The sequence below is a fragment of the Hakea prostrata genome, chromosome 1 (genome assembly GCF_041222555.1).
Source record: "Hakea prostrata isolate BN-2017 chromosome 1, UWA_Hpros_2, whole genome shotgun sequence".
NCBI classification, from domain to species: Eukaryota; Viridiplantae; Streptophyta; class Magnoliopsida; order Proteales; family Proteaceae; genus Hakea; species Hakea prostrata.
In genome coordinates this window covers 79434143-79672491 of record NC_142600.1, presented here as the reverse complement: position 1 = coordinate 79672491, position 238349 = coordinate 79434143, and the positions used below count along the sequence as shown (strand labels likewise).

The 238349-nt window shown below is 38.1% G+C and overlaps 22 protein-coding genes and 3 pseudogenes across 39 annotated transcripts; 8 read left to right on the top strand and 17 right to left on the bottom strand.

Annotated features, from left to right (window-relative positions):
- Window positions 1-1429: 1429 nt before the first annotated feature.
- Window positions 1430-9334, bottom strand: LOC149030358 (uncharacterized). 2 transcript variants are annotated; one of them, XR_016171267.1, is made up of 9 exons: window positions 9232-9334; window positions 7612-8775; window positions 7416-7506; window positions 7025-7182; window positions 6878-6929; window positions 4503-4582; window positions 4296-4389; window positions 2151-4131; window positions 1433-1698 (listed from the first exon to the last, which is right to left on the bottom strand). XR_016171267.1 is itself a non-coding variant. In XM_089142652.1 (8 exons), exons 2-8 carry the CDS (start codon window positions 8746-8748, stop codon window positions 3524-3526), a joined length of 2220 nt encoding a protein of 739 aa, XP_088998778.1. In that variant the 5' UTR covers window positions 8749-8775; window positions 9232-9334; the 3' UTR covers window positions 1430-3523. The 2 variants fall into 2 exon arrangements, 1 of the variants encoding a protein (XP_088998778.1); XM_089142652.1 differs by having other exon boundaries at window positions 1430-4131.
- Window positions 9335-31816: 22482 nt separating this feature from the next.
- Window positions 31817-35902, top strand: LOC149030357 (dof zinc finger protein DOF3.7-like). The gene is made up of 2 exons (XM_089142651.1): window positions 31817-31976; window positions 32511-35902. The coding sequence occupies exons 1-2, from the start codon at window positions 31953-31955 to the stop codon at window positions 33276-33278; spliced, it is 792 nt and encodes a 263-aa protein (XP_088998777.1). The 5' UTR covers window positions 31817-31952; the 3' UTR covers window positions 33279-35902.
- A 7887-nt stretch (window positions 35903-43789) lies between these two features.
- LOC149030356 (uncharacterized) lies at window positions 43790-49121 on the bottom strand. 2 transcript variants are annotated; one of them, XM_089142649.1, is made up of 3 exons: window positions 48546-49117; window positions 46979-47127; window positions 43790-44660 (listed from the first exon to the last, which is right to left on the bottom strand). In XM_089142649.1, the coding sequence occupies exons 1-3, from the start codon at window positions 48762-48764 to the stop codon at window positions 44528-44530; spliced, it is 501 nt and encodes a 166-aa protein (XP_088998775.1). In that variant the 5' UTR covers window positions 48765-49117; the 3' UTR covers window positions 43790-44527. The 2 variants fall into 2 exon arrangements, with proteins under 2 accessions (XP_088998775.1, XP_088998776.1); XM_089142650.1 differs by lacking the exon at window positions 43790-44660 and having other exon boundaries at window positions 46975-47127; window positions 48546-49121.
- Window positions 49122-49981: 860 nt separating this feature from the next.
- LOC149030355 (BTB/POZ domain-containing protein At3g05675 pseudogene) lies at window positions 49982-55229 on the bottom strand (annotated as a pseudogene). 3 transcript variants are annotated; one of them, XR_016171264.1, is made up of 2 exons: window positions 54951-55229; window positions 49982-51742 (listed from the first exon to the last, which is right to left on the bottom strand). The product of XR_016171264.1 is annotated as a BTB/POZ domain-containing protein At3g05675 pseudogene, transcript variant X1 (transcript). The 3 variants fall into 3 exon arrangements; XR_016171265.1 differs by having other exon boundaries at window positions 49982-51663; XR_016171266.1 differs by lacking the exon at window positions 54951-55229 and adding an exon at window positions 51804-54938 and having other exon boundaries at window positions 49982-51663.
- A 295-nt stretch (window positions 55230-55524) lies between these two features.
- On the top strand, window positions 55525-60066 carry LOC149030354 (NC domain-containing protein-like protein). Of its 2 annotated transcripts, none has more exons than XM_089142647.1 (2): window positions 55525-55868; window positions 59006-60066. In XM_089142647.1, the coding sequence occupies exons 1-2, from the start codon at window positions 55811-55813 to the stop codon at window positions 59719-59721; spliced, it is 774 nt and encodes a 257-aa protein (XP_088998773.1). In that variant the 5' UTR covers window positions 55525-55810; the 3' UTR covers window positions 59722-60066. The 2 variants fall into 2 exon arrangements, with proteins under 2 accessions (XP_088998773.1, XP_088998772.1); XM_089142646.1 differs by having other exon boundaries at window positions 55533-56178; window positions 59006-59996.
- Window positions 60067-60277: 211 nt separating this feature from the next.
- Window positions 60278-66182, bottom strand: LOC149030353 (plant UBX domain-containing protein 10-like). The gene is made up of 4 exons (XM_089142645.1): window positions 65157-66182; window positions 63549-63719; window positions 63179-63382; window positions 60278-60719 (listed from the first exon to the last, which is right to left on the bottom strand). Exons 1-4 carry the CDS (start codon window positions 65988-65990, stop codon window positions 60489-60491), a joined length of 1440 nt encoding a protein of 479 aa, XP_088998771.1. The 5' UTR covers window positions 65991-66182; the 3' UTR covers window positions 60278-60488.
- A 1609-nt stretch (window positions 66183-67791) lies between these two features.
- On the bottom strand, window positions 67792-70358 carry LOC149030352 (aluminum activated malate transporter family protein). Its single transcript, XM_089152828.1, has 6 exons — window positions 69921-70358; window positions 69699-69839; window positions 69328-69600; window positions 69127-69251; window positions 68897-69040; window positions 67792-68787 (listed from the first exon to the last, which is right to left on the bottom strand). Exons 1-6 carry the CDS (start codon window positions 70258-70260, stop codon window positions 68323-68325), a joined length of 1488 nt encoding a protein of 495 aa, XP_089008954.1. The 5' UTR covers window positions 70261-70358; the 3' UTR covers window positions 67792-68322.
- Window positions 70359-79781: 9423 nt separating this feature from the next.
- On the bottom strand, window positions 79782-85741 carry LOC149030351 (transcription factor LHW-like). Its single transcript, XM_089142644.1, has 10 exons — window positions 84889-85741; window positions 84338-84427; window positions 84022-84130; window positions 83609-83650; window positions 83371-83430; window positions 81502-83163; window positions 81316-81414; window positions 81044-81193; window positions 80775-80900; window positions 79782-80669 (listed from the first exon to the last, which is right to left on the bottom strand). The coding sequence occupies exons 1-10, from the start codon at window positions 84981-84983 to the stop codon at window positions 80481-80483; spliced, it is 2622 nt and encodes an 873-aa protein (XP_088998770.1). The 5' UTR covers window positions 84984-85741; the 3' UTR covers window positions 79782-80480.
- Window positions 85742-92952: 7211 nt separating this feature from the next.
- FKGP (L-fucokinase/GDP-L-fucose pyrophosphorylase) lies at window positions 92953-109204 on the bottom strand. 3 transcript variants are annotated; one of them, XM_089142641.1, is made up of 7 exons: window positions 108631-109204; window positions 105775-106057; window positions 102676-103040; window positions 101617-101743; window positions 98482-99489; window positions 94113-94846; window positions 92954-93546 (listed from the first exon to the last, which is right to left on the bottom strand). In XM_089142641.1, the coding sequence occupies exons 1-7, from the start codon at window positions 108976-108978 to the stop codon at window positions 93151-93153; spliced, it is 3261 nt and encodes a 1086-aa protein (XP_088998767.1). In that variant the 5' UTR covers window positions 108979-109204; the 3' UTR covers window positions 92954-93150. The 3 variants fall into 3 exon arrangements, with proteins under 3 accessions (XP_088998768.1, XP_088998769.1, XP_088998767.1); XM_089142642.1 differs by lacking the exon at window positions 108631-109204 and having other exon boundaries at window positions 92953-93546; window positions 105767-105854; XM_089142643.1 differs by lacking the exons at window positions 105775-106057; window positions 108631-109204 and adding an exon at window positions 105619-105750 and having other exon boundaries at window positions 92953-93546.
- Window positions 109205-113906: 4702 nt separating this feature from the next.
- LOC149030349 (serine/threonine-protein kinase WNK8-like) lies at window positions 113907-118029 on the top strand. 2 transcript variants are annotated; one of them, XM_089142634.1, is made up of 7 exons: window positions 113907-114007; window positions 114383-114766; window positions 114911-115271; window positions 115379-115599; window positions 115673-115830; window positions 115930-116314; window positions 116391-118029. In XM_089142634.1, the coding sequence occupies exons 3-7, from the start codon at window positions 115108-115110 to the stop codon at window positions 117287-117289; spliced, it is 1827 nt and encodes a 608-aa protein (XP_088998760.1). In that variant the 5' UTR covers window positions 113907-114007; window positions 114383-114766; window positions 114911-115107; the 3' UTR covers window positions 117290-118029. The 2 variants fall into 2 exon arrangements, with proteins under 2 accessions (XP_088998760.1, XP_088998761.1); XM_089142635.1 differs by having other exon boundaries at window positions 113907-114766; window positions 114911-114948; window positions 115044-115271; window positions 116391-118028.
- A 46-nt stretch (window positions 118030-118075) lies between these two features.
- LOC149030348 (protein yippee-like At4g27745) lies at window positions 118076-124329 on the bottom strand. Of its 5 annotated transcripts, none has more exons than XM_089142639.1 (4): window positions 123849-124329; window positions 123133-123194; window positions 122864-122985; window positions 118076-122368 (listed from the first exon to the last, which is right to left on the bottom strand). In XM_089142639.1, the coding sequence occupies exons 3-4, from the start codon at window positions 122954-122956 to the stop codon at window positions 122141-122143; spliced, it is 321 nt and encodes a 106-aa protein (XP_088998765.1). In that variant the 5' UTR covers window positions 122957-122985; window positions 123133-123194; window positions 123849-124329; the 3' UTR covers window positions 118076-122140. The 5 variants fall into 5 exon arrangements, with proteins under 5 accessions (XP_088998765.1, XP_088998766.1, XP_088998762.1 ...); XM_089142640.1 differs by having other exon boundaries at window positions 123948-124329; XM_089142636.1 differs by having other exon boundaries at window positions 123133-124329.
- Window positions 124330-126022: 1693 nt separating this feature from the next.
- Window positions 126023-126400, top strand: LOC149030347 (calcium-binding protein KIC pseudogene; annotated as a pseudogene).
- Window positions 126401-127222: 822 nt separating this feature from the next.
- On the bottom strand, window positions 127223-130844 carry LOC149030346 (serine/arginine-rich splicing factor RS31-like). 2 transcript variants are annotated; one of them, XM_089142633.1, is made up of 6 exons: window positions 130770-130844; window positions 130468-130594; window positions 128388-128500; window positions 128010-128248; window positions 127662-127919; window positions 127223-127575 (listed from the first exon to the last, which is right to left on the bottom strand). In XM_089142633.1, the coding sequence occupies exons 2-6, from the start codon at window positions 130571-130573 to the stop codon at window positions 127545-127547; spliced, it is 747 nt and encodes a 248-aa protein (XP_088998759.1). In that variant the 5' UTR covers window positions 130574-130594; window positions 130770-130844; the 3' UTR covers window positions 127223-127544. The 2 variants fall into 2 exon arrangements, with proteins under 2 accessions (XP_088998759.1, XP_088998758.1); XM_089142632.1 differs by having other exon boundaries at window positions 130753-130835.
- A 1686-nt stretch (window positions 130845-132530) lies between these two features.
- On the bottom strand, window positions 132531-139578 carry LOC149030345 (U-box domain-containing protein 24-like). The gene is made up of 5 exons (XM_089142631.1): window positions 139267-139578; window positions 137611-138887; window positions 137006-137309; window positions 135001-135491; window positions 132531-134085 (listed from the first exon to the last, which is right to left on the bottom strand). The coding sequence occupies exons 2-5, from the start codon at window positions 138841-138843 to the stop codon at window positions 133087-133089; spliced, it is 3027 nt and encodes a 1008-aa protein (XP_088998757.1). The 5' UTR covers window positions 138844-138887; window positions 139267-139578; the 3' UTR covers window positions 132531-133086.
- Window positions 139579-142958: 3380 nt separating this feature from the next.
- LOC149030344 (early nodulin-like protein 8) lies at window positions 142959-144508 on the bottom strand. The gene is made up of 2 exons (XM_089152814.1): window positions 144006-144508; window positions 142959-143807 (listed from the first exon to the last, which is right to left on the bottom strand). Exons 1-2 carry the CDS (start codon window positions 144196-144198, stop codon window positions 143389-143391), a joined length of 612 nt encoding a protein of 203 aa, XP_089008940.1. The 5' UTR covers window positions 144199-144508; the 3' UTR covers window positions 142959-143388.
- Window positions 144509-145685: 1177 nt separating this feature from the next.
- On the top strand, window positions 145686-147314 carry LOC149030343 (mitochondrial import inner membrane translocase subunit TIM23-2-like). Its single transcript, XM_089142629.1, has one exon. It carries the CDS (start codon window positions 146087-146089, stop codon window positions 146639-146641), a length of 555 nt encoding a protein of 184 aa, XP_088998755.1. The 5' UTR covers window positions 145686-146086; the 3' UTR covers window positions 146642-147314.
- Window positions 147315-148226: 912 nt separating this feature from the next.
- On the bottom strand, window positions 148227-149901 carry LOC149030342 (uncharacterized). The gene is made up of 3 exons (XM_089142630.1): window positions 149576-149901; window positions 148944-149103; window positions 148227-148811 (listed from the first exon to the last, which is right to left on the bottom strand). Exons 1-3 carry the CDS (start codon window positions 149652-149654, stop codon window positions 148592-148594), a joined length of 459 nt encoding a protein of 152 aa, XP_088998756.1. The 5' UTR covers window positions 149655-149901; the 3' UTR covers window positions 148227-148591.
- A 1986-nt stretch (window positions 149902-151887) lies between these two features.
- LOC149030341 (uncharacterized) lies at window positions 151888-156019 on the bottom strand. The gene is made up of 8 exons (XM_089142628.1): window positions 155711-156019; window positions 154795-154939; window positions 154544-154712; window positions 153961-154231; window positions 153281-153546; window positions 152932-153147; window positions 152495-152603; window positions 151888-152167 (listed from the first exon to the last, which is right to left on the bottom strand). Exons 1-8 carry the CDS (start codon window positions 155859-155861, stop codon window positions 152106-152108), a joined length of 1389 nt encoding a protein of 462 aa, XP_088998754.1. The 5' UTR covers window positions 155862-156019; the 3' UTR covers window positions 151888-152105.
- A 2435-nt stretch (window positions 156020-158454) lies between these two features.
- LOC149030340 (Rhodanese/Cell cycle control phosphatase superfamily protein) lies at window positions 158455-160836 on the top strand. Its single transcript, XM_089142627.1, has 6 exons — window positions 158455-158806; window positions 158941-158987; window positions 159544-159636; window positions 159805-159943; window positions 160040-160142; window positions 160287-160836. The coding sequence occupies exons 1-6, from the start codon at window positions 158626-158628 to the stop codon at window positions 160399-160401; spliced, it is 678 nt and encodes a 225-aa protein (XP_088998753.1). The 5' UTR covers window positions 158455-158625; the 3' UTR covers window positions 160402-160836.
- On the bottom strand, window positions 160543-170611 carry LOC149030338 (uncharacterized). Of its 2 annotated transcripts, none has more exons than XM_089142624.1 (8): window positions 170381-170611; window positions 168985-169239; window positions 168764-168910; window positions 168490-168588; window positions 164692-164883; window positions 164366-164485; window positions 163111-163182; window positions 160543-161395 (listed from the first exon to the last, which is right to left on the bottom strand). In XM_089142624.1, the coding sequence occupies exons 2-8, from the start codon at window positions 169234-169236 to the stop codon at window positions 161171-161173; spliced, it is 1107 nt and encodes a 368-aa protein (XP_088998750.1). In that variant the 5' UTR covers window positions 169237-169239; window positions 170381-170611; the 3' UTR covers window positions 160543-161170. The 2 variants fall into 2 exon arrangements, with proteins under 2 accessions (XP_088998750.1, XP_088998751.1); XM_089142625.1 differs by having other exon boundaries at window positions 168985-169222.
- On the top strand, window positions 164967-166435 carry LOC149030339 (transcription repressor OFP4-like; annotated as a pseudogene).
- A 3903-nt stretch (window positions 170612-174514) lies between the features above and the next one.
- On the bottom strand, window positions 174515-176890 carry LOC149030337 (P-loop containing nucleoside triphosphate hydrolases superfamily protein). Its single transcript, XM_089142623.1, has one exon. It carries the CDS (start codon window positions 176406-176408, stop codon window positions 174897-174899), a length of 1512 nt encoding a protein of 503 aa, XP_088998749.1. The 5' UTR covers window positions 176409-176890; the 3' UTR covers window positions 174515-174896.
- An 8276-nt stretch (window positions 176891-185166) lies between these two features.
- On the top strand, window positions 185167-187305 carry LOC149030336 (homer protein). Its single transcript, XM_089142622.1, has 3 exons — window positions 185167-185789; window positions 186459-186813; window positions 186924-187305. Exons 1-3 carry the CDS (start codon window positions 185361-185363, stop codon window positions 187124-187126), a joined length of 987 nt encoding a protein of 328 aa, XP_088998748.1. The 5' UTR covers window positions 185167-185360; the 3' UTR covers window positions 187127-187305.
- A 128-nt stretch (window positions 187306-187433) lies between these two features.
- On the bottom strand, window positions 187434-201177 carry LOC149030335 (P-loop containing nucleoside triphosphate hydrolases superfamily protein). The gene is made up of 6 exons (XM_089142621.1): window positions 201018-201177; window positions 200619-200910; window positions 191693-191993; window positions 190318-190476; window positions 188667-188962; window positions 187434-188091 (listed from the first exon to the last, which is right to left on the bottom strand). Exons 2-6 carry the CDS (start codon window positions 200811-200813, stop codon window positions 187870-187872), a joined length of 1173 nt encoding a protein of 390 aa, XP_088998747.1. The 5' UTR covers window positions 200814-200910; window positions 201018-201177; the 3' UTR covers window positions 187434-187869.
- A 1547-nt stretch (window positions 201178-202724) lies between these two features.
- On the bottom strand, window positions 202725-237211 carry LOC149030334 (uncharacterized). Of its 3 annotated transcripts, none has more exons than XM_089142619.1 (23): window positions 236643-237211; window positions 233790-234044; window positions 233548-233672; window positions 233388-233432; window positions 220735-220816; window positions 220568-220636; window positions 220167-220337; window positions 220018-220083; window positions 216598-216666; window positions 216416-216484; window positions 216209-216270; window positions 212966-213238; window positions 209936-210087; window positions 209702-209796; window positions 209595-209633; window positions 209436-209495; window positions 208436-208552; window positions 208266-208317; window positions 208125-208174; window positions 205578-205642; window positions 205327-205378; window positions 204166-204282; window positions 202725-203737 (listed from the first exon to the last, which is right to left on the bottom strand). In XM_089142619.1, exons 1-22 carry the CDS (start codon window positions 236814-236816, stop codon window positions 204184-204186), a joined length of 2241 nt encoding a protein of 746 aa, XP_088998745.1. In that variant the 5' UTR covers window positions 236817-237211; the 3' UTR covers window positions 202725-203737; window positions 204166-204183. The 3 variants fall into 3 exon arrangements, with proteins under 3 accessions (XP_088998745.1, XP_088998744.1, XP_088998746.1); XM_089142618.1 differs by having other exon boundaries at window positions 202726-203734; XM_089142620.1 differs by having other exon boundaries at window positions 202727-203734; window positions 209954-210087.
- Between the last annotated feature and the right edge of the window lie 1138 nt (window positions 237212-238349).

Genomic DNA, 238349 nt, shown 5'->3' with positions numbered 1-238349 from the left:
CAAATGGTGACACTAAAAAAAAAAAAAAGACAAAAGAATAGAAGAACTATGAGAATTCTTTGTGGAAATTTTGGTGATTCCAACCCACTGCATGCAACCCCCATCTCCTTAAAGAGAATGCATATAGGGTATATTTCCCATTTTTTTGACATGAACTCCCAATTTTGTACTCTCTATTGGTGTGTGTTCTAGAGATGTAGATTCTTTTGTCAATGATCAAGGAAAGCATAGGGTTTGAGATTTTTGCACTTTTTGATAAATGGGGATGGAGAAACTGGACAAAATAAACTTCCATGTTTGGAAGTACAATGCATGAACACCTATTTGAATGAAATTTATCTTTGTGCTCAAAGAAGGAAGGGACCTTCAGTCCAGATCACGATAGAAGTCTACACTTTCCTCAAGAGTCTCCACTACAAATTAGGAATGACACCTATTTATGAGAGTAACAAAATGAACTTAGAGGTGAATCCCTAGTAGACCCCACATGAACTCCACCCCTAATTTGTGGTTTAAAATACCCTAACCAATGAAGGATCCAAACTCAACCCAAGTCAAATTAATTTATAAAACTGCTAGCATTTTATTTACAGTCGAAATGTATTTAACATAATATTGTTCACTTCTACGGTTCTACCTAAAGAACAAAAAGCACAAACACACAATATTGTTCACAAAGATCCTTAAGGTTGCGCTTGTTTGCAAAGGTTGGGTGGGAAAAAAAAAATGTGAGTCTCATGTGTATTGGAATGAGAGAGAAGGAAAGGAAGGGAAAAAATTTTGTAAAAAAATGATAGTGGTGGATCCCACTTTTTACTTTTTTTAATTTTCTCACAAAATCCCACCAAATATGTGAGGTTTTTAAAATGATTTGGATGGAAAAGTTGGGTTGCTACATCACCAGACAAGTTTCCTCTCTTACTTTCCCACCCCAAGCAACCAAACAATCTACCATTTTGGGATTTAGAAAAAAAAATAAAAAATCTACACTTTTTTCAAGAATTTTCCCACCCCACCTTTATTTCAGCAAACAAATGCAGCCTAAATAAATTAGGTGGTTCACGAGCAACCTACCTCCTGGGGAGAGTGACCAATGATTAATTGGCTCCACCATGCTTGGTTTTTGGTTTTTATTTTCGTCTCCATAGAGAATAATAGGAAAGATTTTGATGCTTTGGTCTTGTATTAAGGGAAAATTTTCTTTTTAATATTAAAAGGGTTCGATTCAATCTCATAACCTATGGTTATGAGGTCAAGTGTTCAAATTTCCTCAAGAGTCAGCAGGAAAATTTTGATCAGATATAAAATAAAACTACCTCTATGCAGTCCAAGCGTGTGTAAGTTACTCGGTCCATTCGATAATCGAATGTGCTTAGAGAAGAAACATAGTTTAGGGTTTATACCAAGTATGACCTCAATTAGAGTTAATTAGAAAGGTGAATATTCATGTAACCAACTCAATTTAATTTAATTGAGAAAGGCTTCTTGTTGATGGTAGTTGTTAGAGAAAGAAAGACAAAAGAATTGCAATACCATAATTTTTATAAGAGAGCAAAATTTACCCCTGGAGAGCTGGAGAATCCTTTTGCTATATTGAAGGTCCTGATAGATAGATGGTCGAAGAGTCTCTTTACTTAGCAACATAGGATATAGCATGATTGTATCCAGTATCCCACATTGGCCCAGTGTAGCGTTGCTCTGCAATTGCAAGCCCAAAAAAATTCAGAACTTAAAAGTTGCTGTAACCTGTAACAAAGTAAAGCAATGCAACCTCAAAGATTTCTCATTCTTGCTGTGTGGGGTAGGAATTTTGGGTAGCTTTCGGCAAAGGGGTAGGAAGATGTTTCAACAATTTAAGATAAGTTCAGGTCTGCTGAGAATAATATTCTATGACAAGCATGCGACTCATTCATTTCCCAACTTATGTAGCATTTCAATTCATATGATGCAAATGAGGGCTTTCTGACTAATCACTATGGCATATAAGTGAGGTGATTCACAAACACCCAGCCACCCAGGGCGAGTGTGGTTGAAGCTTGAGACCAAAAGTCCAAGCCCCAGGCAGAACGGTGATACCCAGATGCAAGACTTGGGGGGAACAAAAGAGTATCAGCATCTGACAAGAGTTATAATTCTTTCCAGAAACATACCTGCGCTGTCTTCTAATATGAGATGACGACCAAGCCCCTCACAAAGTTGCTTCATTGCCTTGCCAGTGACCACTTAAGAAGGCAAGAGATTCCAGGAGTGCACCAAATCCGCCAGAAGGATCTCCGTCTGCTTCCCCAACATCATCTCCCTGTAAACTGCAGGCCAAGGGGGCTGCAAAACTGGAACAAATCAAACCATCAGCATCTTCTTACAAACCATCCACACCCGAGAACAGAGAGGAAACTGGGTCGCAACCCTCTTCAATCAAGAACGCACACTAGATTCTTTCATGCGAAGCTACTGAACACAGATAATCAATGTGGCACCAAGCAAGTCTGACTAGTGATCAATGATTACAAAAAAGGAAAATACTCTGAAGTAAATAACATTTATATTGATACAATGCCTGCCTTTTGTGTACACTTTCTTTTCCAGAAGTAAATTTTAGTATAAATATATAATTAATGGCAAAAAAAAATTACATAACATCAACATAAGTAGTGACCCACAAGATGTGGGGACTACCAATTCATGAAAGCGCAGGCTTGCTGATAAGAGTGGTGGAGCCAATGGTAGGAGTGTTGCTTGACCTGCATGGTCAGTCAGAAGCCACCGGCAGCACATGATACAGGAAAGGGGAACCGAAATTGGTTTCTCAAGACTTCAATTTTCTGGCATCCCCAACACTGTTACCCACATTAGTCATCAGAAATCCAGAAGCCCGGTCACTCTCTAAAGAGACCCTGAACACCCAGATGCCCGCTATAGCCATGAACCCAATCTGAACTCCCAATTTTGCAAAAAGCTCAGATCAGCAAGAAGTGACACGAAAGGTGCATGTTATTAACTGCATCTCCCACTGGTATTCTACCACTGCACACTTCTTACTAGAAAATGCTCCAAAATCCCTGGCGTCAACATGCACGAAATCTTCACCAGCCTTAGCTTGCTTCAGGCAGCCCTCCACCCCAAAAAATAAAAGAATTGTATAATTAATCCGGATTTACAAATCCAGAAGAACAAAACCTGGCCTCTTCTTGTCACCAGGCCCATTTCTACAACACAAACACGCATGCCTCCCCACCTTTCCAGCTGTCAGGTTCTAGCTAGACTATACAAGGGCCCCAAAGAATCTCAATTTTGTCAAAACTTCTCTACATTTCACATGCCCGTGAAGTACCAAACCGGTATCTGCCAGTGGAAGCTGGTAAAATTTAAGATTGAGCCAACTCACTAACACCCCACCACCACTCACATATTCGGGCTGAGCCAATGAAAATCCGCAGCATCCAGTATCATTAAGGTAGCCGAACATATGTTGAAAGACCCAGAGTAAAACTCTTTCCATAAGCCATCCTGAGCTCGCACTGTTTTAGAGACAAACTGGCAATCCATAATTGAGGAACGATCGGATACGTCCATCCCAGCCTGCAGTTACGATCACCAGACCCCATGCATCAGAACTGAGTGTGTTCTGGCAAGAAGTCTTAAGAAACTTGTATTGGGATTTAAACATTGTAGACGAAGCACACAATGAGCCTGACACAGGAAGCTTCTCCTCCGGCCATGTAGCAGAGCCTTTTGCCAAACCCTCTGAAAAGAATCCATGGCTCAAAGAGAAACGATCAGGAGAGGGCATTGGGAGGACATTACGTGGATTCTTCTCCATCAGGTGCTGCAACCACCCATTTGCTGTCTTAATAGCTGCTGTATCCTCAAGTTTTCTCGGAGATAAGATAGTGTCAGAAACAGTTGACCTAACTGAATCCCCATTTCTCAAGCCACCCCAAGGTACAGCAACCGATGCACTGTCAGAAAAGAAGTGTTCACAAGATCTAGTGCTTTTTGAATGTGAGGGTGTGATTCCATCCTGCCTATCATAGTTCCAGACATAAACATTAGAATCCTCACCAGCTGAGACGATATGTTTCCCATCTGCAGTGAAAGATGCAGATATTTGGCTCCCTACATTGCGAAGACCTGCATGATGGAAATGTGAATTTTTTTATCAATATCCAAGTTACAAGCACTAAGTTTATGAGCAAGGGAAAACATTCAGTAGTTCAAAATTCACTTCACTACATGCTGCAACCTGGATACCAGCATTGCAATAAATATCACACAAAATAGGACTAAATGCTTACCCCTGAATTTGCAAACCACGTCAACCCCATGAAGAATCCGAACTTGTGAATCAGCTGAAGTGACTATCACTTTACTTGGATCACTCGGGGAGAACTAAAAGCCAAAAGTGAAGCACAAAAATAACATGCTTACTAAGATTTCCAGACAAACAAGACAATAGGCATAAAAACAGAAGGACAAAAATGGAATGAAGGAGGGATGGCTACCTGAAAGCCAATGATCCTTTTTGAAGGTGAATTCTTTTTACCCCCCAAACATATTTGATCATTCAGCTGCAGAAGGTTATCTGATCAATGCAAACCAGTAATCAGTGGGCGACGCAGAACTTCTCTTTATTAAAAAATGAATAGAGAAACCACTAGTTCTAAGCAAGAAGAACAACTAGATGTAAAAAACATGTAACAGTACCATCGAAGGGTTGCTCAGTTAGGAACGACTTGCACCTCTTAGTGAAGAGGTCACAGGTTTCAACGCTCTCTATGATATATGTAATAGTCCCCACCCCCAAAAAAAAAACTTTTGTAATCATGACTCTTAACTGGTTGTGAAACCCACATAAATTTCAACCATATTTAGAAATGATATATTTTACATGTAATCTCTGTCTAACGTCAAAATCAAAGGGAAATAGATCAAAGTAATGTATAATTTGATGAACAAATACGGAATGATTTGGAGTTAGTCATGTAATCACATAAACTAATAAACACAAATGATTATGGAAGTTTCTATTTTAAGTATAAAAACTTCCCCTTCCTTCCCTTAAATTCTCCCCAAACAGAAACCTTAAGGACTCTACAAAAGAATGTGATCATGCTGTTTTAACACCTGACTAGAAAGAATCAAAAGACACAAGGAAAAAAACTTCCAAGTGGCAACAGTGAAAATTGGTGTACATAGCAAAAATGCATAGAAAACAAAATATAATACTAGATACTTTTTGGGCGTCCATATTCCAGGAACTAAACAGTGGAGCAAACACATTTTAAAAATAGGCTTGAGTATTTGATGCAGATTAAAATGAGCCTGTACCATTAAGAATAAGCATAAGCTTGTTAGGACTCAAATGTGGTTATGTAGCCAAAAGCACTGCAAAACCAACTTGAGTTCAGGTTGAAAAAGTGTTGGAGAAAATATCATTCTCAAGATAAAGGGAGTTGTTCTGGAATCACTTCGGAAGTGGTTTGCAAAGAAAGCTTTACCCAAGAATTGGGGGATGTGTGCGGAGATGGATTAAGTCAATGATGTTCAAAATTTGAAATCAATTGGTCAGGTAAAAGTTGGTTTCTTGAAACTAATTAGGTTCTTAGGATTTTAGGGAATGACATAAAGAATGGTGCTGTAACTTGAATCTAGTCTAGTATTTGGTACAGGTCTAAATCCTGGAGGGGCTGAATTTAGGTTAGAAATGGGGTCTCTAGGATTATACAAAAATTCAAAATCTAGGTTGGATCTGGCATTTGAGGGACCTGACTTGGGAAAATATTAGATTGACCTCTAGGTTAATTGTGCTGGTGATGTACAAAAGATGGAGGTGATCGATGGTCAAATTCGGCTGCACAAAAAATTCAAAAGAAAAAGCACCTTGGTTGTCTTCTCGTAAGGTTCTACTGTGGAGGACCAAAACCTGCAGGGATGATTATAGAAGATGATTGATTCCACAGCCAGTACAGGGCTTGGATATTACTCACCAAACTCCAACCAGCAGCTTGGATACTACACACCAGGGAGCATGCAACCTGGATAGCAGTCACCAAACTTCAGCCTAGGTGCTACACACCAGACAAGTCTATTTTAAAGAGATTTGGTACCATTGAGCAGTATATATGAACCTCAAACCTGATTTCTTCTCTTTTTCCTTTCCAAAATATTGTTCTCATTCTCTTACCCCATCCCTAACAATGGGTTTTCAGGAGAGGCTAAAGATGTCGTTGTTCTCTTATAGTGCATTTTGTTACTTAATTTCACCAATGCTTGCATTAGTTCTGATTTCAAATCCATGAAATCATCATCCATAGGATCATACTCATAAAGTTAACTGTTTGGTTACCTAATTCATTTTGAAAAACTGCTTGATTAACACGATTACATGGGTGAAGGGTGTTTATTATCAGGGTTAATTTGGAGGAATTGACAGACTTAAAATCAGACCATTAAATCCAAATAATTCCAAATTTTATGCAAAATTTGCAACTCCATTTTATTCTTGGTTCTGATGCAAACCACTGAACAAAATAACCAAGCGGTTATTAAATATCTGACTCACGATTCCACGGATTTGCATAATGCTACTAAATGCAATCTTAGTTAAATCTTTTTTTGTTTTCTAGCTTTATACTGCCTGGGACTAGACCTACTGTGGTTCCAGTCCCACATCAATTGATCCTGCCACGAATGGTCTCCCATAAGTTTTTACTGGTTCAAGGTGGAGCTTGCATTAAATTTGAGGATAAATGTTACAGTCCGAGAAGCAGAAATACCCCGGTAACAGCCTAATAGATATTTGAAAAGAAAACCCCAGGACATGTTGGTAGAAATTTTGAGTAAAGAAAGATGCCTAAGTATAGGTAGCTACACATACCTGACACATCATAAATGCGACAGTTGCCAGTCAGAGATCCAACAACCCCTCCCTGCACAGTTAAACAAAAAATATTATTTACCCCAAACCCTGAGATACCCGAAGCAACATCTCATTCAGACTAGATAACATACAAAATCAACAAACCTGTCCATCTGGGCGATAGCAGACAGCGGTGACCATGTCTCTTATATCAGTCCAATCAAAAACTTGACCACTGGGAATTTCCCAGATTCGAACTTTTCCATCAATTGAGCCACTAATGAAGTAGTTATTGTCCACGGGGTTGAACTGAACACATGTCACTGTGAAACAACAGACAGATCAACTAGAGTTACTAATAAATCTAAAGAGAGATAACATTAAGCCCATAAATCAACTGACCCAAACAATTAACAAGAATGCACTGACTAGATGGACGTCAAATAGATTTAAGCACCACTCACTTAATTATTTTACAGATAAGATTTAAATCATCATCCTCTTAAATCCTATTACTATTATTATCATGAATCTTGTTTCCAAAATAAACGCGTACCATAATTATTATGAAAGAAGACCTTTTGGCATCCATTGAATCCCACTCGCCACAATCGAACAGTTTTATCCACAGAGGACGAAAGCAGATACTGCACAACGCAATAAAACCAAAAATAAATAAATAAATAAAACACCTGAATAGATCAAGAAAAATATAGGGGAAAAAAATTAGCTGCTACTCATCAAACAGTTACCTTTTCCTTTGACCATGATAAATCCAAGACTGCACCAACATGCCCGTGATACTCATGGAGTGGTTTTTCAGACAGCCGAAAGACCTTTGGTGGCAATATAACACAAGCAGTGTCTGACATTTTCCTTGGAGTCTTGAATTTACCCAGTTTCTCTTTATCCGCAAAAAGCGGAACCAGCTCCGAAGAGTGGTTGATGGTAAAGTATATAAACGATGGATCAATATCAGGAATGCCATCTTCATTTGATCTCTCAGTCTCAATTACCTGCCAAACACGGACAACACCATCTTCACCAGCACTTGCCAGACACTGTCCATCAAGACTGAACTTCATTGTCAATATTGAACCCTCATGAGCACATATTTCTTGTCCCATATAAAGAGCAGAGAGCTCCTTGGATCGTTTCTTATAAGGACGAACCCTGACCCTGTGAACACTAGTTGCCGAAGAAGAGTGAGAGTGGGAATCGCTACCATCCCTTTCCCCATTCACAATGCGGGACAATCTCCTTAACCACCCCTTTTTTATCCTCTTCGCTTTATCGACTAACTTGATTGTCTCTACAACTTCTCTCCTCATAAATTGCTGCACCAGAGGGGATAACCATAATGTTTTCTCAAACTCTTCCACGGTAACCAGTCGATTTGAACGAACTTCACGAAGTCTGGTTAGCATCCCATCCTGTCCTAGTTCATCCACGACAAACTCCGTTCCATCATCCAAGTTTTTAATCCTACAGGCACAATTCTCGGCCGACCGCCCCTCTTCAGAATAATCAGGAGCACCGTTGGACCAACAAGAGATGGAAGACCGACTTGACTGAAACCCGTCATCAAAATCAGAACTTCCCGGCACAGCACCACTCTTCTCTGTGATTCTGTCGATCAAAACTGCGTTGCCAAGGAAGATGCCATCGGAATCATCACCCATCCATTTCAGGAACTTCCTCCGGCGGTCAGGAACGCTTTCTGGGGTCTTAACCCAAACTTTGTATGGGGAACAACCAGAAACCTGATTTACTGACCCAAAACTGGAGTCAAAACTGTCGCGGCGATCTGATTCCGAATCGTACAAGGACGCGAGCTCCTCTCGGGATTCGAAGAATCTATCTTCTTCTTCTTCGCTGTAAGTCCCCATGATTCTTCAAGTTCAACCCATGAAAACCTACTCAAGAGAAATTCTTTTAAATCCTCACCCAATGTCAAAAATTGAGCAAAAAATGCAAAAGATAAACGAAAAAAATAGTGCCCAACATCAGTAAGTCATCATATCATAAACATAAGGTACAAAGAAGCCCGAAACTACTCCCAATCCAATCCCATTGTAGCTGCTCTCTAACATCATACGGAATTGCAATACGGGTGGGAGAGGGGGAAGCAAAAGATTTGAGAGGATCCAATAAACCCTAAGTTGTAACAAGTCACAGATCTCCAAAAAAAATCCATGTACCCACAGATGGAAAACACATAATAAGAACAAAAATACTATAAGGCGGTTCAACAATCAAGCATATCAGTAGAAGAAATGAAGGAGAACAGTGGAATTTGACAGCAGAACAGAATTTCAAAATCAAAATTTCGAGTAAAAGTAAACGATAGTCTCAAGATTCGCTTCTCTTACCTGGTTTCCATTAATTCTTCGTCAAATCTAGATATTCCATTCATCCATAGGCCTTCCAGCTCTCTCTGTCTCTAGCGCGCGCTCTCTCTTTCTACGAACCAAAGAAGAAGAGTAAACAAGAACTGATGAAATGTGACGTTTATTTATAACAGTCAGGTAATTTTTCTTTTTCTTTTTTAATATATAAAGAGAAAATGAAACCTCGACAATTCGTGAAAGGGAACGCTCGGGCAAATGAGATTTGAAGGAGGGTAAAAGAGTATTTGTGGTTGCGGGTCAATCTACATACTTGGATGTTTGGTACATGTAAATTCAAATAGTCAATGAATTTTTGTTTCTTGCACATCTTCAGAGGGAGTTTTAACGTCCACAAGAGTTGAACCCATGACCTCTCCACTGAAAAATATGGATCTTACTACTCTACCAACCCTGCATTGACGAGGATATAGACTTTTGTCGCACTACTCAAAATCAAGTTGTCAAGCAGGAATTGATGCTCTTAAATGGACAATTTCTTTGATATTTTACTATTTAAGGGAAATTTTACGAATACCCAAAAATAAAGATGTGAAAATCATAGACATTCTAAAAATATATCAAATTAGTAATGACACCTAAAAATGTCTCTTAAATTTGCTCAATGGTATTACTCGGCTAATAAATTCCGTTAGCGATATAAAAATGGTATGAATGTAGTACAACATTTAAATTGTACGAAAACTATACCAAAACAACATGGTTCAATATATTTCATCGGTATGGTAATAAAACCTAATATAGTATCATATTGAATTAGAAACCATCTTTTAAAACCATATCATGCTATCTATTGAAATAATTTGGTATTCTGTGGTTTTTTATAAGGTTGATTTTGATTTCAATATGTCATTTTAGCATCGGATTGACACCCTTAGTAGCACACTTCCATGTGTGGTTCAAGTTAGGGTCACATCCTTTATAATTATCACGTCCTCCAATTCCCTGTAACTCCTATATAGGATTGTGACACGTTAAAATTAATTATATAAGGGTAATAATTAGAATTTAATTAGGAACTGAATCTAATAAATTTTTAAAATTAAGCCTCAAGAAAATAGAAGAGATGAAATTGGGAGAAAATTTTGTAGTACAGTTTAAACATTGTATTAAATCGATGCTTGGTAGTACGGTTTCGGTATTAAATTGGCACGAAAAAACGATTTAAACACGTTATCTAGTATTGGTACGAACGAACCCATGCCACTTTTGTTATTAGTTCATTAAGATCCTAATGAATTTTTTTATCAAACAATTGATATAATATGATATTAACAGAGACATAACAAATAAATTTAATTAATTGAGACAAAATAAGAGTGAATGATAAAATGAAAAAATTGAAATGAGGAATTAGGGATAGGATAAAGGTAAAGTATTTTAATTGTAAAATTACATTTATATTATTTAATTTGGTACGATACTAATTCGGTACAGTTTTGGTACATATCGACGACAGAATGAGTACCTAAAATCTGGAAACGTACTGAGAAATTTTGGTTTCGATAAGTACTATACTGAATTTTGGACAGTGCATTTTATACTGAACGATTCCATACAATTAAACGATTTCGATACACAATTGACATCTTTATCATTTTCTAATGTGAGAAGACATGCAAAATGATTGACTTATACAAGACTTTCCACATGAGATGCACTAATAGTGGCAATCATTCTCTCGTACTATTATTGAGAAAAGACTAAGCTTTTCAATGAAAATCTTCCTCCTTTAACTAAAAATGAGGTACCAACTTTATTTGGTAGATAGCAATTTCGGGGTGTTATGGTGGAATCTGTGTCAGAAGCCCTACCTCATGTGGGGAATTGAGTAACTTTTAATGGATTGGATCCAAATCCATTATCTGCTATGAAAGAGAAAAAAGGAAATGAAACATAAGAGATTAATTCAATGGCAAAGACCATTATCTCATTGTAAGTAGACCTGTAAATGGATAGCCGAAATTTGCCTCCGAATTCGCATTTATATTCGTTTAAGGGTATCCGTATCCAAAAATTTTTCTTACCGAAAAATTCCGTATCCGTCCGTTAAGCAACCGGATTTGAATTCGGATAATTGTTTATCGGATCGAATAATATCCGGATAAATTTTTATCCGAATAGAGTAAAGTATTTAACATTTTTTCTTTAAAAGTAGATGATAATCGGATTCGGATAGTGGTATTTGGTAATCGAAAATTAGAAATTTATAATAAAAAAATGTAAAAAAGTGACAATTATCAATCAATAATCGGATATTTTATTGGATCGGATTATTATCAGATATCCGATAAAGTTTCGGATTCGGATTCGGATGAATTCTCTAAATTTTTGCCGGATTCGGATTCGGATAACGGATTTACTAATCGGATTCGGATACTGGTGTATTCGAGCCGAATCCGATCCGTTTCCGGGCCTAATTGTAAGAGATCAAGAGTTTGAATCTTCTTAAAATTAATGATGAAATTAATTAAAATAAATAAAATAAATTATATCGATATCTCAAAATGAAGGCTTTCAAGCATTGACGCCTCTCTTTATGTTTGAAAAACACAGAGACCAATATCTTTATAATAAACAGTGACTTAACAGTTTTCAGTGATCAATTTGACTAATGTATCAATGAAAATTTAATTTTGAGGTCTTTGTTTTTTCAAATGTTAAGTGAAGTATTAGTGCTTTAATGCCTCTATTTTAGGGTGCGAGTACAATTTGCTCAAAGAAATATATAACGTAATAATCTTTTACTCATCTTATAAAGTTACCAACCAAAAAAAAGGAAAAGGGAAGTAATAAAAATAATTAAAGGAACAAGAAAGGTTACGTGATATTATTAAAGTGAGATGAGAATTAGATGTTGAGATTAATGGGGGCAGTAATGATTTGTTTTTCACTTTAATCAATTATTTGTTTGTTAAATTTGCATTAGTGGTGTGAGAAAGTGGGAACCGTGTGATGAGAAACAGTGAATGGTCGGGATTGCGGGAGGCAGAAGACAGAAACAAATTTTGTTTGTTTTGCACTTTTCATTTTCAGCCGTCCATTGACTCCATCACCGTCCAGACAGTAGATCGGATGTCCAGGAAGTTTCACTTTCACCCATAAACGACAAAATATATGATAAGCCGGCCGCGTGGCTCCTACTCTTTTCTTTCTCAGAATTTTGTCGTTTAGCTTTAATCCCATTTTTTTATTTTCCTTTTAGTAATTTTCATTTTTTTGCCTTCTTTATGTTAATCATTTTCATGATCAAAATACTCAAATAATTTTTTATTTTTTTTATTACAAGACAATTATAATTTTATATATATATAAAAAGATGTAAAAATACAGCACAAAAGAATACACAAAAATTACCTGACGTGAATGAGTGGAAGCCATTAGATTTTGAGCAACCATGGAAGAGTCATACCTGACGTGAATGAGTGGAATCCATTAGATTTTGCCGTAGGAAGACCACATAAAATGCCCCAACGCTCTCATAGGATGACATTTGAATGCTGAGTACCACGAACAATCATCAGGACCACCTTCCCCCAGTAGTCTCTATCGATGGCGCCATAGCCGCCTTCACCATCATCAATTGAACCATCAACATCGAGGACAATCCACCCAACCGATGGAGGACGCCAATAATGGAAAGAAGGAAGAAAAGATCAAAAGGATATAAAAGTATTGTCATCAAAATACCGATATACCCATAATTGGTTTTCTTATACCACATGAGATGCAATGTAAAATGTCGTCGTACTCTTTGGACTAAAAATCACTTGGATCAAATCTTAAGGGTTGGAATGAAGATTATCCTTCTCTTCATGAAAATGTTGTTTTCAACATCAAGGTTAGATCATGGTTGATTATTTTAGTACAACTTTGTCTAATTCAATTCAATGTTATCATTTTCTTTAATATTTCTAATGACCATAAGGTAACAATATGAAATAATGAGTTCCTTTCAAAACTTTAGAGACCGTTTGTTTCAAGAGAAAAAAGAGCGAGAAAAATAAAATAGTGAGACCCACTGGTAGAGGAATTGGAAAATAGAAAAGAAAAAGAAGGATAGCTGAATAAGTGAAAGAAAACATGGAATATGTGGACTTCACAAATTTATCTAAGTTCTCCACCAAATCCGACATAAAATGATGAGATTTTTATTAAGCATGGGGTGAAAAAAAGTTAAATGATACATCAATAGATAGATTCATTCATTTTAATTTTTTTTTGAGTAAACTAAACAAAAAATTTCATTGAAACAATATAACTTGTTCAATCTTTTCTGTCCACCCTAAGCATAAATGGTTCATATCATTTCAAGAAACATAGCAAAATGCTCAAGAAAGATTTGAACCCTTTTACACAACAAACCAAAAGACAAAAAGCGACCTAGCTAGTTCTACTTCTTCGTCCACATTCATGGATTCTGGCTTCCAGTTGAGGTTCTGGTAATGGTGATAAGAACAAAAAAACAATCAATGATGAAACCACCATGATAGATAAAGAGACTCCATTATTGAAGAAAAACTTTACCTCTCCCAGAAGCTTCTTCTGCTTTACAATTAAAGTTTTACAGAAAGTTGGCAAATTAATGATCATAAAACCCACAAGCTTAGAGATTCAATGAATTGTTATGAGATTACCTGCTCATTAAGCAACTAATCTAGATGTTTAACACATATTCTGCCATTAATTTTAGCTTAAACAATATGTTTAATTCCCTACAATTAGGGAAAAAGAAACTAATACTTTAATTATATGCATTGGTTAATTTACTATTCAATTTGAGTTACCCAAAGTCACTTAAGTACTACTTGATTAACCTTTTCCTTGATTATCCATTTGGTTGCTTAAGAGAGGAGCAGAATAATAAGAGTAGGTGTTTAAAGTTGTCGTTGTGTTGGAGGAAGAGATGATTAATTAATCTTTATATTCTATCTTTCCAACACTATCATTTTCATATTTTTAATGGACTCATCATCATGTTATGCTTCCTTCAATCACTCCTTCTATTGGTATTTGATAAACCGACCAGATCATTAGAACTAAAAACAATTCATATTTATTAATAGATCTAGCCAGGGTTATTCAATTCATAGGTTTGTGCTTACTCGTATGCATGTATACGTCATACGTGCATGTATTTGTTTACAATTTTGTAGCTTCTTGTTTTCAAGACGAGCGTAGGCGGATCTTTGATGGTCGGGAAGCTGCCTCCGACAGTCAAGTCAGTGTGACGGAGACTCTAGTTAGTTACCAGAGCCTCAGAGTGAAAGTGATTGAAACCAGTTATCTGTGAAATGTAGGGTTTAGGTATTTATAGATTTCACCTTGTTAGTGCTAGTTGTCGACTGGAGTTAGCTTGCTTCTTTGTAGATTGTCCCGTCTAGACTTAGAGTTGGATTCCTAGTTCGACTCCAGATCCTAGTTCCATCCTTAATAAGAGAACTTTATTTCTGTTTTCCCACTTGCGACCGTCACGAGATTGAGTTTCTATATTCATGTTGGACACATTACATCCATCTCGTGAGGATTATCTATTCAGAAAGGAAACAGAATATTTCAATTCATTATTTGAGATGTAGAGTATATAGACATTTATAGATAGCAATCCCATATCAAACCTATCATCATGACAGTACACGTGTCTCTATCTCTATATCCCCCCTCAAACTAGGCCGGGGAAACAGACCTAGTTTGGTACATAAAATATGAAATTCTCTGCGAGGCAAAGGTTTAGTGAAAATATCAGCAAGCTGACGATTAGTAGATACATAACGAGTAATCAAATGCCCGAGTGTTTCCTTCTCTCGAACAAAGTGATAATCCAATTCAATATCATGTTTTGTACGGACATGAAAAAACAAGATTGATTGCATATGAAGAGCATTCATATTGTCACAATATAAAATTGCTGGACAGGAGGAATGCCAATATCTTGAAGAATAAAACTAAGCCAAGTCAACTCAACCATTATAGAAGCCATAGCCCGATATTTAGCCTCGGTACTATATTGAGAAACTGTAGGCTGTTTCTTAGCACTCCAGGAGATGCAATTGCTACCTAGGAATGTGCAATAACCAGTTGTGGACCTTCTAGTAGTGGGACAACCAACCCAATCCGCATCGAAAAATCCATAGAACTGAAATGAACTATGATTATGAATCTGAATCCATATTTAGAAAGGAAACATAATATTTCAATTCATTATTTGAGATGTATAGTATATAAACATTTATAGATAGAAATCCCATATCAAACCTATCATCATGACCGTACACGTGTCTCTATCTCTATATTATCACCCTGAATCCTTGTTGTCCTATGGGGTCCCCTTCATGGACTCCTCAGTTGGCTCTGCAGTTTACCGACCGGTTTGGGTCGCACTTCTGATTGGCCTTCCTCTGAGTTAGGTCAGAATGTGCGATTCGACTTGGCTTGGCCAGTTTACCAAATCAAGCCTATCAATATGATAACAACTTTGAGTAATAGTTTCAACATTTTTTTGTTCTTGGAGAACAGAAGAATGGATGATAGGTGTTTGAGTCCATTCTTGTCAAAAGGTTGTGAATGGGTTGGATTCGATTTTGTTCAGTTCATGGCCACCAGCTTGAAATAGTCATGGAATGTATTATTATTTGAGAAGCCATCACCCATTCCTTTTGGCCTGAAATCTGCAGACCACTAAATAACAAAGTGACTATGCCCAGAAATAAAGTGATGGTGGCACTCAATTCATTGATACAGATGAAATAAAAGCCAAAGAAAAAGTTGACTTTGAACCATGGCTCCATGCTTCATAACTTCACATTCATCTCTATCCATAACAAATAAGTTAAGACAAATAGTGGAAATGGATTCATATACAAAGATGAGGTGTTCTGTGGTTCACCTGAAAGCTACGTTGACAATCGAGAAGATATGATGTCCATTACGATAAGGATAAGGAAGATGAATAGAATTATAGCTTGGCCATTTTTCTAACCTCTCAACCTTGTTAAGAGATTATATAAACGATTACAGGTAATGGAGTACACCTTAAAAAATGACTAAAATGCCTTTATACCCAAAAAACACTCAGGAAAAAAATAGAACACAGAACCTCCAGGAAGTTTTGGATCAATATCTAACATTGAAAAACAACATCTAAATATGTTTAGACCCCAAAACAGGCCTAGAACATTTGTTCATCGCGACAATGTGAGAGAGGACTTTTTAGCCAAAATTTTCTTTTTTTGGGGTGTAGAAGAAAATTATGTGTTTTTAGATACCTCAAAACTTTGACTGTTTTTCGAAGTAATTTATATTTAGGATTTACAGGGTCTTGTTTCGAATCGGATTATGTGATGCTAAAACTTAATTTGATTGCATTTAAATCAATAAAACACAACTAATCTTCGAAAATCAATTAACTCATATAAGAAAGAGATATAATTCATAATCTGAACCCGAACATTTTGAATTCAGACCAATATAGATCCAAATTGATTTACTAGCACCCTATTGCTCCAAAATCTGTCAACTCCAGTTCAAGTGTTTCGAACCTAAGACTTATAGATCAAAGGAAACTCGTGAGAGCGGGCCGCTTTAGTGGACTGGAAGCCGCTTCGATGGTAAAATCAAATTCTAGATAGCACAATTCCTCATAGAGAGGAGGTGAAGTATTCTTGGGTAGGTGTTGGAGTTAATGTTGGATTAACTTGATTTTTCTTGTCTTAATGTAGCTCAATTTGGCTTAGTTTTTACTTACCAGAAGAAGATATAAATGACCGTTCTTGTACTAGAAGAAGATTCCATGGAGAAGATGGATAATATCCGTTGGACGGCTTTATCTAATTCCCAAGGGGGAAACCAAGGCGAAGGTTGACTTGCTTGTGCTTGAAGCAATTTGACTTAAGCACTCTTTACGAGGTTTGCAGGGATGCCTTCTAAAAGTTGTTATCAGATGGTACGTGTTTTGTCTTGATCTCCTCGACAAGCCGGCGGGAAGCAAGACCCAGAGGGATTTTGGCAGCCTAGCTGATCTTATCTTTTGATAAGTGCTTATTGTACAGATAAGGTGTATTAAATGCATAGGTACAGTGCATTAAATGCTTAGCATGTATATAACTGTATAATGATAACTACTTATCCGAATTCTGCCTCGCCGACGAATGGTGGTTGGGAGATGTGTCGAGCGATGTGTTTGAAAAATAACTACTGTCAAGTGGGTGTATCGTTTTTTCGAGGAGTGCTGAGAGATTAGTCTGGAGCCAAGAGGCTAGTCCGAAATCTGAATTCTGAGGAGAACTAAGCGGTTGGACAAAGGACTGTGCCGAACTCGGTTGACCTTGATTCATACGGTCTACACCAATTCGGAAGTCTAAAAAATGGTTTGATAAAACACACCCTCGTTAGCTAGTTTGTCCATTGACAATCGAATCCGGATCACTCCCAGTCAAGGGAGAAGTATATCTTCCCTTGACATTTTTCTACTATACAATAGTAGTGCATGAGACCTATGTGAAACCCATTAAGGTCCTATTTCTAATTTATTTTGATCGTACTTAGAATTGGCCCCCATCTCTATCATATCGTAAAGAAATGTCACAAAATAGATACTTCTCCCATGACAGAGAGGTGATCGAGACTCTTGACAACCCAACTTGAGTTCTTAGACTTTGGAGAGAAAGATTGATTGATTCAAACATGATACTAGGCCACCCTTGAGATCACACTGTAGCTAAGGAGAGTGACTACTGACTCGTCAGTGGTCACCAGTCACCCACATTATTGTGCTTTCCATTACAAGAACAGCTATCACTTGGGTATCCCATTGGTCACTGGTGGTCCAACCATAACACTGGATCGGTCACTAGTGGTCCAACCACAACACTGGATTGGCTAGGTCAAACCAGACGTATATAGTGCCATGCAATGTCGTCAAACCTGCAATACCTGGCTATTTTTGAAGCTAGCTACAGCTCCATATGAGCTTCTCTGCAACTTACAACCTCACGACCTTTAATCAATTAAACATGCAATGAGGAGTGAACTTGTGCAGTTTGGATCTTAAGAGGAAATGGTCCATGATCTATGCATGGATGGACCAATTTGTATCTGCAAAAATCTGTGTGATATAGTACTTTGAAATGGCTTTATTACTTGGTGTTTTCCAGCTCTTCACCATTAATGGAGCACAGAGTTGGATGTATGTGTCTTCAAGGAAAACGATAAACAGGCTTTAAATTTTGTATTGGACGAAGCTGCATTAGTAGTAGTGGTAATATTCTTCTAGGGTTTTCAGAAAGATGTAGACCATACATGCCCTGTAAAACAAACTAAGATCCATGCAAGATGAATAAAAACAACTCCATTAAATGGGTCACGTTAAGCCAGTGAGAAGAAAACTTTATAAGATAATTACTATTGATCAAACACCATTATCACTAGCTAGAACGATAGATTTGACAGACCCATATTGCTTACACTATTTCTCTCGATCTATATATATATGATTTAGTACTTGTTTGATAAATCACCAAGTGTTTTTATTTTGAAAAATATAAAGTCAAAACATTATCAACGGAATATTATTAGGGTTCTTATGTTTAGAATTAAATTCCTTGAATACCTCATCAAAACTCTTTCACTTAAAGCAATAATCTAGTGCCTTGCTTTTGTTTTGTAGTTGCATCGAAACTGTTTGTTAAAATAGAAATTTTCATAAATTTGAATTTATATTTATAAGATCATCTAGAACAAAATAATTTTGTAAAACGATTTTTAGCCCATTTTTTAATTTCTCAAAATATAGAAGAAACACCATACACTGTTTCTCACTAGGTTATCAAATGGACTAGCATTGCTTCCTTTGCTTAATGCATGGAGAGAACATGCATGCATGGATATGACAACCTTCAGAAGTCGAGTACATTTGGATTTCTCTGATCATGCATACATACATGTTGATAATGTTACAACAGGAATTAACAACAGAGACACAGATGAATATGATTTAAAAGGGTATATAGTTCTCGATCGAGGAGGACCAGAGAAGTAAAACCTCGAACTGTGCAGATTTCTCTCAACTCTAGAATAATTCATTATAACCTAGAGAACAACCACTGCCTTTTATGAGCTAAAGGCCTAGAGTTGAGTATATATATATATATGAGCTGTTTCCAGTGATCAGATGCCCGTACTTATCAAATATATATATATATTGATCAGGTAATGCTCCTTACGTAGTACTATGCACAGCTCGATACATGCATGCACCAATGTGTCAACAACTGAAGGTAGGAGGTGTCAATGCCCTAATGTACTTGTTGATAATTGCAGCCCACACCCAGCTTGTGAGGGAACAGCAACAAAACTTGACTTTTTTGATAGAATTGTGATCTTTGGGGCCCAAAAAGCTCGACTTTTCAGGCCCTTACATTTGATGATGGGCTTGGGCTAAACGGTCCCCCTTTTTCATTTGTTTCTGCTTGTATTCGACCTATTCTTTGTTTTTTTTTTTTTTTTGGGTAAAACCTATTCTTTGTTAATTATTATTCATTCTTAGTGAATAACAAACAAGGGTTTTTTTTTAGTAAAAGACAATTGGGATTTTTTTTTAATTTAAAGCCACGTTCAAATTTACAACCTAAGTTACCAAACAAAATATCCCAAACCAGAAAAAGGGCTGGAGGTGTAAAATGACAATTAAACAAAGGATGTTGGAGTGTGCTCCTTCGGATGATAGACGATCTAGAGCTTTCTTCATTGCCATGGCCTCTACTACTATAGAAGATTGATGTGCACAACCTTCATGGAAACAAAACGACATCCTTCCCTTATGATCACAAATCACACCTCCATATCCAGCTCGAATGATGTCGTGGTTATTTTTGAAGCTTGCTCCATCTATATTTACTTTGAGCCAGCATTTGTTTGACAGATTAATCCATCTAAAAAGACTTAATTTCTTGGTTGTTGGAGTCTTGATTTTTGAGAAGCTGAAGTAGTCTTCCATCAGTCTCCAGGAGTGTCTTACCAGGTTTGAAGTTCAGCTGCTTTGCACGTTATTATAATTTTCCCATAAGAGCCATAGAGCCGTGAGATCTAAATTAAGAACTCTTTATAGTGAAAAAGTTTGCTATGTGTAAGAATAATTTCTGCCAATTAGAGATGAATGTGTAATTGCTTATCTTAGAGTTGCAAACTAAGTTGATTCTATATATACTTTCTTATTGAATTTGCATTTGATAAGCATGTGTTCTACATCAACTTCTAAGAGGCTGTAGAGTGCACAATCTTGTGGTAGAAGGTATCATTTCCCGCAAAGTAGATCTGCAGTAGGTAGTTTGTGATGCAAAAGTTTCAAGATAAAAGCATGGACTCTAGGAGCTAGACGTAGGTGCCAAAGTTTCATCCAAACGCTATTCTAGGCGCTGGTTGGGATTTCCATACCCAGTCTATAAGTGTAAGCCGAAGACACATAAAGTTTTTCTAAAGAGGTAGGTGACTAGATAATTTCATCCTCTTTTGGAAATAAAGGTAGTGTGATTTGGGGTGATTGTTTGTACTAGCTCTAGTGACCACCATTCATTTAACAGCTCCACATTCCAAGTATTTGATTCTTGATTAATGAAGGCTAAAACACTGCTTGGTAGGTTAGAGGATGTGGAGAGAGGGCCAAGAATTTCGGTTGTACTGGGATCTAGTGGTTGACCATGGCTGAATATTTTGTCCATTTCCAATCAAATGGAAGAGACTTGGTTCATGAATTCTCCTACTTGAATGATAGATTTCCATCCCCAGGAAGAAGTTGGGGAAGTTTTGACTTGCAAGAAGTGTACATCTCGAAAATTCTTTTGTTTCATTAGTTTTTTCCAAAGTGAGTTATTGAGATTAAGGAGTTCCCAAGCTTTGCGAGCCATAAGGGCTAAGTTCACAATTTCAAAGTTTTTGATATTCAATCCCCTTGCTCGTTTTGATAAGCAAATTGTTTCGCATATGATGGTATATATAAGACTTTTGTCACCATCAGACCAAAAAAAAATTTATTCGCTCGTTTTAATTTGAGTAAAGTTACTTTGGGAAGCTTGAAACATGACATATAGTATGAAGGCATGGCAGAAGAAGTAGCTTGTATTAACAGTGTTTTTCTTGCTTGACTGAGATATTTGACCTTCCCCCTGCAACCTGCAATTTTCTCTTTGCAGCAAGAAGTCACAGTGATTTCTTTTAATTTTTCTACTAATAAATGGAATGCCTAGGTATATAACATATAAGGCTACCAAACCTAAAAAAAAAACGATCCCTAATCGCTTCTTTGTTAGAGAGATATATGTGTTCTCTTAACTCTTTTCCATCACACAATAAAAGCGTTTACGTAGGACCCACTAAAAGGTTTTTTGTTTTCTAATTTATTTTTTTAATACTTAAACGTCAGCCTCACTCCTATTATGTAAAAGAAATATATTTTAAAAAAAATACATACATACCCCTCCCTTAAGAGAAAGGTGATCATAATCAAAAGGAACCCCATAACTAAAGTCCATTGGGCTACGAAACAAAACCTTTTTACATAGCAGAGCCCATAGCTTAGAAGGAAAATTGAAGAGAGAGAGAGAGAGAGAGAGAGAGAGCGTGTGGGGAAAGCAAGCAACAATGCTTCGTCTATCAGCATCACTGAATGACATATTGACATTTTAGAATCGACATGATGATGATGATGATGCTAATAATTAGGGTTCGTTCCAAAACTTATAAGTAACGTTTGTTTCATCAACACTTTGAAAGTCTTTGATCTTATCTTCTAGTTGTATCTCGTATGGGAATAATACATAGCACCACCCCACGCATACCCGTTGGTCATTGCCACAACTCTAAGATATCCCCAATTGACCACGTGGCACACTGAAGCCCAACTATCATGGACGGCCACGATGTTTCATAGTTATGAGCTAGAGAGGCCAAAATTCAATATTGCCGGCTCGTCAAATATCAAAATGGTGTAATGTTATTATCACAGGGTTGTTGTTCTGTTGGTAATGATCAATAATTCTTAGTAAAGATATTGCAAGTTTGACTCTCGTTAATTATATATTTCAGAGTTTTTATATGTGGGTTCCTTTAGTAGACCATAAACTAATTTTGGTACGCATGGATCCCAATTAGACAAACACCGTCAGCCAGTCAGTTGTTAAATATATTTAAATTTCAAACGTAAAGGGACAAAAATACCCCTCAGACAATTTTATACATTGTGTTAATATATAATTCTAGGCCTGGTTGGTTATATGAGTCTGGAGATTTTAAATATCTAGAGATTTCAAATCTATGGAGTTATAATTTATAAAATTAGATGTTTGGTTGTGGAATGAAATCTATGGATTCATCCTAAAAAAACTATTTGATCGACGTGATTTTTGTGAATGTGCAAATGTATAGCTTTTTTGAAATATTTGGATTTCACCCCTTACCCATAAATCTATAGATTCACAATTTTAGTGTAAAAAGGTGAATCTCTAGATTTCATGAATCTAGAAAATTTTACAACCAGACGGGTATAATTCTTAGATTCATGAATCTAGAGATTTGAAATCTCTGGATTCATGTAACCAAACAGGCCCTTAAATAATCTGATGAACATTTTAGTTTCTCCACGTTTGAAATTTGAATATACTTAACAGAGGCTAAGGATGTTAGTCTGGTTGTGACCTACACGTAATATATTGTACTAAGAAGACCCAACATTAGTTGGTTATACTAGGGCTCCCAACACTGGTCGGTCGGGATGCATTTGGGCTCCAAGTTGCATCTCGACCAAAATACATTTCGAGTGCAAATTGTTCGGAGTAGCGAACTGCTCAAGCCAGCACCACTCCCCAAGCGTTTGCACATTAGTTTGAGGTCCACTAGAGAGACTCACACGTAGAAATCTCTATATTTAATATTCAAGTCCATGTAAAAAAAAATTACTTTGTAAAAAAAAAAAAAAAAAAAATGCACCTTTCAAGCCGTCTATTTTGGTGGGAGGGGACCCACATGTCCCCACAGCTTACCACCGATCAGACGACAGTATAAGACAGGATCTCTTTCTTTTGGATTCCTTTTCATTAAACATTTTGAGGGAAATTTTTTATTTATGCACCAGGTTTTGACTCACAACTTTTGTTTTTTTATTTTATTGTTCATTTATGAACAATGTTTTTCTCATTCATATATATGATTTTTCTTTGAGAGCATAATTGTATGGTGACTATCTTATTACCACAAAGTCAGATACATTTACAAATTTCTACATGTAAAATTCAAATCTTCCATAATTTAGCCAGTCCATTGTACTTGACTAATATGACAAAACTCATGTTAGTATGATTTCTTTTGGTAGTGAAAAAAATCCTCAAAATCTATCTGTTTATGTGGTTCAGGTTTAAGCGGGAATTCAAATGAGTAAAATTGTCTACTTACATGACACATCATATAACATTATACTTATTAGAGCTTGAAACTAGGACCTCATGAGCAAAACATCATAGCCATCCAACTAAACCCGCGAGTAATAATTACTACAAAGTGCTGCTAGTTCACTCGTGTATGTTGGTAATGTATTAGAACAAACTTAAATTTTTTTGGTTTTGGGTTAAAGAAATGTGGATCTTCTTTCTGTCACCCACCCATTAATCTCAATTAATCATGTATCGAAATGGTTTTCATGCATAAGCATGGACCTCCATGTATTTTCAACATATACAATGTAGATTCGTATTATTGTGTATTCCACAACAGTATTGGACTTTCAAAACTCTATTTTGTCACTTGACAAATCGATTTTGGACTGAAACTTGATAGTTGAAAAGAAACCTTCGGATCCAATGTTAATCCACCATGTATGGATACTTGAATCATATTTTATAATATTTTTGCGCTAAGCACAAAATAATATATATATATTTTTTGGTGGGGGGTAAGGATCGGGGAGAAGCCAGTGGGACTGTGGTCCCAAGTAAGTAAATAATGATATAGTAAAACAGCACAACCTTGCCATCATTAATCCAAACTTAATAAATTTCTGAAATGACCAAATGAATAATTAAGCTTACGTAAATGATAGCTACAAAATACACAAAGTCGCACAATGTTCTCCCTGCTCGATTCATTTTCGTTATACACCACACACATATGATACGAGTTTGGTCATGCAATCTTTTGTAAAAGGAATAAAATTGAATGGATAAGTTTTTATTTGGACACGGCAAACAATATGAATGATTTCATTGATGAAACTAATTGTATTTGAATGGATATATACCAAGGAACATCAAAGGAGATTGTAGATAAAATTTTCACCTAATATAGAAAGAAAGAAAAAGTAGAAAAAAGTAAAGGAGAATGATTCTATTTTGATGATTCATTTGTCAATGACGTACATTTATTTGTTAAATAAATGAATATGGAAAGGAACAATCTTCATAACATAAAAACAATCTTCTCATTGGGTTTTGGTTTCAATGTGAACTTCATAAAAAGAAAAGATTTGGTTCATTATAAATGATTCCTGACATGTACGTGTTCGGTATGAATTCTTTGAATGCATGCTGACGATAAAATATATATCAAACGCAACCTAAGTTGAAAATGAAGATCTTTGAACTCTTTTTTTGTTACAAGGACGGAGAATGAGAGAATAAAAGCTAAGAAATCTAGTACTGATTCTCATGGACTTTGATTTTACATTTGTTTCTGATTCCCAATTGACCGATTCAGAATACATATATAGCTTTCTCACTCCTTAGTCCTTACGCCTTTCTCTTCTAAGTTTAAAAAAAAAAAAAAAAAAATTACTTTTACAGTTCGACCAAAAGTTTCTAACAAAAAAAATAAAAATAAAAATTGTTTGGTAACAAAAATAATTGAAGAGAATGAACGTTTCAACTTTTGAGAATTTGCTGACGTGTCTCCTTGCTGTCCACGTCAGAAAAGCCATTAACGTCACATTTCTCTTTCAAAAAGATTCTAAATTTTTTTTTAATTTTTTTTTTCTGCCAAATTTTGTTAGTTGAAGAGAGCAGCAGAGTCCACTTGTCAGAAAGATAGAGAGTTTCTAGAGACCGAACGAGATGCCGAAATGGCCGCCCGCGTTCCTTGCTTCGTTGGGAAGGGAAAGTGACGCACGCCATGGTTGAGTGGGACCCGCGCTTAGTCTTGGATTCTTCTTCCTCGAACCGCTCGATGGTTCCTAATCAGACACACGTCTGCATTCTATTTCCTGGTCCCACCCATTACCTCATCCAGACTTATGGTGAACCAAAATTACTCAATTTAAGAGATTTTTACATGTGGGTCTTAGTAGAATATAAACTAATGTTTAGTTCCTTTAGTGCAATATATTACGTGTGAGTCATAGCCAGACTAACACTGTTAGCTGCTATTAACATGCCCTAGCAAGGAAGGCCCTGTCGATTACGGACTTGACAGTTTGGCCTGTATCCACTCCTTGGCTAAATGTTTCAGCCTCGGCTTATGCCCAGTCTTAATAAAGTTTCTTTACCAAAAAAAGAGAAAAGTGTATTTAAATATCAAATTTGAGAAGACTAAAATACCTCTCAGATTATTTAAAGGCCTGTTTGGTTACATGAGTCTGAAGATTTCAAATATATACAGGTTTCAAATCTATGGAGTTACAATTCATGAAATTAATTGTTCGGCTAACTTGAATATGTGGAATGAAATCTGTTTAGTCGACGTGATTTTTGTGAATGCGCAAATGTTTAACGCTTTTATAGTAAATGTGAAATCCAGCTCATATTTATAAATTTACAAATTCACATTTTTAGTATAAAAAGATGAATCTCTAGATTTCATGAATCCAAGGATTTTCACAATCAAATGGTATAAATCTCGCATTCATGAATCTAGAGATTTGAAATCTCTGAATTCATGTAACCAAACAGCCCTAATACCATGTGTTTCAGATTATAGAGGTGGAGAAGGAGCTTACATCGACTCCAATATTCAATGAAACTTAAACTTACTGGAAGAAGCTATAGGAACTTAAGAAGTTAAGATGCTGAACAGAATTTGTAATTTCATGTGGATTCTCAGTCACAATTAGACCTCTAAATGGATAGCCGAAATCCACCTTCGAATTCGCATTCGTATTCGTTTAAGAGTATCCGTATCCGAAAATTTTCTTACCAAAAAATATTCGTATCCGTCCATTAAGCAACCGGATTCGGATTCGGATAATTGCTTATCGGATCGGATAATATCCGGATAAATTTTTATCTGGATAGAGTAAAGTATTTAACATTTTTTCTTTAAAAATAGATGATAATCGGATTCGGATAGCGGTATTCGAAAATTAGAAATTTATAATAAAAAATGTAAAAAAGTGACAATTATCAATCAATAATCGGATATTTTATCGGATCGGATTATTATCGGATATCCGTTAAAGTTTCGGATTCGGATGCCTTCTCTAAATTTTTGCCGGATTCGGATTCAGATAACGGATTTGCTAATCGGATTCGGATTCGAAACCTGGTGTATCCGAGCCGAATCTGGTCCGTTTACAGGCCTAGTCACAATCGGCTGCTGTCAAATGTTAGACTAAGAAAAATGAAGCTTCAATCACATGCATCATGCAGATTATGTTTATGTGAATCAGAGAGTACACTTCACATTTTTAGAGATTGTTCATATGCTCTTGGTATATGGAACAAAATATTACTGAAGTCAATGCAAACATGGTTCTTTAGGAGTAATCAAAAGGACTAACTAACGCTCAATATCTGTGGAAAAAGTCAAGGTTGGTACCTAGATTTGGCGATACATTTCAGTTGTGTGGTGTATAAAATTTGGGGACGGAGAAATAGAGAAAGCCACGAGGAAATCTGCACCAGACCAGGAAACGGTGCAGAGCTCTATTTAGACCTCTTTAATCAAGTTACCTCGGTTTGGGGAACGTGCAGGGACAAAGCAATAAAATCCAAATGCCCTATAAGTGTTGGTGGATGAAGTAACCTTGAGGAAGGTTAGTTTAAAATAAATGTGGATGCATTACTATGCAAAGGAGAATACAGTCAGATAGGAGGTGTAATTCGCAACAAAGAGGGCAAGTTCCTTGGAGGATTCGTGAAGAGAAAAATGAAGATGAACATTTTGGAAGCTGAAATGCAGGCGATCTATGAATGAATTGAATTTGCACGCGAAAAGAATTTCATGCCTTTATATGTGGAATCAGACTCTCTCAAAGCTATTGATCTGCTAAAGCCAAATGCAAAGTTCAAGGAAAATTAATAAGAATGGTGCATGCAATAAAGGATATAGTGGGAAACAATGAAGGAATTAGATTCCAACATGTGTACCGGGAGTCTAATTACGCTACTGATTGGATCACAAAGAGACCGATTTCTTTAGAGGAATCTTCGTGAAATCTTTCTGAATCCACTCCAAGAATTGGAGGAGATCCTATTAGCGGATAAGATTTGCATGCTTGATTAGTTTTCTTTTCTAGAGTTGCTTAACCCGTTTATTTGTTACCCAAGAAAAAAAAAAGAATCACTTGTAAAAATATCTAAAAATTATTAAAAGAACATGTTAAGGCGACAGCCCAATCTAATCCATGTATACGAGTTGTCAAATTTTATCGAGAATCTCCATTGTTTGACCATAGTATAAAGGAGAGAGAGTCTCTCTCTCTCTCTCACTCTCTCTCTCTCTCACTCTCCTCTGAAAAGAACCGTGAAAAGACTGTGATAATCTCTCTTTTGAAAAACAAATTAACATTGCTGAAAGTGAATGAAGAAATTCCATTCCCGTTTGAATCCAGAAAGGGTTTTTAAAGTCAAGATTCATGACAATCAGCCTTTTAAGCAGTGTGATGATCGACATGAAGACAAAGTGTATATCAGTTGAAGATCTAATGCACCAAATGCTACAATAAAATTTGAAAAAAATGAAATAATCCCACTCAACATGTGAACAAAAAGGGCATTGATGGATGTAGATAAGTAGAAAAGAAGAGGAATACATTGGTGTGCACAGTGCACTGGATTATATTTACATAAATTCCAAGCTTTTGCTCTTCTTTTCTTAGCCTTGAGAGATAAAGATAAAAGCTAAAACTAGTAAAAGATAGTATAATGAGAATTGAAACTTTTTAGTGGGTCCTTAATTATATGTGTCTTATAGCTTTCACCTTGGGATTCAATTCCAAGTTGACTCCAAATCAATTTGATTCAAACATAAAAGAGGAGAATTCTTTGGATTGATCTAGCTATGGGGTTGGTGTAAGGTAATGAATAGCACAGAGACGTTTCTTGCACTCATAATTACATGGAATGACTCAACTCATCATGTGGGTCGGTGGTTGTTTTCTGGTTTTGGTCTGTTTATTAAACTTTCGAGTTGTGACTGGAAGTTTCACTGAGGCAATTACGCGAACAATCTGCGTGCATGGCTACATCGATCACTATATATATAGCTTTTGGCCATTATGATCAAAGCCTTTTTATTCTCAAATCTGGACGGTTCACCTGTCCACTTTCTACTTTTAGACGATGTCGACGTTGATGGCATGACTATCGTTCTGCTTGGCGTGCGGAGGGAATGATATGTATGGAGCTGGGCACAACCAACACTTGGTGTATTCTGTACGTAGATGCCCTGTACAGTTCCACTTGAATGTGGAAAATTTGCATTTTCAAATGCGTGTCTGATATATCTGATCGAACACTGTTTGTTGGGTTGGTGTGCTGCAGTGAAAGAAAGCTAGGGCAGACCAAGCATGTAGCCACTGTAGCAGAGCTAGCGTGCGGGTGGGGCCTTGTGGAGGACAACCACCACCAATTTCAACACCCAAGTTATCTCACCTGGGTCTGTTTGGCTTAGCTACTTGGGCCGACCACTCCAGCTGCCGACGGAGAAACAGTTTAAGCTGCGTGTGCTTGATGGGAATGAGTGTTTATAGGTGCAAAGCGAAAAAGCTTCAGTCATGCGCATCAAGTGTCAAGTGAAATTTCAGAACCAACGGTTAATGCGCACGATTGAAGCAAGGTCTGCCGGTAGAGCTGGTTTGTGCTCCCTTTATACTTCTTCATCATACAATAACGACATGATCTATTATTTCACTTTTGATTCGTTTTGTCAATATCTAGAGGTAGATTCCCAACCCTTCTATTGAGTGGTTGAGAAATAGGAGGGGCACACAAGCCTTTACCCTTGATGGATAGAGGATCTAGATTCAACATAAAACTCGGATCTTGCTAGGCTGGAGCGTCTGATGTGGTGGTGCTTGTAGTGCCCAGTATTGGACGGATATCATGTAGACTCCATAAAATCTCAGCCATACAAAAGAATAGTTCGAGTTACATGATGGAAAAACAGTCTATTTATTTCACTTAAGTTGGTATAATCCTTACATGCTGAAATGGAATGACATCTCGAAGTGGGGCAAGTAATTTATATATAGGAACAATTTGATTTTTATTCCAAAGGACCTGCTAGGTTTCTGTTTCACTCACATCTTTCCATCATATATCATATAATTAAAATATTCTATCTGCTAGGGTAGATGTCCATGCTCCTCTTACATTTCTTCACTACACAATAAAGGCGAGATCTACGTTTGAATGTTCATAAAATGAATTAGAATTGAGACCCCCAATGAGCCCACTTTTATTGTGTGGTTGAGAAATGTAAGGGAAGCATAGACCTATACCCTTACGAGTGGAAGATCCAGCGTACATCAAGGGAGGGGTGACGTATTTTGTCATAATTCAAATCAAGTGGATCCCCCTCCAAGTGTGGTAAACATGTGTGAAGAGAGTACAAATCTCTATCTTGACAGATAGAAGATCCAGACTGGTTGATGTTTACCAAGTGAGCTATTTAGAATCATTTCCTTGTTGGTCTCCATGTTCAATTAAGATGATGAAATCTCTCATAGAATATTCAGTCCAAATTAACTCACAAAACCATCGATTTTGGAGATGAAATGGCTCAATGCTGATCAAATTTAACTGGTGAGTTCAGGAATTTGAACCCAAATTTTACAACTCTATTAGTTGGAAATGAAACGTATACCATTAGTAATTACGTGTCTTCACTCATTACTCCCCTCATATTTATATTGTTTTCCATTTTTAATCAGAGAAGGGGACCGAGTAGAAGTCAATAAAGAGAAGAAGAGGGTAGAGGGGATTAGCGTGTATAATACACGCATTAATATAAATAGACTAATAAGTGTTGCTTTAATTAGTGATAATCTGCATTTGCAGTGACCAATTGAGATTAAAAGCAGGAAAGTTCCATTTATTATTCTTTCTCTCTCTCTCTCTCTCTCCTGCAAAAGTCACAAATTCAATTCCTCTGAAAATCTCTTCACACCCACTCGGATTTGAAGGGTGTTTGATTGAATTCAACCCATCACGTCCCTATCATCATCAGATCAGAGTCATCACTCATCAGACACCCCAAACCCTAAAATTTCTCTCCCGCGCTTTCCCATCCCACATTCCCACCCACATTCAGTGGGTCCCACCACCTTTGCTTTTGTCGGCTCTTGGCTCTTGGCTCCATCCATCCATCCCACCTTCCTTCACTAGTAGAGTTTCCCAACCTTGTCCAATCATGTTCTTAAAATATCAATATTCATAATATCGTATCGTATCGTATCGTTTCGTTTTTTTAAATGGTTCAAAGAAAAAACAGTTTTTGATGTTTCATGTTTGTCAAAATGAAAAATTAAATTGTTTGAAAAACTATTTTGTCTGATTAAGTAATTTTTGAAATATAAATTAAAATTTATGTTCGATAAAAAATCGTTATCGTGTCAGTTTCTCAAAGCAAAAGTAAGACTTAGATTAAGTTTAAGTGAAAAGGGTATTCATGAAACTTTGATATTCTAAGCATAAGAACTCTCTTAAAATTTATGTTCATAGTGTTTTTATTTCTAAAAGTAAATTTTATCAAACACCTAGAAAAATATTTTTACTTTTAAAAACAAATATAACTATTTTTAATTAATTTTTTTACACTTGGTGGATTATCCTAGTATTATATTAGAGACTTCAATACCAAATTAACACTCTTAACCTAATCAAAGCCCTCAAATAAGGTGTTTATCACAAATTTGTATCCTCCTAAGTGCCCATCAAGTCATAATTTCCAACAGACAAGAAAAATCCAAAACCAAACTTCTAACTTTAAAAGACACATGTTAAGAACAAGCAATAAGAATTAAAAAAAAGGAAAGAAATAAAAAATTAACACACAATCACACATTTGAGATGAGTTTAGAAGAGAGAGTCCTGACTAAACCACCATAAGAAAACCCAGAAAATAAGAAAGCCACCTCATCTGATCACCTCTTGGCTAGTCATTAATACACACACATTACCCACCCTACAAAGAATAATAGAAACCATTTAATTTGACAACAAGAAGGTAACAAATTAGAATATTATAATTAACTTGAAGACAAATATACCCAAACCAAAATATTACTTATACTTCAAATAATAATATTTTTTTATACTACTACTAGTAAGATAGAGGCCAGACTTACACATTATTCCCTTCTCTTTCTTTCATATACTAAACCACCACAAAAAACCATCTATTTCTTCTTCTTCTTCTCTCTAAGATCTGAGCCAGCAGAGGAGGTGATTCTCTCTTTCTCTAGACACACAAAGTTCTTTTGTTTTTCTTCCATGGACACTGCTCAATGGCCACAGGTATAGAGTCTCTGATCCTGTGACCTTGATCTGCATGAAAATCATGGAATTTTCTTCATGGTTTGTTTCTTTGAAGCTGATTTTCATAAACCCTTTCAATTGTATTCCAAGTAATTCTAGTAGTGGATTTCCTGTTCATCAAGGGTTTGTGCTCCCCCTTCCTTAATCTCTTCACCTTTTTGTTTTGTGTTTATGGGTTTTGTGTTTCTGCGAGTCCCCACTTCTGTATGATTTCGTGTTGTCATCTGAATGTTTTTTCTTTTCTTCATCAAACTTGAAAGCACTGCACTTTTCTTTCTTTTCTTCCTCACACTCTTAAAGGAATGGAGAAAAGGTATTATTTGTTATTATTATTATTTTCCTTTTTTTCTGATGCTGGTGTAATTTGCTAAAGTATATGGCACCTACTTTGTTTCGTTTGTCTGTTTGTATGCTTTACTTTTCTTTTTCATTCCTTTCTTTTTAAGTTGATAGATTTTTTCAGCCATGATCCTTTTGTTTTGATCTGGGTTTCGCTTATTGCTTGGGGTTCAGGAGATTGAACTGGCGAAACCCATGGAGGAGATGGTCTCTAACACTACATCATGTTCGAGGCCTTTATCAGAAAGAAGGACAAGGCCTCAGAAAGAACAAGCCCTGAATTGTCCAAGGTGTAATTCAACAAACACAAAGTTCTGTTACTACAACAACTATAGCCTCACTCAGCCAAGATACTTCTGCAAGACTTGTAGAAGGTACTGGACTGAAGGTGGGTCTCTTAGAAACGTTCCTGTTGGGGGAGGTTCAAGAAAGAATAAGAGATCTACAAACTCTTCATCTACATCTTCATCAAAAAAGCTTCCTGATCTCAACCCATCATCCACTTCCTCTTCTCAAAATCCTAAGATAATTCAAGGTCAAGATCTCAACTTGGCTTTCCCAGCCACACATGATTTCAACAACCAACCTTGTTCAACTACTTCGACTTCCCTTACTGAGTTGTTGAGGAGTGGGATCACTTCAAGGGGCTTGAATTCTTACATGCAGATGCCAATTTCGGATTCAAATACAGTTTACCCATCTGGGTATGGACAATTGCAGGATTTCAAGCCAACCCTCAATTTTTCTCTTGATGGTCTTGGGGTTGCAGGTGGTGGGTATGGAAATCTACATGGAGTTCATCAGGAAAACAGTGGAAGGCATTTATTTCCTTTTGAGGATTTAAGACAGGTTTCAAGCACTACTGAATTTGAGCAGAATAGAGGACAAGGCGGGGATTCAACTGGGTATTGGAATGGAATGTTGGGTGGAGGATCTTGGTAAAGAAGAAGAAGCAAAAGTATAATAAGTACAAGAAGAGGAAAATTGGGTTTATATTTTCTCCCTTTCTTTTTTGATTTTTTATTTTCCTTTGGTGGGTGACTTGGTTGGAGTTCTATAGAACTAACAGATAGGGGATACATGGTTTTTCTTTTTATTTCTTGTTTTCTTTCCCCTCTTCTATTTTCTTTGTTTTCATCACTCTACTCTTTGGTTGGTCATTGTGAACATTTGAAGCTTGTTTTAGGTTGGCTTCAAAAGGGTGTCATGGAATGATGTCTAGAGATCATAGAAGAAGAGGTCAAGAAAAGCCCAGATTTTTTGCAGGGCAACATATAAAAGAGAACCAAGACAACCCGTACGTACTACTTCTAGGGCTTGCAAAACTGGCCTTTATTCATATATTTGCTTCTTGTATCACAAGAAAAAGAGCACATAGAAGGACACCCACTGATATAGCTGTTGATGGGCTTTGGTACAAATAATTTTTCTGAGTTGTAGCCTTGTAGGTGACAAGAGCTTGTTAATGGGGGAACTTTCAGAGGGTCTTATGGACATAAGAATGACTGCCTTAATTTGTTTAATATTTATTTCCTGTAAACTTAAAAAGGTTTTTGAGTGTCTGAACTAGTTATTCTCTTGTACTTCTTCTTCTTAATAGTATCATTATCATCAACAATCTATAGTAACACTGGTTCTACTCACATGAAATAATGTCTTTGATTATCTTTCCTTCTCCACCCAACCCTTCCTGTTTTATTTCTTCAAGGAAGCAAGCAGGTCAGGAATGTCATCAGTTCTCATCAGCTTCACCATCAAACATTCTTTCAGTCATGAATGAAGCAACAGGAAATTGGAGGTGGACAGGACCACATGCATGCAACTAGGTATGACCCCATCCATGGAACTAAAAGGTCACAATTCCTCACCTGCCTTTCTCTCCACTGGTCCAACTTTCAGAAACATGAACTGAAGGAGCTCAATTCTCTGAACAAGCTTACCTGCTTCAACCAGAAGCCACCTAATAATTTCTATATATCCACTCCACTCTCTGTCACATTGCCTCATTTCCGTGTTTGATCTTTTCTCTTTTTTTTTTTTTAGAAATTTCCGTGTATGATCATGATCATTACTTCCCATTTCCACTGCTTTGAAAAATATAATATTTATAGGAAAAGAGGGGAAGTTCTGACAAAAACCACCAAACTTTGGTCGTCAAAAGGGTCCCCACTAACATTCCCTTTGGCAAGCGTGCTCAGAAATAATCTCTCCCACTTCAGCAAATCCCTTCACACAAAGTCCACAAAATGGAGGTTCATGCTAGTCTTGCTAGACCCTTGAGACCCCTTTATTTAAAAATTTGCAGATATATTTTTTTTGCTAGATTCCACTGATATGAAATTGGATACACTTAGGATTAAACTGTAAATCTGTTAAGAACCATCAAGAAGACTCAAAGCGGGTCAATCAAGATGATCGATGCATGGGCTGCCTCTGATGGTAAAGTCAGAAAACGTGCAACATCGAAAGTGAGCAAGCAGATGATTTGAGGGTTTGAAGTCCGTAACATTGTTTGGCCTTAATCTTGGGTATTTATATTAATTGTTAGGATTTTTAGGGTTTTGAAGTGGTTGCCAAGTCAGCATTGTTCATCATCGTTTGATCATCCCATTTATTGTTCGGTGTTATGGCTTACATGCCTATGCAACCCATAGTCTGGTTAGTCCTGAACTGGATCGAACCCCTGATTTCACTGGTCATCGCCCAATTCGTCGACTAGACCGGTGATTGGCCAATATTGTCACAAGAAAGGCTTATGAGGCCTTGGGTATAATTTGCATTGATGATTAGTTTTTAAGCTAGTGATTTTCATCCAAGTCTCAATCAGTGGTATTAGGGTTGGGGAGTGGCAGTTCAAGTGTAAGCCATTCTCTTTGGTGGCTTCCTTCCAAGTCCAAATCAGTGTTTCTTAAGATTTGACTTCCAGTTACAAAGAGTGCATTTTACTCAAGTTAGTGAGGTTTTTGGTAAGATTGGAGGAACTATACTTAACTGAACTAAACTAATCCAATATGATATCAGTTTACCAGACTTTTAAACTGTTTTGCTGGGGTTGGTAGCACTCACTTCCTGGCATTCCTGCATCGAGATTGGAAAATGAATCTTCCTTAGACATTGTTTATTGGATATGTTGTGTGAGCAGGTACGGATTCCATGTGAGTGGTCTTGAAGGGACCCTAGTTTGGTTTGAGTGGCTACGTGTTTGTCTGAATGGAATCCCTGCTTTCCTTTTTGCCATCTTTCCTTCATGATCAAGATGAGACTTTGTCGTCACTGCTATTTGGTTGTCTTTTCACTTTAACCTGTACTCAGAATTTCGAATGGCCTTCATGGCTGTGAGGGTAAGAACAATATAATACCACAATGGCAGGATTTCAAAATTGTACATGCATTAGCACCACAGATCTAATAGGAGCTGTGTCTTTTTCTTGAAGTCTTCTGGCATTGGTCTTACCAACTAAGTAATCTTACAAAGATAAATAATCATTCATGCAGAATCACTCTCGTCCTTCAATTTACAAGTGTATGATCTGAACGTTTCATGTTTTTCCTAGTGAAATATTACTTCTCCAACAACCATTTTTTCAAAAATCTATTTATTTATTTTTTTAATGAGTGTTTTGCATGCACCCTCCTTGAAAAAGTACATTGCAAGGTTGGTGCATGTGATGTGGTGATGCCTGTGGTGTCTAGCGTTGAATTGACAGCGTACAAAAGAATGGTTTGGTTTGAATGAAGGAAAAACCAAGTTAGTTAACGTAAATTGGTATAATACGTATGTTGGTGGAGAAAATGTAGTCTTAGCTCCACGGTTCGCTTTGGGTCCAGCCCTTGCTCCTGAGACCAAAACAAAGTGAAAGTGGGCCATCTCTGAGGACAGGAAGCCACCTCCAACGATCGAGTTAGTCCAGGTCAGCAAATCAAAGACTCCATTGAGGAGAGTCGACCCTTAGAGATGATGAAGACCATGCTCTTTTTGGGTTAGAAAACTAAAGAGAGTAATGGCTGGAATGTTCAGGAGCTTACCCGTTCAGGCGTGGTGAAGGGTCATATAAGTGATTCATACATCCAAAGACATCATGCTTCTCAACCTTTGAATGCTCATGTCATGAGATGGAGGGTGGAGATGGCTTCTGCAGTTTGAGGACCTGAGGTGGGAACAAGGGAGCTGCCTTTACCTGTCAAGGGTTCCATCAGGGGGGGGGGGACGTGCCTGTCGTGCCCTTCTGCCGATGTGACTGAGGCCCAAGAAGAGGGGTTAAGCAAGCCGCTGCCCCAGGGCTCGAAAAGATCTTATGAGTGTACATAGATTCTGACGTCTGCAGCAGGGGCACTGAGCTCATTTAATACGGTCTTGCCACGTGGGACCTCCTTGCCAAATCACGTATTGGTGACTAATATGGGCTTTAAATTACTTCTTGGTCTGTGGGTCTTCGGTGAGACATTAATCAGAGAAGAGCCCAGGCCCAACATGTTGTCAAGGGTTGGCCCCAGAACCTGGTTCTTTGGACCATACGAAAATGTCGATAACATTAGCCCCCTAATTTTCATGGTGAACCTGAGCCATGAAGATTGCATTCTTCCCGCCTTATAGTGCCTTTAAAGCTCGATAGACTTCTCAGGAAGCCAAAACGGCTTCCCACTAAGTAGTATATCCTCTTAGTGAGTTCCCATATGCGGATAATCACAAAAATTAATGTTGGCCATAAACTGCCAGTTGTGCCAACAACCCATGTCGCCTCCGACGACATGCACATCTTCCCAAAGGCTTCGCCTAGTCGTCAGGTGTCCAATGTCCATCACTCATCATCAGAATTGAAACACCGGAATGATGAAGTACAAATGTTCACAAAAATCTAAAACATCGCTTTGGCTCCAAAAAGGAGGGCTTAATAACTCGGACGCTTGTGACCTTTCCTCATCACTGTACATTCTGCAACTACCGTCATCTTTCTCTGAATCCCTGTGCTAGCAAGATTGAGCGAATCCATCGTTCCTTGGGTAGGTCTATCTGCACCTTCTTGAACGAAATGGGAAAGAAGAGTGCGAGAAAGACCAAGCCCTTTACCAACGCCAAGAACCAATCGGGTCCCTTGATCGAAGAGGAGGAAGAAGAAGTCTTTGTTCCTGAAACAGGTGGTCCTTCTTCAGCCATTCCAATGACTCCTCAACAGGGCGCTCCTCTCGACCATGTAGGTATGGCCACTGAAGCCTACCTTCGCCTTCTTTCTTTTGTCGAACAACGTTCCACAGAACCCAGGTTAGGACCTCTTGACTATCCCAGCCTTCTCTGTTCGTCTCATGTGACGTTGATGAAGGCTGCTTTTAGAACCCCTGAGAATTTTCAGGTGAGGCTTCTCGGTCCCTATGAGAGAGCGAACCTACTCGCAGAAGGGAAGATCCCCTTGTACTTTGATTCTTTATTGGGTGGTTTGAGATTTCCTCTCTGCCCTGTTGTCAAATAGACTTTAGAGTACTATGGGCTTAACCCTGGTATGCTGGCACCTAACGGATGGAGATATCTCACCTGTTTCATGGGGTGTTGCTATCGTTTCATCATAGAACGTAGTTTGGACCTGTTTAGGTGCCTTTCTTCCATCAGAGCTGTTGGCGGAGTTGCTTGTAAGCGTGGTACTGCCACTCGCAAGTTTATGGTCCTGGAAGAGGGATCTCTGCCCTAGACTCATAAGAGATGGAAGGACAGATACATAGCTTGTAAGGTCCCCCCAGGACATGCTTCTTGTGCCTGGCCTTCTATCTCTCCCCAAGACATTAGGAAGTTGAATGATAAGCCCTCTTTAGGAAAAAAGGAGGAGTGCTTTTACAAAATTTTTCTGAAAGGAAAGGGGGGGCCCATTCATGATCGTGAGATGGATTTTGAAGCTTCCCTTATTCTGTGGGGAGTGATGACTGGTGAGCCCCCTATTCATTCTTCCTTTCTCAAAGTAAGATTGGAACCATATATCTATTTTTCTGAGAGGTTTGTCTTTTTGCAGTTTCCAGCATGCAAGTTGACAAGGAAACCCTCCTTCAGAGGTATAATCTCTCTCGGACAGCTGCAAGATTGGAGCACCGTTGGTCCCAAGAATCGAAGAATGACTCCCCGGATCCTTCTGCAGAGCTTCCGCAACCAGTATCTAAAGTTCATGCTGATTCTGAACTGAAGACCTTGTAAGAGGTTCTTCAAAAAGTGAAGAAGGAAACTGGTCTGTCGGCCGCATGGGAAGACGAGGACCCTATCGAATTTTCGAGTGAGGACAATCCTCCCAAGGCTCCCTCCCATTGGAAAACAAGCAAGGATAAGAGTCGCAAGCGACTGCCGTCACCTCCCAGGACGAAAGGTAAGGAAAAAAGAATGAAGGCTGGTGATTCTGGGGAAGGTCCGAAAAGTGACCTAGCCAGTGTCCCAAAACAATCTCTTCCGGGAACGACAAGTAAGGAAAAGACCTTTCAAGGCACCCCTTCTAGAACCAGCAAAGTCATCCCTGCATGTAGAACCCCTACATCTCGCTTTTTCTAATCCACCTATTTTTTATGAATCTTCTTTTCATGCTGCACCCGTAGCAGCCCCAACAACAATTTTGACCCCTTTATATCATGTTGTTTTAGAGGCTCCCACAACCCATGCCTCCCAGCCCCCTTCTAGAGTATTAAGGTCTCCCTCCGCGCCACAGGGCGCGTCCTCTTTGCAACCCTCTAGCAAAGCTCAAGTTTCTGAGGATCTTGCCAAACTGCCGCACACCATCTAGGCTCCCCATTGGCAAATTTCGGCATAGGAAGGTCTTTTAGACCATCCGGCTAAGATGAGAGACTGGCTAGAGCATGGCGTGACTCCTGATGACAAACTGACAGCGGACAATCTCCCTTTGCACACGTTGTCCTCTCGATTAGCTGAGTAAGGCTTATTTTGCAGTTTCAGTTTGGCTTTCCTACTTTAGATGAAATTTCTTTCATTATATTTCCCTTGTTCGCCTTTAAGAAATGTCTACAAGAATGCTTCCAGATTGAAGGTCTGATTCGCCGAAGCAAATTTCTATCCTCCGAAGTGTCATCTCAGATGAAGAACTCAAAAGATCTTCAACATAAAAACGTAGCTTTAAAATCTGATTATGCTAGCGTTGTTGAAGAAATGGACATGCTCCTGAAGCAAACTAACAGTGCTAAAGAGCAAGTTCAACAACTCAACAGTAGCAATGCCCAGTACATGAAGCAAAGAGATGAGGCAGTGAAGGAGAAGGATGCGGCAAATAAGGTTAGTCAGCAATTGGTTGGGGAGAACCTTTCCATCGAGTCAGAGAGATTTAAGTTGCACATGCGAAACCAAGAGCTAGAGAGTCTTTTGGCCGCTTTCCAGAAAGAGAAGGAGATCCTGATGGCCAAGCTTTCTAACAATGAGACTCAGAACCTTGTCCTTCAAGCTGAAATCACGAGGCTGGCCAAAAGGTTGAAGCATGGGGGAAGAGAAGCCATGGCGGCTTTTAAAAACTCAGAAGAGTACCAGAAGGAGCTAGCAGATGCTGCTGTGCCAGGCTTCGAACATGGTCTTGACCATTCTTTTAAGCTGATGACTGAGAAGCTCCCGAAAGATGTGCTGAAGGAAGTTTGCAAAGGTTCTCTTTTTAATGCAGATTCTTGCAAGCGTCTGAACATTCCAATATTCGGTTGGATGAGCTCCTCCTCAGAAAGTGCTGCATAGCCTCCTTCCCCGCCAAGCTCGTCAATTCCTGCCCCTGAAGCTAAAGACCCCCAGAAAGAATCTGAGCCAATTCCTCTCTAGCAAGTCAACCCTGATGGCACTGTGATAATGTCCATCCTTGAAGATTTTAACCCCTGAAAATTGATCAGCAAATCCTTTTTTCTTTTTGAGAATCACTTATTGCGAGATTTCCTTTTTTCGGAAATCTCTTTTCTTAAACTTTTTTGTAACGTTTTCAGTAATGAATAGAAGTCTGGCTTTTGGCCCTTGCCGGCCGGGTACACGACTCCTGCATCCCTTTCGGGCTCTTCATTTGTGATATCGTGAAGTCCACCCTTAGCCGAATGCTTCCACCTCGCAGCATAGCTTCTTTTGGGACTTGTACTTTGTTCAAAAAGTAGACCTTGTACTTGCCGTACTCGCCAAGTTGTAGCCCCTTTTGGATCTGTTGAAAGATCGAAAGAGCCTCTTTGGGATTCGTAGATGCTCTCGAATGGCTGGATAAAGGTCCCATGTTAACTAAGGCTGAGTCTGAGAAGTGCCAGACGGATCTTCCCTCAGCCCAAACTCTAGCCCCCTAATCTTCATGACACACCTTGTTATGAAGAATATCTAGCCAACGCTCGAGACTTTGAGGGCAGAAATTTATTTGAGAGATAAAAAAGCCTTTCAGTGAAGTTGCAAAAGTTGCAAACGGTTTCCAATGAAGCTGTAGCCACTTTTCAGCAAAGCTATTCCTGTTTTTCTGCGAAGCTGCAAGTGCAGTTTTGCGAAGCTGAAGGTACATTTCTGCGAAGCTGCAGGTACATTTATGTTGAAAGGACTTAAGAAGTATCCTTCTAATGATCCTTGAGAAGTTACTTCTCGGGATAACCCTTGGAAAAGGTTTCTCAGGAGGGTACTCCTTACGTACTTGGGGTAGGCATAACAACCAAGGCCCCTTCTTAACCAATTCTCCCTGTTGCGTCAAGCTCTCATATTTATCGTCGTGTACATCGACTGTGAGAATGAATTCTGCAAGTGGAGTAGCTGACGATGTTTAGGTGATAGGTCCTGGACTGTGCTTGATCAGCCTTGCGGACTCCAACGCCCTTGCGGTTGAGAACTTTAAAATCACGTAAACAGGAGAGATAAAATCTCCAACTGTCCCAATAGCCGGGCGATCTGAAGGGATGTTGTAGGCCGACAAGTTGTATACTTCCACAAACATGGTGGGCAAAGACACTTCTCGGATGAAGGTTCCCTCAGCCCCATCAAGCTGTATTTCCTCTCATGGAATGGAACTTCTTGGGAAGCTGTAAATTAAGGCTGCGGTTGATGGCAACATTTCCAGGTTGATCCACAGCAACGGGAAAGCATCCAAGGATGTGCCGTTCGTTGATGATCTAGTATCAACCAAGGTTTTTCTTGCCCCATGACTTAGCCAACCTATCCTTGGATACAGTTGCATCTTTACGATGGATACTGACATCCTTGAGCCCCCTTCTCAGCGAAGAGAACTAAGTCACTTGAATGAAACGTGCCATTTAAGAAAGGGCCCTTCGGCGCCTGTGACACACCTTGCTTGCTTCATTTGTCTTAGTGACTTGGGAATGGAGCTTTCGCAAGTGCTGCAAGCATTTCGTAAAGGTCTTTATCCCACACTTAGGTGTCTGAAACCCGCAGGTTTGCAGGATGCAGCAGCACCAGCTTTTGTCCCTCTTGGAGAGGTTTTTATGTGCAAGCTTGTAAGAACTTGGCAAAGAACATCCTTAAGATCCTGACGAAAAGCTACTGCTCCCTCATCAGCACGTCAACATTGTTGGAAGTCATACGCACATGGATAATCACGTTAAAGAATATGACCCCGAAGATTTCTCTTCTTTGAGGCTCGGCTCTTACAGCTTGTCAACTCTTCTCCTGGCTTTGATGAGAGAAAACCGATAATGGAGATAAGAGTGAGAGTGCCGTCAGAGGCCGCTAAGGTCCACCACATGGTGTCAGAGAGATGCAGCTACAAAGAGCTAGATGGACTCGGGTGATGACGCACAAGGGAGAGCATTTCAAGTTGATAACACCTGCCTGCCCAACGAGCCGAGTCCTCCTCATCTGTCGCCAGGGGTATTCCCAGCGAACATATGGAGATGTCAGGCGAGAGCGTCCACCATATTATACATAGGTGGGAATTCTTTCCTTGACCAACATCTGGGCTTTGGTGGTTGACAAAGCTCCGTGATTGAGGGAGCGAAGGGCTATGCCAGCTCTTTTTTGGAATGGGAAAACCGATGCACGGAGAACAAATGGCCCAGTTCCTAAAAAAGGACTGTAGTCCGGTGTCCATCAAGGATCTCTTTCCAATGAATTTAGAGAAGCTTGCCAAAGGGAGATGACTTTGGATGATCAGCATACATCGCACACGTCTCCACAGCCTCTTTAAGAAGTAAATGATGCTATGAGAAGAAAAGCCATGAATGGTGTACATTGAACTTTAGATTCGGGAATCCCATATGGCGGCTCGTCAACCATCAGGTGGACCTCAAATTTGGAAATCAACGACCTTCAAGCTCTCTTTGTCCGAATAGTTTGAATCAAAGCAAAGGAAAATCAACTAAACTTTTTTGCGGACACTTCCCACGACGGCGCCAAATGTTGGTGGAGAAAATGTAGTCTTAGCTCCACGGTTCACTCTGGGTCCAACTCTTGCTCCTGAGACCAAAATAAAGTGAAAGTAGGACGCCTGTAAGGATGGGAAGCCACCTCTGACGATCGAGTTAGTCTAGGCCAGCAAATCAAAGACTCCATTGAGGAGAGTCGACCCCGAGTGATGATGAAGACCATGCTCTTTTTGGGTTAGAAAACTAAAGAGAGTAATGGCTGGAATGTTCAGAGCTTATCCCGTTCAAGCGTGGTGAAGGGTCATATAAGTGATTCATACCTCCAAAGACATCATGCTTCTCAGCCTTTGGATGCTCATGTTATGAGATGGCGGGTGGAGATGGCTTTTGCAGCTTGAGGACCCAAGGCGCGAACAAGGGAGCTGCCTTTACCTGTCAAGGGTTCCATCAGGGGGGAACGTGCCTGTCGCGCCCTTCTGCCGATGTGACTGAGGCCCAAGAAGAGGGGTTAAGCAGGCCGCCGCCCTAGGGCTTGAGAAGATCTTATGAGTTACATAGATTTTGATGTCTACAGCAGGGGCACTGAGCTCATTTAATATGGTTTTGCCACGTGGGACTTCCTTGCCAAATCACGTATTGGTGACTGATATGGGCTTTAAATTACTTCTCGGTCTATGGGTCTTCGGTGAGACATTAATCAAAGAAGAACCTAGTTCTAGCATGTTTGTCAAGGGCTGGCCTTAGAACTTGGTTCTTTGGACCATACGAAGATGTCGATAACAACGTAGATGCTCATTATACAGCTAAGATTTAATAGAATCACACGTCCATCCAACACTTATTGATACGATGACAACTTATCTTAAAGCACATGTAGAAAGAATTTTAATTTGATTTCAAGGGACATGCAACGAAAGAACTAGAAAAGGGTTAGATGGATTTGGAACCCCAACAAGCCAACTTATAGCACAACTCACATGGATGGCATGGTTCTCTGTGCCCTCTGAATTAAACTACAGTGGGTGGGGAATGTGAAATGGATGCTTCTTTGAGATGGAACATCCATTTTCCTTTGGATAAAGGACCCATGTCTATTAATCAGATCCAAAGATTCAGATTAAATTAAAATAAAAAATTTCATGTCTTCTACATATTACCTCGACCTTTGAATGAGATTGAAGGACATGTGTCCATCCAGAGAGAAATAAACCTTTATAAAATTCCCTGGTTCTTTTCATATAGGAACTCCACAATGGCACATATCCTCTTCTTCTACCTTACCCATGGCACCCAACAACCAATCTTGGCACCTGCCCGGACACAGACGATCTGGACTCACTCTAGAGGATAGGGGAAAGAACAACGCATCTGGAATGGCTGTGACATGAGCATTCCATGAGGCACAAGGGAATGTAACATTTCAATGAACCTAAGTTGAGAGGGCAGTGGGCTTTTTTAAATTTCATACTCTGCATAACATTTTCCTTTAAACACATGTCATGAATCTAACCATATGTAATGAATAATTTCGTTCCCTTTTTTCTACCCCTAAAACATGACCCCAACTCAACATGGGCGCCAATGGGTGAACACTCCCAAGCATCAAAATGGGTACTTGAAGTTCGAATTGAACTCTCCTTCTTTTTCAACTATACAGTTCAAATGAAATACACAAGTCATTCTTATATCTAACGGACGAGGAAGAGAGCTTTGAAGCAGTACATTCCAGACAACGTCTACTTATCAAAAAGGAGGTAATAGTTTTTTCAAAAAAAAAAAAAAAAAAAAGAAGGGTTCCAGTTTTAATCCGCAGTGGAAGTGTATCGTTTCCAGTTCTTACTCCTGTACAGGGATATGGCGCATCAACAATAAAAAAGCTTGCCAACCATGTACAGACCAACTCACTCATTGATTCCAAAGATGCGAACCTTGTGCATGTTTGGGAATTTCGCTACCACCAGTATAAACGCTGCAAACGTGTTAAGGAAGAGCATCGGATGTTGGTAGTCTGTTGTGTGTGAGGCAATCAAGAACCTGCAATAGAAACAATGTGTTGATGACATGGTTATTCAATATGAATGGCTTTAGAAGAGCAGTAGCATCACATTAGGTTTATATTAGACAAAGTGGTAAATATATTAGACCATCAGGCCAGAAAAATCACAGCACTTCAACCCCCCCCCCCCCCCCCCAAAAAAAAAAAAAAAAAAAAGGGAGGGCGCATGTGTATAACTGGTTCAAACTACAATTGTTTTGGAGTTCACTTTTTAGACTGTAAACTTTCAGATAAACCTTAGTTTCACACTGCACCAGTAATAAAATAACAGCAGATTCACATAAACCTTAGTTTCACACCGCACCAGTAATAAATAACAGCAGAACCCACCATATTACTTTTTTTTAATCAAATCCATTTAAGAATTGGAAACAGCCTCTCTTGCAAAGCAAAGGGTCAAAACTCCATAAATTTTCCCATCCCTGACCCTGTGGTAGGGGAAATCTCGTGCAGTTGAACACTTTCAACCAAATCAATTGAAAAAATAACCCAGAAAGAAGGAAGTGCGGAGAAAAAAAACCAACCACGATAAGAAACGAGCAACTTCACAGCCCACTGTTTTGTTAACTTGGGTTGAATACCAAGTACAGTAGTTGTTGATCAGAACATATGACAACCAACAAAGACCCCCCCCCAACCCAACAAAAAAAAACACACACACACACACACAAACACACAAAAAAAAAAAAGAAGCAACTTATGCAGCTCACTGTTCTATTAACTTGGGTTCAATAGGTGAGTAAACTAGCTGTTGATTCGAACATACAACATTAGGTCTATTCAAGTTCTACAGCAAGAAATCCTCTTATCCTTCTCTTCACTGATGTAACTAGTTCCCCAAAAATACCCTTTCTGCTTTAACAAACATAATTACTGTGTATGGGAACAAACAACCGAGAGAGGGGGTGCTCAATCAGACAGTTCATTCTCATTCACACAAAATTCTTAAGTTGTATAACCATGGGTTCACCTTTCTTGTCATCAAGTCCGTCCATCGATGGTGGCAAATGCGGATTTACCACCAGCTTCAGTTAAAACATCTTTGAAGCTTTTTTCAGATTGCTTCGACTCCCGAAAACAAAGGATCCACAGTTGATTCAGTTTATGGCATTTAAGAAGGCCACCTTCCTACACAATGTGCTAAAACCACACATTAAACTATTCCACATGGCAATAACCGCCATTAAAAGCCACTGATTCAGTTGCCAAGCCCAACTAAACCACCAACATCTCCGTGATAATAATCCTCTACAAGCCAAGACAAAAACTTCGACACAATCTCACAGATTGGTGTGAGGCAACTAATGAAAGCACATTTCCATGTGTGACAAACTGTGACATTAATTGGTGAAATGGACATTGAGCAACACCCAATTTAGTTTCATTTTTGGCTAAACTTTAGATTGGTTTTTCAGTTAGACTTTGCTTTTTCAGTTTGTCTTTCTTTAAAGACCATGAAAATAAAGCTGCTTATCCTCTCATATATCATTTAATATACAAACACTCCCATCACTTTTTCTGTAACTTTTCCCCACTGCTAGGGATGGGGGTCGTTCACACTACCCAACAAGAATAGGTAGTTTTAAAGACAAAGTAAGTGACAAATGTCAACTTGCATTAAGATTTGTATTTTGTTTTTTCTTTCCTCTAATTATTTCAAGGGTTTTACTCAAAATACATGTTCAGGGCAAAGACTAACAAGGTGAAGCCCATATATGAGGTCAATGTGGCAGATCAAACAATAGAATGAATTTAACCTACTGGTAAAGTTTAAAAAATGAGATGAATCTAAATCTTTCAACAGCTGATGACTTCAGTAATGTAGGGGTGGTCAGCAGAGCTCAGCTCATGCAAATCTGATAGATAACAATCTCTACAAGCTTCTTCTAAATCTTTCTTTGAAAAATCACTCTTTGCCCTCGTCCAATACCTTACAACCTTACATATTTTTATCCACAATATTCTATAGATATCAACTAAACCCTCAACCTGACATTAACTGGCTTTATATCAAAAACAGCTTAGCATTATCACAAGTGGGATCAGCTAAATGGATCCTGGTTGATGTATCAATCTAGGACCGAGTCTGAATTCCATTTGGCAACCTGAAATTTTACGAATACCCATAATGGGATTTTGACCGTCAACATATTATAGAAAGGCTAGGGTTTGATATATGATACAACTACATGAACCAGTGACCCACACAGGCATTCTCCATGAGATCATTGTTCTGATGCATCATATGAATTTCATAAAGCAGATACTAAAGAGGTAATCTTGGAAGAATACTCACAGCACCAGTGGTACAACAGTCAAAAACTTCCTATTACGAGTTAACTGCTTGCCACTGTCTATCTGCTCCCACCAAGTCAATCCATTATAGATACCCTGATCTTCAGCAAATGGCGTTCCCTTCTTCCAGTGAAAGAACTGATAAGTAACCTGAAAGAAGAATCACACCCACAATCATGATACGTTGAGACATGGAACTTAAAAAGGAACAGACATATTAACAGTGAAGCCAGAGCAAAACTTTAAGTCTAATAATCAAGATCCTGAATTTGTATGGTTGTAAACCCACATAATCCAGAACATAAACAAGGACGAATCAATAGAAATAGATACCAAAAAAAAAAATCTGCCAAAGGAATAAAGGAGAAGGTGGTGGACTAGAATAAGACTAAACATGATTCTTCACCAAATCAAAAAGGAACAACATAAACAAAAAGCTGAAAACTCTTATGTATTATGTAAGAGGAATACCACTGCATTGGATGGCTTCTTCAAGCTCAAAAATACTATGATTTTCTTGAGAAACGAATCAGATCACAGCCTTCTAGATGCAGAATGGCCAAAGGAATCTTTTAGATATTTACATAAGCATGAAAAGGTCCATGTTATGCATCTGATTTTCTTGAGAGACAAAATCAGATCACAGCTTTCTAGATGCAAATGACCAATGGAATCTTCAAGATATTTACATAGCATGACAAGGTCCATGTTATGCAACAATTACTATGAACAGTCCGCAATAATGAAATACAGGTCATAACCAGTGCACAGGGCTCCCTTCCCAATTTGTACAATATAGAAACTATAATAAAATTGATCCTCCTTATAGATACCTCTTATTAAGCCTGTGTCCTATATCGTATCCTGTGCTCCTAGCATGGTGAGAGTGAATCATGCAAACCATAAAACTGAAGAAGGGTCAAATTAAATGAGACAACTACAATGGCAAGCAAGTCCCAATTCGTGCACATAATGCCAAAAGATCGAACAGACTTGCTGGTACCATAGGACCCAATGACAACATGACAGAGCTTCAAGTAGTAACTTGTCCTCCTTGCATCATTCACTTCTAGCCACCACAACCCTCTCCCCCGCCTTCCTTCTCTTCTGGAAATAACATGATGGCCCAAGACCCCAATGTGAGATTATCCTTTCACATCACAGGTTGACTATTCATCCCTCAGGGAGGGTGATGAGATGGAGAATAGGTGTGGGAGCAGGAGCTGGGAGGTGAGGAGTGATTAAGGGGGGAAAAGGAAAAACTTGCACTGATCCATTGATATGACGTAAGCATTCAACCGTGAAAGATAACCAAACATACAAGACCACCTAAAACTCAAGTGACAAATAAGATGAACACATGAAAACAGATCAACCAATTCTAGGCATAAAAAATGAATCTGAACGCGAGGAAGCCCCGATAAACCTAAATCTCGATAAAAGAATCCCTATATTTCAAGCTATGAAACCCTAGAGTAACATCAAATCTACAACTGCAGAAATTCAAATTCAAAAAAATAAAAATAAATGAAAAGGAGATGAAAGGGACAATAAAGTGTTAAACTTACGACGAAGTGACAGAGATTAACAACAGTCCAAGCCATCCCAGGGGTGCAGCCAAAGACAGAAAGCACCATAAGCCAAGAGAAGAAGACGATCAAGATGTATGTGGTCCAAACACCTGGATACAAGAACCACTCGGTGTTCTTGTTCAGATCGGGAGGAGGAACTGCGTTTACATACAATTTCCCCATTTTTCCCGATGAAAACCTCAATTCATCCACCATCAATAAAAGATGAAATTGAAAGCTCCTTCACCCTACTTCTTTCTATATATCTCCGTCTCTTTCGTCTCTTACAGCCGCAGCGGAACAAAATAACAGATTAATATCGATGCGTGTTGTAGTCGGTAACAATAATTACAAGGATTACTTATGAGCACAAATCAAAGATGGAGAGAGAGAAATCGTAAAGAAGATGAACGAACGAACGAAAAATCAACAGACGCGCGCTCTGTAAGTTTTGAGCGGTAATGAAAAAATATAATATCTTCTCAGGCTCTCTCACGCACACGGAAAGTCGTAGGAGACGAAACAGCATAAATTAAGACGGTTCAGTTGGTAGGAGCCGCATGTATTCTGGGGTACCCCCAGATATTCATTTTTAGGGCACCCTTTTCTCTATTTTGAGCACCTTAGTTACCATTATATCCCTCGTCAGTCCTCACCCCACCTCACAGTAGGGCCACTGCTACCAAGTCCGGATCAACTCCCCGTTTGGAAAAAACTATGTGCCCTTCTCACACTTCTTTGCTGAGAAATAATGGTGGGCCTCACCCGTATTGTACAGTAGAAAAAAGTAAAAGAGCATAAACCGACATACAAGCTTTAAAGTATTGGTATCGAGTATCGTATCGATCAGGTGATTTTAAGAGACGTATCGTCATTTATCGAGTATTGTATTGCTCTGACTAATGTATTTTAATATAGTTCAATAGAGAGACATATCGAGAGGTATCGTATTAGTAATAGATAATAAATGATCCAAAGTCATTGCTAACTAATTCCAATTATAAATAATTATATTGGAATTCACTAAAATCCGAATAATAATCCCGAGGTGTCGCTCAGTTAAAAGCAAGGTTTAAAGTATCGGTACCGAGTATCATATCGGTCAGGTGATTTTAAGAGACATATCATTCTGTATCGAGTATTGTATCGCTCTGAAGAGACGTAACGAGATGTATCGTATTGGTTGGGTCAAATATGGATACATATCCGCTAGTGTCGTGAGATACTTTAAACCTTGGTTAAAAGAATTACAACTCCTTTTAATATGTAATACCTTGTCCTTAATATGTTAAGGCACAATTTCCCAAAAAAAATTTAATCCAAATTAAGACTCTTTCAATTAATAATTAGACTTCAATTTATTTATTTATTTATTATTATTATTTTTTACCGTTTATGCGTTAAAATAACTAGAATACCCTTTTAACTTAAACCCTGTTTTCAAAGTTTGAATCTTAACTTAATAGAACATGCCACTTATCTAATTGGACACCTTTGAGTTGGGAACAAGAACCCTTGGCTCCTTTATATTAAGATGTTGAGAAATACTGAGGAAAACCGTGATAAGAAAAATGAGTCCAATTCCGGATCACCAAGAACATGCCAATTGTCTATTTTGACAAGAAAGCACAATGAAAATGGTAATGAGGCCTTCACCCATTACATGCCCCTTAAATATGGGAGAGGCTTAATGCTGGTAGAGCAATTAAATCATAATGATACAACATTATTGATCCAATAATATGTGAAAAAAGCTGGATCAATATTCAGAGACTGACGGTTGCATTGCCAATTTCATTGAATCCCACAACCAATCTCCTCTTTGCAGCCTTGGTTCTATAACACCAGACTTCGAAAGCCTCACTCAAGTCAGGATACCTAACCTGCTCGGTCTGAATCCAATCTGCCATTATGTCGGCTTGGTCATTGGATGGCAATGCCAAGACAAGAGAGGTGATTGCCCCCTCAATGCTCTGGCACAGGTCATCATCCATCTTGTATGCGAATCCAACATCCTCACTGCCTTTTGAATCCAGTAAAGGTTTCATTTTTCTTACATATGGGAGCCAAGCCTTCAGCAACTGTGTCCTTGCCGCAGCTGGAAAAATAACATTGCCATAACCAACAGCATCCAAGACCTTCCCAGCAACTTCTATTAGCTTCAGTTTTGCACCCCACATGGTTGAATCGAATTTCTTGTCTTGAAACACCCCTATGACATAATCAGATACATTCATCCAGTTGTAAACAAAATCCTTCATAAGATCCATTTTTGGCAGTATGTTGCACATCCATTCAAGGTCCGAAAGACTCTGCAAGACTATATCCTCTGCTGCAGTAGTTAGATCAGACTCCAAGAGCAGGGAACCTAGTTCCTCTTCAAATTTTGAGAACATTTTGGAAAGGCTCATCCTAACCTCAGATTTGACTTCACCATCAGCTGTAACCAGTGGTATGTCATCATCCTCCACTATCATGTACTCCACTTGTTCCCGAGCAGATATTTTCAGGTCATCTGCAAAAGGAGGACATGGGCCACCGGTCGATGTGGCAAAGCGAATAGCAGATAGGAAAACATTTTTTGCTGCATTAATGTCAACAGGTTGTACCCGGGCTAATATGGGCATGGCTAATGGACCCAGTTCAGAGACTGCTTTTAATATCTCTTCCTCTTCCTTATCCTCCCAAGGAACAGCCTCCAAGTATTTGATACAGCTTTCGGTAATCTCTTCACAACTCAAAGCAATTGCTACCTCAAGAACACTAAGAGCAGTTTTGACAGACTCCCACGAGTCCAGAAGTGAGTCCCCAGAAAGATAAAGTAATTTCAAAAGCTTAGCACACTGGTCGTACCCAAATTTTGTGCATGGAATCTCAATGCAGTTAAGAGAGTCAACTCTTGATAGTTGGTCTGCAAAGAACTTGCTCTTCCGTACAAGAATCGAGGAGTGACAATGAAGCCATTCATCTCTTCCTTCTTGTGTTTTCAAGCAAACAACAATGTCACTAGTACTTGGATCACCGAATTTGTAGGTCATGGCCACTCCAGTTTTGTCCATATGTTGACAAAATTCATACTTCTATATTGCCAAAACCAGACTTTCTTTGGATAAATCTGTAACAGAAGAGAATGAATCCAGTCACATCCCCAAGCACAAGGAAATACTTTTGTCTCCTGTACCAGAAAAATTGACCTAGCAAAATATCCAATATAAGATTATCCATTGAGGGAAAATAAGGGAAAAAGAATTCTACCTAGCAAAACATCCAACAACACAGCTCCATCCCAACTAAATGACTTCAGCTACATGGATCTTTCAAAACAAAATACTGAGCAAAGAGGTATACTGCATCTACCCTTTTCCCCCCCCTTTAGCTGGAAGAGGGTTCAGAAACAGCATGCCACGCAAAACACAACATGTATCAGCCTTTGTGATATGTGCATATAAAGGTGACATACACACACATTCATGTGTTTATATACAAAAGATCATGTATATTATTGTGTTCCCAGGGATAAAGCATCTCCATATATGCTCACACCCAATATGTAATCATACAAATGCTTAAAGTGTGCAAGATCATCAAGTAGAAGAATCATTCCCAAGACAATAGTTTTCCTCTTCTTTTTTACTGGGTTTGGGGGGGAGGGTGAAGCAAATGGGGGAAAGTGAATATATCCTGCTCTCATATTTTCACACTTCACAGAAGGCTTCTAGTTTTGTGTGAGAGGTTTCATGGTCAAAAAGTCATTATAATAGTTTTCCTGACTGACTTCTACATCCCCCTTGGCTTTCCACCTAAATACTCTACAAGATTATGTGCATGTGAGAAATTTATAAAGATAGCTTTGGAACGACTAAAACTTTATGTTCTCTGAAATTTCCACCTATATATACTAAAAAAAAGTTAAAGACTTGTGACCAATTCATTACACAAAGCAAAAGGCCACAAATAGCTTTCAAACTAGATAATCAAATGGTGGCTGCTGGCATTTCTCATCTAGTCAGGTCAAACCACCCAAGCTCCGGAGCCATCAAACTTGCTCCTATGGGTAAATCCACGCTATCAAACATTCGGATAACGAAACAAGCCATATACAAGTGCCGTCGCATGCGTTTCACCAAACAGAAGTTGGTATTGCAGGCACACCCCTTGAAAGTTGTTGGGAATTTTGAATATGCCCAGGGCAATTATGGAAATTCAAATATTAGGCAGTTACAATATTATGAGGATATATTGGTAACCACAGACCCACTCTCTAGACACAGCACTGGATTCATTGGTCTCTCTCTCTCTCTCTCTCTCTCTCTCTCCAAAAAACCCGAGAAAGGAAGAAAGGAAGAAAGGAACACTGGTTTTTGGGCTGCTGCTCTCTTCTTGATTTGATCTCGTACCATGACCATCCATTCATAGATGTATTTGGGTTGTGGAGCTTTGGGATTAGCGTATCCAGGTAAGATTCTATTCTCTCCTTCTGTGGAATGATGAATTTGACTATCATGCTCTCACCCATGTAGTGAACCAACAAAAATACTGTTGAAAGTATCACATGAAGGTTTGACAAAGCAAACCATGGAGGTGGGAGTCTATGATTTAATTTGCAGACGTAAGCTTAAGACATTAAGGTGCAAACTGTATTTCCATGTAAATTTATTTATTATTAGACAACCGAGTTATGTAATCCAGCTTAGTTACTCAGTGAATGGCAGCATATAGTTGCAACAATAATAACACACGCACTTGTAAATTTACATATACAAATGGTAGCACTGAATCTCGACATGACATCAACCCAGTTAATAACCCAATTCTCCTGGATCATGACAAGAAAATGTTAAAGTAGGGTCCAGAAATCCAATAGACCAGACTGACATATGTGATCAAGTTTTGGTATCCCAAATAGTGTCATTAATCTTATACTAAAACTGAGTACATCATCTACATAGAGAAGGCCAGGCAACAAGTGTACAAGACTTGAGAAAAGCATCAGGCGTCAGCTAGTGAAACTTGATCAATTGAGAAATCTCCAGGTTTGGAGTTTCAAGTGGAATCTTAAACCATATCATTTCTAAATCTTTAGGAATTGTTGTGAACAGAAAGGAAAGAAAATCAACCCCAAGTAGTGTAAATATACACAGACTCATGCCTATCTTTCTCCAAAGGAATCATAAAGCCTCTAAAGAATGAATATCTATTTGGGATAAAAAAATATACGTCCTTGAACAAAATGCATGGTGCTCATTACCTGACTATTATGGCTCCAAATGATCCTCAAAAGAGCTATTAATATCAATAATTGGGGTTAAATAAGGAACATTCAGTTTCAGTCATTAGTGATAATTGAATAATATAGATATTATCAGTTACTAGAGTTGAGCACCGTCACACACTCACACTTTACTGTGCAAGAATAAGAATCTAATTTCCATGGATTAGACTACAGCCTAGTGCAGTTGAGCCAAAAAAAAATTCCTCTAATCTCACCTCTGAATTAGCTAAATCACCTTTCACACTGGGCAATCATACAACAGTAATGTCTCAGGGTATGTGCCTGCTACACCAATGAACAGGCTCTGTTAGCAATCTGATTATACAATTAATGATCTACTATGAGGTGTATTTTTCTTCCTTTGTTCAACAGTTTGTTGAGCCTATCTGAAGAATGTGGCATGCATAATTTGCAGGGCCCTTGAGTTTGAAGCTGCATCTATTTTTTTTGATGACTAAGAAAGCGAAGGATTTGTTCAGTCAGTGAACCTTTATGTGTGGACTTCATGGGAAAAGAAGGGTCTTGGAGAGAAAATGGGTGATTATTTTTGTCAATTCTATTTCTATGCCAGCAGATTGGTCTTCTAAAGAAAGTGAGGCCTTTTTCGCATACTTAGCAAGAACAGGTAAATGACTTTAGTTGCCTAACAGCAAGATAAAAATTTGAGCCACAAAACCAATATACCGCTCATTTTTTTTAAAAAAAATCCACGCTTGAGTTGCTGATTTCTTCAAATGCATAGAATTTCATATCGCAGTAAACTTAAGCAATGTTGTTCATGTAAGCTAATAACTTGAATGTAACTTCTTCAAGTCTATCTTTCCAAACTCACAGAGTGGGCTCCGTTATTAGATTTGAAATTAGTGAGTTCAAATCATCAAGAAGATTTAAAGCGAACGTCAGTTATACATTTTCTCCTACTCATAACTCATCTAAGCAATTCTGACGACAGATTCAGTCGGCAAGTTCACCTTCATTCATTTTAATTCAGGCATAAAGTAAATAAATAAATAAAACACAGACATAAACAAGAAGATTTCAGATTTCCAGAATTCAGAAAAAAGACTCATAAAACCAATAACAAGAACCGAAAACAAAACATCTTCGAGTGAAACTGAAGAGCTTCGAACCTGTTCAATTAACTGACGAAGCGTGTAAGAGCTTGCGCCAGCAGACGGAGATTCGTCAAACCCTAGATTTCTTCTACATCGGTTTAGATGCGCAGAAGGGATAGAAGATGCGAGAGGGTGGAGAAGGGAAAAATGAAGAGCTGATAGGAAAAATCGAACCGTCCATGTTGTTCGGTCGTTCCTGAGGTTGCTAATCTGATTAGAAGACGGTGGGAAGATGACGGATTGACGGTGGATTTGTCAGTTACTTTGGCCTCCACCATTATCCATCCATCTTTATCCATCTCTCTTTTAAAAACAAAAGTATTTCCGGGCCTGTGTCATCTACCTTATATATGAATTTTATATTATTTTCCTCATTTAAAAAATCAAAATTTTATTTTTTAATAAACGAACTTTTAAAAAATCAATTTAAAACAATTGTGGAGAAAAAGAAATAAATAAATAAGCAAAAATTAGGAAATGGAGCAGGTTCAGAGAACCCAGGGTGGATTATACTGAATGGTTGTTAGTTTGAGTTTTGAATTATTTTATTTTATTAATATTTATTATAGGATGAAAAAGTCTCAGGAGAGGACTATATGCTCTTCAGATAGAGAGATGATGTGCTCCCTTTCAAATTTTTTTTTATCACAGAATAGAAATGAAACCCATATGAGGGTCTCACATTAATTTTGCAGGGTGAAGAATTATCAAAAGAGCACAGAGTAGAGAATCCAGAGTCGGTAGATCTGGAGTGAATTGTTTAAGGATATCGGATATGGTATCGGGCATCTTGTGCGAAATCTCCTTAATGGAAAGAAAAGAGGTGCCAAGGAAAGAAAGGAATTTTTCTTTGTTGGGTTGCTTGGGAAGAATGAATGAACGAACGCTATGAAAGAGAAGATCCAAAACCTAGATGTGAATCTCTGACCAATGGTATTCTACCGATATTATTCTCATATATATTTGTTTTGTGGCAAATGATATTATTGTCATATAATGTGTTTTCTACCGTTATATCGTAGTCGGTATTTGTTCTCTCTCTCTGTCTCTTCTTCTTCTGTTGCTAGTTTAGTTTGCTCACCTTTGGGAGATCAACTCGAGTTTGTAAGTCTAGGAAAATAGAACAGCATTTGCTAGAGAAAGAACGAGATGGGTCTTCTTTCCAACAAGGTAGAGAGAAGCGAGATCAAAGCAGGCGATCACATCTACTCTTGGAGAGCCATTTACAGTTACGCTCACCATGGTAACTCAATGCTTCATGTCCTTTGTTTTCTTCTTTCCATTTCGTTCAATTTTCTACGTTCGTATGGACAATGTAGTTTGTTTTTCTTATTTCGTAGACTATCGTTCTTTGAGTTTCTTCGCAATGTGGATCGAAAATTGAGTTTTTTTTTTTCTGAGGACTCTGATGGATTTCCTCCACAAATGGTTAAGATGGCCAATCTAGGAGTTACTTTAGCTTCTTGTGTACCTTGTGAATCAGAGTTTTGCTAGACTTTCTTGGATGAGGAATAACGAATCTCTTGTTTAGCTTGTTTGGCACCCGATTCCTTTTCAAGCCGTCACAGTAGTTAACCTCTCGAAGTTGAACTACAAAAGATCTACCTAGGGTTTCTTCTGAAGTGGGAGAACTACTTCCCTTAGTGCTGTGGTTTCTTCGTGAGACCCCCTTTGCTGTTTTTTCTTAGATTCCTTCTCAATGTGAAATTATTTCTCTTCGACACAGGGGTTCCTCTTTGAGCTCCCTCTGTTTTTTCCAGAGCGGGAAACAAACTCATATGTGAATTGAGGGCTCCTATGTAATGTCATTGATTTTCACTGAAATAGACGATATTTGGGTGGTATATTCTGTTTTTGGCCAGGGTTAAACTTTATCTTGAACCTTGAAACTAACTAGGCCCAAAGCATAATGCAAAATCTTATCTTGGGTTCCTTGATTGCAATATGATTTACTAAAAATGTTTGAGGTTTCTGCTTGTAAGGGTGTCCTCAGTAAGTGATGAGTCGAGTCATTGCCTGAATGTGGTAAAAAAATAGGTTAGAATTCTCATACCATGGACAGATATGGGGTAAAGAGGCTAGTCCAGAGGCATAGAATTAGATTAGTATCTTGTGCATTGGATTCCTGACGAGAAACTATTTTAGAGTTGATTAGATGCTATTAAGAGGAAAAGATTGGTATTGCTTGTATTAAATAGACTAGATGAAAGGTTTAAAAAAGCTAAGGAGTTGGATGAGGTTAGGTTTTGGTATATGGAGATCAAATTAATGGAAGTGGAGTGAGCATAGTAGTGGATAAATAGTTACAGAATGATATGGTGTATATAATATATTTGGAGATAGAACCATTGAATTTGTCTTGAAAAAGAGGTGATCAATTTAATTAAATTACTTGTAGACTGTTGGGCTGTTAAGAAGTGTCATATAGATAAACTCAATGTAGGTGAAATGAGGATGCTAAGATGGATGAGTGGCAAAACTAGCAACAATAAGATAAGGAATGATTAAATTAGAGCTGCTCTAGGAGTAGATCGGATAAGTGATAAGCTTCGAGAAAGTCGTTTGAGGTGGCACAATCATGTTCAACGGCGGCCTATAATGCCCTGTACAGAGAAGTGATTTAATCTAGATTGAAAGAATTAGAAGGGCTAGGGGCAGACCTAAGACAACCTTGAGAAAAGTTGTGAGAAAGATTATGCATAGGTTAGGTCGTATATCTAGTATGGCCTTAAGCAGAGTTGACATTTAGTTGGGACAAGGCTTCTTGTTATTGTTTTACTTTCACCTCAAGTAAGACTAGATGAAAGTAGTAACTTGCAAACAAAGGGATGGGCTTGCAAGGTTTGAGTCAAAGAGAAAAGACTATAAAAGGGATTATCCTAATGAAGGAGCGGGGAAAGGTTGTAGGGGTATTGAAGGTGTACGTACATGAAGGTGATATCTTCAGATAGTGTACTGAGGAGGGGATCTCAGTTTTAGATTCTACTATGGCTTATTGCCTATCAATTGTGAATAACCTTTCTTTAAAATGAGAGGATCAATTAGTTACCTGTACTCACCACAAAAGTGGGCATCATATCAGCCAAATAGTACCTGGCTAGAGGGTTCAATAGATTTCTTTTGTTAGGACTGGAGGTTATAGCTAGGGTTGTTTTGTAAGGACTTTGTGGTCATGACTGAGGATAACCTGATCGCTCAGCATGGAATGTGGTCATAATTATATGCCTCACCATGCAGTATCGTAAAATAGGGGAGTATATTTTCCCTAATATTAGGTTTTGGAGCTTAAAGGGAGGCTACTTGAATTCATTTACTGAAGTGATCAAACAAGGGAAGTGAGGTTTTGAGGGAGAAACTAGTTCAATGTGGAACCAAGATGACAACTTGTTTTGAAAAGGTTAATAAAGAGGTCCTAGGGTAATTAGAAGGAAACCATATGCCCCTGAGGTGACTTGTTGGGAGGATGATAAGGTCTTTGCTGCTAATAAATCTAAGAAAGCTGGTTTTAAGACATGACAAAGGACTAAAGAGGTAGAGGGGTTGTTTATTCATCACTGTTTTATCACAAGCAAATTCGGTTAAAGCTCATGGTCGAGGGGAGTGATAAGCTTTGCAAAAGTTAATGGTTTCTTAAGTTGCCCAAGTGATAAGATGATACCTTGGTCTCATGTTCCTGTTCCCCCTTGAGATTAAAGGATACAACAACAACAACCACCACCAACTCACAGTTTTCCCAACTTGATGGGGTTGACTGCATGATCCAAGCAAAACGAAGTAGGGAAAACTGCGAGTAAACATAAGAAATCTAGAGATACTAGAAGATCAAGTGAGAGAAGAAAATGTTTTTTGAATCTCCTCTTCTGCTTTTTATGATAGATTTTAATTTTGACACATGGCATAGAAAAAAAAAACAAAAAGTTTCTTGTCGCTCCAACTTAAATTTCAGTAGGTCCATCTTTTTTTTCTGAATGCCTGAGGCATTATGGCACCAAGGTATTGCAAGTAACATTTGGTAACAAGGAACTACCTTTTTGTGCTTTATGAATTCTACTTATCTTCAAACAACGCAGGTATATATGTTGGAGGAAGCAAAGTGGTTCACTTCACACGGGAACAAGATACAGGTTCAAATATGGCAACCTCTCTCGACTCTATTTCGAGTTCAAAGCTTCCATCCGTCTGTCCAACCTTTCCTGACTGCGGGTTCAGGCATCCCAACAGTGGAGTTATCCTCTCGTGCCTGGACTGTTTTCTTGGGAAAGGACAACTCTACTGCTTTGAGTATGGGGTTATGCCTTCTGTTTTCCTTGCCAAGGTCCGGGGTGGGACATGTACAACTGCGACATCTGATCCCCCAGAAACGGTTATCCACAGGGCAATGCATCTGCTTCAAAATGGGTTTGGGAACTACAATGTGTTCCGAAACAACTGTGAAGACTTTGCACTATATTGCAAAACTGGGCTTCTGATCCTTGATAGCAATTCAACCGTAGGCAGAAGTGGTCAAGCTTCTTCTGTCATTGGAGCTCCTCTGGCAGCACTTCTGTCATCTCCTCTGAAACTGTTGATGCCTGGACCTATAGGGGTTGCAACTGCAGTAGCTGGAATGTACTGTGCAAGCAGGTATGCCACTGATATAGGTGTTCGAACTGATGTGATCAAGGTGGCAGTGGAGGACATGGCTGTGAACCTCAATTGGGCAAACCTTAGTATGCAACCATCAGGGATGATGGGGTCTTCTACCAACAATCCTGAAGATCCCAAAGGGGACCTTATCACATTGTAAATTTGGAAATTCACCCGAAAAGGCCATCGCCTCAAAATAGGAATTCATATTGACCTGAAGTTCCCAATCTTACAAAGATCATACGCTGGGTGTACTGGGTTTGCTGGGACTGCCATTGTAGTCTTATTGAACGTTTTGGAAATAATATGTTGCGAATGAGATGGTTATTGTTTGACAAAAATGCTTGCCAAAGTCTGCCCTCCTTACTGTTGATACATCTTATCTTCCTGTAAATCCATAGTTACTATATTTTACAATACCCACCTACCCGCATGGAGTTTCCTACATCTTACAGCTTCTGGTTCATTTATAGTCATACAAGGAGACATCTCACATCTGTGCAAGGTGATTATTCCTCTTGCAATACCCATCATCAGGTTAACTGATACTAAATCAGCATGATAAACACACAACTAAGATTAAGATTTCAGTAATTAACTACCATTCTCGACTTCCTCACAGGTTGATGTTGATATACAACACCAAATAAGCAGAAAACATCCTAAATTTTAGAAACCGAATTTGTAATTCTTGAAAGGATGCATTTAAACTCATTTCCCCAGAGGGTTACATTTAATTTGATTCTAACCTGCCTGAGAGGGAAGTGTACAGTGAAATATCCATTTTCATAGAAAGCAGGGCACAATGTCATATCTACACTGGGGAAAATATAAAAAATTTAAAACCCAAAATTTTGCATTGCGGGGTTCATTTCAGATTTCAGACTCCAAAACAGTCACATCTAAGTTTGAGGTAGAAGCTTTCCTTTACGAGTCAATTTCCACAAAGAGGCTGGCCTGAGGATGCAACCCTGCTTCTTCCAATGACATTAAGTGCTTCTCTGGGCCATATACTACTCGAGGAAAGTTAGAAACTAGGCAGTAATTCTCTGTGTTCAAGCAATCCAAAGAATCAACAAAATCATAGAGGGACTGTATGGTAGCTGTGCTGTAGAACCTCCTATCCTTCCGTTCTCCAGTAGGGAATCGTACCAAAACCTGTTACCAAAAACATAAATAACATAACTTTCTTCAACAATGACAAGAAGGAACCAAAAAATGGGGAAGGAAGATAAAAGCTACCAAGCTGAAGCAATTGCCTGCAAGGTTACTTATTATCAGCATAAAGGCCATTTTCATCTTCAAGGCCATTTTCATCTTCTGCTGCTTCTCTCACCCCCCCCCCCTCTTTTTTTCTCTTCTTTCTGGTCTGTGTTTTGGGTTGGTCTTTTTGTATTGGCAGGAAGGGGGTGTTTGTAAGGAGGGTTGGGGTATGTAAAACCATATAGTTGTTATCCATGCAGTCTTCTCTAAATAATTCGTGGACCATAAACTAGGAATCTCAAATTTCTGTTATTTCCATGCAGAGTATGAAGTCCAATAACTCAAAAAACGATTAAATGCTGCAAAGAAAGCTCAATTATCTTGAAAAACTTGAGCAACAGGTATTGAGTTGTTCCCAGTAAAATGCCCAACGAAATATCTAAACTAATTTCTTTTGGGCTGACATGGGTATCTAGATGTTTGGCCAGACTAGTCTCGTCCACACTGACTCCACAATCGCATGGACCAGGTCATACCAGGGTTGAATGAGAACCATTCTATTTTCACTAACAGCAGCGAAGAGCACTAAGCACCCCCATGAGGGTGGCTTCCAATGGAAAATATCCTTATTAACTGCTATGTGTCTATAGAAAAAAAATTCATTGTTTTCAATAACTAAAAAATATATCACAGCCCAAAAAGTTTCCAATCACAAGATATAGAGCATCACAGTGGGCCATAGCTTAACACAATTAAAACAGGATATATGCAATTTAAATTTAAATTAATAAAATAATAAAATAATAAAACTCTAATAGTAATTAGCAATTTATTGTCTACTTGACCACTGCATATATTAAATAAAGAGGCGGGGGGCGGGGAGGGAATATTTTCTTTTTCAAGAATATTCATGCAAAATTAAAGACTTACTAGCACAAGAAGTTGAAATCAAAACATATGAGTCAACTCTGTTCCAGTAGCATGATTCAGTGCTAAAGTTCCAGTAGCTGGTTGAATTTCAGCTCATTTTCCCCCAAAATTCTGTTATTCTATCTCTAGCTCACTTGTGGTGGTTGAGTTTCTAACTAATAGTACTCCATCCTATACTCTCTCTTTTTCAACAATCACTTGTAGTAGAGTTTCTATCTATAAAAACCTCTTATCTTCTATTATCACTCTAAGGTAGAAAATACTACCTAAAAGATTTCCCATTTTGTTGTTTTATTAGTTACCAACTTCTACTACAATCCCTCAATTGTTTTTACTAATAAAGTGAAGGGCAGAACTGCAGCTCATGATTTAGCATACAAAAGTTTTGTCTTGCTGGTGTGATGATACTGTGCCCTCCTTGTTGTAAATAAGGTAATTAATCAAACCTGGCAGTGGGAAGGCAAGATCTCTCCTCCCTCCTCTAGATTTTATCATTTCTGAGTTCTTTCGAGAATATAGTAACTGAGGAGCATTAAACTGAATATCTCCTGCATTATCAACTCTCCTTTCTACCTAGGAATTCTGGAATCAAATACAGGTCTCATCTTGTTTCACTTCATGCGCACTCCATTTGGGCAGTACTCTTTTGTTTTCTATTGTAAGATCAACTTGCTGATTGCATCTTAGGTTTCCTGGTCTGCTAGGAAATTCTATTAGTTTTTTGGTGGAATGGAAAGAAGTGATTCTTTTTTGGTTTAAACTCATTTCAGTAGCAGAGGTATACTTTAGCCTATTGATATTAAATCTGAAACCTGATTGTCCAAAAAAATATGTTGTTTGGTTGATTTTGAAGTTTCCTAGTCATACAAAGAACTGTCCATATAAGCCGAGCCAACCCTTAGCTCATACTGACACTTGAGAGGATTCACTCGAGGCATAAGGAGGGCTACTCAACCTAGAGGATCCATAAAAGGTCATACCCAGTACACAGGGCTCCTGCATTTGATACGGTCTGGGGAAGCTCAAATGCAACTTACCCTGTTCACTGAGGGACTATCTATAGGACTTGAACGCATGACCAAGTATTCAGCAAGTAAGCACTCAATTAAGGAGATCCACTGGTTTTATTTGCCAATTTGTTGTTATTGCAGTTCTCTTGAATCTGGACTTACTGCATTCAGTTTTGATCCTGTTCATCTGGTAACTGATCCTAGATATCAGAACCACATTAAATATCCAATACCACAAGAAGGCCATGGTTAAACAAGCTAATAGCTGCCTCATATGGCAAAATGTAAGCCAAGAACTCAAATTCCTTGTCCTTGTTCCAACAGTGAGTAAAATAGAAATCAACATAGGAATAAACACACAGAATAAATGTCAAAAGAACTTCACATGAGGAATAGGAGGATTACTTTGTAAAGTATAGGATACTACTGGTAAATAAGAATTAGAAGAAACTTCACATAAAATAGAAGGATTACTTGTGTAACTCCAGGTCCTTTCTCAGGTTCATCGCCCAATGACATAGCTTTCTCCTGCCGCCTTCTCACTAGTGCAGCTTCTTTTTCAGCAGCTTCACGAGCTGCTCTTTCTTGAGCTTCTTTTTCCTCCCTCTGTCTTCTCTCACCTTCTGCAGCTTCCCTCTCTAATCGTTCTTGCTCCTCTTTCCTTTGGAGCTCTCTAGCCTGATGTGACAAAGAAACAACATAACTTCAATTTAAATCAGAAAACTAGAATCAGGACCTAGAATTATCAAGTATGTACAATTCTATTGACATATATAATAAGGGAGCATGCCCTTCTACATAATATTGACAGACCACCAAAGGCCAGTTACAAAGAGAGACATACTTGATCAACTTCAAGTGCTGCCCTGTATGCAGCATCTTGTTCCTCTCTCAAACGCAAATTGTTCCTCCGTTCTTCCACATCAAGCCTAGCTGGCACAAGCACAGAAGCGCTCTCCTCAGCTACTCTCTGAAGGATGGTGAGCAATTGCTCGGGAGATTTCGGACCCTCAACCTGCAGAACAAGCAGCAGGCCAATTTAAAAAAAGCAATGTGCAACTTGAGTGGAAATCCATGAAGCATTCAGAGGGAGAAGCATAAACTTTGCCTAAAGTACTCTCTACAACAGATACACCAGAATTAAAATAAAAATGACATACTGGAGAATCACCTATTGTAGCACAGTAATACCAAAATAACTAGTATTTCTCTTCAATACGTTTTTTCTGCTGCAAGCAGTTCGCAGTCTCCTAAAAAGTCCTAGGTAATTTTCCACTCTCAAAATTCACAGAGGATTGCACAAGTTATAACCAAAAAAAAAAAAAAAAAAAAGAGGAATAAAGAGCTACATGATTTGGAAAACCCACTTAAGAAAAAGGGTTTCCTTCGCTGCCCACCCTAATTGGACCACATGGATATCTGCTGCAGCTATTCCAATAATTGGAATAAGAGGACATGCCTCATTGTGCAGTGTAGCTATGTAGACTATTCAGGAAACGGCTCCTTAAAAAAACAGTGGAGATTAATGGAAGGCACGTGTAATGGTACAGTATAAGAAGGAATAGCACTGGTGCTTGTGCTCTACACTAACACTGCACTGGTAACCCGAAGTCACTTCTCTGAAAGGACAGAGTTTCCCTAGTGCATTTGAAATGGTTTTTGCTTTGATAAACCTGGGTGGTGCACAGAAGTGATGGAAGCTTTATGAGGCAAGGATATGACAAGGATGAAAGAGACTCTTTTGAGTGGATTAGCTGCATGATGCAAAACACAAATTCAAAACTCCATGCTTACTCTAGGTGGCTTATTGGGTAACAAGGAAAGACAAACTGCTGTATCTAGCTTGAAGTTCCCCATCTCTTGTTTTCATCATTAAAATTTGCTTGCTTTTCAAACCACACCCACCCGTAAAAATATGCTAATAAGAAAACCAAGCCAAAGAAAAAGAGAAGGGGAAGTACACTCGAAATCATTTCTGTAGGTCCAATTTTGAAGATTATATTGGTTGTGGATCCTGCTTTCCATGGTTCCTGAAAATCAGAAAGTTTATCACTAAGTTCCAATTGCAGTGTGGTTCTCATTTGTTTATTTAATTCCTTAGTTGTTTAAGCATGCTAGGACATGTGGAGTGATGATGAAAGTCTGTTTTCCTTTGGATTAACAGGAAAAATCATTCCAATCAACAAATAATTTCAAATAAATACAGTAATTTACCAATAGCTACTCTGGGTATAAGTTAATTAATGATGCATAATTGAATAATTGCTATAATATTTTTATGACGCAAGCCCCAACAACTACTTTAAATCAAATGGAAAAACTAGGCTTATCTGAGAACGATACTAATAATGCAAACAACTCCGTCTACTGAAAGTTTAGTATTAGTTAAACATATTAAAGAAAATGTAAGAAAAATTAGAGCAGAACTAATCCCAAACCCAAAAAGAGTTACCTGCTGAAGTAATGCAATTCTCTGATTTGTAGCTGCCATGACTACAACACAGAAAGGGAACCTGGATGCCCTGAGGCTATTACTCATCTTAAATCCTTCGCTCGCCCTGATATTAGCTCCCCATGATACAAAATTCTCATTGATAAAGGACGCAACAACCTCGGAACACAAAGTTTCTTCACAAAACAACGGCGTGTCAGGGTGATCCGGGGAGTGTAAATAGACGAATAGGAGTTTAAATTCTTGACGAGAACGCTGCAACGCATCCATAAACCCCTCTGCAACAAAATTGGGACGAATCATTCCAAAACCTCTCTCGAATCCCGCAACGAAATTGGCAGCCTCAGAGGCAGCAGCAGAGAGGGTAACCAGAGGAGAAGAAGATGCATCCCCATTACGACCAGGAGCCAAACCAAGCAAGCCGAGGGAGTGAGAAAGAACACCGCCAGCAACCCACATACCGAGCCCGATTGCCCCAGAAATCAACCCAAAACTGCCCGAAATCACAGAGAATGGAAGAGTAATAAATTTCCACGCTAAACCTGGAGAAGAATCGACGTTTGAAACTGGGTGTTGCTCTAAATGAGCCAATTCGGATTGGTCGACGCCTTCCCAAGACTCCAAATCTTGTTGTCTGCTGCTCCAGGCAATGTTATGGTGGACATGGTTATCGTTGTCTGGATTGCTCATGGAAGCTGAATCCGAGGTGGTGAAGGCCGAAATGGCGAGCTGAAGATCCCAACCATGAGCAGCGAGGATCTCGGTACACAAATCAGGATCATCGAGGCCTGTAATTGCTTGAAAACATGCCAATTTATCGTCAAAATCCACCATACCTCCCTAGTCAATTGCAGAGAATTAAATAAACGGCCTGAATCGGTGGTTTCCAACAAAAGAAAAAGTGAAGAGATTCAAGTTAACATCTCCTTTTATCATTCCCACGAAATCAAGAACGAAGAAGCATTGAGATGTCTCTCTCAATGTGATCTCTCTGGTTTGTACTTGTAGTTTGTGCCAAATTTTTGGATAACATGACGAAACGTGTTCTCAAAATGCGGAAAAAGATCCGATTCGGAATTAGATTTCGGGAATCGGCTTTCCAGAACATCAAATTTGTGATTCACAAATTTTCAGGAAAAAAAGAAGAAGTTGGGTTGGGCCCCTTAACTGGGCCAAGAGGATCTACTGATCCATGGGCTGAAATTTTTTTTAGCACTGATCCATCCTAAGAGGAATGGCAGTGACATTGGGCTTGGGCCAAGCAGATCCTGATTCATTTCCTAATTCCTACCAATCAAACATACCAATATTTTGAAAATTTCTCTCTAAATTTTTAATTATGATAATGAAATAAATTGTTAGATACATATGTTTAACACAAGAGACTTATGCTGATTGGCTCCCAGATTAGTTTAACCTTTTGTTTGCCATGTCGACCAATATTATGGTTTATATTAGCTTCATAGTTCCAAATAGCAAGTAAGTACTTATGTCCTCACGAGGGTACCTCTAAAAAACCTATTCACCACAATAGAATCTACTTTTCATTTGTGGGTCCTTTGGATGCTATGTTGGTGATGTTCATGTTTCATTTAGGGTTGTTGTTATGACCAATATGATTAATCTATGAATTTGCAAGAAATTAAAAGAGGAAGACACACACAGTTGATGACAGAGTTCGGCTCTACAGCCTACGTCTCCAGGACTCAAGATAGAGCCCAATCCATTATATTAGGGGGCTAATGAAACCTTACAATTCATTTGAGAAAAATATGAGCGAAGGAAGCTCTTAAAGAGACGATCACAATAACGCAAACCAAGCCTGAAATCACGCTTGTTCATAGCAGAAATCTTCACAGAGAAGCAGTAGCAGTGGAGAGTTCTTGGAGAAACCTTGGTTTGTGAGAGAGAAGAAAGAACATAGCCAAAAATGAAAACCCAACACCAATTACAACCTCAACCCAAAACCCAAACCAAAATAATATACATGCATAGTCTGATTGGGTTCGTTTGGTGTCGGTTCAAGAATAGGTTCAAACTATGCCTAAGTCACGGCTCAAGTAATTAGGGGCTGAGAAATTACAGAGTAGACCCTAACAGTCGTTCTGGAGACTCAAGTACCGCACTCATAGTTTAAATCATAACCTTATGTAGTCCTCTTTGTTTCACCCTTTAACTTCTTTTCTTAGAGAAAGATAAATAGTTTAATATAGACCGCTTTCCTAGACAAATCTTGTAGTGATGACAAGATTTTATGTATTGTAATTTTTTCTTAGTTTATTTTTGTTACCAAGTGTTTAGAATCACCTGCAATGCTTGCCATATATAATTGGGAGGTGTGACATTACCTAACACGTCTTGTCTTGGGTGATATGATATTATCTAACACATATTTTAAACGAAATTGAATCGTACATAAACATACCACTCCACTTATATAGTGGGGAAGTAGAGTTCCATTTGAATTCCGCGAATACTTGTTCAAATTCTTCATATATTTGCTGTTTTTATCTATTTCTTTTTTATTTTATTTTATTTTATTTTATTTTATTTTAATAAGAAAGACTTAGTGTTTCTATACCTAATCATGAAAAGATAAAAAAAGATAGAACATCAGAAAAAACTTGGGAAGGTTTCATTATCTTTTGACATATGCAAAAAAGGTGATATCAAGTAATCAAATAATTCTTACCCAACAAAAAAACGTAATCGAGAAATTGATGGAGATGAAATCTTTTGCATCGAAGGAGTCTGAAGAAGATAATCTTAGTTTATTACAAATCAATACACTATTGACTATTGCGTTTGTGGTGTCTAATCCGAAATCGTAGTTTATTACAAATTGATACACTTATTGCAGGGTGGAACGCAATAGAGAGATAGTGCACTGCATGGTGTAACGCAATACCCTAAGAAGAAGCACTACTAATTTTCAATCTGGTAAGTACGTACGTCGTCTATGAGATTCTAATAAACCCTAGACGACTTTTGACCTAATTGTCCTTGTGATACTTTTCCCAGAATGTTATTGTACATGAGCAGAATCATTCAAAAATTGTAGGATCGATGGCTCAGTGCATTATATATAATCTTGAAAGAACCTCATTTTTTCCTCTTTGCCCGGGGAGGAGGAGATGTGTTCTTGTCTCAAGTACTAATTTAGAGCTCAAACTTGTTGAAGAGCTTTCATGGTTTTCTGTTCTTGGCAATCTGAAGTTGGCTTGTTCATGGGTTCCTCAATCTCAGGCTTGAACTCTGCCTGTTTCTCTAAGTCGTTCACTGCTTCAACCACTCCTTCAATCTTTGCCACTATTTCAATTAATAATGAAGCTACTGTGACAAGAGGAACAACCTCCATCAGAGTGAAAGAAGTGGGTGTTGAAATGAGCTCCTTCTTCTTCCCCTCAGGTGCTTCTGGCAATGGTGATGGGCACCTGAGTAAGCTGGGTAAGGACTTCAATGAATCTTGGAGCTCTTCTACTGCATCTTTCATATCTCCAACTGCTAATTCTGTGTTAGCAGATCTTCGCATGGTAGTCATTGTGATGGCTAATTCCTTCAAGACTACTGATGAATTGGAGCTTAATATCATGCAGGCATCACTGAGAAGCTTCTTCACAAAGTCAGGCGCCTATAGTTCAATATAAAAGAAAATCCAAAACTATGATTAGTCTTGTAAAGATTGAAGACTTGTAAATTGAGATCTGGGTTTTTAAGAATAACTGTTACTTGATCAGTACCTGAACCTCTGCAGTGATGCAGCCATTAAGAGCTTCCATGCAGCAGGCACAGTTGCGCATCATGGCTCCAATTTTGAGGTACTGCTTCCATGGATGGCCAAAGGAGAAGTTGCCATGAGCAGGTTCCCATCTGGCAAAGTTGGCCTATGAAAAAGGAATTTAAATTTCAGGAAAGAAGGGAGAAGCAAAAGACTTGTATAGATGAATCTGGTTCAAATTGGATTACTTACAAAAGAGTCTTCTGCACCTTTTGAATTTAACACACATTTGTATCCTAATAAAGTTTTCTTGTCTTTTTCCTCATTGTCAACCTTGACATCACTGTTCATCTCCTTGAAATACTCGGTGACACAGCCTGAAGAGTTGAACCAATATCAACACATATATAGTGCAAATAAGTTTCAGTAGTTCTGTGTTGTTAAGAGACTCACCATCCAGGGAATTGGCAAGTTTTTCCAGATTGCGAGTGATGATAAGGTGGAGCTCCTCACCAGCCCAAATGGGACATACAAGCATGCTGATGAGCATGCAGATGGAGGTCCCTATGGCAATTGTGGAAGCTCTCTCGTGAGCCATCTCCAACAATTTCTCAACACGAAAACCCGATACCGAAATCAAGCTGAAGGTGAGAATAAAGATCATAGCACCATAATCGAATCTCGCTTTTATTGTTGGAATAAATCTAGAGAAAGTTGCAGCTGAAGCTGATAAGAGCAAAACAAAGAAGAAAGGTTAGCTAAATTAGGTCATAGTCAATACAAGGCAACTTGTCCACTTCATTACTGCATGAATTCTAACAAACCTAAAATGAAGACAGAAGCTCCTAGAATTACAGGCTTAGTTCTTTCTCCGGATTGGCTAGCTACCCAGTGGACACCAATGGCTAGTGATCCAGCAATAACAGTTCCAGTGATTCTGTTTACACATTTAGATAGGCTAGCTCCTGTAACAAATCAATAACAAAAACTTGTTAAACTTAGAAATCAAAGTGAAAACATGGGTTGCAGTGGCATCGGATGCTCACCTACTGAGTATTCAAAGACCACCACAACAGTCATGACTGCCCACATAGCATTTCCTCCAACACCGTCATACAAAGGTCTCATATAATAGAACAGTGAGACTATGGTTAGTGCCATTCCTACTTTTAAACAATGGATGAATTTCTTAGGATCTTCAACACCCACAGCCCAGGCTTTCTTAAAGAAATTTCTAACTTTTGATGTGAACTTAACAAGCAAATCTAAGAACCCTAGCCCGGCTCTGTGGAAGAACCCAGATTCTGGAACCAGCAGCTCAGATGACTCATTGTTTTTCTGTAGCCTCCACTGTAACCCACCTGAAGTTTCCTTGGCATGAACCATCTTCCACTCAGAGCCACTTCCAACAAGTGATTATTAATCAAATCCCAAATGAACTGCTCTAGGAAGGAATTCTGGAGAAAGGAAGCTACAGAAAACCTCAAAACTCAAATTCCTATGTAGTGGAAAGCTAGCAAGGTCCTTTATATAAGTGCTGAGGCTTTGATACATTGGCTTGCTTTTCAAATTGTAATTAAAAACAAGAGAACAAACAACTAGCTCATCCGTAAAAAGGTACGGTCAAGTAAAGAGTACAGTTTGATTTGCATTTTATATTTAGGAAGGTAAAAGCTTAATGGTTTTAATTATGAATATAAGGACTGAATTTAATATTCAGGTACTTCTCCCCGGGTCCCTTTGTACTTCTGAAGCATGTCCCCCAGGGACAGCATTAGTAGCTGATGCATTAAAACTGAGTTTTATTGATAGATTTAATGCTAATATATCTAATTTAGATGAGTATTATTTGTCTTGATGGGCACCTTAAAGATAATAAAAATTATGATGAGAAGGATGTGATACCAGGGAGGGGAAGACAAAGATTGATCACAGAATCATAGTCGAATCTTGATTTAATTTACTGTGGGAATAATCTAGAAAAGTTGCTGCCAAAGCTGATGAGAGCAAAACAAAGAAAGGAAGGATAACTAAGTTAGGTCATGGAAGTGTATCTCAATCTATGGCCATTAAATGTCTAGATTATTAATAAAATGTCACAAAACTAAAACAAAGAGAGGAATGATTTCGACCGTTTTAACTTTCAAGGTCAAAATCAATTGTATGATTCGTTATGCATTCAAATTTACACCTGGCTATCAAATCTTAATTAAAATGGATGAATTGATCATGCATGACACGTCTGAGAGAGAGCTTTCCACAAGTTCATTATCATGGGGTTGACAATTTGGCAATAGATTTTAAGGGTTTTGTAGGAAAGGGGTTTTAAATGAACTTTCTAAGAAAAATGTCAATAAATAAATAAATATTACTTTCCTTATACATGTAGATAAAAGTTTATATATTTTCCAAAATGATAACACCTTGATATAAACCTAGAAATGACACTTATTATATATAAAGAAATTGCATCTGATGTTCTCAACATTTCATTTATGATGCTTAGAACACTGTCAATCAAGATAACACTAATTATATTGTCTTTTCAATTTTAGAGATACACGATGCTGAGTGAGTTGAAGTTTCTTAGCTGATTGGGGTAACTCAGGTTACATACTTATTGCAGGCTGAAGTTCTTGTCTCGAGAACTCTGGCTTTAGTAAGATTTGCACAATTGAAAGTGTTTTCAAATATCAATATTATAAAATCAAGGAGAATTCACCATTGCATGGAGACCAAAGAAAAACATCTTGGGTGCTTCTATGCCCACACAGTACTTTGATTCCTTCAATTCTTCCCAGACTGGTATATAGTTTTTCTATTCCTGTGGCTATCGATCTCAGCCACATATAGGATATCCTATTAAGGATAAATCCCTGAAGAGATCATAACTAACCTCTCCATATCTATTTAATTAGCAGCACAAACCTATAAAGCCAAATGTCCAGCCAAAGCCTAAATTAAAGACTGCTAAGCATGTTCAACAAACTAATAACTAAAGGGAAACAGTTAAGCATGGTTCCTCAAAACCTGTTCTAATGACAATTTCAATAAGTTGATTAGGGTCATATAGCTTTGTCTCTAACTATCCAAAATCCAACCTAATTATTTTAACCTATGATGTTCATGTTTTTAATTTACAAGTTAATGAATACATCAACATTGTGTGGCTCATAATGAAGGAAATATGTAATAGAGAAAGACGTGAATTAATGACTGCAATTAGTAAAATACCATTTGATACTTTAAGTTATCACTTTTGAGTATATGATGATAGATAGGAACTTCTTCTTGTATAATCAAACACACACTCTCTCTCTCTCTCACACACACACACACATCCCCACCACTTTCCTGCGGCAAGCAATTGAGATAATGTGACCTAACTAGATAAGAATCACTTTCATCAATGTAATGAGCAGTGAGAGAAGGTACGTTTTAGCCATTCTGGCATAAGACTATAAGTGCAGTGGAGAATTTAGTAAGAACTCGAAAACAACTTTTTCAGGTTTTTTTTTTCTTGGTTTGGTTGAATGATAGGGTATTTTCTTGATCAAGATGAAAAACAAAAACCAACATTACTATATATATGAATCAAATTTTTATTGTAACACAACAACACTTAGGAGTGAAGAACCTGATGGAAGAGCAAGATGACCTAATTTTAGACAACTCACGTTGTAGTGGATTATATATTCCTCTAAGTGGAAATCCCATTGTGGTCTGGCATGTAGATATGAAAATGAAATCCATTTTAGTGCTCCTTCATCACCTCTGATCATGGGTTTAATTAAGAACAATACAGTTCCTTCTCTATCTTCACAGTAATTATATACTAATCTTCTCTCTCTCTCTCTCTCTCCTGCCCTCCTTGGCGTGTATCAATTTTGTCTCGAAGGTAAATTAAATTAGGTCATGATTAGTGAGTGACTAATTAAAACCCATTTTGGAACTTCGTGAGATTTCCCAACTTTCTCACTAGTGGCGCCTGATCTTGCAATATTGAAGTTGGACCAAGCTAGAAAAATCTATAACTATTTTAGTTAATCAATTAATGGAGACATCACTAGAAAGAAGAGCACTTATCACTCAAATAATAAGTTCTTCCACAGCCATGAATCCATTTGAAAAGTGATTTCAACTATCAATTTTCAAAAGGATTTGTGTAAAGCATGCTTGTGAACCTTACAGAGCCCCAACTTCTTTCTCCTTGATGTACATAGACTAATACAGCACCATTAATCTTTCTTCAAATTAAAATTAAAACCATTCTTTCTCAGTTTAGCTTTGAAACCTCTTGATTAATTGGATCTTCGACTTCAAGACTAAGGCCAGCATTACACTTTCTATACTCCTTAACAGTATATTCCATATATGAACTTCTATGGAAACCCTCTTACCTAACAATTTAAATTAAGAACTGGGTTGGAAAAATTAGCTGGGTTTGGAAAAGTGATTACTGATTAGTTAGCTAGTTAGAATGGTTTATATAGCATTAATCATGTTAAATTAATATACAAGGAATTTAAGTCGTCTACAGCTATTGATATTTCAACATTCTTTAGTCGAGCAAGGATGACTTGTGAAGCGTCTTTAGGGTTTTCAAGTTTGAGTTTAACTAAACCTTACTTTAATTCTATAGTCTTGCAGCTGTAGACGATGTGGATCCTACGTATTAACATCTGTTCAAGTTCATGCATGCAACTGGTTTTGACGTGACTCGATTTAACAGTCCTTGATCACTTTTTAGGAACAATAAAACTAATTAACCAATAATATAACCAGCCTTGAACTAAGTCCTTAAACCAAAATTGATCATTAAAAGGAGAGAATGATTAATTAAATTTTTAATTACCTACTAGTGAGGTATCCATGTTTCTAAAGTTTGATGATGAAGGTAAGACTCGGTGTAATAATAAGGTAGTTATGCGTTATGATTAAAGTGGTCATAGGTTTGAGTCGGGAAATAACTTTTTCCGTAAAAAATAATTCTCCCCAGAGATATCATACATTCACAGAAACCTCGCGTAGTGCGTATGTATTTTATAGAAACCTCACGTAATGCATGTGTATCTTTTTCTTTTTTCTTTTTTTCCTTCAATTCCCTTTAGAGTTCATGGTGCTAATGGCAAATAATAGATTTAGTTCAAAGTAGAAGCTTAGCTTGATACAGTTATTTTTGCTTTGACTTATTTGTCATCCAAGTTTATGGCGAGTTTGAGTGTTACTAAGAGACTAATCACAATCTAGTTTAGAAGGGTATAATAAGGGGGGAAATGTATAAAGGACTTGCCTTCGAATGGAAAAATTAGTTTTGTCCATGAGAAATGTCATTTAATATTCTTTTAACATTCATCCATGACCATAGATGAAATAATGCCATAACTTCAAAAAATAAAAGTAAAAATGGATCCTATAAAACATAAGAACAAGAGTTTCAAGAATTATTGGTGAGTTTAGTTTCTCTTTCATCGATCACTCAAGTTCCCTATCATCCAAAATAATAATTAAAAAAAACATATAAATAAATTTATATGAGTTGATTTCAACACTAAATTGTAGAAAATCATAGCAGTGATATGCTTACAAATGCCATTTATTTCAAAAAGTTGGTGGGATATCTTCAATACTTGACCTTTACCAAATTGGATATTGCTAATCAAATAAGATTTTTAGCAATCTAATGGAATCCCACATTGAAGTTAGGTTGGATATATGATGATGATCTACAAAACTTGCAACTAGAATCAGAAACTATATGCAAAAGGAATTTCGATTAGTACATTTCACTTTAAATTCAGTGTTTTTCTTTTTTATTTATTTTCAAATGTCCAAAGAAGATCTAGTTGCACATTTAATTGTTAAAAAAAGTACATTATAATTGTTTATACTACACTGCTTTAACAATGTGGGCATTTTCTTTAATCAAATGACTTATATAGCATTAAATGAGAGCTTACACCTATAAAATCTCAACTCTTTTTTCAATGATAATTTTTTTTAGGCTAGTTGATGAATTATTTTGAGGAAAGAAAGACAAATTATTCTTAATCCTTAATAATTGATACCTTTCCTCTATAAACCCATTTTCATTAGTTAGTTATTGATTGAAACTTGCAATTTATGCATCATCAATAAAAGCATTCTTTTAGATCAAGAGACTGAAGGTTATTGAGCTCTAGTTAAGTTTCTTGAGGGATTCACATCAAAACCACCAAGATTATAGATGTATTGACATGAAATGAATATTTGGTGTATATATGTGAAACCACCATTAAGTCACCATATATGCTTGTAACTCTACCCACCTTATAGTGAAAAAAATATATATATTATGATTATTTATTCACTACTCTAATAACATAGGCATATGTTCTTTAATCAAACTAACATAATTAACAAACAGTGGCAACTTACATCTACAAAGAATCTAAATTTTCTTCAGTGGAACATGCATATATATTAACATGAGTTTTTTTTTCTTCTTCTTCTTGAATGATAAGTGGTATTCATCTTTACAGCAATTGGATTACAAATATATATACAGCTTGCCTGGCCTTATAAGGCATTAACCTTAATCTATCTATTAAATTCTTCTCACTAAGTCATGCATTGTGGTCCAACCTACATGGATAGTAATATTGTCATTAACTTTTAAGTCAAACCCAAAAACATTTGTAACCCAGCCACCTTACTTTGATTAAGATTCATAAAAAATACTTTTGAGTTGGTTTTTATTGCTTTCCCAATGAAGTAGTGTCCATTAATCACTGTATCCCACTAAATTTTTGTTACAAAATTCATTAGAAAAGCATTTTGAGCACTTATCAAGCTTTTAAATGTAACAGTTCTTATCAATCAAAATGTGCATGAACCTTGAATCCGAGTTTCGTGAGAATGGCCTCTTCAACATGATGAGCCAAGTACAAAAAGTAAAAATTCGGTAAAAGAATACCTTAAAAAGATTAAATTGGTTTGAAAATTTTGTATTGGTTTTAAATTTGAAGCATGAGGTTTTGAGAAGAGGACTATTTCATTTTGGACACTTATAAAGCTACCAAGTGGGACAATGCTTATCAATTAAGAGCACATTCTGATAAATATAAAAGAGTATTTGATAAGGTGGGGATGAGAACCCTTTTTGTTTTCATGTTTTAAGACAGAAGTGAAAAAGCAAATAGCTAGCCACCAGTGTATGAAAATGGCCCCTTCAATATGGAAGTAAAACAGGAGGTTTCAAGCACCAAAGGATGAATCCGTTTCTAATAGTGGATTGAGTTTGGTGGGGAAGGAGAGGAAGAGACAGAAAGGAAAAGGGAAAGAAGGGACCAGAGGTTGCAATGGAGGGGAAAGATACAGAAATTGGGATGTAATTAAAAAAAAGGGCGAATCTAGTGCCAAAAGTTTCGTGTAAGTAGAGTTTGGAGGGTAATTTTACTAGGTAATCTTATTCCAACATTTTTTGTCGAGAAAGCGTTTCGATAGCTTGACCTTGAAGCTACAACTGTGGTCAACCAATCATTGTGCCAAAAACACCCTTCAGTTGTGGTGCTGTAGGAGAGGGAAAAAGGGGGCTGGGGTAGAGGAATGTTGTCACACCCCACCTAGCTGAATTCCGTCATACCCGAATACCCGTGGATGTGATACACCGCAAGACCTATGTTCAGTTATAATTCCATACAACATGTGATATAATAAAATCAAACGAACAAGAATAAATCAAGTTTCAAATATAAAGTATCAATTCTGAAATAATGATTACAATTATCCATTACTTCAAAACAAAAGCTAAACATCAAAGTTCTAAGAAAGAAATAAAGTCTAAAGTTCGCAGCGGAAAAATAGTCTAAGGAATCTCTAAGGGAAGGTAACTCCATAAGAGCAATCCTGACATGAACATGAAACGTCATGTGCTTCCACTTCTTCTCCGACTACGCCCTCTTGGTAGCCATTCATCAAAGGATCTTCAACATAAGAGGGGTCCTCATAATCTATAGAGCAGTCTAAAGAACAAACAAAAATAAAGGAATGAAATCATATAACTCAGTGAAGTAACTAACATTCACATCATATATTCATCCAATTTCCTAATTTATAAGACAATCATTTAATTAATAATATAAACAAACATATGCATGGTGATGATATGAGGTTCTTAACTCTGTAATGTAGTCTCTATAGTAGACACGCATTAAGTCATACATCAGTCTCCTTTGGGCGGTCTCATCACTCTTCCCTCACAACACTAAAACACGTCTGTTGGGTTCTTAATTGTTGTTGGGTCAAGTCACATCAATCTGTGGCTGGGGTATAAGTCACAACTCTCTCACATCACCATTTGGCATGAGAACTGGCGCGTGTCAAGGATTACTCTAAGCCCAATGCAAAGTCATATGGTCTCGTACTACATATGGTATGGATACTTCCCCTATGGCACCAACCAACTCAATTTAGTATCTTTTCACACCTAGAGTAAATGTATCCTATGACACCAACCAACTCGGATAACGTTGACCCCTAACCCTATGGTCATCCACATATAATGGACATGATGTTCTCCATGTCCTCTCATGGGTTGGTTACCGGTCTTGAGCACCCATGAGCCCTTATCTATTATATACAACCATACCATCTCATGATGACAGTGGGCCTGCTTGATGCTCATCGGACCCAGCCACTGACATCATGGGTTAATTGGTTTTAATACCCCTACCGAAAGGGTAGTAATACTCATGAGATCACCTAGCCAAACATTTCTAGACATGCCCTAAGTATGTCAACCAGTAATCAAAGAAAACACTAAGAGCACTATAGGAATGCGTCCCATACTGCCTCCTCTAATGTCCTATGACAGAATGTCAAAAGGGCATTCCCCATTCTCCAATCACAACCTAAGCAATCACATAAGGTCACTAGAGCAATGGGCCAACACACAACCCTAGTAGAAAATAAAGGTAGAGAGAATAATAATATTCCTCCTCTCCGTTCACATATATTTTCATACCATCCTCATAACAATAGTAATAGATTTAAAGGCAAAGAGCAATATCAGAACAAATAGCTTTACCTTCCTTTCATGCAAAGTCACACACTAGCATAGTATGATCAATAGAAATTACAGCAATTTATATTAACAAAAGAAATTAAAATAACAACAATTAATTAAATACAACATGGTTAGTTATTCCTCACCTTTTACTTTGATCATTTCTCCACAGTCCAAGAATTCACTCCCACAAGTTTGGTGACTAAAGATACATAAATCTATTCATGCAAGAGAATTAATAATCAAAATTAGAGCCAATTTGGGTTTCAAAGGATATCCCAAAATCTTTCCACGAAAATAAAATCATAACCACTAGTTTAAAAATGGTAGTTCTCAACCTCACTAGTGAATGGTCTCTATTTCGCTACCAATTCGAAGTCTAATGGAAACGAAACTTTGGAAAAGTTTAATTGGCAGCAAAAGGATCCTACAGTACCTTCAATTTGTCCAATTTAATGTAGATAAAAAATGCCCAAATTGGCTCTCCTAAATCACCTGTGGGCGACTCAGAAAGTCAAAATGCAAAAACCTTCGCAAGGGATCGCATCATTATCTCTTATACTCAAGGGAAATATTAATACAAGAAACAAGAGCATCCAAGATACCTAACGTTCTCCCACAACCACAATTCCACCAATAAAAAGAAGAGAAGATCCTACAAAATTTTGTCTAAAGAGAAGGGTTTAAGAATTCTAACATTTCTTAATGTTCCCGCAATGATCCGAACTGCAGAGCACCTTTGATTGGATGAGAAATACTCTTCTCCTTGGTTTCTCCTCTTCGCAAAGCCTCCTCCTTTTTTTAGCATTAAAAATGCGTTTACGGGTGAGTGACAATCTAAAATAGGGTTTAAAAACCCAAAATCCTGATTTTGCCCCATAACTGAAAACTAGGTGGGGGTTGGGTCACCCAACCGACCGGTCCATGGTTGGACCCCCATCCAAACTCCGATTTCGATGATTTTTGGTTTGATGGAACGGTCTTTCGATGATCTTCGTTTGGATACCTTAATCTCATCAATCGGACTCTCCATTGCCAGTCTACAGATGTTCCAAAATCACCCATTTTACGCCATTGTGATCGATCTTCTCTCTTCTCTTAAACTCTAGGAGAGTTGTCGAATCATCACAAGGGTTATCCACAAACATTGAGTCAATTTTTGAACTTTCGGGCTCGACTTGAATGGCTCACAATTGTCATCAACTCGAGGCTCGGGTTCGCAATCTTGAAATCACGGGTTAAAGGAGTAGAAATCCGGGGGATTTCACAAATGTAACTTCAAATATTTTTGAGGTTAAGAACTCAAGATCATTAGAGGAAACCTCTTCTCCTACAAGATTAGTTTTGGACTCCTATCTACCATATTGTGGCCTTAAATTGAAGTTCTCCCTTTGGGGTGGATTTTGGATCCCCTACTAATTAGGATAGAGGTTTGTATTCCCTCACATCTTTCCACCACACAATAATGGTGGAGCCCACCTTTAAGTGTTGACAAAATGAATCAGAGTTTTGACCCTAGTGAGCCGCATATATACACCCTCCTAATATGTGGTGGAGAGGTATGAGAAGATCATAGACATCTACCCTAATGGATAGAGGATCCTGACTCGAGTCGGTGTTATCCCTATCCCTAAACCCTTGACGATGTCACTTATGAGTATTTAATGCCTCCACCCTAAACATGTTCATTGATTAATCATGGTAAGGTCATACTTCTTTCCTTTGTTTCTTAACCCTTCTTCAGGAAGTGTCATTGAAGAGCCAGTGTTTAATTCCAATCATTAGATATATACAGCATGAACTAACCATTTATCAAGTTTCCAGGCTGAAACCATTCTATGGTTATCTTTCTGATGCCCCTTTTACCTAATCAATCACCTGCTGGTTGTGCCATGTAATTAATGTGATCATTTTGAACTGAATCTCATTGAGATTCATTTTACTGAATTTGTGCCACTTTTACTGTCACACTGATAAACCTTCTGCAATATCAATGTTAGGCACTACTACCCATCTTATTTTTCTTTTGTAGAGGCCAATCTTTGTAACTCTTCTGTAAAATATAGCTCAAAATATAGCCCTGAAACAAATCTTAGGCCAGTTTTATTGACTATTTCTAGCTTCAATTTCAATGAAAATTCAGGGGTTATACACAAAGTTAGGGAAGAAGCCAAGAAGAAAGAGCACTCAAATCCACCATATCTCTCTGGTTTGTGTTGGCATCCTTGATCCGTATTTGTCCGACATGGACATCATCCCATCAATGCCACAAATCCTGCCTAAGCCCAGTCCATACTAGAATTCAACTCTTCGACAGAATGTTTTTGCAATAGCAATGTCGAAAGCACCTGCAATTTCAGAAACTCACCACACCATATGTGAATCTTTCCCCCTTGCTCTTGGGGTTTTGCACCTCCTTCCTCATTAAAGAGTGACTTGGATCAACACAAAGCTGTTTTATCAATCTTGAGGACAATCTTTTCCAAAAACTACCAGTCATGGCATGGCATATGATGGTGACTGCTCGACACAATTCCAGAAGATGATTTTTTGTATCTGGTCACTGTATTCCATCAACCAACCTGACTGGGAGTGGCATTGGAGATTGCTGGAAATTGTTAAATAGAGTAACCCCACTGTCAACAACCTTGCTTTGCTGATTACCTGAACCAACCCCACTACTTGCTGTTTGTTGCAGAAGATGAACAAGTGACAAAAATATGTCCATTCTGGTTACTTCCTTGCTTGCCTGTATGAAAACCAAGATCAGTTTCTTGTTGTGGAACAAAATAAATGAGGTTATTTTATTTTCATTTTCTGAGGGGTTTTCTCATGTTCCCTTTCTAAGTTTTACCTCAACGACAAACCGTGCCCAGAACTTATCTTCTTGAACTTCAATTTCCCCCTTCAAGATAGTCAAACCAAAACCTCGTATAATGTCTGCTATCTCAAGAGAGAAACCCTTATCTTCACAAAGCATCTGTAACAGGAAACATGATTGAATTGGTTAACTTTTTTCTTCTTTCAAGTAAGTAAATAATTTATGCAGTTCAAGGCCAAAGATAATGGTTTTACTCCCAAAACACAACCAGATAAGTGTGTCAAGTCCAACTTTTTGCTCACCTCTATAAGCATCTGCCTAGGGGGGCCAAGGTCCTCAACTATAATGGGGCAGACCATGGTTTGACCACCGACCTCAAATGCCCAGGTAGCACCACAACCATCGGCACTCGTGTTGTCTTTCAGAATCACACAGCTCTCATCACCAATCATCTGCGCAACAATAGAAGTTAAAATTAACATATCGGAAAGATGCAATGATGAAATGCTGGCTACTAGGCTTAAATTTCTCTTGACAAACAAATAGAAACAAATGGAAGGATGAGCTGAATTACTTTAGGTTCATCTTTTTTAAGTTGATCAGCATATTTAGTCACACTTTGCAAGAAGAGCATATGTTTGATGGTTCGATCCAACAAAGCATCAATGCTACACTGTTAAACCAAATAAAAAGCAAACAAGATCAGTAATCCTGTGATCACCCAAGCAAGTTAAGAAACAGTAAAATCTGATGTGTATACCTTTGCACCATTAGGCACAATCTCTCGCAGCTCTTTGATGCGGTCTTGGATTTGTTGACGGTCTTTTGGCCTTGGTCGAGTACTTTCTCCAGGCCGAGCTCTTTTCTTGGCAACTGTGTTTGGTTCTTCAGACCTCTTAGGCTGAGTAACCGCAGAACTCTCTGCATTCATGCTATAGGTATCATCTATCCACGACCCCACATGAGATTTTGCAGCAGTTTCTTTTTGATATACAACATTGTTAATTCTCTCCAAGCTATTAGATTCAGGCACCACCACATCCATATTTCCACCTAGGAAAGAGAGACCAGCCAACTGAAATTGATTACAGTATCCTGAAATACTTCTAGTTCTCGTTATAGTACTTGCAGAATCCTCTGAAATAGGATGAGTAACCGAGTTGAAGTTGCTTACAACATCATTTAACAACTGCTCACCAGAGAAGAATCCTCTCTGCGGAACAGTCCTAGAACCAACATCTAATCCTGAGATACACTCTGAAATACCAGTAAAACTCGGGCAGTCACTATTCCCTAGTGGCAATATACCATCATCCCAGCACTCTTGTCTCTGGCTGCTGCTGAAATTCAACCCCAAACCATCAAAAAGTTCGTTTTGAGCAGGCAGTTGAGCACAAGCATTTGAAGCCCTTACTTTGCCATCACATACAGCATCTGGAGAATTTATGCCACTGGTTGCATGTGTAACTCCCTGATGCAAATGGCTACCTGGCACCACCGTAGTGTTGGACAAGTTGGCATTCTGTGTCACTCCATTGTTTCCATGCTCTAAACATGGCTGGATAATGCTCTGAGAAAGATTTTTTACTCGGATAGGTTCAGAGACCGCTGCTGCAGCTTTGGATGACTTAGATCCTCCAGTGACTGTAGAAGAACAAGATGCTATCTTTGGAAGTTCATCTTCTGTTGGATGGCTAAAGTGAGTGAGTGTATGGATATCTACCAACTCCCCTGCATCACACCGGCTAGTATTGTTTCCTTCAGGTGATCCTTGGTTAAAAACTAGATCAAGTAACCTGCCTGTGCTGCATGAAGGAGGGAAGGTTGACTCTCCTTGGAAACCCACATGCAAGTTCTTGTAAGATCCAGGAGTACTCAGATTGGATGAAGGTACCTTTGGAGTAACACACATTCCTGTTCCACACAGTAGGTTTGGTTCAAAAGAATTCAGGGTTGAAACTTCACAATTCGTGGTTTGGAGTTTAAGAACAGTGTTCTCTGTACAACTGGTATAAAAGTGTGATAAGCCCTCTGAAAACTGCGTACTCGGTTTTGATAATGTCATTTCAGCTTCCATGCCTTCCATTTGAGGTTGGTTTTTATGGTGAAATTGGTCCCCAATTACGGTGGACAAGCTACCATGTTGCAATGCTGCAGTAAAAGCAGAAGATTGAGGAAGAACTAATGATGAATCAGATTTCCCCATCAGCTCCTTGCAGCTATCATGATAAGAGGTTTTGATGTTTCCACAATTTGAATAAGAATTGCCAGACAATACTACTGAAGCAAATGATCTGCATGGATTATAGACTTCACTTTTCATGTTGTTCAGTGCATTCCACGGTAGAATAAGCCTATCAATGCTTTCAATCTGCCGAAAAAAACTTTTAGTTTGATCCACAAACTCCGGCCTCTCCAGAATCTGTGCAGCAAAGGAAATATGATCAACAATACATTCTGAATGTACAGCAGAAGATTGCAGAGGTTACCAGCATTAGCCAAATTAGGTTTTATAGGTTATATAAATCAATGCAATTTTCCCCTAGGGATCTTTCAAGCTACCGGACATTGCTTTGATTCATCAGTTCTATGAGAATAAGAGATAAATTTACTCTCTCTAGGTACTCACCTTCTGGGTAGATCCAAACTGTACCACACCCAGTGGTGCAACAGAAATTATCGCAACCGTCTGCAAAACAAATGCAAGCAACCAATTACATGCTTTGTGACTTGAAGTCAGAACAACTTGATAAATTTTCTAGCGGGGGCATGGGTACAAACAGGTTGAAAAGATGTCATAAGGTTCCCCGCCCTTTGAGAATAGATCGCATATGCTTAAAAGACAAAAGAAAAAAGCAAGTTCTTACCTTTATTCCTGAGGAAAGCAGATGATGAAACTCTGAATTATCCTGTGAAAAAGTAGTTTATCCAAGTTAGTGGCAGGAAAAACCAGCATGAGAGGAGTGCCTTGCCTTGCCTCCTAAATTATTTCAATTAAGGATCAGAAGACAATAGTCCAACACTAGTTCACATGACAACCTTCAGGAAAGTTTTAAAAGAAAGAAATGACTTTGTTGTGGATCTTATAAAGTAAATCAACATGGACTAAAAGAAAGAGGGAAAAGAAGAAAGAAATGACTTTGTTGTGGATCTTAAAAGGTAGAAACAACGGGAATTTTTCCAACATTTTAAGAAGTGGAAAAAAGCAAAAGTAAGAAAATTCCAGACTTCTGCAAATAAAACAAAACTTGAAAATACATAACCAAACATTCTGAAATACCTGAAAGAGATCTTGACTGGCAATGTATCCTGAAGGACTCCCTTCTCCACAGCAAGCATCTAAGAACAACCAACGGTGCGTCCCAGTAAAAGCAGCTTGTCCAACGATTCTAAATAAGACAAGAAACACCAAGTTACTCTCAATAATTCCTGTACCATGCTTTAGTTTGCATGGAGACACTTGAAAAACGCAAGATCACAGAGAAGGAAATATACATTAATTACAAGGGTAGGAGATGCTAAGATTTATGATAAAAGAAATAGAAGATCAAAAAGCACAGATTGAGAACCAAAACTCTGAAGCATAATGAGCATACCCTTCTCCCAACAAGTGGACCTGAGGAAGTATTTTATCAATCACCATGCCCAGATGTTCTCCATAATAAGCATCTTCCAAGGTTAATAACCTGGAATGCATAAAAAATCTAGGATTAGAAAAGAAAACTCTTACATCCACCTCAGCAGAACTAAATCGATTTACATTCCCATAACGACTGTATTACAGAATTCCATCAGAAAGGGGATAAAAGAAAAAAGCCAGAAGATTCTCTGCAATGCTAAATGATGTATGCTGAAATATAAACCAGAACGCAAGGAGAATGCTCTTAAACAGAAATCCCACAATGCTTCCATAAGAAAATGGCAAGGCGTATGGATAGAGTGAAGTATAAAAAAATGGAGCCCATATGGAATTTAAAAGACGGGAAGAAACAGGTTCCTAAGAAACCCCAAAAAATCAAATGAGAGAACAAAATTGAAACCAAATCTTGGAAAAAAAACATGATAAGAGGAACAGAGAACGTCTGATTTCTTAATACAATGTAAAATAGGAAAGAACTGAAGTACACAAATGCACTTAGTTACTTACAGGGAGTTACGCCGATTGACGCGCCAGAAGACTCCATACGACCAGCCATTGTTGCAACAGAGGTTTTCAAGCTCGTCTTTAAGCCGAGAACTCATCTCTGCTTCGTGAAATCTTAGAAATCACAGACCAGAAACTGTTAGAGATACATCTACTTCAAAGCTCCTCAGCTGCTTGTGTTGCAGATCTCTGCTCTGTCCCATTCCCCGGTTCCAGAAAATCTATTTCTATGAAGAAAAGAAAGGACCCAGTAGCTCAATGGAGGATGCAATTATAAGTTCCAACGTGAACAATCTGAAATGCTTCAGTAATGTCACCATTGGCAGTAGACATGAAAAACCCAGCTGTTATATATAGTATAAAGAAGGCAGGCAACTGGGGAGCTATGAAAGACAAGAATGATAAGAAGGCGGTTCCTCTGCAACTACACTGAAAAGGAGGTATGAGCAACCAGGAGCAAAGCTTGGCTTCTGTGAAGTCTGAATTCTGAAACTGAATAGAAAGAAGGTTCTTGGGTGGGAGAAAATCAATGGAGCTTGGAAGGGCTGAAAGGTTTGGAGCGGATACTGAAAAGATGGATTTGTTTAGGCCTTGATATATATATATAATTCAGGGAGTGAAGTTAAAACGGAAGAACAGACAAAGAGAAAGCAATTTTATGCCTTCAGAATGATATCATCATCTGATTATCTAATCTGAAACCCCCGAAGTTGAAGGTAACAATGAGATCTTACTCCTTTTAGAGACAAATCCTCCTGTTCGATCTCTTTTGCCCTCTTTCTCTCTCTCTCTCTCTCTCTCTCTCTCTCTCTCTCTCTCTCTCCCCTCCATTTTATACTGGGAGACATTAATGCACATCTAGTGCCTAAGTTTTGAGCATTGAATGAAAGACCTTTCCCAAATTGTATTGTTGTCAAGTGTGATTAAGATGAAAGATAATTGCCAGATTATGTTGTTAAGTATAATTAGGATACTTAGCACCCAAAAAAGTAGTATTAGTATACTGTATAATAAATTTCATGTCTAAAAATTAAAGGATAAATAACATTACCATTCAGATCGAAAAAGAAAGTTGATCATGAGTGTATTGGTTAACTCAGAGTAGAAAATAGGGTTGGTCTATACTAGTTTATATTCATCTCAACTACATCTTCATAAAAAAGTTTAATGTTTTCGTATATTTATTTAAATATGGCAGGACTTTACACCTCAAGAAGATTCAAACTCTTTACTTTATACAATGAGGTATTGATGTTTACTAATCAAGCCAACTCTTTGAGGTTCACTAGTGATATTCGTATTCATGGATTTATATCATGGTATTGGTATTGGTATTGGTATGAATCCTTAAGGGTCGTTTATTTGCAAGAAAAAAAGGGTGGAAAAGATAAAAAAGTGAGACTCATTGGTAGTGAAATGGGAGAGCAAAAACAAAAAAGAAATAGATGAAAGAAATGGATTTACAAGCTTATTTAAATTTTTCATAAAGTCCTACTTAAGATGGTAGAACCTGTTTTAATTTTTAAGCACAGGGTTGAAAAAGTTAAGTGACATATCAATAGATAGATTTCTTAATTTAAGAAGTTATTGTTCTCCATTTTATTCCATCAAACAAACGATCTGTAATTAGCAGCAACTGTAATGGGAAGCTGTGGGGTTTGAAGGATTCAGCTTAATTCTGAATCCGATCTTCAGTGAGTGCTAGTAGTAGACAGAAGACCCCACTGTCTCGGGGCTCTCCCTTCCAACCTTTTTATCTCCATTTTCATTTCAATCTCCATCAGAGCATCTATCACATGATCAGTCCCCACTCTTCCTCAAGTCATCGTCAAGTTGAGGTATGTGCAAATATCACCACTGAAGTTGATGTTTCCCACTTTTCAATTTCCCAACCTGTGTTTGATTAAATGCATTCCAGTCTTGTTTCTTCTGCCATCAGTATGTGGAATCAGATTGATAGAATCAATTAGATTGGACTGGAATGATAGTGATCGAAAGTATAATTTTTGTAGTTTGAAATAGTTGATTCTAGGATTCTTGACTTGCCTTTGAAGAACTAATCGAAGAACTGATTCTAAATATTTTATGTGACTCTTGACATTTATCTCTTCAACATTAAAATTATTTATATGAAATGTTACTCTGTTGAGTATTGATTATAACCCAGAGACACCAACCAAAACAAAAAACAAAAACCAAAGACAAATTATAATCTCCCCCTCTCTAACATAGAGCCTACAAGTGTTTGAGAGTTGCAGCACACCAAACCTTGCACGCAGTGGATGGGGCTAAGACCTAAGTGGTTAGGTCTAAGTCTAATAGGGTCCCCTCTCCAAGCTTCATAGTTAGCCCACTAGAATTTCATTTCATTCCTAAAGCCTATTGTCATTATTTAGTTATTGGGCTAGTAAACTGGTAATTAACCATTCTTTTCTTCTAATTAATAGAATCATTCCTTGAACCTCAATTCAACCATTCCCTAAATAATCCTATGGCATGTATTCCAGTTCAGTAGACCTCAAAGAAAAAGCATCTTGCAACTTCTCTCTCTCTCTCTGCATACTTATTTGAAGTTGGTATCCAATGTCCAATCTCTAAAGCACAGGGAATACCATCATTCTCCATAATGGAGGAGATGACATTGTACTTGTACACACCTATATGTCCATGAGAGATGGACCCCAAATTACAATTTCCTTTTTGTATGAGAATCTTGACTTATAAGATAAAATCTTTCTAAGCAAGTTGCAACCTAAAATGTTTCTTTACTATATATCTAATTATCTTGCTAAACACCTCAAAATCTTGTCTTTCCCAAACTTTTTGGACCCTTTTCCTATTGGGTATTGGGTAGGCCATAGCTTCCAACACTGCACAGTGAATCACATTTTATCCCCCACTCTCTCTCTCTCTCTCTCTCTATCTCAAAACATCATAAGTTTAATTTTTTGGGATCTTGACCAAATCATACTTGGGTGAAATAATATGATTGATGAGTCTCCCTTCCACCAGTGACAGTAAAAATTTTGATAATTTGTAACTTTATTTTGGCTTTTGTTTCTTTGTCTGTTTGTTCCTTAATAGTATTAATAACAATTTGATGGGTCTTTAAACCAAGCTTAATCAGTGGGTTGGTAAAGCCCGCGATCCAAGCCTTTTTCCTACTGCAAAGCAAGAAAGGGAAAGAGAGATGTCAGAGTCTGAGAGTCCCACCAGTAGTGTTGAGTGATAAAGGTGCATGATCTCCATTGTTCTTAGCATAAACCTCCTTAAAATTTCAACTGGTAGTAAAGTTTATGATTCTGTCTCTTATACACAACACAAAGGTTCACTCCAAACATCATTGCCATGGAGAAACAAAGTCAATGGCATGGGAAACTATTGCATCCTTCCTTTTTACATATGTATCATGAGGAAGATGGGAAGGGATGAAAAGCTCCACTTGATAGGATCTTTCTTTTCTCATTCTTTGTTCTCTTAAAGGAGATCAAAATCCATGAATGTTTTTGTAAACAATATATTGTTCTTTTCTTGTTTCCAGACAGTAATATTGATGGAAGTCAATTCAAACAATCAACCTTTTGATTGCTCCCTTAATGTGTAAAGGTTCACAAACATAACTACCACAGCAATCCAGCACTAATTAATCCTCTGCCAAATATATATGGGTCCTCAGATCTGGAATTCACTAGCTTAAATTCATATGATTGTCATCAAATGGGTACCCTACACTATCACAATAATAAATCTGTTGGGTTCTTTCACTGTCCCAATATAGTTCTCTGGTTTAAAAATCATGATATGAAATTGTTTAAATTCTCATAGATGTATCTAAAATGCGATAAAGAATTGTAAAGAAAACACAGACTAATACCCTGACAAATAGATGATGTCAAATGCCAACAAAAAAGGATAGAACATAGTAAAATAAAAACCAAATGATAATGACTTTCTCTTCTCTCTTCCATCTTGAGATCAAAACTATGCCACGATGGTTTGATTCCATACAAGATAATATGAAATAATGTGTATTTATAGATTGGCTTGTTTTGATGAAGAAGTCATTCCTCCTTTGGAGAGACAAAATGACGTGAAAACAAATGCATGAGGGACCATCCTGTGGGAAAGAAAAGGCAAGACGTCATGAGGATATGGTCCAAAAGCTTAAAGGCTGAATAGCCCTGTCAGTTCATCTCTGTCAGCCCCACACAGCTCTTCTGAGAACTGGTTTAGATTTGAGACATGCTTTCCCAAATCTAACAAATGTCTTGTGCTATTTGACTTGCTTCAAAGACCAAAAGCTACAGTTCTCATGGCTTGGATCAGATCACCTAAATCCTTAAACTTTTCTCTTCTTTTGTTGAAAATCTCCTACCATTAACTTAATAAGAAATCCTCTTTTAACTTCTAAATTGCTTTTAAGAGTACTAGTTAACAATATGTGTGACATGTGTTCTAGTTAATTTAATTGAATACATCTTCTATTGGAACCCTGGATCTCAATTCTAATATTAATTTGTTTTTATTGATGGGAAGAGTGATAAAGATCTAGAAATATCACAAGACACTTTAGGGAAGGAATAGGAAGCCATAGGAAAGGCTGGTCATGGTCCCTAAGTTGGCTGGGTTATGGGTACCTTCCCTGCTGTTGATCTACTTCTAGCCATGAAACCATGCAGACATGCAGGCATAGGCACCTTTTTCTTTTTCCCTTGAGCACTGGTTTCACTATCTTGAAGCTCCCTGCTGGTCCACAAATATTATTCCGCATGACCAAGCTCCTTCTCATTTCAATTATCATCACTCATCATCTCAAGCTTTTCTTCTTTCTTTTCCATTTTCCACTCAAGAGTCACATATGCACATTTTGTTAGCCTTGGAAGAACCCAAGGGTTCTACGAGCTCTTTCTATGCTTTAATTTCTATCCTCCTCATTTGAAATGACTTTGATACCCTTGTATTTGTGATAGTATTCTCTCTCTCTCTCTCTCTCTCTCTCTCTCTCTCTCTCTCTCTCTAAGTGTGTCAACCACACATACTATTATGAGTGATGGAAAAAGTGACTGCCTCTCTTCCTCTTGAAAAAGAGGTTCTCTAAGGACATATGGTGTTTTAGGATCAAAGCAACCTCTCCGCAGCCCTTTCTGGTTACTCTTTATCCTAACATGCATGAATTGAAAGGGCCACATTTCCACAAATTACAGAAGAAATGTTTTATTCATTTAGTGTGAGAAAAGAATCTCTTCATCCGATACCGTATGGCATGTCCATAGTGATCTCATCATCCATATCGTGGCAGTCGCTCTCTCCTTCTACTCTCTGGAGAATTCTATGATCGGGGGGCACATTTGGTATAGTCTGATTGATTCCTCACTGGTCCATGTAACATATTGAGGTTCGTTTTCCTTTCATTAAGACAAGCTTCGCCCTTGGTCCTAAAATGATTCGAACTCTGACCAATTATGTTAAATAAATATAAATAAAACAACACCTCTAGATGTGTGGGTATCCGGGAGATTTTCCTTTTTGAATCCAAATCCTTTTATCTTCAAAGTAGAGGTCAATGCTATCCTTGCACTTTTATACTAATATTAGGAGGGAGCCTACCTCCATAGTTTTTGAGGTCTGGATCCTCAATTTGTTATGCTAGAGATTTGTGATCTTCTCATATTTCACTATAAATAAAAAATTGGGTTCACCTGAGTGTTGGTAAAATGAAGAATGAAATAAAACCCTAATTGATTCATATGATGAACGCCCTCCTAAAATATAGTGAAAAGATGATAAGTGAAGCAGAGACCACTACACTAAAGAGGTTCCGAACTCTCCCAAGCATATCCTGTTTAGTTTAGGAGATGGCCCAGACCAGATGATCAATGTCCCCTTGAAGTCCTGAATTATGCACCGGTTCGCATCAACAAAGTTACTGGGGAACACGGACTAACTTTCTTCTGCAGTACGTTCCTTGTTTTCTTGCATATACAGCCACAGTGTGTATTGGGAGTTGAAACCAGAAACCCAGAGACCCAGAGACCCAGAGAGAGAGAGAGAGAGAGAGCATTAAAAAGGAAAAGGAAAAGGTAAATGTAAATATATCAATTTTTTGCAGGGTTTGAAGGACCCACCTGGGTCTCTTTTACCCGACAAGTTCGAAAGACAACACACTAGGTGGAATTCCTCGGGGAAGGAACGAAAGTGTTGATCCACTTCCACCAATGGTTTAGCCGATTGGGTTCAGAGAATGTTGGGTAACTTGGGTTGCTTTTTACACTTGTACAGCTCTCGCTGTTATAGGGTAGAGTAGAGCAGAGTAGAGTAGAGTAGAACGCAGTGCAGTGAAAATTGAAAAATACAATACAATTCTAAGTTAGTTTCCCAAAATATTCTTTCACTGTAGCCGGTGTCCTTGGGTTATGGCCCTTATGGGTTTGTGAGCTTCACCACCATCAACACGTGGGAAAGAGCTATTGGGGCTCAACCACATCCACTGGGTTTTGGCAGGCATTTGGTCTCCATTAACCAAAACACATCATTGCCAGTGACGCCACTCATATGCAGAGGCAGAGCTCTCTCTCTCTCTCTCTCTCTCTCTTTGACCCTTCAATCATCCTCATCAAATTTGTAGTGTAGCATTTTGCCATTTTCTTTTTCCTTATTTGGTCGAGCCGTCGATTTGGGTGTGTCGTGTATGAAGGGAGGAGCTGCAGTAGTTTGGGAAATGAAAACTACCTGGTTGCGTTGGCCGTTGAGTGTGGCCTCTGCCTTCTATACTTAGGAAGACAGAGGAGTAGAATTTTTCCACCCTGGGCTTCGTTTTTGCATAATTGCATGCCTATATTAGCCAAGAGCATGCACGCTCAAGAGACTTTGCCTTACCCTTTTGGCTGTTGCAATCAATATCAACTTCTTGGCATTGGTACCGGATTAGGAGCTACTATAATTGGAAAGCTTCATACATTATTAGCGATTTTGCTTGCGACCAAGTTGCTCCCAAACCTAAATGTATTTTGGAATTTAAAGTAAATCTAAATTGTTGAGTAAAATGTTCATTCAACGATTCAGATTTTCTCTAAACCCCAAATTGAATATAGACTGTACACTACTGGGAGCAGCACTCCTCCCAAGCATGATTCAAAAATTAAGATCATTCCATGCAAGAAAGAGAGAAGAGAACCATATTAGACTGGTATGAGTGGCATGAATATTGACGTAAGCCAATTTATATATGTTAGTGATAGATTCAAGTACGAGTGGGCAAATAATCGTAGTTTAATGTTTGTTTCATTCATTAGATACTTGACAAGTGTGTCAACAGTTTCAAAGCTAATAATAACCCTCTCGAAGTGGTTCATTTTGTTTCTTTTTTTTTTTTTTTTTTTTTTTTTTTCCTTTCTATGACAAGTATTATCTGCTAGATTTCACTCCCCCTCCCCCTCCTAGGTAGTCTTTTCTAGAATTCAAACCACTAACGTAATACCTACTCTGATGCCAAATGTTAAAAGCACCAAAAACTCCAAAGCTGGAGCAAACTAAAACTAAATCTAAATCAAAAGTTTTAATCTATCCCATAATAAATTGAGTCAATCTTGTGCCCCTCCACCAAATTAGGCTCATTAAACACATAACATGTTCCCAGGTGTACCATGAATAGGATATCAACTTTTACCTAAAAAAACAAGAATGGAATATAAGCTAGCTTCTCTCTTCACAATGACCTTAAACCATATTGGTTCTCTTCCTACAGATTATATGGGAGGAAAATTATAAACAAAAAAGAGTTAGATGTGACCCTATTGATTACCACCATTTTGCATTGGAAACATAATTGCCTATCATGATCGAAAATGAAGCCCATCATCCCCTTCATACTCAAACATACCTGGTACACGACACGGTTTTCTCCATTCTCGATTGGAATATTCCAAAATTCCCCCAATTCCTATCCTTCGAAACTGATTCTAGGGTTAACCCAACCGGTTCCAATCCCCCCCCCCCCCTGCTTGATTTCTGATTTGGAAACCATGCTGGATTGGAAGGCTCAGACCGTTGGCTCTACTTGTAATATGCAGAGACCTTCAAAAGGTTACCCTACAAAAATATTCCAAAATGGAAAGTCAAATTACTATTACACAAAATAAAGTATGGCAGACATGATGCCAGCTATACACTCATATTAAAAGGACAAAATAGACCTTTATTCTTAACTACCTTAAGTTTACCGTGACACTAAAGTACAGATTATCTGTAATAATGACTATCCAATAACTACCCCAGAAAGATGTTCCAACTGTAGACTTTCATGTCAAGATCTGAATCTTCTTCAAGCAATTGCCTAAGTTCTTTGGCTCTGCCAATGTCTTTTGCAAGCAGCAAAGCAAAACCCCCACCACCAGCACCCACAAGCTTGTAGCCACAGCAAAAGCAATCAGCGAGTGCAAAGAGCCTATCCACTGACTCATTGCTGCAAAAAGGGTCCAACTCTTGATGCAGCCTCCATGCCTCCATCATTATATGTCCAAGCTCATCCAAGTCACCGTTCATCAAAGCTTCTCGGCCGATCTTAGCTAGTTCGGCGAGCCGTTTTATACTTGATATGAGTAGGTTATCACGTCGAAGATAACGAATCACCACCTTCTGCAACACTTGCCTTGCAAGCCGGACCTGCACTTTGGTTGCAATATATAAATGGTTTAGGTAAAACCAGAAATATTATGAGATTCAACAGAATTGGAACTTCTTCCATGTAGAATCTTTTTATGGAGCTGATTTGTGGGTGAAAACAGAGCACAAACAGGGTAATGTGTAGCTGAGATAAAGCTACTGAAATAACAAAAGAAAATAAAAATTACAAAATGAACAACTTAGAAGTAATTTAGGAAGCAGGAGCTACTGAGGCACTAGATAGGCTTAAATTCAAGCTGATCAATGTTCCCTTTCTAAATTTACCTTCCTTCTCTTTCCCAAAAAAAGAGTAAAAAAATTACCTCCCATTCTCCAATATTTCCATTCTAAATTTACCTCCCCATTTCCACACTCAAAATCAACATAAGCCTAGCTCTGCTACCTTAAAAGGAGGAAGTGATCAACAGCTGCACTTGTGGATGCTTATTTGAGAAGGCATTATTAAGTGAAAAATATGTCAATTGAAGTCTTGGCATTTCAATGAAGCAGTTGGAATTTAGAAACAGAGTGAACTGCTGAACACCAGAAGCAAGAAGGAAGCTTACCTGGCCAGTAAAAACCACAAGTAAACGTTGCTCTAATTCCAACACTAACGAGGATGAAGCCACTAGGGGCAACACTTGAAGGCGTAGTGGTACTCCTGGAAAACTTGAAGTAAATTTAATACCTGGATACAGCCCTCCAATTTGGTCCTGCCACCCACCTCCTGTACCCATGATCTGCTCCACAACCAAAACAAGTCGAGCAACATTTTCATTACCGCAATCTCCATTCATTATTTCCAAAAGTCCTTTCACAACAGCTGCTGCTAGGATGCTGGAAGTCCCTAGGCCACTGCCACGTGGAGCCGTGGACCATGTCCTGATCTCTAAGCCCATTGACAAAAGGCTCTTATCATGAATAATACCAGTCACAAGTAGCGCAGCTTTGACAAGTCGAAATTGATCATCATGATAGAAAGGAGTAGTAATTGAGCTAAGATCTTCAATATGTATCTGATTCTCAGTGTCATCACAAATCCGCACTCCACTGGTCATTGTTGTCTCTATTGTTGTTCCAACTGGAAGAGAACCTTCTAAGCTTATTGCCATATTCAAAACACAACCAGAACGCTCCAAGCTCCATGGAGGCGTGTCACTCCAGCCACCAACAAAGTCGACACGAACTGGCAACACTACCCTTGCTGTTCTCAGGCAGAATGCTTTCTCAACAAGATTATCAGGGCTTCTCTTTCCATCTTCTGATAGAGATACACCATCAGAAGACTCTAAGAGATTTTCTGAGGAAAAGACAAGTACGTCTGAATTAGGAATCCGCTAAAAAAGAGAATTTCAGGATTTGAGAATTGACAATGAAAAACATTGTATGGACTGCCCCGAGGACAGTGAGGTTTAACGCATGAGCATGAACATGAATATAGCGTGCATAAAACAGAAAAGTGACTTAGTAATGATTTATCATAACCTGCCAATGTTAGAAAGAAAAATGACTACCAATAGGATATATTCTTAGATCTTATCTAGGGTTTCATTTATTCTTCAACTTCTTTCAAATAGTTTCTTGGCAAACAACTTTGATCCAATTTCTTTCCAATCCATTGTCTAATTTGGCAATGGTTCTGCACTACCTCGTTTTTAATTTCTTCAACTGCCGACATACAGTAATAGTATAATGAACTAATTATAATGATGGTTATGATGGCATTTATGATGGTATCTCTTGAATTCTTTGTGTATAATATAAGAATTTTATCACAACCTTATTGACAGCAAATATTGCAATGTAGGACTCAAGTCAGATTCATTAGAAAAGGAGACATACTTCAATATGAAAACAACTATAGGACTCTTGGTTATTTAAAACTAACATAAAACTCCCACCAGAACAATTTCTATTTCATCTCCTTGCAAGCTAGACTTGGGGCCCACCAAATTTGAATCCTTGCTAGCCGGACTTGGGACCCACCAAATATGAAGAATTATCTCCTAGATTATTGTAGCATGAACAGTAACTTTTGGTGTGTGTTAGGGCCCTAAGATGATGCCATGTGGAGGAGAGAGTATTAGGGTTAGTTGAGGGGTAATAAATAGAGGGGAAATTGAGTGGAAAAGGGATCGAATGTTATGTGGAGTGAGTTTTGGGCAGCCATAGGCTGAGGGGCACCGTGAGGCATGGGGGTGACTGGCACCATTAAAACCAGTTTATCCTTGTAAATTTCTATTGTTTTATCCTTAAATTCCATAGTGATTAGTAGGTTCTTATCAACTAGCATCAGAGCATTCACGATCCCAGGGAGGTGATGGCACTGCCTTCGTTTTCTAGTGAAGGAGAAGTTCAGAGATTGATTCTAGAGGTTCTTCTATTCTGCTGGGGGAACCAAATCAAGGAAGAGCAATGGTTGGGGGTGGCGATCCAACATTTGGAAGGAGAGGCACTCGACTGGATCTATTGCAAGAACTGCATGGAATTTACCTAGACGAACTTCAAGAAGGCGCTGGTTATCAATTTCGGTAACGGGAAGGATGCAAAGATTCCTCATATCGAATCTGCATCGGTTCTTCAAGAAGAGGAATCGCAGCACCACCTCGATCAGGTGCAGGGAAGTGCGCAGGAAGTGGCCAATTAGTTGCAGAAGTTGTTTCTCACCAAACCATGAGAAGAATGCCAAATAGAGGTTTGATGGTTGAGGCTATTGATCTTAGCAGTGGAATGAGAAGCGAGGGTCACATGGGCAGTGGAAGATGGTCGGAAGCACCTGGCAGAAACCAGCAGGCGGCGGCGAAGATTTCTGTTCACAAAAAAGGGAGAAGACGATGGAGTTTGAGGGTTTTGGGGGATAGTTTGGCTCACTCCAAACCAGTTTATGAGTTTGGTTCAGACATTAAGGACCAAGAATCTTATATTTTGGGCCCAACTTAGGTATGCATAGTATCAGATTTAGAGCCCAAGAGATCCAAGTTCAAAGATTGGGCCGTCAGTTTCCCCAAAAAACCCACTTGGGCCCAGCCCATTCCATTAACCCCCAGCCCATCTTATTTTATTAAACCAATATCCAACCCATATTTCTTAATCCACAATTTTAAGTGCTTAGGCCTAACCCATTCAAAAGAATTATCTTGGGCCCATTCCATTTTCTTGACTCAAAGCCCAATATATTCTATTAAACCAAAATTGTGGAGTGCTTAGGCCTAACCCATTCAAAAGAATTATCTTGGGCCATTCCATTTTCTTGACTCAAAGCCCAATATATTCTATTAAACCAACGGCCAACCCATTTCTCTTAACCCATGGTTTTAAGTATTTGGACCCACCCCTTTTAAACACCTATCATGAGCTTGGCCCATTTTGTTTACCCAAAACCCAAGCCTTCTCAACATTAACTTGAGCCCAAATATTTCAGATGGACCAAAACCCAACCAGGAGACCAATTTGAACCATGGTTTCACCAAACCAGCAGTTCGACCAAGCCAACAAAGGGGGAAACCATCGTCTTCAACCTTACAAACTATTGACGATGGAGGTGGAGGCGGAGGCAGAGGGAGAGAAGCGACTGCGGTTGAGCCGGGTGTCGATCTCGTTGATGGCGACAAAAGCGATCCGCTCGAGTGGAAACCCCTACATCTGATGCTATTCTCCCCAAGTTTTTCGCACATTTGTTCCTTTGGTGTGCAGAACTGTACACAAGTTTGGAACAACAGTACCAAAGAGGGCACTCGCGAAAGCCCCGATGCCTCTCACTCAATCGATTATTTTCCCAAAGGACCAAAATGTGGTGATAGTTGTGCTTGCAGGACCAGTTATCGACGATCCTTGGGCAGCTACTTTGAGGCTCAAGGAGCTGACGAAAGGGCCAACGAGGATTGTGAATCCGATGCTTGATGAAATCATCAACCCTACTATTGCTTATGGGTTAACTGCTTCACATCCTGCACCTAGGAATCTGTTGAACAATGAAGAGCAGAAGTTTTTTAATTGCCTCCGTTCATTAGCGGTAGGCAGAGTTGCAATGGTGAAATCAGCACACACAATTCTCTTTATTTTCAATCCAAAACCTCAATTTGACAATATGTGCCTCTTGCCGAGTGTACGGGACCCTTGTGCAACTTTGGAACTTGGGAGTGAGTTGTTCTCTACTTCTCTGAACCCAGCTCCTATGGCTATTCATGGTGTGTTCTTTCCATCAGCTGAAGCTTCCCAGCTTTTTCTCTGTATGGACTGCTTAGAATATTTGGATTTGGGATCTGTGGGCTGCCAAGGAGGGCTAGTCAAGATGCTGAATTAGCATGGTTATGTGGCAAACATGTGAAGACTAAACTTCAAAATTTCCATCACCTTGAGGACCAGGTGATTTTCGAGGGGCCAGTAGTATTAGGGCCCTAGGATGACACCATGTGGAGGAAAGAGAGTACTAGGGTCAGTTGAAGGGTAATAAATAGAGGAAATTGAGTGGAGAAAGGATCGAATGTTATGTGTGTGAGTTTTGGGCAGCCGTAGGCTGAGGGGCACCGTGAGGTGTGGGGGTGACTCGCACCATTAAAACCAGTTTATCCTTGTAAATTTCTACTGTTTTATCATTAATTTCCATAGTGATTAGTAGGTTCTTATCAGGCGCTGCATCAAGGTTACCCACCAAAGGAACAATTTTCTTGACTCGTGACCACACAGCAATGACATGTGGTCCAGAAGACTCAACCTCTTCTTATAATCTACAAAGTAGTGAAAGCTTGTTCTATTGGTGGGCAACCAACCAGTCCTTAGATGCCACCAGATATCAGTCAAGCAATGCAATTAAAATACCATTGAATCATAGCAGATAAGGAAATTCCTTATCCCCAGATTCATTCACTCCTTTGACTCTCCTTCAAGACAAAATGATAAAATAAAATAGAATAAAATTCATTTCATAGCTATTACCTCCAAACTCGTGCTTCACCGCTAGAGCAGTCTCGTTAGCAACTGCATCCCAAACATGTGGCTCCAACGTGCAAGCTCTTGTTTCTTCTCCACATGCCCGAAGAAGATCAACCTGCACTTGGTATGCCCTGCTTTTCGGAAGAATCCTTGTGCTTTGAGCTTGGGAATTTGAACAGAGGAGCCCAAATTCTTCACAAATTTTGACCCCTGATACTTCATTTTGTAAAATTTCTTCACACAACCGGAACAAGTTGCGCCCAAGCAACCCATAACTAATGCAAGCTTTCGCAATTCCAGCCGCAAGATCTGCTTGATGCTTACTGGAGCCCAAGCAAAGCTGTGGAAAATCTATTGATCTATGCAACTCTTCCAAACTGAAACGATCTGAGCTTCTCCACAACTGCAGCATAGACTTGTTCTCCTGATTGCTCAAGCCCATCAACCACATTGCCAAACTAAGCATCTCAAAATAGGGTAGGACAGGGAATATCTTTGCATTCCACAAGCACTTCTCCTGTGTACCTGATGAGCTCCAAGCATCACTTTCTTGAATGCCTAAATCTTGTAAGAAATTCTTCCAAGGCATCCCACAAAAGGTCCCATTGGAAAGTGAAAGTTTTGGATTATCATGAAGGCCACAATAGACAATAACTTTTTCTGTACGTCCAAATAAGGGAACCTCCCAAAGACAATGGCGATGCGGCAGTATGAACTGAAAATCACCCATAGTCAAATCTGTAATGCCTCGTGGGATATTAACTCCAACAATTATACAGTTGGAGCCTATCTGTATTCCACCAGCAAGTGATGAATCATAAACGAGAGATTCCTCCCCAACTGAGACCCCAGGTGAAATCTTACTTGAAAGGATAACAGCAGAAGCTGCAATATCTGATTCAGTAGTCGCTGGAATAGAACACAAGTGCCTTCGACCTACAAGCCCTGAACCAGATCCTAGGTGATCCAGAACTTCACTGGAGGTTCCGAAGTGAAGGAATGAAAGGTCATCTGTCAACATAAAGAAAGAGAAATTGAGTAGAACTTTTAAGAGGCATAGACAATAAGAGAGAACTTAAAACAGATGATGTAAATATATTCCATCCAATATGAACACAAGAGCTCAAACAAATGTAATTATTTCATTCCAGAAAATAGTTCTAACCCCCCCCCCCACACACACACACACACACAAATTGGGAGACGTCCTAGTTGCTATTTTATCAGGTCGCAGCCTGCAGGTTAAGCTGTCAGAATCTGACATAAATCCGCACTGGATTTGGCAAATTCTGAAAGAAGGATTTAGGGACTCAGGGATCCATGCATTTTTTAAGATTTATCGAATATAATAATATTAATCTTATTCTATTTATTCATTTAATCAAATTTTTATTGGTATTATGAAAATATTATGAGTTGGAGAAATATTCCTAATAAGGGGTTTAAATGGCATCCATAGACCTAACTTAATATTATGATCCCCAATACTTTAGTTCACTTCCACTAAATTCATTTTGCAAGATCCTACATCAGTTCCATGTATTTTAATTCTACCCTCATAACCTTGCACTTCATGCATAGGAGTTTCTTCTCAACATTTTCATCACCGGATTACAGGATAAGATTCTGCAACTTTAAAATTAACTTTACAAGCAGCTTATGTATCAGCCTTGCCAGGTTTCTTATCACTAGCAGCATCCTCCATTTTCTAGGGTATCTTATCATGAGAGGTGTGGGGTCAAATCAGAGTTACAGATGAAAAGGGGAAATTTTGAATTATATAAAATATCTTAAGAAACTGAAGTATGGTCACAATTTACAAAATTAAAGTGATATTCAGAGCTACAATAACTATAGGCATAAAAATTATGAGTTGTACATGAAAGCTACAGGTAAGGGTTATTGATACCCACCTGAGTAAGGAAACTACTATTTTGGATAATACATTTCGCTTTATGCTAGGAAGATCCACAATGGAAGTTTTATTCTTACCTAGGAGACTCATGGAAAGGCTTAGACAGGTGAGATGGACCTCCATATAGTCTTTATTGACCTAGAAAAGGCATGTGAAATAATCCAGAGAGCTAATCTTGTACATATTGGAGAAGAGACCCTGCCAAGTAAATACATGGAAATAACTAAAGTTATGTATGATGATGTGATGACTACAATGAGAAATGGTGGTGCTTATGGTAGTTCAGTCTTAAAACTAGTAGAACAAAGATGAACCACTAAGCCACACTATGGCGGTTGAAGAGGGTAATCCATAATAAGGATAAGGAGATGCCTCAAGCTGATCATTTAGACACCTGGTCTACTGTAATTAAGAAGGGAATATAGAGGATGGTTTTTTTCAAAGAATTAAAATATGATGAATGAGGTGTGACTGGCATGCTCCTTAAAGCTCAAAGAAAAATTCAATATGATTTCCATAGAACCAGCTATGGTGTGTGGTGAGGAATGGTCAGCAACAGAGAAGTGTCTAATAGGTAAACTAAGTGCAGTGCAGATGATGTTGTTGAGATGGATGTCCGACAAGACTAGAATGGCTAAGTTATGGAATCATAATCTTAGGGCTCAGTTGGAAGTAGCCCCTATACATGATAAGCTACAAGAAATTGATCGCATGATCATGTTCAATGGAGGCCTTGAGATCGTCCAGTTTAGAGAAGTGATTCATTTAGATTCACTGGCCTGGCCAAAAACAACTATTCTATAAGTGAACTGGTGAGGAAAGGCATGCAGAGCTTAGGGTTCATATCTTGTATGCCTTGAAAGAGTTGATTGAAGAGCAATGACCAATGTAACTGAACCATTCAGTTGGGATAAGGCTACGTTGTAATTGATGTTAAGATACTGAATTTTAGCACTGGAGGCTCTAAACCAAGCACAGTCTATAGTTTCTGCAACTTAACACAAAAATATCTAACGTCTAAATTCTCATGCTTTCTATTACTTGTTCTATTATATACGATACAAACAGAACATCATATAAAAATCAAGGAAATTGAAACAAAGATAAACAAGTTCCAGATATATGAAAGACAGAACATGACAGAGTCACAATCATTTTGGCTTTCTTGTGGTAGTACTACAATGATAGTAACATTCTGATAATATAGTTGAGCATTAACATACAGGCACAATAGCTGAACATTGTTTGATTTCCCAATCCACTAAGTAGTTCTTTTCCCAAAGGACGATGCTTCAACCACTCATGTTTAGCAGGTACCCAAGCCGCCACTAAATCTTCATATAAGCTCATCTGTGTATTTTTCAAAAAAAGTTAATATATAAATGAAAAGCTATTTATTCTCTATCCCCTAAAACCACTTGATCCAAACTTCAGCAGAAGCAAAAATAGACATATCAGAGTGTGGAATATAACAAATAACAATAGTTTTAGAGGGGAAGAAGTTTCACTCTACTGCCAAAATGAACTATCAATGCTGTGGTTTGCCATATAACAATAAATGTTCAATCCATCCATTTTTCTAATCAAATACCATTTTTTACAACTCGGGAGTTGGAAGTAAAGTTCAATCACAAGGCAACAGCTTAGGTCAGAGAAACTAAATATATCTAGAAGAACTACTGGAAAGACAAAATGAACTAGGAAGAGAGTAAAAACCAAAAATAACCCAATGATCATAAATATATAAACCCCTCTAACAGTGTCAAACACCAGGATGCTCCAGGACCTGTTTTCTGTATTGCAACTATGAGCTTTTAGTCTAGCTACTTTTCCTTTGGTTTAATATTTCAAAAGGCCCATTCGATTCAGCCAACAAAACATAACCTGGACAGCAAGAACAAAGAGATTCTACTTGGCATTCCGTTTTCCTGTAAAACTACATTCACTTACATGTGAAGTCATAATTATGCAAATTAAGAGTGTATCTAAGAGATTTTCGACCCCCCCCCCCCCAAAAAAAAACCCAAAAAAACCACCAATAAACCCTAATTTAATGATTAAAAGAATTATGAGCCTACAGATAGAGCACATCACTAATATACTCATAATTTAGCTCATGCAAATTACAAGGAAGCACAGTAGTAATGAAATGCATACTGTCCGCCAAAGCATCAGGCTGTAAGTACCAAATATTAGAAGAGAAATAATGAATGGGCACAGAGTGCACCTAATAAGTGGTTACTATCTGTTAACTAACACACCAACGGAAGACAGAAACTTGCCTCTGCTCTGCTCTTCAGAAGCTCAAGAATCATTGTTTCACTGGAACTTGACAGCATAAGAAGATCAAGCCATGCTTTGCCTCTAACAGCTATTATTCCTGTATCAAGCAATGTTCTACCATCAGGTAGAAGAGCCTGGTTCTCAACAAGCTTATTTACAGTGGGTTTCTGTAAAAGATTCTCAACCGTACAGAGTGAATAAGTTTGCTCCATGATCCCAGTTTTTGCAGCTACAATAACACCATGGTTGGAAGCAATGTCTATGGTGATGGGCACAGTAATAATGCAGGGTCTATCTTCTGGAAGAACCATATTAGAAGCATCGAAACATGGAAGCACATCTCCAGTCATAATGAATAGACCACCTAGAGGACAAAAGAGTTCCTATTAAGATTTCATAATGTCACAACAGTAAATTATAATACAAGAAGAGGCCAAAAAAATAAATCAACAAAGCATTAAACAAGAAGAAATTTATTTATTGGAGATCTCTTGGCAAGGATAAATTGCAAGTCTCCTTCCTTGAAGGTTAAGGTTGAGGTCAGGTTGGATACTCTCTCCTTTTTATTCAATGACATCTGAAAAAGGTCAAACTTGCAAACATTTTAAACCCAAATGGGTAAATTGAAACCTAGATACGAAACCCCTGACAATTGAAGTATTATGATAAAAACAGAATGAAAGGAAACAAAATGAAAAGAAATAAGTACCCAATTCATCTGCAGTAAAATGATCACTTAAAAAAATCCAGAAAGGAAAACAATTTTTTTCCATTCAATTCATTAGTACCATAAAGATTGAATGGAGCACCAACAACCTCATTGAGATGACTGTTGATGCAGATAAATCACCTAAATGGACTTATTTTGTTAAAAATAAGCCCTTGGGTAGGGTTATATATGCATTGAGGCTTTGATCCTATGGGTTTTCATTGTAATGCCCACTTTAAAGGACACATAATGTGGGAAGAGGCACAGCATACAGGATAACTTAGTCAAGTAACTCTCTTTCTTTATTTTAATTGTTATTAAGTGTTTCAGTTAGGAAAACCCCAAGGGGGTAACCAAGTTGGCAAGAGATGATTGCCTAAGGGAGGGTGCAGTCGTAAGTTCGACTCATCATACCCTTGGGGCCACTCACACAGTGGCGGTTAGTGCTCTTTACTGCTTTTAGTGAAAGTTGAACAGTTCTCATTCAACCCTAGTATGATCCGGCCCCAGCAGTTGTGGGGTGAGTATGGACCCGCAGGAAGGACCTGGACATCTGTGTTAACAAAAAAATAAACTTCAACAGGATAAGGGTTCTATAGGTCCCGCCCTTTGTTGTGTTAGTTTCCTTTGTTATCTCAGTTTTTTAGTCAGTTTACGCTACCTATTTATCATATTAGTTAAGCATTGGGCTAGGCCTTTGCTTTTCAGTTTTCTGAATTTATTTTTTAGTTTTCTATACAAGTTTGCAAGGGATTTAGCTTGGTATGCAGATTTTGGTTATGAAAAGCATTTTGCTCATTGAAAAGAACCTTGTGTCTGGTCAAGGAAGCCCTGTGGTCAATGAAAGCTAATTGGTGTTTGATCCATCTAAACACTTCACATTGTGAGCCAGAATGCCCTTTTCTTTCCCTTATTCTTATTCTTTCTCTTCTCCATTAAAGCAAGAAAGTGTTCTAAAATTATTGCAATTTTACTAAATATTCATCATTTACTGCACACAAATTTAATTTGAGGGAATCCATCCATTGGATCATCCTCCAATTTCTAGGAATCGCTTTAAAGTGTAAAGGAGGAAATCAATCAGAATTCCTACCTGAGAGAAGACCAGGTAATCTAGATATTAAAACAGCAGCATTCTAGACCTAAGATTGCCCCATCCCCTTGACCTAGACTCCTCCCCTTCAGAAATTAGAATCCTTCGCAGTCCCCAACCTTCGACCTAAGGTTCCAGCCCCATTCTTCCCCTCTAAACCCTAGAATTCTCTGCAACTTATCTTCTCCAATAGGAAACCCTAACCCTAGAATTTTCAAAACCCCAACCCTTCATCAAACCTCAAGCTCTTTTAGGTTTAGCATCCTTATTACCCAATTAGCGCTTGACCCTAACCCTTGCCCCCTTCCAAACCCTGGAAACCTAAATTCCAGTCAAAACCCTAAATTCCAAAACCTACAACTGTATATCCAATTCTGAAATTAACAGGAAAGCAAGGTTTTCAGACTTGGTTCACCAAACCCTAGCCGAACCTAACACTATACCTTTCCAAACCCTAGAAGCCCTAGACCAACCTATTACCTTCAACCATAGGGTATTACAAACCCTTGAAGGTGGCTAATTCTCTTGAAGAGGATCCTGAGGGAAGACCTAGATCTACGGGCTAGTCCTCAATCAATCAAATCCTAGATCCAGGTTCACATCATTGAGTATACCTAGCAATGTTTTTTTTATATAAATAACTAGAGAAAACCAGTGAAATATTACAATTACCACCACAAACGAACTTGAGATTAACTGACAAAGTAGAGGAAACAACCCCTCTCTTCCCCCCCCCCCCAAACACCCTTCAGTTATTAATTTACTTGACCCTCCACAACAAATTCTTCACATGAACATGCTCAGCCAATACTATATAGCAGTATTCTCTCTCTCCCGCCCTCAACCTCCAACTTTATGCCACAGAGATATCAAGCCAATTCAAATGGCATTGGACACCAAGAATTTCCGTCCTATTGACTGCAGTCTTATTGTTTAGCAATAAGGATATGAGACAGAAGATCCTGAGGACAGCTAATAGAAAATTTATGAGATAACAGTAGATTCTTTATCCCCAATACTTTATAAACAACAAAAGATCAACCACAGTAAGATATTGGAACCAACCAAGGTTTCACATGCTCAGTTATGTACACAAGTGTAAACCATCTGAGGTCATTTCATGTATATACTAACACTCACATAATGATGACGTTTCCTTTCTTTTCAATTTCTTCTTAACGTACAGAAGAAATTTAGAATGGCTGGGTCTTTATAAGGACTCAATCAACGGGCACAAACAAATGAAGAGACAGCTTTTCATTCAAATGACAGTATAAGAGGCACTGACATGGTAACCTTTGTTCTCAAACGCTGGTCTTGCACAGGAAGAAATTGCAAGTATATGGTCAAAAAGCAGTGGAACTGGCCCATCATGGTCATCTTCTGCCAAATATGGAAGTGGTAGGAACACTTTTCCCATTGGATTAGCCCATGGGACCCTTTTAGAGTCACCTCCAGCATGAAGTAAGAGTATATGCTTTTTGCCAATGGTGGAGGCCATTGAAAGTAGAGAGATCCCTTGGTTGGACCTTTCCTCTGGAGCTGAAGTGCCTGAACTTCCATTCTCAATGTTTGCAACCTGCAGAAAATATGTAACTAATCAAATACAGTGCTTGTGCATGGTAACACATGTGAAACAACCAGTCAAGGCTTAGTGTCCAAAGTTTAGAACATTCTGAATGGTCATCAGAGGTAGCTACATTTGCAACCTGCAGATAATACATATTCATTTATTAATGTGGCTGACCCTATTTATTTGGATTATGACATCATAAAATTGCATAGCAAGAACGTGAGTTTGGTGCAGAGTGTCGGGCAGTTAAGAAGCAGCAACTAGATAACCTAACCGTGCAGGAGATGAGGATGTGAAGAAGGATATACAGCAAGTAGGAAGTAGCCTCCATATGAAGCAGCACACACATACCAAGACTAAGATGGATTAACTAAGGAAGGAAGAAATTAGAGCTGAGTTGAGGGTAGCCTCATGGATGAGAAGCTTTAAGAGAGTCATTTGAGGCAGCAAGGGTCACATCCAACAGACGCCTTGTGATGCACCACTATGAGGTAATGATTGGTTCAAACTGAAGGTTGTATATGAGATAGAAGAAAGTCTATAATGACCAAAGTAGTGAGGAAAGACACACATAGGTTGGGCTCATCTCAAGTATGGACTCAAGTAGGATTGCTTAGAGGGAAGTAGGTGGGTATTATGAGTTCATTTTTGGCTCTTCTAGCATTATCGATAACATTTGTCTTCTTTGGGATCCAATGTAGCTTCACACGATTGTTGTACTAGCATAATAAAAGTATATCTTGTTCATCAAAAACATGATGATGCTACCTATAATCGCCAGGTTGGGGTCAAGAATAGCTTGAGCACTTAGAAAGTATAGCTCTTCAGTATGCTTTGATTTGAAGGAATATAATAACTGTTATGTTTTGGCTCGAATTCTTGTACCCCAATTTTGGCAGATGGACCCGCACCAACATATTTTGGTGGGCGACCCGAATGACCCGTTTTCGTGGGAGATCTGTGGTGGAAGCAGAGGGCTTGGGTCAATAGGCTCAAGCCTAAAGCGCACCATTGATCTCGGTTTGTGGAGGGGATACGGGGGGTGGAGCCCCCGTGGTACGATACTACCCGACCTGTTTACCCGATTGGAGTCTATGTGTGTGTGTATATATATATAAGGTTTTGGGTGAGAGTTCTTGTAACGCCGTTCTTAGCGATTGGTTGTGAAATCTCTTTTTGTTCTTCTTCTACATAATCGAAAAACTCTTTTTCTTCGCCCGTGGACGTAGCATACAACATCGGTGTGTGAACCACGTTAAATCTCTGTGTGTTTTCGTTTTTTTGTTTCTTTTTCGATTCGCTACTTCGTGGTGTTTGTTCTAACAATAACTTTTCTAACAACGATTAACTTTGCTTTTCTTTTTTCATTTTCTTTTTTTCCCCCTCCAAGTCAGAAACAATAACTTTCCTCTCAAAAGCTTTTCAAATGCAAATATTATCAAAGAGCCTCATCTGAGTTTCCAAATGTTCATGGTGGCATGAAGCATCTAAACTCATTTTTTTTCTCTTTGAAGGAGTTGGGTAATATTTTTCTGCTTTTAATTCTTCTTGCCTTCTCTATAACAGTAATAATATATTTCCATGAAAGGGAAATGGCTTAGAGTGGGGATGTGGCCCCTACAACCAAACACACGGAAGGCACAAAGCATGCCCTCTAGATGCTTTTGCCTCTCCCATTGGCATTGGCACACTCAGGTGCTGTGCTGCCAGAGTAATTCCCCTTACAAATATTGCATATGGAGCAATGGATGGCCTGTTTTACAAAGCGAAAGAGAGAAACAACAGTGACAGCCTTTCACATAGACAAAATACATCATCAGCTACTCATCTAAAGCTGGCGAAATAAAACAAGTCAGCTTTATACGGAATGTTCTATCTTAGGACTCAATCACATTATGTAAATAGCTATCATCCCTCTTTTGGCAACTCATCCTAAAACTATTCAACAACCAAAATCCAGACCCTTGGTTTTTCTAGTGCAGATCCTCTCCACCAACCAGCCCTTCCTCCCATCCCTCCACCCTCACACATGGGCCTGCCCGTGGCAGACCCACTGGGAGGGTGGGAGGATGGGTGGACAGCCTGCCTCGGTGGAGAGGATTTGGACTCTGGTTTTTCCAGTAACATACTAAACCTCACCCTAGCCATACTGGATTGTTAAGTTGAGTTTATTCTGATTTATGTAAAAGATTTACAGGACAACCCAGCACTCCTGGTACAGAATTAAAAATGACTTATAGTCGATATAATCAAGTTCCCCAGAACTAACAACCCAACCCAACGCTTTCTCCATATCGAATATGAGCATTTTTATAATTCCTATTTTAATGATATTGAGTAATTAGAAAATGTAGAATATATAAGTACCCTCAGCCGGGAAGGAACTATATAAGTAGGACATCCCAATACAAGTAAAGTGCAACGTGTAAGCAAAATTGACAGAGAAATTCATAAAAATATCCAGTGCAGTGATCTGGTTCTTGAAAAATCCGCGAGAGAGATTCAAGATTCAAAAGCATCGAGTTCAAAACGTGCCACACAACAGTAAAACAGTAAAGCAAAGGAAATGATGAGAATACCTGTGGGCATGCGCCAGGTCTCAGCTTCTCAAAATGTGCAGCAAGGGCAGCAATGGCATTGAGAGTGGCAGCACCGGAGCCAATGCGAGCACCGTCAGGGTCAGGAACAGCAAGGGTGACAGTGGAGGTAGCGATCCGCCCCATACGCTTGGCTCGCTGGAGCTGCCATTCGTAAAGGGCAGCTTGCTCGGGACTTGCAGCTGTAAGAACAATGGCATCCCAGGTTGGAACCCTAGATGGGTCCCTCACAGATAGCCTTAAACGATACCAAGATTTCCTCAAGATTCCCGCCAAATCTCCTCTATCCTTGTTCCTCATCCGACCCTTTGCTCCTCCTGCAACATCCATTCTAGCATTCAATTCCGTCGCTGATGCTTCCGGATCCCTTCGATGAACAAAACCTCACCCTCTCCGATCTGCGTCACAGCTTACCATTAGCCTCGCTTTTTCTTTTCTTTTTTTTTGGTAACAACCATTCGGCTCGCCATCAACTCATTTCTACGAAAGAAATCTATAAAACCGTACAGAGGACCCACGGTAATCGGTCTTTGCATATTTCCTTTTCTAGTTTTCTGAGAGAAGGGGAGAGAGAGACTCCTCACTTCTGGCGGTCAATCCCGAGTTACAGCTTTACCAAAAAAAAAAAAATCCCGAGTTACAGCGCTCCGGCAGGATTGGAATTTTCTTCGGATAATTACTTTTGTACCTTATAATATAATTTAATTACTAATTATATCCTGATCTTTATAAAATTACTGTTAACTCTTTCAAATGATGCAGTAGCTCTGTGTATTTCCAAAAATCCCCCAAAATAACTTGAGATTTATTATCACTTGTTTATCATGTCATCTCGTGAAGACCAGACCCTTTAAAATCCAAAATAAGTAGAATATAAGGATAAAATTTATATTTCATAAGTTTTTTTTAAATAAATGTAATACCGTCTTCTTATTTTTTTAACTTCTTTATTCTAGTAAAAGTTAAAATGGACATTTTGCATGGAACCTTAAAAGTTTTTGTTAGGTTTTCTATTAAAAATTTAACTTTTGCATTTCTTTTATTTAATTATTTTGTTAGTGTGTGGGACCCATGAGGTTAAGGGTGGTAATGAGACACCATGAGTAAAGGAGGTCCTTCATGACTTTGGTTATGAGGCTCTTCATGACATTGGTCATGGGTCTTAATGGTCTTAATCATGGTGATGAGGTGGGGTTATTTGAAGGGTGGAATTTACTTCAATTCTAACTCTTGACCATCAATTTTCATTTCAACTTCATGACCATTCATGGCCATTACCATAAGTAGGGTTGAGGTTATTTAATGGATTAAATCCAATTCATTGTCTTAAGAATCCTAAGGGGTGTAAGGTGAGGTTTGGGCCTATATAAACCCAACCCTTCCTTGCATGTGGTGTGTAAATATAGACATTCCTTACTCACATTATTTGTTTTATAAAGTTCATTTATTTCTTGAGTTGTCTAAGTGTTGTGCTCTAGCTTTTGACTCATTGAAGGGACTAGAAGAACTACCTCATCTTCTAGTTAGAGGTTGCTTTATCTTGGAGGTGGTAGTACGAAGAACCCTTGGTAGTAGTGTTCATCAATTACCTTAAAGACAGCACTCAAGGTGTGACTCAACCTCATCGATCGGTGGTTTGTTCAGTTATAACTTCAAGCTCTTCGGATTTGCTAAAGATCTTCATCTCTCAATTGTATTGCAATTTCATTTTTATGTATTTGAAGAATTTGTAATACAATTATCCCAACAGTTTTTATACACCATTAAGATGTGAAGGACAATAATACATAAAGAAGAAAAAAACAAGCCTGTCCCACTCACAGAAGTAATTATTGAAGGGGACAACTCTACTATTATTCACCTTTTCAATTATGAGAGTACTTCCCCTCCATGAAGAATCAAAGTTATAATTCAAGATGTGAAGCTTTTGATCTCTTCCTTCACCGACATCACATTTTCCCACATTCGTCGCAAGGGTAATGTAGTTGTAGATCAACTGACGAGTCAAGCAACAAAAGCCCAAGCTTCTTTATTTGCTACTAATGTTCCGCCCACCTTGTATCTTTTGGCCTATGTTATAGGATAATCTTGCACGTACTTACTCTTAAGGGTTTAAATTCAAATAAATTATCCTTTTATCCAGAAAAAAATTAATAATAATACATAAAGAATAAGGCTCAATCAATAATTTAGTTGTAGTAAAGGGGGCATCAGTAAATTCTTCCTAAATGATGACAAACCTCAAAGTGATTTGAGGTTTTTGAAAAGTACAAAATGACGTTAATTAATGGAGCTTAACAATCATTAGTAATTTCAAGTAAAGTCTAAGGTTAAATTATTAATTTAAAAATATATATAAATAATAAAATAACAATTAAAATATAGTCAAAGGGAAGTCAAGTTCCTAACCATCCTACGAACCCTCCATTCGCCCATCTTTATTGTTATATCGAGGGAATAACCTATAACCAATGGCGGCACAGCTTGTCAACGTATCTAACCTTCGCATTATGTGAATTTTTTTCTCTTTGTTATAATTATATAAAAATAATTACTCTTCTAATATAAAACATGCCCTACTACTTTTGATTCAAACTTTAGTCATATAAACATAAATGTCAATCAGGGGCGGACCTACTAAGGGGCCGGGGGGGCATGCCCCCCGGATTTTTCAAAATTTTAATTAATTCCCCGAAATTTTGAATTTTTTATATTCATTTTATTCATTTTTCCACTTTATTCTCTTGTCACATGTGAAATGTCACTATTTGGCCCCCCCCAATATTGAGAACAACTTTTAAATGTAAAATAATGGGTATAAAAGTCATCTCTAGTTAATATTTAGTTAAAAACTAACTCCTCAATTCCTATTTATTATCTCCACTTCTCTCTCACATCTTTTCTTCCTATTTATTTTTTTTTTTTTTTGTACAAAGGCGCTTTTTATATATAGGGGTAGGGATATTACATATGCCGCCGGGAAGAGTTGAACCCAAGACCTCTCCACTGAGAGAGAAACAGGTTCCTAACCATCCTACTACTCCTCCATTGGCTTCCTATTTATTCTCATCTCTTTCTATAGACGTGGATTAAAGGAAATTTTTGAAAAAAAATATATTATTAGATATTCAAAATGTCATTTATAATTAGAAAACTAACTCCTCAATTCCTATATTCTCTCATATCTCCTCTCTCTTTTTTTTTTCCTATTTATTCTCTTATGTTTCTTTATTCTTATTTATTCTTCCATTTATCTAAGCGTGGGTTAAAGAAAATTTGGGAATAAAATATTCCCCACAATTAGTACTCTTTTTATTTATCAATTTATTTATTGTTTCTCTTTTTTTTCTTCATTTTTTTAATATTTTATATTTGATTTTATATTCTTTGTTTCTTTATTTTGTCTACAATTTGTGCTATTTGATTTTATATTATAAATAAAATGTCTATAGTTAGTAAGGTAACTAAGTACCATTGTTGCATTTCTTACCTTAAAAAAAAAATTTGGTTTGCATCTATATTTTGTTGAAAAAAACTATTATTATCAATAATTTATCTATTTTTATCAAATATGTGTAGGCCCCACAAAATATATGTGAGTTTATTCCTTAATATAATAAAATAATTCATACGTGGGACCCTCAATGGGTCTTAAGGACCCATACAATATGTGTAACAAAAAACAATTGGTGTTTTCCCAATCTGGACTTCCATTCTTCGCCCCCCAATATTGAATCCTGGTTCCGCCCCTGAATGTCATGAAAGTAAAATTAATCTTTTGAATGAAAATCATAAATAGAGTCTAACTGAAATCTTTGAAAGTAAAGAGGCAATATGAGGGGGGGGTGGGAATTCCTCTGTTGTGTATTGTGTACACATAGATGCCAAACAATAAGCTGAAATTTAAAGTATGATTTCAAATTTAAAAAGTCCAAAATAGGCTTGTAATTATTTTACCTTTTCAACCTATTGTTTGGCATCTATGTGCACTATTGTGCATAGCAGAGGATGTTTTCTCGAAGCACTATGTCTAGACAAATGGTCAAGTCATCTCATACTTAGGTGTATTACATTTATTTTCATTTGGTACATGGCACTTATTCAAATGACCTTATCCATCATATCTGTTACCATATGGAAGTGTCTTGTCTCACCCTTCGCATCCTCTTGCTCACAAAAAAAGGTAATTCGTACAACTGCCCTCTTACGCAAGTGAGCAAGTCCACTTGCCTTCGCCTTCGACAATCCTGTAAGACACAATCTCGGAAACAAAACAAATTAAGAAAAACGATAACATTAATGGAATATTCCACGCTTTTTGGGAAGGGACCTGGTGTACCTTTTTTGTAGCGTGTACCCAACTAGTCCAGTAGTCCTTTAGGGATGCAATGGATCTTAAGGGAAGAGACCTAGGGAAACTCTGCATTTCAAAATAATCATCATTTATAAATACGTGAAACGACACCTTATTAAGGAAAAAATAGTAACAAATTATACGGATCCACTATATTTGGGGTAAAACTTTGGACCATCTAGTATTATCTCATAAATTACATGGCAGTCACATGTAAATTACAAGTTATCTACGGTTAACTTGATGTTAAAATGAATTATAAAATTACCTAAATGACCTTATTTTTATTAAAGAATTTTAAATTACTTAAATACCCTCTAGGTAGAAAAATGAAGATACTACCCCAATTTTGATTCAAGAAATGATACTAATACCCTCACTATAAATGACGATAATACCCCTATTTAACTCATTCAGTGGGTGAGAACTTCACCCATCTTCTTTTATTATATTGCAACATGAAAAGAAAAAGAAAATCATAATAGTTAACATCATCAAAATTGCCAATAAAAGAGATTCCTTGAACCTCCACCTTTGTAGAACTAAAATAGTGGTTGGGTTTTTTATTTTTTATTTTATAGAATTCATGGGAGTAGGTTTTTGCTATCTTAAATGATATTGGAAATTTTTTCCCAAAAAAAAAATGATATTGGAAAAGGCTTTTCAATTGAACTATTTGGAACATAATCGGGATTCACCGACACATTTCAGATCTCTGAAGAGCAATAGAGATAGAAAAATGCCAATGGAAGGATAGTGCAGTGGTTGAAAACTCACCTCTCAATGGAGAGATTGTGGGTTTTACCGGCGGCATATGTAATTACCCCAACCCCAATTTCCCTATATATAAAAACGCTTTTATTACAAAAAAAAAAAAAAAAAAAAAAAAAATAGAGATAGAAAATTGAAATGATGTTTATACAAACAGAAAGACGTTGACGAATTCCCGAGGTAGTTCCGGATTAATCCGGATCGTCAATTGGGGATTCTAAATTCTAATGACAGGTAAGAGTCAAAAGAACTATTTTTGGAATAGACACGATTAGAATGAGTTGATCGTGGAGAGAATGAGCTTTTGAACCAAACAAGTGTTTGATGATCCCTTCTCTTCCGCCTAACATCCAATTTCCACTCTCCAACTGATCCATTTCTTCATACAAGCAGTGTTCTCAGATTCATTTGGTTTCTGCACGTAGAAATCCATTGGATTTGGATTATTATATCTTTAGGGTTTTTGGGTCTTTCGATTTCTTTCCCTAGACACACAACCTCTCCCCCTTTTCCTTGTTGTTTTGATTGTTTGTTCCTCTCACCAAATTCAAGTCCTGTTTTATTATTCTTTTCTTCTTCTTCTTTGTTTTTTTTTCTTCTCAAATGCAGATTTGAAAATCAGAGAAGATGGTTTTGGGTACATGGTCATCGGATTTGGTTTGAGGATGAGACAATCTTATGTCATGGAAGGCGTGATTACGGATTCAGATTCGCTGAAAATGCTCTTTGTCGAATGCCGTTTCCGTCTGAGATCGGCATTCGATTCGTTTTCTGTCGCATCCGAAGCATTTTCAGAGCAAAGCCTTGTGATTCCGATGGGAGTCCAGCGGCAGCTTTGAAAAGTTCCGCTCTTTTTCGCTTTCGATCACTGTCGTAATGAATGGGGGGAGTGGCTCGTTGTTCCCAATTGATGCGCAGCCAAGGAAAATGGAATCGGCGGCCGTCACCGACGACTATTACGTCGAGAAAGACCCAACTGGTCGATATGTTCGGGTATCGTTTCTTATCTCTGCAATGGTTAACTCTGCCAAATTTTCGTTCCAATAACCAGTATCTTCAATTCTATAATTCAGTTTCTATGTTTGATGTTATAATTCAGTCATTCTCTTTGACCCATCTCCTCCTCCTGTCTTTCAGTATGACGATATCTTGGGCCATGGAGCATTCAAGACTGTGTATCCTCTAAGTCACATTGTTGTAATTATTCTGTTATGTTTAGTTGACTTCCTAAAAATGGTTCTACTTTGGTTTCTTAATCCTTTCTTCATAGATACAAGGCATTTGATGAAGTGGATGGAATAGAAGTAGCATGGAACCAAGTGAAGATTGATGATATGTTGCAGTCACCAGAAAACCTGGAGAGATTATATTCAGAAGTTCATCTTTTGAAATCATTGAAACATGACAAAATTATCAAATTCTTTAATTCATGGGTGGATGATAAGAAGAAGACTGTTAATATGATCACTGAGCTTTTCACCTCCGGTAGTCTGAGGCAGTAAGATCTCTCTCTCTCTCTCTCTCTCTCTCTCTCTCTCTCTGTGTTTCTTGTATGGGTTTGTGTTCTATATGCATTTATCGTACATGATGTTTTCTATTAATTAGATACCGTAAGAAGCACAAAAAAGTTGACATGAAGGCTATAAAGAGTTGGGGGCGACAGATCCTCATGGGATTGCATTATCTTCACAGTCACGATCCGCCTATTCTCCATAGAGACTTGAAATGCGACAACATTTTTGTCAATGGAAACCATGGAGAAATAAAGATTGGAGATCTTGGATTAGCAACTGTAATGCAGCAGACTACTGCCAGAAGTGTTATTGGTAACCATTCATTTTATTTGGATGAATTGGTTCTTTGATCCTTTACATCCTATTTTTACAGCTTACGCTATAGGTACCCCTGAGTTCATGGCTCCGGAGCTCTATGAAGAGGAGTACAATGAACTGGTTGACATATACTCTTTTGGCATGTGCATGCTAGAAATGGTTACGTTTGAGTATCCATATAGTGAATGCAAAAATGCAGCTCAAATCTATAAGAAGGTGACTTCGGTAAGTCCGTCCAGCATTGCTTTCTCTCATATTTCAATTGATGGAAAGTTACCAATTATTGAAGGATCATTGGATTTCTTTTTTAAATATGCTTGATAGGGGATAAAGCCTGCTTCTCTTGATAAGGTGAGTGACCCCCAAGTTAAGCATTTCATTGAGCGATGTTTGGCTCCTGCAACAGTAAGGTTGGCTGCAAATGAGCTCTTGAAAGACCCATTCCTCCTAAATGACAATCGAAAGGAACCAATTCGGAGTCCACTGAAGTTGCCATCAAACGTGCACAAGTCTGGAACTCCTCCCATGGACATAGATGCTGATTACAAACAACTTCCTATTAGCAGTTACGCAGATAAAAATAATAGCACTCCATCTTCTCCTACTATGGAATTTCGAAGAATGAATAAAAATGATGAGTTCAGGTTGAGAGGGGAGATTATGGATGATAATAGAATATCATTAATCCTACGTATTGCTGATTCCTCTGGTAAGTAAGTTCACATTGGATATTGGTTTTGTTGTTTAGCTTGTTATAATCTTACCCCAAGTCGTCACATGGACAGGTCGAGTGAGAAACATCCATTTTATTTTCTTTCTTGATGCGGATACTGCACTTTCAGTTGCCAGCGAGATGGTTGAACAGCTTCATTTATGTGATCAAGATGTGGCTTTTATAGGTGAGTTAATTGATTACTTAATTGTGAGACTTGTACCAAGTTGGAAGCCTTCATCTGATTATTCATCCAATGGAGTGAGTCCTGAAGGATCTTTAGTACTTAGGACGGATAAGGACTCAATGCGATCTCATTGGGATTCAGCACCAATTAGTCCTCCTGCTGAATCATCGATTGAGAAAGAGGTTTTATCTCAATCATGTGGTAGTCCCATTGAGGGTTGCATACTAGAAGTTGATACAACTAACTCATATGCAAGATATGAACGAACTATGTCGCATAGTGATATTATTTCCACTTCAAGTCTAACCAACAGAGAAGATCAAGAGTCTGGAGCATCAATTTTTTCAGATATTACGGACTATGCTGCCACAATATGTTCATTTACTAACAATGATAGAATGGTAGAATGTGCTGATTATAACGTCGATGGAGGCTGTAAAAGTTCAATTGAGTATGGCTATGAGATGGATTTGGGTCTAGAGGAGTGCGACGGATGTAAAATGAAAATAGATGATCCCAATATTGGTGAATGTATAGTAGCAAATGAATTTATGAAGAACCCAAAGATCCCTATTGATGCCACTTCGAATGGTTTGAGTTTGTCAAACATATGTTCTTCCTTGTCTCTCTCGGCTAAAGATGAAGATGCTGAACTGCAGTTGGAGCTTAATGCGATTGAATCACAATATCAACAATGGTATAACGAACTCTCAAGGATGAGGGAAATGGCTTTGGAGGAGGCTAAAAAGAAGTGGATGACAAAAAAGAAATCAATGAATTCTTAGTCCCAAGATTTGGTTGTTAAATGTGCATGTACTTGAAAGTTTACCTGTGATTTTCATGGATGTTTTATAAAAACATTTTTATTATTGAAAAAAATATTTGTAGTTCAGTTTTTAATTGTTTTCTGTATATGTTCTTTTTGTGGATGATGTTCAGAAGCCGTATGGGTGGCTGAGAGAGAAAAGTGTGTATTTCGATGCTCCCTTTCTATCATTAGGTTGTCACTCTGTTTCTGTTGCTTTCTGGTGGTTACAAGTCTTCAACTGAACTGGAGAGACCTTTTTTTGTCAAGAGATTTCTTCATTACTCAAAGACATTTGAGGAATCTCTAACCGAGACAGAATCTATTTTGCTTAATAAGGTAGTGATCTGTTTATCTTTTCACATCTGATAGTATCAATATCTTTCTTCCAATGACAAATGGTATCAAGCTCTGAAAAAATGACACTAACAAGCTTTAAAATTTAAAGGAAAAGTTATTGATTAATTTTGGGTATGAGCATCTCAAATCATTGGTGAACTTGAGGAAATGTCTTGTGATTAATACACATGGGAATCAATATGAATAGCAGAAAAGAAACTGTTAAAGAAGGTGCTAAAAATAACAAAAGGAGAGTGTGTATTATACCCACTGTCTACATCATTTTCAATACTTTCATTTAAGAAATCCGTCTTCGAAGTTCTAATAAAAGGAGGAGAAGATTTGAACAGCCTGTTTGGCTAATGAATAGCTAATGCCTCCACCACTAGAGCAATTGATCCCCACATGGTTCTACAAAACAAAAGAGCATTTTTACCTCTATGATCCCAAGCTACACTTCCATAACCTGCTTGATTTTTGCTGTGATCCTGTGCTCCATGTACATTGATTTTTGTCCAGTGTGGCTGCAGGGGTTGCCATCCAACATTTTGAGCTATTGTTGTTCTCTGCTTTCCAATATGTATAGATTGTAAATCCTTTTTGAAGAAATCTACAGATTTGAAAAGCTGTTGGGTATTTTTAAATGTTTCACCATTGGGCTGCTTCGGTATGGTTTACCCAAATAGTTCATTAAGACATTGAGGCAAAGCAAGAGCATTTCATAATCCAGAAAGGAAGCTTTAGTTGTTGTCAGTGCAGCTTTGATCTCTGCATAATGGGGAAGATTGTTGTCCCAAGCAGGATTGTTTAACAGAGTTCAAACTACTTTTGCTAAATTGTGATGGAGAAAAATGTGATCCTGAGAAGATGAGGCATTTCATTTCCACGGGAGAAACAGAGATCTTTCTATGTGATATTATCTTACGTATAACTTCATGAACTATCAGCATGTTATGTTGGATATGCCTTCCCTTGATAAATCTATTTCGTTGAATGAGATGAATGATGGAAAATAGGGTATTCGATCTCAGATCTTTGAGATATTCTTATATGTAGTATTACACAATCCAATGGGCCTAAAATCCCCATCCGAATTCAGTACCTCCACTTTAGGGATCAAAGAGATGAAAGTGTCGTTCATTGACTGATTGAAATTTCCCACATCAAAGAAAGATTGCACCATGTTGATCACATAAGCAGAAATGGCACCCCACCAGTGCTGATAGAGCAACTCCTGGTCAACCATATAGTGCTTTAACCTCATTCATATCAGTTCTCATCTTTTCAGAGGTCACAGGTATTATTACTAAATTTCTTTTGGCCCCCTCCAACACACAATATTTGATAAGATCAACATCAGAAGTACCCAGATGGGTTCGAGGGATCATAGACATGTTTGAAGTGCTTCACAAACACCTCAGAAATCTGGTCTTGCTCAGTAAAGAAAAAGCCGTCATGATGTATCCCTTCAGAAGAGTTTTTTCAGACCATCAAGTAGGCTGATCCACTTAATAATCATGTCTGTAGAAACATGGCCCTCCAAGTTTAGGACCAAAAATGAGGGAATAGGGCATATCAACGAGGAAGAAGTCCAATTATTGAAAAATTTTTACTACATCAAAAAAAATTTCCACTCAGATCCATCTTCACCTGTAAAATCTCAGGCATTTGATACCCTTACAGTATTCCTATAACCACTGCCAACAATCATCATTAAAAAGGCTCTAGAGTTAGGGTACTAAAAATATCATCATATACTGGAACTACATTAACATTAATTTTCAACCCCAGAAACTTATTCAGGCACATGGTTTTAAATGTCTATTAAGGGGGAGGAGCACTGCTGTGGGAACAAAAATGTAGAACAAAATAATGAAGCTCTAGATGAGAATACCTTTTAAATTAAGGTGGAAGGATGAAAAATCAGACTTACTCTGGGTTGGTATTCAAAGCTAGCAAATGCTACTAGGGTTTAGAAACAACAGATAACATAGAATTGAGCATAACAAATGGGGGAGGGCGCCATCTAGTTAAGGGACTCCCAGAGATGCAAATAAAGACCCTTCAGGCTTAGCATTAGACAACAAAATAGAAATCCATCAGTAGCATCAGCTACAAGTCCAATAAACAACAGCAAATTCAAGTACGCTACAGAAAATATGAAGGGAAAAGAGGGCATTGTACTGAACTAGTAATTTACAAGTTCCTAGCACTTTCTGACAAAAAGAAAATGAATCAATGGACTAGAACTTCACCCATTCATGCACTTAAAAACATCTTAACGGCAAAGAACTTCAACCTTAATGGAAACTAACCACACCAAACTTCACTAAGAACCAAAATCCATAGACAACTACGTTACTGCAAAAAGAGAGCACCATATAGAACAGAACTGATGTCTAATAAGCTTATCCACCTTACATGGTATGGGTCCACTTAGAAACCAAACCCATGACCGGATCATTTGATATAAAATGAATCTGATTCCAAAGAAACTATTCATGTTGACATTGACTGAAGTTGATTAATACAAAAATATGAAACACACGATCAGTAGATCTGTTGTCACATTCAGAGGACACAGAAAAGAAAAATTAACTTTCAGCACATAACCTACCAGTATTCCTTAATTTCCAAAAGGAAAACTGGTTTAACTCACAGAAGCACACTTCTAGGAGCCAAAACACAAGAAAATGCGAGAGACAAAAATGAACCAAGTAATTAATGCCAAAAATGCCCATCTCAGGAGCAGAGGCATCACAAAAAGGGTTATGCCGGACCTATTTTAACTTTTCTGAGCAAGCATATCATTAGAATCAGTAATACCCAAGAGGTATAACAAGTGTAACTAAGGCAGCTTAAGAAGTTTTGAGTTTGCACCAAGCAGTATAAATTTTCGATCACCAAAGTTCCAGTACCTATAACAAATAATGAAACTCCAACAGTTCAATCAAGCAGCAGCTGTCATTGTGAATATGCTCATGGGTAACCTCCTAAACACTTCAGCAAGCTCACATTGGATAAATAATCAAGGGTTGCCCCCATGAGGAAATTGCATTGAATCATCGACTCTAAAACTCAGTAGCACATCACCTATTCATGCACTACAAAAGTTCCAGTGGCAAAACCAGACTTTCACACAACTCAAATGACATGTGGGAACTTGGGGGTGCTTAAAAGTTTAAACACTTCCTAGTTATGTCTTGGACAAGGGTTAAAGCTCAATGTTACAGTTTACTTGAAATCCCAAAATTTCTCCCAACTGAAAGGGTCAAGGCCAAGACAACTTCAGCCTAAATGGAAACAACCAAACCAGACTTCACCCAGGAATAAATCAAAACCAATATACCAAAATATTTATAACAAATAAACCAAAACAAAATTCAAGGACTAAATCAATACCTACCCATAACAACCCGCAAAAGAAGAACATCAAATAGAACAAAATTGATGTATAATTACCTTCAGCCTATCAACCCTAAAATATATTGACCATGCTCCTTGGTCTGAAAAGCTTACCTTAAAAGCAGTAGGTAATTTAGTAACCAAAAACAAGACTTCTCATCTGCAGTCCACGGCCAGTAGATCACTTGTTAGCGAAGCATGAGACAAATTTTATAAAAAAAAATTCAACACATGACCTATTACAGCAACCCACCCTTTATTAGTATTCTTTTATTTCCAAAAGGAAACTGGTCCATCTCCCATTAGAATGCCAAATCATTAGAAAATGTGAGAGATAAAAAAGCAAGCTGCATATCTAAAGCCACAGATGCCCACCAAGAAGGAGCACAGGCATCGTAAAAGGGTTGTGCAGAAGTCATTTTCTTTTCTATAAACAAGATTATCATCAGAAACAGCATCTCAAAGAGATTTGACAAGCGTACTTATGACAGCTCAGATTTTGAATTCCCATCAAGCATTCCCATATTTGCTCACTGTAGTTTCAGCATCTATAAAATAAGCCTCCAGGAGCTAATCGAGCAGCAGCAATCATCACAAATTAGCTCTACATACAAGAAGCAACCTAGCAAAAGGCTCTAATACTTTGAACAGTATTTCCCCTCAACAAACACAAATACTTCAACATTAGGAAAAGACAACACAGAAAAAAGAAAGTGATTAACCAAAGTGCACTATTAGTAAAAACGGACATTACCATAAGAAGACCTTAGGAGAAGCGGTGAGGAAAGATATGACAGCATAATATACACATTCAGCTGGGCACCGATACAAGTAAGAGAGTTTTTTTTTTCAAAAAACTTCATCACATATGGAACTGGCTTCAGAAGTTTTTATTCACAGAGTAATAATTTGATTCTTCAATACATGACTTCTCAGACAAAACATCTGAACAAGAATTCACAGAGAGGGAAAAATCATTTAATCTTTCTATCGATGATGACTATCTGTACAACCTGGACGCTGGAAGCATTGGAAACTGACACATTTACGCCTCCACTGAGACCGATGAAACTGGAACTAAATGAGACTACCAGTTCTCTTTCACAATCTTTGACTTCTCAAGTATGAATTTTCCTTCCTTGTATTTCTGTGTTTCCTCGTAAGCTCGCTCATACTTCCAACCCAGTACTTCATGGCATTCACAGCAGGAGACATCCGCAACAGTGTGAAGCCCAGTCATGAGCTGCCTGTCTTCTTTAATCCCCACAATTATGTTCATGGCATGAGAAAACAGAAAGGCTCGTCCATTTCTTCCCTAAATATTATTTTTCAGAAAATTGGGGAAAAGAATAAATCATTCAGAAATAGACCAAACTCATAGTAGTTACTAGAAATTTGAAGTAAAAATACCCCCCAAAAAATAATAATAATAATAAAATAAAATCCCACAAGCCACTGGGGGGAATCCAAGGGGAACGGGAAATTCTTGATAGAGCACACATTATACAATTTGTCTGGAGTTGAATTCTTATCGGCAGATGGATGAAGAGATCCTATCTTTATTTCTTTCCAACTTTATCATACAAACACAGAAGGAGAAATATCTTAAATCTGAACACAGTGGGTTTGGAGTGGTTGCTCCTTAATCCCCCACGTAATTCCTAGTTGTTTGTTGTTAACATTTTTATCGTCTGCCTCTTTGCTGCTAAAATATTTCCACAGGGAAATCAGAGAGATAGTTGCACTAGCAGTTCAAACCCATCAGTATACATCTTCAAAATATTATAAGAAGGCTAGACCAAGAGTTCACCTGAAAAGCTTTAGAAATGACGTCATCATGAAGAGAAACATGATTTCCGCAGTTACAGCAACTGTACAACCGAGGGCCAACCCATTCCGCCATCGAGGGAAAAGCTTAACACTAAGCCCTTACTGCTCCGGGAAATCAAAATCTCAGAAAACACTAATCTTTTGAAAATAATAATAATAAGAAAATGACCACTACCCCAGAACCAAAATTCTCAGCTAAGGAACTCGATCAAACTCATAAGAATTCGAAAATGAGAGTCGGATTATAACCTTACTGCTTGCTCCAGTTTCTCATACAAACCAGGGAAAAAAAAGAGTTCTTTCGCTAAGCTCTGGTTGCAGACAAAATATCAGGGCATCGTAACGTGAATAAGCATCGAAAGCAATAATGGAAAGAAAGAAAAGATAAGATAAAAGCTTGAGTGAAGCATTCAAAAAAGAGTAATACTAAAAATATATATATAAAAATGAGGTTAAACAGGGTAGGTGTAGTCTGAGATTCTTGAGGAGCCAATTCCAGATTTCCAGTAACTTTCGATGACAATAGAAACAAATAATAATAAACTAAAGATCAGCAACCCAGAAAATTAAATTCTGAAATAAGATCTGGGTCGTCTACGAAATGTAGTAAAAATCCAAAATAAATTAATTCTGAATAGTAATTGACAAGGATCTGAGCTGTATTTACTTTGGAAAACCAAATTTATTACTAATAATCAGTGGAAACTGGAAACGTTATGAATTTATAGAACAGGTCTTATCAGTAAAGAATAGATAGAAATCGTTATCAAAGAAAATTCACAATTCCAAGGAACCTATTCCTTCCTTGGAGATTGGTGTTCCTGTTGATCAGAGATCGCCTACCAACCCCCAAAAAATAAAAAAAATAAATTCGAAGTTCCGATTAGATAGTATATATAGTTAAGGGAATCGTATCGTTAAAGAAGACATTAAAAGGCAAAAAAAATTGAGCTTTGAAGCCAAACCTGGCCATGGTGCCATACGGTAAAACGGTTCCGATAACACACTGAAACAAAGACAAAGTTGCTGCAAGCCAAGAGTTAGGGTTTTCAGAGAAACCTCACCGGTTGAGTCAACCGCTGTAGAATAACGACAAGTTACACTCAAGTGATCACTCTGGAAACTCTGAAAAATTTCCCCTTCGATCCTGTGAAATTTCACAAATCTGGATTATTTTCACATCTCTATAAACACATGGTTGCCTCCAGAGTTTTGCATTCGAATCGGATAACCAAAACCTAACTGTGTGTTTCGAATCGTTTGATTTGACCACCCATAAAAATTGAAATGAGAAACACAACATCACCTTCTTCACGACAAAACAATAACAGGGTTTTCAAACACGTGGAAATCTTTCTTCCTTCGTAGAAATCAACGCGTGTATACTCTTGAAAAAAATAAAGAATTTATTGAGAAGAAGAATTGATACTAATATTAATTTCCAGTTTACAAAGAAGAGAGCTCTGTTGATGATTTTCTTTTTCTTTGTAAATTAGTAATAAGCCACTTGAGAGGATCAGTTGACACGAGATAGCTCCAAGCCTCCAACTATGGTGGTAGAACTAGTAACACAAATTAGAAAACAAATTTCAAAAAATTTCGTAAGATCGAGATACCATAATGAACAACATCAATATTGGAAAAAGGACCTCCACATTGACATTGGGGTCCTTTTAATATGTCTTCTTCGAAGAATTCTTTCTGTCCCGTTTTTCTCGAAGGATTCGTTCCTATCGAGCGGCCGCTGTGGCCAGCTCGAACAAGTCACGGAAGTCCATGTCCACGAACTTCTTCCTCAGCTCGAACTCAAGTCCGTTCTGGGCCAGCTTGACTAACTCAGGTTTGGGCAACACCAACGGGCACCTGTGCCTGGCCCTCTTGAAACGAGCTATGAAGTCTTCGATCTTCTCGCCTACGATCTGGTACATTCCGGACAGGTCAGTGATTGATACTTCGGGCAATATAGTTGTGCTCAGCCTATTATCCAAAATATTTTTAAAATTCAATTTAAGTTAGATATTATAATAGTAACTTGCAATATATGAATAAGAATGATAAAGGGGAATTCATATTAAAGAGACTTGATTATCTAAAGATATTTGATTAACCTTAAGAAAACGCATGTAGATCCTTGCTTGATACCACGGGCAAGATATCCAGTGGTTGGATGCACAAACACACACCTTGCCCCATGCAGAAGATCTGGATCCTAAGAGAACTAGATTTCATTTTAATTAGGAGAGATCAATTAATATCTAAATAGACACTTTGTTAAGCCAATCGTTCAATGAACAATCCCCACCCTCATCTCTATGAACCAAGGGAAGTGGGAGTTCGAATGTCCTGCAACAGTGGAGAATCTAATGCCAATTTATTAGATTGTTGACCAATTATATACTCAAGAACCAAAGCCGTAAGCTAACATAACATAATCATGCTTCCTTTTGTCCTCTTCACGCTTATCAAGTCTTTCCAGATTTTATCCAAGCCTCTCTCCAGCCATGAAGAACAGACCACATCTTAAAGAAACAAGAAGATGCTTCAGTGAAGAAGATACAAATACACTATCGTGCTACCCTGTCATGTTTGATCTTGCCGGAGATTCTCTTGCAGAGTTTGTCCTCATTGCTTACCAAATAGCAAACAAACTGCTGTAATGCTAGCAACAAGTGAACAGGGTGAAATTAAATAGAGTATTTCCTTATAATACATAGAAGAATCTACAGACTATTTTAAAATGGAGAATCATGTCTAGAGAGGAAGTACAGAAGTTCTTAATATAAATCTAATTAATCTTTCATTGTTTAATGGAAACTTAGCTGACTGAGGTGTTTTTTTGCGTTTCTAAATTCTATTTTTATCTCTAGTCATTCAAGTCGAGCTGCTTTCGTCTCTGTTGGTTTCCGGGAAACCAAGATCCAACCAACACAGAACGAAGTCAGCAGGAAGATTCCTGAAAATTTTGAAATTGGGAGACAGACCAGACAAGATCTCTTTATGACGTGAGAGCTGAACGTTGGCCACATTATCCGTTTCTGGGTATAAAACCCATGTCACGAAATCTCGATCTTCAACTCGGGTGTTAGCTGAACAAGTATAGTGGATCTTGGGTTCTTCCATACGAGTAGAAATTGAGAAGATGGCAAACAGGGGAATCTCATCATCATCATCATCATCATCATCATCAATTGAAGCTACCACGAGTGAGTTTGAGGATCTATTGCCGGTGATGGCAGAGAAACTGGATGCGGAGAGTTTCATGTTGGAGCTTTGCCAAGGATTCCAAGTTCTGGCAGAGCCTGAAAGAGGGCTAATAACACCTGAGAGCCTGAGGAGGAGCTCGTCACTTCTGGGAATGGAAGGGATGAGCAAGGAGGAGTCGGAAGCGATGGTGAAGGAAGGAGATCTGGATGGTGATGGCGCACTTAATCAGATGGAGTTCTGTATCTTAATGATACGACTTAGCCCTGGGATGATGGAGAATGCCGAAGCCTGGCTTGAGAAGGCTTTCCAATAGGAGCTGTGAAACTCTGCCCAATCAAAATCTAACTGTGATCTTTTATTTTTCTTCAATGTTCAGTAGTTCCGATCACCATTGTTCATGTTCTGCACTTCCACCTTAAGAACTTGAAAATTTGGACAATACAGTCCTCTCCTAAGCGCGATGTAAGATTCTTCCTTGCCTCTGTGTTGAAATGATGCTTTTGGAATTTGGTTTCTTCTTTCCAAATGAAAACAATGGGAAATAATCTCAAACTCGGCATTGTTTCCCAAGTTACAAGACCATGACCTAAACGAGATTCTGGGGTCTGTAAGGAACTTGCCTTCAATAGCAATTTGATGGATCCACATCGAGGTTATGTTTTCACACAACATTAATATGCCCTGCCCCCGCCTTAATAAAACCCCGTTGTACCAAAAAAAATAAAAAATATGCCTTACCCTTTACACATGGTTCATATACACCTCTCAAGGGAGAGGAACAAAAGAGAAAGAACATACGTAAAAACAGCAACGTTTTCACCAGAAACATTAGTTGTAACTTTTGCATATGACTTTTAACAACTCATAAAATACCCAACTTCACGCCACCGTCTCCGTTAATCCACATCTATCTACTTGCTGTGTTGGAAACGTTGGCAGTTCTCAACGACAAACACCAACCTAAAAGAGACGAAGCTACTAAAATGCTCTTGCAAGCCCAAAGTTCCAGAAAACCCCACACAGAGAGAATACCTGGTCATGCCGATCACTGGAATGAGCCACTTCACAGCCCGTCCTTGTCTTTAAACAGAAATAATGTAATTTGACAATTGACAGAAACCCAGCAGAATTTGAAAAAAGGTTCAATGATCTAGCATTAGAATCACGTTAAAGACTCACCATCTACTGTCTATATACTTTACAAGATTTTACAATCAACCCGAGGAAGAATGCCTCGGAAAAACCGCAAAGTATGTCATATAACTAGTTCCAAAGCAGAAACAAACAACTAATCAGGATCATAAAGACCGAGCTAAAGTCACTAACTAAAATACTAACATCTATAACATGCAACTCCACGAGCAGAATAGCACCGTTGACAACTGTGTAACAGCTTATATCACTCTCAACATCATACTTCCACCCGCCATTGTCTTGGTTTCAATCCTTAACAGGCTTCAGGTTCTTGACCTCCGCACAGGTGACCGGCTGTGAAACACAATAGGACAGGAAGATTAATCAGTAATGGATCCAAGCCTTAGGAAAACAACAATGCAAGTGGGAATTCTCCTTACCTAGGGTATCTGCCATAATCAGGACTGCGGTTCCTGTCATAGGCAGAGCCATTATACCTATCATATACTGGACTGCGAGCCCGCCCATAATCTGGACTTGGTCGGCCCCTACGTGGCACTGGACTAATTGATCTACCACCATATGGGCTTTCGCCACGCCTCCCGTAACCACCTCTTCTGGGGCTATCCCGTCTATCACCCCGATCACCATCATCCCTCAAGGCATACTCAACAGAGACCACTCTGTCCAGTATCTTGCTGCATACACATTGGAAAGCACTAATTAGTTATCAACATTAACATAGATAAAAATCATTACCAGGAGGAAGATGGCAGCAGGGTCAAAACCTCATATGAGTACACTCGAGAGCCTTTGTAGCATCTTCTTGAGTTTCAAACTGCACAAATGCAAAGTTTCTTCTAATCCGCACATGCAGAACCTTTCCATAAGGATCAAAGTGCCTTTCTATGTCACGGATCCTTGTACGCTCTGGGTCGAAGTTGATCACAAAAAGAGTTTTTGTAGGTTTCTGGTTAGCCATTGACCTGGAGCCCTCACGGTGGCGTGGACCTCCCCGATCACCATTCTGAAAGACAGTCAGCATCTTGAGAATCAGGTGACTAAAACAGCAACTCAATGACCATAAATAAATATCATATTTAAAATAATCATCAACCAAACAAGCCTCCAAGAACCACAATTAAAAAGTAAATAAAGACAATTACCCTTGCCCACTCCACCGATAGCCTGCGTTTGCTGTGACCAAATGGTGTGTTGTCAAGACGATAAATGGCATCTTCAGCATCACGCTCGTCTTCAAAATAAACAAATGCAAAACCTGCGACAATAATAAAGAAATCAGAGAGAATGGAAAACAAAATGTCAAGATGTTACTTGCATAGAGGGTCAGCAAACAATTACACAATCTTATTATCCTGGGATAACAGAAACATACAACACCTGCAAATATTGGAAAGTCTGATGCACAAAAGGATGTCAATAATGGAGAGGCCTTGCATGAAGAACAAAATCATGTTGATAGGCTGATAGCTTAAAAAGTTTAAATCTGAAGTGTCAGGACTGAGAAGTCATTGCTGAGCATGCTTCATCATTCAAGCAGCAAGTATTCAGCAGTAGTAGGCATGGCAACGCAAGGCATGGCATGGCATGGCATGGCATGACTGCATTGATTGACCTCCCTATGATGAGTAGGAGTAGACATGGCATGATTGGTTGGACAGATCCCTCTATATTCATTCTTGTAAAATAGCAACTTTGGATAGCGAGGGGTGAGTGACTGATGATCGAATGAAGGAAATGCAGAATGATGCCATTTGTGGAATGAAGGTGCTGATGAGCAGCGAGGCAGGAAGGATTCCATTGCCTTGGATGGTTATTCCACAGAAGATGTTGAGCCCAGAAAGGAGCTCAATCTCCCTTGGTAGTAGTTCCTGCGTGAAAACAAAAATTCAACACCACAATCTTTTTCCACCAACAGAAATGCAGTACTTTTTAACCACTCTTATGAAGCTATCAGAGGACATAGATACCACATTCAGTAGCCATATATCCAAACCCAATAGGCAGGCTTTTCGGTATGGTAGTAGTTTGATAAATTGATGTCCGACATGGGTGCTCATCAAAACAGTTGAAAATACAAAGTGTAATTTTAAAACAATAAAAACTCAGATATTCCCAGTCAAGCTGTACCTGAGTCACCAAGGGATGAAGAAAATCCTAAAACCACAAAGTAATCAGAAAATAAACCAAAACAAGCCAATTTTTAACCACTCTAATGATGCTATGACAGGACATAGCTACCACATTCAGTGGCCATATATCCAAACCCAACAGGCAGGCTTTCTGTACGTTATTTTGAGAAATTGTCCGCCAATCAAAACAGTTGAAAATACAAAGTGAAATTTTAAAACAATAAAAACTCAGATATTCCCAATCAAGCTGAATCTCAACCACCAAGGGATGGAGAAAATCCTAAAGCCGCAAAGTATGCAGAAAATAAACCAAGACAAGCCCATTTTTTGTGTAAGAAGATACTGAAAGGTCTCTTTGAATCTAAAATAGAAATTGCCGCAAAATCCACAACGAAAGGCTCAAAAGAACCCCCGGGGAGCAAGGGTGAGAAACAAATACAATCTGAGTCCCTCTCCTGCATGGCACCGATAAGTTGGGCAATAGGCTCAAAGATAGGAACCAAGCATTCTTCAAAAACAAGCAAGGACTGACAAGATGCATCAAGAAGGGAATCAGATCAAACCAGAAGAAACTTATAAAAAGAGACATTTAAAATAAAATAAAATAAAAAAGAACGACGAAAAACACTAGATAAACTCTCGCAGCCACTGGGGCACAAGTCAAGTTCATGACTGATGATATAACAGGGGAAGACCAACTCACCAAACAAGACGCGCATGAAAACACTTCAATGTTAACTACATTGTTAGAAACACTTCCTTGTTTCCTATTTGATTTATCATCTAACCAATAAACATTGGTTAAGGAGACTATACATCACCCTTCCACCAAGAAAATTTCAGACGTATTTGAAGTTCAAACTTCAATTAAAAATAATAGATTTATAACCACAATTGCGTTTATCTAATGGCTATTGTATCCTAAAAAGGAACAATAAGTTATGGCAGTCTCGAACAACATGAAAAGCCCTCACAGAAATTTTAAGATAGCTCCAACGAATTAATTGAATGGCAAAGTTTTTTTTTTTTTTTTGGGGGGTAAAGAATGGCAAAGTTAATCAACCAGATAATGAATGTGTCTCTAATGATTTACCAGATTTCATATCCACGCGCTCAACCTTCCCATATTTATTGAACAGGCGCTCCAACTCAGACTGGCGAGTATCGTACCCAAAATTGCCGCAAAACACCGGCCTCATATTTGGTACACCACCGGAAACCTAAAAAACAGATGCAGACAATAGAAACAAATAAGTGAAAAAAGGCAGACCCAAAACCCTAATCTATACTGAAATTAACGATATTTGGGAAGATAACCTAACAGCGAACACCCCGTCAAGCGGATGACGCTCAGAGATTCAATCTGATCCAAACTTACCACAGATCCTACCGTACCTTTGATCCCTCGCGAATGGCGAAGCGAAACCCTAAGCACACGAACAGAAGAGACACCTCACGAGTTTCGTACGAAGAAGTGAAGAACACAGTTGCGTTCCCTTAAATAACCACCGAAATCTCCAAAATTAGGCAACACAATGCGTTGATTCTACGTTTAATCCTGACCGTCGAAGCTATTTTACTAAAACAATTTGACCGGAACAGACCGGGTCGGGCCTTCCCTTACAAATCGAGAACAAACCAAAATCTTAACCGAAAACCCACAAAGTAGGTTGGAGCCAGGTACAAGGTGTATATATGGCCATGTCGATGATAGGTGACACAAAATGATGAGTGACATGACTTTTCCAAAAAATCAGAGATATATCGTGAAAAATAAATTTTTTTGCGATATATTGTCAAATTCATGATATTTAACAAAATTTCGTTCGATGAAAACGTTTGGTTTTCACCGATTTTTCATTCGATTTTTACCAAAGTGACTTAAGACCTCTATAGGCTCCAGGGGTGCTGCCCCCACACCCCTGCCAAGGCATCTTCCACGAATCTCTACCCGCTCACCAGGGAGTGGGACCTCATGTCCATCGACAACATAATGTAAAGCATGAGTCATACTCAACATAATTATATAATAAATTGTAGACTTTAGTATTTATCTTTACTAGTTGTGTACTTATGTTCTCTTTGCATGCTTATATGAGTTTTCCAAACTTCCAGTTTTGCCCGTATATAGCCGAGCATGTGTTAATCAGGAATTTTAAATTAAGTGATGATTTAGGCCAAAATAATGCTCCTAGTGTGTTTATTGGCCTCAAATTAGGCTATGCAACAAAATTCAAGCCAAAACGGCCCTAAATACTCCTCGAAATTAGGAGTCGAATTTTCATCGACACCTTGCTAAAAGTCGCTGACATGTCGGCAAAATGTCACCATGTTGCTGGTGTCAACAACCAACGTCGTGTGACATTTTGCCAACATGTTGAACCTTGGTTCGAACCAGAGGAGAGCTCTCCGGAGCAAGGCTTATAGTATCGCTATCAAATATCCTATCGATCAGGTGATTTTAAGAAACGTATCACCTTTTAGTGAGTGTTGTATCGTATTGGCCGATGTATTGTAGTGTAATCCAATAGAGAGACATATTGATGTATATCATATTGGTTGTATCTAATATGGATATGTATTGGATAATATCACATCTTAAGAGACCTTAGAGGGCTCTAGAGGAAGCAGAGCAGGAAGGGGGGGCCCGGGGGGGGGGGGGGGGCGGGGGCGGTCATGACTTTCCGATAGAACTTATTTCAAAATTTGTTAATATGTGGTCTCTTTTATGCTTCATCTGGCTGACATCATTAAGATGAGATGAGGCTGTGTGGTTGTACAGTTGTACGCGAGTATTGATGCAAATAGTAATCTAAAGGATCACAAGTCCCTGGAATTGAAGGCTCATGGTTGGAAAGGGGAGTAGGGTCATTATGGGTGGTGCTTTATTGAATCCATGAAAACCTTGTGCGGATACTCTTGATGCGGGCAAAAGCTCAACACCAACCTGTGCCAAGCCTAGATGCCAGAATCATGTACCAGTTAGTGTTCATTTTATGGGTAAAGAACAGAGCAGTCCACAAGTCAAGCAGCTGCTCTTATCTGGATAAGTCCCTACGTATTCTGCCATAACACAAGAAGAGAAGCAAACATCTCAAATGTCTTGATGGGCGAAGTGTCAAGACTACAACTTCTCTTTCATCAGCAACGCTTGACTTCTTGCTTCCCAGGAGTTGATGATCTTTCTTGTCGGTGAACTCATACTCTCTTGGCATTGTGGCTTACTTTTTTGAGGTCCAGTGGTGGAAAAGAATACAATGGTAACGTTATTTGTTCAATACAACTAGAATTCTCAAGAACCGTGACTATCTCTATATCCCAAATACAACTTATACTCTAAAACAAATGCCCTGATTGCATAGAACCGTAACTATCACTCGCTTTTGTGTATAGTACACTGTTAATGATATACAGAAAGAATCAAACTTCCCCTATTTTTACAATGACCTAGCTTTGGATGAAGTTACTGTACATTGCTTAACCTGAATTCTAAATCAAAGCTTCAGCACAAATACAGTGAGGAACCTCTGTCCAGTCCGCTGCTCGATTTTCTTGCAAAGCACAGAGTGAACACATTTTAGTAAAGAATGCCATGTGTTTGAAGCAAAGAATATTGTTCCTCCTCTTTCATTGTCCAAGAATCAGGATGTATCTTCTCCACACATGGTTCTGCTCGACGATGTGTGGCCACGACATTTAACATCAGATGACTTTAAAAGTAAGAGGACTGGTCATGAAGCACATTCAAGTGGGCTAGTGTTTTGGCTGCCAAAGATTTCATAACACTGTTTCCCCTCTGAGTTATATCTACTAAAGGCATCTGAGCCGAGGCCCCATACTTCTGCTTGAACTCCACTTGCCGGAAAATCCTCTCCAAAGCAGATAACGATTTCTCTTGCAACTCGGTAGAAGGTGAGCTTAATAACCCAATGATTGTTGCAATCGCGTTTGCCTCAGCAAGCGTCTTACTACCATGTTGCAATCTTTCACCATCAGTCAAGGTCATCAGTGCCTTCAAAGCAGCTTCAGAGGCTCCAATATCTGGCTCTCCAAGCACCCTCACAAGTGGTCGCACGGCCTCAGCCTCCAAAAGACAGAATGAAGATTCCACAGAGCATATGCCCATGTGCACTGAGCAGGCAGTTTCAGGTGGGGGTGACCAGCACCACAATCCCCTATGTTTCTTTATTGGTCTGCTCAGCCAAACTGAACTCTCTGAAAACTGAGAGAGTGAAATGGCTGCATATTTTTTTGCCAAAGCAGTTCCAGAGTCCAGCAACTGTACCAGAACCGGGATAATGCCAGCTTCAGCTGCCTTCCTCTGCCACTCTTGATTTGTTGCAACAGTGAAACGGCAAACCACTGCTGTGGCATTTTGAGTTAGATCATTTCTACCCGAACCAGTATGATTTCTACCATTAAGAAATCTGAAAATGACCGGAAGCGCCCCAGCATCAAGAAGCCACTGAGTGAATTGGGTTTGGTCTTTGGGGAGGTAAGCAAGGATACCAAGTGCAGCCGCAATCTCTTCATTATCATTAGAAGTACTGACAATCCTGAATAAAGTTTCAACACACCTCTGACCAACATGCTCTGACAGTGTGTCATCATCACCATCTGCTGCCAAGCAATTAAACAGCTTCACAGCATTCGGTCGTACAGCTGCATTATCAAGCTCACATAACTGAACCAATTTTTCAACAGCTGACCACTGTAATACATATCAGAGGCACCAAAATTTCTAGTCAGTCAACCTTTTTATGTTGTCTTCCAGTAGTGGTTTTTAGCTATTTCGAGGTATAAAGTATTTTAAAATGAAAGGCGTAGCTTAAAATGCTACCACTGCATAGCATATTCTTAAGCGTTGCAACTAGCAAGAGAAGGAAAGGGGGGGGGGGTTGGAATAAACTGAGTCGTTCTTGGAAATTTAGAAGAAAAAAAGCAGCCGTATTAAAATAACATCCAAAACTTTAAAAAAAATGGAACACCCTCATGGTAGAAATGGAAACCAGTTATGTGGGAACTAATTAAAGAAAAGTTAGAAAACAAACAACATTCAGAAGGCTAACTAATATAGGATATAACACAGAAATAAGGAAAATTTTGAAAATCTTTATGTTCATTACAGAATCAAGGCTAGTCAAATGTCCCCAAGCCAAAGCTTAACACCCAAAAAACGATCAGAGCAATTAGTTTCACTGCATACTGCTTAATCTAGCTCACACATAGCTATTAGGTGTCAAGACTCTGATTTGGTAACATGACAAGAGTCTGACACCTAATAGCTATGTGTGAGCTAGATTAAGCAGTGACTGCCTTTATAATTGCGGAGCACACAGAAGGGTACTCTTCTAGAAAAAGTTTCAAATAGTAGAAATTCAAGTTCCAAATGGTATTTTAGCTGTGCAGTAGGTCATCTAGTAATATTCAGTAAGGTAACTTCAATGATGAATAACTTTTCAAGGAACTAACCTGATTCCATTATACATAACAATGGCCAACAACTACCACCTAGATAAATACATGTCGAATGCTAATTCCCAGGGACTCGTACTCCTAAGAGGATACAAAGGCAGCAAATCTTTGAAGAAATGGATAGAAGAGAACAGATCAACAAAGAGCATACCTCTCTAAGTTTAGATCTTAAATTTGTTGCAGATGGAGATTGGCACATTGCATGAAAGGTCCGTAAAATGCTACTTTGTAGATCAGGTCCTCTCCAATTAATTAATGAAAATAGCTGGAGAGCATCTTCATCAGATTGCAACAATGACAGTTGAGTCTGACAGCCTTCTTCTGTTGCAGTTGATATGGCAATGTTCATTATAGTTGCGGCTACATGTTCTCCCAAGCTTGGGAAAGATGAGCTTTGACGGTAGAGGATGTCAAGCAGGGGGCCAACTGCACCTTCTCTGATCATCCACAAGCCATTCTGTGGTAAGGTTGAGAGGTTACGAAGAGCTTTAGCAGCCACTTCTTTTGTCTTCACGCTATCATGTGTGACCAAATCAAGCAGTGGTGCCAACACCCCTTCTTCGAATAATGTCAATTTACTGTGATCACTTAACTCCATATCTGCCAAGTTTGTTGCCATCATAATTTTGATATTTTCAGGCCCTGCAGTATCATGTCTGTGAGTTCTTACAAGTTACCAGCGCAACAATTTTATTTTTCTACACATCAACATATGCTAAATTGTAGGGTAACAAATAATGACCTTCCAAGCATATCCAGAGTACAATACATATTACAACAAGTGAGCAATAATTTCATAATATCTGTTGTAAAACAGTCCATTGCAAAAAGTGGATTGAAAAGCATTCAGATTCAGGATTGCGCTGACTCCTAACCACCAAGTGCATATAAAATGCAGAATAATATCCAATTATAGTACATCCAGTCCATTGGTTTTTTGGTTAAATGAAATGGCATCAGAAGGAATATTTAAAAGAATTCAATAACAAGAAAAGAAGTACGCAAACAAAAAGACTAACGTGCAAACATTTCTAATACCAACAATCAACCTGGAAATTGTCTATCCCAATGTCCTCATCTCACAAACAGTAATTTGACAACCATGTTGTTTCTCATTTTCACTATCTTCTAATCCTCAGAATGCTGTAGGACATGAATGCAAGGCTGTGTTTGCATTCAACTTCTGATGTTTTGTTTTAAAATGAGTTCCTTCTGTTCTTTCCTGTCAATATAAATTAAACATGTATGCAACCAAAACAATTACTAATATTTTGGACCAAGAAAATAACAAAGGAAAGAAAAGGAATCTCCTCGAAAGCATTGCCTTTGGTATCAGGTGGTGTTCAAAGCCACTGACATGGCATTGCAATATTTCAATTTCTTTCTCCATCAACAAATCATCGCCTTGGTAGTTTTCATGATTTTAAGGAAAAAGAAATCATTGAAAGTTAAATAGACAGAGAACGCAAATAAGACCTCTAACAGTAGAAGGAAATTTGGCATTTTTTATAGATTGGATGAAATCTACGGTAGCAGGTCCCTGGCACTTTAATCACCCTATTAGGAGGCATATTTACTTCCATATGGATAACTCATTTTAAGAAGTCCAGAAAGGGAATACAAGGATGATAAATTGACCAGGTGCATGGGTCCATATCTTCAACCAAGCGGATTAAATTCCACAATATAGTGCCACTACAAGATGATTGGAGAAATAGTAAGGAAAGATACACAAGGGCTTCACCTCCATACTAGTTTGACCATGGATAGAGCTGCGTGGAGGACAAGGACCTATGTTCCTGACCTCATCTAGGGGGCCGCTTCGGGGTTTCCGCTTTGACTATTGCTCTAATTTCTTCCTTTACTGATAATCGATTATTTTCTTTGCACTTCATTTTACTTTTATTAGTTATACAATTGGCTCAGCTTCTATCGGATCCATGTAGCTAACCCCATTTAGTTGGGATAAGGTTGTTATTGTTGTTGTAGTCATTTTTTGTTATCGTTTTAGTGCCACTACAAGTGTATAGGCGCTTCTTGTTTGTATTTTACACGAACTGGATCTTCCACTGGCCTTCTTTTTCAATTAACAAAATCATGGTTAATTCAAAGAAGGAGAAAATAAAAGATACAGAACATCATGACAATGGAAGTACCTGAAAAAAGACGCTGCAACAGAGGCATGAAATAATTTGCCTTTGCCATCTGTATAACATTCTGATCAAGAAATGAGAGATTTTCTAAAAGCTCTTTTGCATCTCTGGCAGCTAGAGTATCATCTTGGCTTGTCATGGTCACCAAGAGAAGTATGCAGCCCTGAACCTTCCCAATGTAACAGCGTACTACTTCACTTTTTGACAGTTCCAAAAGCAGTGCTACTGCTAACTTACTCTCCCCAATACGACGTGCTAGTGACTTTACTATAGATTCAATGGCATTTTCTACATGAGCGATTTTTTCCTGCAAATTAGTTGAAAAGTACATAAACTAAGAAAAATTTAAGCACGCCCAATCTTTTATTGAGAGATGATGGTTCTTGTAGCTATGCTACAAAGTATATCAAATTAGTATGATGATATTTCCTTTAGAGAGGGAGAGAGAGAGAGAGAGAGGGGGGGGGACCTTAAATAGCTATTTCATTTTTTACTTAAATGGAAAAAAAGCAACACAATGTTTAGACAGGTCAAGCTAGTCCTTCGCAAAGTCATGTTCTCTGTTTTCAAATTAATGGATATAAAGACATAAAAGGCAGAAGAGGTACCTTGTTATGATCACTATCCCCAGCCAAAATGCGAAGGATGACCAATGCATGGTTCCTGATATCACGATTTTTAGCACCAAGAAGTTTAATGAGAATTGGAATATAATTCTCCAATACTACCCATTCGAGATGCAAATCACTTTCTTCACAAAGTTCCTTCAGCTGGCTGAGAGAACAAAGTACTTCTTGTTCATCATTTGAGATAAGTTTTTTTCTTAAGGAGGCAATTGTAATCATTGTGTTCCTATTTTTCCATTCTTCAATTGACTGTCGCAGAGTTTTATTAGGCCGTAAAATTGATGTGTCTAAAGGGGTAATGGTCAAGGGACAAAGGGTGTTCCCCTCTGCAAGCCACTTCTGTATAGCAGTTCTCTCAAATGTCTGTCCAGAGGAAGTCTCCACAGGGTCCACCATAACTTCCCTTGTGATAGGGCAGTAAAATGACTGAAGAGGTTCCAGTGGTTGGCAACCTAAAGAGACACGCTTATTGAAATATTTTGCCTCCTTTTCCTCAGGGGATGAAGTGGCATCAGCCCTTCCAAGCAATGCAGCGATCTGATCCATTTGAATGGCCTCAGCCAGGTCCTTCTTCAGCCTTGCTTCTGCTATTTCCTTATTGAATTCTTCAAATTCCTTCTTCAATGCTGAGTGTTCAGTTGGAATCCCGACAGCCTCCGCAATGAGAAGCAGGAGATTATTTGCATAAGAACGATCAACATTCCTCTCCTGTATTCCTAACTCGATTTTCTCCAATATATTTTCCTCTGCCACGGCTGCTCTAAACTCTGCTCTCAGCATGTCATCTTTCAGCCTGGTGATCGCTTCAGTGATACCAGACGAGAGATCCAGTGAGGCCAAAGGAATGAGGCTCAGTGCCCGACTGATTTCTCTTGTGGTGTCCTGTAAGCGTTTAACAATCTTTCGGCAATTTACCAAAAGATAGACCTTGTTTTTGTTGCTGCAGTCTGAAACAAGCTGCTTCGCAGTATTGATCTCCTTACTTAACATCTCAACAGCATTTTTTAAGCTCTCTGAAGCAGTGATGTTTTTGATGGATAACTCTGTTAGCACAGGAATGATCCTCTCCAAATAACTCGAGAGTTCAAGAAAACTCTCTTTTTCAAGGAGAACAACTCTAGCAGCATTTACCGTCTCCACAATGGCCTGCACAATCTGAGTAAGAACAGCTGAAGCCGGAACAAGCGAAGAATCTAGTATCGTGTCCGTTGTCATCTTGTCTTTCAGAAGCAAAAGCTACGAAGCCAAATCCATAACACCTGCATCCAGACTCAGTTAGAGGAGGGAGACACAGTTCTCAACAATCTTATACTATTGAAAACGATGAGATTCCAACAAAACAAATATAACAGCCACCATTAGAATTGAAGAAATAACCAGAAATTCCAGACCAAAGCGGCACCTAATCAGTAATCTAAGCGAACTATCGACTAGTAAGCTTATTGTACAAGTTACAAAATTCCAGCTAAATTCACGGTGAATCGAAGCAGAACGAGATGCTTCAAATTCTAAAATGTTTAAAACGAAAATTATGAGTTATATCCAACTTCTTTTTGTCGTGAGCCACTATGAGTTAAAATCATCAATTAGAACTCAAAATTCTAGCTTAACCTAGTGGAAAGTGCTAGATGAACTAACCTGTTAGCATAAAGCTGCAAATTCGGACGGAATTTGATTAAAGTGACCACGAAATGTCGAATTGAAACATGATCGTCGCCAAACTCAAAATGAGAAAAAATTGTGTGGAAAGCATCTCTTCCAGGCTCTGTTCTGCGCGAAAGATGATGGCGGATATAGCAGAGACCTTGGAAGCTGTAAGGAAATGGCGTTGATATCTTTATCTTTCGTTGTTGGAGAAGTTTGGCTTCATCTGTCCCTTCTTTCCGAGAGCTTCAACTTGCTTGTAGGGTTGTGTGCGTGTGTCTCTGGTCTTGATTTTGCAGTCTTCTTCTTCCGACCACTTACAAGTATTTTCATCTCTTTGACCAGACGACACTTGTGTAAATAGGCAATACCGTAATAGCGTATTAGCGCGTAAGAGAGTAGAGAGATTTTTTTTTTTTTTTTTCGTACAAATGATGTATGTGATTCGTCAAAGTCAAACTCTCTTTGAAATCCTCGTTTAAAAAAAATGGGTTTGATATCATCAAAGGGTTCTTCAATTGATGGATTAACAACTTTTAGTAAAGAGGTAGTTGGAAGTTGGATGCCCCATGTGGAAAACTAAACATTTAAGATCTTAAGTCAAAATATATAAGTCATCTTATGTTTTGACATTTCAATAATTTTTCCGTTGACTAGACTGATAGACGAGGAATTTCAAATGATGTTATTTATTTCTCATAAAAGAGAAATCCATTCAAGCATCCAATAATTGATTTACATCCATTTTCATATTCAGTAGAACTATTTTTTATCTTGACTTTGTGGACATACTAATAAATGTACATGATGAATACTTTTTATGTTTGATAAAAGTACATGATTCCTAACTGTTATGCAGTACATCAGCCATTGAACCAATACGAATCTTAAGAACGCTTGGTTAAAACTCAGTTCGAAGGGTTCATCTAGCAATTCTCGGAAGAATACTGGCATTGAGGAAGGTCTCTCTATGAAGGCCACGTGGTCCACCTCAAACGGCGGGAGTTGGGGTTGTTGTTCAGCGGGGTTAAGGTGCCGCTTGTTTCTCTCTCTCTCAGCGGCAATTTTTCATCACCTCATCTCTAGCCTTAATGTCATTTCAACAATAAAGAAAGACTTTCGAGGAAATCAATATGCACTCGTGAGACTTTGTACTTTTCGGGTCCTCATAGAAAGTCCATGACATTTTTTCTTACCCTTTTTTTCATTAAAAAAAAATCTTTTTCTTTTAAGCTGTTGATTTTATCTAGGGGTGCTGGGACTGGGGGAGTATTACATATAGATACAACTGATAAGGTTTGAGCCTACACCTCTGGAAAGGTGTGGTTCTTAACCATTCCACTAATCCTCTATTCGCATGTTTTTCTTTTCTCTTCTCTTATCAACCTTTGCAGAAGATTTGAAAGGGACAATCAAAAAGAAACAATGGTGGTGGATAAGGAATAATTGAGGCGCAACCAACACCAACAATCAGAAGCCTTAAATTTCCATATAAGACGATTGTGATGTCGATGTGCCTCCAAGGAGGACTTACGGTTTTGAATAAGGCCCATGATACTTGTTAGTGTGATATTTGTCATCTGCAGAAGAATAAAGTAAAGTTGTTTCATTAGTAGCTCACCGATAGTATTGGAGAGTATTGGGGAGAACTCTTCATTAATAGGAGTTAGTCAATACCAATGGGTCAACCTTTTGAGGGTAGAGAGATAGAAGATTATTATAGATACCATTGGGAGAGTCAATTCCTTGACCTCTTTAGTAAGAGGTGCCGGTCATTACCAACTCAACAACCCTTGTATGGTAATCTTTACTTATATTATATATATCATTTATCTAAACTGAAACGATGCCCCTCATACTACATCATACCATCCTAAATAAATATGCTATAGCATCGGCACAATATACCTATACCATTTGATATATGATACAATAATGGAGCGGACAAAACTATACAAGTAAATCATAATACAAACTTATACTATATCGAATATTTAGAACTCTTTTATAGTTTATACTGAATAAATACGATATGGTAATGATATGACATACCTGTAGAGTGAGATATATAATATGGATAATTAGTGGTAACGTAGGAGGGGACGAAACCCAAAATTTTTCTCGTTCTGAAGCTTATGCCGCCGCGTCATCTTGAAGTGGACCTCCTTCACCTAATATTCTCATCCCCTCCCGGCGTCCTCTCCCTCTACACCTCCCTGTTTTTTTGATTTTTTTTCTTTTTTCCCCTGCTGCTCCTCTTCCTCTATCCGACTCTCCTTTCTCTGGTTTTTCTGTTCTTTCCATTGATTCTGCTTTCTCCATCTCCTCTTTTCGATTCTTGGTCTCGTTTTTTTACTGGTTTTTATCCATTACCTCCCTTCTCATCTACCATCTCATCTTTCTCAGCTTTTCGTTTTTCATTTTATTCTTCTCTGGTTTTATCTATCGCCCATAGTTCTCATTCTCTGTATTCATTTTTCTATTTTTGGGTTTTATCCATCGCCCCTGCTCTCTCTCCATTTCTTAGCAGTCTTCTCTTCACTCCTCTGTTTCAAAGCTTCCGGAAAAAGGCAAGACAACAGACAGGATGGTTGATGCAAGTGTTGGGCGATTTTTCTGGGATTTTGGAGTTTGTTTTGTTACTTTTTGTTTGTTCTCTGCTGATGGTGATATCCTGGGTAGCGGCTTCAAGATGGGAGTTCAAAAACAGGTGTCTTTTGCCTCAACAACTGAGTTGGCGTCTTTGTGGCATGTTCTGTCTTTGCGTTTGTGGTGTGCTCATTTGTCGCTCTGGTGGCGTGTGGTTTGTATGCCTTTGGGGCGTGTTGTTTGTCCGCCCTTGTGGCATGTTGTTTGTCTGCCCTTGTGGCGTTTTCCGTCTTTGCCTATGAGGCGTGTGGTTTGTAAGCCCTTGGGGCGTATGGTTTGTCAGCCCTTGTGGCGTGCTTGGTTTCCGCCTTTGAGGCGTGGTTATGTCTGCGTCGGTGACCGCCTGTATGGAGTGTCTCCGCATGCGATGGTGGTGGTTATGTTTATCATACCCATTAGGTTTTTCTGGCTTTGTGGTTGTCACAACCAGTATTCTGAGGGTTTATTGGGTTCGGCCCATCCCTTAGTCTTTGTTTTTTCTTTTTGTTGGATGTTTGTGTCTGTGTTATCTTTCAATTATGAATGAAATGTTTGAACTTTTGACCCAAAAAAAAGATATATAATATGATAATAATATAAGATAAACATATTTGATACCTTATTGATACTGTACTAAATACTACTCCCATTCTAAATTTTCACCCTCAGTCAGAAGAGTAAATGAGAAATGAAGTTAGTAACTTTTTCAATCTCAACTTAATCTTCGCCAGTAAAATTGTAAAGATGTTAATGGGTCGGATTAGCCTTGATTTACCTAAATCCACTCCCAGGTATAACTTTTAACTCATTGAAAGAAAAAGAATTAGCATTTTAACGGCCTCAATAAAATCCAAACTCTTAATTATTATTTTTTGTCCACTAGATTAAGTGATTAACCCCTAATATTTAATTAATAACCATAAATTAACTCAAAGCAGGTTTGAACGAATTCAGACCAATAGGGTTTTATTGGCACCCTATGTCCGAGCTACAAAACAAGGATAACTTGTAAAAGAAGCCGTGGTTTCAGGGTTGGGCTTTGGAGCTCGCAAAATCGCCCCTTGGGCTTTACAAAGAAAGAACAAAAACAAGAAAAATCCGAGCTGTCAAGGATTTAAAACCTAGAATGAACGAGAACTGAATTGGTTGAATCTGATTCAGAATTCAGAACAGGGTCTCCAGCGGTGTTTTGGCATGAACAAATGAACGCTGGGATGGTTTCATCAGGAGAATTTACTCAACAAAAATATATAAAAGTTAAACAAGAAAGAATGCATAGGTCTTTATTCTCTTTACATCATAGAAAGAATAGCGATTTGACAAAGTCACAAAACTAGATCTCACAGTCCTTTTCATACTTCAAAACAATAATGTGACTAACACTTGTTCTCTACCCAGCGTTTAATGATCTTGCAGTAGCTCAGAAGCAATCAATCAGTGATATAGATCTGGGTTTCAAATTTAAGTCGTTTCCAAGTAGAACCCCCATTAGATCCTGCTACTGATAATCATAAAAATGGTTGCTCCGGAAAAAGCAGTCAAAATGCTCGACGAAAGGCTCCGCAGAAGCAAAGAAGAAGATGCTGATGTCATGGACCCAGATGCTGTAGGGTATGAAGGAGAAGATGCCGGGGATGTGCCTGGGGCTCCATCGCTCGAGGCTGTGTCGTCGACATAAGAAGGAGGAAGCGCAGACCCGTTTGCGAAAAGCACTGTAATTTGGAGCTTCTGGGAATTCTCGCAGTGCCCTGGTATCCCACTGGTGAAGTAGAATCTACCCGGCGAAGTAATGTTAAACAACGAGTTGCCGTCGTCCATGTATAAGATGGGTTTTTTAAGGTTGCATGAGTCGAAAGATTTCTTGGTGACTTGGATCACTGAGTCTTGACTTGGTGGATAAAGGAAAACTGCAGAGAGCAAGAGATCAAGATCTTCGTTTCCAACCAAAACACATGAAGGTAAGGTAATGAACTGAACAGATTGAAATGTGTCTAATCATTTGTAAGTTCCTGTCTTTTTTGGGGGGTCTTGGGAAAGCAATGCAGAAATCAAATACCAAAAGAATTTATGAAGATTGCAGAGAGAAAGAGAGAGGAGAAACTTACACAGAGAATCTCCAATCTTGACCTGGTTAGTTTGTGACCAATTGGTGTAGATAGCTGGATATGGTGAACTGGGTACTCCCCAACCGTGCAAATCTCCTACCTGGTGTTGATAGCAGAGGACATTTGTTTGCAGCAGCATAAGAAACTGAACTGCCCATAAAATTTGGCGTCTTGAAAGCCCAAAATTTGTCATCTCGCTTATGCGTTCTGCGGCTCTCTTTCAAATTAAGGAGCAAACACAGGGGATCTTATGGGCTCGAAGAGAATTGGGTGGAGACAGAATTCTGGGGAAGAGTAAAAGTACAAAGCCACCTCTCACTTTCAAATTGAGGAACAAACAGAGGAAATTTCAAGGGCTAGAAGACAATTGATTTTAGACAGAAAACTGGGAAAGTGGAAAAGTTGGAAGCCAGAAATCTTGATCAGCTTTCTTCTATTGAAAATAAATGGGAAGAGATTTTCAAGCCTTGCCAGCTTAGTAAGTGCCTGTCACAACTGTTTTCTTATTATTTTCTCTCTCACATCCTTTCTCCACTCCTTAAATGATTTTGCTTGCTTTGGCTGGATCTGTGAATGTGGAAAATTAATGAACTGTGAAGTCAGTAAGTTCCATAGATTGAATGTTCATGGTTGACCATAAGAGTAAAATTTAAGTTAGCTGCATTTCAATGTCACAAATTAAGCCCAGAATTTACCATTCAATGATTAGAAAGTTTAAGATTTTTTGGGGGGATTAAGAGGAGGAATTTATTATTTCCCCCACACTGCCCCACATGGGCTAGCTGGACATGCAGTCTATTTTATATTCCCCTGTTTTTAGGCATATTAATTTAGGCTTCAGTCTTCTAATCATGGGTGCGTTGAGAACTCAGGCTTTAATCCCTCTCTTCTGTTAATACAAATGGTTCCACCCTGTCATGTCATGTGTTTTTTTCTTTCTCCTATTTTGAAATTGAAATGGGTAGGAGGATAGGATAATCCATGTGGTTAACTCTATTTAATTAAGATCTTTGGAGTTGAATGATTGGCTTGTGACCTGTGAGTAAGTGTCAGCCATGTGCTGTACGTGTTGGAGAATTCACACTCAGAAGAGATCTCTAACTCTGGATACACCTCACTGTCAACAGGGAGGGAGAGTTATGTGCTCTTTTAATATTTTTTTAGTAAAAGTAAGATTCATATGAGACTATTGAGATCATATTTGTGATTTATTTTGTGAATGTATTTCTAATATATCGGTGTCAGTCTACTATGTAGAGCCAGTAGTTTCAAAGAGGTAAAAAAAAAAAGTCCAAAGAGGTCATGGATTCGAACCTCTATCCCAACCATACCTTCTCCACTCTCCTGGGCTCATAGGTCCCTAATTGATTCAACCAAGGTTGCTCCTCCGTAGCCGAGTTTAGGAGTTGTCCCGCAAAAGAGCAATGGTTCAGTTGTGAAGCACGCCAACTCAGAGAGACTCCACAAATACCAATCAAAATAAAGAACAATCAATTAGATGTGACTTGTAACTGATTGATGATAAATCTTATTTCAATTGTGTGATAGAGAAGTATCAGGATAATACATATCTTTCTTTTGATAGGGAGATGATCTGGATTCGAGAGTTTTTTCATTTTCAATGTCGAAAGAATCTCTCTCTTGCCCTCCTTATTGTATTGTGGAAAAGAAACACATAGCTCTCTTGGGAGGTGATCCGGCCTCGTTGTACATTTATGGGTTGGCTGGTTCTAATATTGGTTCTGGTTCTGTTTCTGGTTCTGCTTGGAGAGTTGTTTCTCACGGTTAAACCATTCACGCAGTTACCACCTACGGTCCTTCTCCCTTGTGCTGAGAAGCACCGAGAAGCACTGAGAAGCGGCGTTAGGGTTTGGAATCTGGAGATCCCTCTGCGTTCTCGTCACCTGCTTCCTTCAATATTTCGCCCTAATTAGTCGATTCCTCCTCCAATCAGAGCTCTCTAGGGGAATACCCAGAAGTGAGGCCCTCCTGTGGCTGTGAGATCAAATCCAAATTCCATATTGTAGTTGGGATTTCCTGCAAGATAAAAAAACAGGAGTGAATTCAAAGGAATAACATTCATGGCTTTTCAGAGAAATGATCGTGGAGATGAAGATCGGATTCGCCTCTACAATCCCTACCAAGATCTGCATCTACCAGCCCAAAACCTCTATAAACTCCCGACAGCTCCTGAATTCCTCTTCCAAGAAGAGTCCATTGTGCAGCGCCGATCCTGGGGTGAGAATCTGACCTACTATACAGGCTGTGGCTATCTCGCCGGAGCTATCGCCGGTGCTGGTAAGGGCCTTGTCGAAGGCGTCAAGGCTTTCGAAGAAGGCGACACCTTGAAACTCCGTACCAATCGCATCCTCAACGCCTCCGGTCAGTCTGGTCGTCAATTCGGTAACAGAGCTGGCGTGATTGGGTTGTTGTATGCTGGGCTAGAGAGCGGACTCGTCGCCGTTAGAGACACCGACGACATCGTGAACAGTGTCGCTGCTGGACTTGGCACCGGAGCCCTATACAAGGCGGCGTCTGGACCAAGATCAGCCGCCGTCGCCGGCGCTATTGGAGGGCTGATGGTTGGAGCTGTGGTTGCTGGGAAACAGCTTATGAAGAGATACGTTCCCATCTAGGGTTTGTTCTTCTCCATTCTCCTCCGTACCTTCGTATTGTTCTTGAGTTCTTATTAGCCATAAAAATATATACTTGTAAAATTGGTAGAAGATGTTGTTGTTGTTGAATAATTGAGCCACTCTGTGCGGGAAGAAAACATTCTTTTTTATGAGTTAATTTTATTTCGGGAAAGTATTTGTATGCTAATGCAGGGAAAATGTTTGTTCTGTTTGACCTCTAAATGATCATTTATTTGAAAGACCTTCTTCAGTGTATGTGTTTTATGTGCATGTATGGATTTTGAAGTCCTTCAGGGAGAAACTGTGGTACTTAGCACTTATAAACTATCTACAGGAATGAATGCTGAATCATTAGGAAATGAAGAGATTAAAACTTGGATTGCCTGGTAAGAGTTTTTGAGTTATGAACTACACATGGTTGTAGGCTGTATCCTCTGAGAATGGAAATTGTAGATTGTTGATAATCATTATAAGCTCTTTTTGCATTATTTTGGGTATAATCTTGTTTTGGTCCTTGGTTTTGAGTGATGTTTAGGTGAGGCAAACTCTTGTATTGGCTTTTCCCCTTTCTTGTTGGCAACAATATTTGCTGAAATTTTAAGGCAAAAAGTAAAGAAACATGAAAATGAGAAGTGAAATAGAATGTATTGTTATTCTGCTAGTGTTTTATTATTTCCTTTCCTTTTGTTGAAAGGGGAGATTAGCCAGTTCAGAAGTTTCTTTTTCGAATTTCATTATACCTAACTCTAGTCTGAAATGTGAGTTGCTGCTTATCATTATAAGGATTGGTTGTCCTGATCAGCTGGTGGTGGTTCTGATATCAATTTTTCTATGGTGGAGCATTGATATCTATGAGTTTCACTCAGTCTGTTGCATTCTTCCTCTTTGTTATTAGCCTTTTCAGATTCTCAAATTTGACAGGACGGATTGTATCAGTGGCATAAAACCACCTCCAAAATTTTGAAAAAAAGGAATTGAGATGGGTTGTTATCCCTTTGGTTCCTGTGAGTGCATTCATCCAGATTTCTGTTATTCTTCCTTGATGTGCTTATCTGACCATAGACCAGCTTTTACAACCCTAGCCCTTACGATAAATCTTTTGTTTTCTTTCTCAGCCAATCCTGTTTCCATATAATATGGGAACCCCAAAGCATTTTAGAATGCTTAACGCCATTTATCATAAGAAGGGCTTGCATATGCCATCAGGGAGAGGAAATTGTAGCTTTAGCTATGGAAAAACACACTTGATCGTCGTGTGGATTACTGCTGAGGAGATCTTAATTGTAGTTTCAGCAACATTCTTGAGTAAAAACTTCAAAATTTGGAGTCAGAAGTTGCTTCAATGCGTATTGTTAATCGGATCTTCCACATTGCAATAGATAAGTAGATTCAGGCAATCAAAGTCGATTAACATGTTTACAAATATTTCTAGAAAAGATTGCAGCTCTCTTTTGGTGAAAAAGAATTCTTTAACACCTATTTCTAAAGAAAATAACCGGCTCTCAACGTAAACGTGTTATAACGGTTTGACACAAGAACTGAGTTTCAACAACACATTGTTAAAAATGTATCACGAACACGCCAAAGAGCTTCAGAAAAGCATCTGTTTGAGAACGCCAGATCAGGGTTTTGAGTATTGGGAACTCACTCCATAGGTGAATGGATCAATTTAGATTAAAATCAGCCATAACAACAATCCCTAATACAGACGATCTGAAATGATCGGTTCACACTCAGAAACCTCTAATGTTTCCTTATTGGTTTGTTCGTTTTATCGCCATAGATCGCTTTTCTTGGTTTCGGTTCGAAAACAACTTAGCTACTTGATGAAACACTATTCATTTATTTGCTGAGATAACCTTGAAACCAAAGTATGCACATTGGATATGTTGATCACTGTGAAGCATAGAACAGAAGCAGAAGCAGCAGCAGCAGCTAGCATGAGATGATTTACAACGATCGCCTGCGTTTTGCATTTCTAGATTCGACCTCCAAGTCTCCGATGAAGAAAAGGATCTTATCTACAATCCCCAAGCACGGTTCCTCTTCTCTCACAGATTCTTCCCTTCCAGAGACCACTTTGTCTCCCTTTCTAGAACCCAAGTATCGCTGGATTTCTCCTTGATGAACAAGATAATAGTCATCACCTTCCTTAATAATTTTCAACCCCCTGCGAGCAAAACAGGTCAACAAGAACAATCATGCTAATAATTTTATCGTTTCTAATCGTTACAATAATTTGATGCAGAAATCGTTATTCAGTTCTGATATAGCAAGGCATTAAAAAGACACAAAAACTTACAATCCGACTCGATCGCATCGATCTTGCACTTCATAAACATCTTTCCATAATTTAGAACCAACTGGGGCATAGAAGGTTGCCTGTTCTTCTCCCCACCTCTCCTTGAATAGGTTGCACCATAGATTATCGCTAGAGCCCAATACTCTCCACTTCCTGCAAACTTCACAAGACAAATGCTTGCTCAGTCATCTGTAACCAATTACAATTGGCTCATACTCAGCTGGGCATGCTTGCAGAGCTGAGATAAGTGCTTCTTCAAATTATCAGACCTAAATATCTAATCTTATATGTTGATTGGAATAAAGAAGCCAATAAATTTCAGATGGTTAACTGTTCAGAAGAACCCTAATTGAATTATTTACCAATTCAAGATTTATTGGCACCAAAAACACAGTTCCCAGCCAGGAAGAAAATTCCATGCGTTTTCTAGGAAAAGGGCATCTGATACGATCGACCCAAGAATTCTCATCAGATGGAACCCAAATACGGGTGGAGATATCAGAATATCCCAAAGCAAACGTTGAAATTTTTTGTTTGCAGCCATAAAATTCCTAAAATTTTTATTTGCATAATAGGAGAGACGATTGTGAGGGAAACTAAAAGATGGGATTTTGAGGTTCTGAAATTCTAACCTTGTTGTGCGATAGCTAGATCCTGGTGACCCAAGTAAAAGAAGATCTTCAGGGAGAGATCTGAAGGTAATCCTTCCATTGAATAATTCAGTTTCAGAGGGGAAAATGGATGCGGAACGATGCAATCATGGAGGGTCAGGAAATTTGTGTTTTTACTTTTTTGGAGATTTGGAGATAGGAATAATGGATCCTCATCTCCATTTAATCGGTCGATTGAAAAGTACACCGCACATAGAGCACGGAATCTCGGCTTGTACTCTCAAAAATCTGATTTTTAACCGTGTTGATGTTACCGGTAACTCAGAAAGAAGTCAAATAACCATTCCAGGGCTTTGTCCAGATGCTGATCTCACTTCCAATAATGAAAATTAAACCAAATCCGAACCGAAAACTGGATCCATAACCTTTTTTTTTTTTTTTTTCATTTTAAATGGAATAAGCTCAAGAATTTGCTAATAACGGAATCAATTTTTGTGGTCACCTGCTTAGGTACCCTAAAAAGATTCATATAAAAAAATGATATGGTTGCAAGCTCAGACTGCACCAGTACTCTCCTTAGCTTAGAGCCTTAGAAGCCACTAAGAAGCCACTCTGTCAATCAGATCAGAAATTTAAAATTTTGAATTCTAGAAGTGAAAGGGAAAAAACCATTAGTGGGATACCAAGCTTGTTCGAAATAGAAGATATGATTTTATTAAGGGTTTGTTTGGTTACAAGAATTCAGAGATTTTTGGATTTATGAATACGGGATTTATACCCGTTTGGTTGTGAAAATCTTTGGATTCATGAAATCTAGAGATACATCTTTTTACACTAAAAATGTGAATATGTAGATTTATGGGTATAGAGTGAAATCCAGAGATTTCATCCCTGCTATAAAGCACTAAACATTTGCGCATTCACAAAAATCACAGATGAATCCACACATTTCATTCTACATATTCAGTTAACCAAATAGCTAATTTTATGAATTATGACTCTATAAATTTGAAATCTCTAGACTCATGTAACAAAACAGGCCCTAAAAACATTTGCTGCTAAACCATGGACCCTTTTTTTTTTAAGGTTAATTCTTGTCCTACTGGATCAGAGAAGAGGTCTAAACTCTAAACCGTTCCTTTCCCTTTTCAAGAATGCCCTGATGAGGGTAAACTTAAAGAACACGTCCACTCTTTTGTGGAAAACACATTTTGGCATCTAGAAAGTTGAAGACAGGATCCGTTGCAACCATATATTGTGAGCATACGAACACAGTACATTAGTTGCATCACTTGTACATCACATTCAAGAAATCCGGTGTTCAACTCGCAATGTGTTTAATCAATTAGGGGTTGTATGGCACACTTATTCTGTGCCATTTGGTCAAGAGAAGTCACCAAAATCTTGTATAGTAAACTGGTTTGAAATTAATGTGTTAGTTTAACAAAAATATGTTGATCCAGGTGTTTAGCACAAAAATTGGTTGTGCCCAAGAAGCTCCAAATGGGCACAGAAGCATTTCCCTGAGAAATGCAGGGCAGAATCAATTGGTTGACGGTATTTAGTGGCATCAATGTCATTCATGACATGAAAATATAAGCGCTAATCGTGGAAGAATGGGCATTTCTCACACTCACAACCATCGGACACTCGAACTAAAGAGCAGGTTCTCTCACAGAACCCTAATTGATCTTGCTCTAGCCATTTCTCATTGAAGATCTGCAACTCAAACAAGCCATTGTTCTCTCAAAGCCCTATCGATCATGCTCTGGCTGTTTCTCATCGAAGACCTGCAAATCGAACGAAAATAGAACTCTGCAACTCAAACGAAAGCCACTGTTCTCTCAAATCCCCTATTAGGTGACTCTGACCTTATAGGTTGGTTCCAACCCCTTAGAAGATCAACTCTATTACTGGTAACTGTGTATAAAACAGTAGAACTCCTTTTTGTAGGTATTTAGATTCCCGTTCCAACGGTACGTTTACTTTTGAAATCTGAACTTTCCCTTGCCAGTAAAATCTCTCTTCCATCAAGAGATAAAATAAAAACTATACCCCCATAACATATATATAGATAAATAAAATAAAAAGATGGAAAAAGCACTGAACTTTGCACCTTTTATGCCAAATTAGATAAGGTGGCAATATTACAAAATCACATGTTTAGCTTCTACAACTGAATTTACCAACAAAAAGGAACTTCTACAACTGAATAGATTATAGATTATCCAAAAATCTACAACTGAGATATACTGGTACTAATGTGATGCAGTGCCGCGTCAACCCAACACAGCAGAAAGAGCATTCCAATATCCAACTCCAAACGGCATGGATGGCTGCTGTCGAATTACATCTTCATCTGTAACATACTGTAACTTAGAAAAGAGAGAAGCAATTCACTCATCCCCGTTCAATCAATAAACCAAATATTCTATAACTTTCCACTTATTTTTTAGAACCCTGCCAAAAAGGCAACACCATTCTGGATAGAAAAGCTGGCTTTGCTTAACCTTTCCGCATGTTTCCTGGAGTTTCATCTTCTTACTCTCAATCAGATGTTTAATGGGTCTGTCTCCGTGTCCCTCTCTTTTACTGAAGCCCAGTCTTGTGGTTCTGTAAACAGGGGAGAAATGAAACAAGCACCACCATAAGTCCAATGAATAATTAGTTAATTAACAAGACATCAGGCGAGGCACATTGTTATGTTCGATGTATTAGTTCTACTGCCTTTAATTTTAGTGTTCACTTGCCTGCACTTTTCCTGGGCGTGCCCTTTTGCTCATTAGATATTGCATTTGCAGTCTAGGACAGCCCCATTTCCCATTTCCCATTTCCCATTTCATTTCAAGGGCATAAAAAAAAATTCTGCCATACAACTAAAATTTAACCAGAACCACAAATATGAATAAATTATGCTGTATCACAAGGATATGAACTTACTATGCCTATGGCTCTCTGCGACTACATTGAGCCGCCTCTGTAAGATTGCTGCCATGAGGAGGAATATCGAGCACATTCCAAGCATGACAGTGATGGGAAAAGCATTAACCTGCACATAAGAAGATTTTTATTCAACAATGGAATAAGTATAGAGACACTATGACAAAACTGCTACCCTATTGTTTCCCAACATCTTGTTTTTGTGCATAGGAGTGCAACAGAGGGAAGAATGCCTTGGTAGTTAAGAAGCTGCACAATTTAGCTAGCAGTGCATAAGGTTAAAAAACACTACGCCAGACCAAAATGAGGAAAAAGAATTGCATCCGCAATAGCAATCAACAAGAAGTTTGCCGGTGCAAGAGGAATTAAAAATAATAATAATAAAAGGCCCATGGTAAGTCAAACAGTTCATGTTGTGAAGGTAATAAGATACTTACGTTATACAACACAATGCATACAAAGATGTTGAGAGGAATGCGGAAGAAGTTCATGATTGTGCTTCGAGCCTCCTCTGGAATGTACTGTGACCTCATCTTCATGATTGATGGCCAGAATATCCCCACACAAGCCTCAAAGGTACAGAAACCAAATAGAAGAATGCAACCTGTAAATGTTATGCTGCCACCTTTCACCTTTGACGGAGGTACAAAGAACTGGTGGCAAGGTAGGGTAAGTCATGATCAAACTGAAACATTTGTTAAGATTTATTTTTTGTTTTTTGAAGAAAAAAAAGGTGGACAAAGATTTAGCCTGAAAGAACTGGGGCCGTAGATAGTAGATACATACATTTACAAGAACAGGAATCAGAAAGGTGAAGGCTGAGATCATGAAAACAATCTGCATGTAACTCTCAACTTTGAGGGATGCACGAGCCATGAGCCTAGATGCGATGGAGCTTCCCAACATTGAAGCCAACATGAATGTTGCAAAAATGAAACCATGGGGTATGTCCTCATCATTTGGGCTCAAAGCTGGAGTCCATAGAAAGACAAATGTATACATCGAACCTTCAAACAGTGATTGGATTGCTCCCAGCAGTGCAATTTTCTCATCTGATTTCATATCGCACAAATTATGAGAACTTCACAGGACAAGACAATTTGATCACAAAGTCAAATTCAGGCAGACCAGGATAGATCACAGAAAATGAAAATGTGCAACCATATTATATGCATAGAGCAAGGTGTTAATCTCAAGTGAAGCATACGCCCTAGCTACTCAACCTCTACCTGCTAGACCCTGTCCTAACCCTTAACAAATAACAGTGAAATGTATAATGTATACTTCAATTTACTACAGCCACTACCTACTGGTTCCATTGAACATCGCAAATCTCCCAAATGTAACTCATCTAAGATTAAACATAGCCATCATATTAATGCATAGGACATCCTTAAGAAAAACAAAGTAAGAATCCTAATCTTTTTTCTCAAAGGAGAACAAACTAAAAAAAATTAGAGAGTTACCAGAAGCAATGGCTACAGCAGCACCCTTGAACTGGGAAAGCAAGTCTTTGCTCTCCGAAGGATCCCCAAAGTTCTCACTCCATGATGACAATATGATGGCCATCCCAACTGCAAGCAAGCATGCCGCAGCATCAAAAGGAGCAACAGGGCCAAAGCCAAGGGTGTCGGCTAGCATATTGCCAAGCAACCCAGCGACAATAGCAATGAGACCATTGCCAAGAAAGATTGCCTTAGAGAACGTCAGGGACAGCCACTGTTGCTCAAAGCCCCTCTGCATGAACGAGAAATAGAGAATCATGATAAACTTATGAACAAAACCAAAATATTTGCACATGCAAGATGACCAACAGCCCATCATTAAGATGGTTTTCATATAAATTGCCCATGGTCTTGCTACTTCAAAGCAATTTATCGGAGAAGTCACAAAATCAGATTATGATCAAAGCTCGGACCCAGCAAACATTGTGCATTTTCACCAATACACAGAATTCCTCAATAACCAAGCGGATGAAGATAAGAAATTCCCATAAAAACATTGGTGAGGCATAGTTTCAAATTGAAGTGCCGAGTCACAATTGCTCACCTTGTTGTGCTCTGCAACAAGCCACGACTCAAAGGCAGAAAAAAGGAGAGAAGTGGCAATTCCTCCTAATACACGCCCCACCATAAGAACTCTGTAATCAGGAGAATGCTTGGTGACACAACTTAGTATGTAAGTTATGCAGTAAGTAACACATGCCCTCTTCCGGCCCCTGCAAATGGTGTACAAAGAAGTGAGTGTCCAGTAAGAACCAATTTGATCATTAATAGATCAAGTTCCGTAACTAATCTTACTGTTTGTCCGCCAAAGATCCAACAATTGTGCCAAACAACATCGATGATCCAAAACCAGCAATAAAGAGTCGTCCAATCTCCCCCTTGCTGAAACCATATGTACTGTAGAGGTAATAGACATACGGACCCTGCAGCCAATCCCCAGCTATTTGCCGTAGGAACCATTATTAATCAGAAAATATAAAATTAATCAACTGGACTGTCTTGGCTACTAGAACTTCTTCAACAAAATGATAGAGCGCCCGATTTATGCCATTTTTGCAATTGAAAGAGAGGGAATCATCTCAGCTGCTTGGATCCATCAAACACATTCTTCAAGAGATTCAGATTAGTTTAGCCGATACGCATGTGTGATTTCTTTTAGGATTTTTTATAGTTTATTTAGGGGTGGGTAAGTAGGAAAGACATTTGCTTAGCTTTGGCCGTAAAAATTCTTAACATCTCAATCCAGCGCCCAAAACAAATCAATTAATCTGAAGGTTAATCCTTTAAAGAGGAATCTAATGCCAAAAAATTAAAAAATTAAAAAATTCACGGGCGTCGACGTAAGAGAGAAGAGAAACTGCACGTCCTTGCTTCCGTTGTAGTGAAACATAAAAAGTTTTTGCTTCCGTTGCAGTGAAACATAAAAAGACTGTTGGGTGTAGATCCACGCTTTATCTACTGAGAATATTAATTACTAAAAAACTCCAGATTTCTCAAAGAGAAAGCTAAGTGCAGATCCAATCCATAGATCCGAGGAAAATAAGGCACGCATAGTCATTATAGTGCATTATGCATAACCACTGATACTAGATCCAACCAAGAACAAAAAATTTAAACTTGAAAAACAGATCACCTACAGAAAGAGTAATTCAAACAAAATTTTCAAGAAAGCAAATGGGAAACCGAAGCGGGAAGATCAGATCTGGCTTACCCATCATCAGGGAGTACACAACGAGGTAATTGTTCTTGAATGAATTAAAAGCAGTAGATGTAATGATGCGATCTTTGTTGGTCTTGCTGAACTCGAGCATACCGACAACCGCCGCGAGAGCACCAAAAACAAGATAGTAAAACAGCTCCATTGCAGAAAATGGATCTGCTCGCTCACTCGCGCGCGCGCGAGAGAGATACAGAGAGTGAGAGAGCGGGAGAGAGAGAGAGAGAGAAGAACGCACCAGAACGAGAAAGCTACAAGAAACGACGAAATGAGACTGGCTTCGGTTTTTCTTCTGGGAACTCTTTTATTGAGAAGCGAAGAGCCGAAGAGGAATCGAGCTGAGTGGGATTTCGTGTGTGTGCAGGCGTGTAGGAAAACCAGTGTTCTTACGGGCTTTACACGTGGCTACATCTGAGTTGTTAAGGCTTGTGATCTTGTGGTTATCGCTTTATACGCGTTACGAGTGTTGGGACCCACCTAAGACGTTGGTAGTCTGGGTCCCACTCTCAACTCGTCGGCCAGTAAAATGAGTGAGCCTGTGACTAATTTAATTAAGGATTAATATTGCTTAAGACTGTGATTTAATTTTATGATTATGGCTAAAGAATAAAGATACTGTGGCGTCTAGCCTAATCACGTAACCTAACGCGGATCAGGATCCCGACCAAGATAGTTTGCTTTCCCATCAATCTGGTGGGTTTAGACCAGAAGGAAAAAAACAAAAAAAAAAGGACTCTGGGGGGTAGGTGTGTAGTAAACCTGGTCCGAACCACGGCCAGGAATCAGGGTTCCGGCCTGACCGGATCCGGCGATTGAAACACAAAACCAAATCATCCATTTTAATGAGCAAAAATACCATAAAATAAATCACATTTTTACTGGATTTATGGGAAAGGGAGGAAGTGATAAAAGTAGGACCATATTTTCAAATGGAATCTAATTATTTATTTATTTATTTATTTATTATTATTATTATTATTATTATTATTATTATTATTATTATTATTATTATTTATCTTGCAAACAAATGAAGCCTTACAAGAAAAAACCCTAACACACATGATGGAGGTTAGCTTAAATCTAGAAACCATCGATCAAATGCAGGAACTAAGACGGTACAGATTGGCTTTCCAAGCCAAAGACTCAAGAATGTTGTTTACTTCCCTTAAAATGAAATTGAGATTGCTTGGATGCTGCGCAATTAATGCGCAACACATACAGCGAACGGTGGATATCAAGATCTTGACCATTCATTTTCGTGTTTTCACACTTTTAAGAAACGGACAGTCGACCTAGACCTCGACCGTGCATTAAGTGCTCAGCACTGAAGTCGAGCTCAAAATTACATGCAAGAAAGAAACTGCAGACTACAAAGATGCAAAACGCCTGCTATCACACTCTTATCCACTCAAAATTCTGCATTTTCCCCACTTTCTAATACTCAAAAGACCTAGAGCTCACTTGAGCTCTAGAACTACAGTCCTTTGTTCCTTACTAATTTGACCGTTGGAGATGGAGTGCGATCTAGCTGATCGGCTTCGTTTTTAACTGTTCTTCAATGATCTTGCAAATGCGAGTGTATCTTGCATCAGATCAAGCCAGATCTGGACCGATTGGTGTGATTTGCGATCTATAATCTTGACAAATTCAACACCAACATGTCTTTTAAAATGAAATTAAAAATACATGCAAGAAAGAGACTACAAACTACAAAGATAAATAAATGCTTGCTAGAACATGGCGGGGGACCATCAAAACTATTGTACTTTGCTATTGTAGAACTAACAACACATCGATGACATAGACGCTTCACAAGTTTGTCAAACTAAGAGTCACCCCCAGTTCTTTTTTTTTTTTTTTGGATAAGAAGTTAATGACTTCATTCATAATTCAAAAGAAAATACAGACACACACCAAACAAAAGAAAGAAATACAAAAGATAAATGCATGAAATCACAAGGTTCAGTCTGAACCAAGGAGTGGAAATTGACCAAACTGTCGAACATACAATAGACAGGGTCATCCAAGCTAAGGGATGGGTCGAGCCCAATAAACCCTTAGAATAATGGCTGTAACAACTACATTACCAATTAAATATAATGGATACGATATACATATCCACCACCACCGCCCGCGGAGACTCACCATGTAGGCGAAGACAAACACAGCACAAGGGCGGTGATACAACATGCCACAAGGGCGGAGACAAAACACGACACAAGGGCAGATACAAAATATGCCACAAGGGCGGAGACTCGATTGTCACGGTATCGCTACGGTGGATAAGAAAGAAGATGAGTCCATTCATGGCAAATGACATTGGATTTTAGTTCTGAACTGCCATCTGTCGAAAGTGTAGACACAAAAACCAACAGCAGCAAGAGACGACCAGAATCTGGCGTAAAAACTCCAGATCCGCATAATGCACAACCAAAGCTCGCATACCTTAGGGAGGTACATGCAAATTCCCATAATCTAATCCTTGATCTGGTCTCAACGCCTGGCCCATTTGAATCTGGTTTCGAAATAGGCCTGGGCTGACCAAAACTGTTTTCATACGACCCATGAATCCATAAATGGGAGAGAGCATCTACTAAAATATCTCAGGAACAGAGATCAGAGTTTCCAAGAAAGATGAAAAATCCAAGAAAGGAAATCGATGAACCTCTGCCACGAATTCAGATTCCATGAGTAGAGAAAAAATCCCAACAACACCTCATGACCAATCAATCAATCTTAAAAAGTTTTGCTTAGTAGTACTGCAATCCATTTCGATCCGAAACTGAGAAAGAATAAAAAATTCAAAAATCGAATTTTGCTGGGTTTATCCACTCTTTATTAATACTAACCATCTTCTTCCTTATCCAACCTTCTATATCTATCTCTGTGCCCTCTTTAAAGCCTGAAGAATGATCTCTCTCCCTTTACATGCCGATTCATCCACCATTCCCTTCTCAGCTCCTAAATTTGCTTCTCTTTCCACTAAAGCAGGAGCCCTTTCTTCGTCTGGTGTGAGATTTTTTCCCCACTCCCGATCTACCTCCACTTTAACAATCCGAAGTGCTGCCACCAAGCCCGTGAAATCACCAGGTAGTTCCTAGTTCCATTAATCATTAGGGTTCTTGGGTATTTGAGAACTTGGATGCTTATTATGTCTATCATTCTTTACAAGATTGAAATTTAACTTCTTTCCATTGAACTTTCTCTCTGGTTCGTGAAAGCAGCTGAAGAAGATTGGAAAACGAAGCGTGAATATCTACTTCAGAAAAGGGTACTGACTAAACTCTCTCCAGTTCATTGATTTTCTGATAATCTGCACCGCATTTGTACTCAATTGGTATCCGAAAGTGGGTCTTCCAAATACTCTACTTACCCAAACTTCACAGCTTATTGCTTCTTCATCACCTGGTGTTGAATCAATTGCAGCAACAGTCTCTCTCTCTCTCTGTCTAGGAAACTATGAAAACTCTAATTAGAGAATGACATTCCTCCCAAGATAAAACCAGTGATGTGTGATTGATATTACCCTTTGAGAGTAGGTTGATCTTAGTCTATTCACTGCACCTCCACCCATTAGAAAGATAATGAAAATATTAGCACTACCAGTTTCTTCCTATTACAAACCCTATTCCATTGTTTCTTAAAAATATAGGGGGAAAGAGGTTTTGCAGTCATGTTTGTGTAATCACTTTTTGCCACAAAGATGCGAAGATTTAAGATTATAATCTGATTATTTACTTGCCCAAGTCAGCTGCCAAGAAATCAGCAGTTGTTGGCTTTACATGTGAAATGTTGGGACTCATTTCTGATGAGCTACAATACTGCAGGTGCGCAGTGTGGATGTAAAAGAAGCCTTACGCCTTCAGAATGAAAATAACTTTGTAATCCTTGATGTCCGCCCTGAGGCAGAATTCAAAGAGGTAATTTGAATTAATTACACTACCACTGAAATTATATCTCTTTGAAATTCTCATTGGAATTTTAGCAATTCCATGGCAATCAACATGATTTATCATGAATGAGGTATGGTCATGGATAAGGAGATTTACATCTTTTATGTGATTTATCTCTCATTCCTATTTATTTAGGGTCATCCACCTGGAGCCATCAATGTCCAAATCTATAGGCTCATAAAGGAATGGACAGCCTGGGATATTGCTAGGCGTGCTGCATTTGCATTCTTTGGCATCTTTGCTGGGACAGAAGAGAATCCTGAATTCATACAAAGTAAGGTGCAGTTCTGTTATTTCTGTCACGATCTTCATTTACTTCTCAGCTTTCTGAACTTCTCACAAAAGCTAAATCCTAGTATCTGTGAAACAGGTGTTCAGTCAAAATTAGATAAGAACTCAAAAATAATAGTCGCTTGTTCATCAGGGGGAACAATGCGACCAACCCAAAATCTTCCTGAAGGCCAACAATCAAGGTGATCTTCACTCTCATATTCTATATTGCTTTGCTTTATTAGATGCTAAACCCCATATGTCATTGTCACTAATAGACTCAAAAATATGTGCAGCCTGAGGTCATAGTCATTTAATTACTAACACGTTAAAAACTCTTGGTGCAGGTCTCTAATAGCTGCTTACCTGCTGGTTCTCAATGGGTATAACAACGTTTTTCACTTGGAAGGGGGCCTATATTCGTGGTTTAAAGAAGAATTACCTGCAGTTGCAGAGGAGTGAGTTTTCCGAATCATACTTCAGCCAATTTGATAGAAACTCCATCTTCTGGCACAAGTGATACATTCTTTTTCAATCATCATGCACTAGTCTTCTCATCCGATGCAAGAGGAAGAGATAGAAGGACACCAATCTGTTGTTCACGCCTTCAAAGCTGTACCCAGTTTGTTGTCAGTGAAGGCTATTTCTAATTTTGGAGACTCAGTAGTTTTTGATGGTTTTGTTGATGCCCACGATTTATTCCGTTGATGGGAAACTGTCATCTGTCATGTATGTTTTTCTGAGGCTGCTGTAGTGTGACCATAATGAATCCATTGGATTCTAGAGTTTCCAGGTTTGAAGGCTGATTCTTGTTTTTCTGGATCTGTTTTGGTTGATTGTAATTAGAGACGATGATTGGATGGATGGATAAATATGATTCCCGATTTTCATTCTGATAACTCTGGACTTGCAGAAGGGATATTTATTGAACCTGCTAACTAGATGCAATTGGACACACAGTAAAGTATCTTAACCCAAACAAATGGGGTCAGGCTATATGGATCCAATTGACCCTATGATAGTAATACGAATAAATCTAGTAAAAAGGAAAATAAGTTAAATAGGAATCAAATTAACTTCCAATGTACCTGACCAGGATTGACCGCTGTTAAAATGGGCCAGAAAGGTCAGATTAACATAAATTAGACTTGATGAACCCGACACCAAGCTCAAACGGTCCAAGGATACTGGGTTTCAATACTAAAATACATATGCAGCTCATTCTTCATGATTACATCTTCAAGGAAGCTCTTGCCATAGCCAAAGCGCCCTCATAACTTGTGTTGCCACCAATAAAACCACTCATATGGACAAAAACACAACCAGGGATACCCGCTTCCTTAGACAGTTCTTCATCTCTCAAACCTCTCCATTGAGAAGGAAGAGGCTTTCGGCTTTCAAATTTATCAGGAGATACGGCCATTGCCTGCACCCGCCAACTTTTGCTCCTTTCATCCTACAAATTGCAGTAAAAAAAGGGGGGGAAATTCACTAGCTGAAAGGAAAATTTGCAGAATTGATAGAGAAGATGTATTATTTCACATATGATACAGAGAGCATCTTCTCACCATGGAGATTAAGCAAGTTTGATAAGTGGGAAGAGGGTACTCCCAACCTCGTAGAATATAGGGTTTATTAATGTCATGATTTCAATAGTAGGATCTGCAACAGTATCAGCGCTATTACCCCTCTCCAATGGACAGTGGATTGTCGCATTGAGAATGGTCTTAAATACATTCTTTGGCATGATCCTTGGTTCCCCTTCTACCGACGCCCAAAAGAGGGGGGTGGTTGGAATCTCTAGCAGACTACTAGAGCTGATTCGAAACTTACTGTTGGAAATCAAACACTCTTCCTAGAACACAGTGCCCCTCTGACAATGTCTCTGAGATCATCAAAGTTCAAAATCACAATTATGAATATAAGTAGGCTTGTTTTGTTGTGTATCTCAGAAAAGGATATTTTTCCTGCTTCAAAAGTAGCTTTGTACATCTATGTCACTAATGTTTTAGATCAGCCTAGGGTTCATTCTAGCTAGTGAAATACTCATCAGAATATAAACTTGCCCCCAAATTTTCTTTTCGAGATCACTAGAGGATGGCTTTACCGTCAAAACCTGTTTGGCCAAATGGTCAAACGCTGACCTACGATGTGTCCTTGTGCGAAAGGAAGAGAATATTTAAGGCACCTCTCCTTCCTGTGACATTAGCAAACATGTGTGGGCCACAGGAACCCTGGGGCTTCAGATGGAATTTCTGCATAGTCCCTCTTTATTAGAGTCTTGTTGTCAACTTTTACTAATTACACGGACAGGGTGGATTTGCTCTGTTATGGGAATCACCTATTACCCAATTCAGGATATCTGTAATAATTTTTTTTTAAAAAAAGCTACTCCTAATCCTCTATTGCAAAATCTCAACAAATAGTTATCTGGACTCCATCTCCAACCTCCACTTTCATCAGGATCCCCCCCCCCCCCCCACCCCAAAAAAAAAAAAAAAAAAAAAACTAACATGGCGTCTTCCCCTTCCTTTCGATGTATCTATTACTATAGGTAGCTCTAGGTTTATTAGCGATACTGATGCTAATCCTGTAAACTTCGTCAAAGGCCGAATCATCTTGGTTGCGCAACAGGGGAAGTCACCCCATGTGGCCCAAGACACTTTCCTGGTTTAATAGTACTTTCTTCATTAGAGAGAAAAAAGAAAGAAAGAAAGAACAAAATTGGAGGATCATTGAACTGTCGTACAGTTTATGTCCTGTAGGGTATTTGTCACTGTCTTTTCATGAGACACATTTAAGTTCTAAGGTCTATTTCTTTTTCTTTTTCCTTCTGCCTCCCGAGGGAGGCTAGTTTGATATCCCAAGATTTTATTAGTGAATGAAATATGTGGAAGAAGACAATCTCTCACACAAGATCAATTGCCAACCTACTCTTGCCGCACCTCTTGGGCTCTTATGTGAAAATGGTTAAACCCCAACTTCTGTCACCAGTGAAGACAAGATTCTCGTCTCCGTAGGTGAAGGAAAATTTAATCCAACAAAAATGGGAAATATGATGCATATGAATTTAAGAACACAGATATTTGGAGTCGTAACTGTGATCTGAAGAAAAAGCCATTTCATCTAATATTGAGTATCAAAATTTCAGATGCAAGATGGTTATGATACCTGATAAACAACATATTTGATTAGAGGATCAATTTTCATCTCCTCCTCAAGCTCAAATAAGTGAAGCTTCCACTGTAAAACATGTCAAATACAGTAAGAACCTTCGAGGAGGCTGACAAAAACAATAAAAAGACGAAACACGAGAACCAGTTAGATACATTTTCATTGATTTTCCAAAACCAAAAGCTGCTTTCACTCAAGAAGAATTAAAAGCCAGGCGAATAAGCATATACCCAGTTACCCAAACAACACTGAAGGCCAACTTGACAACATGTAAGAAACTGATTGTATAATTTTATAAATGGTACTGCAAACAAGCACAGAAATTCATATAATTTTACATAGGGAACGTTTATGCTGTTGCAGAAAACAGAAGCCCCAAATGAAGACAATTCATATAAGTATCTTGATGTCAAATGAATGTTATGTGACAAGTAATAGGGAATAAGTGAAACACTAATAAAAGAACAGTCACTTCATTTTTTTCATCTGCCGAGGGGGACTAAGCCATTACATCATACAAGAAGACCCTGCCACTAGAACCATAACTCATATGCATATGACTTTAAAAAATCAAGGTATAGCCTCCAGCTTGAGAATTTAGCCTCAGTACCCAAAAGTTCACAGAATAAGCAGAAATGGTTTCAGAATAGTGGATTCTGAGAAATTGAACAAATGGACGAAATATTCATACTTTATTCAACCAAAACAAATTCAAATTGATTTTTTGCCAAAAACCCCTATTTGTTGCCCTATTCCACGGAATCAATAAAAAGTTGAATCTGAAACCATATGAAATCTGACCTTATTGCATCAGAAAATCTGAAGTATATCTTTTCATTAAAGTTACGCATTGTTTATTCCAACAGAATACTATTATAGATCTTGCCTAAAACTGACAATGTTCAGTTAACACAATACACTAACAAATGCCATCTACCATGAAATACAGTTCCTCCAAATCTTACTCCAAACCATCAGCTAAACCTTATAACCACCAAAAGAACATCATAGATTTCCCAAGGAAGCAGGTCTAAATTATTCAACCCTTTCTATAACTAAGCACATTCAAGAAGAATGGATGATGGATGTATCATGTATAAAGATTAACCACAATTATATGTTCATAGAATTAAAATACCATTAACATGGAACAGAAAATTCAAAAACATGAAAGGAAAATGCAGAAACCCACAAAAAGAAGCAAAGCTGCGATGACTTCTAAGAAGCCAGCACCAAATGACTAATGACTCACAGGGCAAAATTTATTCAATGTCATGATTTCTCCACTAGGGTCAATATCTCTCCTTGCAGCAAGACACTCCATCACAATTGTTCGAGCTGGTAACCATGACCTTGCATGAGAGCGAACATTCTGCGAATATGAATACAGATTATTACCAAGAGGAAAAAAGTGATAAAAATATAATCCGTATCCCCCCCTCCCCAAAGGTCTTTCAACCATCAAAACCTTAGCTTTTTATTGGTTATTGGGATTATGAACCCACTTTTCCAAATCATTAGTTAGAAGGAAATCTATGATCTGCAAAACAACCTCGAAGGAAAAGAACAACAGATAACCTCTAAAAATTCACTGCCTGCGAGATTCATTGCATGTTTAAAGGCCTCATCTTCCCTCTCAGGTGATTGGTCGGGGTCAATCCAGTCCAAATTATATCTTCCAACTCTAGAAGACAAGTGGGTATTATTCACATATCTTGGTGGCTTGTCTGTGTCATACTGATTAATCCCATTGTCAATAGCATCAATTGCCTGTAACACACAAATCAAACTATTAACAGGTAGCTTGTTTTACAACCTTATGAGCAAAATCCAATAGATATACCTAGCTAAGAATGCCCAAAGAAATCACCACCAGAGTAGATAATGTAACAAAGGCACTCATCAGAAGGTAAGGCAACAATCTTGGGACTGGAGGCTTAAGCACCATACTTAAAGGCCCACCCTTCCCTTTGTGTGTGTGTGTGAATGTGTGTTTGCTTTCTTATCTCTTCTTTTTTTTCCCCCCAGTTTTTGGAGTGGGGTGTGGGGTGTGGGTGATGGGGAAAGTTTGGGATTGTAACGAGGGGCTTAAAGTTTATACATCTTCTTTACCCACAAACATGAAAAAATGAGATTTAGGCCTCAAATTGTAATCAAAATAGCAGTGAACAAAACGTCCCTTTCTTCTTTCTCCTATCTTCCATTCTTTTAAAACGAAAATTTTGACTTATGCGGCCCTCACTTGGTGGATAGGTTAAAAGGCTCTAGCAGCCAGCATGAAAAGCATTCAATTAGTGCAACCAATGTTCGTTGACCCAAAAAAAATATGTGCATATGTATTCTAAAATGTTGTTTCAACTCTCAACTTCCATGTTTTCCTTGTATTGTTTTAAAAAATTACAAACTTCTGGTGGTCACTTCATTAAAGGCTTTTTTGGCATCTATTCTCATTCTCTTATTCTGACATTTTTCATTTGTTTGATGTGCTTGGTATCCATTTTAAATCCTTTTTTTTTTTAAGAATAGAAAACCCCCATAATAGCCTTTTTCTCTATTCTATGTATTCTGGGTCAAAAACTCAGTTCTATTCATTTTTATGCAAGTTACTTAAACTCCTGAGGGTATAATAGTAAACATATATTCATTCCATGGAAACCCTACTGTTCCTCTGCTACTGATATCATCATTGACATGGATAATCATCATCAAAAGTCCCCACCAAGGAAACTGGATAAGATTGATGGGTTTGATTTTCCATCTCAAAGCTTCAACTCTGCCCTACTGTTAAAAAACCTGCAATTTTTAGCCACATGATCAGTGGTCACAAGAAGAAAGACAGCAAGAAAACAGAAAAAGCTGCCAAATATGGAATAGGTACTACTAAATTGGATGAGAAAATCTCAAAATCTGCTAACATGTCTCTGTTGGAGAAGATTGTGAGGGAGGAAGTGTCAAGACAATCAGAGAAGAGAAACCTTTTCTGATCCTTGCTCGAAGGTCTGTATCATCTTCTTCTCCAGGTGTGAATCTCAGGGCAAATTTTCCAAGATTAGCAAGAAGATTCAGGCTTATAATCGGAAGAAATCCACTTCTGCTACCAATTCCAAACCAAAGAGGAAGAGCATTACGGATAGCTTTGCAGTTGCAAAATCATCATTGGACCCACAAAGATTTTAGAGAATCAATGACGGATATGATCGTGGAAAACAATCCCAGGGCATCTAAGGACTTGGAAGAGCTTCTAGCGTGTTACCTTTCTTTGAACTCCAACAAGTATCATGATCTCATTGTAAAGGTGTTTGAGTAAATCTTCAAATGTCTTCTATAGAACTACTACTGTTCATTCACAGATCAGTAACTTTGAATCCCTGTTCAGTTGCATGGGTTCTATTTGTACCATGGTCTGAGATTAAAAGATCAGAGGAACAATCTCTTCCTCTAAAATCAAATGCATCATTTTTTTTTTAATATGTGAAACAATTCAAAAAAGAAGACACAAAGATCCAAAGTTGAATTACGGTCACCCAAAAAAAAAAAGGTTGAACTACTGTTGAAGAACAGTGGCAGTGCAGTGGGATCGTTGATCTCTTCAAAACCAGCGAGGTTTCCCACTCTACTTTGATCTGTCTTAGGGCCAAGTAACAGGCTCAACCCAATCATTGCCCTGTTTCAGTTTTCCTGTACTGAGAATTCCCATGCATCTGAAATCCATGGGAGTCTCCTTGTCACTTGCAGAAAGATTTATTTTTATGTTTATCAATTATTCATTCAATTAGACTTTATTTAAATTATTTAAATACTTGAATTCCCAGGGTTCAACTGAATATGGCAAACTCAGTGACATGCCAAGAGTCCTCTCCTATCTTCTCACTTTCTCCAATCATTGCCCCGTTTCAGTTTTCCTGTTCTGAGAATTCTCATGCATCTAAAATCCAATCGGTGGATCCTTGTCACTGCTGAAACTTTGTTTTGTTTTGTTAAGAACTCTTTGATGCTATTACATGGGTTGCTGTTCAAAGGTTTTCTGTTTTTTATGCTAATACGTCAGTTGCAAGTACAACTCATAGCTTCACTAAGTTGAACAAATTGAAGCTGATCAACTAGTTTAGTTTGCCTATATTAAGTAACCAACTCTGAAACTTATTTTTGAATTTTTGAATTAGTTTGGCCTGAGGTTTGCAGGGTCTATTATTCCCCTTTGAACCTATAGTTCAACAGAGTATGAGGCCCATCAAGGGTCTAAACTGCTGATAACCAGGTGCTCTTGCAATTTTCTGGGTTTTGTGATCTAGCTGCTGGATGTGATAGAATAAAATTGGTCATGGTTGTTTCTGCTTATACTTCGACTTAAGACCTAGTTAGTTTTTTCTGTTTATGATCAAAAGGATTAGTTAACCTGATTCTATAGTGTATAGAATTCAATGTGTTTGTTGTGAATCTTCACTGTAATCTATTAACAACTATATGGTTGAGAATTCAATGGAATCTATTGAGAACTAGTAGTCTTCTCCTAGAGTTGGTTTAAATTAGAATTGGATAAAGCCAGCAGGTTGGTGAAAGACTGATACTGTTAAATGGAAGGATATGCAAGCACATAGCTACAGTTAAGGAAATAAGCCCCCCTCTTGATATGGGTATACAGACCTGAAACCTGATTACAACTGAACTTTCAATCACCATCTTTGTAACAGTCAAGTGAATATCATTTTCTAATAACCATTCATATTGACATACCAAACTTACTTTTCATTCCAAAGTTTATTTTGGACAAAAGTTACCAAACTATTTTTCATTTTTTACCAAGAAAGGGATTCTTGTATTTATTTCTTTTAAATAGGCAAAATAAAGAATGAGAATTGATACCAAAAAGGCCCTAAAATATTTGCATCTTGCAAATTGTGATGCCATGCAAACATCAATTAAACAGCTCAGAACACATGTATCATATTCCTCACACTAAGAGCTATTTTAGTCTCCTGGTGAGACACAGCTGTCAACGTGCCCTAGGCAAGCCAAAGCATCGTAGAGGGTCAAAAAATAAGGCGACACCAAAAAGGTGACCAAGTTAACCTAGCGATTTTGGACAACCATGGTACTACTAACAATTATACTATGTTCATAAGATGCATATAGCCATCTTCTGAGAGACAATAATTTAATCAAGGACACTGACAAAAACTTTAGAAAGCAATGCTCAGAGGACCAGAGGTCAGCTATCAAGAAGGCCTCCTTCATGCAACAGCACCATTCGGTATCCCCATATTGCTTACCTTTGCTTGAGGAACTTCTGATTATAAGAAGTCCGATACAATGGCTGGTCACAGCTCATCTGGGAGGGGAGGAGAGAGAGAGAGAGAGAGAGAGAGAGAGTTTTACCTCCATAAAGCTTTTATAGATAGCCAGAAATAAACGATGTACATCTGGGTGTCCTTCATCAACTTGAAGCTCCTTCGCAATTATCTCCTTCCCAAAATGCTATATTAAGAAAAGGGATATCCATTAGTGAAAAAAAAGACATGGGTCTACCACTGTCGCACTTAATGAAAACTAATGCAAATATAACCAACCAATAAGTCTTGGGCACCCGCCCCTTTCCCTAAACAACAATATGTGTATTAAACAAAAAGGCTTCTGTAAAAGATTGGATTACCTTATACACAAGTCCTGCACTGCTGAGTTTTGTTGTGAAGCCATGACCAAAAACTTCTTCAAAACCCTTTTGGTGATGATCATAACGGTCTCGGCTTGGATCATAAACGCCCCCAACATCAAGCACGGCATCAAGCGTCTCCAACTTCTATAGCATTAAGTCAGATATTAACCGAAGACATGAGAATATTTTTAAGACTGACGATAAAACAAAGTTCACACCTGAGAATCTCGGGTTCGCACTATTTCTGCAGAGGCGAACTTATCAGTGAGACGGATCATGAAACAGCCAAGAGCTTCATCGCAGTGGAAACTGCCATTGTGAGTTCCAACTCTCTTGGGAATAGTATTGACAGGAGAACCAGTTGAGAAAGCAGAAACCCTCGGATTACTCAGAGTCGCCATGAAATGAGTGAGGCTGCTGTATTTTTGGCCGAGTAAGAACTTCCTGCTCAGTCCACTAATTGACAACATACCCTGTAAGTCCTTTGGTTAATGGATTGGAAGAAGTCCAGGTGACCTTGTTGTAGGCCATGGCCAGACAAATAACTTCTTATGAGCAAGGTTTAAAGTATCATGCATTGGTAATATATCAGCCAGGTGATTATAAGAGAGTTTCGCTTCATATCATATCAATATCGATGGGTGTGGAATTGAACCAAAATTATCAAAATATGTAAGGAAATGCTCTAACTTAAACATAAAGCAATAGATATAGCGAATAAATAATCATTCTATCATGCACCTATTACTTAAACATGTGTAATTCAGAACCACCAAGAAGACAACTCTTAAGATCAGATTTTATTCATCATACTTATGAAAGATCTTATTCCAAACAAGAACAATTCATTCAAGTTGAATGAAAAGTAAAAGCAACCAATTGTAATAATGAAGACTTCAGCTGTGTTTTTTTTTTTGCTATCACAGTAATGGAGGTTTTTAAGTAATTAGCCATCTTTTTGGTTTTCCCCCTTTTGTATTATGTAGTGACTAAATGATAATTTTTTAGTAGATAGATGATACAAAACTGTTTTAAATAATAAATTTGAAGTTGTGCGTCTGGAACCACATTACTCTTTGGAAGCCTAAAAGATTTGTTGAAACACTTCCCAGGTAATCAAAAACAGTAACTAGTGCCCTGCAAGTATACTCCTTTGTATTCTCCACCACGTTAAACATAGAAAAATATTGGTCCGATTGGTTTTAGCCCATATTTGGTTTCTTACTGGTCCATTACAATCAAATATCCCTTCGCTCAAAAACCAGTAAATTAACTATTCCAATTGATGGACTGAAACAATGAAAAAGAATCACAATAAAAACTCAAAAATATATAAAAGATGCATGGAAGTCAGGTTGATCCCACATATTCCTGTAAATAACATTACAGCCTGTACAAGTGCTTACAGACAAGAACTCACTCCTGTATAGAAAGAAAATGAACCAAATATCTAACCAGCATACCGTATAACTTACCATGGAAGTCATTGCTTCCTAATTCCTAATCACATTTGAGACCGTAAACCACCAAACAGAGAACGAAAAGTTACCACCGCAGTGACAAATCTCAGATTATTATTAAAAATAATGCATAGATATATGACTGGGATTTTACCCGAAGATCTCTGCGAGTAAATCCTGAAATAGGCTTCTGTCCTTGAACCTGGAAATAGCTGTGGCAGGCTAGCAGGGCGAGTGGGCGGTGGGGTTGCAGGAGGAGGAGGAAAGAGCAGAAGGGAATGGGGGCGAAGAAGAAGAAGAAGTACAGAGGAGAAGAGCAGGAGGCGGCTACTACCCTGCAAGACTGCAACTTGTAACGAAAGAGGCCTAGAGAGTTGAGTTCCGCCTCTGCGAAGAAACCCTTGTTTTTGCTGGTTTTGAATCTTTTGATCTGGTCCGTTACGTATCGATACGTACCGATATATCGAACCGTATCGGTTCGATGGGATTTGGTATGCATCCATATCATTGATACACGTTGATAAATAAATATAATTTTTCAAAAAAAACGTATTGTTGTATTGTATCCATTCGATCCGTATCATATCATCCGGTATGTGGCCCTTTGTATGGCTTTATTGTAATCTAGAATAAATTATTTTTATATAGAGACGTATCGATATTGCATGTATTGTCTTAACGAGTTGTCGTATATCAGCCAATACATTGAGATACATGGCGAAACAATATGTATAGGTTTGTATCGTATTGCATGCCTGCAATTCCAATACGTATTGATTGATATGGACCGATACGAGTTTATACTTAAGCACCTTGCTTGCCAACATTTCATATTCTGAAGTCTCAAACCCTAATTCAACCCAGAAGATGCACTTCAAGGCGGTTAAGCATGAAACCTCACCTTTGACAATCAAGATCATAAAGCAGTCTCAACAAGGGCAGAGGTTCTTGACCCAACCAAACTCCCTATAGGGTACAACCATGAGAGCGAATATTTTAGATAATATTATTTTTTTCAAGCCCCAGCTCCCATGGGGTTTCTTGGAGATGAAAAAGTATTCTAGTGGGTAAGGAGACACTTGGTAAGGAAAATTACAAATGGTCAAACCACTGTGTTGTGGATAAATTACCCAGAGTCCAGTTCGCGTTGAGTCAACCGGCACTAACCAGCAGTTCAAATCAGAGACAGGATCAACTGAAAAGCCATGTAAGGATCTAATCCTAATCATTGATTGAAATACTTAAAGATTCATGGTCAACAAGTTTAATGATTAGAACTCAACAACATAGAGTTTATCATCTCTTTAAGAGATCTACTTTTCCTTTCCGTTACTCCATTTTATTCCGGTTGGTAAGGAGCGGTTGTTTCATGGATAATTTTATTTTTCTCACAAAACTTATCAAGACTAAAATACTCTGTCCCTTTATCGGTTCCAAGTCTTTTAATCTTTTTGCCAAATTGATTTTCAACTTCCGTTTTGTAAAATGTAAATGCCTTTGTACTTGTTGGGTAATTGTATTATAAATTCTACAAAATACAAAAAATGAAATTGCAACACAATTGAAAGATGAAGATCCTTAGCCAATCTGGAGAGCTTGATGTTGCAATCGAAAGAACCACCGAACAATGAGGTTAAGTCACACTTTGAGTGCTGTCTTTAAAGTAATTGATGCACCCTACTACCAAGGGTTCTTCGCACTACCACCTCCAAGATAAAACAACCTCCAACTAGAAGATGAGGTAATTCTTCTAGTCTCTTTAAGGAGCCAAAAGCTACAACACAACACTTAGACCAACTCAAATAAAGAAATTAACTTCGTAACACAAATTATGCAAGTGTGAGGAGTGTCTCAATTGCACCTTATATGCAAAAAAAGGTTGAGTTTATATAAGCCCAAACCACACCTTACACCCCTTAGATTCTTAAAGCAATGAATTGGATTTATAGTCCATTTAATAACATTGACCCCACTCATGGTAATAGCTATGAATGGTTATGAAGTTGAAATAAGAATTGATGATCAAGAGTTAGAATCTAAGTAGATTTTACCCTTCAAGTAAGCCCACCACACCATCATGATGAAGACCTTTAAGACCATAACCAATGTCATGAAGGACCTCCTTTACTCATGGTGTCTCATTACCACCCTTACCTCATGGGTCCCACACACTAATAAAATATTAAATAAAAAAAATACAAAAATTAATTTTGAAACTTAATATAGATTTTATAAAAAACTTAACACAACGCTCAATTGATGGCTCAGGCAAGATTAAGTCAGTAAAGGAAATCTATAAATAGAGCTCGAACATAGGCAGAAGGTACCGCATTCTCATTCACTCAAAAAACCCTACACTTTCCCGCTCTTTGACATTCAAATTTCCTTGAGCTTTGCAACCCTAATCCTTCTTTGCTTACTGACCAGACCGTTAGAGACGAAGCATCGATCCAGCTGATCGGCGCCATTTCTAACCGTTCTTCGTCAATCTTGCATGTGAGAGTGGATTCAATATCAGATTAAACCATATCTAGGTCGATTGGTGTGATTTGTTGTTTATAATCCTGACAAATTCTGCACCAACACACTGATATTTTTAGAGATCTATGGATTTCTAACCATGTCCTATTATTTCATCACTTGGACTGTCTACTCGTCAAAACCCTCATTTGGTACATGACCTCTCGAAAAGAATGAAAAACGACCTTTGCTTAGAATCTTGTTTAATCCAATAGAGGTTGGAGCCTTCCAAACTCTACCTATTTTCTCTTTAAACACTGAAGACTCATGGACGTTGAAGTAAACCAAAAAATGGAAAATTTAATGTCAAAACTGCATATTACTTAGCTCTTTCAGGTATTGAAGGAAGTTCGAAAGTCTTGTTTATTTTCAGGTTCTTATTCATCTCTAACTCAATCTATTGCCTCCGATTTTAGGTGAAATGCAAACTATTTGGCTAGAGGTGCAAAGAAATTTGGTTTATCTCATGTGTGGTGTCACTCTCTGCACTCTTTGCTTTTGTATCAAGGGAGATCGTAAGGGCATTTGTGTTATTTGAATGGCTTCCCCTGTAGCTAATCCATCTGTAAAAACTCTCCATAAAATGTGCTTAATTTTTTTTTTAAAACATCACATCTCTATATGAATTTCCAATTAGTGTTTTATGTCATTCTCCACCTAGCCGAGTGTGAGGTATTCACTCTCTTGGAGTTTTGCTTCACCATGACCCCTTGATGATAAGCGTCTTGAGATCAAAGGGATTCATATTCTCTCCACCTAACTTGCTCATGCCTCCATCTTCTCACACTCATAAAGGACTACCACGACAGGTTAGGTGGAGAGGATCTACACGCATTGAAAGCAAATTGGAAGACAAAACAGGAGCGATGTCACCAGTGTAGTCATTTAAAGATTGTTTGATTGTTGTGAAAAATGTGAGATAGGTAAAAGTAAGAGACCTATACAAAATGGGTTGAGGGAACAAAAAAGTAGAATATATGAAGGAAAATGGAATATGTAATTCTACAAACTCCTAAAAAAAAAAAAGGGCGTACCCAGTGTTGAAGCTCCCACACTGTGGGGTCAGAGGAAGGGACTTTCTAAATTAAGAAAATTTATCTACTCATTTTCCCACCTAGTGAATGAAAATAGTATACCTTTTGTACTCCGTTTTGTTCACCTTATTCAATTCCATCAAGAAGAATGATCTCCTAGAAAATTTAAAAAAAAATGAAATCTCTTAAAAAATTGTGACTAGGATTCAAACTCAACTCTATTGACTGAACACTCTCCCTCTCAAACACTCGCTCATTCATTTATATTAATATGGTCAGGGTTTAAAAAGGAAAAAAAAAGCCCTATTGTGTTAGTATTTTCTAATTCAAAGGCTTTATATTAATATGTTTAGGGTTTTTTTTTTTTTTTAAAAAGCCCTATTGTGTTAGTATCTTTTAGTTCAAAGGCTTTTCCAGATTTGGCGGTTCAAGAGTGATTGCAATCCAACAACTCCAGCTACTTCTGACCATGAGTATCTGCGAAAGAAAACCATCAATCTCCAAAGAATCACATTCTCATGTTCCATTTCATAGGAATAGTACATGACAACCAATTTTAGAATTGATTTGCACATTTGGAATGATTCAAAATCCCCGATTCTCGATCATGACAATTTCATCTGCTGAAGATCTTATCAACCAAAAAAAAAACTGCTGAAGCTGATTCGGTTCTAAGCAAAACCCTTTTTCTCCCCCCTTGCGCTTTTAAAACAATCTACCAGAAAGGAAAGAAAATTAACCAAGCAACAAACCTGAATGGTAAACTGAGACATTAATTTGTGCATTTCTTCTGAGTATCTATATTTATATTATACAGTACAGAAGAAAAAAAGAAAGAAAAATTATATACAAGCAGCAATACCTATTCTAAGCTAGTATATATCATCATCATCATCATTTTTGCTTCAAGCAAGAACATAAATTAAACCAATTTGGAAAAATACAAAGCCATATAGGTTGGGTTTGGTATGTGTTTTGAGAATAGATTTTGGATCAAGAAAATGCCAAAAAAGAATTGGGTCTCAAAATGAATTCGGCACCAAACAACCTGGAAGTAGACGTCGTAACTGCTAGCGGAGCACCAACTCGTCGGAATTGAGCACCGTCGTCCAATGGTCAGCCTTCCTTCTTCTTCTCCCTCAAATTCAGATCCAACGGCCCAGATTTTCTACTACTCTTCATCCTCAACAAACTGTACAATTTCCTGAACTCTCTCACAGTGTGGACACTTTCCCTGCAGATAACCCCACCGACGCCGGCGCCACCGCCACCCACGGCGCGTGCGCCTGGATCCCCGGCATCATCGTCTAATCGTCCGTTCCTTGAAGTACTCTCGCTCAATCGCTGCTTCCTTCCATCCCCGTGAGTCTGGAGAGCACTGATCACGGATTTCAGTGCTCGACTTGGTGAGCTCCGGTTGACGATCATTATCTCCCCGATCTCTGCAGGGCTCAGAGTGGCTCCGCCCTGGAAAATCTCCTCTACCTGAGGGAACAGCTTGTGTTCCTTCACCCCTAAATAGCTGTTCGCTAGCGTCCTAAAAGCAGGGAAATCGCAGAGAGGAAAGTGTATGTGAACGTCGATCCTTCCAGGTCTGAGAATGGCGGGATCGATGTGATCTTTACTGGTCATGGTGAACACCATCACTCGCTCTTCTCCACAACATGAGAATATCCCGTCCATGAAATTCAGAACACCGGATAAACTAACCGCAGCTGATTTCTCGCTCAGGAACCGATCGAGATCCTCGATGACTATCACAGATCTGCTTGTAGTTTGTAGGAGAAGCATCTTCAGATCCGAATCGTCGGATGCTCTGGAGAGATCGACGTCGTACACGTCGTAACAGAGGAATTTTGCCATGGCGGCCACGAAGGTTGATTTTCCGGTGCCCGACGGCCCGTAGAGCAGGTAGCTCCGCTTCCAGACGCGGCCGAGGCGATGGTAATACTGTTTGGATTTGAGAAACGACTCGAGATCAGACTTTATTTTATTCTTGAGATCGGAATCCATGGCAACGGTGTCGAAGGTGGAGGGATGGTTGAACGGCACGGATTTCCATCTTCCGCCACAGCCGGCGTTGTAATTCTCTGTTTCGGCGGCGTTGGTGAAGAGCTTGACATCCTTCTTCCTCTGTTCAATCTCATCCGTGACGGTATGGATGTGTTGCAGGTAAGGACGGATTATCCGACGCTTATCTCTCTTTTTAATCTTCAGAACGAACGCTCGAGAAATGTTGGTTCCGTCGCAGTTGGTTTCATTCTTCCAGGAGAGAGTGGCTCCAAGAAACGTATCAAGTACTGTTTGGTTGGCATCGAGCTGTAAGACGATGTCGTTGGTTTTCCTTCCGGCAAAGAGGTTCGCGAAATCCGAGTCTTCGATGGAAGCCAAGGAGCTCAGGTAGGTTGAAATTTTTCTGTAGAGCTGATTCTCTTGGAAGCCCTGGTTGAATTCAGGAACTTTGTAGTACTGATAAACGTGAAACTGATCGTCGATCGATCTCCACCATTTCTTCAGAAGAAAGGAGAGAGTCGTACCTCTTAAGAAAAGTCCTAGAATCACAAATAGAACACCAACCACCGCAAGAAAAACAGAAATCTTGCTGCTGAGGTTGAGGAGCAGGAGCATGATTCTAGGCTTCTAGCTAATTGGTAATATCGCAGAGTCCAAGAATGAGAAGCTGCTGAGTTAACATGGCGAAAGAGAGAAACTTGAGATTCTACTGCAGTCACGCAAAATTCATGAATTGGACGGTTCTTGAAACCATTTTAATGGCGTTGGTGAGACGGATTGTTGAAGTTTTAAGCTTAATTGGTCAATGGTGGAGAGCGAGAAGAGGAGGAGTAAGAAAAAGAAAAAGAGCTAAAAAGCGAAAGCGATTCAACTTTCAAATTTCAACCTGGACAAGAAAGGAGATGAGGTGAGCTTCTGCGACCTCTTCCGTTGTAGTTGTTGTTGTTGTTTATAATTGCTGGAATGAATCTTTTGGAGAAGAGTAATAAATATAAATTGTATGAAGAAGATTTCCTGAGAAAGCTAACCGCGAATTTATTTGGAGTTCGCAGGTTGCTGGATTTAATTCACCGAAAATCGAAATACAGTTGGTAATATTATTGCGGCCACCGTGACACAATAATCTGTTCTGACTCGTCATCCTTATATAAAAATAAATAAATAAATAACAACAAATGATTTATACGCTGTTTATTTTCCATTCTATTTATTCTCCGACGAAGAATATTCTTTCCTATTTTCGTTGCCACAATATTATGGTTTTGTATCTCTCCTTTCCATTATTTACTCTCTATTACGCTTTTATAAATTATAATTTATGTCACAAAAATCATAGCAATTTTATGAAAATATTTTCAACCGATTTTGTTGTTTCTCCAAAAAAAAATAAAAAACTGTTATTCTCTGTTGACGTGGCAGTAGTCATATTTTCTGTGTGTGAAAACAGATTTTTCCCCCTTTATAATATGCTATGACATTTTTTTTTTTTTTTGGTAGATTATAATATGCTATGACATATGACATAGTTTTGTTTGACTTGTGTGAATGAATTCTATTTCAAGAAGAGTTCTTGTAATAGTATTTTATAAGGTGGAATGGCATATCACTTTGTGAAAGCCTTGGAAGTTGGAACCTCTGTGAAAAGGGCGAAATGGTTTCATAGAAGAGGAAGACCCGAGGGATCCAGGGCCAACCGAAAGGTGTTGTTTGTAATGTAAACCCGGTTTATAAAATCGGATTTCAATAAGAATCAATTCCAGCAAAACTCAATTTTTATTTGATTGTACACCGAGTTTTTTTATTTTTTATTTGTCAAATGGAAATGATGAACACCGAGTTAAGACTAGGAGAAAAACTTTTACCAAATTGTTTTTGTGTATTTATTATTGTAAAAGATTCTCCAAAGACCTCATTAAATGTTAAATAAATTAAAAGAGGGATTATGGTTGTAATAGTATTTCTGATTGGTTATTATTAACTTTGCATTTGAGCAATCAATGGGGACTGCGGAGGGATCAATGGGGAGGGACATACTAATAATAATAATGTTTTGTTGGGTGAATTGGGAATATAAGAAGAAAAGTGGAGACAACTGGCTACCTAATCTCACTATCTCAATCAAGTATTCTTGATGAGCGAGCAATAAAGAGCTCTAGGTAGCTAACCCCAGTGCACCTCTTTTTCCAATCAAGTGAAAGAGGCGTAACGAGTGAAATGAAAGGTCTAATCATTGAGGGGCTTCTTAGGCGATTAGTTAAGTGGTGAGGGGCCGCACCTTCCACCACATATAAGAGGAGGGGCGACTTCGGAGAAGGGCTGCCCGGAGTGGGGAAAAACTCCACCGCCGGAGTGGAGCTGCCTAGAATGGGCTGACGAGGAGGTACTCTTGTAAGAATGGGGTAATGTTACGGTTAGTCCCATATTGGTGCCTTACAAGCACTGATGTGGGTTGATATACCTTGGCAAACCCCCACTTGATAAGTTGGTTTTTCAGGTGGTATGGAACCGTGGTTGTAGAACCTTACTCTTATTGTGTGGTACCCCTCATACCTCTGAACCACATAATAAGAGGGAAGCCTACTGGGGGCCAAATCTTTGATTCAATTTGTCGATAGTTAGAGATGGCTCACCCTTAATCTGGATTGTTCAGAAAATGCTTGGCAATGGCATTGCTCTGAGCAGTCCAGGGCAATAATTCAAAATTTGGACCAATAATTCAAAATTTGGACCGTTAATATGAACAATCCAGATTAAGGGCCCTAAGTGAATGAATGTTAAATGGCCTAGATGTGAACTGCCAACATTATTTCCACACAAAATCCACTACAATCTCCCCCGTAACCCTAGAGCCTTAAAAGTCAATGACTATTAGCTTCCCTCTTCTTTTTTATTCTCTTAATAGGTGCCAACTCTAAAGTTGTTAGGCATATTCTCTACTTAAAAAAAGGTTCAAGAGATTCCAACCAAATCTTTTCTTTTATAGTCTCCTCCGTGGATGCTTGATTCCCAAATTCATTTGTTTGGGTGTAGAGATTTTTTTCCTCAGCTCTTTCTATTGTAAGTTTGTAATATGTTACGTAATCAATATAATTTTCTAACCGTTGATATCATTCATAGAATCTCTAAATTGTACTAAGTTGTACGCAGATGTACATATACAATTAACTATGATTTCAGAATGTACAAGCCATTTTTGAGAACTTTCAAAAATAAGATAATATATATATATATATATATATATATATATATTAAAAAAAAATAACGAGTCTTTTCAATTCACTCATTACGTAAATAAATGGCAAACCGTTTACCCCACCATAATGCCAATTGTCTCCTCTATTGGAAAGCTACTTTGTGCTTTAGTTACCCATAGAGAGACAACAATCTACTATTAATTATTCTAATGATAATGTTAAAAACAAGGAACTTTCTTCCTAGAAGCAATGAATCAGACATAAATTTGAACTCAATTCCAATTTCTTTTATTTATTAGGTACCGTTTCTTTGCCAAGGTGGGGCCGGGGTAAAAAAAAAAGACAAATATGTGGAGCCCATATCCATATGTAATGGAATAGAAAAAAAAAAGAAAAAAAAAAGACTTTTATGAAAAAATATAAATGTAAATCTCACTTTATTGTTTTTCACCAAATTTTACTTATTATGTTAGATTTTAAAAAGGGATGGAGTAGAAAAATTAGTATATCACCTTAACAGACAACTTACTCCGGTCATTTCAATTTTGTTTTAGGATCTATAAATTGAGTAACAGATTTGTTGTTCAGATTGATATTATCGGTTGGGTACCCGGTTGGGTGCCCGATTAAATAGCATTTATCTAATCTTTAGTAATGTCACTGCTTGTACAAGCTCTTGTTCTCAGTGATTTTTTCTTAAAAAAAAAGAGTATTGACAAGTTTATATCACCTCAATTAATCCTACAGACAAATGAGGTTATGAGGATAATTTTGAAGTCTTAGTCTTAGAAAATTTGAACTGTTGACCTCAAAAGTGGAGTAGCCTTGGGGCAAGGGGTCGTGCACCCGCCCTTTTTTTCTTCTTCTTTCTAAATATCTCTTTTGACTCTTTTTGCATAGTAAAATATGAGCACTTGGCCTCTCTTTATCGGATAATATTTTTAAGAGTAAAGACAATGGGTAGAAGGGTCATTATAACCCCCTAATATTGAATATTGACTCTCCATCTAATTGACCATATAAGTCAAGGTGTTGATGTAATCTCATTTATTTAAAGCCATTAAGAAGTGTTGTGCCCAAACCTAGCCATTTCACAAGAGTAAGACTCTGTAAGAGTAAACATGGGCCGGCTTTGAGGCTAGTCAACCACCTTCAAAGCACCTTAGAAAGCTAGAAAGATGATGAAAAGTAAATGCTCAAGGAGTAAAATGTGTATTACCAAATACATTGGTAAATGAGGGGTATTTATAGTGAAAATGGTGCTTCATATTAGTTGGATTGTCTAGCGTGTCTCCGATCTTCCCTGGGATGACACGTGGCATATAGGGATGTTTCCGTTTTGACGTGTGTAGGTCTAACACTAACCAAACAGTTAATGCGAAATGTTGATATCTATTCTCCTGACAAACCAATTGGAACAGTGCCCCATGCAGCTTGGGGTTAGGTTAGTGCATCTCCTAATAGATACGGATACGTAATGTCAAACTTTCAAGTGGTTGAGGACAAACCACATTACTAACCTTGGGATAGGAGACTGGGTCCTCAATCTTGTCCAAGCTCCCACTCATGAGGATAGGTACTTCTTGAGCGTCCATGCCTGAAATCTCCCGCCAATGTAGCCCTTTGGCCTAGGGACCTCGACTCTTGAAAGGAGTTAGTGAACTAGAATCGACATCCATGGGCTTAGCTCAGACCTTGGTCTGCTTGGGATCCGAGACTCGGCAAAACAACCTAATGCGTGGCCATCAAATGTAATATATACCACTGTTCTTTTCTCTCTCTTTTTTTTTTTTTTTTTTTTTTTTTTTGAGGGGTAGTAACCCATGAATAAATTAACTAGCGGCTCCTTTCGTGAAGACTTGAACGCAAGTACATTTTTGCGTTCCTATTTTGTAACTTTTAGTCATTGTTAGATATTTTTTGGGTTTACAAGTATTTTAAGTAAATCTCCTTCTTATTAAAGCGCCAACGGCCAACCGCTGTCAATGGAGTGTAGACTGGTTAAGGAAGGAATAAGGACAATAACGCATCAGATCCACATAATTTGAATCGATCAAACACACACACACACATATATATATATATATATATATATATATATATATATATATATATATATATATATATATATATATATATATATATATATATATATATATATATATATATATATATATATATATATATATATATATATATATATATATATATATCCTCCTGAAGATTATATGAAATTAGTTGTAAATTTATAGATTAATCCATGTCACTGTCGCGTATTTCATATTCTCCAACTTTATCTGAAGACCACGGTGAACTTCCATAGTCTTTCCTAGCAACACACTACTAAATAGATTTGTTATCACAACGATGTGAACTACATGTACTTATCATATAATTGAATGTCTGGGCCATGTGTTGACGTAATTGACTTGCCTTAAGAGATCTTTCCAAGCATATTCTTTGTTCATTGCAGCATCAATATGATAACAAATCTTTTGTACTAGTCAATTTCATTAGCAACCACATATATCCATAAAAATAAAAATAAAATTAATTGGCGACCAATTTCGTGTTATTACATCCTTTCATTAAACAATATCTTTTCTTGTGTAACGTTACTAACTAAAATTATATGCAACCCCACGTTTATAAAATAATAATAATTTTGAATGTATTATCCAGCAAGGAGTACAAAATCCAAGTTACTAGAAAACCATATGTTAATCACATATACGACACATGAGCAAGAAGGGTTTTGACCACTTATATTAGGAACATTTTTTTTGGGTCCAAAATTTAATTTAGGAACATGTGGATAACAACAGATAGAGGGGGAATGAAAAAAAAAAAAGGGATATACCATGATTAGATTTGGTGTTATAATTGAGGAATTAATGTCTTTTTAAGAATTTTAATGGAATATCCAACATGGTACAAGAGTGAGATCCTCTATTGTATCCTTAACTTGTCTATTTACATATAAAGCCACGTGTGCCAAATTGAATTATTGTTCATCCATTTGGGTAATATATATCATTGCCTTGTAACCCAAGGCATGGACATGTTTCTATCAAGATAAGCAAATTGTAATCCAGTTTAGGGGCTAATTAATTGATTGCGTAAACGATTTACAATTCTAAATCAAAGGATTTGATCACTGTCAATCGTTTTCGATTGGATAGTTGTTGAGCCACTCACTACCTTGCACTTGAAATACCTGATCTTTAATTGGCTCGGTTCGATCTGGAAATATTCAAGCGTACAAATGTCGGGTCGATATTTTTGGGAAAAGATCGTGACTAACTACTTTTAGATTTTTCTTTACAAAAGTAAACACTCAATGTATCACTTAACAAAATTAGTTAAAACAGAGTTTACATTTACAAAACTAATCGATCAAAGTAGTAATTTTTCTATCATTTGGATAATTTTAACCCCTAAAACTAATCAAACTAGAGTGAAAAAATTACTATTTAATTTTTATTACTCTTTCGATATTTTCATCTCCATATAAGTATAATTAATTTTAGGGATAAAAATGTTCAAATGAATGAAAAGTTACTATTTTGGCTAGTTTTGTAAATGTAAGATAAGTTCTAGCTGGTTTTATTAAGTGAAACTTTGAGTGATTATTTTTGTAAAAAACAATTTAAAAATTAATCACGTAATTTTCTCAATGTTTTATGAAAAACTAAATGCGGTGATGCAGATTCATCGGTGAGAGTTGAGATGTCAGTTTCAAATCATCACAACCAATACAACTAACTTGTCCGATCATCATACACTTGCGCAGGGCATGAGACAAGACAAAAAGAGTAGTAGTTGCAGATATGGTGATCACCTTCTCCAATCATCAATCTCTTGGCCCTCTTCAACGTAGGGTTCTAATTTTTTTTTTATGAGTCTATAATGATTTGTATATATATATTTTTTGGGGTGAAAATGACTTGGATTAGACCATGGAGTGGAAAAAATATCTTGCATTCATGGAGTAGAAGCAGGCCAAGAAGCATCCATGCAAGTGACAAGTGACAACCACTTTAGGGCTAAGGAGTTGGCTCTCTTGAAATATAAGAAATTACATACAAGTTGAACAATATACTCTCTATACAAGTTGCTGTATTGTTAATGCAAGAGACTAATTGCTGGTTATCAGATTCTAGCAAGACCATGGTGAACTCTCATGGCCTCTCCACATCAAAAGCAGCATTTAAGTAACACTTGAAGAGACACGCCTGTGGCCTAGATCAGTTCGAAGGTGCTGCAATGTCTCTCGATGGATTATTCTGGGTTGGTTGGGAATTGGGAAACTCTTCATAACCTGCTTCTTTTATCATTTCAATAGTTTCAGTTGGGCTCCAGAGTCTTCTCTTAGAAAGCCAGATTATTTCTGGCTATCCAAATGATCCAACATATAAATGCCACCCTTGAAACAAGACCCAATAATGCTACTTGAACCGACATAGGAATTCTTAGCTAGCTAAAAAGATTCTGTCTGTGGATCGAGTGATATAGAATCGATGATTCAAATCAAACTACAAAGCGGCTGGAAAGACTCTCAGCGGCATTTAATCGAACACACTCTTTCAGGTCAAGAGTTGGAATGGATAAGCCTGCAGAGTCGGTGAGAAGCAACAATGGGTAGCTTCCTTTCTAAGGAAAGTAGAAAGAAGGCATTGCATATCATATCTTCCCAGGTCATCACAGAATCAACAAACGCCATTGCAGCCATCTGTTTCCACTAAATTAATAATTAGCTTTATGAGATAACATTTCAGTCACCAGACCAGACCAGGAAACACGACAACCTAACAATTGACTCAGGAGGAAAAAGGGATCATGATATGTTGGATAGAGTTGGTTGGACCAACAAAGGGACTTAGGATTCAATTTAGGGTTTTAAAAAAGTCGGTTACCAATCCAATTTTCATCTAATCCTGGTGGATATGGCTCGATCCAGAAGAATTCTCAATCCCCACCAAAAAAAAAAAAAAACTTATTAGGAAAAGGAGTGTAATTGTGGTCCTGGGTCTCCTCACCATCACCACTTCTTTGTGTCTTCTGATCAAGGTATAACGTAAGACAATCATTATAGTACATATTTATATGTCTTTTTATTGGATTGTACTCAAATACATTGACCGGTACGACACAATACTCGATACCAAATGATAGGTCTCTTAAAATGAGTTCGGATCAGCTCCCTGACGGTTTCCCGACCATACAAAATAGTGGGGCCCACGGTGAAATTCCATGGGCCCTAGTGTTTTGTGTGGTCGGGAACCTGTCGGGGAGCACTCTGTGCTACCCCGACGGGGTGAGGATCTGGATTCTCTTAAAATCACTTACCAACACTTTAAAACTTGATTTTGAAAGGGTGTTTCTAATTTTAACTTATTAGGAAAATGAGGTGGGGGTTAATACGGATCCACATCTTCTGTAATTCCTTTCCCTACAATTCCCAGTAATTCCCTCATTGGATTGTGCCATGTGGCATGTAAGTAATCCAATGGTTATCCAATTTAAACTAAATTTGAATTTTAAATTTAGTTTAAATTGGATAACCATTGGATTACTTACATGCCACATGGCACAATCCAATGAGGAAATTGCAGGGCATTGTAGGGAAAGGAATTACAGAGGATGTGAATCCGGGTTAATACATATATCATTAGTGAGGATCGAACTCTACAACATCATTAAGAGGGGTTAGTCTTTGCCAATTGAGCCGACCGTTGAAGGTCGATGCTCCATGTTTCACCGGTCACATCCTTGACGGCTTAACCCATGTTGCTGATGGCAGTTCCCATCTGTTGAATACATCCAATATTTCTTAGTGAAGAGATCATGGGGTCAACACTATTTGGTTTCCCCTAATACAAACTACTATTAGGATTAGAGCGATCAATCACACATAATCGTATAGAAAACAAGGAAGAAAGAGACACGGATTTTTCTTGGTTCACCTCAATGTGAGGTTACGTCCAGCATTAGGTTTTTCACTATATTCAATATTTTGTTACAATAGAATACATATAAGTGCTTAGACACCTTAAGCCACAGCTATTCATTGGTTCAAACCCAAACTGTAAAGATACTTTGAAACCCACAGAAACATGGACCCTCTACAGGCCATAGGGACACTGTCCCCACACCACTGGGGCAACCTCTTTAGACCCCGCCTGCTCACTGAGGAACGGGACCTGTAGGCAAGACAATGTGAAGCATGAGCCATAGTCAACATCTACTAATTCCAGAGCGCATTCGTTCAGTGTTACCCTTCTAGCGGTTTTTGACTTACAGAACAACCCACTGGTTATTAGAAGTGTGAATCGAAACGGCTCTGCATTTTTCAATTCTAGGGAGATAAGCCATGCAATTGATCTCCCCTCAGTTCCTGCAATCTTTTCGTCCCAAGATTTGTGCTGTCACAACCATGAAACCCCCGACATACCTTGGCCCTAGTTCTGTTCCTGACACCAACAAATTCTCTGTTTGTTTCATGACGTCCACTAGTATCTACAACAGATTCACTTCCCTGCCCCGTTTCCTGGTTGTGAGATGCAGCTTGAGAGAGGGAGACGATGATGAGGGTTTGAAGAATGCAATATCCGGTATGGTGGATAAGCAAGTAGAACAACTCCTTAGCCGAGAAGAGAATAAGGTTTTGCTAGATGGGTTGGAGGAGGCGTCACGTATGGTAGAGATAGCCAAGATGGAGCTCGCAGACATTGAAAGACAGGAGCTCGAAGCTGCTCGGTTGAAGGACTACGTTGCGCAGCTGGAGAACAGAGCTTCCGAGGTCTATTAGATAATCGCATTTTCCTTGTGGGTTTAGTGCGAAATTATGTCTATTGTATCTATTTCGTTTAATTGAGATCGATAGCTTCCGTTCTCGTGGTCTTCTCTCCATTAATCACTACTTGTTCGTATTAAGAAGCATTCACATTCCAGGTAACATAATGAAGTTGAACTGTTTGTTCTTGGTCCCGAAAGGGGAAAGGGATCTTTATAGTACGTACAAGCTCGCCTAAATCTGGCCGGGGACCCTTTGGGAGGTGGGAGTAAGAACCCATGAAGAAATATTACAGTCTTCGATCATGGACTTGGGTTTGTGAAGGATTAATTGTGGTTGTTCTATTATGTGATTTTGCCTTAAATTCCTTCTGCATCTTTCTCAAATTTGCACAATTTTAGCTCCATTGATTGAAACATATGAAATAGTAGGATCCTCTTTGGAAGACTGTATAATGAAGGAGGTGAAAAGGTCCACCATGTAAACAGAATCATATATAACGTAGGTTTGTGAACAGTGATTAGTAGGCTACTAGCTTAAATTATTGGCAACCCATGAGAACTTGCCTAAAACTTTCTTGAATTGGAGGACTTAACGAGTAAGTTTATTATTGATCTATCTATTGATTGCCATATGTTGCCACTCCTGATTGTGGTTGTCTTTTGCCTGATGAAGATAGCTGAATGCCAGAGAGAACTATCAGAAGCACAGACAATGGTTGAAGAAGCTGAATGCTTGCTCTCGTCTAACATGAATGGCTTCGGATCAACTAACAATAAAGAAATTGTCAAAGAGGTTGAGAGGTGGGAATCTATAAAAGCAGCATCTGTCTCTGCAGTGGTTGGCACACTTGCAGGTCTTCCAATTGCCCTTACTCAAGTTAGCAGTAGTTTCCAACTTATACTCCCACTTGTCATCACTTTCGCTAGCTGTGCTTTGTTTGGAGTTACCTTTCGTTATACAATAAGGAGAGACTTGGACAACATTCAACTCAAAACTGGGACTTCTGCTGCCTTTGGCTTTGTTAAAGGTATGGTTACCATCTAAACTTAAAATCGTAGTACAGGTTTCAAGCATTGTAGTTGTTAAGTTGAAATCGCGACTCTTGCCCATGAACATCCTTCTTGTTTGGAATTGCAGGCCTTGCTGCATTGGGAGCTGGTCCACCTTTGGAACTAGATGTTGGGAGCTTCTTGTCACATGCTGTTGATGGTGCAGTCTACATATCTGAGTCTCTTTTGGTCTTCGTTTTTGCGTCTATTGCTCTGGATTACTGCTTCAAGATGAACTTCTTGAGTCCTTTCCCTATTCAGAAATCCATCTCACAAAACGATGTAAGGTGACTTGCTGGAGTTGCTGTACAGTGTATTTCTCATTGTTAATCTCACCATTGTTCCATTATAACGTCCAAACTGGATCATTTAAAGATGCTTTGAAGTGGCAAAAGGCCTATTTGGATCAGCTTACTTTGATGACAGGTACATGATTAAGCAACAGGTTATTAACAGTAATGGAATTATTCAATTTTATCATCACATTGATGAGGATGATTATTCTGTAAATTTGCCAAGGCAGGAATCTTTCAGTGACAAAAGTTTGCACCAAAACTCCCTCACTATCAAATTTCCTCATCTTTCATAATTGATGTCCTTGCTGAATGAATAAGACCTAATGCACCAGAACGTTGAAAAAATCAACCCAGAAGTTGCTCTGATATACATATTTTTTTTCTTTTTTGGGCTGTCTTGGGACAATTACAAAGGCAACGCCCGTGCCCATATTTCTCACTACCCATTCAATGATTTCTGCAACTCAGATGCAAAAGCAACCGGTCAAGGGCCTGGGTAAAGAAGGGAGAACCCTCCATGCAAATTGCAAATTCTAACCATAACAGGTCCCACGCATGCATTGGCAGTCCATTCCTGAATCATATAAAGGATATCATCAGCTTGTTAGGGTTGATGGTCTAAGCAGTTTGCCTCAACGGCAAAATACAATTCCTTAAAATGATAAAAATGTTGCAATCTTGTAACGCATCTGGCCATAACATCACAGGCTACTTGCTGGCTACAAATGTAGAATCATATTATGTATCTCTTGCATCTGACTGAAGGTTCATAATTTGTGACATCACGAGCTTAGAGAGTTCGCTGATTGCACATTGGACCTGAAAATCATCCTGTTCCCTGCGCGTTGACCATGACGATAATTGTGAACTCAACCTACTGTATTCGCTTGCAGCAACCCTCGTCTTTCTTTTTGTAGCAACAACTTCCATCAGATCTGATTGTGACAGTGGCCTTGGTGTCTATAACAGGCAACCAAAACAGGCTGAGGATCAATTCAAATATTTTTTCAATAAAGGTAGTACTTGCACCAGCACCCATTAGATGGATTCACAATATAAATCTATCATATCTAGAACTTAACAATTTTATTTTTGACAGAATAGCTTGTCAGAAGTAGAGTTTTCTCCCTAATTTCTTAGACGAACCCAAAAAATTAATAACTCAAGCATTAAAGGTGAGCAAAGTCAATAAAATCAGTAACCCGCATCACAAAACCTACAACGATCACAACTATAAAGATACATCAAATGATTGGTATACCTACTAAAAGGCATCAGCCACATTCATTCAAGGCAAACACGGAATACCAAAAAAAGAAACATCAAATAAAAGAAACAATAGTCTACTGACATGAAGAATACAAAGATTCAAGAGCAAGAAGCCACAGCATGGTAAACTTTTAAGGTATAAAAACTGATTGTATTTTCACGGAAATTCCTTGAATGTTTTTCCAAGTTCTGTTGTCCATGCATCTCCAGAGAAAGCTATACCTATTGATAATAAAAAGAGGGATAACCTTGAAATGGTTACTCACATGAGAGGGCCTTCCTTCCTTCTCGGCACGTAGTAGGTCCCTAACAGGGAAGTAAGCTGCTTGCTTGCAAAGTTCAAGAAGATCAGAGCCAGTATACCCCTCACACAAGCTAGCTATTTGATCATAATCAATGTCATCTTCTACCTTCTCTCCTTTCAGAATTACCTTTAATATCTTCACTCTCTCACTGTAGTCAGGTATTCCTATCTCAAAGGCTTGTGGAAGGCGGCGAAGTATTGCTTCATCAAGTTCTGATGGACGGTTGGTTGCAGCCAGGACCATCACCCGAGCATGTTCTGTTACAACAGCAGAATAGCATCATCAAATCTATCACATGAACCATATTCAACCAGATAACAAGTCGATAAATAATTTCTGGGATATGAAGCTGGAGATGAAAAGCCAATAGTCTGGTTTATATAGTTACCACTGTTTCTGCTGTGAGAAACACCAGAAACACTTTTTTGTCTGAGGAAGACTTAAAAAGTGTTTGATAAACTTGTTTTGGAAACTTTTACAGAACAAAAATGGTGTTTCATAAAATGTGCTTCTTAACTGATGTACTCTCTTTCAATTCACATCTTCCTTTACATTATTGCTAGTTTCAAATGGGCTTCTTGTGATAATTGTTTCCTCAGCAAGGAGAGACACTTACTGAGATCTGTCAGGACAGTTTCTGATATTCATATGCACTATGAATCTATGATACAGCATTGGTACCGGAAGTAATTATCAGTACACAGGGCCATTCTTGACTAAAGGTACAAGAGCAATGTCCAACTCGTTCCGAAAAACCATTAGAAAGAAAAATTGAGCCTATTAAGGAATATAAGGAACTGCAGGAATAAAAATGCCATTTGACAAAAATATATAACAGTTGCACATGAATCTATGCCATAGCAAGCACAAAGCCAGGCTCTCCATAATTTAATATAGAAAAACGGAAATATACCATGACAAGTACGAAGTTGGTGCAGAAGTACTACAACTACTCAGCCTTACTGATATGGGTAAGTCACCTAAAGGACTCGTTTAAATGGAAATAAGCCTTCAGTTCGGTTATGTATGCATTGAGCCTCACCTAAAGGACTCGTTTGAATGGAAATAAGCCTTCAGTTGGGTTATGTATGCATTGAGCCTTTGGTTACATGTGTTTTACTAGTAGCAGGCCACTTTAATGGGCTAAAATGTGTATTCAAGTTAGCTATTCAGGTTTATGCTTTTAGTAGCTTACTTTAGGAACAATGTTTGCTAGTAGTTCCCTTCACCAATTTGTTATCAAAACAAAGGCTACTCCAAGCAATAACCATACAGGTTATCAGGAATCCACACAACAATTGATTGATATGGTCAAGGAGTCTTAATTTACAAAGTGAACTCACTAAAGCAACTGCTGACCATACACCTAGATAGTGTCACAAGCTGTTGCTTCACAGTTCCCAGACAAGTTTGAAGGCTAAAATATTCCAGGTTCCCAATCATAACCATCTCAGGGATATGACATTAATATTATGGAAGAAAAGGACAAGTTAATATTCAACAGCAACCAATGAAGTAATACTTCTAAAATAAAATAAAATAAAAAGAGAAAGAAAAAAGAAAAAAGAAAACTCAAAAAATGAATTGTTCAGTTGAGAACAAGCCTACTTACGATCTGTGGAAAAACCATCCCACAAAGCCATGAACTCAGTCTTCATGTTTGTCAATGCTTCATGATCTGAATTACGCCGCTGCCCCAAAAAACTGTCAACCTCATCAATGAATATGATAGCAGGCTGAAGCTTATGGGCCAAACTGAATACAGCAGCTACTGCAAGATTTAAGTAACATATTTATGTATTAGTATAAAGCACACATCCTTGAAGTTGTAGACCAGTCATTTGTTTAACAGCATGTTAGCTTCAAAATAGAATGGCTAGGTTACATAGACAAAGGTCATTTTCCCTGGACATACTGACTATGTTCAGTTTGGAAAACCGATATAGATAATATAATTTGGTGAAATTCTAATTCTTCTTAACTTTTGTCTCAGTCCTACTCGTCGCCCTGAATTTCAAATGATATATTCAAACCCAATGACACTCGTGCCAGTTAAAAGCATACAAATAAAATGAGTGTCCCCGACATCCTGTGTCAAGAGGAAAGACTACAAAGAAAAGGAAAGCAAACTAATCAATAAAGAATATGGAGCAACAGATGGGACTCAAAAGTCAATTAAGATGGTTCATCATGTAATGAAGAGCAACTGATGCACCAGCAAAGAGGCGTGGAACAGAGGAAACTGCAGGTGTAAAGGACATTGGATCCAAAATGACATATGTGCAATGAGTAGTTGGCAAAGGCTTGAGGCTTGGGAATGAACCATAGAGATGGTTCTACCAGAGTAGAAAAGCTAAACATTATTTAAGAGTCCCTAACATCCTAAATGGTATTTAACATCAAGCAACTGTGATTAGGCTTACAGAATCTAAATCTACTTTCAGGTCCCTAAATAGTATTTAACATTACTGAGATGTACTGTTGTAAACCCCACAGCAGCTCTTCTTTTCTTTTTCTTTTTCTTTTTTGGGGGATGGGGGGTTGTTTGGGGTTTGGGTTGGGGGGGGGGGGTTGGGGCGAGTGGACAACAGCAGAGTGTATTCCAGCAGAAGAAAGAGTGATACAGAAATAGGGAACAACATATAGGAAGGCTGAAAGTTTAAACCCAAAAAACATTCAACAGGGACAGCCCAACAGGGCTAGGACCCACATAAACGGCATTCATTGTCACCCTATCCCTGGTTAAATCACTGGGTAAGAAATTAGATAATTATAATTGCCCCCAATTTCTTAGCTATATACTTACATATCATGCCACTGTCTGCATTGGACTTGAAAGATTAATTAGTTAATGCACTACCCCCAAACACCAGCAAAAGCTGAACTATCGAGATGCAAAAACAAATCCCCTAGTATGCAAAATGAAAACAACATATCATCTACTCAGAAAAGATGTCAGCAAAACAGAGTGAAAATGGCAAACTCACCAAGTTTTTGTGCATCACCAAACCATTTGCTCATTAAGTTGGATATCCTCACATTAATAAATACAGCTCCTGACTCCTTTGCTATGGCCTTGGCAAGCATTGTCTTCCCAGTTCCTGGAGGTCCATATAACAGTACCCCTTTCTGTGGACTAAGAAGTTTGCCACGTGCAAACAACTCAGGTCTTCGCAATGGAAGAATTACCAATTCAAATAAAGCTTGCTTGACACTTTCCAAGCCTCCAATATTGTCAAACTCCACATCTATATGGTCAGGATTTATGACATCACAAGCTATTACATCCTGTGGGATTACCAACATGCAATGAAGACAGGGTCAAATAGAAGAGATATAACCATAATACTTTTACTTGTAAACATTTCCTCCTTTTCAAATATTTGGTACCTTTAGTCGTCTTCAACGTAGTTTTCCCATTTCAACAAGAAAATAATGCTAATATGAACATAGCCTTTACTTCGACTGTAATATATATTGCAATGCAGTCACAAATAAAAAATCAATAACTTGATCTACCAATGCAGAAAACCTCATTTGCAAAAATCAAATTGAGAAGACTCAATAAAGCTTTAAGTTCAACGTACACCTCCCCTATTTTCTCAGAAATCATTAGTTCCCATGCTTGAATAGCTTTGTGCATTTTCATAAATCCTATTCTCCAAATAAATGCTACCTTAAAGGCTTAACCTATGCACATAAACCCTAATCCAAATCTATGGCATGGTCAAAATCATCTCCCAGTTCTCCAAACCACATTTTGAGGTTTTTAAGCCATTTGACATTAACTTTATTCCACCATATGCACTTCACTGAGCTTAGCTCTCTATGGTATGATTTATGTCTCTATTCATTTGACCTATTTCTGTTTATACAGTATTTGTTATATAACTTATTGACACTTTTTATTTTTTTTATTTATCATAACTAGAAAAAAATCAAATAGCTCTGTTGTGTGGCCACAAACCATACATTTAGTTTACCCATTCATATGCTAGTTTTTTATGACCTGTGCTGTGTTGGGTCAAAACCAAGGGTAAAAGAAGTAATCTCAACTCTATCTTATACATCCCTCTTGTAGCATGTTGGGTAACTCTAATTATTCGGAAAATAGATCCCCTGTTATTGGAACTTGTCTCCTTCTCTTGACTGCACTTGGACAACTGCAGCTGTAATGAACTGAGTTACTATGTTCATATTTCAGCAAAGCCTCCAAGGGGTGCAATAACTTATCTCCGCATGCTCAATTTCAGTTGATCTTGCAGAATATCAGATTCATCAGTTTGCCATTGTGATTCTATCACTTTCCTAATTCACATTTTTGGATAAGGAAAAAATCTTCCAGTGCACTTTGCACCGACTGATGCTTCCAACTGAAGTATTAGCCCTTGATCCATATGTTTTCAGGATTTATTTTTATTTTTATTGTATTTTATTTTTTGGGGGTTGGGGACACGGGCATCCTAGCACAGGCTACTTGATACAGAATACTCAATCCGTTCCTTCTAATCTATTCAATTATGGAGAGTTGCACCATTGCCATATATAAAAAGAAATAAAAGACTTCCAAAATATACCATAGACAAAACAAGGAAACTTATTCATATAATGCAATTAAGAACAACTGAAAACTAAGAAAATACCCTACTTAGTTGACTCTTGAAAAAACAAACAGACTTAAGACATTATTTCCCCAAATAACATAGATTCCTAAAATCTTATTAGATCCAAAAACTCAAACTGGACCAGAATCTCCACCTTGTCACTGCCCACAAATTCTGTAAAATGAGAGATCCAGCTTACAAAATCAGCATTAAGAAAACACCGGTTTTGGTCATCACAATCTTCTGATGGTCATCAGCCAACAGCATCTCTCCACAGGATATCTGCACCTGGGGTTTCACAGCAAAAATTGGAATATCAATCAATTCTTGAACTTCAAGCCTGATCAGTCTACGTAATTCACTTTGATCGTCACTTTCATTGTCCACATTTTCTACAACATTTGATTTGCCTTCCAAAGATTGTATCATCCTTGACATCTTATCATACAACAACAAGAAGAAGAAGCCTTATCTCAACTAAATGGGATTTGCCCATGGATCCTTGCTATTCAATCAGCTCTATTTGAAGCCATACTAGATATAAGCCCTAAGCCATGCACATCCTTTCTCAACACTTCTCCTAAGGTTAAATAGGTCTGCCTCTAGCTCATCTATTTCCTTCAATTTGGATTAGATCACTGCTCCCTTTGTACAAGGTCATTTAAGGGCCTCCACTGGACGTGGCCATGCCACCTTAATTGACTTTTTCGTAGCTTGTCATTTATCTGAGAAACTCCCAGACCAGCTATAATAAGATCATTTCTTACTTTGTGCTTCCTACTTTTGCCACTCATCTATCTTAGTATCCTCATTTCTATTACACTAAGTTTATCCATATGATGCTTCTTAACAGCCCAACAATACTCTGCACCATACATCATAGCTAGTCGTATAACGATCCTATATAATTTTCCTTTAAGCTTTAAAGGAATACGTCGATCACACAAGACTCCGGACACACCTCTCCATTTCGTCCACCCTATTTTAATTATTTGGGAAACATAATTCTCTATATCACCTTCTTATCATAGAAGACATTATTACTCTCAGGCTTTCAGCTAGTAATTGGAAACCTGTCTCCAAATTGGAAAGTTCAGTCTATAGTTTATGAAACCCATCATAATTGGAAGGAGTAACTCCTACTACCCAACCTCCATGAGGTCAAGTTTGTCTTTGCTGTAAATAAATAAATCTCTAAGGCAATTGGGAAATCAGCAAAAGAAAAGATGAATAAGGTTAAGAATGAAATAAGAAGGTTAAACTAGGAATTAAGGCTAAAATAAGGATAAGTTAGAGCCACGGCACACAACAGGAAAATGGTTAATTAGGAGTCCTATTTAAAACAGAAAGACTCACAACTGCTGCTTTCTCTCTCCTGGCGGACAGCTTCTTCCCTCCCTCTCCAGGTAAGCTTTCTTCTCTCTTTTGCTCGTCTCTTATCTAGAAAAATTCCTCTTTCCTTCCTCTTAAAAGATCTAATCTTTTTTTTCTCCAAAAAGGCTTTGTTTTCTGCCCTGGGAATTTTCCCTTTTCTCCCAAAACCCCATGACTTCTGTGTTTCTGCAGAAATTCTTCTCCCACTGTTTCTTACTTATCTTCTCTTCTCCACCCATTGGCAACTACTGTTTTTGCTCAGCAATTTTCTTCCTTCTTCCTCCATATTTTCTGCTGCACCATATGGTCTGTTCTGGCATAATACCTAAACTTCCACTATAACTACCTTGCTAACTTGCTACCGTTTCATCTTGCTGCTGGTTCTATATTTTGGTAACTAATTCTTCTTTGGTGATTGGTTATATGTTAGTTGGGTTGGGAACTTGGGATTAGATATATTGATTGCATTACAAAGTAGATCACATTATGACTTGCCTGAATTGTTTCTATTTCCTTGAATGTAATGCCCTTACCCCGCATGCCTAGTTTTGTGGATTGGATAATTAAATCTGATTTGTTCTTCCTTAAGCCCTTTAGTTTGATTTCTGCATGTTAGTTATATTTGCCCTTGCTGAATTTTAATTTCGTATACTTCTCTAGGTATGGAAATCAATTGTGTTGTGCAAACCCCCTCCCTTCATGATTTAGGATCCTTTGTCTTGTAGAATACCCTAATCTAGGGCTGTCCTACATCAGGGAAACTTGCAGCAGCCTTGTATGGTGATCTTCTTCAGCAAAGCTTTCATCCCACAGTCCCTACAGCCTGTAAGTAATCATCTGTAGCCCCTTCCCATCTCTCCCCTCATCGCAACCCCTCTATTTTCCCCTCCCCAAGCCTGGGGCCATCCCTTCTCTTCCCTAAGACCCTAATCCTCTAATCTCCCCATCCCCTTCACCAATCCCCTTCTTCTAGGTCAGGAAACCCCCCTCCTATCTAGCAGTCGACAGTCGACACCTACCCTACTCTAAAACCCTAGAATCGAAAATTCCTTTTCTTTCCCCAAACCCTAGTTTCTAGATCTCTCAATCCCCTCCACCAGAATCCCTCACCTTTTACGATTGTCTTCCTCACCCTTCCCCTTGCATCGATCCAAAGTAGCAACCCTAAAATTCGAAATAGTTCTCACACTTGTAAAACCCAAGAAATAGAATCTGAATCTTAAAATAATTAGGTTCAGATTTATTTTCCTTCAATCCTAGGCCTGAAAACCCTAGCCACACCTAGCGCAGGTGAGAAAACCGTAGTTTGCAAGCTGAATTCAATTGACTAATTGATGCAAGTACGAACAATCCCCCTGGCCAAAACCCTGGTTTAGTCCCCAAGGCCCAACCAAGATGGCTAAACCCCTATAGGGGCAGTTTGGTCATTTTCCCTTCTTAGTTATATGAATATTTTAATTGCAGAATTTTTATTTCAATTTTTAGAGCCCAAGTCTATTTTTATTTCTTTGAGTTAGTCAGTTGAGTTCTAGTAATACTTGGAATCTAATTTATATAAAGATTCCTTGTGGGTAATTCAGTCTTTATTTCAAGCTAAGTTCTTCTATTTATGTGGCTTTTATTTGCTTAAGCGTAAGGGGTATCCTAATCTATAAAGGAAACCCTAATGGAGTCTATTTCTATTTCCTAGTTAGAGTCTTAACTCTCTCTTTCTTTATCCAAGGCTATTAAAATACTATTCCCCTCATTGGAAAGGTTAGACTGAATTGAATAAGAAATTAGACTTTTTTGGGAAACAAGTTGTGGCTTTCTTGGAAGAACCACAACGGAATTCAAGGATTCTTTCTTCAAATTCAGCAAACATCTTCAAGTTCCAGCAGCAGTTCTTCATTAACAACGGCTTCTTCAATTAACTCCAGCAACCCCTCCCCCTTTCCCTTCCTCCTACCTCCATCGCAGCTCTCCCCCTTGCCCCATCTTTCTTGCGCAGCCTAGGAAACCCCCTCCCCTCCCTTCACAGCCCCTAAAACCACTTCCCCACCCACCGTACCTCTTAGATCCCCTCCCTCACCCCCTGTGACACCTCTAGATCCCACCCCCACCATCCCCAACCCCAGCGGCACCCCCTCTCCCGTTCTTTCACTGTCAGTCCCCTCTCTTTCCCCTTCTCTGAATGTGGCATGTCTGGAAAAAGAAGAAAGAAGAAGAAAAGGAAGATCCAAGAATCCTCTTCCAAGATCATCCCTAAACCCTCCATACCCAACTGCAGGCTTCCTTTCCCTTCCCATATACTTTTAGGTATCTCAATTCTTACCATGTCAATCCAAATTATCTCTTTCTTCCCATCAAGCCTAGGATAATTTTTAGTCTCCCAAAATCATCCCATGAGATATTGTTAAGACCCTAATATCTCACAGACCTTTCCATAGCTCTTCCCATAGTATTCCCTGTTACCTAAGTTGGCCATTAGAATTTTGGTGATTATTAGCTGGGTCAATTAGAAGATTCTAGGCTAACCCTAAATTCTAGGGGATTATTTCAAAGAATCCTTAACCCAAGGCTTGGGTTACATCACTAATCCTGTAACCAGCCCTCAATTTGAGGCACCTAGGGAGTCAAGACGACCAGGAGTTTGTCGCCTTGGCCCCAGAGATGTGTTGACATCTATGTTTTATCTTTTTGTCACGATGCAATTCAACCCCCACCCTTCTTGGGTTATGTTAAACCCAATATTTTAAAGAAATGCAAATATAAACCATACGAAAGAGTGACTTACTTCCAATGACATTTATGATTTTCTTTTTCAAATGTAACTGCACAGGTAACAACGTGCTACAAAGGTTGAACTGCAACTTGTGTTAATTCAACCATAAAAATGTTTCATGACAGTCCTCTCTCAAACACACACACACACACACACACACAAAATAATGAAGGTTTATTACCTTCCTGTCTATTTCTAAGTTGTCAAATGACAAAGTCAAGCTTACTAAGATGAATATTAGGTTTTGTATTAGTTGCACTTGTGAAGCTACTACAAAAAAGATGCAGTGTAAACCAACATGGGGGTTAAGCAAAGACCTCGGTTGCAACACTGAGTGCAGACACCTTAGCAAGGGACAGTGTCCAGTAGCAGTCAATTTTTTTATAGGAAAGGATTGCATACAAGATAGTTTCTTGCCTTATTTTATTGGAGGCATATCAATTCTGTTTTCTGTAATCAGAAAACCTATTACCAATAATGCTATGTGTAACCAAACTGAGACACTGGATAGATTGGTATATTGATCTTCAACCTTGAGTTTCACAGTAAGATATTGGACACCCCACCCTAACCCAACTCGATATATTTACTTATCAATTCAGAAATCTTTTCAAGAGATCAATTTTCTTTGATCAGCTTGGCATATATATATTTCATTTTTCCTATTTCTATGTACCAAAAGAATATTAAGATAACAATAAATATCATAAACTGAAATTAACTAATTTTTATAATTGGATTAGGGTGATCCAAAACAGACACTAGTATTTATTAGTAGACACTCCCAATGCTTGACAACATTCGTAAGAAATTGCAGCTTTGGAAGAGTAAGCTTCTATCCTTTGTAAGGCGAGTCGTTCTCATCCGTTATGTGCTCTAGTCCTCCTATCTCTATTGGTGCAGAATCTTCTTCATTCCCAAGTCCACCATCCATGCGATGGAATCTTTATTTTGAGCCTTTCTTTGGAAAGGGCAGGAAGCCTCGCGCTTCATCCACCCGGTCAGTTAATCCTCCATCTGTTGCCCTACCTCCAAAGGTGGCTTAGGTATCCGCCGGATCACCGATGTTAACTTGGCCTGCCTTCTCAAACTCATCTAAAATATTGCCTCAAAACATGACTCTATTTGGGTTAAGTGGGTCTATTATTTTCTTCTCCGGTCGGATTCCTTCTAGACTATTTCTATGCCCTCCAATCCTTCATGGGTTTGGAGGAAAATTCTCCGGCTTCGTCCCCGAGCCATCTTGGTTATTTCTACCTCCATCTCTTATGGCTCCTCCACTTCCTTCTGGCTTGACCTATGGCATCTGATGGACATTCTCTTTAACCACTTTAGCCCCCGCACTGTCTATAACATCTGTATCCCCAAATCCACCCCCTTGGCAACCTTCATCTCTAATGGATCTTGGATCCTTGTCCCCCTGCCCATTCTCACACAGGTTTGGAATCTCTCCCTACTCTCTCTAGCTCCCCTTGCGACCTCACCATTTGGCTCCCTTCCCCCACCAAATCCTTCTTCACCTCATTGGCCTAGAACCTTCTTAGATCCCACAACCCTAAACCCCCTGGCCTCCATTGGTTTGGTTCAAAAGCCACATTCCCCGTCACTTCCAAACCTTCTAAAGAGCCCTTAACCTCGCCCTTCCCACCCAATCCTTCCTTATTGGTCGCCACATCTCCGTTAACCACAATTGCATCCTCTGTTGGTCCGGTTTTGAGAACCTTGAGCACTTTTTCTTTTCTTGCCCTTTCTCCAAATCTACCTGGGGAAAAGCCATTACCTCCATTTGGCCCCATTCGAGGCGTTCCTACGGGTTTGGGCAAGATTGGTCTTGGATTTTGAGAAATTTTAAAGGTTCTTCCATCTGCGATTGAATTGGTAAGCTAGTGTATTGTGCCTGTATCCATCACCATTGGTGGGAGCGCAATCTTCAAAGATGAACTCCAAATCTCGATCTATAGACAGGATTTGGAATGCCATCTATTTTGATGTTTCTTCTATATTGTTAGCTATTCCCCACCCCTGTTAATGATACCCCATGGAACATGCTTATTGTTGTCTCCTGGGATCTTAGTTCTTCTTTTCGGTCTTCTTCTTAAAGACCTTGTTCTCTCTTTCTTTTGTTTAATATAATTATTTATTCATCCAAAAAAACTTATTTTTTTGGATAGATTAGAATGGGTAGGCAAAGTTGGGTTAAAACTTGGCTGAGTTTATCCTTTGAAGTTAGCATTTTGGGCAGTAAGGATCTTCACCAACCAGAACCTTCATAAGTAACTAGGTGCATATGTGAAAGAAGAGAAGTGCGCAACATCCATGGGAGAATCAATCAAGAAGACGGGAAGTCTATGGTTTGATGGTTTTAGTATGAAATAACACCATGCACATGAGCCATTATTCACAACAGAAGTCCCATCTGGATCACAGAAACAAAAGGAAGTCAGCAATATTTGAGCCAAGATCAATGGTGATTTGGGGGATCTGGAAAGGTTATTGGACCCTTATTCTCTTTGGAAAATTCAAAAATGTTGAGTTGCTCTTCTGCTGAAGGGCTGGTTGCTCAAAATTTTGGTTCATAAAGTCAAAAAGAGATCTTAAACACCTAGTTACTAAGCCAAGTCTATAAACAAGGTGAACAACACACTATTACATACTTTCTTGAAAGAACTTATTTTTTTTCATTTTTTTTTTGGGTACAAAGGCGCTTTTATATATAGGGGATAGGGATATTACATATGCCCGTTGAACCCACAACCTCTCCACTGAGAAGTTAGGTTCCTAACCATCCTACTACCCCTCCATTGGCATCTTTTCATTTTTTTAATACGAAAACGGTAAGAAGGTTGCTATTCTGAATGTATAGTGGGCAATTTCATACAAAGATTAACTGCACCCTGTAACCCAGTTTCTGTCCATGCAAGCACCATAAAACGAAATCATTCGGACAAAGCAGAAGCCACAGAAGGAAAAGCACGCTAGCGTACGTAACCAATGTTCTTCACGTGTAAGAACCGGCTATTCCCAAAGACGACGTTACTTCGTGCTGAAGTCAATAAATAATTGCTATCTAATAACCTTAGGAAACAGACACCCAACACATAAATTGAATTGAAATGTTGTTAAATGAAAAACAATGAAATCACTCGAACGGCAAATCATGAGAATCCATACCTCGTAAACATTGGTCTGGATAAGAGGGCGACCCAATCGCTTGGCAATTTCTTTCTTCTGTTCAAGAGCCTTTTTACTGGCTGCGCGATTTGGGTCCATATGTCGAAGTCCGGCGAATAAGACCAAGCAGCTCAGAGCCGCACTCGCGGCGTACAAGACCAATTCTTGCAAGAACCTAGTCTCTGTTCCTCCCATGGCTCCGTTTTTCACCCTTTAGGCCTTAATCCTTAATTCTTGTTTCACACCACCTAGAGTCTCAGAGTGAAGAACACGAAGAATGCGCTCCGAAAGCCTACACAGGATTCGAGTTGTAGAAGAAGAAAAACAGAAAAAGGGAAAAAAGAAAGAAACAATTCTTTGTTTATTTGAGCTAAAGACAAACGATATCGCAGCCCTTACCGCTGCACTCTCGTCCCCTCTTCTTCTCTTCTGCACTGTATCTGCAGGCGCGCACCAAAGAGGCGGTTCGCTGGGTTCCAGAGTTAAAAGGCGGTTCTTTCTTCTTCTGCTCTCTGTGTCTTGTTATTTTTTTCCTCTTTCTTTTTTCTCTCTTCTTTTTTTTTTTTTTTTGGGGAGGGTGATGTGGAATTGGTAGCCGACATAAACCACTTCGGAAAAGAAGAAAAAAAAAAATGTAAGCCCCTGTCTAATGGGTGAAGGAGAGGAAAAATAAATAAATAAATAAATGAATTTTGTAACTAAGTGTTAAATGTGGGTTTTTTTTTCCTAAAAATCCTACATATTTTATAGGTTTTGAAAAAAATGAGATGAAAAAATTAGCATGCCACTTCATAAACAAGTTTTTTTAATGAATCAAATTAGAAATTCGGAAAAATTACAATTTATGTGAATTATTAACAACAAGCCTAAGGAATAGGAAAAGTTTCTCCTAAAAACTAGGAAATATTAATTGAAGAAGAAGAAATTAATCAAAATCAAGCATCTAAAAATTAGAATACCGCTCATTCAAAAAAATAATAATAATTATTAACAACAAGCCTAAGGAATGGGAAGAATTTCTCCTAAAAATTAGGAATTATTAATTGAAGCAGAAGAAACTAATCAAAATCAATCAAGCATCGTTTGAATACCGCTTAATAAATGTAATAATGATAAAACATTAACAAAATATTCTTTATTAATATATTAAAAAAATATGTTATTCGAAATTCAAAAAATTTATGGTCATCTACTAGCTATCAACGATTAACCTCAAGATCTAGCAACATGGAGGAATCCAGTCATGCACACCAGAATTTCAACATCTAACAAGGTGAATTTCAACATCTAGCAAGGTGTTGAAATTCTGCATTAGAAGAAAAAAAAATCTAATGACTAATATAAAGACAATTACTAATAATCAAAGTACACTTAATGGTAATATAAATTGATCCTTAAAAACATTAAGCTCATCTAAATTTAACTTTGAAAATATGTTTAAAGTAAATTTTGCATAGTTCATTATACAAAATTAATATTCAAATAGATATCACCACGTGCATTTGCACTTGTAAACTTACTAGTTAAATATATATATATATATATATATATATATATATATATATATATATATATATATATATATATATATATATATATTTCATCTTTATTCTTTGAAGTATTACTTTTTCTTCCTTCATTTATCTATTTTCTTTGGAGATGAATCAACTTACACAATTAAGATAACTAAATAATTAATATCTTCAATGTTGATTTGATACATCTAAAATCAAAATCAATCAATACATTAATTCTTCTACTTTACTCCAAAAGATTCTAACTCTTTGACAGACTTATTGTCTAAATTTAGAGATTACAAAAGTTTGACATACATCCAATTATTAGCTTCTGTATCATTATAACACTGATGCCATTGCTTCTAATAGCTCTTTCATTAAATAAATTTATATTTATTTAATAAAAAAAAAACCAAAATCAATGCAAGAACCAGTAGAAAGTCCAAGTTATTAAAATACCTATGATCTCTTTACTATGAAAAAAAAGGAAAAGAAAGGCCTTAACCTCAGTGTCAGAAGACACTAGCCTATAGAAAAAGTAACCTTGAAAAAACAACCCAGAAGCCCATCCTGATCTAAGAGGATGTTAGATTGTCCTAAGTGTATCAACGTAGGTTGTGTTGAGGAGGGTTTCTCCAGTTCACCATTAAAAAGATTAGAAATACCATTACGATTGGAATAAGAGACCATCTCATTCCCTTTTCTTTCTTTCTTTTCTCTTTTTCCCCCCTTCTGGGTAGAAAGACAATCCTCATTAACGAAAGGGAAAAATCTCAAACCAATAACCATCTATTTATGGGAGTCCATATTCATTGGCCACGTAAATCTCATACCCTTTTTTCCAATGTTGAGGAGGGTTACCCCAAAAGCTCCATCAAAGGCTAGAAAAATTGTTGTCAAGCTATTGAGAATTACAAGATTCCACCATAAAAAAATTTCATGCGAACCTGAAAAATATGATTCAACCATAAAATTTTCTGACTTTTGTCTTAAATAAAAAAGAAAAAAGAAATAAAAATACAGACAAAGTTCTCTCTCCCAATAATTTTACACTGAATCAAACTGACCGAAACGAAGTACTTCAGATGGAATGAGAATGATTGTGACCACTTCTTCTACAATGGGCTTTTTCTTTACAGCCGTATAGAAAGACAACCAATGGCGGATATACACTTTGTTGTGCCACCTTAAATCTTGAGATATAACTAATATGGGATCTTAGGTACAGCATCAACCACACCACAACTACCACAACACCTGCACTTTTTATCTGGGATCTCTTCACAAATAGTCTTCCATTCAATAAATCAGGCTATAGCGCATTGTCATGGAAGACCTCACTTCCAAAGTTCCACTCCATCCAGATGAATATAAAGCAGTGCACAGACACCAGAGGCTTCTTATTCTTACTATTCTTCACCTACGAAGGCTGTGATGACCACAGAAATCCCCATCACTTCCACTCCATCCAGATGAATTTAAACCGGTGTATGAATGCTAGATGCTTCTTATTCTTAACTATTTCACCTACCAAGGCTGTGATCATCCACCGAAAATTCCTGAAGATGAAGGACCTGCTTCTGCTGCTCGCTGCAAGTGCTGCTAATGAACAGCCACCAGTTAATACAACGAATATAGTCTATGCATAAAATATTTAATTGTTGCTGTTCTGGTCAGAATAGAAATGGGGTTGACATAAATAGAAACTTCCGTAATTGTAGGCAGTAACAGTTGTGTAAATAACTCTGAACATTCCAAATAAATTCACCTTGTAACAACATCCGATTTAAAAAGGGAAAAAGAGATTACAAGTGCAGCACACAATCAAAACTACAATAATTTAGTTTTTTCTTTAGTATGCCAATTTCATTTTGCTTTCCTTCTTCATTTTGCAACAAGGAGACTCCAAATATGGACTAGATTACCTGAATACAACTACAATAATTTAGTTTTTTCCTTAGTATGCCAATTTCATTTTCCTTTCCCTTTTCATTTTGCAACAAGGAGACTCCAAACATGGACTAGATTACCTGGATACATGGAAATCTCTATATCATGGTTCTGAATTTTCCAACTTTTAAGCTGTCCCTTTCCTCCACCATGCTCCTTTCTTCTTGATTATGTGCAACACTTAGCTGCTGCTGCAACTGGAAAATGGTAAACAAATCAATCCAATAGGGATGAAAAGAAAATTTGTTATTTAGTTCCAACTATGGTATTTGTTAAACCCAAGGTTGAGCCCGTCAAAAAGAGGCCCATCATTACAAAACCAACGCCCAATGTGTACTAACCCAACTTGAGAGATCTAATTCTCAATGCTAATCATACGATAACAATCTGAATCTCTGATGCTCATAAACCATGAATGAGCCCAAATTTGGGCCTGGCCTGGTAGAGCTTAAGCTAAATTTTTATCTGAAGTAAGAGGCACTCTAATTCCCAGTGTCACCGCTGATCCATCTAAACTTCCTCATCTCAGGTACTCAAAATTGAGAGTTTCCTTTTATCTCCCAAAATTGAGCTCCAAAAATCATTAAGGTCTCAAATACCATGCTTATTACCCTTAGTTTTAATGGAATGCACCTACATATCACACCTCCACAAGCACCTCCTCCCTTTTCTTGACCCAATTGTAATTCCAATTGACCATCATTGTCACACTCTCCCCCATTACTTATTTCACAACTGGATCAATATAACAGAATGGGTGCTCGGTCATATGATTTCATGTCAGCGAACACATGCAGACCGTTTGTTTGCTGGAATAAAATGGGTTAGGCAAGAAGGGTGGGAGAAATGTACTGTTTTCAATGAAATTACAAAAGCTCAGATTGTTTGGGGTGGGAAAATGAGCAAGCAAACTTGTCTGCTTCTATCACTTAACTTTTCCCACCCCATGCTTAAAAGTCCCCAACCATTTTGGGTGGGATACTGTGGAAAACTTAAATAAACTTGTGGGACCCATATATTCCATGTTTTCCCTCACTTCTTCCTTTCCTTTCACGTTCCCTCACCCATGACCAGTGGGTCCCACATTTCTATCTTTTTTTCTCTTGCAAATAAACAGTCCCTTGATCTATTGAAGTTAAAATTCTTACAAACTCATGCAACAGCTTTCTACGCAGAAGATCTTTCACAACCCCCCCCCCCACCAAAAAAAAATAAAAAAAATCCTTTGTTAATCCACTTACATGATGGTGTTTCAACTTTGCCTCAGCTAGTTCATCAGTAAGATTAACCATCCTACATCAAAGCAAAGGAAAATTAAATAGCAAAGAAAATGTTACTCCTTTCCCTTGAGGAAAAAAGGTAAGAATCACTTGTGTCAGTAATTCGTATTCTTGATCCATTTGGAGAACAAAGTAAGCAAAGTACCACAGAAAGAGAGAACGAAATGCATAAGTGAAGACTCAAGTCACCCTTTTAACAAAATGAAGCCTACCTAGCTTCCAGCTCTGAAATCTTCCCCAGCAATAAGCGCTCCCTTTCAGAAGCAGCTGTTTCAGCCTGTCAATAAGGAAATCATGAAAAAGTTTGATCAGTGGCCTCTGGTATGCACTCTCTCTTCATCCTTTAACCTTTATTCCAAGCTTGTCTCACCCTCGAATCCCACAATAAAGGAAGACACTTGCAATTTAGACTTAAAAGAAATTATAAACTAAAAAAGCTAAGATAAAAGGGAAAGATTGAACAGTTCTATTATGCTTCTGAGCTTATAGAGAAAATTGGAAGCTAACATCCCACATAGGCTGATATTTAGATCTTATGAATGGATCTTTAATCTTAGCCAAAGTACAGGATTCAGGCAATTATGATCACCCCTGTCAACTAGCAAACACAAAGAATAACTGATACATCCATCAACATTATTGCCAAACTGATTTGCCCTTGAACTCCCTCTGTGGAAACCAGAAGCAAGAATGATTTGCTGCTGCTCTTGAGGATCAGCATCCAAGAAAATGTCTTGATTTTAAGTGAACATCTGCCCTTTTCCTGCTCTTAGTTAGGAAGTAAGATAAGCAATCAAGACCACAGGAAATACGAGAATGAGTAATAGAGAATCTAATGGCCAACCTCTAGTGTTTAAAAAAGGAAAACTATGTAGGAACTAGCAACCTCTTCAATCTCATCTTACAATGGCTTTCTGAGAAGTTGAAGGTGAACAAAAATCCCTTCAAAGAAGATAAAACTGAGGGCCAATACAATCTTTTATACTCTTCTCTGCCTTGGCCTTCACCTGGGTTCTCTGCCATTTAAATATCTGTGTCTTCCAATTATCCCTGGTATGCTGACTGGCCATCACTGAACCGCTATGCTGGATCTTATCACAAAAGGCTTCGACTATGGAAGAGTCTACTTTATCCTATGCTGACAGGATTGCGCCGATCAAGTCAGTACCCCCTATATTTATTGGTTATTGGCATGGAATCTACAGGCTCCCCATATCCACCATTACAGTCATGCTATCTCTTTTTGTGCATTACTCTAGAAAGGAAAACCATGTCCCAAACTCCATCCAATAGCTGGGTTTTCCAAACTCTCCTTGCACGATAACCCCTTGTAGACTCCCCAAGGAACATACTCATTGTCATTACCTAAGGGCTTAGATTCTTCCTTGCTAACTCGAAAGCTGCTCAGTCTAGGTGTGATAATTCCCCCCCCCCCAAACATAAAGAGAGAAGGGGGAGAAAAAAAATCAAAATTTCCTGCCCCCTTTGGCTTGTTATATACTTTATATTCTCCCAAGAAAAGATTAGCTGGGTAGCCTGGGTTTCCATCTATCTCCCTAAATGTGAAGGAGGCCTTAGTCTTCGCAAGAGCAGGGGCTCAATACTGTAGGTATCCTCATTCCTCAAGCAATTTGGAAAATCTCCACTAAGCATGACTAATTGTTTGTATATACTCTTCACTCTTAGAAAATGACTTCATCTGGTCTGTCTCACCCTTCCACAGCCCCTTAGCCCTAAGAAGTAAGAACTATGATTGATAATGGGTACTCCATTTCCCTCTAGCATGATATCTGGCACAAATCTGTTGCCCTTTTGAACACTGTTGGTGCCTGTTCAGTCTACTCCTTGGTCATTCCTAAAATTTCCCTGCTCTCCACTATTGCCTTCCATGTATACTTTATTACTCCCATTGCCTCACCCATGTCTGGGGCTGTTATCCTGCACATTTGGAAGGAGAGGAATCTTCAAAGATCAACTTCCAACTTCTACTCTTTTCATTCGATTTGGAAAACCATCTTTTTTTATGTCAGGCTTGTCAGCTCGAGGCTTTGCATGCTTTTTGATGACTCTCTAAGTAATCCTTCAAGGAATCAGGCACATTGTTGTTTCTTGGGGTTTAGATGTCTCTCTTTTTCACTCTCTTAGCCTAGCCACTTCATGCTGGTGGCTTTGTGTAGTGGGGGGCCCTCCTATTTCTCCACGTCCTCTCCCCACCCTCTTTCCCCTCTTTCCAAGTTTTGGTAAAAAATCTAAAGCAAAAAGAAAAGGTTAATGAAAGTTTTAACGCATCATTATGAAGAAATGAAATTTGTCTCTAGACTTTCTACAAATCATCTAAAAATTATCTCCAGATGACGATGGACTAGACTTAATAGATGTCAACATGGAATGATGAAGTGTTCTCCATGCGGATTTCCCACAAAATCTTGTCTACAGGTCCTAATGCTCATCAGACTAGGTCATGTACTTGGTAAAGATCCTACTGCCTTAACTTTTCATGAATCTATATATATTATTTTGGTGGCATGGCCGAGTGACAAGGCAGGGACTGAAAATCCCTTTTCTCCAACTTAATTTTCTTTGGGATCTGATGCTACACCGCTGCTATATATATATAATTGCAACACATTTTTAGGTTCACTCAAGCATTAAATCAACTACAGTTCCTCCTAAAAAAAAGTCATCTGCACTTCGTCATCTACGCACAGTTCATGGCTGCAGTCAGAACAATTGAAAAGTGCATGCTAATTGATACTTACATCAATCTCTGAGTTTTGAGGTTGCGGTGGAAACTTTCCACTTTGAATAGCTGAAACATAAATTTAGTTTTTCAATCAAACTTGTCCAATGTTATGACAAGTTATTAAAAGGTACTACAGCAAGTTAAACATATCACTCACCATCTATTGCTTCAGTTTGTTGAAAACTATTCAACAAATTCAAAATAAGACCCTGTAACAACCAATACAATATTCAAACAAGGATTGCAGAAAATCAAGTTCAAGGGGAAAAAAAATTACATGAATCAAATTCAGTCAGTATCAGAAAGAAAACTAAATGATCCTTTTACCTGTTGGAATGTGGTCTGCTGAAAAAGATTTTGGAGTTGAGGCAAGAGAGCTGATGCAGGTATTACATTGTTGCTCACTTCTTTGGGTGGTTGACTGTTGCTTACTTCCTTGGGTGGCTAGAAAAATGAAAAAGAACATATAACCACTAAGTTACATATGCAAGGGGATGCTAAGAAAATAAGAACAATACATGACATGCATTATTACAGAAGCTAACAAACATCCTCTATTCATCCAAAAGAAAAAGAAAACAAAATCCTCTTTCCATTAAAAAAAATGAACAACTAAAACCTGTATTCAGATATCCCCATTAGGAGATAATATATTGAATTCTTCTTTTCAACAATGTATGCATTTTTTAATCTTTGTTTCTCATAATTGAGAGACATTCCTGATGTAATCTTAGGTAGATACGAGATCAACTAGGAGCCGATAAACTAGGATCCTGTAGTGAACCGGGCAATTTCAAGTAGGCCAGAATTGGTGAGGCTTGATAATTCAGTAGAAAGGAGCTTTGGAAGTCAGTGTCTCTATCAAGAGGTAACAACACTTGAAAATACTGGTTCTTATTTCTTGTGGAGTAATAGAGCTTTATAACATCATCGCAGGAAAGGAAGGATTTTCGAATAAAAGCAGAGAGATTTTATGACATATAACTTGGCTATTCAGCAGAATGAAAATCATCATCTAAGAAACTGTGTTTCAGGGAGCGTGCTTGGGTTGACAGTTTCATATAGGATTTTTCATTGGTTTCTCCGTCAGTAATCCAAATATAGATGATGAACATGCACTTCTGCAGCTATTTCTTCAACAACTCATCATCAATATTTCAAAATTCAGGTGATACTTAAACACAGTTTCCCACTGGTCTTGTGCTTATTTACTAGATGCTATCATGTTATTCACATTTTTTGACATGTCATACCAAGAGGGGTATTGGAAATTTAACAATAAAACCAAAATACACACTAAAAATGAGAGTGGAGCAAGTATGCTAACCAGAAGTTTGGAGTCAATCAACCATTCACCAACACTAGCAGATTTCTTTAGAGGTGATTCCTGAAACCCAAAATTATAAATAAAGGAAGTGCCATATAAACCACTACAACTCCTTAAGAGGGGCTGGGGTGAATAATGTCAAAAAGATTGGTTGCCAACCTGCACAGACCTTCGCGAAACTGTACATAATGGAATATCCTACATACAAAACAACTCAGTAACCAAAATCACATGAGGACAAAGATATCATTACAATGGGAAATTACCTTTACAAGGTCCACAGTTTCAGATGTCACAGAGAATCGGCCTTTTATTTGTACCACATTTGCCTTTGTTTTCTCATCTATAGAATCTCTGAATCCTGGAAGAAAATAATGATAAGCACCAGGTAGGTTGCATAATTAAAAAAGTCCTCGTTGGATTAGTGAAAGCTTTGAGCAAAAATTATAAATGCAAGGGAACAACATTAGTAAACCTGGCAAAAATTATCCAAAATAAACCTGAAAATGAGAAACCACCTGAAGATCTTATGGGAGCTGAGAAGCTGTTTGCCGACGCGCGGTTTGGTAGCATCAGCGGACCACTAAAACTAGGAGCCTTCCTTACTTCACGTTTGACTTTCTCGCTAGCTATTTGATTCTCATTTTCAAACCTAACAACAATATCAATGATAAACATACGATAACGGATACAAATCAATGTAAAAAGAACAAATTGGACAGAACAAAAGGCACTTGTCCTATACTGTCCATCAGGTTTTCATGATTGACCAGTAATATAATTGACACCTATTTCACATGGCTAAGTCTTTTCATATCATAGTTGGCTTATTAGGACTTGTTTAGGAGGACTTTTCTTCCAGCCTGTTAGGCTCCATTATTTATACCTCCACCTATTAGGAAGAATAGGCAGTTCTGATACTCAAACATTAGCTTTGTCATTTCTTGGGTGTTGCATCCTCTGTGTGAGAACCTGCTGATGTTTGGAGTCTAGTAACATGGTGCCTGGTTGTTGAAACCCAATCTCTGGATCTCTGTGTTGGTTTAGAGTCAAGGGAGGAAGCTTGTGGTGCTAGGTGCTTAAAGTCCAAGTTTCTCTTGACTGTGGAATCTGCCTTTAACTCTGATCTGCCATTCAAGTTGCAGCCTTGGGAAGTATACTACTTGTTAAGGAGATCCAGCACCCTAGATACCCCTTCTTTTCCGTTCATTTTGCTTTTTTTCTTGATCCCCCTAAACAAACCCTATCACTAAGAAACCTACAGATCCAAATTTCACCCATAGATCTCGCTAACAAACCTTCCCACTTTTTCCCCGGAGGCCAATCCCTACACCAAAACTCCCAATATTCTGTTCCTATTTTCCAGAACCCAAAGAGAAGCCCAAATCATACAAACCATTCATCATTCAATTCCAACCAAGCACCCATCAGAATCCTTACATATTCGACTGGTTTTACCCCCACAGCAGGATATGAGTTACAGCCATGATCCATCGCTGAAAACCTAGAATTGGCAACACCAGTTTCTCCAAGAAAGACCCAATTTTCATATCTTTCATTCTATCCATCAGTTTTGCCTGGATTGGTTGCACACCCCCCCCCCTTCTTACTGGAGCTCAATCCAAACCACAGCCCCAAATTTTGAATTGCAATAGGTTTAGATCAACCTAATATAGGAATTTAAACACCCCCTATCTTTACCTCCCAGTATGAAACTAAGACCTGCATATCAGCTTCCCGTTAGAAAGGTACTCAGGAATAGATGACAGATTGATGGGGTTGATACTGTGTATAGAGATACATCCAACTGAATGGTTCAGCTACAATAGTAGGTCAAGTGAAATTCAGAAATGAGAAAGAGATGAGTGTACTAAAGGAATCAACCATTGTATTATAAACATATTGGGTGTTTAATCCCATGGGTTTTAAACGTAATACACTACTTTTATGGGCCTTAACCATGGATGAGAAGGTTAAATAATTAGTTTTTTTCTTTACATGGTAATTTTAAGCTATTTTGGGTAATTTCAATGAAATTGTTAGCAAGGCTGGATTAGGATTCTATACGTGAAGCCATATTTTGTGTCTGTTACTTTTGCTATTTCACTTTCATAGTTAGCTTATGTTACTGGATAGGTTAAGGATTGGGTTAGAAGTCTACTTTTGAGTCTTCCCTTTTCAATTCAGAAGTCTACTTTTGAGTCTTCTATGTAAGATTGCAAAGGCACGAGCGCTGAACGCCGGCTTTTTCTGTTCTTCTCCATTGAAGATTCTTGTCCTGTGTTTGATCAAGCCTGGTGGCATTGGTGCTTGACCCAATAGATACCTTGTGGTGGAAAGTCTGAGTGGATTTGCTTGAAAGAATTTGTGTTTGATCAATTGACACCTTGTGGTTGTGAAGCCTGGGTGGCTTTTTGAAGCTCTCATTAGAATTCTTCATGCAAGATTCAGTCTTTTTTCAAGTTTACATTCAAAGAATCTGCTGCGTAGATACTCTTATCCCAAACTCATTCTACCTTCTAATCCTCCGCAGCCGTAAACCTAAAATTTCCCCTATCTTTGAAACTATTCCCAAACCCTAGAATTCATCAGCGATAATCCCAACCCCATTCAACCTCCTTCTAACCATCCCTAGGTTAGACGAATACTGGGAACGAACAAGAACGGATACAAACTGACACCACAAATATTTAACATGGTTCATATATCAAGGTGATGTGCTATGTCCACAGACGAAGTTGAAGTAACATTCACTATGTATGGAAGGAGATTACAAAATGCAGATCTCTCAAAACACCCAAAACAGCGTACAAAATCTCACCTAAAATTCTAAGTCAAAAATTCCGAATTTCACAATGACTTTACAAGAGAAGGTACGGTATATAAATAGTAATCCAACTAGGTCATTCAAGTCGCCCACCAAAGTATGTCAGTGCGGGGTTATTCTTCAAAAATGGGTACAAGAATTCGAGGCATAGAAAATACCCTAGAATTCCCCCCATCTTGGAAGCTATTTCCCAAACCCTAAAGTCATCACAGAGCATATCAGCCATCAAAACCCTCCCATTTCTTGATGGAATTACTTCCCTCCCAAAATTTGATCTAGCTACATCCCCATTTGACCATCCTAAACCCTGTATTCCTTTGCCCTTCTATTTCCAAAAGCCCAACCCTTAACCTAACCCTAATTTGGGATGCTGATCCATTCCAGCTTTACTCCATTAAACTTAGCAAGACTTTCACTGGAAAACTCCAAATATCAATTAACCTGAATCCCATCATCAAACCCTAACTTCCCTTGAACCCTAATTTTTTTACCTATCCGAACCACCCTGTTCATAGAAGATCCTGATTTTTGGCTTCTAGTTGGTCTCCTACCAATCTAGAACTACATTAAATAGCTACTGTAGACTGTTGGATCAAGACAGATTTTCAACTGAATCATAGAATTTTAAAATTTCTGGTAGTTCAAACAATTATAGCATAGTATAGGAAAACAAAAATACAAAAGAATAGTGACCAAGGTGAACCTTTCATTAGCACGCCTTTCTGATTGATTTAACACAGCTGCAGTCAGCAGTGGCCCACTTTGAGACTGGCGGAGGCTGCCCATTTGACTTTTAGAATGGGCTTGAGAAATGTTCTTCTCTGAGGTGGAAGATATTGGCTCATTGCCTGATCCCTCTTTCTCAATTGCTTCAGTGTTCTCTTCTAGCACACGATCAACTCTATCACTTTGTGAAGCTTCTCCGTTTTCTTTTGAGGTCTCAGGCCGTGATAATTCCACACCATTTATCCTTTCTCTGCATGAGAAGAATATTGGTCAGACTTAACAAAGCAGTTGGTCATCCAGACTCCAGTGATCATATATGGCAGTTTTTTTTTTCTTCTTTTTTCGCTTTGTTCTTTAAACAAAAAAGAGGATCGGGTTAAGCATTTTAAGATTTATGTTCACCACTGACTTTACACAGGCAGACATCAAGCAAATTGTAAATATTAAGGCACCACTTAAGTCAGATAAACACGTAGTTCATATTTCGTAACATATCCAGGTGGCACAACAACTAAATCTACCCATGGGAAATGTTCAAGTCAATGATGACATATCATATGAAATGAACTCCCCAACTAGAAGACACATTATAACAGCAATCCAATTCACAGCCGTTTCAAATTTAACGCATTTTTAACTCGACAGGTAGAGGTTGTCCGTTGTCCTACGAGTAAATTGATACAACATCAGACAGATAAGATGCTCGAAAAAGTCTCAGGAGAAGGTCTTACATTTTTTTTTTTTTGGAGGGGGGTTTCAAAGGAAAGAGGTCTTACATATGGCATGCCAGATCCTTAGTTCAAATAGCTTCAGAAAATTTAAACATGTTTTTCTAACATACAACTTAAACTGTTGACTCAAAAGGGAATGAAGAAGTCATAACCGTCATCAATGGGTGATAGACGGAATAGGAAGGGTATCCTATTTATCCACTAACTCCTAAACTCTGGAGAGCATGGCTTGAATCAAATAAAAAACTAAAAAGAATAGTCACAAAAGGAAATTATAAGAGGATAATATATTCAAAGACTATGTCAACGATTCATGATGGAATGCAAACACTTTACTGTCATCGATGCCTCAAAGAAGGCTAGAATGCTATTTTATTGATTCACTAACCCTTTGTTTGTTTGCAAGAGAAAAAGGGGTAGGAAAAATAGACATGTCCGACCCACTGGTAGTGTGGTGGGGGAACAGGAAAGAAAAGGAAAGGATTTTGTGGAAAAGTTGAAAATGCAAGTCTCATGACAAATAAAATAGTGTTTATTTTTCATTTCTCTTACTTTCACACAAAGTCCCACCTAAAAGGTAGGACTTATAAAAGAGATGGGGTGGGAAAAGTGCTCTACCACATAAGCAAACAAAATCCCTAAATCATGGAGGATTGTCTCCCCATTATTCCACCTCATCTAAACAAACAAACCTAGATTTTGGAATTTTGTGGAAAAGTCAACTTCTTTTCACCCCACTTCAAATTCTTCAAACCAATGGTGTCTAATTCATACCTACAATTAATACTCTCCGCTAAAACCCAAATTAAGTGCTTATCGACATTTTTGCATAGATTCCAACGGTCTCAATTCCCAATAGAGTTAAATCTATTAAAAACAACTGTCATCCAAGAAAGAAAAAAAACACACCAAAAGCCAAAAAATAATAATAAATAAAAAAAAAAAAAAGAAAAAAGAAAAAAAAGAAAAGAAAAAACCACTATGGCACTACCAATAAATCCAATCATTTATTTACAAGAAAAAAATACATAATTATTTGTACTTTAGTATTACTTGTAATTGATCCTCTCCACTGAAACCCAAATTAAATTCCTCTTGATATTCATGCTTAGGATCCAACCGTCTCACTTCCCATTAGAACTAATTATATTAAAATAAACCTCATAAGAAAAAAATTACACGAAAACACCACTACCAAATAAAACCAAGTCGTGTGTCTCCCCGAAAGAGATGCCGGACGGGTAGACCCTGTAAACTTCATCACCTGATTCGTGGATAACACCAAGCAATCAACACAACTACAATTATTTGAAAAATCAGCAAATACTCACATGCATGGCATGTGGTACTTACTAGTGTCATAAAATGCTCTGAACGCTCAATTTTGGACAACAAATTTATGACCTTATCCATTAAATTATCCCAATATCGATTATTAGTTGGAAGAGTAACAACCTGCTTTTAGACAGGAGATGTATCTGTTGCATATTCTATACTTTGGATCTCCAAAAAAATTTCTTTCTTTTTAAAAATTAGATGCTAAGTTTGATAAGAAAAGACCAAACAAATTAGTTTTCCAAAACAGAAGTCTCTACACCATGGAAATCACTTGAAGTTTTTCAGTGCAGTTGAAATTTGAATTATGAAGTAGCTGACATGCAAACCCATTCAGTATATTATGGGTCTTTGACGCAGATCAAAGTACGACAATTAGATGGCCAAAACACTGTTCACATGAAAAGTGCCACAGCCCTTATTTTGCCTCGCTGAGAATATTATTACAATATTCTTGGTGGGGATCACAAGAGAAACCAAGCTTTGACCATTGTTCAAGAACTTGCAAGACCTTGCGAGATATTTTGGTTTTTCAGAAATCTAAGGCAAGAACCTTAACATCCTCAATTTTCTCATTCAAAGAAAATTGCACTGATAACCACAATGTAAATTAACTTTCTTAATAGCGAAGGACCCCTTCAGAATCACAGAACATATATTTGAAATGAACTAAAATATTTTTAGCTTTCTTTGATTTTCATAAGAAAGTAATCACTCTACCACAAAGACCCCCTTCTTTTGTACATTTTCATTCACCAAAACAATGGGAGGACGGATTCCAATTTTCACAATCTATTGCAATGCAATGTGTACTAAATGGGGGTATTTAGGATATCTACCAATAGATATTAGACTATGCATTCCAAAAACAAATAAGATGGAATCATGAGTCTTTGTCAAACTTTAAGGAAGTTTAAAGAAAAAATCTTTGAAACTACTATCTGAGTAATGAATGTCAAATGTAGCAGGATCAATTCCACCTACAACAATACCTGCAGTTATAAACTGCATCAATCCTCTTGTCCAAGAATGCAATTACACTAATTGAAGGAGGCAGTAAATTTGAAATGTTAAACATGGGAACTACACAAGTTTTAAACGAAACCACTAGTTACGTTTAGGAAGGTGAAAAATTCACACTGAAGGGCAATTACCGGCCGTCAATATCAGTTTGTGAAATTGATTTCCCCACACCAGAACTGGAAGCAGGTGCATCCTGTCAATAAGAGCACAGTATTATGTGACAAAGTTTTAGCAAACAGAAAACAAAGGAACCAAATATAGTGTAACAGCACTAACACCTGCAAAAGTGGGGAGACAAATAGTTCAAAGATGTGACAAGGTTAAAGAAATTGGCTAACCTTATTATTAACAGATGATCTTATGCTTTCATCATCTTCTTCCTTCATTCCTTCATCGTAATCTTGAACCTATAAAGTAAATAGGACACTAAGATATCAATTCCACTGGTGTTATTTAGTTTGTCCAATCTAAAAAAATAATTTTTAAATAATTAAAACACCTGAAAATAATTTCAACATACCAATGATGCCTGGAATTTCAAATCCTCAATATCAAAGTTCCATGCGCTAACACCTCTTTTATACTCGCTCTGATAAAAGAAAAGCAAAAAATGGCAACATAAGACTGTGCAAAATAGAAAGGATCATGATACAGGCTCACAGTTCCCAATACAAATAAAATGCACCTGTTTCCTGCACTTGAATAATGATATGGCACTAAATAGATTGATATACATGTAAGGTAGCCATTACAATTCTGGAAGATGGTGAAGAAATTAACTGTGATCATTGGTAATGATGGGAAAGGCTTCCTCCAAGCTTCTGATCCAAACAGCCCAAATTTTTTCAAAATAAATCAAAAGACCAAGGAAACATTCCAGCTGTAGTTCTTCTCCTCCAGTTTTTCCCTTCTTTTTTCCCTTTGGGTTTTCTAAAGGAGCAAGACAAAAACAAATATTGCGATTCCTATGAAGTCTTAAAAGTTTGATTCTTCAAGAAAAAGGTTCCCAGGAAAATGGCAATTTTGACCCTTGCCAAAAATCACAAGAAATCAGTGACATTACTAAGTATTCCTGTATCATCAATAAATAGTAAAAATTAGTCTCTACAAGATGAGATGGACAGAATAAAGGGCAAATTTTAGAGTAGAAACAAAGGGGCTTGACAGTACATACAAAAACCTATGTCAGAGAGCTAAAGCAAAGGTGATGTAGCCTAAATTTGAATGAGGGCCAACTTTGGTCTGGAACCCAAAACAGATTTGAAGTCAGTGTTTTCTAGACTTACGAAGGAAAGATGAGAATTAGGGTTTCATATGGTCAGTCTATGGTTAGGAGTGAGGATAAGTTCAAGTGGTGATGGTAGAAGGATCAAGCTGTATTTCAAAACTGGACAGAAAAAATAGTTCTTGAATTTAGAGTCCTAGGGGTAATTTGGAGTTTTCCAATAACTAGTGTTTCAGGGTATGGATGGGGCTGCAAATTCTAACAGATGTCAACGGTAATGGAAGGGATGATATGGTTAAAAGGATGACATGATGGTTAGATAGGGATGGGTTGAAAATTCTCACAAAACACCTTGCTCATATTTGCAAGGAAAATCTGTGGAGCAGTTGCAGGTCTTAAAGGCACTCAAGCAGGTGTATGAAAGAAGTAGGTTTTGGAGACTTTAATAAGTTCCAATGGTGAGAAAGGGGCTGGGGATGAGGGTGCTCGATTGGAGGGGATTAGGATTAGGGTTTAGGGGGAAACTCTGTCAAAAAGAATTAGTAGTCTATGCTTTGTAGGAGCTTCAGACTAAACACTTGATCAGCAGTGAGATGAGGATGATGTATCAGTTAGAAGTTAGGAATTAATTGGTGCAGGTAAAGAAACAGGAGGATGCTACAATGGAGAAAGGGAAAAGAAGAAGAGAGATTGGGAGAGTATGAGCATGTTTATATATTTCTTACATCAACCAATTATTTTAATATTACACAAGCCTCCCAAGGGAGTTAAAGGAAAAGGAAGAAATTAAAACTTACTATGTCTTCTAACTAGATAATGGAAGAAGTACCCTTTAAGACAATCTCTAGCAGGACCTCCAATGAGGAAGACTGAATCCACAGTCAAAGGAGGTGATCTAGACTTTTAAACACCAAATTCCTCAAACCACCTTGGACACCTCAAGGCACTTGGACTCTAAACATCATGGAATCCTGATCTAGACTTGAAAACTAGATCTGAAACTCTCAAAGGAGACAGCAATGACTTTGCTCAGGCAGAAATTGCATTAAGCTTAAATTATGTATTCTCCCATTGAGTGGAGCATATATAGAGGCAACCAGCCTTACAAACTGGAGTCCTCATTCGCAATTGGAAGGACTAATTCAACTTAAAACAGGAAATTACTCAAATCTAAAAGACTAAATACCAAAACTTAACCCAAGGAATTCTAATTAAGTCCTCTGACTTTTTAAGTGGTCACATGACCACTAGACAAAAATTAAACTAATAATAAGCTATTACCTTACTAGGCGTTGACATTCAAATCATAGGCCCATAGAGATAAAATAGGTCCACAACCACATAAATCTATGGGACAAAGGCCAAATGGGCATCTCTAGCACCCTAGGCTGATTCCGAAAGAGAATAACCCGTACTAGTGCTGGATGTGCATCAAAGGGAGTTCTAAAATGCTAAATTAGAAGATGATTAAAGATTATGATAGTATAACTCATTTAAGCTGATTTCAGAACATTTCTAGCACTGCTATTTGGAGACAAGGCTTCCTACTTAGAAATTTATTCCTCCCTCTGTTGTTAGAACATAGTCCACTTTGAAAAAATAAACATTTTACTGATCACGGCTTTAGTTCGATATCAATTTTTCAGTTTATACTTGGGTCAAAGTTTCAATTTTAGTTCAAATTTAAACAGCAAAAGTCCCTCCCCCCCCCCCTCCCAAAAAAAAAACAAACAAACAAAAAAAAAAGGAAAAAAAAAATAATAAGGGAACCATTTTAGTTAGTTCATTTATATATAATTCTCTCTCTTTTCTTGTTACATTTAGTAGTTGGTTCGAGCTTGTTGGAACACTGGGTGGGCGTTGGTGCAATGGTAACATTTGCTTAATAGTAACAAGTGGTCACAGGTTTGAGTCTGGAAACTGCCTCAGTGAAAGCGAGGATAAGGGTGCATACATAACGACCATCCCTAGATCCACAGTGGGGAAAGCTTCATGTACTGGGTGTTAAAATTGAAAAGGTTTTTCTTCAAGCCTGTACAGTGTAGCAGTTTTTGATATTTTCAAGTTTCTCTATCTTTATGTTTGTTAGAATCTAAATACGATAGTTTTGGAGTTCTCTTCACTTATGACAAGAAATAAGGTTACAATTTTATGTTGAACCAAACCCCCTACCCAACAACCCACCCCACCCCCCCCCCCCAAAAAAAAAAACAAAAAAAAGCTGCAAGTCTGTCTACCAGTTCTGAATCAATGGTAATTTTAATGCTATATTTTATCACTTTTCTCAATATATTGTCCTACTGAATCCTCCATGCACAACATAAATTCCAGGTTGACTTTCAGTTGCAGTATGGGGTGCAAAACTACAGAGTGGTGTCAAACAGTAGTATGGAAAAGCAGCCAAAATTACTATATTAAATGCCTAAAGTGGACTATCATTTTGGAACACTCAAAAATTCAGAAAAAAGGGGAAAAGTTTATAAGGAACAGAGAGTGAAAGACTAGCATGGCTCAAGCTAATGATATTGCAACATAAATTAAGTAATGATTTCAGTCTCAGGAAAAGTCAACTTTCAGTGCGTCAGTTTCTAGTTTACAACGATAACAAAATCCAGAACCGGGATTCCAAAAAAATGAGCAACATAATCAAACAGAGAAAGAAAACCAACCAAAATATGGCAATACAAATTTTAGACATCACAGAAGCTTTCTGACCTGTGACAGTGCTTCTTGCTCTGCCGAAGGCATTTTCTTGAGAGCTAGTTGTGCAGCATCCTTAAGCTGTAAGGTCATAAAGTCGTTAGGCACAATTTCTAGACAGAACAAAGAACGACCTCTACATTACATCAAGCAAAGTAGCTTGCCTCGAGAGTTTTTACACGTTCCCAAAGTGGTGGCAAGCCAGTTAAGAGACTCTTAACACAAAGCTCAGGAGGCTTTGCATTCTTGAAAAAGGAGTGTTTCAATAACTTTTCTGCTGTTGGCCTTCTTGTTTGGTCTTTCACCAGGCACATGGCAACCATTTCTTTAAAGGACTGATCACAACTGGAAATCCCTTAATTAGGAATTAAGATAAAGTAACTTAACTACCAAGGAAATTGTAGAATCCAAAATTGATGTTCTAAATCCTAATGCAGCAAACCATAAATGAAATAAAGAAACCATGGAGTAATGAAACAGAAAACAAAAAAGGTGTTTATCTATGACATTGATAATTTGATATAGTTAACAGCATATCTTTCACCAGCACAAATGATCACTATACCTTGGAGAACCTTTTGTCTCGATCATAATCAAGTCCAGGGGGAGCATTCTGGATGGTCATCAGAAGAACCTACAGGGAAAGAGAGTAAAATAACATGAAACCTTAATTTGCATTAAATCTTCTAATCTTGATTATGTAAGCATCAATCAGACAATTTCTAAAAATACCTTCATAGGAGGGTACTTTGAAAAAGGGGCATGACCATGAGCCAATTCCAAGGCTGTTATTCCAAATGACCAGATATCAGCTCTGCAGGCAGAAAGACATTATTTAAATGTTCTGGTTGTGGTACTGAAATTTAGATTCACTAACCGGACTTGTGTTTATGTTGTCAACTACAAAAGAAAGTGAAAATGTCATCAAATAAAATCTCTCTTCCCGCTTTTTGGAAGAAGCTGAAAGTTTTTATTAACCTCCGTATGAAAATGTGGCCAATCATCTAGACCTCGGAAAACACAACTTAAGATGTTGAAAAAAATTTAAGTCGAGTAAGATAGGGATAAGAACGTAGCACTTAGCAGAATAAAGGTTTATGTAAATGAAAGAGATTTAACAAATAAAAAGGTTCGAAAAAGATAATTGTAGGGACCAAAGAACTTAGCTAAAATGCCATTACTTAGTGCTGGTCTCACTTATTTGAGCTTGGAAAAGCGACTTTGGAGCCACCCCTAACATTTGTGTTTTTCTTGGATAAAGTAACCGCCATCAAGAGTCAAAAGCCTAGAATATGCCCTGGCAAGTGGCAGCCCAAACCCTTTACCATTGCTTAGAGCAATGGCCCCTACCCAAGAGCTTAAGCTACAATACATAAGTAGACATAGCAGCATCTTGTGAAGTACAGGGATTAATATCATAACAAATGAAGGAGCAGAGTAGTGCTGGATGACCCAGTAACTTCCAGGATGAAACAACCACGTGATGCAGTTAGGGCCTGTTTGGTTATCTGAATTCAGAGATTTCAAATCCCTAGATTCATGAATCGGAGATTTATACCTTTGGTTGTCACACATCCCTGGATTCATGAAATCTAGGGATTTCATTTTTTTGCCTAAAAACGTGAATTAAGTCATTCTTAGGTATTGGGTGAAATCCATGGATTCCACCATAGTATAAAATTGATAAAATTTGTAGATTCTCGCGAACCCAACGGAACTTTATGAACTTCGATAGATTTGAGGCTAACCAAACAGTTAATTTTTTTAACCATGAATCCGTAGATTTCAAATCTATATAGATTTGAAATCCCATTTCATTTCAAATCCCTGGATTCATGTAACCAAACAGGCCCTTAAATCGCCCAAAGGTTCTTACTTTATTATAATAAGCCCCGGGTTGGTTATATATGTGTTGGGCATTTAGTCCAATGGATTATCATTGTAATGGGCCACTTGAATGGGCCTACAATATGGGTATGTGGTAGGATACATAATTAGTTATTTAACTGTCTTTATTCTATATTTGCATAGTCATTAAGAGTTTTAGTAGGCCGGATTAAGATTCAACCAGTCCAGGCTTGTTTTGTGTCAGTTTCCTATATTACTTCAGTTTGGGTAACCGTAACAGTTAAAGATAGGATCAGGACTTTCCTTTTTCGTGTAGAAGTCTATTTTTGGAATCTTCTATACAAGTTTTAATGGAAGCCAGCAGTATATGTCAAATCTGATAAATTTAAAGCTTCTGCTGCTGATTTTATCCATTGAAGAAATCTTGTGTCCTCAGCGAAAAAGAAACCTCATATTTGGTCAAGGTAGATTGGTGTTTGATCAAAACCAAACATCAAGTGGTGTGGTGCTCAGTAGGGTTTTCCTATTCCTCAATTCTGAAACTACTGTTATAATATTCGATTTGCTAAATATATCATCTCTTATTCCGCCATTGCCAAGTAAGTTACACTTCAACCATATCATACATGCAAGTCTTTTTTGGCATGAATTATGCACAGAATAATCCAACAATTAGAATAGCATCATATTTTGATCCAAGGTTCCCAGGTCTCGCATAAGACTTTTATTCAAAATTTACAAGGGTCGATCGATCGAATCTGGAGAAAGTTTAGATTCTCTATTCTGCCCTACCCTATTCTAGCTACTGTTCAGTGACTTACTGAGCTACTGTATATGACTACTATATCACATAACCTAGTAAAGGTGAAACAGAAAACCATGATTGAGGAAATTTAGAGCTTTCTTTATCTTAAAAAGAATACTTAACAGAGCTGAAAAGCATAATTCAGACTTTGGCCTCAAAATTACTGCATTGCAGCTATTGCCCTTGTCCTGATTTAACTAGGATCAGTCCATATTTTCTGAGCCAACCATCCCATTGATATCTGAGTTTTAACAAGTGTTGTATCCCTTGTTCCTAAAGTTGCTACGAGTTATAACCTATTCTAACCATCTGATCTTGTCCTATCCATTATCTCCCTAATCTGAACTACTTTTTGTCTAAAAAGCCTTATTTATTGACATTGCTTTGACTTTCAAGTTCAGTTCAACATACTAGCCCTTGAAAATTACTTTTCAAAAATTTAGCATTCATTTTTAAACCTTTTGAGGCTTTTTTGCACATTGTTCGATACAACCACTAGGTATGAAATACAAATTGGAGCCACCACCCAGCATCCATTTTTCTTTTTTGTTTTCTTAAATGCTGTTATCATGAACTCAAGACTTTTTTTAGGAAACAAACTCGTGATTTTTATTGCCTTTTGATCTTATTCAATTTCTAATATACAAATGAGAAGGGGAGGAATCACCTTAAAGGCAGTATTTTTTCTATACTAGCTTCACTTTTCTCGGCAGCACTTGGTCAAACAGTTTCTTACTACCAATACTAGCCCTTCTTTTGTTTAGGTTTTTTTTTTTTTTTTTTTTTTTTGGGGGGGGGGGGGGGGAGGCAAGGGTGTAGATACAACATTTCTTTAAAAAATATACTTAGTTAGCATAATACAGGAGGTTAATGGTCCAAGCATCCAGATGAATGGTTCAATACCAAGGTCAAGGCAATCTGTCTCTTGGTTGGGGGTCCACGTGCGCGCAGGGGAGAGAATCTTTTACTATATTCTGTATAATCTTCAGATACTTGTCCACACATCTAAATGCCAAAGAATCCCTCTTTTTTAACTTCCTTATGTCTTTTTCCTTTTCCTATCGTGTTTTCCATCACTTTGTTTGCAAGCATAGCATTAAGGACATCAGCAATAAGAAAAACAAACATCTTATTCATTTGAATGGAAGTATGGCTGAAGTGAATCTCTTAGCCTGTCCAATTCATACGGAATTATAGGCTCATCTGACTGAAACAAATCAACACTACTACATTTTTTAGCAGCCAATTGGTCAAAAACAACATAACACAAAAATGAAGATGAGTCAAAAGACTAAAGTAGAAGTGAAGAAGAAGGAATAGAGAAAACGAATATGAATAAGTGAAACAAAAAGAAGAATCAGAGTTGTAAGGGGGAAGGGGAGAAGGGAAAAAAAAAGACTCATAAAAGGGATGAGGGAGCAAAGAGGAGAGAGAAGTAAAGAGGAGGGGGAGGGGAAGAAAGACTGCACGCGCACATGCATACATGCACAAAAGCTCAAGCTTGAATTTATTCTACTCCATCCTCAATACGTTGAGTACAATGTATTCCATAACTGGAAATTCTTTGGAAAACTTGCGGCTTCACAAGGGAGCGGTTCCCCAATCTTCAAAGGTTAAGACTTTCTTGATGATGACTGTGGTGTGAGTCCCCAATGTTGGGTCACCTTTGTCCATTGCTTGCTTCCAGATGACTGAACCAGTGTCAACCAGAATGAATTCATAGAATTGTTGGGTTTTTGAGGGATTATTTGTGTAGAAATCCCAACTTGCCCAGAAAATTCTCTGGGCAGAAGAAAGGGGTTCAATTTCATATGGGTTGGCCCAAAATGGTTCAATTGGACAAATTGTTTGGACAAGGGATTTGGTAATGTATTGGCTTTTGGCAGTGGATTGGTTGGATTTTGTTTGAGACCGGGTTGCAACCTTAGTTTGGATTGTTTCTGGGATTAAAGAAGTTTGGCCTGTTGGTTTGGACATGGATGCTGAGCTGGCTCCAGCCACAACATGGGAGAAAGGTTTGCACAAGGCTGCTGAGCTTGCTCCACCCACAACTATATATATATATATATATATATATATATAACCAACTTCAATGAGAAACAATTACACTAGGACTCGTGACAATTTCAAACTTAATGAAAGTGTTCCTACATATCCTACATTAGAAATCTGCCTACACAATTATCCCAAGAAAAATTAATAAAATCCAAAATATCCACTAGACTAAATATATATATTGGGCCAGGTTGTCAATCTGGGTTCCCAAACGAATTTGGGTCTGTCCAAGTTTCTCCTGCATCAATTCTCCTGAAGCTTAAAAGAAAAATAATTTACAACAAATTTTATAAAAATAAAATATAGCATCCATAGCGATCACCTTTGATATTTTTCTCCTTTTTTTTTTTTGGGGGGGTGGGGGGGGGGGGGGGCTCATTATCAACTCCAAGATATAGTGGGTTTATGATAACAATGGCAGAATTGTCATTTACTGGGCCACAAAATGCAAAAGAAGAAAAGTAGAACAAGAATAGAAGGGAAGCAATTAGGGAAAGAGAAAAAGGAATAAGAACTAATATGAGAAAATAAGCAAGCTTGGGGAGGAATATGAGTAAATGGAAATACTTCAATAAGTTGGGTGAAAAAGGAAAGCTCACAACTTCAAAGGTAGAAGTGCGGGTAGAATAGGGAGACAAACAAAAGATAAAGGAAATTAGGGGATGAATAAAAATCAAACGAGAAAAGTAAAGACAGAGGGTATTCTACTTGGGCACAATACTCAGCAACGGAATTTGCTTTGAAGGACCTGGACTTCAGCAGACTAACTACAAATTCAAATTCTCTCGTCTAGTTGTGGTGGAACCCAAACCAGGGAGAGGGGTTGACCAATTCATGGGGAAGGCATTGGGTTGATTTTCAGGGAGCTCATTCTATCTTTCCCTTTTTTTTTTTTTTTTTTTTTTTTTTTTTTTTGGGGGGGGGGGGGGGGGGAGGCAGGGATGAGGAGACATAGAGTTGTAGTAGCATAGTGATAGTGGAGGTTGCTCTGCAAGTGGAAATGAGGGGAAGGGTGATAATGGTAATGACAGGAATGGTTTCTTTTTGGTAATGTGGGGTTGGGAGATCATGGCAGAATGTGATAATGATGGTGATGATGATGGGATAGGGATTCATGGGAAGCAAACAGAAGGTAGCAGCTGCTGCTGGTATTGTTTGGTCAGAACTGCAGATAAAGTTTTCAGGAGGAGAGGAGGAAAGCCAGGGATATAATGATCACAAGGAAAAGAAGGGAAAGAAATAGCAGCGAAGAGAATCTCAGAAGGTTAACAACTGGAGGACAGAGAGATTCACCCGGATTCGGGTTCTGATGCCAGATAATAGGGAAAAGAGAAGTGCAGAAGGAGAGGAGGAGATGAATGGAAAAAATGGGAAACAAAAACAAGAAACATTGTGGCCCACGGGGTGGGGGTGAAGGTGCACATGTACACATGCATGACCATCAATGTGTTAAATACAAACATAGGAGTAATAAAAAATAAAAAAAAAGAAAGACTCCCACAATAAAACTATTATACTATGATTTTTAACAATATAAAACTAATTATTCTGATAAATCCAACCCAAATAAAAAAATCTGCTTATAATAACTATCCCAATAAAAAGGCCATAGCAGTGCACAAGCCTCAAGCATTTAGCAGGGTCTAGGAAGGATCGTACAGAGTCTTACCCTTGTTTCCAGATAGTAAAATAGATAGTAATGTCATCCAAAAGAAAAACTACTAGACTAAAATCCATATTTGGACTCAAAACGGATTTGGGTTGGTCCAAGGGTCTCTTAAAAAAATAAAAAGGAAGTTGACCACAAGCTTTATAAAAAGAAAAGATCCGCATCACTAAATTGGTGTCACAAACAACAGCTATGATGGGGTGATGATCCAATGCTCTCATGATTAACCTCCAAGATATAATGCACTTTTTGTTGGCAGAATTGTAATTTAATAGACTGCAGAGTGAAAAGAAGAAAAGTAGCAATAGAATTGAAGGGGGTAACTTCTGGAAAGGAAGAAGAGGATTAAGAACTAAAGGACTAAATGTAGAGGGCAACATAGGAGCAATGGAAATACTTGAATAAGTGGGGTGGAAGGACAAAGCAGTCGCATCTTTAAAGGTGGAAGTGGGGGTAGACTTGGAAAATATCAAAAGGAGTAAAATAAAATAGGAATAAGATATAGCCAATGGCATAATGGAGTAAAGAAGGGGGTGGGGAAAAACTTTAAAAAAATTGCAAAGACCAAAAAAGGACTGAAGTTTCTAAGAAATAGAGCATGCAAGAAGTGGAATATTGAGGGGATAAAATAAACAAAGAACTTGGGGGAAGGATTAGGATTGAACAAAAGAAGAAAAGAGGGAGGGTGTCTTACTTGGACAAGAGACTCAAAATGGAATTTGCCTCAAGGAATTCTACTTCAGCAGGAGCATCAAACCACGTAGAAGTTCTCTCTATCTCTCTTCTTTTTTTTCCCTTCCTCGGGGAGGGGGTGGTGGAGGGGATTTCACATTTTCTCTGCTTGCCTCTTCTTTTTTAACATTATTTTTGGTTCTCAGGTTCTGAGGAACTGAAAGCAGGGAAAGGTGTCAATCAATTTACAGGGGGAATGAAGGCAATGGGGTGATTTTCAGTGAAAACTGAAGGGGTTTCTCGAGGAATTCAGGATGCCACGGCATCAAGGTTCAGAAACTTGTCTTGACAACCATTTTGAGTAGTTTGAGTCCTCGAGATCTTGGCAATTTTGTGTTAAATTGCAATAGTTGGCTCCGAAAGTTTAAGGAAAGCATTTTTTATGCTTAATTAACTTCTTAACATTCAAATTGCATTAAAAGGCACCTAAATTTGGAATCTAGTTTGCATCCTAGGTTAGCAGTAAATGTTCAAACCTGAAATTGCTTATTCTATGCTTTGTTTGAGTAATAAGAGGCATAATTATGCATATAAAGACACATAAATACTTTAGTAGTAGTTGAAGGCTTAAAGTTTCTGCTACAAACCACAAGATATGGTGAAGTGTTCACAATGCATATTATGGACACCTAACCCAAGTATGCTGAGTAAAAGATAAGTCATAGACACCTTACTACCTTAGTCTAACAAAATAGTACGACAAATATGTGACTAGCTGATAAGCAATGTTTGAAATCTCGCTTTGTTTTGGTGTTTTGGTTTTACAAAAATATTGAAATTCCAGTGGACTTTTGCCAAAATGTGGTATTTTTCTACCGTGTTTCAGTGGATTTTAGACGAAACCAAGACCTGAAATATCATACAATCCCTATTTTAGGCTATATAAACATGTTTAAATTATCATATCACAAAAACAGTTACCTAAATTGGTGGTGTATGGAACCACACTCCTGATTTTAGTATATGGTCAAATCCTGATGAATAATTACATATTTCCAAATTGTTTAAATGCTAGAGGACATAAAGAATAAGCAATTTAAAGCCAATGTACATTGTTCTCTGAGTGTAGGACATATGTCATAGATTCCAAAAGCAAATGACTATAGCCCTCCGCATTCACATGTACATAGCATCTTAAACACACCAAAAGTAACCTATCCTAGGATATGTCTAGCAATGATAGTGAGTCATACAATGCTGCTGGTAACATGTAAGGATGGAGAGTTGGGAAGGAGAAGATGCCGTCCATGAAAGATGAGCTGGCATACCCCTTTGAGTAGGAGTTAAACTCAATTACCAAAATTTCCGAGATTGCTAACCAAAATAAGGAAATTTTCAAAATTTCGACCAAAATATGGTGTTTATTTCATTCCTAAATGGCATTTATTTTAGAAATTTCATGAACTACGCTAGTGGAGGTAAAGATTCTTGAAATACCCAAGATTTCACAAACATTCTTCGAATAACGAAAATTTCGATCTAAAGGTATTCTAAATTGTGCACTTTTTCTGTCTTGTATGTCATCTCATCTCGAGTTTTCAAAATCTTGCCAAGTTTCCAAATCTCTCTCATTTTGGGTGTTGGGGTGGGGGTCGTGCAAATCAACGGATGCAATGGGATAGCGACTGTGAAGGTTGCTATTAGGCATGCAAGTTTGGACCTGGCAGCCCTGACCCGCCCTAAGCCCGATAGGGCTTGGGCTAAAGATTTTGGCCCTATGGGCGGGTTAGGGCCAAAATATTCTGGCCTTGAACTAGGGCCAAGGGCAGGCCTAGTATTACTCTCTGGCCTGCCCAGCCGGTCCCTGATTTTGGTCTTGATCTTGGCCCTGATTCTGGCCCTGACCTAGGCCCATGATTTTGGCCCTGATCTTGGCCTTGATCTTGGCCCTGATTCTGGCCCTGACCTAGGCCCATGATTTTGGCCCTGATCCTGGCCCTAATTTGAGTATAAACCCTCCACCCATATGGAGAGGAATTAATTCTAATCCATATGGGTGAATACTTGACACATGTCAAATTTTAAAAACATGATCATGTTTTGTAGAAAATTAATAAAAATAAATTATATTTTCATTACCAATATAATAAGCATCCATCTAATTTTGGCCCTGATCCTAACCCTAATTTTGGCTCTACTCTTAATGTTAATTTGACCCTAATCATGTACTAGATTTTTATCATAATCTTCATATTAACATTGATATAACTATAAGTATTGATTTTGACTTTCAGTCATTTTGATCATATTAAACTATGAGTTCACTTTTTTATATAATTTTTAAGGTAATTTTTATTTTTCAAACTAAATCATTTTTAGTTCCCAAAAAACATTGACTTTTTTTTTTTTGGGACTAAAGCAAGATAATATATTATAAATAATAAAAACGAGTATATAGAGAATTAATATCTAACAAATCTACACCCCAACTTCTCATCATGAATATTGACATCTTTCTTTGCCTCCAATGTGATATTTTGGAAAAACTTATTATGGACAGATAGTTTTGTTTGTAACTAAAATATCATTTTCTTTAACTACAAAAAAAAAGTGCCGATACTAAATTATCATTGATTTACTTGTTAACAAAGTTTTGAATATAGATTTTTTTTGTTGAATAAGGATATCAATGGAAGAGATTTTTAATTGCCATCGCCAAAGTAATGGGAGAGGTTTTCAATTTTCATCACCAAAGCAATGGGAGACTTTCAGAGCTCAATATAAAATTATGGAGTGTGAATTTATTTATGTTTAAAGCAACACTATCAACTTATTGACTATTTTATCATTTTGTAGGAGTTTGAATCATCTTATATTTCTATGATGTTTTTTTAATTTACTTGTAAATTTATTTTTTTTTAATGAATTTACATTTGATATTTTAGGTCCAAGGATAGGACCAATTAAGGCTAGGGACAAGGCCAATTAGGGCCAGGGCCAGGGCCAAGATAGGGTCAATCAGGGCTAGGGATAGAGCCAATCAAGGTCAGGAACAGGGCCAATCAGGGTCAAGGTCAGGGCCAGGGCTATTCAGGGTTAGGGCCAGGGACAGGGCCAATCAGGGCCAACCCATCACAACGCAGCCCAACGGGAATGGGCTTGGCTTGGCCCTGTAGGGCTTAGGGCTAGGGACAATAATCCTTGGCCCTGAACTAGGGTCAGGACGGGAATGGGCTCAGATTAGAACATATAGGGCTGGGCTTGGGATTGCAAAAGCCCGGCCCTGTTGCAGCCCTAGTTGCTATGGGGACTGATAGTGATGGGAAGAGTATGTGGTAACAGCAAGAATGATTTCTCTGGTGATATGGGCTTGAGAGGTCATGGCAGAATGTGATAAAGATGGGAATGATGGTAGGTTGGGGATTTGTTGGAAATAATAACAAGGTGGGGTTTACTGCGACCTTTCTTTAGTGACAACTATAGAAGAAGAAAGGAAGAAAAAAAAGGAAGAAGAGTACAAGAAGGGACACTAGAGATAGGAACATCACGTGAAGAAGAAGAAATAGCAACTGACAAAGACTGAGAGGGTGTAGAATCCCAGAGATAGATTCACCCAGGTTTGGGCTCTGACTTAGATGATGGGTAATAGAGAAGCGAAGAACCAAAGGAGCAGAAGGAAAACGGAAAACAGAAAAAAGAATCAGAGTTGCAAGGAAGGGTTAAGGAAGAGTGTGCACACACAAACACACAGACACACAAGCACCCAATTCATTCTATTCCATCCTTGATATGTTGAATACAAGCATACAAATAATAACGAAACAGACTACAGTAAGAAAACAACATATTAAGACTCTTAACAACTTGAAACTCCCCAAAATTATTCCTATGTATCCTAAACAAATTAAATATCTGCCTACTAATAAAATCCCAAATATTTACTAGTCTAAAATCCACATTTGGACCCAATTCTCAATCTAGGTTCCCAAACAGATTTGGATTGGTCCAATGTTCTCATGAATCAATTTTCTCAGAGTTAAAAATAACTCTATAATGAGTTTTATAGAAAAGAAAAACCAGCATCAACTTGATTGGCGTCCACAAACATCAGCTCTGATAGAGCAACAATCCAACGCTCCCCACAATCAACTCTTCAAGATGGTGGGCTTAAGATAACAATGGAAGAATTATAATTTACTGCCCCACAAAATGGAAAGACGATAAGGAGAATAAGAACAGGAGAGGGGGCGATTCCCCAAAGAGAAAAAGGCACAAGAACTGATGAAGAGAAAATGAGTAAGTAGGGGAGGCAATACGGGAGCAGTGGAACTACCGCAAGAAGAGGGATCAAAGGGGAAAGCAGTCACGTATTAAGAGGTGGGAGTTGGGGGGTTGGGGGGAAGGGGCAAAACTGCAATAAGAGTAAGGGGTAAAGTAAAAAAGGAGTAAGAAATTGGGCAAGCAAGCTTATTATGGGAGACATACATAACTCAAAAACAATATAAATAAAAAGAAAAAAGCGTTTGAATTTGGGTTTGAATTTTAAACAGAAACAGAAGACACAAGAAGTGGGGTATGTGAGACATATAAAGGAAAGAAAGAGGAATGGTGTTCTGCTTGGTTCAAGGACATCTACTTCAACAGTATTACTCTGACTTTGAAGTAAAGGACAGATTTAAAACCAGTTAGAAGTCTCTTCCTCCTTTTTTTCTTTCTTTCTTTGGTTGTCTGTGGAGTCTCACTTCCTCTTCTCTTCTTGCCTCTCTTTTTCTTTTTAATATTTTTTTTTTGGGTACTCTAGTTCCTGGAAATCGTTTTAGGGAGAATGGGTAAAAGCAGTGAGGTTATTTTCAGTAAGAAGAGGGGGGTTCTGAAGGGATTTGGAATGTAATAGGGTTTCAACCCTCTATTAAATTTTTCTTTTTCTTTTTTGGGGTGTAGTGATGGAGCAGGTCACCGTGGGGGTCGGAAATGACAGAACGGTGATGTTGTAACGGCAGGAATGGTTTGGTATGTGGTATTGAGAGGTCATAGCAGAATGAGTTGATGGTGGTAATGAAGATGGGTTGGGTTTTGTTGGAAAAGAAGGCAGATTGGGGTTGCTACCAGTGCTTTCCGGTCACAACATAGGAATAAAAATTAGGAAAGAAGAGTAGAAGGGATACTAGAGATAGTAAGACTGCAGGAAGAAAAGAAATAGCAGGGAAGAGAGGATGAACAATCCGAAAGAGACCTATATATATATATATATATATATATAGAGAGAGAGAGAGAGAGAGAGAAAGATTCAACATCACAGGAAGAAGAAGAAATAGCAGGGAATAGAGGAGGAAGAAAGAGAGAGGTTCACCCAGGTTTGTGCTCTAATGCGTGGAGCCAGATGATAGGGAACAGAAAAATGAAGAAGGAAGAAGGTCTAAGGGAGAAGAAGGGAAACAAAAAGAAGAGTCAGTTTGCAGGGGAAGGGAGAAGAAATCTAATACAAAGTTGAGGGTGGCATGGGAGGAAGAATGTGTGCGTGCACACACAGAAAAGCTCAAGCTTCAATTCATCCTGCTCCATCCTCAATACATTCATTACAATTACAAATCTATAAATGATAAAGAAGTTTAAATAAGAAAACAATTAAACTAGGACTCTTAAAACCTACTAAGAATATTCCAACCTATCCTGCCAAAAAAAATCTGCTTAGGTAATTCTCTCAAGATATATGTAATAAAATCCCAAAGATCTTATAGACTAAAATCATAGTTGAATCCTATTCTCACTCTTAGTTCCCAAACAGATTTTGGTCTGTCTAAGAGTTTCTTGCATCAAGAAAACATCCATAGACGCTCAATAACTTCAATCACAATTCCCAGTTTTGTCTATCCTCATTGAAGTGATATTGTCTAAATAGAGTAAAAACCCAAAAGATGGGAAAAAATTGAAGGAACGAGGGGGGAGAGGAAGAGGTTTTTTTCTAGGCAGCCAAAAAGAGAACTGAGTACTAAGACCGTCGAAGAAAACTTCAGAGAATCAAAATGACTCCTTTTTCGTGTGTGCTTTCAACGGAGAAACAAAATTTATATTTTACAAACTTTAAAGAAATCAAGAATGGAGGGATTTGCTACATAACTTGATAGAATCAAATGATTCATTTTTATGTATGTCCAGGTATTTTTAACAAATAAAATATTGAAAAATAAGACAATTAACAAGTATAAATTTTACAATGACTTCAAAGAATTGAATGGAAGCATTCACTTGATTATTTAGATAGCTTTCTATGTGTAGGAAGCTAAGGCACAAGTACCAAAGGTCATCCCATGGCTATGTAAATCGAGAAGTACTCACTTGAAATCATACCCACTTCCTGGCTGCAAAACTTCGGGAGCCATCCTGCAAAATAAACATTGCATTGAAATACAGAAAATATTGGAGCATGAAATAAAAAATGGAGCACCAGAAAGAAAATATTATTAGAGAGGGGGGGGGGGGGAAGTAGATATCTAACCAGCATGGTGTCCCTACAAAAGTATTTCTTGAACGCTGCCTGTCACCCTTGTCAAACATGCAAGCTGAAACACCAAAGTCACCAAGTTTTACGACACCATTACCATCAAGAAGGATATTTCCAGCCTGCCACAAAAGAAAGTTACAGAAATCCCGTCTTGTAAATTGTAATGTATCTGAAAAAGTTGACCTTGTAGGAATGTTAAGATAATGAATAATAATGTCCCTTCCATTTTAACTAACCTTGACATCACGATGAATATGTCCATGTCGATGAAGGTACTCCAAAGCCTTAAGGGTTTCTTTAAGGATAGAAGCAATTACAGACTCTTCAAATCCATCAGAGTATGCTACCTTCATAAGATGCAAGCAAGAACCTTCTGCCATGAATGGCATTACCACCCAAAGATTTCGGTCAACAACAAAAGAACAGAATGCCTTTATTACATTCGGATGATCTATTAAACTCATAGTTTGAGCCTCCTTTCGTATGTCTTCCTATTAAGTACAAAAGAAACAGCCCTTATCATTAAAATTTGAAAAAGAAGAACATCAATAACCACTCACCTTCTCAAATCATATATGAACTGTTCCCATCTTGTCAGAAAAATACAGTTTTTGAAATTTGAAAATGGCTTAACAAGCCTAACAACAAGAACCCAAGCAACATGATAAAAGTTCAAATGCGATATTTTCTCACCCTGTTAAACCATCAAGTTGGGTCCCACAAGGGTTCAGCTGTCAGGGCAGTGGACTATAGTTCAAGCTAGAAACAGGTAAGACTTCAAAATATTGGTGGTCTTATAAAAAGCCTTTAGTCTCTTTTGATAGCGACAGTAGCATCTTTGGAATAAACAACATTGTCTTCTTACACGCATTATGTTTGCCTTCTACAGTGCTTTATGTCACACCAGCAACATTTTACCATGCAAGATTTCATTCTCTCCTTCTCTCTCCATCAATTAATCATGATAATAATAGAAACGGCCTCCAAAGAGATTAATTACCTATTAGCCACACGGGTAAGCACTTGTGGAATCTATATCACCCCAGAAAAAACAATCCCCAATCCCTCTTCTTTCCCTTTGGGATGTTTATAATATAATCAGTTCACCCAAAGAAACAATCCCCAATCCCTCTAGCAATATATCATTTTTGCTAAACTACAACTATAAAACAGCGAGTTTGTGAGCCATCCTGATGAATTTGCCTTTGCATATTAATTCCTTCAAACATGAGAAGTTAGCTTTGTGACAATTGGCAATCAGTTCAGCAAGTACTCAAAATCCTTCCTAGAGATTAATCATCCATATAACAACTAAAGCAGTCAACAGTCTCAGGTTCTTCCAAGAAAGCCAATGTTCCTAATTCACTATCGTCCTTTGCTACCAATAGCTTCTGTCGCACTAGTTGCCTAACACACATGATTCGAAATTAAAAATCTGTTCCCTTATTTCTTCAGCATCAGTGAAAAATTTTGTAGGAATGTCCCAGCGCATGAGGCTAGCATTACTTGTCAGGGAGCAGAAAACATATACAGCCTTAAACTCCACCTCAAAGGAGAGGCTGTTTCCAAGTTCTGAAGCCACAGGAACAGGTTGTAATAGGACAATTTAACCATTGTGCCAAGATAAGTAACCATTACTTTCATCCTAAACACTTCATTCATTTAAAGTCCATGAAAAATAGCCTCCCATAAGAATTACAACCTGAAATTGGCAGTAATAAGTGAGTGCAACATTCCCCTGCTGGCAACTTCTAACATAACCATGTAGGATTCTCCATAGGCCATAATAAATCTAGGATGCATAAAAACAAAAAATCTGGTGGGAAAAGAAAATCCTTACATTGACAGTCCACACAGAGACACTTTCTAAATATTTCCCTCCAAGCTGCCAATTACTCATGACAGTCACAATCACATGCAGCAGTTGTGTCAAAAACTAAATTTAGTTTTTGTAAGCATTTATTTTCCAATAAACAGTGATTAACCAAGCATCCAACTGTTTGTCAGCATATATTCTCTTCAAATGCAAATATACAATATGCAGTGTACAAAACATCATATCCCATATGGCAGCATGATATGCTTTGGTGCCAGACAGTATTTGACTTCAGTGGCATTTGTTGGAAACGCAAATGACCATTAATTAATTAATTAAACCAATAAAGGGCGAACCCAATGCCAAAGGCTTCCGTACAAGTAGAGTATTGGGGGCATTTTTACTATGCAGCCTTACCCCCAACAATTTTTGCTAAAAGGCTGTTTTGATACCTCGACCAATAAGCTAATAAAGCTCAAAATATGAAGCTATTGTGATGCATCTGGGTGTAGAAGAGGGAGCCTCATTCATCAAACAACTAAATAACCTATTCTTAATATGAAAAGAGGCATGACTGCTCGATCAAACTTTAAACATACACTAAATGTAATTCTCTGCAACAGCTGCAGAGGACTGCCGGTGGGATCGTTATCGGTTGATTTAGGTATATAACGAACTGGAAAAGCTGTAAACTTAATAATGACCAAAAAATGCAAAACAACAAAATCAGCTACGCTACAGACCCTGTAAAAACTAAATAAGGAAGCCAGGTGAAAAGTCGACAAAAATACAGAATGGCTACGTTAACCCAAGTTCTCCATGAATGGAATGTCTTCTTGTCCCTTGTGGCATATATTTGTCAAAACCAACAGTCCGAGTCTTAAAGAAATATCTGGGAGCAGAGTCAGCCACTTGATTCCGCGTAATACGCTCATCAAATAATTGGAACAACAAAGTAGACGGTATGCTCGAATCTAGTACGATCAGCTCCTTAGACTACTCGTCTCCGAATCAAAGTTTGGAAATTTAACTCGCTGACACTCAAGATAATACCGAAAACTGAGTTTCACTACATGATCGTAAATGAATTGGGAAACATGATGAATGGAAGACTCGAGATGGTCAATCCAATTCCAGAATTAATTCATAAGCCAATTAGAAAATTCGACAACCTCCTATAAACCACGGTATGAATTTACAGCGTCGCAAATAAACAGTCTTCCATGACATATTAGCAGAGAAGGGGAAAAGAAGACGAAATTGGGATACGAACCAGATTGCTATTGCAGCGATCGAGATCCAGACACTTAACGGCAACAAGTTCGTTGGTCGGGACATAGATCGTCCTAAAAACTGTAGCACTGGCACCATGCCCGACCTCCTCGAGTAGCTGGTAATCATTTGGATTTGCTGAGTAGCTTTTCCGGCCGCTCCCCATCTTTCCCATACAAAGAAACCGATAACGAAGTAACCCAAAATTGAACAGCCGGTAGCTTCAGTGTGTTCGAGTTAACGAGTTTGGTTACTGTTTGAATTATGCCTTCATTATAACCCTCGTTCGCAGCTGCTGCTGCTGCTGCTGCGGATGATTCGGTGCCGGCAGCTCTGTTTTTTCGTTGACTCTCAGAAAACTCTTACCCCTTTCTTTTTTAGAGACGAAAGGCGAGAGCGAGATGATGAAGCAGATGGGTTCTATCACTTCTGTGTCATCAGTCATCAGTCATCAGACTCATCGTCCAGATGACTCAAGTCTTCCGATACGAGAGATGTTGTGGAGTGTGGACATGGCCGAGACCCGAGGGCAAGGCAAGGCAGGCAGGCAAGGGGAGAATAATGAGAGATGCCTTGCCTTGTGTGGATTGTGGCCATGGCCCATGGGAGTTGCTTCTCTCATTGGAGAATGGACACGTGGTTACCGTACAATACGGGACGGCTGCCCTCTTTTGTTTTCTTTTTTTTTTTTTTTTTCTTTTTAACGAATTATCTGTGAGAAAAAAGAATAGATCACAAGAAATCTATTTTTTACTTTTGGCCTTTCTTCGCACTACTGGATTCCAGAAATCCAGCATTGCTCTTTTTTTTGGGGACAGAAGGAGGGTTCACATTTATTACACTACATTGAATCCAGAAATCCAGCTTTGCTCTGAGATTACATACAATAAATCCCAAGAGATTAGTTTCTAATTGGATTTTAATTTTAATTTTTGGATAATTAATTGTTATGTGTCATAATTCTATATAAAAATTACAAAAATTACAGAGGGTTGGAATCGTAAAGGATGTGAACTTAAAGAAAGATAACCATCCGTTATGAGAGATCTCATATAAACCACACAATATGTATAACGAAAAAGCGTCAAGTATGTCAGCATGTGCTCTCCCAACAAAGAGGTTATTGCAATCTCTATCATACTAGTCGATGATTTTTGACTTTTAATTTAAACGTCTTATGTTCATTGTTTCTAATTCTGCCATTCTTGGTATCATAATTTACATTTAATAGAAATACGTGTCACGGGATTCAATTTTTAAAAAGTTTGAACTACATTGACATGCCTCAACCCTTCCATCTAATACCATCCATGAAAAATGCATGAATCGTACCAATTATAGAAAACTATTAGAGCAAGATAGAGAGGAGGTTTACCATGCAATTTTCCCACTTATTGCACATGTTTAGGAAATAAGATAGAAGATTTAGACATCCTCTAAGTAGTAATCAATACAAAAGAAAATCAATATTCATTTATTTAAACATCAATAGATCTGTGAAGGGAAAAAATATTAGGACTTGCGTAATAGCAGAAACAATTTGCATGATATCTCTGGCAATTTGCACACAATATAAAGGTAACTTTTTAAACTATGCAAACTAGAGGAATCATTCCTAGATGACAATAATCTTATAAAAATAATACAAAAGATAAATGAAATATGTGAATAGTAGCTTCCATCATCAATTTAAAAGGGAAAAAAATAG

Bases quoted from the DNA above. Each gene is read 5' to 3' on its own strand.
- LOC149030336 (XM_089142622.1), top strand. From the start codon at position 185,361: ATGCAATTGATCTCCCCTCAGTTCCTGCAATCTTTTCGTCCCAAGATT. The intron at 185,790-186,458 runs GTCTATTAGATA...TGCCTGATGAAG, and splicing joins TGGAGAACAGAGCTTCCGAG to ATAGCTGAATGCCAGAGAGA. The intron at 186,814-186,923 runs GTATGGTTACCA...TTGGAATTGCAG, and splicing joins TGCCTTTGGCTTTGTTAAAG to GCCTTGCTGCATTGGGAGCT.
- LOC149030344 (XM_089152814.1), bottom strand. From the start codon at position 144,198: ATGACAAATTTTGGGCTTTCAAGACGCCAAATTTTATGGGCAGTTCAG. The intron at 143,808-144,005 runs GTAAGTTTCTCC...TGCTCTCTGCAG, and splicing joins CAAGATTGGAGATTCTCTGT to TTTTCCTTTATCCACCAAGT.
- LOC149030346 (XM_089142633.1), bottom strand. From the start codon at position 130,573: ATGAGGCCGGTGTTTTGCGGCAATTTTGGGTACGATACTCGCCAGTCT. The intron at 128,501-130,467 runs GTAAATCATTAG...TTATTGTCGCAG, and splicing joins GCGCGTGGATATGAAATCTG to GTTTTGCATTTGTTTATTTT. The intron at 127,576-127,661 runs GTAAGGAGAATT...TGTGTTTCACAG, and splicing joins GATTATGGCAGATACCCTAG to CCGGTCACCTGTGCGGAGGT.
- LOC149030341 (XM_089142628.1), bottom strand. From the start codon at position 155,861: ATGGAGCTGTTTTACTATCTTGTTTTTGGTGCTCTCGCGGCGGTTGTC. The intron at 153,148-153,280 runs GTATGTATCTAC...CCTTGCCACCAG, and splicing joins TGATTCCTGTTCTTGTAAAT to TTCTTTGTACCTCCGTCAAA. The intron at 152,168-152,494 runs GTAAGTTCATAT...CCCTGTTTACAG, and splicing joins CGCAGAGAGCCATAGGCATA to AACCACAAGACTGGGCTTCA.
- LOC149030345 (XM_089142631.1), bottom strand. From the start codon at position 138,843: ATGACAACGGACACGATACTAGATTCTTCGCTTGTTCCGGCTTCAGCT. The intron at 137,310-137,610 runs GTACCTCTTCTG...ACTAATTTGCAG, and splicing joins GGGATAGTGATCATAACAAG to GAAAAAATCGCTCATGTAGA. The intron at 135,492-137,005 runs GTACTTCCATTG...ATGATACTGCAG, and splicing joins GTTGCAGCGTCTTTTTTCAG to GGCCTGAAAATATCAAAATT.
- LOC149030356 (XM_089142649.1), bottom strand. From the start codon at position 48,764: ATGGTGGATGAATTGAGGTTTTCATCGGGAAAAATGGGGAAATTGTAT. The intron at 47,128-48,545 runs GTAAGTTTAACA...TTCTTCTTTCAG, and splicing joins TTAATCTCTGTCACTTCGTC to GTTACTTATCAGTTCTTTCA. The intron at 44,661-46,978 runs GTGAGTATTCTT...TTTCTATTGCAG, and splicing joins ACTGTTGTACCACTGGTGCT to GTTCTTGATTGCCTCACACA.
- LOC149030338 (XM_089142624.1), bottom strand. From the start codon at position 169,236: ATGTTGTCAATTAGTGGACTGAGCAGGAAGTTCTTACTCGGCCAAAAA. The intron at 168,911-168,984 runs GTGTGAACTTTG...TTAATGCTATAG, and splicing joins TGCGAACCCGAGATTCTCAG to AAGTTGGAGACGCTTGATGC. The intron at 164,884-168,489 runs GTAAAACTCTCT...TGTGTGTTACAG, and splicing joins TCTATAAAAGCTTTATGGAG to GCAATTGATGCTATTGACAA.
- LOC149030334 (XM_089142619.1), bottom strand. From the start codon at position 236,816: ATGGGAAAGATGGGGAGCGGCCGGAAAAGCTACTCAGCAAATCCAAAT. The intron at 220,817-233,387 runs GTGAGTACTTCT...TTCTGCCTGCAG, and splicing joins GGAAGTGGGTATGATTTCAA to AGCTGATATCTGGTCATTTG. The intron at 204,283-205,326 runs GTAAGTGGATTA...ACCATTTTCCAG, and splicing joins CAAAGTTGAAACACCATCAT to TTGCAGCAGCAGCTAAGTGT.
- LOC149030353 (XM_089142645.1), bottom strand. From the start codon at position 65,990: ATGGTGGATTTTGACGATAAATTGGCATGTTTTCAAGCAATTACAGGC. The intron at 63,720-65,156 runs GTAACTCTTTTT...CTTGTTCTGCAG, and splicing joins GAATTGCATTACTTCAGCAG to GTTGAGGGTCCGAAATCTCC. The intron at 63,383-63,548 runs GTATGTCTCTCT...TTGTCACATCAG, and splicing joins CAGCACTTGAAGTTGATCAA to GCTAGAGAGCTCCAAAGGAA.
- LOC149030351 (XM_089142644.1), bottom strand. From the start codon at position 84,983: ATGAGTTCTCGGCTTAAAGACGAGCTTGAAAACCTCTGTTGCAACAAT. The intron at 84,131-84,337 runs GTATGCTCATTA...TGTCTTATTTAG, and splicing joins GTCCACTTGTTGGGAGAAGG to AATCGTTGGACAAGCTGCTT. The intron at 81,415-81,501 runs GTATACACATCA...TTGGTTTAACAG, and splicing joins TTGTGCCTAATGGTGCAAAG to TGTAGCATTGATGCTTTGTT.
- LOC149030352 (XM_089152828.1), bottom strand. From the start codon at position 70,260: ATGGTTCATGCCAAGGAAACTTCAGGTGGGTTACAGTGGAGGCTACAG. The intron at 69,840-69,920 runs GTGAGCATCCGA...GATTTGTTACAG, and splicing joins GGTCTTTGAATACTCAGTAG to GAGCTAGCCTATCTAAATGT. The intron at 68,788-68,896 runs GTACTGATCAAG...ATTGAACTATAG, and splicing joins GCATCACTGCAGAGGTTCAG to GCGCCTGACTTTGTGAAGAA.
- FKGP (XM_089142641.1), bottom strand. From the start codon at position 108,978: ATGGATGTTGCAGGAGGAGCAAAGGGTCGGATGAGGAACAAGGATAGA. The intron at 101,744-102,675 runs GCAAGTTTCTGT...AAAAATACACAG, and splicing joins TTCTGAAGAGCAGAGCAGAG to ATGAGCTTATATGAAGATTT. The intron at 94,847-98,481 runs GTAATAGCTATG...TCTTTTCCTCAG, and splicing joins GGTGAAGCACGAGTTTGGAG to AAAATCTCTTAGAGTCTTCT.
- LOC149030335 (XM_089142621.1), bottom strand. From the start codon at position 200,813: ATGGGAGGAACAGAGACTAGGTTCTTGCAAGAATTGGTCTTGTACGCC. The intron at 191,994-200,618 runs GTATGGATTCTC...GTAATCCCACAG, and splicing joins TCCAGACCAATGTTTACGAG to GATGTAATAGCTTGTGATGT. The intron at 190,477-191,692 runs GTGAGTTTGCCA...TAAATCTTGCAG, and splicing joins TGGTGATGCACAAAAACTTG to TAGCTGCTGTATTCAGTTTG.
- LOC149030354 (XM_089142646.1), top strand. From the start codon at position 56,085: ATGGGTCTTCTTTCCAACAAGGTAGAGAGAAGCGAGATCAAAGCAGGC. The intron at 56,179-59,005 runs GTAACTCAATGC...CAAACAACGCAG, and splicing joins TTACAGTTACGCTCACCATG to GTATATATGTTGGAGGAAGC.
- LOC149030348 (XM_089142636.1), bottom strand. From the start codon at position 122,956: ATGGCGGAATGGGTTGGCCCTCGGTTGTACAGTTGCTGTAACTGCGGA. The intron at 122,369-122,863 runs GTGAACTCTTGG...AATAATATTTAG, and splicing joins TCATTTCTAAAGCTTTTCAG to GGAAGAAATGGACGAGCCTT.
- LOC149030343 (XM_089142629.1), top strand. From the start codon at position 146,087: ATGGCTTTTCAGAGAAATGATCGTGGAGATGAAGATCGGATTCGCCTC.
- LOC149030337 (XM_089142623.1), bottom strand. From the start codon at position 176,408: ATGCTCCTGCTCCTCAACCTCAGCAGCAAGATTTCTGTTTTTCTTGCG.
- LOC149030357 (XM_089142651.1), top strand. From the start codon at position 31,953: ATGGACACTGCTCAATGGCCACAG. The intron at 31,977-32,510 runs GTATAGAGTCTC...CTTGGGGTTCAG, and splicing joins ACACTGCTCAATGGCCACAG to GAGATTGAACTGGCGAAACC.
- LOC149030342 (XM_089142630.1), bottom strand. From the start codon at position 149,654: ATGGAAGGATTACCTTCAGATCTCTCCCTGAAGATCTTCTTTTACTTG. The intron at 149,104-149,575 runs GTTAGAATTTCA...TGTCTTGTGAAG, and splicing joins TCTAGCTATCGCACAACAAG to TTTGCAGGAAGTGGAGAGTA. The intron at 148,812-148,943 runs GTAAGTTTTTGT...TTTTGCTCGCAG, and splicing joins CGATGCGATCGAGTCGGATT to GGGGTTGAAAATTATTAAGG.
- LOC149030349 (XM_089142635.1), top strand. From the start codon at position 114,650: ATGAATGGGGGGAGTGGCTCGTTGTTCCCAATTGATGCGCAGCCAAGG. The intron at 114,949-115,043 runs GTATCCTCTAAG...CTTTCTTCATAG, and splicing joins CATGGAGCATTCAAGACTGT to ATACAAGGCATTTGATGAAG. The intron at 115,600-115,672 runs GTAACCATTCAT...CTTACGCTATAG, and splicing joins TACTGCCAGAAGTGTTATTG to GTACCCCTGAGTTCATGGCT.
- LOC149030340 (XM_089142627.1), top strand. From the start codon at position 158,626: ATGATCTCTCTCCCTTTACATGCCGATTCATCCACCATTCCCTTCTCA. The intron at 159,944-160,039 runs GTAAGGTGCAGT...TCTGTGAAACAG, and splicing joins GAATCCTGAATTCATACAAA to GTGTTCAGTCAAAATTAGAT. The intron at 160,143-160,286 runs GTGATCTTCACT...CTCTTGGTGCAG, and splicing joins CCTGAAGGCCAACAATCAAG to GTCTCTAATAGCTGCTTACC.
- LOC149030358 (XM_089142652.1), bottom strand. From the start codon at position 8,748: ATGGGGACTTACAGCGAAGAAGAAGAAGATAGATTCTTCGAATCCCGA. The intron at 7,183-7,415 runs GTACGCGTTTAT...GTTGTTTCACAG, and splicing joins CTTCTTTCATAATAATTATG to TGACATGTGTTCAGTTCAAC. The intron at 4,132-4,295 runs GTAAGCATTTAG...TCCATCATGCAG, and splicing joins CGTGGTTTGCAAATTCAGGG to GTCTTCGCAATGTAGGGAGC.